At 40.6% G+C, this 288,358-nt stretch overlaps 3 protein-coding genes and 1 pseudogene across 6 annotated transcripts; 2 read left to right on the top strand and 2 right to left on the bottom strand.

The window, feature by feature from the left end:
• Positions 1–23,715: 23,715 nt before the first annotated feature.
• MCM9 (minichromosome maintenance 9 homologous recombination repair factor) lies at positions 23,716–116,059 on the bottom strand. Of its 4 annotated transcripts, none has more exons than XM_055432778.2 (13): positions 115,728–116,059; positions 112,811–113,128; positions 106,513–106,826; positions 104,976–105,057; positions 96,636–96,836; positions 92,108–92,233; positions 90,483–90,602; positions 54,422–54,596; positions 32,921–33,123; positions 32,142–32,345; positions 30,778–30,860; positions 30,157–30,302; positions 23,716–25,731 (listed from the first exon to the last, which is right to left on the bottom strand). In XM_055432778.2, exons 2-13 carry the CDS (start codon positions 113,112–113,114, stop codon positions 24,258–24,260), a joined length of 3,432 nt encoding a protein of 1,143 aa, XP_055288753.2. In that variant the 5' UTR covers positions 113,115–113,128; positions 115,728–116,059; the 3' UTR covers positions 23,716–24,257. The 4 variants fall into 4 exon arrangements, with proteins under 4 accessions (XP_055288753.2, XP_055288755.2, XP_088696707.1 ...); XM_055432780.2 differs by having other exon boundaries at positions 30,778–30,830; XM_088840581.1 differs by having other exon boundaries at positions 112,811–113,120.
• LOC129543297 (heterogeneous nuclear ribonucleoproteins A2/B1 pseudogene) lies at positions 48,407–49,267 on the top strand (annotated as a pseudogene).
• Positions 73,789–88,605, top strand: ASF1A (anti-silencing function 1A histone chaperone). The gene is made up of 4 exons (XM_055432782.2): positions 73,789–74,127; positions 80,443–80,558; positions 85,135–85,311; positions 86,587–88,605. Exons 1-4 carry the CDS (start codon positions 74,019–74,021, stop codon positions 86,797–86,799), a joined length of 615 nt encoding a protein of 204 aa, XP_055288757.1. The 5' UTR covers positions 73,789–74,018; the 3' UTR covers positions 86,800–88,605.
• Positions 116,060–135,926: 19,867 nt separating the features above from the next.
• FAM184A (family with sequence similarity 184 member A) lies at positions 135,927–263,199 on the bottom strand. Its single transcript, XM_055433400.2, has 18 exons — positions 262,916–263,199; positions 207,497–208,351; positions 206,427–206,562; positions 204,689–204,870; positions 200,838–201,035; positions 197,063–197,185; positions 186,923–187,084; positions 184,716–184,837; positions 183,286–183,436; positions 162,166–162,378; positions 159,714–159,867; positions 154,139–154,266; positions 152,456–152,640; positions 151,870–152,016; positions 143,620–143,737; positions 141,147–141,248; positions 138,500–138,702; positions 135,927–136,930 (listed from the first exon to the last, which is right to left on the bottom strand). The coding sequence occupies exons 1-18, from the start codon at positions 263,072–263,074 to the stop codon at positions 136,849–136,851; spliced, it is 3,420 nt and encodes a 1,139-aa protein (XP_055289375.1). The 5' UTR covers positions 263,075–263,199; the 3' UTR covers positions 135,927–136,848.
• Between the last annotated feature and the right edge of the window lie 25,159 nt (positions 263,200–288,358).

The raw sequence follows: 288,358 nt of genomic DNA, 5'->3' as shown, positions 1-288,358 counted from the left end.
ACAAGTTTTTTTTTCACCTATAAAATTGGCAAAGATTACGAAGATTGATGCCGATTATCCTTAGTGCTCAGGCAAATTGTTACAACTTTCTGGGGAGTAATTAGGCACTACACTCAAAATGTAAAGATGGATACTTTCTGGCCCAGCAATTCCACTTTTGAGAATACTTTGTACTAATAATTATGCTAATAATTAATTTCACACGTGTGAAAAGATATATATACATTAGGATGTTCATGACTGAGTTAATTATAAAGGCAAAAAATATAGAAAAGGTGTTCTCAAACACCCTTCTACAGTAATTTGATCAGTATTGTACACCTGTTCAATATAATATCTGCAATAATTAAAAATGAATGTGATCTATTACATATTTGTGTCATGGGGAAATGTTTACAGTATGTTGCTAAGTAAAAAATATCAGCATCATAATAGTGTAGAAGATATTACTCCATTTTTGTTTACAATAATAGTGTCTCCCTGTGTGATGGACGTGAAGGTGCACTGCCCAGATGCCTCTCCTAAAAAGGACTTGTTGCTGTCAGCCTGTTCAGGAACTGCTCAGCTACAGGGCTACTTCTCCCCATGTCCCACCCTCCTGAGCAGAGAGGCAGGGGCATAAGGCTGGCCATTTCAACTTGATAGTGAGCATCGCTGATGGATTATTTTTCCGCTCAGAGCTCCCAGTCAGATCTGCCAAGGTTGCAACATAGCTCAAGTTCTCTCTCTACCTCACTCTACTTTCACCCCTTTCTTTCCATGGGTGTTGACCCCAAGACAGTTCCTGAGAAACATCCTGCACAATAAACTCCATCTCAGCATCTGCTTCCCAGAAAACCCAAACCAGTGATTTTCATACTGTCCAGCGAACAAATTCTGGAAAAGATATTCATCAAGTATTTTGTTTCGGATGGGTTGTATACCATGATTTTTGGAACTGTCTGATTCTTTTCAAATTAATATTTGTTTTTTTTAATCAGATGAAGACAATATAGCAATTTTTCATTTGGGACAATAAAGAGAAAAATTAACAGCTTGACTATTCTGGTCAAGATGACCACATCTTAAGTATCCATATTGAAACGGCAGTATCCAAGCCACTTGGTGCTCGGCCTTCTGCATGGGGAGGGTGAGCTGTTTTGAACACCCTCCTGGCCTACACCCTTCCTACTGTGCTAGCCCTTGGTTCTGGTAGGTGTTTTGGCCCGACTCTCTGCAGGTTATCAGAATATTGTTGAGGTTGCCTGTGAAGTGTGAGATGCAATTCGGTGTAGGGGACCGTGAGGATCCACTGAAGGTGATATGCACCCATGTGGATGGGAGTAGAGGCACACAGAATGCTGCATGTTGATAACTTCTCAAGCCTCCAGGGAGTCTCTCCTTTTTCATCATGAGTGGGTGGAACATGTGTGCTGGGAGGGGAGCCAAGTGATATCTGCCATCCAGATTCCTTAGCTCAGAGCCTTGAGCTGTTTGGCAAATTATCTCATACCACCTATACCAGAAGAATCTGTCTACTAGCTTTCTTCTGAGTATCTTGTGGCCTTTCCAGATTTTGGTCACATTTTTGGGGCCACGTTGAGGGGTGTATGGAGACTACAGGGTTAGACGCCACTGCTACTGAGAACAAAGTATATTGCATGGCTCACAGGGTCTTAGTAAGTAGTGAATTAGTTATCATTGCAGCAGAGACCTCAAGTCTTCACATGCTCCGACCATCTATTCTGGTCCCCTGGTCTCTGAGATTACCCAAAGAACTGGTGTCTGAGATACAAGTTCTGTCTTAATTTTTCTCCCAGATGTGTATGAAAAAAAATACTGATAAAAGTTCTTTCTTTCTTCTTCAGCCAAAAAAAAAAACCACCATGCAGTTCAAACTCTTATGGTCTTAACTCCCAGTGCAAAACATATGTCAGAATCAAGCTGCCTCCTATAAAACAGAAATAGAGTCACAGATGTAGAAAACAAGTTTATGGTTACTAGGGGGAGACAGAGGGGTGAGGGATAAATTGGGAGACTGGGACTGACATATACACGCTATTATACTGTGTCCGCCTCTTTGTGACCCCATGGAGTATAGCCACCAGGCTCCTCTGTCCATGGGACTCTCCAGGCAAGAATACTGGAGTGGGTTGCCATGCCCTCCTCCAGGGGATCTTCCCAATCCAGGGATAAAACCCAGGTCTCCTGCATTGCAGGCAGATTCTTCACTGTCTGAGTTTCCAGAGAAGTCCTTTCTATGTAAAATAGATAATTAATAAGGACCTACTGTATAGTACAGGGAACTCTACTCAATACTCTGTAACGACCTGTATGGGAAAAGAATCTGAAAAAGAGTGGATGTATGTACACGTATAACTGACTGACTTTGCTCTACACCTGAAACTAGTGCCACGCTGTAAATCAACTATATTCCAATAAAAATTAAAAAACAAAACAAAAAAACAAACAAGGGGCTTTAAGCTGAAACGCAGTATCAGTCAAACCAACCTGCAGCACAACAAAGAGCTCCAGATCCTCGCCAGCTCTGTAGTCATGCACTAAACACCTGGAAGGTAATACATCTGAGCTGTGGTGTGGAGCAGGCAGGCAAACCACAGCTGGCGATGGTTGGTCTACTGGGACTCCTGGGGTCCACGCACATCTGTAGGAGGGTTGGCAAAACCAGTGGTGTGACTTCTCAGTCTGATGGACTCACAGGATGAAGCCATAGCTGAAAGTGGTTTCAGGGCTTTATGAAGCATTATTAGTTTCTGCAAACAAGCCAGAAATCAAAGCCAGATGACTGAAATTTGAATATTCAGAAAACTGAACTGATTAGAAACAAGACTACTGATATACAAAATCCACTTTGTTTCTGATACTTGACAAATATAGTTTTGCTGCAGTTGTTTAAGATACAGCCTCTCACGGTTGGTGAGGAAACAAATCTGCTATGAATGTGCAAAGCAGTGACATTGTATAACATGGGGCCTGAGGGCAGCGACCATATGGTTCACTTCTGCTGACAAGCGAGATCCTTGCTAGACTGCCTGTGAAGAGCTGCAGGAGTTGCTGGAATTTCTGTGTTACCAAGGGAGAATTAAGGAATATTTACCAACTGGGTTTCTATGGATCCATATTTACTAGCAAAACCCCAGTGTGAATAAGGTCATAAAATCAGTCATTTATTTAATATTCGCTGTGAGGCACTCTGCTAAGTCCTGATGCTAAAACAGAACATTTGAAATCACTGTTGTAGTGTGTGGCCATCTTATGCAGAGGACAGAAAGCCTGTAGCTATTTGCAGCTTCCAGCATTGCAAAATCCATGCCAAAACATGCAAAGTGAAACACGCATAAAGGCATATACACACATGCACACACACAGCCAATGTTTTCTGTGCATGGAGAAGGAACCTAAGTGTCCCTCTAGTTAAATGATACATTCTCTAACCTTTTTGATATTTGCAAGCTAATTTAAGCTCTGAAGATGTCTTATGAGTTGGGTGATCTCCGGGATGCCCTGGGGTGGCTGCGGATCCCAGAAGTTAGCACTGAAGTGCTGGAGTTTTTGTTCTTTTTCTGCAGAGGTACATAGAGCTCCATTGTCTGTTCTTTCAGGAGGCTCTTGCTGGCAGATTCTATGTACAATCACAGAGGGCAATTCTCTTTCACTGGGGATGAGAACACTGGGGGAGGAGCTCCCCTCTGCCCAGAGTGCCACTTGCCCCGGCCCCAGCTGCTGGGAGGAGATGGCTGGGGCCAGCATGGGGAGGAGCTCAGACTCCACACCAGCAATGAAAGCAGAGCCCCCAGCATCCTAGCCTCCCCAGGCCCGCCAAACGCCGTGTCTGTGCTGAAAATCCAGCTTGGAGAGGCTCCTCTCGGATGACACCTAGAGATGACAGAAGGAAACTGAATTCTGGGCAACCAACCAGAAAGGAATTGAGTGGAATGAAAGTAAGGGTTGTCTCCCCTCTGTGTGCATTTGTGGGGTGTCTTGGGTGTGCTGTGGGTGAGGTGGGGAGTCCTGAAGGGTAGTGAGGAAGCACTGACAACTCTTCTTGAGAAGCATCCACTTAGATTTCTACCTCATGGGATGAGACGACAAAAATGAAATATTTCAGGTGGATGTTTTCATTTGTAAACAAAACCACAAAGAAAGAAAAAAGAGAACTTGTCAGTGAAGACAAAAGAAGTTGTGGGCAGAGCTGAAAAAAAATATTTAGGAGCCCCCAACAGCATTTTGTGAGTGATTTGAGGTGGAAAGCAAGAGAAAAAGAAGCTTTCAAGCCAAGAACCAGATCTCTGGTCTTGCAGATCCAGGGTTCCTACATCCTTCTCTCGGAAGTGGAGGCAAGGAGTACATTGCCTGAATCACCCACTTCTCACCCACCACCTATCCAGGCTGCTCTGTCTGTCTCAAACAAGGCAGTCTTTGAATTCTTTACTATGACAATTACTTCATTTTGCTGCAAATAATGAAAACATTTTTGAACCAAAACTTGGGACACAAGATTTCTCTATGGTCTGAAAATGGGGACAGGGCTGTGCCTCTGAATGAGGGTGTTAAGATCCTCGAGATGGTTCACCTTTGAGGACTCCAAGCGTGTGCCCTGAGACGGGAACTGAGATTCTGGAAGCTTTTGAGGTGTGTTCCAGGTCTTCAAGTCATTGGGAGAACCAAGTCTGACCTCATGTGTTCAGTCGTGTCTGACTCTTTGCAACCCTATAGCCTACAGTCCCCTAGGCTACCCTATCCATGGAATTTTCTGAGGCAAAGAAGACTGGAGTGTTTTGCCATTTCCTACTCCAGGGAATTTTCCTGACCCAGGGATCGAACCCACGTCTCCCACATTTCCTGCACTGACAGGTGGATTTTTTACCACTGAGCCCCGTGGGAAGCTCATTCTGACCTCACAAAGACATGTTATTAAGAAGATTTATCTAGATAAATCTCAGGACTCCATAATTTCCACATGCAGCCTCTGAAGGAATTCTGTTTCCAAAACCATTTTTAATCTCATAAAGTCCAAAGAAAGTCAGAAAGGACTTCTTTCTTTCCTTTTCATTAACTATGGGGAAAAAAAACATCCCTAATGCATTTTCTTTCAATGGGCTAAAGTCCCTTTTCCAGGCTAATTGGAAATGCAGGAAACAAAACATCGACGTTGGCCTTTTGGTAGAGATGGGCTCAGGAGGCGCTGAGTCCCACGGTGGAGGTGCTGTGACCAGGTACAGGCAGCGGCCTCCAAACTCCCAGAGAAGGGCGCAATAATCGTCTCTCCCCATGTTCTCAGGCAATTGAGAGCTACGTTACTTAAGGTTCCATGTGAGGTTATCAATCTCTTTGCTTAAATAATGAATTTTTAAGGACAGCCCATCTAATTACACTGACTTGAGTTCTGGCTATGTCTTATTTTGGGGGGGATGGAGGGTAATTCTCCTTGTTGCTATTACATGTCGTGTGACAATTCTTGTCCCAGACTGGCTTTTCAAGAATGTTGTATACAAAAAAGTCTTGGAGGATAGAGATAGAGTCTCTTTTGGGGGCTGAGGTCAGATCCGTTTTCTGGTGAGGATAATAAAGGCATTGTCTGTCTCCAGAACAAAGGTTGGGCAGGTTTGCTAAGAACACATGATTAGAAAGATTGCAGGTTTTCTAAGCTCACAGTTCCTCAGCTTTGACATAAATCTACTGTGTGCACGGAAGCCACCTGTGCCCACATCAGCACCACTCCCATGGGTCTTGAGGCTCCAGAGGAAGCCATGAGAAAGTGAAGCTCAATGCTGCCGGCTGTGCTGTTACAACGTCCTCTGTCTGTCCTCTGTCTCTGAAAAAGGGCTCTGTGTCTCCCACCTGCATCCATGAAGCTGTTATTAGCAAACTTGTTAGCCTACAAGCAGGGTAAAAATTTCAGCCTCCTCACAATTATTTACATTATTTTGTCATCTCTTTGGGTCATCATTTCATTGAAGTTGGGGGAAATGCTGTGAGGATGTGATAAGGACAAGAAAGGTAAATTGAGTAGCTATTGTGAGTTTCATGATGCTCTCACCAAGGGCCTGTCAGCTTCCTGGCTGTCTTTACTCTTTCCTTGTCCCCATCAAAGCAAGCAACAAGCCAGAGTATGGTGGGGCACACCCTGAGTTCTGCAGGGCAGTGACCGCCTCTGTATACCAATCACTCTGCAATCCATGAATCTCTGTTTCTTACAAGAGTTTTGAAAGTTAGGAACTATTCCTGAACTGAAGCTGAGAAGGGTTAAGAAACTTGCCCAGGTGGCATTAGTGGTAAAGAACCCACCTGCCAATTCAAGAGATGCAGGAGACGCAGGTTCAATCCCTGTGGGTCGGGAAGATCCCCTGGAGGAGGAAATGGCAACCCACTCCAGAATTCTTGCCTGGAGAATCCCATGGACAGAGGAGCCTGGCATGGGGTCACAAAGAGTCGGGCATGACTGAAGTAGCACAGCCCAGTGATAGAGGCAAGATGCCTATCTGTATTCCTACCTTTATGTCCCTGATGCTATGATGGATCCTCTGAGTATAGGAAATTATAGATGATAATTATCTTCCAACAAGTGTTTTCAGTCTACTTAGAGAGAAGAGATTATATAAGTTGAAAGGTAAAGAGATTCTCCCAGAGTAAGAATTAAACAGCAGCAGAGCCAGGCAGTGAAGTTCCCCACTGCTGGGTGCAGTGAACCGTCCTGTGAGAGGCACGTGGACAGCAGGGTTTAGGCTGGAGAAGCCCCCGTGTGAGCTGGGACTGGACTCTGTGGCTTCCAGTACATCGCACAGCTGGATGATGTCTACACATCACCACCTCCACTCACTTCCTCTTGACATGTCCCCCTCCTTCTGTTGTTTGTCACTTTGTTGGCTTCAGCAAGGCTGGTAGCAAAGTTTACGGTCCTCCCACCACAACACCTGCTGCCTCCATTATGCAAATGAAGTTTCCAGGGAAAACAGAAAATGTTGCAGTGATGTGGGCCAGTCTGCTTAACTTCCTCTCCTCAAGTGACTGCCGCTACCCCATTTCCTGATTTGCGGCCCTATTTTATTTGACCTGTATTACTGCCAATTCATGGGCTTCCCGGGTGGTGCAATGGTAAAGAATTTGCCTGCCAATGCAGGAGACACCGGAGATGCAGGTTCGATCCCTGGGTCAAGAAATCCCCTGGAGTAACCCACATGGCAATCCACTCCAGTATCCTTGCCTGGGAAAACCCATAGACAGAGGAGCCTGGTGGGCTACAGTCCATGGGGTCTAAAAGAGTCAGACACAAGTTAGTGAGCGCACGCACGACACACACACACACACACTGCCAATCCACAGCAGTTCCTCCACCTTTTCCCATTAGCATCTCTTCTTGAATGTAGAGTTATTGACAGTATTTCTTCACAAGTGACTTAGAAATCTCTGTGCGGAAATGGGCTGAGAAGGACTGAGTCATGCATGATCTAAGACAACAATGACAGGAAGTATAAGTTGAGCTGACCTTTGACAGCAATGAGAAAGTAATCCATGACCTCAGCTTTCAGTCCGAGGCGTTTAATATGCATCCACCGGAAGCCCCAGCTCACGTCTCTGAGTCTTCTCCATGGGGGCTCATTTGAGGGATGGCTGCAGTCCAGCCCTGCGTTTCCAGGAAATGAGACTTCAGTTCCTTATGGTGTTAATTTAAAAGAAAGGCATGTTGATGGTTCTTGAAAGGGGAAGAGCATTTGAAAAAAAAAATGCTGAATGAAAAGATAGAAAAATCCATAACCCATTTTCATTATTAGTCCTCTGGTACCCGCCACTGTAAAACTGAAGCTGTTAAATTCTGTATTCTTTGAGCAGGTGGCAGAACATCTATATTTCCGAGCTCCTCTGTTTTTCTTGAGTTCACCAAACTCTTTGGCCCTGGGAATGCCTTCAGAGCACAGATTTGAAAACAAAAGTATGTTTACAAATTCACCCTCACTACCAGTTGTAATATTACTATATTTTCCCAGGAGAATTTTTATTCATTACTGCCTTTGGGATAGTGTTAAGGACAAACACACTCTAAAATATATTGGGTTCAGTAGCCTCCTGTTAATTTGAACTATCATCAGGGTAGAGCTGGAGAAAATTATATAGTTAAGAAGCCATCTGGAGAGACAAGAGATGCAAAAGACCAAAGAATATAAGAGGAACAGAGAGATGGTTCTAAACGTTAGGAGGACAAGTATTGCTACCTGGGAATAACTGGATTGATCCTAAGTATGGAGGCTAACCGGGAAGCCCCAGTGCTGGACAAGAAATTTGGAAATTCTTTTCTTTCTACTCGGATGTTTCTTCCTATTCAACTGTCCTCATTCGGTTCAGGCCATGTTGCCTGGGTCTTTTGAATAGTGAGGGCGTAAAACAAAGAGCAATGATGAGATGAAAGACAGGGGACAGGCTTGGCCAGGGAGGGGGCACTCGCAGCCAGCTCTTAAAGTGAGAGAAGGAAAGTCAAGAATGAAGACATCTTTGAGTCTGTTTACCAACAGCCTTTGACTAATTCTACGAATAGTCAAATCAACCACAGTTTGCAGCTGGTCAGCCCAGCCCACTGCTGGCCATGGTTTGGACTGATGTTAAATCACTACGACTGCACACCTCCTCTATCTGAGTGACTCTACTGAGTTGTACCGCTGGCAGAGTAGGAGATGCTTTCAATATACAAAATCATCAGGTTTGTATGCATGTGTGTGTGCATGTGTGTGTGTGCGCACATGCACAGGCTCACATGTGGCAAAAACTGTTCCGTTCCGTTCGGTTCCGTTCCGTCGCTCAGTCGTGTCCGACTCTTTGCGACCCCGTGTACTGTAGCCTACCAGGCTTCTCCATCCATGGGATTCTCCAGGCAAGAATACTGGAGTGGGTTACCGTTTCCTTCTCCAGGGGATCTTCCCGACCCACGGATCGAACCCGGGTCTCCCACATTGGAGGCAGACGCTTTAACCTCTGAGCCACCAGGGAAGCCAAAACTGTAGCAGAGAGACATTTTCAGCCCAGTCAGATTTGGCCTTCAGTATTATTCTATTTTGGCTTATGGAACAAGCTTTATTTCTAGTTTATGTTTTAAATTTTTAAAAAACAATTTTTTATTCCATTTTAATGTGAAAAATGTGACACACTCTTGAAGTAATAGCATCTTAAGATGAAGGAGGAGATGTCATGAAAATTGCGTATGACTCCGATGGGATTCTATGTAGTAAGTAGTAGCAGTGCTAGTCGCTCAGTTCTGTCTGACTCTTTGCCATCCCATGGACTATAACCCGCCAGGCTCCTCTATCCATGGGATTCTTCAGGCAACAATACTGGAGTGGGTAGCCATTTCCTTCTCCAGGGGCTCTTCCCAACCCAGGGACTGAACCTAGGTCTCCAGCATTGTAGGCAGATTCTTTACTGTCTGAGTCACCAGGGAAGGCCATGACTCTATGTCTTAATTCTAATATGTGTATTTCTGCCTGTGTCTTGGGCCTGGGCACAGCTTTCTCTGCTTTTGTCCCTACATCACTTCTTTTAAACTATTTGTCTGTTTCCATGTCTCCTCTGTTTTTGCCTGCTTTCCCCACACTTTCCTTTTTTGCCATTCATTTTTTTTTTTCAAAGTTAGACTGACATCAACCACTGTATTGTATTGTTTCTAAGAATTATAAAATTCTTCCTTCTCCCTGAATCCAGTAGTTTTCATGCAGGCACTTCAGTTGAATTTTGAAATGTCAGTGCCCTTGAGAAAAAAAAAATTTGCTTCAATATTTCCCCGATCCAGATGAGTTTCCCAGAAATGTCCACCAGGTCACCCCTACATTCATCTACAGAAAATATTGATGCCCTTCAATGTTCAAGGATAGAAAGAAAAAAGTCAGTAAAAGGAGACTCCTCTCAGGTGCATAGAGAAATGAGACAATACTTAACATAAAAATGAAACATTTCATTAAACTACTTGATTTTAAACTTTTCAAAACAAGAAATGGCTCAGCTGGTAAAGAATCTGCTTGCAATGTGGGAGACCTGCGATCAATCCATGGGTTGCGAAGATCTCCTGGAGAAGGGAAAGGCTACCCACTCCGGTATTCTGGCCTGAAGAATTCCATGGACTGTGTAGTCCATGGGGTCGCAAAGAGTCGGACACTACTGAGCGACTTTCACTTACTTACATGAAGTAGCAATGGGAAATGTGACAACTTGGTCAAAGTTTGAAAAATTTTCAAATCTACAGAGTTTTTCAATCTTAAAACAATTTGGACCTATGACTAGGATGCTCCCTAATTTATTTCTCAGAAAACAGACCTCCGAAGAGCCATAGGCTACACATTTTCCAGAATCCTGGACACAGTGAAACCACCAGAGCCACTGGCACCAGCTCACAGGTAGTCAGTACTAAACACACGCGGGGTGAAATTCATTAGAGAAAAAGTAAGTATGCTGGAAATTAGTTTTCCCCTAGAATGTACTATTACACTTTCTAAGAATCTCTCAATTGCGTATAATTGCTGGAAGGCCTCATGTTTCACACCGATAATTCCAGTATTAGTGGGAAACTCAGAAGACATGAGGAAAGACAGAATTCATTATTAATGAAGGACTGTCGCCCTCTAAGGAAATGCTGTGCACTTAACGCCCTGCTTACCTCATCGTCCATCAATAAATCCATACTCTCTAATTGTTTATGGCTCCCCTCGGTAGGCTCACTGGAGGGGATGACAGCCAATTAGCAAGCATGCTTTGGCCTTAATTAAGCTGCCCTTTCCTGTCTATGACACTACCTAATATGAATGGAGACTGTGGTTGCTTTATTTTACTCTCATTATGAGAACGCCCATTTATTAACTTAATAAAATTAATTACTTTAAAACATGATCCAATTAAAGCTTTTCTTATCTAATGAAATGCATATATTTTTTTATTTTAAAGGAGGAGGGGAATTCACTTAGAAGATTTCTATTTTGCCTCCCCCTTCTCTTGCTTCTTTATTTTAAAAAATTTATTTATTTATTTTTGGCTGGGATGGGTCTTTGTTGCTGCTCATGGGCTTTTCTCTAGCTGTGGTGAGCGGGGACTACTCCTTGTCTCGGTGTGTGAGCTTCTCAGTGTGGCGGCTCCTCTAGTTGGGAGCGTGAGCTCCAGGGCACGCGGGCTTCGGTAGTTGTGGCTCTGGGCGCGGAGCACAGGCTCAGTAGTGTGGTTCATGGGCTCGCTTGCTCTGTGGCGTGTGGGATCTTTCCGGGTCAGGGGTCGAATTCATGTCTCCTGCATTGGCAGGCCGATTCTTTACCACTGAGCCACCAGGGAAGCCCCTGAGCATCTTCTTACTCATGGTCTGTGAGGGTGTTATTTTGCCAGGGCTGCTGTAAGGAAGTGCCACCGACTGGGCAGCTGAAACCACAGAAATGCATTTTCTTGAAATTTTGGAGATTAGAAATTTGAGATCGCGGTGCTAGTAGGATTGGTTTCTTCTAGGGGCTCTCCCTTCAGCTTTTTGATGGCCAGTGCCGCCCTGTGTCTTCACACCATGTGACCTCCGTGTTGGTGTCAGATTGCCCCCTTCTTAGGAGGACACCTGTCAGACTGGATTAGGGCCCACCCTAATGGACTCATCTTAGCATAATCACCTCTTAAAAGGCCCTTTTTCCAAATACAGTCGCCTTCTGAGGTACTTGGGGTTAGGACTTCGATATATAAAATTTGAGGGGACACAATTCAGTCCCTGACTGTGAGGATGTGGTGACATTTGCGGGGAGAGGCATTGAGTGTATGGCTAAGGACACTGCTTCCAGAGCCAGACCATCCGGGTTCAGATTTCAGCTTTTCCACTTCCCCCTGTGTGACTTCGGGCAAGTCACTGAAGTTCTCTGGCCTTCAGTTCCTCTGTTTATAAAATGGGCTAATAATGATGCCTACCTCAGGAGGCTTTCTATGAAGAGTAAATAGACGTTTTATACATAATAAGCCCTTTATAAATGTTTGCTACAATTATTTCAAGCTTTTTCCTTAAAATGCTTAAAGACTGCTTATACATTTTCCTCATAAGGGAAATGAATGCTGGATAAATGTACTATAGATGTGAAGAACATCTTGATCCCCACGGTGTCATGAATGGAGATGATTATTTTTTTTAAAAATCACTCCTTGCTTCCAAGGTAACCCAGTGATGGAAGAGGCCAGGAACCCCTCCAGAGGGGGACCAGGAGAGTGGTGAGTGAGCACCTGGCTATCTCAGCTGTGCTGGATGCTGCTAAAGAAATAATCTCTCCAGAACCCAGAGTCCTGAAGCAAGAGCTCCATGATCGGGGTGGCGGGAGAAGGTTGGGAAAGAGGCAGATAAGAATATCAGAGGGCGTTAAAGGGGCACGGTTCCTACAATGTTCCAGACTCTAGCAGGAAGCCTGTTTATGAGCTACCTTACCAGAGGATCCCCCAACTCGCCTGCAAGCACTCCTAATACCCTAAGTGCTAAAACCATACCTACAGTAAAACTCCTACAAGAAAAGATTGGGCTTGAGCTTCCCAGTTGGCTCAGTGGTAAATAATATACCTGCTAATGCAGGAGACACAAGAGATGCAGGTTCACTCCCTGGGTGGGGAAGATCCCCTGGAGGAGGAAATGGCAACCCATTCCAGTATTTTTGCCTGCAGAATTCCATGGACAGAGGAGTCTGATGGGTTACAGTCTGTGGGGTCACAAAGAGTTGGACACGACTGAGCGACTGAAAAGCTTCTTGACTTAGGCCTCTGCAATGATTATTTTTGGATTTGACACCAAAAGCAACAGCAACAAAAGCAAAAATAAGCAAGCAGGACCACATCAAACTAAAGAGCTTCCACACAGCAAAACAAACCATCAACAAAATGAAAAGGCCACCTACCAAATGGGTAAAAATATTTGTAAAGGTGAAGGTGGAATGATTGGAGAGAATGGAATTGTAGCATGTATATTATCATAAGTGACCAGTCCAGGTTCGACGCATAAATTTTCCTCTGTTCAAAAAAAAAAAAAAGTAAATCATATTCCTGATGAGGGATTAATATCCAAAATATATAAACAATTCATACAACTCAATAGAAAAAAACAATTTGATTTAAAAATGGAGAAGCTGAACAAACATTTCTCCAAAGAAGACATACAGATAGCCAGTAGGTACATGAACAGGTGCTCGACATCACTACTCACTAGGAAAATACAAATCAAAACTACAATGAGCTATCACTTCACATCTATTCGAATGGCTATCATAAATTAAAATAAGAGATTAACAAGTGTTAATAGGGATTTGGAGAAAAAGGAACCAACTGTTGTTCACCATTGGTGGGAATGTAAATTGGTGCTGTCACAATGGAAAAAAGTATGGAGGTTCCTCAAAACACTAAAAATGGAACTGCTGTATGATTCAGCAATTCCATTACTGGGTATATATCCAAAGGAAATAAAAACAGGACCTGTACCACCATGTTCAATACAGCATTATTCACAGTGACTAAGATATGGAAATAACTAACATTTATCAATGGAAGAATAAAGAAGATGTACACATATACAATGGACTATTATTCATCCAACAGAAAAGACATCGTGCTGTTTGTGATTAACGTGGATGAAACTCAAGGGCCTTATGCTAAGTGAAATAAGCCAGACCGAGAAAGACAAACATTGTAATGATACCACTTACATGTGGACTCTAAAAAAGCTGAACTCATAAAAACAAAGAGTAGAAAGGTGGTTACCAGGGGCTGGGGAGAGCAGGAAATGGGGAGAGATTGGAGAAAGGCTACAGACGTACAGACAGAAGATGAATAAATTCTGGAGAAGGCACAGCATGGTGACTACAATTAATAATATTGTATTATGAGCTATATAGTGGAATATCACTCAGCCATAAAAATGAATGAAATAGCGCTATCTGCAGCACCATGGATGGACTAGGGACTGTCATACTCAGTGAAGTAAGACAAAGAAAGGCAAATATCATATGATGTCACTTATATGTGAGATCTAAAAACAGGGTACAAAGGAACTTATCTATAGAACAGAGTTACAGATGTAGAAAACAAACTTATGTTACTGGGGATAAGGTGAGGGAGGGATAAGCTGGGAGACTGGAATTGACATATACATACTATTGTGTATAAAATAGATAACTAATAATGACCTACTGTATAGCACAGGGAACTCTTCTCAGTACTCTGTAATGACCTATATGGGAAAAGAATCTAATAAAAGAGTAGATGTATGTTTCACTTTGCTGTACACTTGAAACTAACACAACACCGTAACTCGATACTCCAATAAAAATATAATATAGTTTTATATACTTGACAGTTGCTAAAATATTAGATTTTAATTGTTCTCACCACAAAAATAAAATTATAATTATGTGGCCAGCATAATGGTGGTAATCACACACTACATAAATGTATCAAGGCAACATGCTGTACACCTTAAACTTACCGGTATGCTATGTTAATTATACCTCAACAGTATAAAAAAAATAATGCAGACGATTGCTTGGGAGATTCTAGGCTTTTTTTTTTTTCTTAAAGCTTCTGATTAACAAAAATCTGAGAACCTCTTGGATTTGAATCTGCCTGCCTGTCCCCATCTCCCAAAGGAAACATATTATCAAACATATATTCTTTCAGAGTATATACTTCTATAACATGAACTCTGACCTCATGGCTCAGAGGGTTTCAAAGGCCTGCTGGACCTCTTTAGGTTCGCATTTTCAGAAGATGGAGCCTGTTCCATAATGATTGAATGGGATGCCCCCGGAGGCGCCCCCGTCCACTCTAGCCCACCTTTCAGCTGGGCTGTGCATCGGCTGGAAATGCCCAAGAAGGCTGATTTTGGAAGAAACGTTTTCATCATGAGAGTTAAATGCAGGCAGGTCTCCAGCTTCTGGAGTCAAGTTTAGCATTCCAGCCTTTTTAGTTCCTCTGTCAGAGATCCTTCATGCCCCCTAGTGGTGTAAGCAGCGGAGAGAACTGACTGGCCTATATTCCCTTTCCAGGGGACTAGCCCTTGTCAGGGGCTTCCCTCTTAGCTCAGTGAGAGCTAAGAGGGAAGCTAAAGAAGTGGGAGCTAAAGAATCTGCCTGCAATGCAGGAGACCTGGGTTCGATCCCTGGGTCAGAAAGATCCCCTGGAGAAGGGAATGGCAATCCACTCGTGTTCTTGCCTGGAGACACCCATGGACTGAGGAACCTGGTGGGCTACAGTCCATGGGATCGCAAGAGTTGGACACAAGTTAGCAACTAAATCATCATCATCATCATCAGACCTTGTCAGGGAACTAGGGCTTCCCTGGTGGTAAAGATGGTAAAGAACCTGCATGCAATGCAGGAAGATCCCTTGGAGAAGGAAATGGCAACCCACTCCGGTATTCTTGCCTGGAGAATTCCAAGGACAGAGGAGCCCGGCAGGCTACAGGTTGCAAAGAGTCAGACATGGCTGAAGTGACTAAAACACAGGGCTTGTCAGAGTCACCTTTGTTCAAAGCAAATAAGCACAGGAAATAGACAAATAGTAACCCCTTGTGGATGGTTATCTGGGGTTGGGCGACTGGATTTGATGGAAAACAAAAAGGGATCTTTGGCCAGGCTGCACCTAACTGTCCTTCATGGCAGCCTTCTCGGTGCGTTCTATGCGACCCAGAGCCCAGCAAGGTGATGGCCCCCTGGCTGTGCAGTTGCCTGCAGTGTTCCTGCACTGACTTAGGTGCTGAACCGGGGCTGAGGCGTGGAGAAGTCCCCTGCCTTGGATACGGAGCAGCTGCCCAGGTCTGCTGGTTGAGGAAACGGACTTGCCCTCAGCCCAGCACTGCAGCCCTGGATCAGTGCCCATAGAAGAGGGCTGCCCACACTCTTTTCTCTGAAAGCACGTGATGACTAAATAGGAAATGAACTAGCCCCTTATGACTTTGGCCTTGCCCCGACACAGTCACATTTCTTTTGGGGGCAGTCATGATACAGTTGATGGGGCACAGGTTTTGAAATCAAACGGTTCCTAATCCAGAAGCCATTTGCTGGCTGTGTGACCCTGAAAAATTAACACAGCCCCTCTGATCATGGCCATCCATAAACAGAGTTAATGATAGGGTCTACCCTCATTAGAATGTAAGCTGCATGAAGGCAGGGGTTTCTGTTTACTTACTGATGTACCCTCAGTTCCTGGAAGAGTCCCTGGCACGTGGCTGATGCTCAGTAAACATGCGCTGAATGAGACACTTAAGACATCCGAGGGAAGGCTGGCCGTCTGTCTGAACTCCCCTAGCTCTCTCTTCCTTTCCCAGTGTTTCCGTTACTGTTGACCAGACACAAAAGGCTGCTTCTCCTCAGAGCCAAGAGGCCTGGAGGGAGCTACGTGCCACGTGGGAAAAGCCCAGGGCTCCTGGCAGCATTGACCGCAGCCTCTTTCAGCACCGCCACCTGGGCCACACAGGGAAGGCGGTCCCTCCATGTGCCAACATCAACTTTAGCACTCCCCTCGGGATAATCATCCGTCTCAAGGACATGAAAAACAGGGGAGGAGAGAAGCCTGCTGACCTTTACACTCTCCACTCGGCATCAAGGTTTGCGGTTTCCCTTTTGGCCCTGGGATAATTGGAATAGATAATACTTGGAAGTTGCCAGAATATCCATGTCTCCATGTTGGTTCCTTGGCCTGTGAATAAAAAGTGGGGAAGGGGGTTTCCCCGGAGGTCTAGTGGTGAAGAATCCATCTTGCAATGCAGGGGCCATGGGTTTGATCCCTGATCGGGGAAGATCGCACGTGCCACAGAGCAACTAAGCCTGTGTGCCACAACTACCAAGCCTCCAGAGCCCGTAAACCACAGCTATTGAAGCCCAGGTGCCTAGAGCCAGTGCTGTGCACACGGCAACAAAGACTCAGCACGGCCAAAAAATACTTTTTTAAAAAGTGGGGAAGGGTAAGTGCAGGTCTCTGGCGCTGCGCCTCTACTTTCCCTCTAAGCCAGACTGCAAATTACAACCATCCCGAGGCAACAGTGGAAACTAGTGACAACCCTGAAGACCTAAAGGAAGCAGAGTGGTGATCCCCATTAACTTCCATCTCATCCATCAGTCTGGCCTCTACAAAAAATGAGGTCCGGGAAGACGTCAGCAGAGTACCCCAAGTCCATCAACCTTGGGGGAGCTGTTGTGCCAGCTGCGGTACAAGCCACAGCCGCCCCCCACCCTCCTCCCGCCCAGCAGCTGGTCTGGAGGTAAATGATACTCAAGGTCTTTCTCCTCTGCTCTCCACTCTTGATTTCCCTCCCCCGAGGTTAGCACCTGTGACAGACAGTAAATGAAATGAGTAAATGTTATGGTGTGTTAGAGGGTAAAAATGCTATGGAAAAATTAAGCAAGGGGAAGAATGTTTTTGCAATGTGAACAGGTAGGCTTCACTGAAGTGGCATTTGAGCAGAATCCTGAACGAAGTGAGGAGTGAGTGCCTTCAGAGAAAAAACACTCTGCAGATAGAGGAGCAAGTGAAAAGGCCCCGTGGCCGCTTCAGGTCTGGAAAATTACAGGAACCAGCAAGGTCAGTGTTTGAAAGTCAAAAAGGTAGCAGGTGGCCAGGTGTGCAGGCCCTTAGAGATCTTTATTGTATTATAGAGAGTTGGGCTTTTATCTGGGATGAAATGGGAGCTGCTGGAGGGTTTGAGGTAAGAAGTAATAGTATCTGACAGGTTCACTCCGGTTGCTGTGCTGAGAATAGCCTGCAGGGAGGCAGGGCAACAGAGAAAGTGACTTGGACTGGTATGACAGCAGCAAAGTGTTGAGAAGTGTAGAGAACCTGATATATATTTTCAATAGATGGCATAGGATTTGCTAACAGATGGGGTGTGAGGTACAAGAGAAAGTAAATTGCCAAGGATGACTCAAGTTTTTGGCCTAAGCAACAGAAAGGATGGAGTCTCTTAATTTACCAAGATGGATAAATCTGGGAAATGACCACATATGACGGGGACAAAATCAGAAGTATTATTTGAAACTATGTTGAGGTGGAGACACACTGACCAGGAGTTGGAAAGAGAAGTCTGAAGTTCAGGGAAGGAATCACTGGCTAATCGATAGGCTTGGGGAGTCCTAAGATTCAATGAGGGTAACAAGGGGTGGGTGCAGATAGAAAAGAGCCCGGGGTCCCTTGAGCATTAAAAGTCTGAGTGAGAAACAGAACCTGGGTAAGGAGCAGAAAACTGAGGAGACCGAAGAGATTAGTAAGGAAAACCACAGGCATGTGCTGTCCTGGAGGCCAAGTGACAAAGCATTTCAGGGAGGGGAGGAGAGTCAGCTATGCCAAATCAATTGAGATGCCTGCTGCTTAGTGACCATTCAGTCCAAGAACCCAATTCACCAGATTCCAAATTTTGCTATGCAACCAGTCTCCTTGATATATCAGTAGGCACTGAAAAATTAGATCTGAAATATTAAGCAGCCTTTCAACACAGGTTTATTATGAAAGTCTTAAAACAAGTTTGTCCCCACACAGAAGTGTGCCTGATGCAAATACTTGCTTTCTGGTGGTTCAATTCAGTTGACTTAAGGTGCCAACCAAACATGAAGTTGTTGTTCAGTAGCTTAGTTGCAACCCAATGGGCCACAGACCTCCAGGGTCCTCTGTCCATGGGATACTCCAGGTGAGAATATTGGAGTGGGTTGCCGTGCCCTCCTCCAGGGGATCCTCCCAACCCAAGGATCGGACCCGCATCTGTCTCCTGCATTGGCAGGTGGGTTCTTTACGATTAGCACCATCAGGTAAGACCAAAACATTAAAAAGAGTGGCCCCAAAAGCGTTCGCATTCACAAGATAAATGACTGACACCCTACTCTTTAGTGAGATCAGGCCAAGTGTGTATCCTGTTTCTCTTCTTGGTCGATATCATGCACCTGGGTATTTACATAGACACGTGAACAATTTTTAATACTTGAGTTTTTCTGTCAAGTTCACTCTTAAAAATATTACTTTTAGATGCATTTTTAAGCCTTTAAGAGGGAAGAAAGACAGTGGAACTGCTGTAAGAACAACAGAAGAATGTGCCATGGGGGACAGTTATCACAGCTTCCTGTGTGTCCCCTGAGCACAGTAAAGGGAATGAAAGGGGGTAACGCTCCCCAGAACACCTGGTGGGGGGGAGGGTCTTCACCACTTGCAAGATGGGACCTAGACAGTGAAACCTCTACCAGAGAGACAGCACCAATGTGAGCCAGTCTTTCACCCTTCTTAGATGTTAACAATATGGAAAGCAGACACGGAAAACATTATTCTGAACACTGAGGAGTATGCACCAGCCTTGCCTTCCACATTTGGAGTTTGTTAGATTTGAAACTAGGGTGTCTGATAGGCTGCATCTGAAAGGTCAGCTTGGTCCCAGGTAGCCCCTATAGACTTAGACCTTCGGGGTTGGTAGGTTCTGAACACCCAAATGCTGTGTGGATTGGCTAAAAGTGAGCTCTAGGGATCTTCCTTGTGGCTGACCTAAGATTTTTCTGTAGAATTGGTCTTCCAGCAATCCCACCAGCAGCTTGGCACTAGGAGAAGGCAGAGAAATCAAATACAGTAAACACATAAAGATGCTTCAGTCGTGTCCAACTCTTTGTGACCCTAGGGACTGCAGCCTGCTGCCAGGCTCCTCTGTCCATGGGATTTCCCAGGCAAGAAATACTGGAGTGGGTTGCCATGTCTTTCTCCAGATCTTCCTAATCCAGGGAATGAACTGGTGTCTCCTGCATCTCCTGCACTGCAGGCAAGTTTTTTACTGCTGAGTCACCTGGGAAGCCCCAAAGAATATGTAGGTTTGTCAGAATTAACATTTGACAATCAAGAGAACATCTCTATTATTCAAGTTTTGCTATACCTTCAAACAAAGTGTAATGTTTTGCTGAATTAAACCGAAGAGTTACAGATACCAGAATAATATGCTTGTTTTGTATTTCTAAGAAATGCTAAAAATTATAATAATGAAGTCCTTATTATAAATCTTAGAATACAACATATACACTGAAAAGTGTATCTTTAATATGCCAGAAAACTCATTCCTTTTATACAGTTATGATAGCATTAAGATTCTGGGTTAGTCCTTTCATAAAGAAAATTAGGTATAGCTCTCATTGTGTTTAAATAATTTTACATTATTAAAAATCTTTCTAAAGCGTCCACTGGCCTGAAAAAAAAATATAGCCTGACATGTTGATCAGAATTCAAGGTTATTTTTACACTTTCCTTTATTTCCTTTATTGACTACAAATATGATTTTTGAGACTGTACATATTTCCCCGGAGACACCTGTTTTTCCTTGGTACACACATTAAATACCATATAAGAAAAAATACCATAGTTGTCGTGAAATCACACAGTATAAAAGAAGTAGGACACAGTAGGATAAAACATGGCTTCAGGACACTAAACATTTCCAGCTCTGAAACTAAAGGACCCCAGAGCAGCGGTAGTACTGACTTCCCTGTGCATCCCTGAAGCCCTGGGTTGGGCATTTAATATCACTGGTCTCTAAGGAATAGTGCCTTGGGGCAGTGGATTCTATGCACTGAGGTAGGAAAAGAAATAAAATGGGTCTGGAACATGCTGTTCTTTTCAAATAGCATAGATGCTTTTAGGAAAGTCAGAGTCCTAAAAGAACCTCAGTGTCAAAACACAGGGACTTCTCATTGACCAAGTTGTGAGGGTCGTAACACAAAAGTCAGCTGTGATAGAAGTTGATTTTTTAATAAGTAGGGGAGCATTCATATTGAGTAGTTTATTTTTTAATAAATATATCTGTTTGTAATACTTACATATATAGTTACTACTTTCTGTGTAAGCACTGAAGAATAAACAATGGAACTTGTAACTTGAGCAAATGATCCCGGCAGAGGAAGGTACTAAAAAGAAGAAGGGTGGATTTATTAGCACAAATAAGAGGATGTATGCAGAGTACATCATGAGGAACGCTGGGCTGGAAGAAGCACAAGCTGGAATCAAGATTGCTGGGAGAAATATCAATAACCTCAGATTTGCAGATGACACCACCCTTATGGCAGAAAGTGAAGAGGAACTAAAAAGCCTCTTGATGAAAGTGAAAGAGGAGAGTGAAAAGGTTGGCTTGAAGCTCAACATTCAGAAAATTAAGATCATGGCATCTGGGCCCATCACTTCATGGGAAATAGATGGGGAAACAGTGGAAACAGTGTCAGACTATTTTTTTGGGCTCCAAAATCACTGAGGATGCTGATTGCAGCCATGAAATTATAAGACGCTTACTCCTTGGAAGGAATGTTATGACCAACCTAGATAGCATATTAAAAAGCAGAGACATTACTTTGCCAACCAAGGTCCGTCTAGTCAAGGCTATGGTTTCTCCCGTGGTCACGTATGGATGTGAGAGTTGGACTGTGAAGAAAGCTGATCGCCGAAGAATTGATGCTTTTGAACTGTGGTGCTGGAGAAGACTCTTGAGAGTCCCCTGGACTGCAAGGAGATCCAACCAGTCCATTCTAAAGGAGATCAGTCCTGGGTGTTCACTGGAAGGACTGATGCTAAAGCTGAAACTCCAATACTTTGGCCACCTCATGAGAAGAGTTGACTCACTGGAGAAGACTCTGATGCTGGGAGGGATTGGGGGCAGGAGGAGAAGGGGACGACGGAGAATGAGATGGCTGGATGGCATCACCGACTCGATGGACATGAGTTTGAGTGAACTCCGGGAGTTGGTGATAGACAGGGAGGCCTGGCGTGCTGTGATTCATGGGGTCGCGGAGAGTCGGACACGACTGAGCGAATGAACTGAACTGAACTGATGGTGAGTACAGATAACAATCAGGCAGAAGATGGCACAGATGGTCATATACAGTAACTAAGGAAGACAGACAATTCCACACTGCCTTTTAAAATAAGAACGACTGTGTCCTGAAGAGACAAGTTAACTATATGAAACTAAGTGCTCTAGAATCAAGATAGAAATGAAAGCTCTAGGATACAACCACATTAAATGACAAAAACAGAACTGATCAAAATACCCTAATGGCAAATCAATAGGTTAGGTACTATCAGTCATGTTCAGCTTAATACATCATTACTGCAAGAGATACCAAGTCTCAAAGACAAACATTTATAAGAAAGGGACTTAAAAGTTTACCAAGAAAAAAACAAGTCAGCTCATCATTATCGCTCGAGTTTGAATTGCTCTGTTTTCACAATCAGACCATGTCCTGGCTAAGAATCAACTGCTTAATAACCCAGACCCTTTTTATCCTTTAGTTCTAGTAAGAATGCTAAAGCCCACAGAAGTACTAATACTGAGAGATGAGGAAGATATCACATTAAGAATCATACTAAACTAGGAAGTCAGTAAAAGTACAGAAATAAGAAATTACCTAAATGATAGTCTTGATGTTTGAGGACAGGTTTAAATGAACGTGCAGTGACAACTCTTATAATCACTGCTTCAGTTCAGTTCAGTCGCTCAGTCGTGTCCGACTCTCTGCGACCCCATGAATCACAGCACACCAGGCCTCCCTGTCCATCACCAACTCCCGGAATTCACTCAAACTCATGTCCATCGAGTCGGTGATGCCATCCAGCCATCTCATTCTCTGTTGTCCCCTTCTCCTCCCGCCCCCAACCTTTCCCAGCATCAGAGTCTTTTCCAGTGAGTCAACTCGTCGCATGAGGTGGCCAAAGTATTGGAGTTTCAGCTTTAGCATCAGTCCTTTCAATGAACACCCAGGACTGATCTCCTTTAGAATGGACTGGTTGGATCTCCTTGCAGTCCAAGGGACTCTCAAGAGTCTTCTCCAACACCACAGTTCAAAAGCATCAATTCTTTGGCGATCACCTTTCTTCACAGTCCAACTCTCATATCCATACATGACCACGGGAAAAACCACAGCCTTGACTAGACGGACCTTGGTTGGCAAAGTAATGTCTCTGGCTTTTTAATATACTATCAAGGTTGGTCATAACTTTCCTTCCAAGGAGTAAGCGTCTTTTAACTTCATAGCTGCAATCAGCATCTGCAGTGATTTTGGAGCCCAAAAACATCACTGCTTAGGTATGTCTTTTATCAGCTGCTTACGTTGTCCGATGATCTCAAAAGACTCACCCATACTAAATTTGCAGTCATTGTTTAAAATCTTTCAGAAAATTTAATTATTCTATTTTGGAATTAATATTTAAATGCTCAATAAAAACTGAGATCCTTAAATTTTTTTCTGTATGAATGAAATGATCATTAAACCAAGTACATACAGCTTTCAGTATTCCTCATGCCGAAAGTCCCTCAGACAATGAAAGACTCTATTATCATTTTCCAAATTCAACTCCAGGACAGAAAGTTTGTAATTATGGAATCCTTGCTAGAATCTAAAGAAGTTATTCTAAAAGCATTTAAGAAAGACAAAGCTTGAGTTGCCTGTTCCTACCAAACAGTCATTGTTTGGGTTTAAAGACAAATGAATCATAACTTAGTAGGAATCACGCTTCCATATTAACCACTTGGATGGGTGCCATGATATATGACTGAGATTACCATACACCCTCTCCCAACCACAGGATTTACATTGTGTTGAAGGTAAGTCCTCAAGACATAAAAAAGAATCTGAAGCATAAATTGTTGGCTCAAGAGAGAAAGGAAAACTCAGGTCAATATCCCAAGAAAGCGTCCCTTTGACCAGCTGCCAGATGTTTAAATCTACCATGGAATTGTGAGAAGACCTCTTGGAGAAACAAACGCTTTAATATTTAATATGACACATGAGAATAAACAGAAAAAAAATCTCAGAAAAATCACATGATTCTTACAAATCATAATAAATATTTACATTACTCAGCACATCTTGGGTGAAAAACAAAACAAAAAAAAACAAGAGAAAAAGAGTTCATCTGACTTGTTAGCTTTATAAGTGTTACCTTCATGGCATTTGTTCCTGAGGGAATGAAAGAAGGCGTCTCAGGAAAACCCACCCCCTTAAAAAAAATATATCAAACCCAAACAAAACAAACAGAAACATTTTAGGAATACAAGTACAATGCGTGCAAAATCACAGTTGTTAATTAATGCAATTCATGTGCTGGTATCACAGTGACCTTCAATGATTGTACAGCTTTTCACATCGATAAACCTGAATTTACAAAACCTGATGGCGGGGGTGGGGGGTGGCATTCAGAACGGTGGCCACATCTACAAATGCCACACTGATATCCTGGAGAGGCTGGCTTTGGTGGGGGAAGGTGAAACTTGACCAGAAAGCTTTTCATGATTACAGCTTTTTTCTCATTTCCTCATCCCAATCAAAATCCAATGGTTCGTCATCTAGTTCTGGTAAAGTGAAGAGGGATGTTTTGGAAAGACTTAGTTTCTCGGTAGATATGTCCAGCTGAAAAGTTTTCCTCTTCCTGCCAAGCGCTATAGCTGTGGCCACAGGAGGGGGACTGGGGCCGCCCTCACCCGAGTTCTTACTTTCAGGAGGAGGAGGGGATTCTGATTTGGATTCAGAGGGGGAAGTAAAGGAGAAGTTTGCCAATCTGGCTAAAGTGCAAGCATGAACCTTGCTGCTTTTATTACTGCATGAAACCTCTTCCTTTCTGACTCTTTCACTAGCAAGACGGAAATGCCCTGTGTCATTACCAAGCTCTAACTCAGGCTGGACAGTTCCCTTTGCAGGGCTGTGTTCCCTCTTCTCTCCTGGTCTGTCTTTGTAAGGTGGCTGCCGTGACACCCCTCTTGTCTCATCCTGCAGCTGAGCCGAGCTTCTAATTCTGGAGGGGTTGGCCAGCTTTTCTGGACCCTTCCCAGGCAGAGCTGCTCCTCCTTTTGCTCTGTGCTGGGGAGTTTCAGGACTCTGAACTACTGGTTTACTGGTGCCAGGAGACACAGGGCCACGGTCTTCAGGGGAATGGGTCAGTTTTGACTTCTGTTTGAAAGTGAATTTTGCCAATTTGGCCACAGGGGCACCCGGACTTTCAACACTTTCATGGTGGGGCTCTTGCACCTGAGCACGTGACTTCTGTCTCTTTCTTTTGGGAGTTTCCAGCGCCCTCTCTGGGCTCTGGATAGGAGTGGGCTGAGGATGAGAAGGGCTTGTGGGTTGCGAGGGTGGTCTGGTGGGATTCCTGCACAACTCCTGGGCCCTCGCCTTGCGCAGCTTGTGCAGTTTCCTGGGGACGTGATGAGTCAGCACCAAGTTGGGTTCATCAGCAGATATGGCTGCTTCAGAAACCGTGGTGGCCTTTCTTGCCCTTTTACCCTCACGGCTGTCTGGCCTCAATGGAGCTTCTGTCTTTCCTGCTGCTGGAAGTGGTTCAGTCTCCAATTTGCTCCTTTGGCCTGCCTCCCTATCCTCCTTACCCTGAGATCTGTTGTTGCAGATTTTCAAAGCCATTGCCCCCCTACTTGTTCTGGGACTAGGAGACACAGGAGCAGTGTTTTTAGGTTCAATCGGATGAGTTGCCATGGAATCAAACCAGTCCAAACTGTTATCCTGGCTATTTCTGTGCTCCTCTGAATGCTTTCCACTTGTTGGTCTTTTAGGCCCCAGATGGAAAGGGGGATGGAGAAGTGGGCTTCCCCCGAAACTGCCTCCAAGAGAGAACTGATGTGCGCTACAGTTTACTTCCTGCTGCGTCGATGTTCTGAAGTTTGATTCTTTCTGGACATCACCTCCCAGGGACCCTGGAGTCGTCTCTGCTTCCACGGCCTGCGGCTGGGATTGATCCACACTCCGATTCTGTAACCTGCAGCATATAAGAAAAACATGTATTGCTTTAATCTTTTCCTTTCTTTCTTCTCTGAGATGCCATCTAAGGGTTTAAGTCCAACATAATTCCAGGCTAATACCACATACCATCTCTTAAAGGAGCAGCAGGAGAAAATTATCCTTTTTCACCAGGATAGAATACAAGTGCTCTGATAATCATACTAATTTAACCTAAAACTGTAGTAAAATAAAGAAATTAAAGCGCAGGTTTGTCTATATTTTCAGATCTCTCTGAAAGTCTGTTTCATTCATCAGATTGTTGGAAAGGCAGTCTTTCCTCCTGCGTTGAATGTTCACCTATAAGACAGCCTGGCGGCTACGTGCACGGTAGCTGACTCTGACCAAAGGAAGTGGCTTGAGCTATTTCGCAGCCAGTCTGTAGAGCCGAACCAACAGGAAAGACTAGAGACTACAACCTCCTCAAACCGCTTTAGTTAAATGAGGTACTGAATTTTAGTGCATCTAAAAAATGACCTTCCTCAAGAGTAAAGAGACTACGATTCCTCTGTGCTTGGCACCCCCTGCCCCTTCCAGCAGTCACCCTTGTGGCAGGCCTCCCCCAGGCAGCCATGACCTCTTTCCTGCCAAGCCCAAAATGTTTCAGCATCTGTTCTGGGCAGCCACTCTCCATCAGACTGATACAGAGTTGAAACCTATTGACCTGCCGAGAATGATGGAGTTCACTTGTGACATTCGTTTTAAACCTTGGGCATATTAGAAACTGAAATATTCCCAGAGGACCAATTTCTAACAGGGATTACAGTAGTTTTTCAAAAAGAGGTCCCTTAGAAAGCCCTTCTTAACAATCTAGAAAAGCCTTTTCAGTATAAAGAGCAATATGACTCTGCTTACATGCACTACTTTAAAAATACTTTATAAAGAATGTGTATTGGAACTTCCCTGGTGGTCCAGTGGTTAAGATGGTACTCCCAGAGCAAGGGAGCCGGGTTCAATCCTTGGTCAGGGAACTAGATCTAATATGCATCAAGCAACTAAAAATCCTGTATGCCACAACTAAGACCTGGCACAGCCAAATAAATAAATAAAAAACATTAAAAAAAAAGAATATATTATTGCTTATAACCAGGAGAAAAACACTAAAAAGTTATTTTTAAAATTTGGGCTACAGTCACTCATGGTAGACTTGGGAACAACAATACAGAAAATCTGAATTCAAGTAATCACAGTCAGACCAAAAAAGACAAAAACAAAAACAAACCCAAATAGCTTTCAAAATTACTACTATCTAGGCAACCTACTCCAGTGTTCTTGCCTGGAGAATCCCAAGGACGGGAGAGCCTGGTGGGCTGCCGTCTATGGGGTCGCAGAGAGTCGGACACGACTGAAGCAACTTTGCAGCAGTATACTTTCAGTATCAAATTGAGGTCAGGGATACTCATAATTGTTAACACTCCACAACTTGAACAATTTATGGGCATTTTAAGGGCACTGCTATTTAAACTCTATACTATACCACCTAAAAGACACCTTCACACTCTGTTTTGAGATGGGTAAGACAGCTGCCATTTGAGGCTGGCTGTCACTAGGAGAGGGGCTTCCCCAGTGGCTTAGCGGTAAAGAATCTGCCTGCAACGCAGGAAGCACAGGAGATGCCCCTCTTTGCGGGCCACCTGGTTTTGTTGCTGTGAGGATCAGCTCAGGAACTCTTGCATTACAAAGAAATATCAGAAGGGAAAAAAAAAATTTTTTTAAGGCAGAATCCTATCTTTCAGACCATCACTTACTTTCTGTGTTCTCCTTCCTTCCCTCTAGGAGGGTCATCTTGAATCTGATAAATCCAATTGCCCTTTTTCTATCATACAACACTGCTCTGAGACTCATAGTCCTTCCTTTCCTGAATCTGACATGTGTCAGTTTGGGGTACTCAAATGAGTTTCTGCTCACTCAAAATGTGAGAATCCTCTCCAAATGCAAAGCAAGCCCAGGAAAGGACTGAAAAGGATCAGCTACCTCAAATCATAAAAGAACCAAAGGAAGAGTATTGATCTTAACACTACGTTCTAGATCATGAAAAGGCCAGGAAACCAGAAGATAAAGAGGCTGATTTTTAGACAAAGTGCAAGTTTACTGGGTATCAGCAGGACAAAACCATCTCCCTCTTTTCCCCAGAAAGCTGTGCTGGGGTTTTATAAATAGAACGAGAACACTGCCTGATGGAGGGAGTGAGCAAAACAGGCGAGAAATGCCAGGAAAAGAATTTTCAAGGTTTTGCTTCAACAGCTAATCATCCCAATGTGCTCCCCAAATTCTCCCTGTGTAGCTGCTAGGCTCTCACATGCTCTCTATTCCCCAGCGCCCAGCTTAGAGATCAACACTGGTAACATGCTCAGGTCAATGATTAACTCACTCACACCAGCAGGAAGAGGCCTGATGGACACACTGGCCATCCTTCACTCCCTCGACACAGGCACAGACTCAAAGTCGAGCTCTGTAATAGAAGCTCATGTATTTAGGGAGCACGCAGGGCTCACATGATAAAGAATCTGCCTGCAATGCGGGAGACCTGGGTTCCATCCCTGGCTTGGGAAGATCCCCTGGAAGAGGACATGGCAACCCACTCCAGTATTCTTGCCTGGAGCATCCCAGGGACAGAGAAGCCTGGTGGGTTGCAAAGAATCGGACATGACTGAGCGGCTCTTTCTTTCAAGCGTAAAAGTTCAGGCAAAAATTCTTGAGGTGATGCGTGTGACATGTTCCTTCCCACATGTCCATAGTAACAAGTCACTAGAAAAGGGGGTTTTGAAACACTGCTCCTGTCATTCCTGCGTTGTTCCCCTGTAGGATGAAAAACAGATTTACCTATTTAACATAAAATGTCATTCTTACTGAGGAATTTTTTCAGTCTGGCTGTTAAATTGTAAATTTTTAAAAGTCACAGATTTGGGAGTGTAGCAGGGAAGGAAATCGTGATGCTGAGGGAGGGTCATAGCAGCTGCTAACAGACCAGAAGGGCCTTTTCCGGGTGAAGCCACTGCTGTACTCTTACCTCCACTTCTGGAACATCCTCGGCACTCTGGCACAGCCTGGCCTGAAAGCAGTTTGTGCCTCGGTCTCTACCTGCGATTTTCTTCCACCTGGGTTATATAAAGACTGTGTGTGTTCTTAGTCACTTAGTTCTCAGCCTGTGGAATTCCCCAGGCAAGAATAGTGGAGTGGATTGCCATTCCCTTCTCCAGGGGATCTTCCTGACCCAGGGATTGAATCCAGGTCTCCTGCACTATAGGCAATTTCTTTACCATCTAAGCTACTAGGGAAGCTGCCATATAAAGACTAATGATCAAATATTTATTATGCTTGGAGAAAAGCTTTAGACAATAAGAAGTGGATTAAAATATTAATAAGCATGAAGATTCTCTGTGCAAATACCCTTGCACACGTCCTCTCCTGGTGAGGACACATGATACAGCCAGATTATAAAATACTTTGTGTCTGGGTCTGGCCTGGGATGAGAGAGCCCACTTTCCTGGCGGCCAACTTCCTCTTCCTCAACAGCAGTCCCAGCCACCTCTGAACAGCACTACCTCTTATACTGAGCCAAAGAAACAGACGAGGAAAAAAGCGGTGGTGGTAAACAGGATACAGCCCATTCGCCAAGGTTTCTCAATGGAAACTGCGTTATATTGGGTGTAAACTGCAGGTGGCATACCTTGGTCCTTCTCATACAATCAGGACCCAGTTGATTATACACAGTAAAGGACCAGTCCATGTTCTCCGTAAAGCTCACTAAACCAGCCAGCCAAGGAAACACAGCTGTGGAAGGTGGTCCCCGCAGAGGCTGCCATCAGCCCCCTCCTTTAAATATGTCAACACCACTTCTCCCATCAAGAGGTGGTGTCCACGTCCCTTCACCTTGTACGTGGGCTGACCCTGTGACTTGCTCTGACCTGTAAAATGTGGCAGAAGTGATGCCATGTCCGCTCTGGCCCAGCTCATCAGAGGCTAGCGGCTTCCACTTTTGCTCAGCTACTTGCGTCCTAAGCTACCATCTCAGGATTCCTACTTCCTTATGGTAGAGAGAGCTCCTGGCCAAGTAAGCCACCCCAGCAAAGGTGCCACACATGTGACAGAAGCTCCCTTCGAAGTTCCAATCCCAGCTGAGCTCCCAGCTAAATGCAGGTGTATGAGTGACCCCCACTGGTACTATGTGGACCAGAAATAAACATCCCCACTGAACACCCCTGAATTTCTGACTCCCAGAAAGTGAGCACTAAAAGGGTATGGTGGGTTTTTCTTTTAAGCCACTGAGCTTTGATGGAGTAGATTATGCAGCACCAAGTAACTGAAATCTCCTACACAGATTTTCCACTTACTTTCCACTTCTTTCGTTTCACTAAATGCCAAACAAGCATGTTCCATTATATGCCTTTCTTGGTTTTCTCACCTTTCAAGTCTTCTCAGTTCTTCACTCAAGAGGTTGGGCAGCTCCAGCTTTTCCAGAATAAGTTCACACTGCCTCTGGTACTGCTCCAGAGGGTTTTCAGGAAAGGAAGTGTGGAGAGCATTCACACCTCCTAGCAGCGCACCTCCCTGACAGGGTGAGAAAATGGAAAATACCAGGGAGAGTCACCAGGCCTGCACACAGAAGTACACACTAGGGACCACTGATCCTAGGTGGTTAAGACCAACCCCCCCCCACCTCCACACAGCTATCAGAATCACCTGGGAGCCTGATTCAAATTTCAGTAGTCCTCTTCCCCAGTTCCCAGGGGCATGCATTGCTCTGGGAAGACACACTGTCTTGAGTGGAACCATGAGCACCTCTCAGGTGTGTTTAGAAGAAGAAGGATTAAGATCCACTACTTTACACCAGTAGGTAAAACAATGGAGACTGTTTCCATGACAATTTTTTTTGCTTCTTTTAAATGGTTCCCTTTGGGTATATTTCCAGGAATGAATAGGTCTAAAATATGGCCATTTTTATAACTCCAGATATGTTATAAATTGTCTTTTTTAAACAATGCTTGCAAATAGGGTTCAAGTATTAGGTACAAGATATGCTTACCTGCATGGAGGACTCCATTACCGACACCACTGTAACAGCATCTTCCAGAGTCACTGTATCACGAAACATCAGGCGAGCATGAGCTATGAAAGGTGCATTTGAAATGATGAGGAAATTATTTTTATGAATATCTGGGGTGACAAATGTAATACTCTCCTTGGTGCCCCCTACTCCAAAACTGTATGTTATTAATGTGCTTCTAATAACAAATACATTTTACTAGAACAAGCAGAGATGTCTAAGTTTAAGTAGCTTTAAGGTTCTTTCTCTAACAAGGGGCCTAATTCTTCTGCACAGCCCATGACAATTATGTGTACTCACATGAAAAAGTACTCTGGGCTCCAGCAAAGAAAGGGGCTATATAAGCATATAATTGATATTCAGTAATTTTTAATTCTTACTCTCTATTATAATCTAAACAAAACTAAAATTCATTTCTTATCTCCAGTACATCTCTTGATCTGTCAGCTTTTCAAAACCATCAAACTTGCAAGCCTGAATCTTAGTATTTCTTGCCTTAATATTAATTATAAATCCTTGAAAAAATGAAGCAGTTTTGTTTTATGGAACTTTTTAGTTAAGTATATATCATATCATCATGTCATACAGTCAATTCATGTGAAAAAAAATTTTTAGGATTATTTAAGAGCTAAATGTAAAAGCCAGTATTAAGGGAAAAAAAGTCTGGGGATGAATATCAGCTGCAAGTATGCAAGCAAGTCTCATACGTTAGGGATGGGACAGAGGACGGCATTGCTAACTCAACATTATTGTGTTAGTGGTGGCTGTGAGTGGCGTATGAGACCCAGGATGCTATACAGAAAACAGTTCCCAACAAAGGCATATTCAAATAGAGGCCATCGAGAAGGAAAACATACAGCAAATAAGACTTTCTAAATGAATGATGTCTGAAGTTACAGGAAGTTATGAGATGTCACAAAGATTCCTTTTCCTTAACGCCACTACATTCCACTCCAGACATCTATAATCCATGTGGGTTTCACAGCTTCAAGCTTTTACTTTTTAACCAACTGTGAGCAAGCATCTCAGAGATCATCCTTACTCATCTCTGATTTCATGGTGCCAAGTCCCAAGCCTAGGTCACATCGTGTGTTTAGTCTCTTAGTCGTGTCAGACTCTTTGCAACTACATGGACTGTAGACCGCCAGGCTCCTCTGTCCATGGAATTCTCCAGGCAAGAATACTGGAGTGAGTTCTCATTCCCTTCTCCAGGGGATTTTCCCAACCCAGGAATCAAACCCAGGTTTCCTGCATTGCAGGCGGATTCTTTACAGTTGGAGCCACCAGGAAAGCCCTAGCTCACAGTGGGCACCCAATAAAAGTATTTGTTGAGTGAAATTAACCTTCTGCTAGTCGTATCAAGCTCTCCAGCAGGCGGATGGTGGTCCGGGCAGCGTTCCGGGAGTCACTCTGCCTTTGCATCTGGTAGTACCGGAGCAGAACTTGATTACCCTCATCAGACAGTGTGGGCTGTAGTTTCCTAATGAGGCAGAAGTAGGATTTCATCTTTTCCATGCTCCAGAGCTTCTCTGATTTGCTTGGGTAACCTGTATATATCAGGTATTGGGTCAGTAATTTCTAAGAACAGGCAAATATCTCATATTGAGGGTTTTGATAAAGTTCCTGTATTCATTTTTAAAAGGATAACCTTCTGGTTTTCTGACCACTGAAATCTCGACCTGTCTCTGCATATAGTTCTATAATAAATAGTCTTAGGCTCTAAGCTTAATAAAGGTAAGCTTCCTACAAGGGTTTAAATTATTCAGAATAATTCTGTTCTGCCATATATATTAAATAGTACTTGGTAAGCCTAATTTTTTGACAAAAGCTCCACATTTAGGATTCTGCTTTATAAATTCAGTCCAGTTTTGTGTATAGGAGGTATACCATGTGGTAATTATATATCATAAAGTTGCCCCTTTTCACCACAAAGGATATATGGCAAGCAAAGAAAGACCTTTTCCCTTCTGCACATTGCTCCAGGCTCGCTAACTAGGCTCACTGCTTTCTGTCTAAGAATCTCTCTATAGACTCTTAGGTGGGCATTTATTTGATTTTCCTCAAGGAAAATTTCATTTATGTCTACTTTGTCAATTTGAATGATTTGATCATTTCCACGTACCTTTGTTTTCTAAGATAAAAGAGGAAATGATACGATCCCAGTCTTCATTCTTGGTATCAAGCAAAACGAGGATCAGATCGAATCGACTTAAGAGTGGGCTGCTAAGGGCAATGTTCACTGACACAGACTCACGCGGGTCATACTGGCCTTTGGGGTTAGTTGCTGCGAGGATGGTGGTCCTTGTGTTCAGTTTGCACACGAGGCTACCAAAAGAGAAGGCACAGTTCACTGACTGTTGAGATTCAAGTGAAAAACAAGATTAAACTTATTAATAGAAAGGGGCTGCTCCTGTACCTTAAAATCTAGAGACAAACATGTCAAAGAGAACGTGGAGTGATACAGACACCAAGTTCAAATGAAGGACATATTTATACGAGCCTATCTGGAAGAGAAGTAAGTGCTCAACACACATTTCTCATGCCCTGACTCTGAGCAGACCCCTCTAAGAGGCCTATGAAGTTAAACCATACATGGTACTGCTCTCAAGGGGCTTGCAATCCATTTGCTATAATACAGTAAGGTCTAGAAGCATAAACTTCCCAGGGGAAATAAAGATGACGTATATTCATCTATGGATATGGAAGAGACACTCAGAGAAACATTATGAAGTGGTTTCTGAGCAAGGCCTTTTGTGACACAGGGACTTGTTCTGTGTGTTCACTTACTTGTTTTGGTTCTTCTAAAAGTGAAAGAAACAGGCAGAAGGGAAAGGAAAGGAAGGAGCAAGGGATGGAGTGGAGGAGGGATAGAAAAAGAAGCAATCGGGAGAATAGTGTTTTTGAGGAGCAACAGTGAAGGGAAGGCTGAAAAGGTCGGGGCACGGTGGGCTGGTTAGACAGAGATATGATGGGGAGACGAGGGCAGTGGCCGAGGAAGAGGCACGTGAGTCCTCGGCAGGGCAGTGGCGGGACAGATATGGAGATGACATAACTCAGATGTTGTTTTTAAACTTGTTTATGATGGGCACGTCCTCAAAATAATACGGCACATTCACTGACAGTAACAAGGACAGAATTCCTTCTCTGTAAAAGTTGTCTGCTCTCTAGTGATGGTGGTTTTCAGCTGCAGCGCACAGCCCTGGGACTTCGGCAAACATGTGCTACATGTGTTAATCCTTGATCTATTTCCAGTTGGCTCCAGCAATGACCTCATGCCCAGGACTGAAAAAGTCTGAGAATCTGTATTTGTGGTAAGTGGCACAAGCAGACACAGGAGAGGACAACAAACAAGGTATTTCACTGAAAACTAAATCCTCTTTTAAAAAAATTACTGATAGAGAAAAATTCTGAACATAGAGTCCACGTCTTATTCATATACCAAAATGACTTTGTAAAGGCAGCTGTTTAGAACTCAGAATCAGCTTGCCATAAAACCAATGTAATAAATGGTTCCTAACTAATCCCACAAAAAGCACATTTAATCTAATACCGAAGAGGTTATTTGCACTTATCAGAAAAAAAGGAATATTGCTTCAATTCTTCAATACAATACCAAACAAAATACAACTATTTATGAAATAATTTCTTAAAAATGATTTTCTGAGAGATAAAATTGGTTGTTCTTCCTCTCTCTGATCAAGAGCTATTTACAAGTCATTTCCTGTGGGCAAAGGACTGTACTGAGAATTGAGAAAGGTACATAGCTGGTCCCCGCCTTCGATTAGTTCACAGCAGAACTGCTGGAGGACAGGGAGGCTCAACACGGCGCCCACCAGACAGGACGTGTGCAGCGGATGCTGGTGGCAGTTATCTGCATTTGTGTCTGCAAAGAGAGAAGGACAACGGACAAGCAGACAGAGAGAAGGTGGTGAGTTACTCCTGAGGTAACTGGGGAAAAATGCAAAGCAGCAGCTTTGGAAAGAGAGCTAGGGAAGACTTATATGTGAAGGAATAGTCTTCCTCAGGGGGGCAGCTTGTGGAGATTCAAGCAATGAAGGTACAGGAGTAGGCAGGGGAAGAGGAGATGGTGTGGGACAGTGTGGCCTTGGTCACTTGAAAGAGGGGAAGACAGTATGTAAGCCTGGTGGCTGCAAACCTGTGATGCAAACCTGAATGGGGCTTTAGAGAACAAAGATACTCACACAGCCTCATCCTAAGTATGGTGAGCACAGCAGAGCTCACGACATACTACTGAACAAGGAACTCATGAATGCGAGTAAGGTAAGGGTCATTTCACCAACCCAGTATGGGCTCTAGCCTCCTAATAACAAAAAGACAACTATCATATATGTAATACCAAGCACTGTGTCAGGCTTTATGTATACATGTTACCCCTGATCTTCACAACCACCTGAAAGGTAGATATTATCACCAACTTGGAAATAAGGAAATTAGATGGTTCCAGACGTGGTAATAACAACGGTTAAGGTTACGAGCAGAGCCACAGAACTGTGATTCAAACCCAGGTCAGCTTCACTTCAAAACCAACACTCCTGTACCTCCAAACTGTTACCCTGATGGTGAAATGTTTTAAGCACTTCCTGTGGTCTTAAAGATTGGGCCTGAATTAGGTATGCATTTCCTTGCCTTATTTCTTTCCTACTTAATTTGACCCCACTGTTAGAGTGCTCGTGCTGCCTGTCACATATTTAAACGCTCAATGAACATGTGCGGAATAAGGGATAAATCAAGAATCTTTATTTAGTTCAGTATTTCTCAAATTCAGAGTCATTTTATACTCACAGGCTTCACCAGATATAAAATAATCATGCTAAAGATTTTTTTTTCCTGCACTAACTTCAAAGAGTGACAACAATCCAGTTTCTGAAAAACCTACTTTTCCATTGTTTAATCCACATACTTAAACTTTCCTACATAAATTACATAAGTGATTTTTACCCTGGCAGGCCCTCTAGAAAGCACCCTTGTTTTGTGGCAGTCTTAATAGTCTCATCACATCTGTATGGGTGATGCCCATCTTTGCTGATGGCTTTAATCACTACCTACAGGCTGGCACTTTCAAATTTACCTCTGACTGGTGGCAGCGGCTGCTCTGTGTGCAAACATGGTTTTCCTTTCTCCCTGGGGGCAGGGCAAGATTAAATTTCCCATCTTCCTTTACAGTTAAGTAGGGCTTCCCTGGTAGCTCAATTGGTAAAGAATCTGCCTGCAATGCGGGAGACCTGGGTTCAATTCCTGGGTTGGGAAGACCGCCCTGACTGGAGAATCCCCATGGACAGAGAAGCCTGGTGAGCTACAGTCCATGGGGTCACAAACAGTCACGACTAAGCACAGTACAGCAGAGCAGCACAGAGCTGTAAAAATAAATTCCACCAGTGGAGTGGGGAGAGAACATATCTACTTCCAGGTCAGGCTCCTAAGAACCTTCCTGAACAACCCTGCTTTTCTCCCTCTCTGCTAGTACAGGTGAGGATAAAAGGCCCTGGAGTCAGACAGCCAACTGAGGGACTAGATGGAGCAGAGCACCCACCTTTCACTCACATCACACTGTGACTAAAGTAAGAAACACTCCCTCTGGCGAAACACCGCAGGAAAGACACGAGCACAGGACAGAAGTGACCAGTTTTCAAGGAGTGATGAAAGACAGTAGACAGCTCAGAAATCTGAGGCTTTGAAGGGCTGGAGAAAACAACTGCCTCTAGACCTCAGAGAGTAAAGGGGAAGACTGAAACAGGCTCTGAATAACAAAAGGCCCAGTCAACTTTCTCAGCTGCAAACTGTGATCCAGATGACGGCTGAAGCCTTCAGCTTAGATGGCCTTTTCATCAAGTTGAATAAAAGTGGTACGGAGACCCTCCAATGTTCACAGCATGCTATTCATAATAGCCAAGAGGAGGAAGCAATACAAGTGTCCATGGGTGAATAAACGGATGAAGAATATACACACTCATACAATGAAATATTATTTAGCCTAAAATAAAGGAAAGCAAGGGCTTCCCTTGGGGCCCAGCTGGTAAAGAATCTGCCTGCAATGTGGGAGACCTGGGTTTGATCCCTGGGTTGGGAAGATGCCCTGGAGAAGGGAAAGGCTCCCCACTCCAGTATTCTGGCCTGGAGAATTCCATGGACTGTATAGTCCATGGTGTCGCAAAGAGTCGGACACAACTGAGAGACTTTCACTTCACTTTACTCCAAAGGAAATCTTGCCACATAATACAATATGGATGAACCTTGAGGACATCATGCTAATTAATGTCACAAAAGACAGGTGTGGAGCAGTGTTACCCTGGAGACGTGGTTCCCAAGCCTGGCTAGTCAGCGAGAATGCAGGTGGGTTTTAATAATACAGATTCCCAGGTTCCACCTCTGAGATTCTGACTGAGGACAGGTATGGGCTAGAAGACTGAAAATTAGCTCAGTGGGGACTGGTGCCATGGCTCTTCTACGACTGTTAGAATCACAGTGTACAATAAATGTTTACTTGTCTGTCTTGCTGCAAGGCTGTGAGCATCTTGAAAACAAAAGCTTTGTCTTTTCCTCTTCCTGGTATTAGTAGCAATCAGAGACCATAACACTTCTGAGCGTTCAAGACGCGTTTACTGAGCAGAACAATAAACTGTCATCTTGTTGTTTTTAAATTTCAGACTGTACTTCTACCCAGGTATGTGAGTATAATTTAGTAGCAGCAAATATATAATTGCAATAATCAATTTTTTTTTCCTAAAATGTGTCCTCAGCTAATAGTGAGGGCATCTTCTATTATTTAAGAATGAGATACCCTGCCCTTGAGGAGATGCTATCCGAGTTAAGATTGAAAAGAACCTGGAAAATACATGAAACATTATCTTTCTCCAATAATTATTTCGTTTAGCATTCTACAGACTTAAAGATCATCGCCATATAAAGCACTCTCAAGTGACTTCCCACAGCCGTGTGGCACTGTCCTGCCACTTGCAGGTGCAGAGACTGACTGGCACAATTTCAAAAGGTAAATGAAAGCACTGACCCCTTTTTATCTCATACTGCATCCTTTTCTCCATGGTCTCCTCTTCTACTTCATTTAGCAGCCAGGACAAAATGTAAGATGGTAAACTCCCAAGCTTTAACAATGTTTTCAGATTTAAGTAACATAAGCAGAGCACAATAAAACTACTGGTCTTTTCAATAGTCAAGGCAATGGTTTTTCCCGTGGTCATGTATGGATGTGAGAGTTGGACTGTGAAGAAAGCTGATCGCCGAAGAATCGATGCTTTTGAACTGTGGTGTTGGAGAAGACTCTTGAGAGTCCCTTATACTGCAAGGAGATCCAACCAGTCCATTCTAAAGGAGATCAGTCCTGGGTGTTCATTGGAGGGACTGATGCTAAAGCTGAAACTCCAATACTTTGGCCACCTCATGCGACGAGTTGACTCACTGGGAAAGACTCTGATGCTGGGAAAGGTTGGGGGCGGGAGGAGAAGGGGACGACGGAGAGTGAGATGGCTGGATGGCATCACCGACTCTGTGGACATGAGTTTGAGTGTACTCCGGGAGTTGGTGATGGACAAGGAGGCCTGGCGTGCTGTGATTCATGGGGTCGCGGAGAGTCGGACACGACTGAGCGACTGAACTGAACTGAACTGAACTGATGGATTCAATAAAACTGATATTGTGGTTACTGACGCTGTAAGTTACATCCTTAGTAGACATCCTGAGGGCTTGAGCAATTTTTTCCTATTCTGACTGCCCCTAACAAGCTTTTATACTGAAAAATCATATTGACTGGTTCTCTCCCCACCCCTTGTACATATGAATAGTGGGTGAACGGCTTATAACACATCTTTGCAGGGATATGCCCACCGCACGGAGAAACTTCAACCTCCACTCAAAAAATAGTTTGTGGAATTGGCACAGTTACATGGAACAATTGATTCTTATTTTTTAGAAGAACACTCTACCTCTGCACAGTGTATATAAAGTCACACACACACACACACATACACACACAACACATACATTTGCGAGGTTCCCTGCAGCCTTGGCAGCCAGCTAGATATTCTGGTTCTAAGGTTCACATTAATACCCTTAAGAAAGATTAAAATTTGAATAGAAATTCCTTCACAAGTCAATCAGACTTTAGTCACTGGAGATGTGAGAGAGACGATGATAGAGAAAAAACAAAAGCAGACCCATCCAAGAGTTCCCAAAAAGGATGTAGCAAAGTATCAAATATCTCAAAGAACATCTTGGCATGGTCCCAGAGAACAGGCCCAGAACATATGGATGATGATGGTTCAGTGAGGACTCCTACACTAGGGAACAAAAACCAGAGGATGAAAAGTCTTTGAGCTGGAGAGGGAAGAGCAGTAAGGTGTTTCAAGAGTAAAATTCAGAGTATCCTTATTTTACTTTAGTTAAATACATGATTTTCATACTTAACTCATCTTACCTGCTTACAAATGAACAACTTGACATGCTTTATGTCTCTAGACACATTTTCTGAAAAGGTCCACACTTGGCAATTAACTGTACATCTTCTATCAGGAAGATTAATGGGCTCCTAATGAGGAAGAGTGAACTTAAGGCTCTGAAAACTTCTGGCCAAAAAATTAGATGAGTTACTATTGGAGGGTAATCCAACTTTTTCATAAGTCAATGAGTGACCGAGAGTCAGTGCTGTGAAAAACGAACACAAATGCTAAAGTGGAACTTGAAGAGTGTTTTCCTTTGTTCCTACCACCAAGGAGATGACAGATGGACAGTGGTGACTGAGGGCACACTTAACTGCCAGCCCAAGAGCAAAGCCAACATGTGGCATTCTTACACTTTTCTGTTAAGTGATATAAGAGCTATTATAGTGATGTCAAAATAAAAGTTGGAAAAAAAAAACAAACCTATAAGGACAACTTGAATGCAGGAAGAAAGATCACATAAATGGCGGTAACTATGATCTGGGGAGAAACTGTAAGAACATCTACAAGATACAGAGTTTGACCAAGAGTTTACAACTCACTAGGTACTTGTGACTAAGTAATGTTTTTTAAAACACTGCCATTCTTTTAGTCCATCTCTTTGAAATCCTCTGAGTTCAAGACTTTTCTCATAAAGAGCCACCTCCTATTTAGATCTAAACAAAAAAGATAATCTGGATAACCACGTGGTGTGATCACTCACCTAGAGCCAGACATCCTGGAGTGCAAAGTCAAATGGGCCTTAGGAAGCATCACGATGAACAAAGCTAGTAGAGATGATAGAATTCCAGCTGAGTTATTTCAAACCCTAAAAGATGAAGCTGTGAAAGTGCTGCACTTAATATGCCAGTAAATTTGGAAAACTCAGCAGTGGCCACAGGACTTGAAAAGGTCAGTTTTCATTCCAATCCCAAAGAAAGGCAATGCCAGAGAATGTTCACACTACCGCATAATTGCACTCATTTCATATGCTAGCAAGATAACACTCAAAATCCTCCAGGCTAGGCTTAAAGAGTACATGAACTGAGAACTTCCAGATGTATAAGCTGGATTTAGAAAAGGCAGAGGAACCAGAGATCAAATTGCCAACATCCACTGAATCACAGAGAAAATAAGAGAATTCCAGAAAAATATCTACTTCTGCTTCATTGACTACATTAAAGCCTTTGACTTTGTGGATCACAACAAACTGTGGAAAATTCTGAAACAGATGGGAATATCAGACCACCTTACCTGCCTCCTGAGAGACCAGTATGCAGGTCAAGAAGCAATAGTTAGAACCAGATATGGAACGACAGACTTATTCAAAACTGGGAAAGGTTTGTATATTGTCACCCTGCTTATTTAACTTATTTACAGAATACATCATGTGAAATGCCAGGCTAGATAAAGCACAAATCAGGACTGGAATCAAGATTGCCAGGAGAAATATCAATAACCTCAGATACACAGATGACACCATCTTTATGGCAGAAAACAAAGAGGAACTAAAGAGTTCTTGATAAAGGTGAAAGAGGAGAGTAAAAAAAGCTCACTTAAAACTCAGAGTTCAGAAACTAAGATCATGGCATCTGGTCCCATCACTTCATGGCAAATAGATGGGGAAACAATGGAAACAGTGACAGAGTTTATTTTCTTGGGCTCCATAATCACTGCAGATGGTGACTGCAAGCATGAAATTAAAAGAAGCTTGCTCCTTGGAAGAAAAGCTATGACAAACCTGGACAGTGTATTAAAAAGCAGAGACATTACTTTGTCAAAATAAACTTTAGTCCATATAGTCAAAACTATGGTCTTTACAGTAGTCATGTACAGATGTGAGAGCTGGACCATAAAGAAGGCTGAGTGCCTAAGAATTGATGCTTTAGAACTGTGGTGCTGGAGAAGACTCTTGAGAGTCCCTTGGACAGCAAAGAGATCAAACCAGTGAATCCTAAAGGAAATCAGTCCTGAATATTAATTGGAAGGACTGATACTGAAGCTCCAATATTTGGGCCACCTGATGTGAAGAGCTGACTCACTGAAAAAGATTCTGATGCTACTAGGAAAGATTGAAGAAAGGAGGAGAAGCAGATGACAGTGGATGAGATGGTTGAATGGCATCAGTGACTCAATGGACATGTGTTTGAGCAAACTCTGGGAGATGGTGAAAGACAGGGAAACCTGGCATGCTGCAGTCCATGGGGTCACAAAGAGTTGGACACAATTGAACAACTGAGCGACAACCTATTTAGACTGATTCACCAGGCTACTCTGGGTGCCTGTCTAAGCTATTGTTTCCCAGCACCAACAAATCTACTAGTATTTACAACTGATGCATGATTTGTTCTTTGGTATATTTCTTAAGTGATTCTTCTGTTCTCATTACAGTCCTGGACAGGCTAAGCACTGGAATGCCCACCAAGCACATAACTCCACAATCTCTTCTACAGAAACGGCCATACATGGACAAGTGGCTGGACCAGATATTGAGACCTGACCCAACAGCAGGAATCCCTTAGAAGAAATGGAGTAGCCATCATGGTCAACAAAAGAGTCTGAAATGCAGTACTTGGATGCAATCTTAAAAACGACAGAATGATTTCTGTTTGTTTCCACGGCAAACCATACAATATTACAGTAATCCAGGCCTATGCTCCAACCAGTAATGCTGAAGTTGAACGGTTCTATGAAGACCTACAAGACTTTTTAGAACTAACACCCAAAAAAGATGTCCTTTTCATTATAGGGGACTGGAATGCAAAAGTAGGAAGTCAAGAAACCCCTGGAGTAACAGGCAAATTTGGCCTTGGAGCACAAAATGAAGCAGGGCAAAGGCTAATAGAGTTTTGTCAAGAGAACGCACTGGTCATAGCAAACACCCTCTTCCAAAAACACAAGAGAAGACTACACATGGACATCACCAGATGGTCAACACCGAAATCAGATTGATTATATTCTTTGCAGCCAAAGATGGAGAAGCTCTATACAGTTAGCAAAAACAAGACCAGGAGCTGACTGTGGCTCAGATCATGAACTCCTTATTGCCAAATTCAGACTTAAATTGAAGAAAGTAGGGAAAACCACTAGACCATTCAGATATGACCTAAATCAAATCCCTTATGATTATACAGTGGAAGTGAGAAATAGATTTAAGGGACTAGATCTGATAGAGTGCCTGATGAACTCTGGATGGAGGTTCGTGACATTGTACAGGAGACAGGGACCAAGACCATCCCCATGGAAAAGAAATGCAAAAAAGCAAAATGGCTGTCTGAGGAGGCCTTACAAATAGCTGTGAAAAGAAGAGAAGCGAAAAGCAAAGGAGAAAAGGAAAGATATAAGCATCTGAATGCAGAGTTCCAAAGAATAGCAAGGAGAAATAAGAAAGCCTTCCTCAGTGATCAATGCAAAGAAATAGAGGAAAACAACAGAATAGGAAAAACAAGAGATCACTTCAAGAAAATTAGAGATTCCAAGGGAACATGTCATGCAAAGATGGGCTCGATAAAGGACAGAAATGGTATGGACCTAACAGAAGCAGAAGATATTAAGAAGAGGTGGCAAGAATACACAGAAGAACTGTACAAAAAAGATCTTCACAACCAAGATAGTCACGATAACGTGATCACTGACCTAGAGCCAGACATCTTGGAATGTGAAGTCAAGTGGGCCTTAGAAAGCATCACTACGAACAAAGCTAGTGGAGGTGATGGAATTCCAGTTGAGCTATTTCAAGTCTTGAAAGATGATGCTGTGAAAGTGTTGCACTCAATATGCCAGCAAAATTGGAAAACTCAGCAGTGGCCACAGGACTGGAAGAGGTCAGTCTTCATTCCAATCCCAAAGAAAGGCAATGCCAAAGAATGCTCAAACTACCACACAATTGCACTCACTGCACACGCTAGTAAAGTCAAGCTCAAAATTCTCCAAGCCAGGCTTCAGCAATATGTGAACCGTGAACTCCCAGATGTTCAAGCAGGTTTTAGAAAAGGCAGAGGCACCAGAGATCAAATTGCCAACATCCGCTGGATCATGGAGAAAGCAAGAGAGTTTCAGAAAAACATCTATTTCTGCTTCATTGACTATGCCAAAGCCTTTGACTGTGTGGATCACAAGAAACTGTGGAACATTCTGAAAGTGATGGGAATACCAGACCACCCGACCTGCCTCTTGAGAAACCTGTATGTAGGTCAGGAAGCAACAGTGAGAACTGTACATGGAACAACAGACTGGTTCCAAATAGGAAAAGGAGTACGTCAAGGCTGCATATTGTCACCTTGCTTATTTAACTTGTATGCAGAGTGCATCATGAGGAATGCTGGTCTGGAAGAAGCACAAGCTGGAATCAAGATTGCTGGGAGAAATATCAATCACCTCAGATATGCAGATGACACCACCCTTATGGCAGAAAGTGAAGAGGAACTCAAAAGCCTCTTGATGAAAGTGAAAGAGGAGAGTGAAAAGGTTGGCTTGAAGCTCAACATTCAGAAAACAAAGATCATGGCATCTGGTCCCATCACTTCATGGGAAATAGATGGAAAAACAGTGGGAACAGTGTCAGACTTTATTTTTTGGGGCTCCAAAATCACTGCGGATGCTGATTGCAGCCATGAAATTAAGACACTTACTCCTTGGAAGGAAATTTATGACCAACCTTGATAGTATATTAAAAAGCAGAGATATTACTTTGCCAACCAAGGTCCGTCTAGTCAAGGCTATGGTTTTTCCAGTGGTCATGTATGGATGCGAGAGTTGGACTGTGAAGAAAGCTGATTGCCGAAGAATTGATGCTTTTGAACTGTGGTGTTGGAGAAGACTCTTGAGAGTCCCTTGGACTGCAAGGAGATCCAACCAGTCCATTCTAAGGGAGATCAATCCTGGGTGTTCATTGGAAGGACTGATGCTAAAGCTGAAACTGCAATACTTTGGCCACCTCATGCGACGAGTTGACTCACTGGAAAAGACTCTGATGCTGGGAAAGGTTGGGGGCGGGAAGAGAAGGGGATGACAGAGAATGAGATGGCTGGATGGCATCACCGACTCTGTGGACATGAGTTTGAGTGAACTCCGGGAGTTGGTGATGGACAGGGAGGCCTGGCGTGCTGTGATTCATGGGGTCGTGGAGAGTCGGACACGACTGAGCGACTGAACTGAACTGAACTGACCCAACAGCAGTCAAGCAATAAACTGGCCAGAGGTTCTGAGCTGGTCTTGCGCAAAGCTTCTAATAGGAATGATAATGTCTAACTGAGTCTCTCTTGAGGTCCGTTTGAAATGGCCACAAGAGGGAAAGCCAAACTACTAAAGAGAGGTGGAAACGCCTAAAAAATGCACAAATGCACAAATAAATGAAAGACAGAGAAAGTAGACCTTATAGGTAAATAAGAGCAGCAAATAAGATACACAAAAAAGCAAAAACCCTGAAAGCTAGCTAAGGAAGAGAATACTACAAACTTCAACCTCCATGTAAACGGACATTAGAAACCAGCAAAGCTAATCTAGAGCCCATACTGGAATAGGAAGATCAGTGGAGACTGAATGATAACGGGGAGAGGGCAACGGGCTCCTCATGATGGAGGAACACAGATAAAATCATCCTCACAAAAAGGGAGCCCCACAGAGTAGGGGATACTGAGAACAGGGCTTCAGACCTCATCAAAGCAGTGACTCCCAGGGAACAGACAGAGGACCCTGAAAGTTCCTGGGACCAGAGGAGGCAGGCCTGGAGTAGACGGAGTAGAACAGGAGTCCCGTGCAGAAGGAGACAAGCTATAGATATTAAAAGACCCTACAACACAAATGAGAAACAAAGCCAGAAGACACATCAACCTACACACATCACCCCCTCTTAAACCTTAGGGAAAAAACTCTATTAAGTAAAATGGACTGAACTGAGATTACTCTGAACAAAAAACTAGTACACCATCCAAACCTCTAACTACCACCTTAATAGAATAACTACTACAAATGATTCAGGAAAAGATAAGACATTTTAAAATGACTTGGAGTAATATTTATATAAGACTACCCCAAGAATCAAAATACCTTAGTTGATAAAACCCCATCCCATCATTCCCTTAAAAAATCCATAGAACAGAAGAAGTCTGTATTTAATATCCTCACTTAAACATTCCTAAACAAATTTTGTACATATGAAAAATCATTCCAAATCAGAAATCAAAAACTCAGAACAGAAAAATATAAAAAAGAGGAAGATGAATATCCAGAGATGACTCAGGGAAGAAAATGGGTGAATAGAGGGAGACAGTAATTTTAGAAATGAACATTTAAATCTAGGGTGCCAAAGAGAGGACAGACAGGAATGAAAGTATAAAAAAGGGTGCTAAGGGGAGGAATAAAAATGCCATGGCAATAAAAATGAAACACAAAAGAGCTAAAAAGTCTAAGAAAAATATTGGTTGCTATAGAATCTACGCAAAAAAGACCTAACACACATAATTAGGATTTCTGAAAAATAAAAAACAAAAAACAGAATATGTGAAACTATAATTCAAGAAAAATGTCCAAAAAGAAATGAAGCCTTTTACATTTCAAAGAGCTCACTAACATCTAAAAAAAAATGACCAAGAATAATCAACTGAGATATAGCCTAATAAAAGTATTATGCTTAAACCACAAAGACAAAATGTCCTTCTGGGCCTTCAGGTAAGAATAGCAAATTGCCTACAAAGTAAAGGATATCAGAATGGCACTCAACTTGTCAATACAACATGCAAAGCAAGACTATAGGAAAGAAAGTGTAAGGTTACACCTTTATATCCAGTCATGTTGTTTTTCAAGTATTAAACCTAAGAAAAATAGTTTTAAATACGCACAAAGTCCGTATTTAAAGGAACTCTTCCCAAGGAATCTGTTTGAGGAGAGCTTCATTCAAGCAAGAGATGATGGTGCTACTCTGGCAAAATGACTGATGGTGAGTCTTCAATATACTTAATTTTAGGTCTAAGAAAAAAACAAAGGTATAAAAGTAGAAGAAGAGTATATAAATACAAGTGTTATTTGTCCCGACAAAGTACAAAGAATATAACCATTTTTTAACAGTAAAGAGAAGGGAGAAAAAGGGAAAGTAGAACATGCTCAGTGGTTATCACATGGGTAATGAAGTACAGTCAAAGGATATTATTTAAAGCTCCCAAGGGAAGACAAAGGGGATGCAGGTATTATAAAAAGTATAGGTAAGTCCTAAAATAGGTGTTATCAACTACAGGTAGTGTCAAACTACAGCTAGCAGGTCAAATCTAGGTCTCTATTTATTTTTGTAAGTAAAATTTCACTGGAAAATGGCTATACCTATTCACATACATGCTGTCTATGGCTTCTTTATTTTGTATACATTAGACATATTGATGCAGTCATACTGTCTGCATTAGCAGAGGTGAGTAAGAGAGACAAGAGACAGTATAGCTCACAAAAGCCTAAAATAGTTATCTGGACCTTTACACAAAAAATTGGCCAACCCCTAATGTATAACAAAACTACAAACCTTCCTAAATGTCAAACAAATAAAAAAAGAGAAACAGCAAGTTTTTAAAAAAATGAAGTACTTGACATCAAGAATATTGCTAATACCAATAAATGTAAATGTACTTAACTCATATATCAAAAGAAAAAGATTTTCAGGTTACTTGTAAAACAAAGCAAAACAAAACAAAGTGAAACCAGCTTTATGGTGTATACAAGAGAACAAATTACAATCAAAAGGCTAAACATAAAGGAAGAAGCAAAGATATTCAGTTCAGTTCAGTTGCTCAGTTGTATCCGACTCTTTGCGACTCCATGAATCACAGCACGCCAGGCCTCCCTGTCCATCACCAACTCCCAGAGTTCACTCAAACTCATGTCCATTGAGTCGGTGATGCCATCCAGCCATCTCATTCTCTGTCGTCCCCTTCTCCTCCTGCCCCCAATCCCTCCCAGCATCAGAGTCTTTTCCAGTGAGTCAACTCTTCGCATGAGGTGGCCAATACTAGGCAAAGGTAAATGATATGAAATCAGGAGTTGTGATCTTGATATAAGGCAAGGTAAAATTCAGACCACACAGCATTAACACGAAGTGCAAAGCTAAAGCAACTACCTTGATAAAGCAGAATGTTATTCAAAGTTTCTGATGTGAGAAATGCCAAGAGAAAACAACAGACATACAGTTACAGCAAGAGACTTTAACAAACCACTTTCAGCCTAAGACACATCAAACAGACAAAAGATTAAGTAAAAATATAGAAGATCTTATAAGGTACAGTTTAAATGTGTGTTGATGTGTATTACATCCTAGTAATAGAGAATACAACTTCTCAAGCATAGAGGGGCCAGTCATGAAACTGTCCTAGTGTCAGGCCACAGAGAAAAAAGCCTCATGAAGTTTATTAAAGTAGAAATAATACAAATAGTACTCTATGACCACAATGCAATGAAACCAGAAATTAATAGCACCATCAAAAAACAAGTAATTTTCCAACGGTCCTTCTACCTGGAGGTTAAAAACTGTTTAAAACAAATCTTGTGAGAAAGAGGATGTATAAACTAAAATTGCAGAATTTCTTAAAAAATATTAAAGAGATGATAATAGGAACACTACATATAATAATTATTACTAAAGCGGTGCCAAAGAGCATTTATATTATGACAAGGGGAGATGTGCCTGTGCACAGATGCATGTTTTTGCTAATTTTTGCAAAAAAAAAAAAAAAAAGATAAATCAGAAACCAGTGAAAAAGGTTTATGTAAGGGACAGGAGAAAATAGAATGGAAGAAGTAGGGATATGAGCGTAACCTCTTCGATATAAAAGTTTTGTTTCTGACTGTATCTCAAGGCATGTGGGATCTTAGTTCCCTGACCAGGGATCAAATCCATTCCTCATGCTATGGAAGCTCCGAGTTCTAGCCACTGGACCACCAGGGAGTTCCCTGATATAATAGTTTTGGTTTTTGAAATATATTTTACAAATTAAGAAATCAAAATTAAACCAAAAAGAATGAGAGAGGCAAACTCTAAAAGTGAATGCAAACACAGGTTTAAAAACATGTTTCCTGACTATCTCCAGCAAGCTACTGGTTGCCTTTGTCTCAGGTGTGGGTCACAGGATAGCTCTTGGAACTGGGAGAACCAGTATTCACAAATCAGACTGTTCTGGAAAATGGCTGAAGTGATGGAGTCCAAGATCGAGCAAAGTTTCCAAACTGTTACTTCTTGGAGGAAAAAGAAGGAACAAGAACAATTCCGTAAACTCTTTATTGGTGGTTTGAGCTCTGAAACCACAGAAGAAAGTCTGAGGAACTACTACAAGCAGTGGGGAAAGCTTATAAGCTGTGAGATCATAAGGGACCCTGCAAGCAAAAGATCGAGAGGGTTTGGTTTTGTCACCTTTTCATCCATGGCTGAAGTGGATGCTGCCATGGCTGGCAGACCTCATTCTATTGATGGGAAAACAATTACCCCCAAAAGTGCTGTCCCAAGAGAGGAATCTGGACAGCGAGGGGTTTTCCTAACTGTGAAGAAGCTGTTTGTTGGTGGAATTGAAGATACAGAGGAACATCATCTTAGAGATTACTTTGAGAAATATGGAAAAATCAATGCCATTGAGATAATTACTGATAGAGAGTCTGGAAGAAAAAGAGGCTTTGGATTTGTGACTTTTGATGACCATGATCCCGTGGATAAGATTGTGTTGCAGAAAAACCATACCATCAACGGCCATCATGCAGAAGTGAGAAAGGCCTTTTCTCGACCTAAAATGCAACAAGTCCAGGCTTCTAGAAGTGGAAGGGGAGGCAAAGCTGGTTTTGGAGATTATCCTGGTGATGATGGAAATGTTGGACCAGGGTCAGGACGAGGAAGTAGTTTGGAGGACGATCTGATGGATTAAGAAGTGCTCAGTGGACTTGGTCATGGTTATAATAGGTGTGGAGGATGACCAGGAACTGGCAATTTGGGAGTTAGTCCCGGATATGGAGGAGGAGGAGGAGTTTATGGTGGTGGAGGACTTGGATTTGGATAGACAAGAGGATCTTTAGCTTCCTATTTTACATGGACTTGACTGTACAAAGAGGAGAGAATAAGAGCCCAGAGGTAACAGGGCAGCTTTAGGCTATCCAAATAATTAATGAAAACTCTTTTCTCAGTCATGCCATGACTGTGGCAGTGATGTAGCAGAAGACACCAGAACAGATGCAGAGTCATTTGTGAATGGATTGGTATACTTAAGAACATCACCTTACTATGGAGGAAAGAATGAAAAACATTGCTTTTGAGACAGTTTCCCAATTTTTTTGTTTCTTTCAAGTAAGAGGATAGAAGCATCCTTTCTTTGATAACATTAATTTTTTAAGTGTCCAGTGACATGTGAACCTGTTTTCAAGATTTTTCTCACAAAGTTTTGAAAAACTGTTTTCTAGGATCATGGTATAATGAGACATTTAAAAAACTGAAGTGTCTTGTAATTAAGACGTTGTTGTACATTTATGATTTAATAAAGACTTCTAAAAGAAAAAAAATAAATAAATAAAAACATGTTTCCTAACTGTATACCAAATCAGTAATATGACCACACAAAGAAAAGAACTCAACTAACTTTTTAACATATACCCTGATCATATATAACCATAGTGGAATATATTCTAAACTCAAAAAGACCACAAAGAAGGCCTGAATATTACTTACTTTCTTTGTGGTTGGTGTTATTGACAATGGCGTTGGTGTAATAATTCTGAAACTATTTTGGAGACTCAACTGAGTTCATAAACACAAGGTGCCCTGTGAACACCTTTACATACAAATGAAGTAAAATAATTTTGGACAGTTTTAGGCGTCTTCTCACCCTGACCTTGATGATATTGGCTAGAAAACTCTTTTTAAAAAGTACATAAATGGTAGTATAACAATGTGAATGGGTTACATTTTTTCAAATTTGTATATTACATTTTATTGTGGTAAAAAATGGATATCATAAAATTCACCATTTTAACCATTCCCAAGGGTACATTCAATAGTGTTAAATACATTCACACTGTTGTGTGACCAGTCTTTGGAATTTTATCTTGCAAAATTGAAAATGAATCACAAAACCATTTTCCATAGTAGCTACACCATTCTATATTTCATATTTCCACAATCCGCAAGGGTTCCAATTGCTCCCCACCCTCACGAACACTTGTTCTTTTCTGTGTTTTTTGCGATTGCCATCTGAACATTTGTACAGTGATATTTCATTGTGTTTGGCTTGCATTTTCCTAATAATTAGTGGCGCTGAGCATCCTCTCATGTGCTTGCTGGCCATGTATATATCATCTTTGGATAAATGTGTATTCAAGTCCTTTGTCCAGTTTTTAACTTGATTGGTTTGTGCTGCTAAGTTGTAGGAATTCTTTATATGTTCTGTTTATTAACTCCTTTTCAGATTTGCAAATATTTTCTCCAACTCAACATGTTAACTTTTCACTTGCTGCATCTTTTCATACTCAGAAGTTTAAAATTTTGATGCAATCCAAGGAAACAAATAAATAAATCTATCATCTTGCTAATTCGTTTTGTCTCATCTATTCTTGGTCCCCTTTTTCTTCTCTTCCTGTCTTCTTTTGAATTATTCATGATGTCATTTCATTTCTGCTGCTGCTGCTGTTGCTAGGTCGCTTCAGTCATGTCCGACTCTGTGCGACCCCACAGATGGCAGCCGACCAGGCTCCGCCGTCCCTGGGACTCTCCAGGCAAGAACACTGGAGTGGGTTGCCATTTCCTTCTCCAATGTGTGAAAGTGAAAAGTGAAAGTGAAGTCGCTCAGTCGTGTCCGACTAGTAGCGACCCCATGGACTGGCCCACCAGACTCCTCTGTCCATGGGATTTTCTAGGCAAGAGTACTGGAGTGGCTTGCCATTGCCTTCTCCGCATTTCATCTCTACAACTCCCTTATTAGTTTTAATCTCTTTTATTTTCTAGTGATTGCTCTAGTGTTTATATCATTAACTTATTATGGTCCACCCTCAAATAATACCACACCACTTCATGTACAGTATAAGGCTGGCACAGCTGGTCTGAGCACTGGCACTGCAGTTACCATCTTTACCCTCAGTGCACCACAGACTTCCAATTCTTTTGGTGTTGAATTACTGCAGTAATTACTCCGCCTACTGTGGAGGTTGTGGTGAAAAGCTGGAAGATTATTCTCTGAGTTTCTGCTCTGCTTTCAGCTTCCAGCAGTCACTGCTCATCTGCATCAGAGGGGTCTCTTTCCTCACTTCCTCACTGGGGAAGGGCACCTTCCCAGCGGCAGACTGCTATTGCTCATTAATAGTGTTAGGCTTATTTGGGGGCCAGGCTGCTTCTTGGTCTCCTGGTCTTTGGCAGGCACTGTGCACCTGCTCTCGGAGGGGACAGACGGGAGAGTGGTAAGGCCTCCTGCCTGTCCCACCTGTGGCAGCTGCACCCTGTCATGTATCTGTGATGCTTCTCGGGTAGAAGGGGTCTTTCTCTCCTTTCCCGGTGGTCAGACCTCCCTGCTTTGTACTGGGTGAGAACCCTCTGGGTGGCACAGACCTCTCTGCTTTGTACTGGGTGAGAATCCTCCAAGTGGTAGAGACCTCTGCTTTGTACTGGGTGAGAATCCTGGACCCGAGAGATCTGCCTGCCCTCCCCTTAGGAGAAGATGGCTTTTGCTTCTGCCTTTCTCCCCAAAGCAGCATCATTTTGCCCGGTTCCTTTGACAGCGAAGGAAGGAAGATTCTCTAAACTCCTCCTGAGGCAGAAGGGGTTTTTGCCTCTAGCCCTCCTCCAAGGGCCCTGGCAATGAGAGGGTTTGTTGCCCTAGTCTCAATGAGTTAAAGGCTTTGGTTTATACGAGAGGTGTGCCTGGGTAAGCAGCAGGGCTTCATGCCTAGTTCCCAGCAACAATCAGGCCTGCGTGAGTGGTGAGCAAAGAGGAGGGTCTCTCCAGTCTCTGCCCTGCTCAGTTTTTCCTGTGAGCATCGGTGAAGCCCTATGGAGAAGAGCTTACATGTGAGAACTCCCCTTGGGCTTGGGGTCCCCAGTTATTCTAAACTGATATGCTATCCCACACTTGGACTTCAGGAAATTTAAAATTCTGTAGCTATTTCTTCTTATTTGCTTCTGTGGCCGCCACCAGTTTCTCTCATGTTCTGTCAATGGTGAACAGTCTGTGTGCTTCAGTTCTCCTAGGAGGCGCTTGTCCCACTTTGGAATTGAGTTCCTGTGATTTCCTTATAAATTAGCTCTCAGATATGGTTGGAAAGTCACGAGTTTTGTGCGCTATCTGGATTTTTCTCATTAGGAGCAGAGTGGTACAGCTTTCTATAGGCCAAGTAGAAGAAGAACTTAGGCTTATGTTTTGTATGTCTCTGCTTTATCATTTCATTAAAAAATAATTGAGTTTTATAAAAATATTGCTCTGTGATAGACTGAAAAATAAACAATAAAACCGTTCCATCACCACAAATAGTGTGAAAAGCACTGTTCTGGTGCATGAAGTAGTTCTGCTTATGACAAGACTGTGAAATCTGTGGGGGCAATGCTGAGTTATAAGAACTTAAAACATACTTACGGTGATAGCACAAAAAGTTCATACTAATTCACACTTAGCAGAGGGAAGGCAGTAGGAGTGGTTAATAAAACATTTTCTCTTCCACAGATTTTTTTCTGTGGCCTATTATAGAGCACTGCTAATTTTCTCCCTTTCAAAAACATGTTCATAGCACTTGTTCCAATTTTCCCTGATGGTAAGGGTTAATTGGGGCTTCCCTGGTGGCTCCCCTGGTGGCTCAGATGGTAAAGAATCTGCCTGCTATGCAGGAGACCTGAGTTCAAACCCTGGGTCGGGATGATCCCCTGGAGAAGGGAATGGCAACCCACTCCAGTATTCTTGCCTGGAGAATTCCATGAACAGAGGAGCCTGGCAGGCTATAGGAATCTTTCAAAATGTCCCAGACTGCAACTGGAAAAGGCATATCAAAACAAACCACAGATTCTATCAACCAGCAAACATGCTAACTAAAGAGAGACATAATGAGGAGAAAGTAGCCTTGAAACTACTGTAAACTGTATCTCTAATTTCTCTGATAAAGAGTTTAGAAACAATAATTCTTCTAAAGTATCTTCTAACACTTTTATTATGGACTTATCCCTTTGCTGCTCTTCCATCTTTTCCAACAACACAGTGAACACCTCAAGGATGGTGTTGTATTCATCTCTGTTATTTCTCAGTGTCTTGCCCAGTGCCTGGCAAATGGTAGGCTCTGAATGATCATTCACTGAATGAAGTGAATGGATCTGATAATGGTTCTGCCTAGCTTTTTCTTGAATCTTTTTCTTCTGGGCATATCTTTCCCTTACCACCCTTCCCCTTTCCTTTTTTGTGAGTGTATATGAATCGGTTTCTCAGAATCCCTACACACCAGCGTCTGACTGCCTCCCAAGTACCCACTACTGTTTGAAGACTGTGCCACCAGCCCTATCTGCCTGGTCAGCTGGCCTCACATTTCTAATAGGGCTGAGATAGTTCTGGTTCTGTTCTTTGCTTGGATGACCTGGCAGCCTGCTTCATGGTCAGCCTTTGTAGCCAGATGTGCTTCTTACAACCACCTCAGGGCCTGGGCAAATGGATTCCTATCTGAACCTACCTATTTTCCTCATTGGTCATGTGCAGTCAGGGGCTTACATACCTCAACCTCCGAGCCTCCTTGAGTCACAGTAGGTATTTCATCTTATGCTAGTATACATTATTAGTTTTCCATACGCAGTGATAAATCTTCCATTTGGATATATAAGGAGAATACTATCAAAAGCAGAAATAACAGTTTCTTCCCCCCATTTTGAACCTTTCAAAATTCCTAACATAGTATGTGCCCAGAGTAGACAGATACACAATTATTGAATGAGAGAATGAGTTGAATGCTGCATTGAAAGTTCTTCATAGGTTCCCTCCAAGAATTAAGTCAATTTACACTTACAGTGGTCCCTTTCTTTTTGTCAATAGCTCATCTTTACTTCACATATCTCCATGGGAAAACTAACATGGCTGTTAACTGATAAATCTCTTAGAGGACCAAACATATACCCTGTAGTTCAATATGGTTCATGTTTTCCCATAATCATATATGAACTAATCTCACTGTTCCCATAAATTCTAGAGAAAAGAAACACTTACCCAGCCTTAGCAACACTAATGGTTTGCTGCTCCATTGCTTCGTGGATACTAGTTCTGTCATGCTCTTTGAGGCTATTAAATTCATCGATACAGCAGAGGCCGGCATCTGCAAGGACTAATGCTCCCGCCTCCAAATTCCATTCTCCTGAGTCTTTTACAGCAGTTACCGTCAGACCTAAGGAAATGAGCAAGCTATATTAGCTTTTATTTGGAAAGCATGTCTTATAACTATGAAGCTTATATCCTATAAACTTTTCCATGATTATTACATTTCTTATGGTGATGTGTGATCAGTGATCTTTGTTGTTACTATTGTAACTGCAGATGTGGTGGAAATAGAAAACTAGAATTAGAAGCGGAGCCTGGAGATGTGCCTGAATTGCTACAATCTCATGATAATATGAAGAGTTGCTTCTTATAATGGGCAAAGAGAGTGGTTTCTTGGGATGGAATCTACTGCTGAAGATGCTATGAAGATTACTGAAAGAACAACAAAGGATTTAGAATATTACATAGACTTAGTTGATAAAACAGCAGCAGGATTTGAGAGGATTGACTCCAATTTGAACAAAGCTCTACTGTGGGCAGATATTATTGCCTGCTACAGAAAAATCACTGGTGAAAGGAAGAGCCAACTGGTGTGGCAAACTTCATTACTCTCTTATTTAAGACATTGGCACAGCCACCCCAGCCTTCAGCAACCATCACTCTAATCAGTCAGCAGCTATCAACACCAAGACAAGAACCTCAACCAGCAAAAAGATCATGACTTACTCAGATGACGATTTGCATGTTTTAGCAATAAAGTACTTTAAAATTAAGCATGTACTTTTTTTTAGATGTAATGCTACTGTATATCTAATAGACTACATTATAGTATAAATATAACTTTTATATGAATTGGGAAGCCAAAAAGTTTCCTGTAGACTTGCTTTACTGCAGTGGTCTAGAACTGGCAGTATCTCTGAGGTCTCACTTTACTTATCTACAAAAAACAGGGTATATTATTTATCCAGGTCTCAGTTTACTTATCAATAAAAAAAGGATAATGATAGAAAATATTGAAGATTCTTGGATATTCAAATAGAATATAAATAAAGCTTTTTATACACAGTGAATGAGTAATTACAATAATTATTGTTGATAAAAACTGATAAAGCCCCTGGCTAGACTGATGGAGGAAAAAGAAGAAAAGTTATAAACAGAAGACACAGTTAAAACATCAGGAATGAAAGAGGGGACATCACTACAGACTCTAAGGACATTGATAATAAGAAAATACAATGAACAACTCAATGTTCTAACTTAGATCAGTCACATTCTCTGAAATATATAAAATGACGAAGTTTATCTAAAAAGGAATAGATATCTTGCAAAATCATGTATCTACTTTGAAAATTGACTCTGTAGTTAAAAATGATGCAACATACAGGCTGAGATGACTTCCGGATGAATCCTACCAGACATTTATGGAAGAAATAATACCGATTCTACACAAAACTTTCAAAAATATAGAGAAACAAGGAACATTCCTAACTCATTCAATGAAGGCAGCATTACCATGATTACTAAAAACAGATCAAGATACTCAAAACTACACATCACTATCCCTCATTAACACAGACGCAAAAAACCCTTAAAAAACAAAAGCAAATAAAAGGATATATAAAATGATAACAAATCATAACTAAGTGAAGTTTATCTTCAGAATGCAAGGCTAACTCAACATTCAACTATTAATCATTGAAATTTATTGACAAACTAAGGAAGAAAAAGCAAACAACCACCTCAATGATACAGGAAAAAAAACATTTGATAAAACTCAACAATTGTTCATGATTAAAAAAAAAAGCGCTCAGAAACAAAGGAACAGAGGTAATTTCTTCAGTCTGATATAGAGTATTTATAAAAAATCCTACAGCTAACATACTGAATGTTTACCCCCAGCCCAACCCTTGCCCCCAAGATGGCATGGAGATTTGCTCTCATCACTTACTTAAAATCATACTGGAGGCTCTTGCCAGTGAAGTAAAGCAAATGTCCCCTCCCTCCTGAATCTCCCTTCCACCCCAAATATGGTTTTCTCAGGGTATATGCCCAGTAGTGGGTTGTTGGGTCTTATGGTAGTTTTAGTCCTAGTTTTTAAAGAAATCTCCATACTGTTCTTCACGGTGGCTATATCAATTTACATTCCCACCAACAGTGCAAGAGCATTCCCTTTTCTCCACATCCTCGCCAGCATCTACTGTTTGTAGATTTTTTGATGATGGCCATTCTGACCGGTGTGAGGTGATATCTCACTGTAGTTTTGATTCGCATTTCTCTAATAAAAGATGTTGTGCATTTTTTCAAGTGTTTGTTGGCCATCTATATGTCTTCTTTGAAGAAATGCCTATTTAACTCTTCTGTCCAATGTTTGACTGGGTGGTTTCTTTTTCTGATATTGAGCTGCATGAGCTGCTTATACATTTTGGAGATTAAGCCTTTGTCAGTTGCTTCATTTGCAATTAATTTCTCCCATTCTGAGAGCTGTTTTTTCATCTTGTTTATGATTTCCTTTGCCGTGCAAAAGCTTTTAATTTTAATTAGGTCCCATTTATTTTTGTTTCTGTTTCCTCTAGGAGGTGGGTCATAAATCCTGCTGTGATTTATGTCAGTGTTCTGCCTATGCTTTCCTTTAAAAGGAGTTTTGTAGTTTCTGATCTTATACTTGGGTCTTTAATCCATTTTGAGCTTATCTGTATGTATGGTGTTAGCAAGTGTTTTTAATTTCATTCTTTTACATGGAGCTGTCCAGTTTTCCCAGCACTACTTATTGAAGAGGCTGTCTTTCTCCATTGTATATCATTGCCTCCTTTGTCAAAGATAAAGTTCCCATAGGTGTGTAGGTTTATCTCTGGGCTTTATATCTTGTTCCATTGGTCTATATTTCTGTTTTTGTGCTAGTACTATTACTGTCTTAATGACTGTGGTTTTGTGGTATAGTCTGAGGTCAGGAAGGTTGATTCCTCCAGCTCCATTCTTCTTTCTCAACTTGCTTTGGGTATTTGAGGTCTTTTGTGTTTCCACAGAAATTTTTTGTTCTAGTTCTGTGAAAAATGCCATTGATAATTTGATAGGGGTTGCACTGTATCTATAAATGGCTTTGGGTAGTAGTGTGATTCCAATAGGGAATCATTTTCACAACACTGATTCTTCTGATCCAAGAACATGGTATAATCTATCTGTTTATACTGTTTTTGGTTTCTTTCATCGGCGTCTTATAGTTTTCTTACAGTGTTTTACCGTTTTTTGTATATATCTCTCGTTTCTTTTTTGTATATAGTTCTCTTTTGTCTTAGATAGATTTATTTCTAGGTATTTTACTCTTTTTGTTGCAATGGTGAATATGATTGATTCCTTAATTTCTCTTTGTGATTTTTCATTGTTAATGCATACGAATGCAAGTGATTTCTGTGTATTTATTTTGTATCCTATGACTTTACTAAACTCACTGATTAGCTCTAGTAACTTTCTGATAGAATCTTTAGGGCCTTTTTCTGTATTAGTTCAGTTCATTCCAGTCGCTCAGTTGTGTCCGACTCTTTGCGACCCCATGAATCATAGCACGCCAGGCCTCCCTGTCCATCACCAACTCCCAGAGTTCACTCAAACTCATGTCCATTGAGTCGGTGATGCCATCCAGCCATCTCGTTCTCTGTCGTCCCCGTCTCCTCCTACCCCCAATCCCTCCCAGCATCAGACTCTTTTCCAGTGAGTCAACTCGTCGCATGAGGTGGCCAAAGTATTGGAGTTTCAGCTCTAGCATCAGTCCCTCCAATGAATACCCATGATTGATCTCCTTTAGAATGGACTGGTTGGGTCTCCTTGCAGTCCCAGGGACTCTCAAGAGTCTTCTCTAGCACCACAGTTCAAAAGCATCAATTCTTTGGCGATCAGCTTTCTTCACAGTCCAACTCTCACATCCATACATGAACATGGGAAAAACCATAGCCTTGACTAGACGGACCTTTGTTGGCAAAGTCATGTCTCTGCTTTTTAATATGCTATCTAGGTTGGTCATAACTTTCCTTCCAAGGAGTAAGCGTCTTTTAATTTCCTGGCTGCAATCAGCATCTGCAGTGATTTTGGAGCCCAGAAAAATAAAGTCTGATACTGTTTCCCCATCTATTTCCCATGAAGTGATGGGACCAGATGTCATGATCTTAGTTTTCTGAATGTTGAGCTTCAAGCCAAACTTTTCACTCTTAGTATCATGTAATTTACAAACAGTGAGAGTTTTACTTCTTTTCCAATATGGGTTCCTTTCATTTCTTTTTCTTCTCTAATTGCCGTGGCTAGAACTTCCAAAACTATGTTTAACAACAGTGCGAAGAGTGGGCACTCTTGTTTCTGATCTTACAGGAAATGCTCTCAATTTTTCACCGTTGAGAATAATGTTTGCTGTGGGTTTATCATATATGGGCTTTATCATGTTGAGGTAGGTTCCTTCTATGCCAATTTTCTGGAGAGTCTGTATCATAAATGTCTTGAATTTGTCTAAAGTTTTTTCTACATCTGTTGAGATTATCATGATCTTTATTTTTTGTTAATATGGTGTATCACATTGATTAATTTGCATATATTAAAGAATCTTTGCATACCTTAGATAAACCTGACTTGATCATGGTGTATGATCCTTTCAATGTGTTGTTGGATTCCCTTTGTTAGAAATTTGTTGAGGATTTTTGTGTCTATGTTCATCAGTAATACTGGCCCATAATTTTCTTTTTATGTGATGTCTTTGCCTGGCTTTGGAATCAGGGTAATGATGGCCTTGTAGAATGAAAAACTCAACACTTTTAAGATGTTTCTCCAGACTGCTCTATAGATCCAATGCAAGTCCAAACAAAATTCCAGTGGGATTTTTCTTGTTACAGAAATTGAAAAGGTGATTCTAAAATTTATATAGAGAAGAAAATAGAAGACTCAAACAAGAAACTAAGTAGGAAGTCTCACGTGACTCAATTTCCAGATTTATTACAAAGCTGCAGTAATCAATTTTGTGTGGTACTGGACAAAAGATATAAACAGACAGAACAATGGAATAGAATAGAGTCCAAAAATAGCCCCACAAATGTATGGTCAAGTCATTTTTGATAAAAATGCAAAAGCAATTAGATGGAGGAAGGATAATCTGACATCCTTGTGTAACAGCAAAACAGAAAAACACTAAATGAAACTCCCTGGTGGCCCAGACGGTAAAGAATCTGCCTGCAGTGCAGGAGACCCAGGTTGTCTCTGGGTTGGGAAGATCCCCTGGAGGAGGAAATGGCAACACACTCCAGTATTCTTGCCTGGAGAATCCCATGGACAGAGGAGCCTGGTGGGCTACAGTCCATGGGATTGCAAAGAGTCGGACACTACTAAGCTACTAACACTTTGTGCTACAGAAAAACAGGAAAACACTAAATGAACTTATACCCAGGCATACAATTTACAAAATCAAAAGTACAGAAAAAAATCTTGAAAAAAGCCATAGGTGACATGCACCTTACCTATGGTGCTGTAACAACTGGATATCCTTATGCAAAAAGAAAAAAAAAATCAGTATTTCTCCATACTTCATATTTAATATAAAAAATTAACTCATAATGAATGAAAGACCTAAATGAAAAATATAAAACTTATGGAAGAAAACATAGGGAAAAAAAGCTATGTGAGCTCCTCCAATTTCTGGCCCAGCACTTAAAGGGCTGAGAAATTGCTAATCTACTCTAATAAGTGAAAACCTAGGCAAACTGAAAATCAACAACTGTTCTGTGATCCATCAAAGGAATGAAGTCACAGGGCAAACTGCTGCTCCCGAAATTGGAAAGATGGAGAATTATAACTTACCAGAGCAGAAGCCTGGGCACCAGTGCTGGAATAGAAAACCCTGAACTGTAACTGACAAACTTCTGGAGACACAATGAGGACAACTCTGAAAATTAAAAATTCCTTAGGAACCAGTCACGGAGGGCATGGGTACATATGCTTTTGTGAATTTTACCTCCAGGAGCTCTACCAGGCTCTCACATTGAACATCAACTTTGTCTCTGACATTGTAAACAGAAAGCTTAAAGTCTAAGATAAAATGAAAGAGAAATTCTAGAGATCAAAAACACTAGAGATGAAGAATGCCTTTGATGGGCTCATTTGTAGAAGGGATATGGCTAAGGAAAGAATCTCTGAGAACAAGGAGGACCTTGTGAGTGTGTGTGTGTGTGTGTGTGTGCACGCTCAGTCGTGTCTGACTCTTTGCAACCTCATGGACTGCAGCCTTCCAGGCTCCTATGTTCATGGAATTTTCCAGGTAAGAATACTGGAGTGAGTTGCCATTTCCCACTTCAAGGGTTCTTCCTGACCCAGAGATAGTCAACAGAAATTTCTAAAACTGAAAAGTAAAGGAAAAAATTTGGAAAATAGCAGAACAGAATATCCAAGAAGTATGGAACAATTACATAATGTGTAAAGTACATATAATGGGTATAATGGGAATACTAGAAGAAACAGAGAAATTACAGAAGCAACATTTGAAGCAATAATGAAAAATTCTCTAAATTAATGTCAGACACCAAACCATGGATCCAAAAAACTCAGCGACTATAAAGCAGGAAAAACACTAAACAAAACTATACCTAGGCATATGACTTAAACTTTAGAAAATCAAAGGTAAAGGAAAAAACTGGTGAAAAAAGTAGAGGAAACAAACCACCTTACCTATGTGTGTGTGTGCACGTGCTAAGTCACTTCAGTCGTGTCTGACTCTTTGCAACCCCATGGACTGTAGCCCACTAGGCTCCTCTGTCCGTGGAATTCTCCAGGCAAGAATACTGGAGTGGGTTGTCATTCCATTCTCCAGGGGATCTTCCCAACCCAGGGATCAAACCTGGGTCTCCCACATTGTGGACAGATTCTTTATTGTCTGAGCCACTAGGGAAGTCCCCACCTTACCTTAGAGGAGCATAAATAAATATTATATCCAACTTTCCCTCAGAATATTTCAATACGGTCTAAAAAATGCATTAAGGCAAGACTAGCATTCAAAAATGAAGATAAAATCACACCAAGTTCTGCACTGGCTAGATAACACCCAGAGAGGAGTCAGAAAACTATGATCTGTGGGCAAGATTTGGCCCAACCACCTGTTTTTGCAAAAATAGTTTTTTGGAACACAGTCACGTTCATCATTTACATACTGTCTTTGGCTGTTTTCACACTACAATGGCAGAGTCAAGTAATTATGACAGACACTGAAAGGCCTTCAAAAATCTAAAATATTTAAACCGAGTCCTTCAGAGAAAAAAAGTTGCTAACTCCTGATATAGAGTATTAATATATACTTTGAGATATCAAATTTTAAAAGAAATACTAATAAAAAAGTAAACAAATAATGAAGGACATGGAAAATAATGCCACTGAAAGAATAGCTTGTAGTATGGGTTTGTTGGTTAGCCAGAAACAAAGATTTAGAGAAGAGAAAGCAATTATTAAGTATTTAAAGAACTGTCCTATGGAAGATCAATTAGACTAATTTAGAAAGAATTAACAGACCAATACGTAGACTTTTACAGGGAAGTGCTGGAAATCTCAAGGTGTTTAAAAAGGAATGCACTACCTTGTGAAGTAAGAAATCAAAGTAATCTTTAAGCAAAAGTGGAAAATCCACTTGTCAGAGATAACATATAAAGGTATTCATGCAACGAATAGGTGGCTCAGTTCAGTTCAGTTCAGTCACTCAGTCGTGTCTGACTCTCCGCGACCCCATGAATCACAGCACGCCAGGTCTCCCTGTCCACCACCAACTCCCGGAGTTCACTCAAACTCATGTCCACAGAGTCGGTGATGCCATCCAGCCATCTCATTCTCTGTTGTCCCCTTCTCCTCCCGCCCCCAATCCCTCCTAGCATCAGAGTCTTTTCCAGTGAGTCAACTCCTCGCATGAGGTGGCCAAAGTATTGGGAGTTTCAGCTTTAGCATCAGTCCTTCCAACGAACACCCGGGATTGATCTCCCTTAGAATGGACTGGTTGGATCTCCTTGCAGTCCAAGGGACTCTCAAGAATCTTCTCCAGTACCACAGTTCAAAAGTATCAATTCTTCGGCGATCAGCTTTCTTCACAGTCCAACTCTCACATCCATACATAACCACGGGAAAAACCATAACCTTGACTAGACGGATCTTTGCTGGCAAAGTAATGTCTCTGCTTTTTAATATACTATCAAGGTTGGTCATAACTTTCCTTCCAAAGAGTAAGCGTCTTTTAATTTCCTGGCTGCAATCAGCATCTGCAGTGATTTTGGAGCCCAAAAAAATAAAGTCTGACACTGTCCACGTTTTTCCATCTATTTCCCATGAAGTGTTGGGACCAGATGCCATGATCTTAGCTTTCTGAATGTTGAGCTTCAAGCCAACCTTTTCACTCTCCTCTTTCACTTTCATCAAGAGGCTAGACAACAAGAAAAAACTGAGATAAAGGAAAATGAAGACACAACATATCATAATTAACGGGACGCAGCTAAAGCAGTGTTTACAAAGTAACCTACAGCTATAAACGTCTACATTAAAAAAGAAGAAAGATCGCAATTCAAAAACCTATGCTGCCACCTTAAGACACTGGAAAAAAGGAAGAGCAAACTAAACCCAAATTTAGCAGAAGGAAGGAGGTAATGTATACTGTAACAGAAATCACTGAAACAGAACATAAAAATGGAGAAAATTCATGAATCCAAAAATTGACACATTTTAGCTACACTGACCAAGCCAAAAAGAGAGGAATAAAATTATACTAAAATCAGGAGTCAAAGACAGGACATTATCAGTAACTTTACAGAAATTAAAAGGATTACAAAAGGAAACAACAAATAACTTTATGTTAACCAATTAGATAATTTAGGTGAAATTAACAAATTTCTAAATAGACACTACCAAAACTGACTCAAGAAGAAAAAGAAAATCTGAACAGATGTATAGTAAGTTGGGATTGAATTAGTAATTTAAAAACTACCCACAAAGAAAAACCCACACACAGATGGCTTCAACACTAGAAGAATCTAGTATGAATTCTTCACAAACTCTTTACAAGTAGAAAAGGAGGAAACACTTCCTAACTTGTTCTATGAGAACAGTATTACCTACACACCAAAAATCAAAACAAGACTACTAAAGACCAATATTTCTTACGACTGCATATATACGAAAATCCTCAATACTACCAAACCGAATCCAGCAATACATAAAAAGGACTATATAACCATGGTCTAGTGAGATAAATCTCTGGAATTCAAGATTGGTGGTATAACATCTAGAAATCAATTAATGTAATATCCTCACATTAACAGAATAAGGGACAAAAAGCATATATCATATCAATAGAGGCAGAAAAAGTATTTGACAAAATTCAACAACACTTCATGAAAAAGTGCTCAAACCAGGAACAGAAGAGAACTTCAATCTGATAAGGGCATCTACAAAAAACCCAGAACTAACATCATTCTTGATGTAAGACTGAATGTATTCGTGTTAAGATCAGAAACAAGACAGGGATGTTCACTCTCATTACTTCTATTCAACACTGTACTGGAGGTTCTAGGAAGGGCAATTTGACAAAAAATAAAATAACAGGCATCCAGAAGGGAAAGGAAACTGTAAAAATATTCCTGTGTGCAGATGGCATGATCTTACAGATAGAGAATCCTAAGAATTACAATTAAATCCCAGCTAACAAATGAGTTCATCAAGGTTGAAGGATACAAAATCAATTTTTAAAAATAAATTGTATCTATATACTTGCAAGGTGAAGACTATGAAAATATAACTAATAAAGTAATTCCATTTATAATAGCATTAAAAAGAATAAAATACTTAGAAATGAATTTAACAAAAGAAATATATAAAGCTTATACTGTGAAAAGTACAGAATGCTGTTAAAAGAAATTAGAGATGCCTTAAATAAATGAAAAAACACCTCACAAACATTCACTGACTTTTTCTGCTTGTGTTTTTTATCATTTCTCAAAAAACACTGCCTAATCAAAGGCCAGAAGATTGATGCCTTTGATGTGTTTTCTTCTAAGAGTTTTATACTTTTAGCACCTTACATTTAAGTCTTCGATTCAGTTTAAATTATTTTTTTCATATTGTGTGAATAGGGGTCCAAGCTTATATTTTTGTAATTGGATGTCCAATTTCCCAGCAGTGAGTTTTGAAAAGACAATTTCTTCCCCCAATGAATTGTTCTGGAACCCTTATCAAAAATGAACTGACCGTAAATGTATGGATTTATTTCTGGACAATCAATTCTGTTCCATTGGTCTATATCTTTATGCCATTACCACATTGGACTTTATAAAAAAGCTTTTGTGGTGCAAAAGCCACCCACAAGAAAATGAAAAGATAATTCACACTATGGGAGAACATTTTTCCAAACCTAGTAAGTACAAGTCTCTGATAAGCCTCGGATAAGAGACTTGTGTTTAGAATATATAAAGAATTCACAGCCCAATAATAAAGACAATCCAATTTTTTAAATGGCCAAAAGAGCTGAACAGACATTTCTCTTCAGCAGATATACAAATGGCCAACAAGCAAATGAAAAATGTTCAACTCCTTTTTAGCCATCAGAGAAATGTAAATCAAAACCACAATGAGATACCACTTTGCACACCACCCACAGTTACAATCAGAAAGACATAATAACATAAAAAAAAAAAGACAGACATAATAAGTGTTAGTGAGGATGTGGAGAAATTGGAAAGCTTATACATTGCTGGTGGGAACATAAAATAGTGCAGATACTTTGGAAAACAGTCTAGTAGTTCCTCATAAGGAGTTACCATATGACTCAACAACTCTACTCTTAAGCATATACCCAGAAAAATGAAAATTTGTATATAAATGTTGATAGCAATACAGTTGTTATTAAAAAAAATCACTGGGGCTACCCTGGTGGTCCAGTGGATAGGACTCTGTGTTCCCAATATAGTGGGTGGGGGCAGCGAATGGCGGGCAGTGAGGGCATGAATTCGATCCTTGGTCAGGGAACTGGATCTCACCTATCACAACCAAAGATTCCTCATGCTTCAACGAAGACCTGGTGCAGCGAAATAAATAAATAATTTTTAATAAACCACTGTATAATCATACTGGGGATACATGGAGATACATTCTATGTATGCTGGATACAAGGCCTTAACAAGCACAAATTCTACCAACAAAATCTACTAATTAATCACCTATTAGTTCATTTGTGAAACCTTTCCCCTTCCTATCCCTTTTAGTCTTCTACCTTTTCTAAACAACCCCGTATATAAGGTCTCCCTCCAATCTCAGGAAGATTACTTGCCTAGCTTCTGTCAAGCGTGACTCCATCTTATGTCATTTGTCTCTATAGTAACCAACTAAAAAAGCTGCTGTGCTGAGCAGTGGCTGTGTGCAAACGGTGGTCTAGTGCAAAGATGTTTTAAAGATTTGAGTCCTCTCTCTACTTACCACTGAATTCTTCCTGGTACCAGGAAAAGGAGAAAGCCCCTAACAAACGGGACAGGTGGAGACTGAAAGAGAAAAGGATGGAATGTAAAACACGAAGGACAGTGGACTCCAAGTAGAGACTGAGTTTAGAAGGAAATGAGTTTAGGAGCCTCATTTACAAGAGGACTAAGAACACAAGGTTAAAAACGAGATACGAGAAACAAGATAATTATCAAGCATTTCCATCCATATTCTTCTGGTCAGAAACAATACCATGATGTTAATTAACATCAACAGATTGCCCACAAGAAACGTGGGTGCTTCAAAGCTATTTAACAGTATAGCCCAGCTTGGGTAAGGGGCCAGACACAGCTTCTTTCTTCAACAAACTTGTCACCTAATGGTGGGTAGCACCGAAATCAAAACAGGGAAACTGCTGTTAATGAGGTGGAGTAGAGAATGGAGGAGGGGAATGTACTTTATGTAATGAACATGAAAACCTTATTAAGAGCATAAGGATGCATTCTGGGATGCATCGTCCCCACCTCCCAGGCACTCCTGCAACAGGAAGCCTGGCGTCTGCAGCTTCAGTCGGGAGCACCCACAGTTCTGCCTTGGCTGCAGCCTCCTCTCACTCCCAGTATCTACCTGGGCAAACCTCATTCACGGAGCTTTTTCCTCAAGAGTTCATTAATCAAGTCATTACTGCAGTGTCTGCCAGCCTGTGGGTTCACCCAGGAAATTACACCAATTGCTTTTCTACCCATAAAGTCCACTTTAAATATTACCCCACACGGCAGAGAGAAAATAGAGAAACACTAAGTCAGCAATTAAGGGAGCAGGATCCTGAGCGGCAGTGTCCTCACTTGTTATATGGAGCTAATCTTACCTTGTGACCATACCAAAGTGTTGCAAGAATCAAAAACAGGTTATTTAAAAGCTTTTTACCAATAGTAAAGAAAACATCATACCATATGTATATACATATGTACCATGTATCTATATACATACTACCACACAGCCTTTAGTGTGACATCAAAATTTGGTTCCCATACAGTTTTCATTCCCATCCCAAAAAAAGGCAATGCCAATCAATGCTTAAACTACCGCACAATTGCATTCATCTCACATGCCAGTAAAGTCATGCTTAAAATTCTCCAAGCCAGGCTTCAGCAATATGTAAACTGTGAACTTCCAGATGTTCAAGCTGGTTTTAGAAAAGGCAGAGGAACCAGAGATCAAATTGCCAACATCCGCTGGATCATCAAAAAAGAGAGTTCCAGAAAAACATCTATTTCTGCTTCATTGAGTATGCCAAATCCTTTGACTGTGTGGAACACAATAAACTGTGGAAAATTCTGAAAGAGATGGGAATACCAGACCATCTGACCTGCCTCTTGAAAAATCTGTATACAGGTCAGGAAGCAACAGTGAGAACTGGACATGGAACAACAGATTGGTTCCAAATAGGAAAAGGAGTATGTCAAGGCTGTATACTGTCACCTTGCTTATTTAACTTATATGCAGAGTACATCATGAGAAATTCTGGGCTGGAGGTAGCACAACCTGGAATCAAGATTGCCGGGAAAAATATCAATAATCTCAGATATGCAGATGATACCACCCTTATGGCAGAAAGTGAAGAAGAACTGAAGAGCCTCTTGATGAAAGTGAAAGAGGAGAGTGAAAAAGTTGGCTTAAACATTCAGAAAACTAAGATCATGGCATCCGATCCCATCACTTCATGGCAAACAGATGGGGAGACAGTGGAAAAAGTGGCTGACTTTATTTTTCTGGACTCCAAAATCACTGTAGATGGTGACTGCAGCCATGAAATTAAAAGACGCTTACTGCTTGGAAGGAAAGTAATGACCAACCTAGATAGCATATTAAAAAGCAGTGACATTACTTTGTCAACAAAGGTCCATCTAGTCAAGGCTATGGTTTTTCCAGAGGTCATGTATGGATGTGAGAGTTGGACTATAAAGAAAGCTTAATGCTGAAGAATTGATGCTTTTAAACTGTGGTGTTGGAGAAGACTCTTGAGAGTCCCTTGGACTGCAAGGAGATCCAAGCAGTGCATCCTAAAGGAGATCAGTCCTGGGTATTCATTGGAAGGACTGATGTTGAAGCTGAAACTCCAATACTTTGGTCACCTGATGCTGACTCATTGGAAAAGACCCTGATGCTGGGGAAGATTAAGGGCAGGAGGAGAAGGGGATGACAGAGGATGAGATGGTTGGATGGCATCACCGACTCAATGGACATGGGTCTGGGTGGACTCCGGGAGTTGGTGATGGACAGGGAGGCCTGGCGTGATGCGGTTCATGGGGTCGCAAAGAGTCGGACAAGACTGAACTGAAACAACTTTAACCATTACTGTTCAAAGTGCATCTAACACTTTCTATTCTGTACCATACTGATGTGATTACATAGGCACCTTTCCTACTGGACCAAGCAATCTTTGAGGATAATATACACGTACGTTTTTGTCTTTGAATATTCTACAGAGTCTAGCACAACAATTTCAGATAATAAATGGTCTCTCTCTCCCTACATGTATAATGAGTTACTATTATTAAAATCATTACTGTAGGAGCTGTTCCTTCTAAAAATGTCTGTAAACTACAGAAAATCTCTACATTCCACATTCATAGAGAAATTTTTCTTTAAAACTATCATTAGGGTTTCCTTGGTGGCCTAGTGGTTAAGAATCCGCCTGCTAATGCAGGTGACATGGTTTTGATCCCTGGTCCAGGAAGATCCCACATGCCTCAGAGCAACTGAGTCAGTGAGCCATAACTGCTAAGTCAGCGCTCTAGAGCCCGATAGCCATAACTACTTAAGCCCGCGCACACAAGAGGCCACGCTCCACAACATGAGAAGGTGCTACAGTGAGAAACCTGTGTGCCACAGCTAGAGAGGAGCCCCCACCGACCACAACTAGAGGAAGCCTGCACACAGCAATGATGACCCAGTGCTGCCAAAATCAATAAACCTTAAAAAAACTATCATTAAACTCTGACACCCGATAACTAATAATAGGGAGCTCTTTTAACTAAAGATCATATTATAACCAGTCTTATATGAGAATTTTTTTAAAAGATGGGGACAATAACACAAATGTCTTCTCAAAGAGAATTCAGTACAGTGACAAAAATTACTATTTATATTAATTGGTATTAATCTACCAATACATAGAGAGAAACCATTAATTATGACAAATCATTGTGCCAGGTAAAATTTAGGAATTAAACAAAGACAAGAGGTCAACATTTCCATACCTCTGATAACTTCCGCAGCAGGCAGCGTCTGAGATTTGACTTAATTCTCAGTTCTAATACATTTTAATTTGGTGTTTTTTAATTTTGTGGATCATAACAAACTGTGGAAAGCTGTTAAAGAGATGGGAATACCAGACCACCTTATCTGTCTCCTGAGAATCCAGTATGCAGGTCAAGAAGCAACAGTTACAACCCTGACTGACTGGTTCAAGATTGAGAAAAGAGTATGACAGGGCTGTCTGCAGTCACCTTGTTTGTTTAATCTATACTCTGAGCACATCATGAGAAATGCTGGGCTGGATGAGTCACAAGCTGGAATCAAGATAGGCGGGAGAAACAGCAACAACTGAGATATGTGGATGATCCCACTCTAATGGCAGAAAGCGAAGAGGAACTAAAGAGCCTCTTGATGAGGGTGAAGGAGGAGAGTGAAAGAGCTGGCTTAAAAGTAAATATTAAAAAAAAATTAAGATCATGGCATCCAGCCCCATTACTGCATGGCAAACAGAAGGAGAAAAGGTGGAAGCAGTGATAGATTTCCTCTTCTTGGGCTTCAACATCACTGCGGATGGTGACTGCAGCCATGAAATCAGAAGACGTTTGCTTCTTCACAGGAAAGCTATGACAAACCTAGACAGTGTGTTGAAAAGCAGAGACATCACTCTGGCAACAAAGGTCCACATAGTCAAGGCTATGGTCTTCCCAGTGGTCACATATGGTTGTGAGAGCTGGACCGTAAAGAAGGCAGAGCACTGAAGAACTGATGTCTTCAAACTGTGGTGCTGGAGAAGACTCCTGAAAGTCCCTTGGACAGCAAGGAGATCAAATCAGTCAATCTTAAGGGAGATCAACCCTGAATACCCTTTGGAAGGACCGATGCTGAAGCTCCAGTATTTTGGTCATCTGATGCAAACAGCCGATTCACTGGAAAAGTCCCTGATGCTGGGAAAGATTGAGGGCAGAAGGAGAAGAGTGCATCAGAGGATGAGATGGCTGAATGGCATCACCAATGCAGTGTACATGAACTTGGGCAAACTTAGGGAGATAGTGAGGGACAGGGTGTCCTGGCGTGTTGCAGTCCATGGGCTCGCAAGAGTTGGACATGACTGGGTGACTGAACAACAATCTTAATTCAGTTTAATTCTAGTACATTTAACTCACGCTTTCATCTAGCTTTGTGTGTGACCTCAGTTTAATTTCAACTTTAAGATTCTGAAAAGCCCTCTGTAGATGAGCTTTGGAACTCAGAAGCAAGCTGCATCTAGTCTGTTCAGAATTTAAGGTGTGTATGCACAACTGCAGGTACTTCCTCTGAGAAATGTCTGCAGCACACGACCCCACACTACAACCTACAACCTAAATGACCACATCATTTCACTCCATAGAACACCCTTGATAAATGAACAACAAGCGGATTACATACATAGATTGCTAGGGCTGCCATAATAAAACACCATACTGGGTGGCTTAAACAACAGAAACCTGTTTTTTCACAGTTCTGTTCTGAAGGTTAAAAGTAAAAGATCAGATGTCAGCAAGGTTAGTTTCATTTGACCTACAAATGGCCACTTTCTCGTGTCTTCAAGCGGGCTTTCTTCTGTGCATGAGAGCCCTCAGCATCTCTTTTCATGTCCAAACTTCCTCCTCATATAAAGAAGCCAGTTAGAATGGATTAGGGCCCACTCTAAAGGACTCACTTTAACTTCAACACCTCTTTTAAGGCCCTGCAGAAACTACAGTCAGTCTGAGGTACTGGGGGCATACATATGAATTTGGGGGAAGGGAGAACGGCACGATTCAGCCCATAACAATAGCTAACTAAGTTCATTTATCTCTGTCCTAGGCATTAACTTAGTCTTTGTTCATTTTAGAGCCAGAGAAACCTTTTTCAGCCATTCTTCCCCCAAGCAGACTATACAGAGAGAAGTTTGAGGATTACATTCCATGTAGCCCTCTAAGTGTCATGTGGGTCCCCTTGGGTACTTCACATATGACAACATTCATGGCAACCCATCTGCTGCAATGTGGTTAACTGTTTGAGAGTCGCAAAAAAGTTGTTCAGCAACAAATCTTACAGACTGTCTCTGAAACCAGAATAATTCTTTTACAATCTTTCCCCCTTAAGGCATGCCATTTAATTTAGAAGTACACAAGGGCACATCTGGAAATCCCTGTGGTCTTCCTGGAAAGTATTATCACTGGTGAGGAAACTACTGGACCAAGTACCCAAAGGCTCTTTAATACTTTTGAGGAGCAGCAACAATGAGAGTTAAGATAGGAAAGGCAACAATAAAGGCCTGGCGCCAAGTCTTGAGGCTTCCAGTGAGTTATTAGGGAGGGCTTCCCCTGCCCCTTTAATACTCTTATATATGACATGTCAAATAAAAGAGTTTAAAGAAAATAAGCCAAAAATATTGGGTTGGCCAAAAGGTTTTTGGGTTTTTCCATAACACCTTATGGAAAAACTCCAACAAACTTCTCGGCCAACCCAGTAGTACTATCCAGGTAAATCTCATTCTTGATGCTGAGAACAAATCTTACACACTTTATAATGACAAACGTATGAGCAGTGGACAGAGGAGCCTGGCAGGCTACAATCCATAGGGTCGCAAAGAGTCAGACATGACTAAAGCGACTTAGAATATGAGCAGATTAAAAATGCACTTGATTTTTACCAAAATTATAAAGTCACTTTTATAAAGCAAATGGATTTCAATCTCCTCATAACAATGCTGCAATAATGAGGAAACTGCATATATACCAGTCTCAAGAGAATCTTGTTTTATACTTCAAATGGTTATCTTCTAAGTCCTGTATGTCTTACAACAACTTACACTTCATCTGAGGTAGCCTTAGGCCCAGCACTATAACAATGAACAGAGAAGACAGTTTATCAGTCAATGTAATTTGCACCTGTCACCACAGTATGACGCTTCTACTCTAATTTGTATAAATAACTGGGCTTGAGGAAACCCCTTCCAGTAGATCGTGGTATTTGCCAATCCATCCATGATAAAATGGGATCCTCACTCTTCAGTAGTTTCCCTAAATGTGGGAGGCCTGGGATTAACTGTCCCGATTGTTGTTGTTCTATGGCTAAGTTGTATCTGACTCTTTGTGACTCCATGGACTGCAGCATGCCAGGCCTCCCTAGCTGTCTCTTATTAACTTTCAAAAGACCATCACATGCAGAAGTCTCATTAAAAGCAACCTGCAATGAACAATGTCCAAAGAATGTTAACTGAAAAATTCTCGGCACCATACTAACAGAAAACTTTCAGCATAAACAACACTTAAATAATTTTCTCTCTGAATTTAATTAGCCAAGTTTAGTGGTTTCTTTCAAAATACTTAAAAAATGATGGTTTATGCATCAGGAAAAAAAATCCCTTTATATTGTTCTTATTTAGAAAATAGAAACAGCTTAACAACCTTACAAATGTGTTACAAGCTCTCCCTTTCCCTACATAGGTAGTCAAGAACAAATAAATTGACGCTGAATGTGGAATAATCAAGTACAGATTCCTCTGAACTTGTTCGTGGTGCCATACATTTTTACTTACTAACGGTTTAGGTCATGAATTTTTGGAAAACTGCACGTCTTGGTATGCTTTCGTGGTCTCTACTCGCCTTTTCCCTTTTCTGCTTGTATCTGTTGCCTTTTGGTCTTCTGACACTTGCATTTCCTCCTTTTTATGTTCCTGCTGTGTCCACCGAACAGGAGAAACCTGGGGTGTAAGTGATCCAACCTCAAGTCATCTTTTTATTCTAGACTTTCCAGATTGGAAAGGGAGAAAGAGGACCCTGGTGCAGCCCAAATATTATCTATTTCACAAAGTGTGGGTGGAAAAGCGTTTCCTTGCCCTTCATTTTGTATCTATTTAACTAACGGCGCTGTTGTGCCCAAACGTAGATACTGGCCAAGAACTAGATTTCCAAAATGGCTTTGCTCCTTTTGAGCTGACATCAGTCTATAAAATGCAATTTACTTCCACTGCAACCAATCCTTCCCTCTAACCGAAATATTACCCAGTATACAGACAACTGAACCTAACCTAGTGTAGACAACGGATTCGCATCTCCTAAATTCAGTAGAGAGCCGACACAGCCGTCGGATTGATGTGAAGAAAGCGTCAGAAGGGGGAAAAAAAAAAAGACACAAAATAAACCCACCACACAAACCCGAGGGGCGAGCGTCGCCAGGATCGCGCCCTCCCGCCGCCGTGCCCACGGCGAGCACGCCTTCCCGCCGTGGCCACGCCTCCTGCCGCCTCGCCGTGGCCACGCCTCCCTCGACCCCGCCCCGCTGCGGCCACGCCCGACGTGAGGCGCGGGAGCCGCCGGGCCGGGGGCGGGGCCTGTGCCGCCCCTCCCCCCGCTGCCGCCGCCGCCGGCGGCCTCCGCGCGGGCCTCCCAGCCCCTATTCCACTCACTTTGTTCTCCGCCTTTGTCCTAATCCACACCAGCAGGTGGAGCCGCAGTTAAAGTTTCCGAGTCCATTCCGGGAGCGGGAGCCCATCTTGCTCGCCGCGGAGGCCCTCGCTGGAGGAGGAGGGTCAGAGCTCGGGTGCAGCCAATCGCGGGCAACGCTGCTAGTTATCAGAGCAGAATGGGCTGTAGTTTAGTGAAATAGGAAAGCTGCAAAACACTGTGGAGTGTTCCCGTGTAAATAAAAAGAGGAAAAAAAAGTTTCTCAAGTCGCCGCTGCACGACGTCGGGCCGGCGCCGGGGCGGGGGGTCTGCGCTCTCCCGAGCGGCCGCGCGCTGGACTTTATTGTGCCGCAAGGAGCCCCCGTCCCCATTGTTTGTGTTTTTTTCAAAATATGGCAAAGGTTCAGGTGAACAATGTAGTGGTGCTGGATAACCCTTCTCCTTTCTACAACCCATTCCAGTTCGAGATCACCTTCGAGTGCATCGAGGACCTGTCTGAAGGTGAGTCGGGCGCCCGCCCGCCGCCGGGCTGTCAGTTGCGGGCTGCAGACGTTGAAAGTTTCCCGGGCCCGGCCTCGCGCGGGCGGCCGGGGCTCGGCGCCGAGCGGGCTGCGGGCTCGGCTCTGCGGAGGGAAACTTGAAGTTGATGGACGACGGTCGGCCAGGCGCGCGCGGCGTTCGGCCGCCGCCGGGGCGCCTGCCGCGGCTCAACTTGCGAGGAACTTGTTCGAGCGGAGGTAGCCATGTTGTCAGCTTTGTCTGGCGGGCGGGCGCTTCGCGAGACCCGCACTCGCGCCCGCGGCGCCGGCCGGGGGTCGCGCCGGGCTGGCCCCGGGCACCCCACGGCCTTCGCGGCCCCGGCGCGGCGGGTGGGAAGGCAGAGGCATGCGTGTGGCCGGCGCCGGCGAGTTCGCAGCGGAGCCATCTTACCGAGAGTAGAGAATTGGGCCACCGACCCCGGCGTCACGACGCCTCCTCTCCGCGGGTGACGAGCGCGGCGCCCCGCCTGCCCACCTTCCTGCCCCCGAGCAAGAGGCACGTCCATTTCTAGCGCTTACGCTGGAGTTACCGGACTCTCCGGGGTGGCCATGCCCGGCCGCTTCGGGGAGGGGAGCGAGGCTGTCCCCGCGCTGATTTCTGGCGCCCTGGACCAACCAGCGGGGGAGGCGGGCGCAGGCTCGGCCCCTCGGCGCCGCGGGCCGGCGCTCTCCGGGGGCCGCGGGTGCTCCCGGGCCGGCGCTCCCCGGCCGGCGCCCAGGATGCTCGCGGCGCCCGGGGATGCTGGCGCGCAGGCTCGCCCCGAGCAACGTGGGCTCCTCAGCCTTAGTGACTGAAATCTCTCCTCTCTCTCAGGAAGGAACATATTGCTAAGCTAGCAAGTTACGTTTAACCTGAGAGCAGAAATAAGTAAAATATTTAAATAATTTCTAGGACTTAATCACTGGCTTCTAAGTAGTCTGAAAGACTTCCTTCAAGAACGTGTTGAAATCTAATTACAGCAACTCCACATCCAAATACCCCGAACATAAAACACAAAAGTGGGCTAGGAAATAAAGTCCTGATGGCAATGCAAAATTTAGTATTTTTTTCTAAGTACGTTTTAAGGTCCTCAGAAAGACATATAGCATGTGCAGTAAGAAATTTAGAAAGCTAAAATTTGCCAGGGTCTTTCCGATTTTATTAAAACCATTCAGTGCTCCATTTTCAAATTTTCAAGGGGGAAAAAAAGTTTAACTTCATCGATGGTAATTTTACAGCTAAATAGGGGACAGACTTTTTTTGAACTTACAGTTATGTTTGCTGCTGCTGCTAAGTCACTTCAGTCGTGTCCGACTCTGTGTGACCCCTAAGACGGAAGCCCACCAGGCTCCCCCGTCCCTGGGATTCTCCAGGCAAGAACACTGGAGTGGGTTGCCATTTCCTTCTCCAATGCATGAAAGTGAAAAGGGAAAGTGAAGTCGCTCAGTCGTGTCCGACCCTTAGCGACCCCACAGACTGCAGCCTACCAGGCTCCTTCATCCATGGGATTTTCTAGGCAATAGTACTGGAGTGGCTTGCCATTGCCTTCTCCGACAGTTATGTTTAGCAAAATGCTAATCAAGGCATGTAAAGCATTTTCACTTTAAAAATTATCCTTTAATCCCTGTATAATGTATTTTAGGTAACGTGTAAACTGTTTCAATTACAAAAACCAAAATATGCTCATTGTAATAAACTTTTTAGAAGTTGTTCATACATATATAAAGTAACAGTCCTCTGTACTCAATACCTTCTGCCGCCATGTCACTCAAAAGTAACCATAATTACCACTTTAGTGTGTGCTGTTCCCTACATTGTAGTTTTACTACAAATATAAAGCACATATGCACATACAAAAGTAGGCACATTTTGAAAGACAGTTCATTTATTAAACTAATTCTTAAATGGCCGTTGCTAATAAAAATTAAAGGGGAATTTACTTATTACCGAACTTTGAAACTATTTGGTTACTAAAGTACTGCCATAAGCATTTCAGCCACTAGGCCCATTTGCATGCCCATTAGACTAATTTTTTTGGTTTTACTATCAATTGCATGTAAGAATGGACAAATGCAAGAGAAATACAATAAATGAGTCCCTTCGAATTTATACTATGGTGTTTTAGGCATTAGAACCTCTTGAAATTACTGGTATTTCTCAAATGATATCTTCCATTTTAGGAGCCAGTTCTCAACAAGGAAGTTAGATGATTCAGGATGTTGTTACAGGGCTTTGACAATGGATGGTTGAAACCTGCCATTGATGTGTTCCGTTTGTAATGGGATCTTTTCAGAACCAAGCTGAATCCTATCAGAATTTTTACAGTACTAATGTCAGGAATACACCTTACTTTGACTTGTCTACCTCACTTCCCAGGGCACTTATACTGGTTATTTATTTAGTACTTTTTAAGAGTTTAAGCTGAGTCATACTGAAGCTGCAAAGGAATCTTTCAAAAAGGTGCCATGCTTATGTACTCCACCTAGAGGCTTGTGTGGATTAAGGAAATAGTTTACTTAGCAAAGGCTTCCCATCTTTTATGCTACAGTTCTTTAAAATATTTGTTCTTGAAAGTGAACTATAGAATAGTCTGATGAGAAATTTCACTGTATAATTTTGCTTCAAGTTCCAAAGCTTGGCTGCCATTTTTCATACTTTAAATTGTCAATAGCCCTCACATATTTTGACTTTCCTTTAAAAGCTGCCCTGTAGCTTTGTTTCAGAAAAAGTCTTTGAGTACTTTGCTTCAGAAAAAGTCTGAGTACTTAAGAGAATTTAGTTGTTTCTACTATAAGACTTATACAGGGGTAGGACAGCAATCCACAGATGTAAGGAGAGGCTCTCCTGTTAAGTCCGGGAGATAGGAGACCTTGGGTGTGTTTGATCTGATGGTCACCAAGCCTGTACACATTTTTATTGACTTTACTGCTGACGTTGTTATACCTTCTGTGGACTGCTGATTTCTCTGCTTCTTTACTGAATGGAGCCTTTTTTAAAAAATGTTGATGAATATCAATACTTAGAGCTGTCAGTTGAATACATACTTAAAACCTAACTGAATGAAGCTTCATACTTTAAAACCTCAGGTTTGTACTAATTCACAAAGACTACATACTTTCCTGATCAATATCAATACTTAGAGCTGTCCGTTGAATACATACTTAAAACCTAACTGAATGAGGCTTCATACTTTAAAACCTCAGGTTTGTACTAATTCACAAAGACTACATACTTCCCCTGAGATAACAGGTCTTCCCAAATAGTGTAATTTGACTTCCCTCACTCCCACTTCAAATGGAGACACTGGCAGACTGAAGTTACCATGATTAAATGAAACAGTTAACTTTTTAAATAAGTGAGTAAACTCCTTCAAACTATCAACTATGTAAAGCATTTCATCCTATCCCTTCTTGATTCAAATACAGGGGGCAAGGGAATGAAGCTGGGTTCAAAAAAAAAGATTAAGAACAAAACAACTGATGCTAATTTATAAGTAAGTATTGAGCGTTTTAAACTCAGTAGCTGTAGCAAGGATCCACAGCATAAAAATTAAGGTACCCTGAGTTACAACCTATACTCCTTAAGGCTAGATTATCACCCACCCTGGCCTCTGCCCTCAGCCATGCCTTCCCACCTCCCACAGTTAAATTCCTTTATTTCACTGTTGATTTGAGAGCTAAAAAGGGAAGAATTTATCTCCCTTAGATTTTTGGAAAGAGCCCAGGCTTTGGAGTCGCAGAGACATAGCTTGGATTCTGATTCTTCCATTTACTAGCTGTGTGAATTTGGGCATATTACTTAACCTATCAAGAATCTCAACTTTCTTATTTGTGTAACAGGTATAATTAAACCCATGTGATACCTACAAAGCTGTTGAGGTTTTGAATAACAGGTGTGAGGTGGCAAGACCAATGCCCAGGTATTTTACAAAGGGACGTTTATAAGTCATAACCACGTTCCTGCACCAGACCACAAATGCCAGCTTATACCAATTAAGGCAAGAGCACGATCCCCAGTAGTACAAATACTTATGAAATGAGCAAAGAATTGTGGAGACCTCTGTGACAGTTCCCAGTCTTCTCTTTACTCAGCTGGTTGAGCAGTTTCCATACCCCTTTCTTCTTAAAACCATTTCTCCACTTGACTTGTGGGTTACCTGCTTCACTGGCCACTAACTGGGTAACTTGAACTGATCCTATCTCCCTGATTTCTTAACTTTGGAGAGCCCCCCGGGCTCACTCCCTTGGAATCCCCCCTATTTTCAAGGTTTCACATACGGACAGTTTCTAAATTTTTACCAGACATATGATCTCCACTTATTCATTACCTTCTTTATCCCTGGAACTCCTGATGGTGTCCTTTCCCTGCCCGGGGAAAAAGAGGTGGCTCTTGCTAGCTCTACCTTCAGGATATAGCCACAGTGTTACTACTTCTCCCCTCTATGGCTACACGTGGTCCAAGACACCATAATTTCTTACCTCGATTGAACTATCCTCCTGTTTCGTCCCTTGCCATCTTACAGTCTGTACTAAACACAGCAACTAAAATGATCCTCCTAAAATGAAAGTCACCCACTCCAGTATTCTTGCCTGGAAAATTCCATGGACAGAGGAGCCTGGTGGGCTACAGTCACAAAAAGTTAGACATGACTGAGCGACTAGCACATACACACAAAATGAAAATCAGACCATGGCACTCCTCAACTCAACATTCCAGTGGCTTCCCATGCCACCTCATGAAAAGCCAAACATCCTTACGATGACTTCCAAACCCTGCATCCTCTGGCTACACCTTTCACCTCCAAATCTCACAGCCAGCTGCTTTCTCTTTTGCTCATTCTGCTCTTGCCCCGGTGGCCTTGCTTTTTCTCAATCATGTGCCTGTCGCCTGGCCTTAGTACTTGCTGTTCCTTTTGACTAGATAAATGCTGCTTGTTCCCTCTCTTAATCTTCATCAGCAAATAGATAATCTCACGAGATGTCAGATGTAGGACCCTGCATCTAGAAATGTACTAGACACTGAAGATAAAGTGGCCGAGGTCTGGACAGAACCATGACACAGTAATAGAAGGAAAAAACCTAAAGGATCTTTTACTTCAATAAACTGCAGTTTATAGTACACTTTGAATAAGTAGTACCTAGCCTGGAGGATCCCAGGGACGGGGAGCCTGGTGGGCTTCCGTCTATGGGGTCACACAGAGTCGGACACGACTGAAGTGACTTAGCAGCAGCAGCAGCAGCCTATTCCTATTACCTATTTAAGGAACAAAAAGAGCTACAAAGTTATACAAGATTGACAACACATGATGGCATTAGATTCTCCACAGGTGACCCAGAAACATCACCCCCACCCCCTCCCCGAGTGCTGGTGTAGACTTTGTGGAGTGGATCCAAGAGGCAGGCCACAGAGTGCCAAACATCCTAAGAGGACCAGGAGGTCTCAGAGATGATTTGTATTTGTAGAATGGTGTTCCTCCCCCTACTAATGAGGAGGCCTCTTGCAAGGAGCAGTCATTGTACTCATCTCTGGGTTCTTCTCACAGAGCACACTGTAAAGGGTGCTCAGTAAAGACTGAATTACATGGAGTGACTTGTGTTGTACTTTATTCTTGATCCTCATGCTTGTTCCCACGGTATATACTCTTGACATATCAAGTGGTATAAGGAACCTTTGTTTCCTCTTCCCAATGTAAAGAATGGATGACAGGAATGGGTGCCATGAGGAAGAAACCCCACTGTGAACCTTTAACAGTTGAGTTGAAGCCCTAAGGGGCTTATGAGCCACAGGAGAAGTTTGCAAATAGTGATTTTTCTACTTTGGAGCTCTTTGATCTGGATCTATGCATAATATGGGGTAGCCCTTCCAAAGTGGGTTTAGCAGGTTGTTAAATGATGACATACAGAAAAGGGAGAGGGATTCCTTAGCCAAACAAATTTAGGAAACACTGGATTAATAGTACTGGTGTTCTTTACTGAAGGATTTCTCAGACCCCTTGCTCTGCCAGTGTGCTTTATAAATCCTCCAGAGAAGGTTGTAGCATTTCCCAAGCTTTTGGCCATGTTGTTTCATTTGTGAGAAGCCCTGCCCAGGAATCAGTATTTCACATAAGAGCATTGTGAGAAACTCTGGCATGAAATGTATGAATTTTATAAGGAGCACTTAGGTGCGTTTCTGGATTTTCTGCTATGAAAAGCCAATTTTAGCAGCCAATAAATGGTGTAAGTGGACATTCAAAGGGTCTTTGATGTCATCTTGTAATTACTGAATATGAAATAATATTTTGGTTTTTAACCCTAGACCTGGAATGGAAAATTATCTATGTGGGCTCTGCAGAAAGTGAAGAATACGATCAAGTTTTAGACTCTGTTTTAGTGGGCCCTGTTCCTGCAGGAAGGCATATGTTTGTATTTCAGGTAAGATTATTCTTTGTATATCTGTATGCCAAATACATTTCTAAATGGTCCTCAGCCCTTTCCTTTTGGGCTACATCATTCTGATTCTGCTGCAGTCACTTTTTATCTGCTTCTTTCGTGTTTTAACAAGTTTCTGTGTCACGAAGGAATGCCACCACCTGGTTACGTGTGCTGAGAGTGTTATTGTGATTTTTACTTCAGGGTTTGCACAGCATGCAGTTAACCTTATACTGTGTCAGCACACATGTGATGGTTAATTTTGCACTCTTCCTGTGAATAGCCCCTTAGTATGAAACCTTTAGAGTGGCTGGCTGTCCAGCAGCCCAAAACAGGGGTTCAAAATGCTTACTACTAACTGGGATCGTCAGTAATATGCATTTTCAGATTATAGTTTCAGACACTAGGAATGATATAACAAAACAACTTTATTTCAGCATTATCAGTAATTCAGCTAGGTTACCAGGTATGTAAGAGATCTGTGAGATCTTAGGTCACTGGAAGTCCAGTGGTCTACTAAAGCATCTACCCTACACTTCTTATAGAGGATTTCTATTTCAGATCCACAGCTCTATCATTTATAAGGAGAAACTCTACTAATACATAATTATGTTCTCAGATCCCACTGACAGTATTTAGGTCTGTGCCAAGGCTTCAGACATTGTCTTCAGTGTTGAAAAATATTATTCCTTTAGTGCACATCAAATTGTTGTATACAACTATCTAGTCACTTCTCAGTTATCCATGTTTATTAGAGGAAGATGTTTATAATGGTCCAAAGAGTAACTAGCCATAGTTTTTTTTAAAAAACTATTATTAATTTTGTTACAAGTTTGGCTACCCAACAGAGTAGAACCCACTGATAAGACTTCAACCAGAAAAAAAAGCTAATTCTTCTGTTGCTGAGCGCTCACTTCTTCACTTCACAGATGAGGCCAATTTAAATGAATACTGTTGTTTAAATAATCCCAGCAGATACAGGCTAAGAATCACTCAAACCTATCTCTTGAGATACCACTGCTCCCTCCTCTTTCCTAAATTTGAATTCAGAATCTTGGTCTCCTAGCCTTAGTGCTTTTTATTAAAAAGTAATAAGTATTATATCTAAATAAATGGTTAAGGAAAGCTTAAATATACTGACTGAAAGGCTCAAATATATTAGTTACAAGTTCTGTTAGAGACTTCCCTGGTGGTCCCGTGGTTAGGACTTTACCTTCCAATGCAGGGAGTAAAAGTTCTATCCCTGGTCCATGCCCACAAGCCTCCTGGCCAAAAAAACCCAAAACATAAAACAGAAGCAATTTTGTAACAAATTCACTAAATACTTTAAAAATGGTACACATTAAAAAAAAAAATCTTTGAAAAAAAAAATAAGTGCTGTTAAGCTGAGTTGTGTGACTGATCATCTTAGTGGAGAATGAGGGTATCAGAGATGCCTGAGTAGGGAAGCCCTGCACTTGAAAACTAGGTTTAGTCCCACTCTGCTGCTTATAGACTTGTGACTTCAGTCAGGCTCCTAGCCTCTCCTAGTCATGCCAGTCATCTCTGAAGTGTGAATAATAGCCTACCTCATAAGAATGTCATGAGGAAGAAAGCAGTTAAGTATAATCAGTGACAGACAGCTCCCTATTTCTATAATGAGGACTAAGTTTTTATTTTAGCTTCTTGAAATTGTTATATAAAGAAGCAGTATTTGCTTTGATCCACAAGCCTGGAGAACCTATACTTCAAATATGTGCTGTGCTTAGTCATGTCTGACTCTTTTGCAACCCCATGGACTGTAGCCCACCAGGCTCCTCTGTCCATGGAATTTCTCAAGCCAGAATACTGGAGTGGGTTGCCATGATCGTCTCCAGGGGATCTTCCCAACCCAGGGATCGAACCCAGGTCTTCTGCATTGCAGGCAGATTCTTTACCATCTGAGCCACCAGGGAGGACCACTTCAAAGATAATAATTCATAATTCAAATCAAGAAACTTGAGGTATACCTTTCAATGAGGATTAAAAAAAATACACTTGCAAATAAATGCCATATTTTTGAAACAAACTTTAAAAAATTTATCTTTTCTATGTGTTTATGGTGGTTGCGAATATTCCTCAACTTTGGGCTTTAAGTGCTATAGGAAAAGTTATTACATTTTCCTCTAGTGATTTTCACTGTGGTATGTGTGCACATGTTGCCAAAAGTATAAAGGAAGTGCAGTGAGACTTAGATCATGTGTTCAGCCTATGCATTTTTTCCAATTCACTGTTATCAGCAGGAAGGTACTGAAACAGTTTTGCGTTTTATGTTTGAAACATGTCACCATAGTATTCTCCTGGTCTGCCATGATTTTGCCTCTTCGAATAAACATGCCTTCCTCTTAAGTGTGTCAAAGGCTAGCAGGAAGGTGCCCAGACCTATCTGCCTCATATTGCTTGTTGGAGTCAAAGATCTCTGCTTATCATTTCTCCATCCTAGATCATCCGAGAGGCCTGCAGGCTTCTCTCCTTGATTTCACTCAGGCTGAATCCTTTAGCAAACAAATTTTAAAACACAAACATGCCTAGAACCAATTTGCTGAGGGGATGGGAAGCAATAGTGGAAGAGGTTCCCATAGTACTGAACCACCTGTTTCCCATCTCCACCCAAAGGCAAACAACATATTCTCAGGACTGGCCCCCATTCCTATTCTGGTATTTCTCAAAAGAGATTATAAACCCTGTCAGGGCAGGAACTCAGTTATGAATAAATTTCAAAATACTCAGTATATACTGTGCCTAGAACCATGCCAGACTTGAGATCACAAAGATGAGTTGGATAGGACTCCTGCCCAAGATAAAGCTTAGAATCTCAGGGAAGATTGAAGGGTTAACATATTTAGATTGTTGGAATACATTAATAGAGACATTGTGTCAAATAATATAAGTGCATAAAGAGTGCTATTAATTATATGCTTGCATTAGAAAATCCTTTACTAAGAAGGAAACATTTGACACAAGCTTCAAAGATGAATTTTCCAGCAAGTTAGGGAAGGCATATACGCAAGGCACAAAGGCATGAAGAATTATTACTACTTTTTAAAGAACCTACATTTCTAGACCAAGAGGCGGAGTTAAAGAGATTGTAATGTTGACTGAGACCAACTGTGAAGGGCCTTATGCTGCTGCTGAGTCACTTCAGTCGTGTCCGACTCTGTGCGACCCCATAGACTGCAGCCCACCAGGCTCCCCCTGTCCCTGGGATTCTCCAGGCAAGAACACTGGAGTGGGTTGCCATTTCCTTCTCCAGAAGGGCCTTATAAATGAAGCTAAAAACAGAGGTGTTTTTTTTTTTTTTAATGTCAGAAATTAGGGTAATCACCTGAGGTTTTTAAAACCCAGTAAAGGGATAGGAATAGATCTGCACTTAGATAGCATGAGCATGTTGGCCACAGTGCAAATAGGCTACCCCTGCGGGAGACCAGTAGGGAAGTTTTAGCAGTATTCCAGATGAGAGATGAAGACCTGAATTCTGCTTTCAGAGATGGCAGATGTTGAGGCTGACTAGATGTGGGAGGTAGGGAAGCTGAGGGTGACAGGTTTCTAGTCTAGGTGACTAGGTGGGTGTTCTGTGCCTTTCTGTGTCACCTACATGTGGTAGGTATACAGTAATCATGAGTCTTTTATGATAATAGCCTGAGAACACCAGTCAGAAGTGCTCCCAAGCTGAGGCATGAGCTGAAGTGTGTTCACCCAGGCCCAGGGATGGTCCTTCATGTCATAGCAAAAGTAAGCCGATCTGTGGGACTTCACATATTCATACCACTCAGAGTGGCTGCTTTAGGTCATGCTTAGTGCCTATCACTGCCTGTCCCCAGCCTGTGATTCCTTCCAACTAAGTCCTTCCTGTCTTCCACATGGCTGTGGACACGGCCCGAACCCTCATTCATGCTCTCAGCCACCTCTAGCTCACCTGCCTCAAGTTTCAGCTTACAGCGTTTTGATTCAAAACAAGGTCTGCCTCAAACAATCTCTACCTTCACTGAATTTCCATAGTATGTGGAGCTATTTGTAATTTTTGAAATTCTGCTATAAAACTATTTCCATTCCACTTTCAGTTTTATATTAATTTCCTATTAGAATATCTGTGAAGGGGAGGTGACTGGATATGAGAATATGGGTACTAGGAAACTGGATAATAAACATTTGCTGCCAAAAGACTGTACGGGATAATTTAAATGTTTACTAAATTTTAAGATCTGAAATTATGACTGGGGAAGGTTGGACTCAATAAGACTATTGATTTACTATATTTTATAAAAGGTTTTATAATTGAATATTGCATAATCTGTCATGAACCAGCACACACAGCAGCCACATGTATTTTCCTCTAGACGCGGTGATGTTTTCAGGTACTTAGGCATACTGTGGAGAAACGTATGAACTATATTTTCTAGCTATAAGTCAGTTTCAAAAATGAGCATTTGCCTTCCCAGTATGATTTCCAAGTTTTGGTTGCTGTGCCCTTGACTGAAGGTGCTCCGTGTAACCACAACTCCAGTTTTGCTTATGGTTAACAACACTTTGTGCTGTGTTTCTTTTTTTCACATGATTCTAGGCTGATGCACCTAACCCGGGACTCATTCCAGATGCAGATGCCGTAGGTGTAACAGTTGTGCTAATTACATGCACCTATCGAGGTCAAGAGTTTATTAGAGTTGGTTATTATGTAAATAATGAATATACCGAGACAGAATTAAGAGAAAATCCGCCAGTAAAACCAGACTTTTCTAAGGTAATACTCCTTTTCATTATTTCTTTTTCATTCATTTTACTATACAATTTTTTAAGCAGATGCCATTTCATAGTACACTATGAAAGTGACTTTGAGACAAAATAAATTTGAGGGTCTTGTGTCAACTAAGCAAGCCAATCATTGTTCCCTTACCATGGATGACTTCAAAGCTACCTCCAGGTTAGTTATTAGCGGTTAATCTTGGTCAGGCACCTTGAGAGTCTGATAATTTAGAAAACGGAAAGTGCCTCCAACAGGTCTCTGTTAATGGCTCCCTTTATGGCATTCCCCATACATCATGGTTCTATCTATTTCCGTCTTTAGGACATTCAAATTCCTGTTTGTTGTACTGATTATTCCATAATATTTTTGTCTGTAACTTCTCAAAATTGTAGGGGGACGTTTTGTTTTTCATAGGAACACTGTTATCTCAAAATTCCCATATGCCTTGCTTCATCAGCTATTCTCACAAGTTAAACTACAGGTCTTAAATAGTATCTGGTGGTAAAAACAGCTAAGTTTCTGAGTGAGAACCTGACATCTGTGATTTGATATTCTCAGAAATACCAAGTACTTTATGATTTTCCATTGGGAACTATAATAGTTCAGTAACTGGTGATTTTTGTGAGATTGAACGTAACACTATCTGCCAGACCATGCAAGAAACATTACATGGGAGTGGAATGGAATGTTCTTCTTTCTGATAATAAGGCTAGAATGTTGTTTATTCTGATGTGGAACCTTCCCTTTCTAATTTATTAGTTACCCGTATGGCTACTTGTATAGCAAAATGAGAAGGAACTAGAATATTGCGTCTAAGAATGAGCAATAATAATTAAAAGATAGGAAACCATTAATAATGAGAGGTCCTATTTGGGGATACTTTGCATTTTATTTGAAAATATACTGAAGAAAGACCACATCAAAATCTAGAAAGCACGTTAATTTGTTAAATGAAGCATCCTCTAATGCATTCAAGAGATTCTCTCCCTTTTAGGAAATAAGGATAGAGTTAGAAGTTTTGTTGGATAGTAAAAGATCTGAATGATTCCCTCAGGCTCCCCACATCTTGTTTCCATTAGGCTAAAATAATTTCTTTACTGCGGTCCTATTGTTTATTAGTTATGTTTAGTGTATTTTATTTGACTTATATCTTTGTATATGAATTAGCCCTTTAGGAGTACAATATAAAGAACCATTCTATTAAGGTCTATCTGTATACAGTGATCTAACTTTCTTAGTGTTTACCATTTATATATATCCTTTATCCTCTAGCTTCAAAGGAATATTTTGGCATCCAATCCCAGAGTTACAAGATTCCATATTAATTGGGAAGATAACACAGAAAAACTGGAAGATGCAGAGAGCAGTAATCCAAATCTACAGTCACTTCTTTCAACAGATGCATTACCCTCGGCATCAAAGGGATGGTCCACATCAGAAAACTCACTAAATGTCATGTTAGAATCCCACATGGACTGCATGTGACCACCTGCCATCCCTTTAGTACAAATTAAGCTATAAAAACACACAGAACTATTTCCCTGAAATTCCGTAAGTACATAGTCAAGATGCAATGTGAAGAATTTGTTTAAAAAACATCCTGTAGAAAGTTTATAAGAAAACCAGTATTTGAGCAAATTGTGGAATATAAATACAACTATTTTTAAGTAAGTTTTTCTCTAATGTGTTATTTTATTTGTTCTGAAACTAATCTGATTAAAACATATATATTATTTTCTTCTCCTCTATATGTAATTAAAGCACTTAAAAAGAAAAAAGAAAAATGAATCATTAGACCAGGTTGTAAAGATGTCTTAACCTCTTGGATAATAATCTTTGGACCACTATCTTAACTAACCTTTGAAAGAACAAAGTGCACTTCAACTAAATGTGTCTTCCTGTGATAACACATAATTTGGTTTGATTTAAGGGGCAAATTTCCATTCTTTTCCCAGCATACCCTTAAAGAAGGGATTTGAAGTAAACTATATGTGACCAAGAACTTCAGGATCTAGTTTTCCAGGCCACTTTGAATCCTCTTTTGTCTACTATTCAATTCATATAATGTTAGTATTCAGTTTGGTTCTAAGGTAACAAATGTGGTTAACTGTTTATAAGGTCCTCTGGCTATGATTTTTGTTTTTATGACAGTTTAGGACATCACAACACTTCTTGGATCATACATCATCATTATCCAGTGAATTCAACATGTCATAAGCAGATACAAACTCCCTAAGTTTAAGAACAGGAGAGTATAATGACTTTGTTCTGTTCATTAGATTTATAAAAAATACTATGAACATAACCCTTTAAAACTGTTTTGACAAGTCATCTGTTGTTGGCAGCAATTATATAAAAACAGTAGATTTGGAAAGATATATTTAGCTTTATCATATGAAACTATATATATTTCCACATAAAGTACTTTTCTCCGTATCTCCTGACACTCATGTACAATATTTGTGGTAGACATATTCTAGATAGCTTTTTCGGATGAGGTTTTTTAAAAGCAATCTTGAAGAGGAATGCATTAACTAAATGGGCCAAAAGGTTCTTTTCTTAAAGTCCTTCCTCAAAAAGTTTCTTATGTTCCAGTAAATTAAGTGTAGGATATTCTCATCACTCTTGCTGCTAATCAAGACATTAGCCATATAATACAAAATTATGCAGTGCCTTCATAGCTAAAACTTTTATACTGCACTTTTTAAAAGCATTTATTTTGAGGAAGGGAAAGGGGCAATTGTCTGAATATGGATTCAAAGCTGTATATATTTTCTATCATTCTACAGTGACTTTGTGAAGCAAATTTTGCTAAATGTTAAACTTGAAAGTTTAGTATACCAGATAATTAAAATACTGTCCACTAACTAGTTCATAGACTTTAAAAGTAAAATACGTACGACTGTTAAAACAACATGAAGAAAATTTCATTTGTGTCTAATTGCAATTAAAAGAAAATGTTAAAATACTAAAATGAAAATAAAACTAATACCTTCCAACCAAGAGCTCAGTGATTAATATAACAGGAACACAATACATGCTTATTAGAAATAAAGCATATATAAGCCAAATTACCAAATCAATTCACAGCTGAGTTTTTATCCTGATTAATTATGATTGATTTGTGCTGACATCAAACAGTTAGGTTTTTACATCAATTTGTAAACTGACAGCCAATTTTCACAGAAGTTTGAGGCTTAAAAACTATTATCTCTTATTTAACATTTTGATGGTTCTATGATTTTAAAAATTACAGATTTGAGTATTCAAATATTAGGAACTAAGAAACTAGAATGCATAGGTTGGTTTTTTTCTTTTTAGCTAGACACTGCCTGAAATAACAGCTAGAAAGTTTGGAAATGTTTTTTCCCTTTCTGATCATAGTGAATTGCTGTGTCCTGAGAAGATAAACATGAACAAATTACTTATGCCACAAAGGAAATAGGCAAGTAGGCCAGAGGGAATGAGGCTATCATTGGAGCTGAGAGAACAAGCCGAAGTCTGAGAAACATGCATGCATTTGTTCATTTATAATCTTATACAGCCTTAGGCTTTCATTTGGTCTTAACCCTCAGGTTTGAGGATTTCTAGTTACCAAGAAAGTCAGTGGCAATAGCTTTCAAAACATTTTACTGTAATCTATGGTAAAAAAAGAAACTTAAGTATGACCCCAGTAACACAAGTATGTATATTAACAGTTTTCACATAATACACCCATAATAGTGCACCTTAACTCCATGCACTAATATACTGCAGTATCTGTTACTGTATTTTGATTTGAAAGTGCTGATTCTGACCCATGAATAACTTTCTATGACCCTCTAATGGGTTGTGATACAGTTTAAATAAAGGGTAGTCTGGCCCTTTGGGTGGATTAGAAGTAGCAATAACTTATCTACAGTTCTAAAATTTATATTCCTTCTACCTGCCATTTCTTTCATATTTGGATTATAACCTTGGCAATAAGACAGAAAAGTGCTAATTCAGTGAATTCAGCAGCCATTCAGTTAAAAACTGTCCAAATACTCCGAAATTACTAGTAGTCCACACCTTAGCCTGGTTTTATTTCTTGACACTCCATATAATATTTAACTTAGGAAACGCTCCACATCATTACTCGGGAAACTCTTTTATTCATTCATTGTCGTTTAATACAGAACTCTACTGAGTCATAAAACTTTGAAATGCACATGAAGTGTTCTTCATATATTCCTGCCTTCTTCCCTTCCAGTACCCTAAAGCTTGTCTACTCTTCTCAATCCACAAATCCCTTCTTGTTGGTGCTTAATATACTGTTTAGTATATTTCAAAGCTGAGATCCCTTAAAACAGGGATCTTGTTACTAAGGACCATTAATGGAGCACTTCCTGTTTTGTAAGTTTTAAAATACAAGCTTCTCATAAGAAATCTGAGTACAGGCCATGGACAATAGACATCCCTAACAAGTAACATTTGTAAAATGTATGAAACCAAGGCCTACTATAGGAGAATAGGAGAAATATTTTCCCAGTCAAAACAGTATAGAAATTTTAAATAGCATCAAAACATGTCTTTTAAAATAATTTTTTCCTAAAGTCACTTTATAATCAAATCTTAACATTCTGTCGGCAAAGGCTTTAAATATAATGTACTTGTTGAAGAATCATTACAGTGTATGAATGAAGCTCCACGTTACAATGATAAAAGTACACTTTCCACATACTAAGACACATTTTCTACCTAAGAATTTTTAGCAGGAATCACTGCTGTCTGTGAGATCCATGAGCATGAAAATGCCTTAAGCTTTATGCCATCTATTTACTTTGTAAAGTGAGATTTTACCCTATTTAGTTAGTTTCAGCACTGTTTGCTGGGTCTTCACAGAATTACAGATGCTGCCTAAGCATATACAAAAGTAATCACTACAGAATGAGAAAATTGAACACAGTCATTTAAAACTAAGATACAAAAAAGACACATGGAATAAGCTTTTGAAACATAAGTGATGGTGGAGCTTTTGAAATATTTTCTTAGAGCGACAAAAGTAATGCTGAATATTTACTTAGGTTTTTGGCAGTAACTCAAAAATCTTGAAATATATCCTATTATAGATACTTTTTCACAAGAAAATAACCATTGTGTTAGCTTCTGAAGTAACATTAAATTAATTGAAATCATACATAAAATACCTGCGCTAGTAGATCCAATTCCTGTGGTGAGCACAGATCTTGGTGTAATCTTTGCTGCATATTTGAGGAATTGAGATTTCCCTGTGCCAGGATCCCCAACCAATAAAAGATGAGATTCACCTAGAAAAGCGTAAGTAAAGTTTCTAATTGCTATGAAAAGACTCATAAGTGTAATTAGTCAAAAATGGTCCATTTTGGAATGCTCACACAATTTTTATTTTATATAGTATTTTAGTTTAAGGTCATTCAAGGAAGACTTTATCCAGAATGTCCTTAGAAAAGTTAAACTTTCAAAATAAATAATAATCTTTGGATTTCTGAATGCAGCATTTTTAAGAGATTTTTGTTCTAGTTCCAGATGTTTAGGGACTGTGTTTAACATTTAAACAACTTTTGGCTTAGAAAGTTTCTGATTTTATTTAATCTATTTTAAATATCAAACTACTGTGATTCTTTCCATCCATCCATCCATACTAGTATTTTTATTTAAGTACTTTTAAGTGTTTGTGACTTTAAGTACTTTTAAGTGTTTGTGACTTTGTATGTGCTTTATAAAACTTTTAAGTGTTTGTGACTTTAAGTACTTTTAAGTACTTTTAAGTGTTTGTGACTTTGTATGTGCTTTATAAAAACCAGATCACTTATGATTCTAACAGTTAAGTGAAAACCTTTTCATTCTATGAAAATTTTAGTAGTTTAATGAAACATCCATCTTAAAAGTTCTTACTTTTTGAATGTAACATAGAAAAACATGTGAATATCCTGTGGCAGATGTTATCTCACTGACCAAGCAAATTTATTCAGTCATATTCAAGCATTTTCTGAAAATATTAATAGGGAAATACTATTTAAGTTCAACATTTAGCAAAATGCCTTGTAACAGTAGGTAATCAAAACATACAATACGCATAAACCTTATTATACTTACTGTTCTATACTATACAGTATGGTCCTTACTAACACCTGGTTTACAATAATGTCCTTTTAGTCTTTTGGTTAAGCCTTTGGTTATTATGGCCCTTATACTACCTATATGAGGGCCATAATAAACCTAATTTATGCCATTTAGGTCAGTTAAGTGTGTTAACCACAAAAGAGCTCCCTGCCATTTGGAAATGACTTTAAGAGTCATTTTGGCTTGAATGCGTGACCTACAGAGCTCCTCTCAGCAGATGGCGTATTCGCTGCCCACCAGCAGACGGGGAGCCAGCAGGCAGGTGACTGAGGGCAGCAGTGTAAGAGACACACACTGACAGTCACAGATGGAGAGGCACTGACCTGGAGACACTGAAAAGCACTGTTTCTAATCCTTTCCTCTTGGAGAAAGACTGGAAATCCAATGAGAAACACAGACAGTAAAAGAAACATAAAGATTTTATATTGTGGCTCCCTTATAGGCTGGAGTGAAAATAACATACTCACTGAAAAAGTCTTTGGAAAGACTGGATTCTAAAAAGTAGTACCTGACATTGGACTGAGTATCAGACAGTGAACAACTGTCAATTTTTAAAAGATTGCATTTGGAAAATAAAACTCAACAAGCAATTTTTTATTCAGCAAAGGGAAATCGTATCTTCTCTTACTGTATGTGTTAGTATTTCTCAGAAATCTTAATGGGTACCAACCTCTGACCCGTGTTCCTGTAGCATCGGTTCTTTGAATCCCACCAGCCAGCACCATGGCCACAGCAAGCTTTACTAGGTACATTCCAAAAACTTGAGGGCACAAGCTGGCCAATATTTCATTCCTTCCTGGGAAAGGCAGAAAGATGAGTTATCAGTAATTTTTCAAGAAATACTAATTGAAATTTCCCTTTCTATCTTCTCTTCTTATAAACACTCTAAAATGATCTGACTAAAAGGAGTGAATAATGTTGTTTTGTTCCTAAAAGTCCTTGTCTTATTAATGCCTTGAGATTAAAAGTTCTGGCTGCCACGTATTTTAAGTTTCTATAAATTTAGCATATTTATAAGGGACAGAAAGAAATCTCTTTTCTCCCTCGTCAGGCTAGCATTATCCCTTAAAAATAATACCAGCTGCACTTCCTGTGCAATAATTTCAGTAAAATTACTCCACTGCCTAAATAAAAGGAAGGTGTTTGATCTCAGAAACAATGAATCAGACTGCAGAAAACTAAATAAGGTACGTGGAGCTTCTTCAGAGATATAAAAGAGGTAAAATCAACCCATTCCTGCGAGTCAATTCAGCATTTGCTCTGAGCAGTTTGGTAAATTCTGTTTTATCTAGACTGAGTATCTGTGTTATCAGGATATTTAGAAGATCATTATAAACAATTCTAGCAGTCCAAGCTGGAGTTCTTAAGATTCTTCTGATCATATGCTTTAAATAAGAGGTTATCATTGTCTTAGGTTCTGTTTCTAGAAATGTCAGACACTAAATCTGAGAATCTGCCTATCCCATCCATGAATAATTTAGATGTTTCATTCTGTCATTGGCCAGTCAACCAATGAGGCTCATAGATTCTAACAAGCCTTTCCTGAGTTTGTCTTATTTGGAACTCACTACTGTGATGGCACTCTGTATGTCTACATTCATGTTACCAGAAATTAACGTCCGTATGTTGGGTGCCTAGTCGCTCAGTCATGTCCGACTTTTTGTGACACTATGGACTGCAGCCTGCCAGGCTCCTCTCTATCCATGGGATTCTCCAGGCAAGAATACTGGAATGGGTTGCCATGCCCTCTTCCAGGGTATCCTTTCAACCCAGGAATTGAACCCAGGTCTTCGGCATTGCAGGCAGATTCTTTATCATCTGAGCCACCAGGGAAACCCAGTGTCCTCATGCTGGTAAACTAATTTGCACATCTGAGGGCTTTTATATTTGAGTTTGTACATGTTTCAGTGATAGCTCTTTTGAGGAGGAAGATAATCATACAAGTACTACTTTAGCTGATGACATCAGTTCCAGAAGCTTTTCCACCAAGATAAAGGAAAGGGGTTCCTCCATAATTTATGGCCCTATGCACAAAGGCTACTTTTGTAATGAATCAAAATTGACTCAGTGGCAGTTAAGCTCTGGTGATATGACCTGGGACGGCAGAAGTGGTGAAGAAAGAAAACATTCTAGAATAAATAAAACGGGAACCAAAAAAAGAATTAGTCAACCCTGGAAGGAATTTCATTAACTGCTAAAGGGAATCCCTCCCTTCTCCAAGGCAGAAAGCCCAGAGAAAAAGACGAAATGTCTGAGATCTACATAGTTAAGACCTGACAGCAGGTACATAAATTCTGACCAGAATCTAGAAATTACGCATACAAAGAAATAATAGCTTCAGTAAGCAGGGAACAAGCAGAAAAACTGACCTGGGAGACACTGAAGCCAAAGCTGTCAGAGTCAACTTTCTGAGTAAAGATGGATCCCCTGACTTATGTGCTGACAGGAAGCACTTCCTATGGGTTTTCAGGTCAGAGCCCAGTGTTACTAGCTGCCTGACCTCGGGCAAGGTTCTTACCATCTCCGCCTCCATCTCCTTATCTGTGAGATGGAGATGATAATGGTATTGCACATACAGCTGTTCAGTATTTAATTACTGCACAGCACACAGCACAGTACCTGGCACACAGGAGCTACTGAAACTATTATACCTGTATTACTTGTGCCTGTTATCTCACCATTTCCTCACACTGGTCAACATAAAAGGTAAACTGAAGTCAGGTCTGAGGTGCCAGAGAAAGGCAAAGGGGAAGGTCCATTCCCTAAATTTGTTATCTAAAGTTGAAAAACTTAATTCCTTGCGTCATGGCAATAGAAGCTCTCATGACTCTATCACGGAAGAGAATTCATTAGGGAGAATAATACCCTAACATTTTCCTTCCTCTCCCCCTGGGGCAAATTTCTCGTTCCAGGCTGTATTAATAGTTTGCCCATGTAATCCACTTTTGTGGCATGGCCATTATTTACCCCAATGAAGAGAACTTAGGTCTAAGACGATAAGTTACCCTGAAGTGGGTTCAGATGGCCCAACAGAACCCAACCCCTTTGGGTTTCTAGCCATCCTCTAAGCATCAGGGTCAGGGGATCCCTGAAATCACAAGAGAATCTTGAGTTCCTTGTCAGCACTCACAGTATCAGATCTTAATGAAGCAAGCCAACCTCCCAGAGCTGAGAAATGTAGTAATGTCTGTCTTTAGACAAGCAAAATGAAGACACACTTTGGATATAGCTCCCCACCTCCACCACCCTTCCTCTGTACACACACACACACACACACACACACACAACACACACACACACACACACACACACACACACACACACACACACACACACACACACACACTTTGAAATGGTAAGATATGGCTGGTAAGAGGTACTCAGGAAACTAAACAAAGCCGAATCTTCATACTAAAAAGAAAAATGTTGCCTCATTTTCTCCCTGTCTTCCTACTTATATTTCTCACAGGTTATTACATTTATTTCTCCCTTTCATCTGGTAAATAAGATGTATTCTGTTCTGTTCAGTCGCTCAGTCGTGTCCGTCTCTTTGCGACCCTGTGGACTGTAGCCTAGCAGGCTTCTCCATCCATGGGATTCTCCAGGCAAGAATACTAGAGTGGGTTACCATTTCCTTCTCCAGGGGATCTTCCCAACCCAGGGATCGAACCTGGGTCTCCCGCATTGGAGGCAGACGCGTTAACCTCTGAGCCACCAGGGAAGCCCTAAATAAGATGTATAGCTCTAATTAAAACAAGATAGACTCTCTGATCAGCAGCACAAATCACTTCTGACAGCCTTGTATGATGCCCTTCTTAACACTTACAGATTTTTGTAGGGAATTGATACGGAGAAACAACGTTAAGTAAAATAACATTTAAAAATACATATGGTTCATAGAGTCAAAGCACTATAGAATTGATGCTTTCGAATTGTGCTGGACAAGACTATTGAATGTCCTCTGGACAGCAAGAAGATCAAACCAGTCAATCCTAAAGGAAATAAAACCTGAATATTCACTGGAAGGACTGATGTTGAAGCTCCAATACTTTGGCCACCTGATGGGAAGAGCCAACTCACCGGAAAAGACCCTGATGCTGGGAAAGATGGAGGGCAGGAGGAGAAGGGGGTGACAGTGGATGAGATGGTTGGATGGCATCACTGACTTAATGGACATGACTTTGAGCAAACTCCAGGAGATGGTGAAGGATAGGGAAGCCAGGTGTGCTGCAGTCCATGGGGTTGTAAAATCAGAGACGACTTAGGCGAATGAACAACATGATTTGCAAAAGGTTTGCTTAATGAAGCTATAATATAGAGACCTTTGGTTCTTTTTGTATGGATCAGATAAAAGGATGATTGATAACCACTATATATGTGTTACACACATAAGCAAAAGCAAAAAAATATCCCACAAAATAAAAGCCAACTGCTTGTATTTAAAGCGAATGAAAGTCTTATTCTGTGGAATGATATCTGTCCAATTCAATACATGAATTAAGATAGATAATAACTATGTATTAGATCTGAGGTGAAGCTTCTCAGAAATAGTCTATTACTGGCTTCCATTTATTTTTCTCAGAAGATGCCTCCAAGAAAGAATGAAAACAGACACTTGAAGATTTAATTGGTATTTTATATAGTTGGGACTTTTTAATAAAAAATACTCTAGAAACCCAAAGGCTATAATGTTTTCATCTGTGTAATTACATCTTAAGTGTCATAGTCAGAAATTTTTGCTGTGATGACAAAGATTTTTTGCATCTCTCTTATCATCTCTTACCATTCCATATTTTAAAAATCTTCAACTAAAAGAGTGTGAAGCTGTCTTAATGATATAAGATGAATCAGAAGATAAATGATTTTAACAGAATAAAGTTTCATGACAGAATGAGTTTTGCCTGTTTAAGGAGGAACTATATGTTTAATTGGTAAAGAAGGTAGAAAACTCTGAAACTATTTTGGCAAGATAAGAGATATTAAAATAATAGTTGGAAATGGAAAATCTCTTGGGATTTCCAGTAAGATCACTAAACAGAGAGGTTTATGCCAGAAAAGGGCTTTAAAGGGAGACTACAAGAGGCACTGGCTAAAGCTACTCCCTCAGAACACAGCCACTGATGCACAGCATGAAAATCAGAAACATCATGAATGAAATGCCATTAATAAATATCAGCTCCATACCCTTAATCACAAACCTGCAAAAGGATCGCTCTTATAGTGTTCCCAAAAGTCTTCAAATTCCTTTCGGACCTCCTCATCCATGTTGACCCCTGCAGACTGTTCGTTATTTACTTGGACATAATTGGCCTTCAGGACTATCTCCACTTCACAGCGCACATCTTGCTTAAAGGGCTTCCACCGCTGCATTACAACCCCATAAATAGTGATGTCATCACCTGGAAAAAAGCACTGAGTGAATCCAGCAGTAGCATCCTGCCTGCTTGGGCACAAACCTGACAAAGGACCAGAACCAAGAAATCAACCACTGCCCCACCGGGGTTTAGAGTGGTGTACATTCCTCTAGAAACCATTTGGGGCAAAAGAACACAGTGTCCCAATTTATTTTTTAATCAGGCACTTGTATTTGCACAGCTAAAAGCTAAAGCCAGCATTTTAATTTTTCTTAATCTGCCATATGATAATCACACTGAATTCTAACCTGTCCCTGGGAAAATACTGAATGATATATTCACTGTGATTCTACTGCGTGAAATGGTCATCCTCTCAGAATCAGTAACCATGTAGTTCTCACTTAATCAAGACGTGGGGACTGCAGCCCGAAGTATGAAGTGCAGTCTGTCCTTCAATATTCCCAGGGGATTGGTTCCGGAATCAACCTCCGCTATCGAAATCCCACAGTCAGCCCTCCAAATCTGCGGTTCCACATCCGTGGATTCAACCAACCGTGCATCATGTAGTGCTCTAGTATTTACTATTGAAAAGAATCTGTGTATATGTGGACCCATGCTGTTCAAAGCCCTGTTGTTCAAGGGTCAACTGCACAATCAACCAGTGTCAGGAAAGGAGACGATATTGCGATGATGGGTACAATGATACTACTTCTAGTTCCTGGTGTATTCATTTTTACTCAACTACACTTATTAACATTCACTCACCTTTTTTGTTTTTTAAAGGACAAAAGAATGAGTGCACCAAGAAATGAATGAATACTTGTTCTATTTCAAAGCTCCTCTCCACAAGCTATGAAAGCAAAAATTCCACTTGATTCTTCTTGGTTGGTTCCTTCCCAGTTATGGACACTCTCCCATTCTTTTTTTTTTTAATATAAATTTATCTATTTTAATTGGAGGCTAATTACTTTACAATATTGTAGTGGTTTTACCATACATTGACATGAATCCGCCCCGGGTGTACATGTGTTCCCCATCCTGAACCCCCCTCCCTCCCCATCCCATCCATCTGGGTCATCCCAGTACACCAGCCCCGAGCATCCTGTCTCATGCATCGAACCTGGACTGGCAATTCATTTCACATATGATAATATACATGTTTCAGTGCCATTCTCCCAAATCATCCCACCCTCGCCCTCTCCCACAGAATCCAAAAGACTGTTCTATACTCTGTGTCTCTTTTGCTGTCTTCCATACAGGGTTATCGTTACCATCTTTCTAAATTCCATATATATGCGTTAGTATACTATATTGGTGTTTTCCTTTCTGGCTTACTTCACTCTATAGTAGGCTCCAGTTCCATCCACCTTATTAGAACTGATTCAAATGTATTCTTTTTAATGGCTGAGTAATTTTCCATTGTGTATATGTACCACTGCTTCCGTATCCATTCGTCTGCTGATGGACATCTAGGTTGCTTCCATGTCCTGGCTATTATAAACAGTGCTATGATGAACACTGGGGTACACATGTCTCTTTCAATTCTGGTTTCCTCAGTGTGTATGCCCAGCAGTGGGATTGCTGGCTCATATGGCAGTTCTATTTCCAGTTTTTTAAGGAATCTCCACACTGTTCTCCATAGTGGCTGTACTAGTTTGCATTCCCATGAACAGTGTAAGAGGGTTCCCTTTTCTCCACACCCTCTCCAGGATTTATTGTTTGTAGACTTTTGGACAGCAGCCATTCTCATTGGCATGAAATGGTACCTCATTGTGGTCTTGATTTGCATTTCTCTGATAATGAGTGATGTTGAACATCTTTTGATGTGTTTGTTAGCCATCTGTATGTCTTCTTTGGAGAAATGTCTGTTTAGGTCTTTGGCCCATTTTTTGATTGGGTCGTTTATTTTTCTGGGATTGAGCTGGAGTTGCTTGTATATTTTTGAGATTAATTATTTGTCAGTTGCTTTGTTTGCTATTATTTTCTCCCATTCTGAAGGCTGTCTTTTCACCTTGCTTATAGTTTCCTTTGTTGTGCAAAAACTTTTAAGTTTAATTAGGTCCCATTTGTTTATTTTTGCTTTTATTTCCAATACTCTTGGAGGTGGGTCATAGAGGATCCTGCTGCAATTTATGTCGGAGAGTGTTTTGCGTATGTTTTCCTCTAGGAGTTTTATAGTTTCTCGTCTTACATTTAGATCTTTAATCCATTTTGAGTTTATTTTTGCGCATGGTGTTAGGAAGTGTTCTAGTTTCATTCTTTTACAAGTGGTTGACCAGTTTTCCCAGCACCACTTCTTAAAGAGATTGTCTTTTCTCCATTGTATATTCTTGCCTCCTTTGTCGAAGATAAGGTGTCCATAGGGGCATGGATTTATCTCTGGGCTTTCTGTTTTGTTCCATTGATCTATATTTCTGTCTTTATGCCAGTACCATACTGTCTTGATGACTGTAGCTTTGTAGTAGAGCCTGAAGGTGGGCAGGTTGATTCCCCCAGTTCCATTCTTCTTTCTCAAGATTGCTTTGGCTGTTCGAGGTTTTTTGTATTTCCATACAAATTGTGAAATTATTTGTTCTAGCTCTGTGAAAAATACCATTGGTAGCTTGATAGGGATTGCATTGAACCTATAAATTACTTTGGGTAATATATTCATTTTCACAATATTTATTCTTCCAATCTATGAACATGGTATATTTCTCCATCTATTAGTGTCCTCTCTGATTTCTTTCACCAGTGTTGTATAGTTTTCTATATATAGGTCTTTTGTTTCTTTAGGTAGATATATTCCTAAGTATTTTTAATTCTTTTCGTTGCAATGGTGAATGGAATTGTTTCCTTAATTTCTCTTTCTGTTTTATCATTGTTAGTGTATAGGAATGCCAGGGATTTCCGTGTGTTGATTTTATATCCTGCAATTTTACTATATTCATTGATTAGCTCTAGTCATTTTCTGGTGAAGTCTTTAGAATTTTCTGGTGGAGTCTTTAGGATTTTCTATGTAGAGGATCATGTCATCTGCAAACAGTGAGAGTTTTACTTCTTTTCCAATTTGGATTCCTTTTATGTCGTTTTCTGCTCTGATTGCTGTGGCCAAAACTTCCAAAACTATGTTGACTAGCAGTGGTAAGAATGGGCACCCTTGTCTTGTTCCTGACTTTAGGGGAAATGCTTTCAATTTTTCACCATTGAGGATAATGTTTGCTGTGGTTTGTCATATATAGCTTTTATTATGTTGAGGTCTGTTTCTTCTATTCCTGCTTTCTGGAGGGTTTTTACCATAAATGGATGTTGAATTATGTCAAAGGCTTTCTCTGTATCTATTGAGATATCATATGGTTTTTTATCTTTCAATTTGTTAATATGGTGTATTACGCTGATTGATTTGTAGATATTGAAGAATACTTGCATCCCTGGAATAAAGCCCATTTGGTCATGATGTATGATCTTTTTAATATCTTGTTGGATTCTGTTTGCTAGAATTTTGTTAAGGATTTTTACATCTATGTTCATCAGTGATATTGGCCTGTAGTTTTCTTTTTTGTGTGGCATCTTGTCTTGTTTTGATATTAGGATGATGGTGGCTTCATAGAATGAGTTTGGAAGTTTACGTTCCTCTGCAATTTTCTGGAAGAGTTTGAGTAGGATACGTGTTAACTCTTCTCTAAAGTTTTGGTAGAATTCAGCTATGAAGCCGTCTGGTCCTGGGCTTTTGTTTGCTGGAAGATTTCTGATTACAGTTTCAATTTCCATGCTTGTGATGGGTCTGCTAAGGTTTTCTGTTTCTTCCTGGTTCAGTTTTGGAAAGTTGTACTTTTCTAAGAATTTGTCCATTTCTTCCAGGTTGTCCATTATATTTGCATATAGTTGCTGATAGTAGTCTTTATGATGCTTTGTATTTCTGTGTTATCTGTTGTGATCTCTCCATTTTCATTTCTAATTTTGTTGATCTCATTCTTCTCCCTTTGTTTCTTGATGAGTCTGGCTAATGGTTTGTCAATTTTATTTATCTTCTCAAAGGACCAGCTTTTGGCTTTGTTGATTTTTGCTATGGTCTCTTTTGTTTCTTTTGCATTTATTTCTGCCCTAATTTTAAAGATTTCTCTCCTTCTACTAACCCTGGGGTTCTGCATTTCTTCCATTTCTACTTGCTTTAGGTGTTCAGTTCAGTTCAGTCGTGTCCAACTCTTTGTGACCCCATGAATCACAGCACGCCAGGCCTCCCTGTCCATCACCAACTTCCAGAGTTCACTCAAACTCATGTCCATCGAGTCGGTGATGCCATCCAGCCATCTCATTCTCTGTCATCCCCTTCTCCTCCTGCCCCCAATCCCTCCCAGCATATGATGCTTTTGAACTGTGGTGTTGGTGAAGATTCTTGAGGGTCCCTTGCACTGCAAGGAGATCCAACCAGTCCATTCTAAAGGAGATCAGTCCTGGGTGTTCATTGGAAGAACTGATGCTAAAGCTGAAACTCCAATACTTTGGCCACCTCATGCTTTAGGTGTAGAGTTAGGTTATTTATTTGACTTTTTTCTTATTTCTTGAGGGAAGCCTGTATTGCTATGAACCTTCCCCTTAGCACTGCTTTTACAGTGTCCCAGACATGGAACAACAGACTTGTTCCAAATAGGAAAAGGAGTATGTCAAGGCTATATATTGTCACCTGCTTATTTAACTTATATGCAGAGTACATCATGAGAAATGCTGGGTTGGAGGAAGCACAAGCTGGAATCAAGATTGCTGGGAGAAATATCAATAACCTCAGATATGTAGATGATACCACCCTTATGGCAGAAAGGGAAGAACTAAAGAGCCTCTTGATGAAATTGGAAGAGGAGAGTGAAAAAGTTGGCTTAAAGCTGAACATTCAGAAAACTAAGATCATGACATCTGGTCCCATCACTTCATGGCAAATAGATGGGATAACAGTGGAAACAGTGTCAGACTTTATTTTTTGGGGCTCTAAAATCACTGCAGAATGGTGACTGCAGCCATGAAATTACAAGATGCTTACTCCTTGGAAGGAAAGTTATGACCAACCTAGATAGCATATTAAAAAACAGAGACATTACTTTGCCAACAAAGGTCCATCTAGTCAAGGCTATGGTTTTTCCAGTGGTCATGTATGGATGTGAGAGTTGGACTATAAAGAAAGCTGATCACCGAAGAATTGATGCTTTTGAACTGTGGTATTGGAGAAGACTCTTGAGAGTCCCTTGTACTGCAAGGAATCCAACCAGTCCATCCTAAAGGAGATCAGTCCTGGGTGTTCATTGGAAGGACTGATGTTGAAGCTGAAACTCCAATTCTTTGGCCACTTGATGCGGAGAGCTGACTCATTTGAAAAGATCCTGATGCTGGGAAGGATTGAGGGCTGGAGGAGAAGGGGACGACAGAGGATGAGATGGTTGGATGGCATCACCAACTCGATGGACATGGGTTTCGGTAAACTCTGGGAGTTGGTGATGGACAGGCAGGCTGGCATGCTGCGGTTCATGGGGTTGCAAAGAGTCGGACACGACTGAGCAATTGAACTGAACTGAACAGGTTTTGAGTTGTTGTATTTTCATTCGTTTCTATGCATATTTTGATTTCTTTTTTGATTTCTTCTGTGATTTGTTGATTATTCAGCAGCGTGTTGTTCACCGATTCTCGATTAATGAGTAGAATATTAAACTTTTACAGATTTTTCCTAAGAGGCCTTGGATAGTTTATAGGAATATTTTCCATATACCAACATATTTTTTATCAATACATACAATTCAGTAAACCAATTAAGAAGTATAGGTGAATGCTTGGCATTCGATATTTTGGTGCTAGAGAAAAGGGTGCCAAAAGAAAAATAAAGAATATAATCCTAGTCCCAAGATTTCAATCTTGTTGCACATAGGTTGCTGGAAATACCTTACACCAATATTGGAATTTATACTTCGCACAATAAACTTAACCAGCAAGTCTTCATTTCCAAGCCTGTGTCAAATATTAATATTTGATATTTGTTGATGCAAAATGCCTTTCTCTCTAAACATCAACCTGTGATGTGTAATCTGGAGTGTTTTGCTTTCTTAAAGAGAAGTCTTCTGTGAATGCTAAGTTAATGGAACTGGTGGTAGCAATTCACTGAATAGAAGGCATATTTCTAGCCTCTGGCAACTTGATAGTAAATGGTGACAAAGACACTAAATAGGTTCTTCATACACTTTCAAGATTCTTCCTAATCCACTGCTGGATGGTTTTCAAATCCCATCAGGAAGAGTGATCATTTACAATATTGACTGTGCCCAGTTTTTTTTTTTGATGAACCTAACCAGGGCAACATTATATGAACGCTTTGATGAGTTCTCTACTATGGTCATTTAAATGGGTCATTTTATAGATGCTGTTTCTCTCTTAAGTCAAATGAGAAACTTATGTTTCAGATGTTGTACCCACTAGAAATACCCTGACTCCACTCAGCGGCAACAATGTGTAAAATGTGGAGTACTCCAATTATGAGGTTTATGAGATAGTCCAAGGCAATAAACACTCATTTGAAACTTACGTGATTTTCTACAGTAAATGTTATTGGAAACAATAATATTTTCAGGAAACTGAAATTCTCACTTTACACAATCCCATCTCTCTGTGCCTCTCTCTCTTCTGAAGCATATTTACCACTGCAGCCACCCATGGTCAGACCTATGTTTGATCTCCTGCCACACTGACAGTTATCAGTATATAAGCTCCAACTTTACTACTCTGCAATATCAGACTGGGGTTCCTAACTAGACTGTGAATTCCCTAAGGGCAATGATTATGCTACTTATGTCTTCCGATTCTCAAAAAGGTTTGTAGCAGTGGATAAATGAAAAAAATAGCTGTTGACAGACTGCTGCCATCCATTCTTTATTGTAAGTGACATGTGAAAGAAAAATACCTTCAGAATTTTTTTAAGTGCAGAAAGAATTCAGTTCAGACAAACTGGATGAAAACATCTTAATCACTATCAAAGGACATTTTCATGTTCTAGCTAAGCTCATACAAGCACTGCTTCACTGATCCAGACATTAAAAATTCTGGTTAAAATCAAGAGTCTTATATGAACAAGGTACTCTGACATAGCCTTGTCCATTTAGTAGGCAATCCCTGATCAAAGCTATTATTTACTTAAAATATTGTTTGGATAACTATAAACTGTTACTGTATTTGATATAAATGTCAAAGTATGAGTTGGTGATTCTTGGTGGAAGGGAAAAGCCTTTTGACAAGGAGTTATTCTTTACTCTAGATACTGAACTCATTGTTTTCATAGAGCCTTTGCCCCATCATTTTAATGAAATGTCAGCTCAGTAAATATTTTTTAAATAAGGTATTTGGAGAAGACAAGGGTTAAGAAAAGGGAAATGATGGAATTTAGAGGAATGAACATTGTTGATTTGTCCAAGTAGGGGAGCACAGGGATATGAAATAAGAAATCAAACATACCTGTTACGCCTCAGGGGACACACTGGTACTATTTATCTTTTATAGAGACTAGGGTCTTTTATGTGAGAATGGGACATATTTAAAGCAGGACATATTGAATTAAATTGAAAAGCAGTCATCAATAATAATCATTTCCATTTTCTGACCCAACTTCAAATTAAATGTTAAATAGCCAGTGAAAATCACTAAGCAAACATATAGAACCAAGGTTTTAAGGTTTTTGGAGTAAGAAAAATGGAAAGGTTAAGCTCTCATGGGCAAGTCGGCTTCTTCATCTATTAAACAGCTAGACTAGATCGCTGAACTCCAGCCCAGCTTCTTTCCCCTATCACCTCCCACCTCATGCCAGTCTCTGTTCTCAAGTTCCCCACACTCACTTGCAGTTGATCTCAGGAAAAGTGGTTTTTCCTAATCAATACTTTTGTTGTTGTTGTTTAGTCACTAAGCCATGTCTTGACTCTTTTGGGACCCCATGGACTGTAGCATGTGAGGCTCCTCTGTCCATGGGATTTCCCAGGCAAGAATACAGGAATGGGTTGCCATTTCCTTCTCCAGGGTTTCTTCCCGACCCAGGGATCGAACACACATCTCCTGCATTGGCAGGTGGATTCTTTACAACTGTGCCACCTGGGAAGCCCAATATAGTAGGTCCTAAAGTATTGCCTTCTCCAATCAATACTTTAGGACCTACTATATAAGCTAACAAAAGTTCACTCTTACCAGATTTGCAATTGTCTACTAAATCATCTTCCAGGATAACCTGCATCGATCGTGGAATACTTCCAACAGATAGCCTTTGGACCTAGCAAGGAAAAGAAAGCAGATACTGAGTACATGTAGATATATAGTAAGTTTTCAGAAGCCTAGCAGTTCTTGAAATTACTGTCTCTGTTTCTCTGGTATTATCATGCAATTTAATTATGATGGGGATTTATGGAATTTTCTTGAAACTTGTGCCTACTATCAGTTGAAGAATTTACTAAAACTAGAATAAAATAAAAACATCCAGATGGAAATAGCTCAAAATATAATCTACCTGGTGGGTGGTCAAAATAAAACATGCTCCAACTACTAAACACAATAATAAAGTTACTTAACCAGAAAAGAGAGCCAGTTCTTCCCTGATCTCTATTCATAAGACCTGGGACAAATCACTCAGTTCCTTTGATTACTCGTTAGTAAGAGAACTCTAGCTTTATTCTTATTATATGTGTGCCTTTATTACTTCCTTTATAGAAGACTAATCTCTCAGGTTCCCTTGCAGCTAAGCGTGGTCATATGACTAAGTTCTGACCAATGAGATACAAGCAAACTTGTTGCAGAAGACTTTGAGGGAGACTGCGTAAATGGATACTTGGTTTAGATGACAGGTGCTTTTGCTTCCTTTTTCCTATTCCTTGACTGGGATACAGATGTTACAGAATTGTAGCCACCATCCTGAACCATCGACCACCATAAGAATAGAAGTCATTTATTAAGAATGGTGTAGAAAGACAAAAGGGGCCTGAGTCTTTGACACTGAATAAAGTCTTTGTGTTTAAGTTGCAAGTAAAGGAAACTAAGGCTCATGCACACATGTTTAAAATGTTTATGTATACCTCATTTGGCACAACATGTAAATTGCACCTAAACCCCAAATCCTGCCCACTCCAGTGTTTAACCACCAATTAAACCCATTTAATTTTTTCCTATCACTTAGGTAAACTTCTTAAAAATTCACTTTTTCTATTTAAAATAATTATTAAGTCACTTCATAACTTTCCTGCCAATGCTCACTGTAAAAAGATGACCATTTTATGGTCTCTAAATTCTATACTCTATGAGACAAAATTTCATGCTTGATCTTCTACTAAGTGATGACACAAGTTCCCTATGTAATCCATTACATGTTCCCTGCTGCTGCTGCTGCTGCTAAGTCACTTCAGTCATGTCCAACTCTGTGCGACCCCATAGATGGCAGCCGACCAGGCTCTGCCATTCCTGGGATTCTCCAGGCAAGAACACTGGAGTGGGTTGCCATTTCCTTCTCCAATGTGTGAAAGTGAAAAGTGAAAGTGAAGTCGCTCAGTCGTGTCCGAGTAGTAGTGACCCCAAGGACTGCAGTCCACCAGGCTCCTCTGTCCATGTGATTTTCTAGGCAAGAGTACTGGAGTGGCTTGCCATTGCCTTCTCCAACATGTTCCCTAGTCCTGGCAATTTACCCAAAGCTGAAAAACACTTCTTCAAATTTATTTTTATCATGTATTTGATCATTTACCTGTTCTTGAATTTTGATTTCCTGATAATCTCTACACCTAGTTGGAGATGACAAGTCTGAGAGGCAAGTGAATTTTGAAGAATCACAGTTCTCCAAGCTGGGACATGAGGATGGACGGAAGAAAGTATAATACTGCTCAAAGTCGGCCTGGACCACAAATACATGCTTGCACTTGTTACACATGTAATCCCGCTCAAACTCCAGGATCTTCACCAGACTTGTTCGAATTACTGTCCCAGTGACAGACAAGAAGTGTCCCACATCCTTGGTTTTAGGGATGTGCTCCCTCACCAGCTCAGGACAAACAGGCAATCCTGATGGAGAAACAAAACAAAAACACATCAACTTATATCTTGAGATATGATTCCATGCAATATATTTTTCTCGTATTTCCTAAAGGAGTATAATTTCAGGAAAAAAGAAAAAACCTCTGTGTTTTACTTAAGAAAAACGTCAAATCAACTTAATTAAGCAAATAGAAGAGACACAACAGTCAGAATGGCCATCATCAAAAAATCTACAAATGATAGATGCTGGAGAGGGTATAGAGAGAAGAAAACCCTCCTACACTGTTGATGGTAATGTAAATTGGCACAGTCACTACGGAGAACAGTATGGAGATTCCTTAAAAAACTAAAAATACAGCTTCCATATGTTCCAGCAATCCCATTCCTGGGAGAAAAACATGGTTGGAAAGAATATATGCACCCCAATGTGAACTGCAGTGCTGTTTACAACAGCCAAGACATGGAAGCAACCTAAATATCCATCAACAGAGGAATGGATAGAAAAGATGTAGTACATATATACAATGGGATATTACTCAGCCATTAAAAAGAATGAAATAATGCCATTTGCAGCAATATGAATGGACCTAGAGATTGTCATATGGAGTAAAGTAAGTCAGACAGAGGAGAAGAAATATTATGTGATATCCCTTATATGTGAAATCTAAAAAGAAATTATATAAATGAATTTACTTACAAAAGAGTAAGAAAGTAAGGAAGACTCACAGACTTAGAGAACAAACCTGTATTTGCCAGGGGAGTAGAGGGAAGGATGAAAGGAAGGGTTAGGGAGTTTGGGATGGACAGATACACACTGCTATATGTAAAATAGATAACTAACAAAGACCTACCGTATAGCACATGGAAATTTGCTCAATGTTACCTGGCAACCTGGCTGAAAGGGGAGTTTGAGGGAGAATGGATACATGTATATATATGGCTGAGTCCCTTTGTTGATAGTTTCCCTGAAACTATCACAACATTGTTAACTGGCTATATACCTCAATATAAAAAAAAAAGAAGATGCAGCACATACACTTTAATACAATGGAATATTACTCAGCCATTAAAATGAATGAAATAATGCTGTTTACAACAACATGGATGAACCTGGAGATTATTAAACTAAGTGAAATAAGTCAGATAGAGGAAGACAAATATCATATGATACTGCTTACATGTGAAATCTAAAAAACAATAAAATGATATACACACTACTATATTTAAAATAGATAACCAGTAAGGACCTACTGCATAGCACAGGCAACTCTGCTCAATATTCTGTAATAACCTAAATGGGCAAAGAACTTGAAAAAGAACAGATACATGTGTATGTGTAACTGAATCACTCTGTTGTATGCCTGAAACTAACATGACATTGTTAATCAACTATGCTCCAATATATAATAAAACTTTTTAAAAAATAGAAAAGAATTATTCCAAATAACAATTGTCAGTGGACTCTCTTTAAAAGTATGTAACTAGATGATAAAATAACCTGGATTTTAAAAAGAATTGATCCTCTTAAGAGGGTTATCTGTTAAGTAGAATGTAAATACGGTATATTACATTCTATCTCAGTAGAAATGTAAATAGAGTATATAAATTTAACCTTACTCAATGACGAATACACTGCCACAAACCACACATAAAATCAGTTGATGACTCTGAGTAAACCACAAAGCTAAGTGATAAAGAAATGGCAATGGAATGACCAAAGGCTAGTGCTTTCTCTAGTTAGGTTTAGGATTTATTAATACATAAATCTGACAGTGTTTTCAAGTCTTGTAACTTGTCCTCTCTCTCTAGTCTTGCCTTTCTCATGACTTCCAATCTCCTAGTCCAGACAAAAAGCATGAATATCTCTGCAAATTAGGGTACCTCTGCAGCTTTCCTAGGCTACTTTGGAGAACTCTCCCCAGTTCCCTCAGCAAGGTAGATAAGAGTACATTCAGATTTACCCTTCTGCAAGAAAACTTCCCTAAGTCAAGGCTAGCACCCTCACACACACAAAAGTAGCACTAAGCAAAATGGTAAAATGAATGCACCAATGCATAGAAGATGTCCTTTATATCTGGAGGAAACTTCTGCCAGGAAGAGTATAAAAGAAGATACTCCTGGGGTCCAGAGACACCTTCCTTTCCTTGCAAGTGATGATCTAGACCTGGGCATGCTGGATCATGACAAGACTATGCAATACTGTTTTTACTTCAGTCAGCATGAGGAACTGTGCTAGAGAGACATTCCACGCTAGGAAGAAAGCAAGTGGGAGGTGAAGGGTTTTAGGCTCGACCATGAGGGTCCCTCTCTGTTTCTCCTGCAGTGCCGGGGCGAGTGAGTTCCCTGCTGTCCAGACCCGCCAAGGGGCCTGTGGCTAAACGCAGTTATAGCATCTCTAAAGAAAAGTACTAGGTAAACAATTACAACCAATTTTTCTAAAAAAATCAGCTTTTCATTATCTTCTACACTTTAACAATACAGGGCAATATGACATCTTAATGTTGTTATCTCACTGAATGGAATCATGTATATGATACATGTGAAAATAAACTTTTCTTTTAGAATCAAACAAATTAGTCTGGAACATGATATCATTACCATTAAGTGGTTTATTTTTTATTCTAAAGTAACTGCATTATTTTAAGAAAAGGGTAGTAGAGGTGAATATATTTTTGGATCTTCACACATTATTGCAATTTCTAAGCAAATTTATAATATAAAGATAGAGCTAAAAGTAACAGCAAAACTGATCACAAAAATCAAAATCTTAGAACTTAAAAAGAGTAAGAGATGATAGAAATGTCAATTTATTTTAATCTTTTTGTCTTACTATATGTTACTAAGTGTATTCTTCAACTTATCCCAATGAAGCAGTAGGTATATCAGGAATTAAGCCACCATTAACACTAGACAACAAAAACTTCTATCATTCTCTGATTCATTTACTGAGAGAAATTAAATTATTACTTAAAACAGAAACGTGTCCAGATCTGTGTTAGAGGTTATGTCCAGATCAATCGCTTCAAGCCCATGGTTGCTGGCAGGCAGTCCCTGGAAATCAGCATCAGCCTGAGCTTTTAAGAAATGCAGATTCTTGGGCACGAGGTCAGATCTCTTCAACGAGAAACTCTGGGGGTGGGGCCCAGCAATCAGCACTTTAACAAGTCCTACAGGTGATTCTGATGCCCATTAATGTTTGAGAAACACTACTTGAAATAACATGTGAGGGGCTGACATAACCCTGACAGCTCAGTGGTAAGGAATCTGCCTGCCAACGCAGGAGACATGAGTTCGATCCCTGATCCTAGAGGATACCACCTGCCATGGAGCAACTTAAGCCTATGCGCCACAGCTACTGAGCCTGTGCTCTAGAGCCCGTGCTCCACAACAAGAGAAGCCATTGCAATGGGAAGCCTACGCAACACAGCTACAGGGTAGCAGTCACTCTCTGCAACAAGAGAAAAGCCTGCACAGCATCCAAGACCCAGGACAGACAAAAATAAATAAATAAATAATGTTAAAAAAAAAACCCAAAAGCCATGTGATTGCTATGTTTTTCTTTCTCACTTACTTTGATGCTGTGTATTTGAATACCTGTCATCAAAACCACTGGGAATAGCAAGTAAATTTTCTGTGTCTATGCTTAATTGCTCAGTCATGTCTGTTTGTGACCCCATGGATTGCAGCCTGCCAGGCTCCTCTGCCCATGGAGTTTTCCAGGCAAGAATACTGGAGTAGGTTGCCATTTCCTACTCTAGGGGATTTTCCCGATCCAGGGATCAAACTTGCGTCTCCTGCATTGGCAGGCGATTCTTTACCACTGCACCGCCTGGGAAGCCCAAGTAAACTTCAGACCAATAAAAATCCCAGAAGACAAAGAACAATACATATTCTAGAAAAACAAACCAGAAAAATGTCTTATGTTCCTAAGGAGAGTGAACCAGAGAGACATCCTGTGTGTGTGCGCTCAGTCATTCGTTCGTGTCCAACTCTCCACTCCTGGTTCATTCTGCCTGGGACACCTGCATCCCTCCCTGATCTCATCTTCTAGTCTAGAATCCATGGGTGAATCATCTAGGACAATTCACTCTCTGCTCAGTGAGCTAATACATCTTCTAAATATCTTCAGTGACACATGTGTCACATAAGTAAAAGATGCCAGTGAGTGCCTTTACAATTATGTTCAATACGTACATATGCATGGATCTGTGGGCATACATACATAAACTGGGAAATAAATTTGACTATACAGCTGTCTCCCTTATAGCCTTGAAGCCCTTTAGATGAGGGACTATACCATATGCATTTTGGTTTCCCAAGGGTCGAGCAAATCCCCACATGGGATACGTTTGTAGAATGATGTTATTTTGGTAGTAATATAATTCGCAAGTCACTTTCTCAGAGGATAATGAAGAAACGGGCTAAATTTACCTGAAACCAATAGTATCACTTAGGCAGACAGAATTTTAGTATTTAAACTGAGCATCGAAAAGTGTCTAAACATAAATACCATTTCAATAACATCAACTAAAGTTCCTTTTAACAACCTTCTGAAACATCATCAGAACAGAACTTTTTCTTGATCCTAGCAAGATATTACCTAGTGTCTGATACATAAAGATTAATAATATTCATAATTTTATTCTAGTAATTGCAACTGCAGATACTATTTTTTCACCTAAATCAAGTATCTGGTATTTTTTTGAATTTTAATTTATCTCCAAGGAATTCTATAGTGACTCCTAATCTTTCTGAAATCACAGCATTCATTTTTGGTATTGTTTTTTTTTTTTCTTCTTTTTTTTTTTTTGGCCAGGCAGCATTTGGGATCTTAGTTCCCTTCGCAGGGATCAAACCTGCATCCCCTGTATTGGAAGCACACAGTCTTAACCACTGAACCACTAGGGAAGTCCCATAGCAATCAATTTTGTTATTTATAAATCCCCATCTTTCTGAAATGTACTATAAATACTTATTTTCAAACAAAATGGCACATGTGTTCTCTAATCATTCAGTTCAGTTCAGTTCAGTCGCTCAGTTGTGTCTGAGTCTTTGTGACCCTATGAATCACAGCACGCCAGGCCTCTCTAATCACAGATTTCAGGAATTCAAAGACATAGCTTTAACACCACAAGTTGCTAATTGCTCCACTGCAATTTCTTTAAACTTAAGAGGCTTTGTCTGTTATTCATTCCAAAAAGTTACTGAGGGCCTAATAGGTGGCCAGCACAATGCTAATCTTGATATATAAAAATAATGAATTTTCTCACTGGGTAGCATCTACCAAATTTTCTTATTCTTTTATTACCTATACTTTTACTGTCAGTAGTCACAAAGCTGAGAAGGCTGCATTAGTTTTGCACACACATATATGTGTGTATATATGCACACAAACAGACTGCCTCCACACATTCTCCCTCCTCTCAGTTGGTATGGTTACTAGCCAGCCTAGCCTTCCAAATGTCCAGAGAAAACAGTATAGAATTATGATTCTTCTCCAAAAGTGACCATCACATGACATCCAGTAGTCATATACAGATGTGAGAGTTGGACCATAAAGAATGCTGAGCACTGAAGAAATGAAGCTTTCAAATTGTGGTACTGGAGAATACTCTTGAGAGTCCCTTGGACAACAAGGAATCAAACCAGTAAAAAAAAAAAAAAAAGTGACCATCAATTACACAATGGATATGTTTTTAAGTATGGTGGCTTAGTTGATAAATTGTGTCTGACTCTGGTGATACCGTAGACTATAGTCCTCCAGGCTTCTTTATCCATGGGAATTTCCCAAGCAAGAATACTGGAGTGGGTTGCCATTTCCTTCTCAAGGGGATCTTTCTGATCTGGGGGTCAAACCTGGGTCTTCTGCATTGCAGGTTGATTCTTTACTATCTGAGTCACCAGGAAAGCCCATTTTAAGTATAAAAATCAATTATTAGTGCTTGAACTCAATATATGTTGGGATTTCTCAAAATCTTCCTAAAAAAAAACAATATGGCAGTAAAATTCACCTGATATCCTGGCATGAAGATTCTGCTTCATGGAGAGACCTTCAGGCTGAGAAAGGGACTGGAGAATCGTCAAGGCTGATCTTCTCAGTGCATTATCAAAAATAGTTAGCACTTCATTAGGGAATGCATTGAAATATTCCCCAATTTCCATGTTGGTCTCAAAAAGGGTCATGGCATTAACCACAACTGGGTAATGAGCATCTTCATCTCTTTCCTTCAAGATGAGAAGTATGTCGTTCTCATGGTACTCCGAAACATAGGACTCAAACACTTGACCAACCAATGTAACTTGATCGCTATTCATCTTGATCTAGGTAACTAAAGAAAGAGAAAGGACTGTGTTATACCTTTGATTTTCTAGACTTATACACTAGTTTACAAAAAAGACTGTTTGGCTGTAAATGATTCCGACTTTGGGCCAGACTTTAATTCGATCTGAATTATCTGTTACAGTTACTTGCCTTGAAAATTCCATGGACAGAGGATCCTGGTGGGCTACAGTCTGTGGTGTTGCAAAAGAGGTGGACACGACTTAGTGACTGAGCACAATTAGTAAGCACATAAAATCTTAAATGCCAGTCTTTTGGTTTAAGTACCTCCTAGTAGAGTTCTTTGCAAGCATCCTGGCTCCAGGTTTTATTCACATAAAAAACACTTTTCTCCCTCTCCCTGACAAACCTAGTCACACACACACAAACACATATTCATTTGTATTCTGCTACATACTACTATTCAGACTGGGAGCCAATTCTGACTTAAGGAGTTAACAAACTGGCTTTAGAAATTTACATTTGGAGGTGAAAGTGTTCCTATTTTCTTTTTCTAACCTCAGAAAACTATTGTTTTTGTTTTAGTCTCTAAGTCATGTCTGACTTTTTGAGACCCCATGGACAGTAGCCCATCAGGCTCCTCTGTCCCTGGGATTTTCCAGGCAAGAATACTGGAGTGCGTTGCCATTTCCTTCTCCAAGGGATCTTCCCAACCCAGGGATTGAACCCAAGTTTTCCATGTCTCCTGCACTGGCAGTTGGATTCTTAACCACTGAGCCTCCTAGGAAGCTCCACACTAGAAATTAGCCGACAGGAAAAAATGGCTTTTTAAAAATAATTTTACTTCTTACCCACTTTGTTCTTTCAGTGCTTATGACTGGAAGGGGCTCAGTTGGCTTCAGCAAAAATAGTTGTGAAGAGTATTAAAAAAAAAAACTAGGAAATTAAATTGAGGAAAGGAAACTGGCCTCTGAATGAGAAATCACTCATGATTGAAAGTAAATATATTACATTTTAATTTATATCTACAGATTAAAAAGGGCCTGCTATTTTTATGAATATACATAGATAACATGTACAAGGCACTATTCTAGGAAATGAAAAAAGAACAATAAAAGGTCCTCTATGCCTCAGAGAACCAAAGAACAGATCAAATGAAGTGATGTTCTAATAGTGGTAAAAATGCAATACAAATGGGAGCACAAAAGAGACAAAAATTAAATTTAAATGGAGTGACAACCCCAGATCTACCAAAGGACAGTTACAAATAAACTGCCCAAATTGATCATTTAAGAAATTCACATTTGGTTTGGAAACAGACCACTGGAGGACAAATGTCCTTTGACTTATTTCAATCAACATCTGCTGTACTGAAATAGATGAAAGAAGACTGTTATGACATTCACAGTTTAGCATCCTAAATATATGTTACCCATGCTACTAGCAATATTTCGCTTTCTCTGGGAAACTACTTGAAGGTGTGAAAGGACTAAGGGGAGTATACCACAGTTATGTCAAGAATCCTGACACAGGATGCCAATGTGAGATTAAGATTACACTGATAAGTATTTTGTGTGGGTTAGGTATAAATTCAGCTAAGGGTACAGAAAAAGCACTTGGGAAGGAACAACTAATCATACAGTATTTTCATCATTTGGCCTTTGTTGAAAAAAAAAAAAAAACTGGGACTCTAAGAGTGGCTAAAAGATAAGGGCTCACTCAGTTCAGTTCAGTCGCTCAGTTGTGTCCAGACTCTTTGCAACCCCATGGACTGCAGCATGCCAGGCTTCCCTGTCCATCACCAACTCCAGGAGCTTGCTCAAACTCATGTCCATCGAATCAGTGATGCCATCCAACCATCTCATCCTCTGTCGTCCCCTTAGATAACCTCTAAGATTCTATAAATGCATATTAAATTTGGAGCCAAAACTTAGCAACTTTAAAGGCAGTTCCACATAAGGCTGGAAGGGGGCAGTCTCAGAATTCATGGTTCATATTAAGATCAGTTTAAATTTCGCCTAGTCTTTTTGAAACAGCATCACTAAAAAAAAAAGCATTCACTTTCAGTATCTGGGCACAATTGACTAAGCAGCTTGCTAACCCCAGAAACATGCTCACTCATACTTGAGCAGCGTTTTACAACTTTCAAGTTCCTTTTCCTTTTTCTTATGGAATATTTGAAGACAAAATAAATAAAGCCAGGTTGTGCTACTTTATTCTCTTAAATAAAGCGCCAACAAGAAAAACCCAGGAGCATGCATAGGCTGTAACTTCCAGCTGGGTCCCTGGGAATCACAGCCCGCCCACCCGCCGCACCGCCCCTCCGAGGGCCACGCCCCTGCGCCCTAAGACCCGCCCCTTGGCACCGCCCCCTTCCCGCTCCCCCAGCTTCAGCTCACTGCGTCCTCCCCGCGGGCGCTCCGCAACCGTGGAGCCAAGTTGTGCCCAGAGAACAGCTTTCCACACTTCCGTCTCTGGACACTGCCCGTGCCCGACAATGACAATTCCTAGGCTCGGCTGCGGACAGCCGCGTCGCCCGCCCGGTCCCGAAGTTGAATAGTTGTGGAATTAACCAGGTGCGGGCAAGACTTGGGACGCACTGCGGGAGAAATAAAGAATGGTGAAACGAGGCGGCGGCTTTCACTTACTGGCGGTTACGCGGTGTCAGGAGTCACCGGGGGCGCGCTGCTCCCGAAGCTGAGGGGCACGAAGCGCTCAGGCCGGGCGGCTGGGTCGTGCGCGGGGCCCGCGAGGCGGGAGGAGGCCCCGGGCGGAGGCGGGGCGGGTGGCGCGCGCGGGGCCGCTCGAGCCGCCGTCGGCCCCGGGGGCGCGCAGGCTCCCGGGTCCGCCTGGCGCCCGGGCGAGATAGGCGCCACGCGGGCGGCTCGGTCGGGCCCGCGCTCCCGAGGGACGCCGGGCCGCGCACTGCCTCAAGTTGGCTGCTCAGGTGGCTCTTCCGGGTGGAGGAGCGGGCGGGCGCGCGCCCCGCCGGGCGCCGCAGGACGAGAGGGGCGGGGCGGGGCGGGGCTGGAGGGGCGGGGCGGGGCTGGTTCCGGCCGCGGCGCCGGGAGCCACGGGGCGGGCTTTCCTTCTGTCCTTAGACCTCTGCCAGACCCAAAGCCTCCAAGATTTTTCTGTTTTCTTCTACCAGTTTTAGAATGAAGGTTTTACGTTTAGGTTTATGATTCATTTTGAGGTGATTTTTGGATATGGTGCGAAACACGGATTGTTTTTTCGAAATATGGATCTTGGAATAACTTTATTAATAGAAATCTGCTGCTACTGCTAAGTCACTTCAGTCGTGTCCGACTCTGTGTGACCCCATAGACAGAAGCCCACCAGGCTCCCGCGTCCCTGGGATTCTCCAGGCAAGAACACTGGAGTGGGTTGCCATTTCCTTCTCCAATCTCCAAATAGAAATCTACCACTATTAAAAGAGCTGTATTTTTTCCACTGAATAGCCTTCGGACTTACCTCCAATATCAGTTGTCCTTATGTGTACGGGTCTAAGACTTAATATTCTGTTCCCCGATGTATTTGTCTAGCTTTATAAAAATAAGGTCATAAACAGGGTCATTTGAAAAGACCCAGATGTTGGGACAGATTGAAGGCGGGAGAAGGGGACGACAGAGGATGAGATGGTTGGATGGCATCACCCACTCAATGGACATGAGTTTGCGAAAACTCCGGGAGCTGGCAATGGACAGGGAGGCCTGGCGTGCTGCGGTCCATGGGGTCGCAAACAGTTGGACACGACTGAGCGATTGAACTGAACTGATAAAAACACGAGGTTGTCTTAATTACCGTAACTATAATAAGTCTTGAAATCGGGTAGATCGTTTGGCCTCCAGTTTTGTTCTTTTTCAAAGTTGTTTGGGCTCTTCTGTTTCCATATGAATTTTAAAGCCAGCCTGTCGTTTTCTGTGAAAACGCTGGAATTTTTGTTGGGGTTGCGTAGAATCTGTAGGTCACTATGGGAAGAATTTACTTGTTATTAGTATTTCATGACCCTTGAATAAAGTAAACCTCCCCTTCTATTTAGGGATTATGTAATCTCAAAAATTTTTGCTGTTTTGTCAAATTCACCTGTCAGATTTATCCCTAAAATAATGGGAAAGAAGGGACCATACTTTTTGATTATATATAAATGTTATGTTTCAATTTCTGGTTGTTCTTTGCATACAATTGATTTTTAACATTTTATTATTAAAAAATTTAAAGCAGTTTTAGGTTCATAGCAAAATTAAGTAGGAAGTACAAAAATTGCCCATATAATCCTTGTCTTCACACAGCTGCAACCTCCCTATTCGTGTCCTTTACCAGAGTGGTGGATTGGTTAAAATTGATGAACTGACATTAACACATCATCATCACTCAAAGTCCATGGCTGATAGTAGGGTTCACTCTCGGTGAGCATTCTGTTTTGACAGAGGTATAATAAAAGGCATCCATCACTGCATGTCACACAGAATAGTTTCACTGGCCTAAAAATCTAAAATCATCCCTCCATCCCCCTAACTCCTAGCAATAACTGATCTTTTTACTCTCTGTAGTTTTCCACGATATCGTGTAGTTGAAATCATTCAGTATGTTGTCTTTTCAGATTGGCTATTTCACTTAGTAATATACATTTAAATTTCTTTCATACCTGTTCACGGCTTGGGCAGCTCATTTCTTTTCGGTGCTGAATGATACTGCATTATCTGCACATACCACACTATCCACTCACCTATAGAAGGACCAATTTTGGTTGCTTCCAAGTTTAGCCAATTATGGATAAAGCTGCCATAAACAACCATGTGCAGATTTTTGTGTGAACATAGTTTTCAGCTCCTTTGGGTAAATACAAAGGAGCATGACTGCTGCATAATATGGATAAGAGTAGTTTTGTAGGAAACAACCAAAATGTCTTCCAAAGTAGCTGTACCATTTTGCATTCCCATCCACCATGAATGAAAGTTGCTTTTGCTTCACATCCTCTCCATCATTTTGTGTTTTTAGTGTTTTGAATTTTAGCCATTCTAATAGGTATGTAGTATCTCATTGTTATTTTGCTTTGCATTTCCCTATTGACATATGATGTTGAATATCTTTTCATACACTTAACTTTTATCTGTGTATCTTGGGCGTCTTCAGGTCTTTTGCCAGTTTTTTAGTAACATTGCTTGTTTTCTTATTGTTGAGTTTTTCTCAGAAAATGCCTCCAAGGAAGAATGAAAACAGATATTTGAAGATTTAATTGTTGCTTTATACATTTGACATTTTTTAGATAAAAAAAAACACTCTACAAATCCAAAGGCTATAATGTTTTAATATATGTAATTACATTTTATATGATTCCATTTTCTCTCCGTTCTTAGCATTCAGTTATGCTTTTTAAAAAAATCGGTTGCCTACTAGAATTTGCAATATACATTATAATAAAGTCCACTTTCAAGTAACACTATACTACTCCAAGTATTTTATAGTAGCAAAGTAATCCTGAATCTGTCCTCCCAACCCTTGTATCATTGCACTCATCCACTTTACTTATATAAGCTTTTAAGACTTAGCTATGCATAATGAATATATTGTTGCTATTATTGTGTGGAACACACTGTTGTCTATTAGATCAATAAGCTTTTATTTTCATTTAGTTTTTCTTCAGTACTCTTCCTTAGTTTATATAGATCTGAGTTTCTGACATATTATTTCCTTTTTCTTCAAAGAACTATTAACTTTCCTTGCAAGGCAGATCTGCAGGCAACAAATGCCCTACATTTTTGTCTGAGAAAAATGTTTTTACTTCACTTTTGATGGATAATTGTGCAGGGTACGAATGATAGGTTGGTGGGATTTTCCTCTCAATACTAAACATTTTACTCTGCTTTCTTGTTGCTTGCATAGTTTCTGAGGGGAAGTTGAATATAATCTTTTTTTTTTTTCCTCACCTGGTGTTTCCCCCACCCCTGACTTCTTTCAGGATTTTTCTTTACCTTTAACATTCAGTTCAGTTCAGTCACTCAGTTGTGTCCAACACTTTGTGACCCCATGAACCGCAGCATGCCAGGCCTCCCTGTCCATCACCAACTCCCAGAGTTTACCGAAACCCATGTCCATTGAGTCGGTGATGCCATCCAACCATCTCATCCTCTGTTGTCCCCTTCTCCTCCTGCCCTCAATCTTTCCCAGCATCAGGGTCTTTTCAAATGAGTCAGCTCTTCGCATCAGGTGGCCAAAGTATTGGAGTTTCAGCTTCAACATCAGTCCTTCCAATGAACACCCAGGACTGATCTCCTTTAGGATGGACTGGTTGGATCTTCTTGCAGTCCAAGGGACTCTCAAGAATTTTCTCCAGCACCACAGTTCAAAAGCATCAGTTCTTCGGTGATCAGCCCTCTTTATAGTCCAACTCTCACATCCATACATGACCACTGGAAAAACCATAACCTTGACTAGGTGGACCTTTGCTGGCAAAGTAATGTCTCTGTTTTTTAATATGCTGTCTAGGTTGGTCATAACTTTCCTTCCAAGGAGTAAGTGTCTTTTAATTTCATGGCTGCAGTCACCATCTGCAATGATTTTGGAGCCCAGAAAAATAAAGTCAACCACTGTTTCCACTGTTTCCCCATCTATTTGTCATGAAGTGATGGGACCGGATGCCATAATCATAGTTTTCTGAATGTTGAGCTTTAAGCCAACTTTTTCACTCTCCTCTTTCACTTTCATCTAGAGGCTCTTTAGTTCTTCTTCCCTTTCTGCCATAAGGGTAGTGTCATCTGCATATCTGAGGTTATTGATCTTTCTCCCGGCAAACTTGATTTCAGCTTGTGCTTCCTCCAGCCCAGCATTTCTCATGATGTACTCTGCATATAAGTTAAATAAGCAAGGTGACAGTATACAGCCTTGACGTACTCCTTTTCCTATTTGGAACCAGTCTGTTGTTCCATGTCCAGATCTAAATGTTGCTTCCTGACCTGCATATAGATTTCTCAGGAAGCAGGTCAGGTGGTCTGGTATTCTCATCTCTTTAAGAATTTTCCACAGTTTACTGTGATCCACACAGTCAAAGGCTTTGGCATAGTCAATAAAGGAGAAGTTGGTGGCTCAGAGGTTAAAGCGTCTGCCTCCAATGCGGGAGACCCGGGTTCGATCCCTGGGTCGGGAAGATCCCCTGGAGAAGGAAATGGTAACCCACTCCAGTATTCTTGCCTGGAGAATCCCATGGACGGAGAAGCCTGGTAGGCTACAGTCCACGGGGTCGCATAGAGTCGGACACGACTGAGCGACGGAACGGAACGGAGATGTTTTTCTGGAACTCTCGTGCTTTTTTGAAGATCCAGCAGATGTTGGCAATTTGATCTTTGGTTCCTCTGCCTTTTCTAAAACCAGTTTGAACATCTGGAAGTTCATGGTTCATGTATTGCTGAAGCCTGGCTTGGAGAATTTTGAGCATGACTTGACTAGCGTGTGAGATGAGTACAATTGTGTGGTAGTTTGAGCCTTCTTTGGCATTGCCTTTCTTTGGGATTGGAATGAAAACTGACCTTTTACAGTAATTTGACATAAATTTGTTTCAAGTCCTCAGTGATTATTACTTTAAATATTTCTTCTGTTCCTTTTTCTTACTGCTTTGGCAATTCCCATTATGTTTTGTTAATTGTATATGTTTTGACAGTTGTACTTGTCTTGGATATTCCAGTGGGTTTTGTTTTGTTTTCCTTTCTTATTTGTCTTTGCTTCTCAGTTTTGGAGGTTTCTACTGACATATCCTAAAGCTTGGAGATTCTATTTTCAGCTCTATGCAGTCCACTGAGCCCATCAAAGGCATTCCTTATTTCTCTTACAGTGTTTTCAATCTCTAGTATTTCTTCTTGCTTCTTTCTGAGAATTTCTATCTCTCTGTATACATTGCCCATCTGTTCTTGCATTCCATCTATTTTATCCATTATCCTTTGCCTAATAATCATAGTTGTTTTAAATTTTCAGTCTGATAATTCCAACATTCCTGCCATATGAAAGCCTGTTTCTGATGCTTGCTCTGTTGCTTCAAACTGTGTGTGTTGGTGTGTTGTTTTTTTTTCATGTATCTTATAAATTTTTTGTTGAAAGATGATGTGCTAGGTTTAAGTGCTATAAATAGGCCTCTAGTAATGTAGTGATAAGGTGTGGAGTGGGGAGAAGTCTATAGTTTTATGATTAGGTCTCAATCTTGTAGTTAATTTTTGTCTCTGGATTATGAATTTTGCATGTTCTTCTCAGTCCCTTCCCTGCTTAGGTGGTACAGGATGGTTAGAATGGGCTAGAACTGGTATTTTCCTTAACCCAGGCAGAAGGCTAAAGGAGACTGAAGTTGTGTATTTCCCTTCCTTCTTGTGGAAGGCTGGAGTCAGGTGGAAATAGTTATTTCTCTTCCCCCAAGGTCAGTTAGTCTCTGATAGATCCTAGGAGGTTAGACTCTGGTTAAATAGTTTCAGCTGAGAGCAGAGCTTACTATGAACAGAACGCTCTGGTGTATTTTAAAATGGTTCTCTTTCTCCAGCTCCTGCCAGAGCAGGAAGGGATTTTTCTCCAGTATTTACTGTGAGGAATTGATGAACTCCTGAAGGTAAAAACCCGCAAAAGTGTGAGTGGGTCCCTCTGGAGTTTTTAGTTTCTCTGACTTGCCCACAATTGGCCTCCAGTGATTTGTCAATTACAGATAAAGTTTCCGTTCCCCAGCACTGGTTCCCATGGAGGATCTCAGCTCCTGAGTTTTGACTCTGGTAAGTTGTGATTCTCTGTTGTCTCTTCAGTTTGGGGGGCAACAGTTTAGCCTGTGACCTCACCCTTATGGATTTAAGAAGAGATATTGATTTTTCAGTGTTTCTGGTTTTTACTTGTTGCTAGAATTGAGTGGTGATTTTATGGTTTCTTATATGCTGGATAATCTCAATCATCTTTTAAAGAAATTTAAACAGCAAGAAAATAATTGTGTATATTTATACATATTGTCATAATTTCCAAACTATGAGATAGTTGGATGGCATCACCGACTCAATGGACATGAGTTTGAGTAAACTCCTGGAGTTGGTGATGGAAAGGGAGGCCTGGTGTGCTGTAGTCCATGGGGTTGCAAAGAGTCGGACATGACTGAGCTACTGAACTGAACTGAGTCATAATTTCCAGGGCTCTTCCATGGTTTCTTCGAGTATTTTATTTACCTCTTCCTTTTGGCTCCTTTGCAAATTTTTTATCACTGGGTTCAGTAGTTTGTGATTTGCCTTGTTTTTTCCTTCAATTTCTTGTTAAAAATGAGAAAACTCAGTTTTTCCCTGTGCTCTTTTTCTGGGTAGGAAAAAGCTGTTTCTTCCTACTGTGTGTTTCTTCTCTGTGAGTCTCCTTTAGTTTTCACAAAAAACACTTCACTTCTGACACTTCTGAATACCAGAAGTGGGTCGTTTAAAAAGTAGTTTCTCATGTCTGTATCTAACATGATCCTCTACCACTTATTTTCCATATTGTTAATTATGTAGTTTTGAATCACTTATCTTGTTTTCTGTAAATTTTTAGTTGTGTACTTTAAAATTATTATACTTCATTACAAGAATTCTTCGTTTCTATTTTTGTCCTACTATATTGTATTTTCTTTTATTCTACTTTCTCACAATTTACATTCTGCTAAAATGTGAGCAGGATGAAGGCCCTACAACTGGGCCTTTCACATAGTAGATTCTGAATACCCTTTGTTGAATTCTTGTCATACTACTGGAGTATTTTTGACTCATTTCTCATCTTTGAATATGTTTTTAAGTTTTTAAAATTTTTATCAATTTATTGCATATCTGCTACCTTCTTCCTCTGCTCACTCCAATACAGCGTCAATGCTGTTGCTCAGACATTCCTACTTCTCCTAACACTTTACATTTCCTGTTATTCTCACTTGGAATGCTCACCCCCCAGTTACCAACCTAGTTCAGTGCCCTCATAACCTACTCCACATCCCCACTCCCTGCCTCATACTCCTTGTTTTCTCTTCCTTGTTTTTCTCCATTTTACTTATCATTACCAACTGAGAATACCCACAACATTATAAGCCCCACAGAGCACACAAATGGGATTTCTGCATTTTTCCCTCACTGGTATATTCCCCAGACCTAAAACAGTCCTGGGCATATCGAAGTTATGCAACAAATGTCGGAAATACTATTTTTATGTGACTTTGATTTTTTAAAAATTTGATTCAACCTTTGAACAGTTTTGTTTTTGATGAGACTAGTTCACAAAGTTCACAGTATGTCTTTTTCATTGTTTCCTGCTCTGTGAATTCAAGCCATGCTCCCTTGTTGTGGAATCCCAAGTCACAAAACACACCTCGAAGGACACTCAAGATATTGGAGTACAGTTTATTATGCCAGTGGGTCCAAGGGGAATCAGTTCCCAACAAGGACCCTGATGTTTCTGAGACAGTTTTATACCACCCCCACCCCGACCCCACTACATGACTGGTAACATATTAGCAACCTTTGTTGTATATGATTTGAGTTTTACAAGTAGGTGCTAGGAGAACAAACAGTTAAGGTTAAAGTGGAGGAACAATGGTTATACATCAAGTGGGGATGTTTCCATGGTTAATAACAGGGGCAGCCTGACTTCAACTACAATCTCTGTTTGTCACCTGTAGGAAGGGAAGTCTCCAGGAGACCTGGTTTTCACTAGCAACAGTTTTGTCACTCTTGGGCAAGGTTCAGGTCCAGTTCACATCCTGTCTTTAAGATGGATGATAGGCTTCCAGATGGAGTCTCTCCTGCTTTCCTCACACTGTACCCCTAATAGAGTCCTCCTTAGAAAAGGACAGGCCTTTTTAAACTCAGTTTGAACTCACAGATTCATTCTGTCTAGATTTGGCTTCCTTACGAAGATATTGAATAGGCTTTTTTTTTTACACCCCTTGTTTAAGAGGGCGTATTTATTATTTTGCTGCCTGCTCTCAACCAGTGAAATACATACTTGTCTCTGACCATTTCAGTGCCGCTGCAGGTGATTCGTATTGCTTAATCCTTCATGGAGAGAATGTAGGTTCAAAGAATATTTTCCTGTGGATCTCTTCTCAATGAATCAAAAAGAAAATTTCAGGCTCCAATAATTTATAATGTATTATTTGGAAGGCAAGTTGTAGAACGTTTTCCTAGATAAACATTTCTTTGTGCTTTGAGGAAGCAATATTCAGCCCCAAGTGGTGTGCAAGATGAACTACTGTGATGCAGAGACATTTACAGGAACTTCCATTTATGTCTTTTCTGACTCTAAAAATAAGATTTAAGTATTTACTGTAAAAATTGCAACTGGACCCTTGTCAAGTTTATATCAGACGATTTTCAGGTAAAGTTATTGAGTTCTGAGGGCCAAGGAGGGCGTGTGCATTTGTAGGGTCAGACAGTAACACTAACTGAATTTGTCTATTGTGACTATTGCAGTTTGTGTATACCCCTACAGATTATATATTGTTCATATTATATATTTAATATAATTATAGAATTAATATGATATTGAGGTATTATAACTATTATTTAGATACATGTTGTCACCCTACAAATTACATTTCTCTAAATTTCCCTAAATTAACTTTGGAAAAACTTAGATCCATGTCATCTATTATCATTAGCCATGGACTATGCCTGGGTGCTTGGGCTGCACGTGTGATGTTTGTTTCATTGCAAGTCGAGCAGTGTATTGAGGGTCCATCCACCATGTGCTATGTGTGGCTCAGAAAGCCCGTTTTGTGACCTCTATGTTCTGAACCATGAGAGCAGGGAGGCACCTGTTCCATCCAGGGTGGGAGGACTCGATGGCCCTCTTGGAAATGGAATTCTGCCTCTTCAAGAGTGCAGTGTGACATTCTCAGCATGTATTGGTAACACAAGGATTTGGTGGGTTTTTTTAGTAAGATAGCATATGTATGTAAGTTCTTAGAATTTGTACTAGAAGTTGAAGGGCTTCTCACTTTTCACGAGTGGTAAAGAATCTATCTGCTAATGCAAGAGATGCAGGTATGATCCCTGGTCAGGAAGATCCCCTGGAGGAGGAAATGGCAATCCACTCCAGTATTCCTGCCTGGAAAATTCAGTGGACAGAGGAGTCTGGTGGGCTACAATCCAAGGGGTCACAAAGAGTCGGACATGACTTAGCGACTGAGTACATACACATATGCCTGAAGGGACCTTGAAATATAAATGCCATCACCATAGTGATGGGGTTATTTTTTTATATAATATATATATCAATACAATAATATCTTCATTACATGAATTAGTTACTTCTTTAGAGTTATGTGCTCACATACATTTTACTATAGGTTGGTGACAAACATTGCGTTAGGGTTATGGTGAAGGTTTATGAAAAAGCCTCTCCTTTCCTGTTTACCATCTTTGTAGCCTACCAGGTGAATCAAATTCTCCTTATTAAAGGTTGACTTCTTGGCTCACTTGAGACTTACACTAAGAATTTCTGGACGTGGACACTGAAGTCAGTATTTTAAGCAGGTAACTGAAGTGACTCATACACACCAAAATGTAAGAACCACCATATTAGAGGATGTTTAAATATTTCTCTTTAATCTTAATTTTCAAAACAACTAGGCCCACTGATAACTGTACTGTTGAAATTAGACTATTATTAGAAATAAAATGAAGATAGCTAACTGAAGATCTTTTTGAACACTTCTAATTTCCTTCCTGAAAAAGCTGACTTAAAACTTTCTTGGGTGCAGTCTCAAAAATGGCAGAATGATCTCTGTCTGTTTCCAAGGCAAACCATTCAAGATCAAGTCTATGCCCCGAACAGTAATGCTGAAGAAGCTGAAGTTGAATGGTTCTATGAAGACCTACAAGAAAAAGTCCTTTTCATTATAGGGGACTGGAATGCAAAAGTAGGAAGTCAAGAGATACCTGGAGTAATAGGCAAATTTGACCTTGGAGTACAAAATGAAGCAGGGCAAAGGCTAACGAGTTTTTGCCAAGAGAAACCATTGGCCATAGCACACTCTTCCAACAACACAAGAGAAGACTCTACACATGGACATCACCAGATGGTCAATACCAAAATCAGATGATTATAGTCTTTGCAGCCAAAGATGGAAAAGCTCTATACAGTCAGCAAAAACAAGACTGCGAGCTGACTTGTGGCTCAGATCATGAACTCCTTATCGCCAAATTCAGACTTAAACTGAAAAAAAGGGAAAACAACTAGACCATTTGGGTATGACCTAAATCAAATCCCTTACGATCATACAGTGGAAGTGACAAATAGATTCAAGGGATTAGATCTGATAGAGTCCCTAAACATGGACAGAAGTACATGACATTGTACAGAAGGCAGTGATCAAGACCATCCCCAAGAAAAAGAAAGGCAAAATGGTTACCTGAGCAGGCCTTATAAATAGCTGAGAAAAGAAGAAAAGCTAAAGGCAAAGGAGAAAAGGAAAGATATACCCATTTGAATGCAGAGTTCCAAAGAATGAAAGGAGAGATAAGAAAGCCTTCCTCAGTGGTGAGTGCAAAGAAATAGAGGAAAACAATAGAATGGGAAAGACTAGAGATCTCTTGAAGAAAATTAGAGATACCAAGGGAACATTTCATGCAAAGATGGGCACAATAAAGGACAGAAATGGTATGGACCTAACAGAAGCAGAAGATATTAAGAAAAGATGGCAAGAATACACAGAACTATACAAAAAAGATCTTCACGACCTAGATAATCACAATGGTATGATGACCCACCTAGAGCCAGACATCCTGGAATGCAAAGTCAAGTGGGCCTTAGGTAGCATCACTACGAACAAAGCTAGTGGAGGTGATGGAATTCCAGTTGAGCTCTTTCAAATCCTAAAAGATGATGCTGTGAAAGTGCTGCACTCAATATGCCAGCGAATTTGGAAAACTCAGCAGTGGCCACAGGACTGGAAAAGATCAGTTTTCATTCCAATCCCAAAGAAAGGCAATGCCAAAGAATATTCAAACTACCACACAATTGCACTCATCTCACACACTAGCAAAGTAATGCTCAAAATTCTCCAAGCCAGTCTTCAACAGTATGTGAACTGTGAACTTTCAGATGTTCAAGCTGGATTTAGGAAATAGAAGGAAGAGGAACCAGAGATCAAATTGCCAACATCCACTGGATCATCGAGAAAGGAAGAGTTCCAGAAAAACATCTATTTCTGCTTCATTGACTATGCCAAAGCCTTTGAATGTGTGGATCACAACAAACTGGAAAATTCTTAGAGATGTGAATACCAGACCACCTGACCTGCCTCTTGAGAAACCTGTATGCAGGTCAAGAAGCAACAGTTAGAACTGGACATGGAACAACAGACTAGTTCCAGATTGGAAAAGGAATACATCAAGGATGTATATTGTCACCCTGCTTATTTAACTTATATGCAGAGTACATCATGAGAAACGCTGGGCTTGATGACGCTCAAGCTGGAATCAAGACTATTGGGAGAAATATCAATAACCTCAGATATGCAGGTGACACCACCCTTATGGCAGAAAGCAAAGAACTAAAGAGCCTCTTGATGAAAGTCAAAGAGGAGAGTGAAAATGTTGGTTTAAAACTCAACATTCAGAAAACTAAGATCATGGCATCCAGTCCAAACACTTCATGGCAAATAGATGGGGAAACAATGGAAACAGTGACAGACTACATTTTGGGGGGTCCAAAATCACTGCAGATGGTAACTGCAGCCATGAAATTAAAAGACGATTGCTCTTTGGAAGAAAAGCTATGATCAACCTAGACAGCATATTAAAAAGCAGAGGCATGACTTTGTCAACAAAGATCCATCTAGTCAAAGCTATGGTTTTTCCAGTAGTCATGTATGGATATGAGAGTTGGACTATAAAGAAAGCTGAGCATCAAAGAACTGATGCTTTTGAACTATGGTGTCAGAGAAGACTCTTGGAAGTCCCTTGGACTACAAGGAGATCCAACCAGTCCATCCTAAAGGAAATCAGTCCTGAATACTCATTGGAAGGACTGATGGAAGTTGAAACTCCAATTGATGTGAAGAACTGACTCATTGGAAAAGACTCTGATGTTGGGAAAGACTGAAGGCAGGAGAAAGGGATGACAGAGGATGAGATGGTTGTATGGCATCACCGACTTGATGAACACGAGTTTGAGCAACTCCAGGCATTGGTGAAGGACAGGGAAGCCTGGCGTGCTGCAGTCCATGGGGAGTCAGACACCACTGAGCGACTGAACTGAACTGGAATTTCCTTCCTGTACCTTGTCTGATTACAACCTCTTTCTACTATCCAAGAGTCAAGGTAAGAGAAATGATATTTAAGGAAGCCTGTCCAAGGGACTTCACCTTTTTTCACTGTTCTATCCTAGGATCCAGTTAGACATGAGACAGCTACTACTGAGTAGTCTGTTGTTGTTTATAGAATTTCTTAAATTGAGTTATTTTTAAATGCTATCATTTCCCTTTTTATCAAAGGTTACTTCAAGATAACAGCTTTAAAATTCACGTGATTTTTTTGTAAAAATAATTGAGGATACCATTCAATATCAATTGAGAATTGTCTCCTGTAATGAAGTTCTATGAGGAATTCCTTCTTAGAACTCGACGTTAGGAGAACTTTTTATTCTCATTTAAACCGTTCCTCTTTTCTAAGAATCACATAACCATACATCTAGCTCAAAGGCATATCAGGCAAACGCTGATGTTTAAGTCCAGTTATGTTACCCTTTAATGCTGTTTGTATTTTTTCATTAGTCCTGACTTCCTACACCACTTAATTAGTTGCTTGATAAAGATTTTTTATTGCATATCTTTTACGTAGTCACTTCTAATCCTTTTTGAATGGAACAGTATCTATATTTTTAATGTATATCTGCAAATGTAAATTAAATATGAAATGACAGTGAGTTTCGATTGTAAAAGAATTTGTGTATATGTACAACCACACATGTATGTACATGAACACATGGACACACACCAAGTCATTTTCTCTTGAAGATACATTTTTTATTCTATTCTTCTAGCAACCTACTAAATGTTGGGCACTGTACTAGAGAGGAAAGCCAAAAGATAATTGACTGACCATTTTGGGAGGCATGAAACAAGTTGTTGCTCCTGTATCACTTTTTGATAAGGCTAACCTGGACCTTTCTATTTAATATGGCATCATGCCCATTCCTTCTCACCCCCTGCATCCTTACTCACCCTTCCCTTTTGTCCATAGCACTTACAACTTTCTAATGTTAAATGTATTTATGATGTTCATTGTCTACATCCTCTACTTCGAAGTTCTGTGAGAACGGGATTTATCAGACGTTTTCCATGATTTATTCATCCCAACCACCTTGAGTAATACCGGGCATATAATAGGTACTTCATATTTGTTGAATGATTGAATAATTTTAATATAATTGCTGTAGGTACACCTACAAAGGAATGTTTAATTCACTATGAGGGTGTGGAAAAGGCTTTCACAGAGGAGGTTACAAGAAAGCACAAGACGGCAACAGAAAGATTATTCAGAGAGAAGACCAGATTACTCAGAAATAAGAAGGGTAAATTCTGTTATTGTGAGATAGTATATAATACATAAATTGGTCTAAAACAAGACTGTAGAAAAAGCATTTTAGTGATGTGACAAAAATTCAATTCAACAAACATTATCCAGCAGCTATTAAAAGACACTAATTTAGGAGCTTCGAAACCAACAAAAATTCTTGCTCACATTTTAGCAGATGAAGATTGTGAAGTACAATAGAATAAAAGAACACAAAATAGTAGGACAAAAATAGAAATTAAGAATTCTTGTAATACAGTATAATAACTTTACACAACTAAAATTTTCTAAAAATAATACATGTTTTAAAACTACATAATTAACAACATGAAAGATTAAGTAGTAGAGGAACATGTTAGGTAGAGACATGATAAAATTTTAAGACCCAAGTTTTGTTTTTGGAAATGAAAACTACAGTGGCTGAGATGTTTAGCACACATTGAATAGAATTAACAGCAGATTTGACAGTGTAGAAGATCAGTGAATTTATAGACATAGCAATAGAAACTATCCAAAATGAACAAGAGAAAAAAGCTCCCCAAATTCAGCAGTGTATTGATGAATTTTGTAGGACAATGTTAAGTAGTATAATATATGTATAATTAATTGGAGTCCCCAAAGGCCAGGAGTAAGGGAAGTAGAAAAAAAATATAAGAAATAATAAAAGCCAAAATATTTTCAAAATTTGATAAAAAGTATAAACCCACAGATCCAAGGAATTCAGCAAATCCAAAGCATATGTGTAGGAGAAAAAAAATTGTGTGTTGGTTTCTGTCATCATTTTCTGGCACAGAGCTTGAAATCCTTTCCTAAATGATAAAAAAAATTCTCTTGTTCTAATATCTGTCTTTGACTGTCTCTGACACAGTGCCCCCAAAACTCTTGTAAATTCCTAAGTGGTAAGAGCATCTTTTGTTCTATTTAAATGACTCTGAGTGGGCTTCTGGATGGAGCTCGTTACTAGAAAAACTAAACCTTGATTAGAAACTTAGAATTTTTCAGCAGTGTCTCCTCTAATTCTTCATAGTGGGGAGAAGGGCTGGAAACAGTTAATTGACCATGCCTATGTGAGGAATCTTCCATAAACCCTCTAGTATGGCATTCAAGAGAATTTCCAGGTTGGCGAACACACGTCCACCTGGGAGGGTGACACACCCCAACTCCATGGAGACAGAAGCTGCTGCCCTCAGGCCAGTCTCAGACTGCCCTATGTTTCTCATCTGGCTCCTTTATCATATCCTTTAATAAACTGGTTAATGTGTTTCCCTGAGTTTAGTGAGTCACTCTAGCAAATTAATCAAATCTAAGAGGGGGTCATTAGAATCCATAGTTGGTTGGAAGCACAAGTGCCCACCTGGGCTTGGACGGACATCCGAAGCATGTGTGTGTGGCCTGGAATTATACTATGGGACACCCAACTGGTGGCATGTTGTGGGAGAAATCCACACATTTAGTGACCTGAAATAGTGTTTTGTATACGGAGTAAAGAAGACCCACAGGAAAAAAAAAAAAAAAAAAGAAGACCCACAGGAGATTGAACTAAAGATATTCCCTACAACAGGAGGGAATGGCTGTGTTTAGTTATCCACTCATCTGTTAATGGACACTTGGATTACTTCAACTTTTTGGCTATTGTGAATAATGCTATGGCCATTGGTATGAGTCCCTGCTTTCAATTCTGCTTTTGGGAATATACCTAGTAGTGGAATTGTTGGACCATATGATAATTGTATGTTTAAATTTTTGAGGAACTGGTGGACTATTTTCCACAACTGTATCATTTTACATTCCAACTAGCAGTGCAAAAGGGCTTCAATTTTTCCATTCTTGACTTTCCTCCCTTTTAAAAAATATTAATAAAAAGCCATCCTTCTTATTAGTATCTCATTGTGGTTTTGACTTACATTTTTCTAATGGCTAGTGCTGTTGAGCATCAAGTACTTATTGGCCATTTGTATATCTTTGGAGAAATGTCTATTTATGTCTGTCATCCACTTTTGGTTTTTGGTTGTTATTCTTTATATAGTCTGGGTATTAATCCCTTACAGGCATATGCTTTATAATTATTCTCTACTTTGGGGGTTGTCTGTTTCACTGTTAGTAGTGTCCTTTGGTGCACAAATGTTAATTTTGAGGAAGTCCAATTTATCTTTGTGCTTTGGTTATCTGAACTTTTGGTGTCATATCAAATAAATCATTGCTAAATCCAAGGTCATGAAGGTTTACCCTACCTGTTTTCTTCTAAGAGATTTAGTTTTATTTTTCATTTGGGTCTTTGATCCACTTAAGGTGTAATCAGGTCTAAGAGTTCATGTTCACTCTTTATGTGGATATCCAGTTTTCCTAGCACCATTTATTGACTGTCCTTTCAATTAAATGATCTTAGCATTTGACCACAAATGTGAGAGTTTGCTTCTGGGTGTCTATTCTATTTCAAAGAGATTTTGACTAGGCTCAGAGAGCTTCCAGGTTGGGGAACCAGAACTCTTTCATGGGCCACCATGCTGGGCCCCTAACTCCACTAGGATAGAAGCCCCTTTGTTTGGAACCTCACTATATATATATTTTAATCTGGCGCTTGATTTATATCCTTTAATATCCTTTGTAGTAAATCAGAAATCTAGTGAGTAAATAGGTTTCCTAAGTTCTGTGAGCCTCTCTAGCAAATTAATCAAACCCAAGGAATGGATCATGAAACCTCTGGTTTATAGCCAGTAATAACCTGGGCTTATGATTGGCTAGTGAAGTGGAGGGTAGTCTTACAGGATTGAACCCTTAACATGTATAATCTGATGTCATCTCTGGGTAATTAGTGTCAGAATTGAGTTGAATCATAAGACACCCAGCTGGTATCAGAGAATTTCTTGGATGTGCAGGGAAATGCCCCCGACACACGTTGGAAATTGGTGACCAGACCCTTTGGTAAGGCAATTGATAGTATTTGTCCACTGTGGTTTTACTTCTGAAATTCTAGTATAATACAGTCTTGTTCCTCTCCCTTCCTTCTGTTGTACTTACCGAACAAAATCCTAATGCTGGTCATGTGTAACTATCCATTCCTGAAAATCTGTATCCAGGTAGCTGGTCAAAGAGCACAATCATGCTGCTGGGTGTCGATGTAAACATACAGCCTCTGAGCTCGACCACTGCCTGACAATCCTTTTACACTTCTCTAGTATACCTGCTCAGGGAAGGCAATGGCAAGCCACTCCAGTACTCTTGCCTAGAAAATCCCATGGATGGAGGAGCCTGGTAGGCTGCAGTCCGTGGGGTCGCTGGGGGTTGGACGCGACTGAGCGACTTTACTTTCACTTTTCCCTTTCACACATTGGAGAAGGAGATGGCAACCCACTCCAGTGTTCTTGCCTGGAGAATCCCAGGGACAGGGGAGCCTGGTGGGCTTCCGTCTATGGGGTCACACAGAGTCGGACACGACTGAAGTGACTCAGCAGCAGCAGCAGCAGTATACCTGCTGGAGAAGGAAATGGTAACCCACTCCAGTATTCTTGCCTGGAGAATCCCATGGACGGAGAAGCCTGGTAGGCTACAGTCCACGGGGTCGCAAAGAGTCGGACTTGACTGAGTGACTGAACGGAACGGAGTATACCTGCTCTACTCAAAGATGACTGATGACTCACCCATGGTAATTTATACCTTTCTCAAACTCTCTCATTATGTTTGTAGGGAGGTAAAGAGTATCCATCTTACTACATAGCCCAGGAGACTGAGGCACAGGCATACTTGACACTTGTTGGTGGCAGAGCCAGTGGGGAGGGAGGGAGCCTCAGAGGTGAGCCTCCTATCACTGAAGTAGGCAGGTTCACTCAGGGATGTTACAGGGGAGATTCAAGCATTCTACAGGACAGCACAGGAGAATGACCTCTTCTAACTCCAGGATTCTAGGATTCCATGTTGCTTCTTATATTCTATCAAAATGTCTTGCTGAAACTTTTCTTCCATCACAGTGTTAACAATGTTATGAGTCTTCTCCGGCCATCTCTTTAATGTTATGACATGTAACCCAGTGACACAGTTTAAGGTTGTTACAAAATTGCTGCTTGTCTCTTCTCTCCTCTCCCTCCCCAGTACCAAAATATGACAAAACCCATCTGATCCCACATTCCCTTTTCCTTATCACCTTCTCCTGACCTGTAGAGCCGAATTTCTTCAAAGAGGGGTTTTCACTCACTCTCTAGATTTCCTTTCACCTCACTTCTCTGGAATTTAACTTTTGTTGCCATCAGTTCAGTTCAGTTCAGTTCAGTCGCTCAGTTGTGTCCAACTCTCCGCGACCCCATGAATCACAGTACGCCAGGCCTCCCTGTCCATCACCAACTCCCGGAGCTCACTCAAACTCATGTCCACAGAGTCGGTGATGCCATCCAGCCATCTCATTCTCCGTCGTCCCCTTCTCCTCCCGCCCCCAACCTTTCCCAGCATCAGAGTCTTTTCCAGTGAGTCAACTCGTCGCATGAGGTGGCCAAAGTATTGCAGTTTCAGCTTTAGCATCAGTCCCTCCAATGAACACCCAGGATCGATCTCCCTTAGAATGGACTGGTTGGATCTCCTTGCGGTACAAGCCATCATTTACCCCATTTTTGCTAAGACCATTCTGCAGTTGTCAGAGCCAGTGGGCACTTCTCATTATTTCTCTTTCCTGATCTCTGCAGCACTTGGCACTGTTGGTTGGCTGCTCTCTCTGTGAACATCCTTCTTCCGCAACATCATGCTTTTTGGGATCCGTAACTCTGCTTCTCATTCTGCCCTCTAAGTGTGGTGTCCCCCAGAGTTCTGTGCCCAACTCTATCCCTTGTTGTTTTTAATCCACACACCTTTGGCTTTATCGAGCTCATACGTGCCATAGTCCAGACCCTTGTGTTTAACTGCTTTTATTATTCCACAGAAACTTTAATTTCAATACACCTGAAATCATTCTGCATCTTTATTGCCCACACTTCATTTTCTTTCATGTGCCACAAACATTTATCACCAATTCCCACCAGTTCTACATTTTCACTCTTTAGTCCCTCATTGCCATGACCATTAATAATTCTTCCTTTCAGTCTTCATCTGAACCAATTCAAGCCAATATGCTTTTGGCTGATTTTGAAATGATTTTCAACAATTAAAAGCCTAAACATGCTATTTATTACCTGCTTAAAATCTAGAGGATCAAGTTGAATTTCTTACTAAGCATTCCAGGACATCTGTAGCATAGGGTCAAGGTTTCAGCCTTTCCTAGTTCTCTGTGAGTAAGGTTTGGGAAGGGCTTAAAAATAGAGGGAGTTCAGGTTCTTCATCTGGGTGGCTGAAGGGTTAAAAATGTTACAATTATGCTAATACAAGGTAGATGCTCAAGAAATGGCTACTCTCAATGTGCTCCATGGTCCTACAGGATTACACTGAGTTCTCTGGATGCAGCTGGCCTGCTCTTCCCTGTCATTTCAGCTTGTACCTTAAACAGCCTCACCTTTGGTCTATCTGGTTAATTGCTGCTGCTGCTGCTAAGTCGCTTCAGTCGTGTCCGACTCTGTGTGACCCCACAGACGAAAGCCCACCAGGCTCCCCTGTCCCCGGGATTCTCCAGGCAAGAACACTGGAGTGGGTTGCCATTTCCTTCTCCAATGCATGAAAGTGAAAAGTGAAAGTGAAGTCGCTCAGTCATGTCCGATTCTTAGTGACCCCATGGACTGCAGCCTACCAGGCTCCTCCGTCCATGGGATTTTCCAGGCAAGAGTACTGGAGTGGGGTGCCATTGCCTTCTCTTGCTACTCAATCTTAAATATTATACTTGGGTACCACTCCCATATCCAGCTTAGTCAGCCTGACATCACCAGCAAGTAGTCACCATTTAGGTAGAATTCACTTCCTCCTTTCTGCTCCCATTGTACACTAATTTGTGTCTCTTCTGATACTGCTATTAAAAAAAGAAACGTTTGGTTTTAGACTATTTCAGCAAGTGTATGATCAGCTCCTTGCAGATAGGTGTTCATAATCTCTGTATGTCCATATCTAGCATAGTCACCTGCAGGAGTTCTGATCATCAAATCCTTGATAAATAAATGTCCAAATTACGAGATATGCATAAACAAGAGGCAAGAAAATGAGCTTATAACTATTTTCTGAAATAAGCATTAACCATTTTTTGTTGGAAAATTCCGTCTCTTAGTTGAAGAAAAAATTCAAGCATTTGGTAAAAGCTTTTTTTTAGGATAACTTAAACAACACACTACCAGCTCTGCATATTCAAATACAATGGTTTATTCCTTGAAGATTTTGAGAGAATTAAATGATAATCTTTCTTCTGGCCTCTCAGCACAGTGCCTGACACGTAGCAGTCATTTAAAAAGTTAGTCTTTAACATTATTATATTTATTTGTAGACGATTATATGAATGTTCACCCAGGCTCTTCTAAAATCTACATTACTGAATCAACTAAATTTAGCACCCTTAGAAATGGATGCACTCTTTTAGGCCACAGGATACAATGTAGTAGCCTGCCAAGGGATACTGAAAACTTTAAAAAGGTGTCATTAACATGTGATAGTGGTTACCTGTCCATGTTCATGTGTCAATACTAAATTGCCTATTTAGAAAACTAACAAGCTGACTTCTTAATACTGAGCACAGATGCTGTAGTACAAACTCTAGGTCCTCAACAACAGAATAATTTCAAAAACATAAGTTGGCAGTATTTTATATACTTGGAAGTCCATAATTTCCACAAGTGTTTTCATTCTATCCTTCAAAATTTAGAGAACACACTTTAGTTATACATTGTAATGCAACAAATGAATAGGTTATAACATTCATTTCCCTATCCTGACTTTGCTATTACTGAAGTAAAATAATTGATATTTTATGATTATTATGCAATGAAACTTTTTCTGCCAAGTCTTACCTGGAATTTAAAAGTATTTAAAAATCACAAACAAACTTATTAGAAAAAAGAAAAACATTGTTTGTTCTAACAAAATTTATTATGCAGTAATTACAAAGGTTAAAGATTCTTCCGTCTCAAATAAAAATAACTGTTATAATTACACACATAATATAGTACCTTAGAGTGAGTCCAATAAATATCACAGGAAGTACAGGGCATTTTCAACTGGAGAGACACATACTTTCTCACAGTGTGACACAGGAGAGCCTGCTCACATCATGATCTGGATACGGTCATGCTCGTAGTAACAGTCCACACAGAACTGAGGCAAAGCAGTTCCTTCAGAATGTGAAGTACCGGGCAAACCACTCCTGGCGCTGGGGATCTGGAGAAGCCACCGGGGAAGCGGCACTCTGAGGAGGACTGGATTCGTAAAGAGAGAGACATGCAACCCAGCGTTAAGCTGGTTTGCAAAATGAAGGGAAAAGCACATAAAACATTGGGGCAGAGGACCACAACTAGTTCCCTATGTTAGGAGATGCGTTGGAAAGCTTGGCTGTTTCCTCTACACTAGGCGGTGGTCTCCCCTCCAGGACAGTGCAGAAGCAGCTCAGATGAAGTCCATTAAGGAGAAGCCACATTCCACAACAATTACAAAAAAAAAAAAACCACAAACCCCAAAATCAGACAGTTGAGAAAAGTAGTGTGACCCTCTTTGAAAAAAAATTTGAGGAGGAACTGCAGGAAATAAGAACAAGATAACATTCTTCTTGTTCAGCACCTGTTTGCTTTTCATTAATTAAAATATTTTTAGAATCTGACACAAGTATTTCTTACAGATGTGTCCTTAAATATAACTAATTTAAGCAACTAAACCATGGTATAATATTTTTCTGTATGTATATTTAAACTTTCATAATTCCACAAACAGATACTCTAGGGGAAAGGAATGTATTAAAAAGCCAATTTCCCCTCCATCTTCGAAGTTACATACTTTATGCTTATCCTAACTCTACCTAAAGATTCTTTGGGCTAGTTAAGAAAATAAAAGCATCCCTACCGTCTTTGGGGAAAATTACAAGGCACGCAACAACGTGTAATGGAAACTCCAGTAGCCATGTTCCTTGAGCCCGTGCACATGCATCTTAATGATACCTGAGCGCACCCATGCACGAGGGAAAGTAAGCAACACAAAGTATTTAGCAGGAGACACATTCAAACATGTGTTTGACTATTTTTCATTCTTGCTATCTTCTTTTCTATTTGAAATAATATCATTAACTAGTCATTAATCAGTTTAGGAAAAAAAGTAGTTTACCTGTAAGATTATTACTAGTGACACGGAGATTTAGTAAGAACAAATCAAAAAATTTTAAAACAGCACAAAATCAGTAATAGTAAGCATAAAATGACAGTACTTTCTGACTTTAATTATTTCACGAGTAAACAAATAATTTCATTCTAATTTTACGTGTTAATACATTTACTTGAGAACTCTGAGATAAAACTGGAATGTTAATTACAAAACTTTTCTTCTAAATTTCCTACTTTTATCATTAAGTTCCCAGAGCTTATATATATTTTTATTTTGGCAAGAAGCATATATGTTTATAAATAAGCAAGGGGAAAATAGATAAGAAACAAAAGCCACTTAATAAAAAATATTTTGAATTTCTGTAATAAGGATGGGCTGTAAATGAAAAATTGGTGATAATTCTGAAAATGAAGCAACGGTCCATACATATTAAAATTCTAAGCATATAATTACATTAGCACCTCTTTCAGCATTTAGAAAATTGAACAACAAAATAGAAAAAATCTTTTTAACAGTCAAGAAGGAGTTCTCTAGAGAGGTGATAAATATATTTTGAAAATATTTCACAGTAAAATTTCTTTTGCTAGGCTATTCTTAAAGTAGTAGATTTCTGCAATGTAAGAAGGTAAATTTCTCAAGTTAAAAAAGAAAAAATTGCACTGGTGAGACGGGCTCACCTCAGAAATGTCTTGGGCTCTTTGGGTGGCACGGGCTGAGGAAGTGGTTTGCTGCTGTTGAACTCAATGTCATGGACGGGAGAGTTAGGAATGGGATCCAGGCGGTTAGGATGTCCATTGCCCACTCCACCAGATTCCAGAGCACTTAGATTGGGAACACTCACAAACCTGTTTGTTGGTGACTTATCGTTCTTCTTCTTTTGCTGCATTAAAAATAATACATGTGAGGACAGTGCCTGTGTGAGGACGAATGAGAAAACAGGAAGAGTAGAAGATATAAATTTGGCATGGGAGAATTTTGGAAGCTGGATGTTAAAATGAACCAGTGTTACCCAAAATGTGGCCTGGGGATCTTTGGCGGTGTTCTTGATCTACATGGAACCCTCACAGACAGACATACTGCTCGGACAGAAAGAATGAGGAAGAAATGTTTAGGAATGGTTCATGGGGAGGCGGGTGGGTGGAGAGAAGGCCAAGGGGTAGAGACGACCGGGAGGGAAAGCAGGAAAGAGTGCATCTCATGGATCTCACGAGGTGGAATGGGTTTAGGCTAAAATGAGGAAAAGGTGAAAAGTTAACATAATTTTAAAAGAGAGGTCCATGAACTTTAGCCATCTGTCAAAGGGAGGCAGTCCTCGCCTGGAAAATAAAAGGAATGAGAAAATGCTTGGCAAAGTTAGTTTGAAACAAATCTCACATTTCTACCTAGGACTTAGAGCTGACCTAGAGAAATAATTTGGTTTTAAATTCACTATACCATCTCTCTGAAGAGGGAAAATGAAATCTGTATACTTAAATCTCATTTACCAATTCATTGGTAGTATCATAATTAGCTCACGAACTTTTAAGAAATTTAAAAGTTATAAAACAAAAGTGATCAGTATAATCTTTTAACTGGTCTTTAAAACTGACAGATGAAAACAGCAATACAACTGCAGATTATTAAAATCTATTGGCTTTCAAATCATTAGCTTTAAGCTCTATTCATTTGTAGAATCAATGAACATCATCTTGCTATGTGGAATAAAAATTAACATGTATGATATTTTGAATATTCCCATCTTTTGCTGACTAAAAGTGTGCTAATTAAAAGTATGAAATATTTTTTTTGTAAGATGACGCCAGAATTTAAAGACCATAGACAACATGGTCCTTTTCCTTATGTATAATGATCTCATTATCTAGACATTGTCCTCTGTGTCATTTTCTGTGAATCATAAAGTCCCAGGAAAGAAGCCTATTTTAGCATAACTGCAAAAATAAAGGGTGATACCGTCTTCGGAATTTGTGAAAACAGTCACTATTAGGAGTCAAAATTTATGCAGATGTATCTTTGGCATTTTCTTGTTCTAGTCATAAGAGGGCATAATCAAAACTACTTAAGTTTTTTATTTTAAGAAATCAAAAGTATCATTGGCAACATTCTACAATAATGATTTTGTGACTAAAAATGTAATTCTAATAAAATAAGTAAAAAGAAAATATTTCTAATCTTGTTTTAGTAAGTCTCATAACCTAGCTTTTTAATTAAAAGCTTATGTCACCCTAAATAATGAATTTAAAAACTGAAACTAACTACATTCATTCATTCACCAATTCTTTTTTTGAGAAGGCTCTATATGGCCATTCCATTTTACAAATCATTTAAGTCATTTTAGAAAACAGTTTAAAGTTTGAAGCAGTTTAACTTGTGAAGGAAGGATAGATCCCATCTTCTTAACAGAAGTTCTACGAGCTTGGAAAGCAGAAGTTTTTCTGGCTAAGGGCCTAAAATAAATTAGGTATGATGTGAAAATTGATGAAATCTGAATTGGAAAAAAAAAAAACAGCTTTAGCACTGGCATTTTTTTCCTAATACTGATTTATGCTAAAAGATATGTAATCCCACTAAAGCCAACACAAATAACTATTTTTTATTACTTCCTTTATTCACTAGAGTGATTTGTTCTAGCTTATAAGAAAATATGACATTTTGCTACCGAACAAATATTTACTAAATACCCACTATACCTACAGCATAATGACAGGAGCCAGAGTAGGCTGGGGCATCAAGAGGCACACGGCTTAGCCATGTCCATTTCATCTGTCTACAAGGCTCTTCTGTCTGTCCTGAGACAGCAACAGAATGTTAGAATAGGTCATTTTCAATTTTAATTGTCAAAAAAAGGTGATAAGGCCATGAGAAATAAGGCCATTCTCTGAAGACGAGTAGGTAGCAAAACACACGTCCAACCCAAGGCCCACTATGACAGCAGGGAGAGCTGTTGGGGATACACTGCTTGGAGTACTTTTCAAGATTCCCCAGAGGATTGTGAACACTAAGGAAATGATAGAAATTATCTTGAAAAGACTCAGAAGTTAGCTTTTTTTTAAAAAAATGACATGAAAAATGAAATGGTATAACCAAGGTTTTACAATGTTAATAAAACATTGTTTCAAGGAATATGAATTCTCAGCAAATAAATGAATATTATTAGCATCACATTCTGAAAATTAGTACACAAAGAATTCAGAGATTTAGCCCTAGATTATTAAATTTAAGGAAACACTTTTTGGAAGCTTTATCCTATGCTGATCTAAATATTTTATAAAAATTTTAATCAAGTTTTAAACCACATTCCTATATTACAATGTTTATAGCACATACCTTCAGTGGATTAATAACACCAACCGTCGGACTTGAGTTAAACACTTTGTTGAAGTTAGTTTCTCGATTGACTAATTCCAGCTGATAGAATTTATTATCCTCCTATGCAAAATAATTACAAACATTTCTTAAACATTTTCTATTGACTATTTAAATCTTAACTGTATAAATGCCATTTCGTTCAAAATTTAATACAAAACCTGAATGAGAATTTATATACATTATTCAAAGATTTCTAGACCTAACTGCCAGGGTCTTAAAGTCGGCCAGTTGGAAAGTTCTGAACACCTTTACAACCTTATGCTCTGGGACTCCTCTCTACCCTTTCATACCTCTTCCCTCCAAGGCTAGAGCTAAATGCTCTATTTGGACCACCTCTTTTCCAGAGGGCTGACTGTGTGTTTTGATTAGGCTTAACTTTTATTCATGGAGCTATGGTCACGACTGAGTTCTTTCCATCTATGAAGATGACACTATGGTGTATCATTATTTGTGAGTCCTAATCTGCTGAGACATCAATATATTTCTCATCAGTGGTAACCACAGAAAGAGAAAAAGTGAATGGTCCATACAGAGATAAGCCCTTTGCCTTTCGTTTCACCAAGTGCTTCCTACAGTCAGACTGTAGGAAGTCAGTCAGTTCAGTTCAGTCACTCAGTTGTGTCCGACTCTTTGCGACCCCATGAATCACAGCACGCCAGGCTTCCCTGTCCATCACCAACTCCTGGAGTTCACTCAAACTCATGTCCATTGAGTCGGTGATGCCATCCAGCCATCTCATTCTCTGTCATCCCCTTCTCCTCCTGGCCCCAATCCCTCCCAGCATCAGAGTCTTCCAGTGAGTCAACTCTTCGCATGAGGTGGCCACAGTATTGGAGCTTCAGCTTCAGTCCTTCCAATGAACATCCAGGACTGATCTCCTTTAGAATGCACTGGTTGGATCTCCTTGCAGTCCAAGGGACTCTCAAGAGACTTCTCCAACACCACAGTTCAAAAGCATCAATTCTTCAGTGCTCAGCTTTCTTCACAGTCCAACTCTCACATCCATACATGACCACTGGAAAAACCATAGCCTTGACTAGACGGACCTTGGTTGGCAAAGTAATATCTCTGCTTTTTAATATGCTATCTATGTTGGTCATAACTTTCCTCGTAAATGGATCACTGTGTTGTGAAAGGCAGGGCTATGCTCTAGCAGAACTAGTTACCACTGACTATCATTTGCATCATTAATCTTAGCCCACGTGCCTCACAGTTCATAGACTCAGAGAGCAGTGAAAAGCCTGTACACTACCCTGTGGCTAGAACTGGAAAATCAACAGCTATTTCTACCACAGATAAAAAATAGTAATACATTTGCTGATATCATAGATGGAATATAAGGTAATTTTTCATCAATCTACTGCTATCTGAGCAAGCTATGATGCATGTGCTCATGTTCACAAAGCCTGGGAAAATGGGTGGTTAGTAGGATGAAGTAGCTGATACTCTGTCTTTCCAATGCCTGCTCCTGGGTTCCATCTATGAACCCCAGTCAACTACCTGTTGCTTTTGGCAGGAACTTCTAATCCCATGAAACAGGATGGCTTTTCTAAATGCTTCAAGATACACGTTAAGGAACAAGGACTTCAAATATAAATGCTCTTAGACTCTCTTTGCATGCTAATATCCAAAGCTGTTATGAAGAGATCAATTAGCAAATAGAATGGTTAGCATTCTATTTCTAGTTTTACTCTGATTTTTATTTGTCAGTGGCAGTAAAAAGCAATATTTTACTTACTGATCAGGTCATATAATTTTAGAAGATTCTGAAATGCTTTATGAATTTTAAAACATTTGTGTATTTTTATTCTTGAAGAATAATGACTCTAATGAAGGCAGTATATTTATTGTTAAATCTGTATTTTCTTCCCTGATGGACCTCTCGGAGCCCCTAACACCTCAGTGTGCATTGAGACTCTCAACAGAGAGCCGGTAGCTTTTCTTAGGGAAACCCTAAGAAAATGGAATCCTTTTTCCATGAAGTATGTCTTTGGATCAGGTTTTGGTGGAATACACTTTAGGAAGTTAACATGACTAACTGGAAGTATACACTGCAAGCTAATGCATGTATGTGTTGAATGTTTTTTCCTATCCAATTATAATTCTACATATATAATACACACACACACTTCAATAGTTTATTAACTGTACACTGGCAATGACATTACTGAACATTCAATAGGTATTAAAAAGCATTTTTAAAAAAATTATTGGTAAAACAATCTCCTTACCCTAATATCAAGTTTAAATTTTAAAATTGTATTTATCCTTGTTCATAAACATTTTAACAAATGTCCAATCATAATACATATTTTGTACTTTTTCAACTTTTGTTTAGCATTACTTAAAAATATTTTCCCATTCAACAGTCTATTAATTATTAACATAGTTACACCATAACCCCTGACTTTGCAAAACCAAAACAATTTACCATTAGCTTCTTTATGACCTGGTCTCTTTCTGTAAGCATGGCTTTTAATTCTGCAATCATCTGTATATCTTCTGGTTTTGATTCTCTCATTAGATATTTTTCTTCCATCTCTTCTAGTCTAAAAACAAGAAAATCTTTAGTTCATTGATATGATGCAGACATTATTTTGTAATGCCTATATTTTTCAAATTAGTCCAGCTGAACACACAAAATTTACATAGTCAAATGTTTTTGCTAAAACTTGTAAGCAACATGACATGACTACCTCAAGAGTTAGTGTTATTTCATGGAACTCTGCTCAATGTTATGTGACAGCCTGGATGGGGAGGGGAGTTTAGGGGAGAATGAATACATGTATTAGTATGGCTGAGTCCCTTCGCTGTTCTCCTGAAACTATCACAACATTGTTAATTGGGTATACCCCGATACAAAATGAAAAGTTAAAAAAAAAAGAGAGGTAGTGTTATTAAAGGCTCTTTAAGGGTAGATGGTGTTATTAGAGACTTTGCAGATTACTTTTGGAAGAAGTCACTCATTTTTAAGTTATTTAAGTGTACATGGGAATAAGGTGAGGTTATGTGCTGTAGAAGAAATAATATACTGAATAATACTAACCTAGCAATGCTGGCTTGATGCTGGACATGTAGGCTTACTACTGAGAGAACTTACCACACATATAATATTGTGTGATGACATAAGGTTTGGTAACATACATAAAAAGGGATAAAAGATACAGAGGAAAGGGGAACAAAGCACACACACAAATGACATCACTCTTTCCTGGTTTATGGGAAATGCAGCTTACAATTTCCATATATCAGCAGTACATAAAAACTGGAAAAAAAAATGGTTCATTGGATAAAAAGAATTCTTTTTCCTTCTGGGCCTGTTCATCTGCCCTGGAGGAAATGAGAAGGTAACAGAACTAAACATCACTGAAGATTCTAGAATAGAGGTCACTTTTATGAGCAGAGGAGGCACAGACCCTGCAGAGTCTAAGGATATAGGACAGCGCACAGGGAAGAGTATGCAAATAGAAACTGCTAGCTTAGTCTGAAAAGAAAGCACTCTGAATTTCAGAATATTCAAATAATTAGAATACTTTAAAAAATTGTTTTCAAAATACAAAGAATAAACTTAACCTCAATAAAATTACAGTTAATGAAGATTCACAGAAAAATTTATTCACTCAATATTGAGAAACTTCTAGATGATCTATCCTCTAGGATTTGATAAGCCATTCCCACTGCGCCCCACCCCCTGACCTGACACACAATACCAGAGGGGTACCAGAATCTGTGCATTTTTGTACTTTTAGTAAATTCCACTAACTCAGCTCAAGTCAAAGACTTGGAGATAACATTTCTGGCTCCCTATCCAGCCCCGTGACTAAAGTTCTACTCTGGGTAGTAGGGAAGTATGAGGGAGAGAAGTGTGGAGCTAGAAAGCAACTGTCTCAGGATCCACTGGGACTTTGTCAGTCCAGTGTGAGACTTCTGCTGTGACAAGTCACTGAGCTCATATACAGTAACCTTGCATTTGATCATGATGTGGCATTGTATTGGCAAAGGTTTATATATTTTATGGGCAATGGTTTTGAGAAGCTGGAGAAATGGGAAAAGGCATTTGTGTTTCAAACCAGAGTAGCCACAAGGTGTCACTTGGAGTACTTTATCAGTTAAAAATAAGGTACAAGATTTTTGAGCTGTTTCCTGAGACTGAACAAAAATATCTGGTAATAAATGGTCGCTTAAAAAAGATCTTAATTTAAAGCCTTATTTTAAACCATTATGTTGATCTTTTTGTACCAGTACAATGAGAAGTCAAAGTAAAGTGAGTCTAAAACAGTCAGTTAATATCCCTGAACCACCTTTCTGCAGAATAAAAGTCTCTGTACTTAAATTCCAGTGTATGTTTTTAACATTCTTTACCTATGGAATTATCAGTTAATCTCCTCAAAATATCTTTACAGCACCAAATTATTTTTTAAGATACCTGGATATTAAATGGAAAAAATAATTGATTAAATTGAAGAAACATCCATATAAAAACAAATGAGAAAGCATTAAAGGAGAGAACAAGTAATATGAAGAAGATTTAATTCGCAAACATATTTCAAGAATTACGAGTCTTTCAAACTCCTGATGGGGGGAGTACACTTGGTACTCTTCTGATATCCACTCAAGTCAACACCCATCAACCCTTCCCCTTTCTTCAGCTGCCCCACACAGTCCTCTAAGCCAGCTGCTTCCCAAAGACTAGGTGTGAACAACTAGTAATACAGGAGATGGTTTTTGGTTTGTTCTCCTTTAATCATTCGGATTATGAGGAGAAAAGTCTGTTTGGTTCTGTGTATCTTGACTGGCCTTCATAACATATATGCTTATTACACTGTTTCACAACTCTCAGGCAGGCCTTGGGCATCAGTGCTACCCAGGATCTAATAATATTGTTGTAGGATCGCCGAAGAATTGATGCTTTTGAACTGTGGTGTTGGAGAAGACTCTTGAGAGTCCCTTGTACCACAAGGAGATCCAACCAGTCCAATCTAAGGGAGATCGATCCTGGGTGTTCATTGGAAGGACTGATGCTAAAGCTGAAACTCCAATACTTTGGCCACCTCATGCGACGAGTTGACTCACTGGAAAAGACTCTGATGCTGGGAAAGGTTGGGGGCGGGAGGAGAAGGGGACGGCAGAGAATGAGATGGCTGGATGGCATCACCGACTCTGTGGACATGAGTTTGAGTGAACTCCAGGAGTTGGTGATGGACAGGGAGGCCTGGCGTGCTGTGATTCATGGGGTCGTGGAGGGTCGGACACGACTGAGCGACTGAACTGAACTGAACTGATTTTCACAGAAACTATATGATTATAGCTTTGCTTCTATTTGAAATAATGAAAACTATTTTTCAGTAGTAATAATGATTTAACTGCAGAGTTAAAAGTTTAACAGAAAAAGCTAATTAATTAAAATGAGTCAATTAAAAATATTAAGAAAACAGTATCATACGTGGACAGAAATGACCAAATTCCCAAAGGCTTTATAGGAAAGCTTAAAGCCTAGCAAACACTGCCTTGAGGGAACCACACCAAGTACATACAGCCTTTTACTCAAAATACAGATTCCCATTAGAAGTAACACAAAGAATGAACAGACAGAAATAGAGCATATAAAATTATTAATTAGGGTCACCAGGCATCCTAAGCCTTTTTTTTTGCTCTGAGAGTATATAGGTCAGTGTCTATGGTTCCTAGACAACAATAACCAAAAATATGAATGTTTAAAAAGCTACATAAAAATTTTCCAAGTTGATAGTTCTTCTACGTTTTTAAAATAACTGACCAAAAAAATCACTAAGTTGAGCTTTTAGAGCCAAACAACAATAGTCACGTATCTATTTTAGAATTTTAATTGTATAAGATGAAAGAATTCTTAATATACCACCTTTCTCCTATAGCCTTAAGGAAAGGAAATAAAGTAATTCTAGCAGTATAATATTAAACTTCTCTTCACCTAAATTACAGGCACAGACTCAACCTTGTGGCAATATAACAACCTACATCCTGTCCTCACAAAGATTATGAAAATGACTACGGGAATTTAAAAATCAAACAACAATGAACTATTAGGGTATTATATTAAAAACTCAAACAACTTTTAAAGAGTAAGTAATTCTAATGTGGTGGAGAACTTCTTTTTAATTAGGGATTATTGACGCAGTGGTAAAGAATCCGCCTGCCCATGCAGGGGAAGCAAGAAACAGGTTTGATCCCTGGGTTGGGAAGATCCCTGGAGGAGGAAATGGCAACCCACTCCAGTATTTTTGCCTGGAGAATCCCATGGACAGAGGAGCCTAGTTGGGAGTCCAAGGGGTCGCAAAGAGTCAGACGCAACTGAGCACAACACAGCACAAACCGAGTTCAAGTACAAGTACAGAAACAGTGTCAGACTTTATTTTTTGGGGCTCCAAAATCACTGCAGATGCTGACCTCAGCCATGAAATTAAAAGATGCTTACTCCTTGGAAGAAAAGTTATGACCAACCTAGATAGCATATTAAAAAGTAGAGACATTACGTTGCCAACAAAGGTCCGTCTAATCAAAGCTATGGTTTTTCCCTTCGTCATGTATGGATGTGAGAGTAGGACTGTGAAGAAAGCTGAGAGCTGAAGAATTGATGCTTTTGATCTGTGGTGTTAGAGAAGACTCTTGAGAGTCCCTTGGACTGCAAGGAGATCCAACCTGTCCATCCTAAAGGAGATCATTCCTGGGTGTTCATTGGAAGGACTGATGCTGAAGCTGAAATTCCAATACTTTGGCTACCTGATGCGAAGAACTGACTCAATTGAAAAGACCCTGATGCTGGGGAAGATTGAAGCCAGGAGGAGAAGGGGATGACAGAGGATGAGATGGTTGGATGGCATCACCAACTCGATGAACATGAGTCTGGGTAAACTCCGGGAGTTGGTGATGGACAGGGAGGCCTGGCGTGCTGCAGGCCATGGGGTCGCAAAGAGTGGGACACGACTGAACAACTGAACTGAACAGAAGCTCAGTGTTTCCCTCAAGAAGAAATTATCTTTTGGCTTCAGTACAGTGCTAAGTTGCTTCAGTCGTGTCCAACTCTTTGTGACCCCATGGACTGTAGCCCGCCCACCTCCTCTGTCCATGGGATTTTTCAGGCAAGAATACTGGAAAGGTTTGCCATGCCCTCCTCCAGGGGATTTTCCCAATCCAGGGATAGGACCTATGGCTCTTATGTCTCCTGCATTAGCAGGCAGGTTCTTTACCACTAGCGCCACCTGGGAAGCCCTCAGTACTGTGAGAAGTTAAGGTAAAATAACCTAAACAATAATCATCTGAGACAAATCACCTTTTTTTGCATAATATAGATCTGCCATGACTCCAAGTTCTGTGTATATTTACATTTAGCTCAAACACAATTCTTTAAAAAATAGTCCATTCTCTCAATTGTTTCTAAAACAAAAACCATGACATATTTCTTAGATACAATGTTTTTACTAAGATACTATACCATTCAAAAAAATAAAACGATTTCTATAGAATATCTAAAAACCTAAGTAGGCTTTAACACCCAGCATTAGAGAAGATTGCTGGTAATCATTCTGTAACAGATACAGAAGTCTTATCACCATTTCTACAATGTTCCCTCCTTTAAATTTCTGTCCCCATTTCATTTCCCTGGAGTCCAAACAAGGGCTTGGGACAGGAACAGAAACAAGAAATGTCCAGCTGCTTCAGAGGCCCCTCAGCTCCCAGTTGCAACCTTGCAGGTGGACCCATGCTCCGCTGGTCCCTCCATCACACCCACTGCCAAGAATCCACAGGGCTTTCCTGATTTTGAAGCTTTAAAGTCAGCATGCAGTTGACTAGGAACTTTAATAAGGTGCCCTTAGTTCTCTGAAACAGGCTGAAAGTAGTCCAAAAGTTGTTCTCCCCAGTTCCTTAAACCAAGATGGACCCTCCCTGCATTCCACCTCTGTCTAAATCCATTGAGCAGATCCTAGCAGGTTGCATTTCAGGATATGGGTCAGAAATATCCAACTGTCTAAAATTCTTCTTTTCAATATGGAAGCCACTAGCCCATATGTGGCTACTAGTATTTATATTAGTTAAAATTAAATGAAGTTAAAAATTTAGTTCCTTGGTTTCACCAGCCACTGTCTGAAGTGCTCAATAGCCTTTCTAGAAGGCTAGCAGCTACTATACTGGACATTTTTGCTGTTACAGAAAAATCTGTTAGATGTTGCTGGTCTAAATACATTTGTCTTTGTGTTTGTTTTTATCTAAATGAGTAGATACCTAAAACTAGAGACTAATTTCATGATGATAGCAGGTGAAAAAAGAAATATGTTTGGTTTAGCATAGACCTAGTTGAAGCAGAAAAAAATGGTAGATCTAGAAAATCAGATAAAATACTTGACTTATGAGTAATACTAATTCTTTGATTAAAACTGAATATTAAACTATTTATTATCTACTGAAAATTTATAATGTTCAAAACCATAAAAAACAAAACGAAGTAAAAACGATATAACCTTTACTCTTTGTAAATTAATATTCCTAAGGAGACAGGACACATGGACAGAGACAGGTTATTGTTACTGTGAGCATGTTTTTTCAGGGTATGAAGTGGGAGATTTTGGAGGCTCTGTCTGATAAATAACACAGAGGTCAGAGGAAGGGAAAGCCCGGCCCTGGGGTTTACTGTAACTCATTTCTGCAGAATGCCTGAGGATGTGAGCTCTTCTACACAGCAGGTATGAGCTCTTAACTGCAGCTCAAAAGGATTTAGAAAGTACCTCCAGCAACCATAAACACCAAAAACCACCATGACTGAAGAAATTATCTCATGAGTCTCTACCATTTCAATGATAACTTTATGAAGTAGTAAATATTAGAGGGAATCCTCAAAATTTTTACTTGTAAAATATTCTCTGAGTGCCTCCGTCCGTTCGTTCCGTTGCTCAGTCGTGTCCGACTCTTTGCGACCCCCTGGACTGTAGCCTACTAGGCTTCTCCGTCCATGGGATTCTCCAGGCAAGAATACTGGAGTGGGTTACCATCTCCTTCTCCAGGGGATCTTCCCGACCCAGGGATCGAACCCGGGTCTCCCGCATTGAAGGCAGACGCTTTAACCTCTGAGCCACCAGGGAAGCCCTGAGTGCCTACTGATGGGAAAATTCTGAGGAGGTCCATCAGAAACAGAAGCTCACCTCAGAGGCCACTGAAGTAAATGCCAATGGCCAGGGTTGGGGGTCGGGGTGGGGGGTGCTGTTTCCCGTTTCAGCTGTAGTCAAAGTGGGCAGATATGGTACATATGTAACAATATTTACTATGAGACTTGGATGGTTAAATGCAGGAAATGAGAGATGACTGGAAGAAGGTAATAGGTAGGAATGACACAGAAGGTTATTCTAGACTGCAGAGAACAACACAGGAGACTCAGAAGGAAACTGAGAGGGTCAGTGTGGCTGACACACAAGTAGCAGACAGGGAATACGGATGGCTGTGAGATGAGGCCGGAGAAGGCACACCGGAGCCCCAGCTTGACTGCAAGGGGAATGGAATTAAGTCACTATATTTTGACTTTATCAAACTATGTGGAAAGACTTACATTTTTTAATGAAGCCTTTTAATTGATTGGAAAAAGAGAGACTAAAGGTGAATAAACCATATGATGCAGCTCAGAGTAAATTATTTCTGAGATAAATTGGACCACAGTTTAGGCCACAGAGATGGAATGAATGCCAGGTGCATTGGCTATAGACGTTTATGCTGCTGCTGCTGCCAAGTCACTTCAGTCGTGTCCGACTCTGTGTGACCCCATAGACGGAAGCCCACCAGGCTCCCCCGTCCCTGGGATTCTCCAGGCAAGAACACTGGAGTGGGTTGCCATTTCCTTCTCCAATGTGTCAAAGTGAAAAGTGAAAGTGAAGTCACTCAGTCGTGTTCGACCCTTAGCGACCCCACGGACTGCAGCCAACCAGGCTCCTCCATCCATGGGATTTTCTAGGCAAGAGTACTGGAGTGGCTTGCCATTGCCTTCTCCGATAGAAGTTTATAAATCAGTGTAAAAAAAGAGAGGGGCAAGTAAGTTAAAAAAAAAAAACACAATAAAAACATAAACCAGTAATTAGAACTTTGGGTTTTAGCTATATAGAAGCCACTATGTATAAGTAGTAATTTTGTGATATTTTACCTTTATTGATTTTTAAAATCATAAAACAATCAAATGCTTGTTGTAGGAATTAAACAATGTGTAAATAGAGTAATACAAAATAAGAAGGAAGTTTTTGCTCTTCTCCATCCCCAATATCTCCTAATGCAGTTCTTACAAGGAATCACTACCATTAAGAGGCATATTTGTTTCTTTAAGGTATTTTGGTATTTTTGCAAACTATGTATTATTTATATATATATATATAGGATCATAATAATCCCACTGGTCACAATATGGGTATCTTTTGGGTTTTCACCTTGGCATGACAGTTCATGATCCCTGAGGGACAGTCTTTGGACAAGTATTGTCCTAGTACAATTGTGACAGCAGCATCTGATTAAACATATTCATTCAACTGCCTTCTTCTAATTAAATAATATATTATATTGCAATTACCATCTGTAATATGGCATTAAGTTTTCTTTTTAAAATATCACTTAATTTGATTCTCTTCAATTTATTTATTCTCCACATGTGAATTTTCTTTAACATAAGGTGACTTACGACACTTGTAAAGCTGCATTTACTTCCTTGAGTAGCTCGTTAGTCTTATTAAAATCTGCCCGCATGATATTTTTCTCTCTGAGGTGGTCTGCTGTCATGACATCCAGCTCTTTTTCAAGTCTCTTGTTTAAATCTTGTTCATGCAACCTGTTTAATTTATTTTTAGTTAAGAGAATGTTATTCTTAAGTCAAGCTTTCAAAACTTTCTATATTCTACGAGATTTGAAATGGTTTTTAGGTATAATATATAGAAAATTAGAAAATCATTGGTAACAGTCTAAAGTACTTACTTTGCTCTAATCTTCTAGCTTGTTAAAGTTGTCTCCTTTAATGCTTTTTTAAATAACATTTTTAAAAGATTTTACTCATATACAATTTGAAAAGTTAGTAAATGTACATACATCATTCAAAATATAAACATTTCTTCTACAGTCAAATTATAACATAGTCAACAAAGTAAAAACTGGTCTTCAGTATCTTACTGGAAGGCTATCTAGTCATGAAAATAGGCATATATTGTTAAATACCATTGCAATAGTCTTTCAGGTAACACTGCAAATTCCTTCTGCAGTAATTAATGGCATACCTCATCTGCTGGTTGGAGTCACTTCGTATTCTGAGAATTTCTTTTCCCTTAAATTCCAGTTCCTTGGTTAGGGCATTTATATTTTCATGAAGGTGCTGTACCTCCTGATCCAAGTCTGAGATGTGATGCTCTCTGTGTCTTACTTCATCTTGTAGATCTGTTATTCTGCACATGTGCTCCTTACTCTGGAAAATAAATAGTTCTGGAAAGTTCTCTACCTGTTCACTTTCTCTGTTTAAGGGGAAGAAAATGACATACTGGAATGTCAAATGTAATAAATCTGACATTGCTTCAAAAGCAAACTGCTGAAACCAGGAAACCTCTATTCTCATATATATAAAGAAGTGTCTATATAGATTCAGCTTCAGTAATTTAGAGCCACTGGGGACTTGAAAGACCATATAAATACATCTCCCTCATTTTACTGATTAAGAAAACAATACCAAATAGAGGATTTGTCCAAGGATGACTTATAATCAGTGGCAGAGCTGAGATTAGAACACAGGGCTCTTATGTACTCAGTAAGTTATGTGGTCCTGAACTAAAATGCTGGTACCATTGTCCTTTAATTTAAAAAGGACCAGCCTCTAATGAAGGCCATCCCCAAACACACACATCCTGTTGCTTAGAAGACTTCATCTGCTTCATGCTGGTCAAGCAGTTATCCTGTCTGACAGATAAGCTCCCTTCCATCTCCCTAGAAGTCACTGCTTTCGGCAAATTCTGCCGACCTAGACACTGTCAATTCCAGCAGCAGTCTAGCTGAAGAGAACAGAACTTACCTCCGTGGTTATAAGGTAGTTCATTTAAAGCTTTCTAGTAATGAAGAAAAATTTGAGCTGATCATTTAACATATTTGAAGAACAAAGTGAAAGTCATTAGTAATTAACTGATAAAGAATGGCCTTCATTGTACTATGCCTAGAAATCCACTTCATCCAGACATATATTCAGGATACAAACTATCTAATTAGAGACAGTACTTAGGAGAAAAATTTACAGTGTGAACAGGAGCTGTGCTGCTGCTGCTGCTAAGTCTCTTCAGTCGTGTCTGACTTTGTGCGACCCCACAGACGACAGCCGACCAGGCTCTGCTGTCCCTGGGATTCTCCAGGCAAGAACACTGGAGTGGGTTGCCATTGCCTTCTCCGGTAGCTGTGCTAGTGACATGGAAATACAAATTATCCTTTTCTTCCTGAAGACCTGCTACCTCCATGGCTGTGCTATCTGACACAGCTATCTATACTCAAGTTTAGATTAACTGAAAGCAATTAAATAAACTAATAAAAACTAATAAAAAAATCAGGTCCTTGGTTACACTAGACATGTTTGGCTAGTGACTACCTTAGGACAGATATATCAAAACAACAGGTCCCTCATCATGGCAAGTTCCACTGGACACTGCTGTTTTATAGTATTCTCTTTTCACTCTTTGGATTATTCACACTTCATTGTTCACTCAAAATGCAAATAAAATTCAAAATATTCTATTGAAAGGTCATAAAATAAACTGACCATTATACTAAAGTCAAATTAACCTATTTCTATTTAAAAATAACTCTTTAATATAGACAGTAAATAATTACTAGTGAGATATTAGCTATTACAAAATAGCTTTCATAACGGAACATTTTCAAATCTGTTCACATTTAAGAAGTCATCAGAGGACACAATGCTCTTTTACCTGTCTTCTGCTGATGTCTATGCTTCGCTCTAATTCCATTTTAGCAGCTGCCAATTCTTGATGGTGATTATGCCTTAACAAATCAATTGCAGCTGCATGTTGCTGGTTTAGTTCGGAGCGTAAGGAAGCTGGAATCCAAGGGAAAAAAGAGATTTAGTGTATTTTAAAAATATTAGTATTTTAGATAAAAATTATAAAAGTTACAAAGTATTTACAAAGTATTAATTTTTTTTTAATTAGGACACATATATTTCCATTAAACTATCATAGAATTGTGTATGCCTCTTAGACTACTACAGACTATCATGAAGTATCAATTTAGAGGTTCATCTAGCTTTGATGAGGATAAGAAAATTTTCAGTTGCTCAAATGAATCAAGGTATTTCTGTACAAGCTTTCAGTTTGCAAGCAAGGTGCTAACGGAAAGGAAAATTTTAAAACTCTCCTCATCACTAGTAGAATAATAAATTTAGAGTTGAATAGTACTATAACATATATTTAGGAGGGAACTTCCCACCCAGGTAAGAAACTTCTCCCACAATATCACTCAGTGATGTTAAGCACTATCTGGTAAATGTTCCTGGTGATTTGGAAGTCATCATTTTATCTGAATTTGAGATTATTTCATAAAGTCCAAACATACTGAATGCCAGGTACTATACTAGGGGAGAATAAAATATAACCTTGTTTTTATAACTGCACAGGCTAGAGGGAAAAACATCATGTCAGGGAGTTAAGTGGGGTATCAGAGATGAACACAGGTTATAATGAGAGCAGGGTGGTGTCAAGAACCCAGATTTCCTAGGAGAGGGAAACTGGGGATAGGATCACAAAGGAATTGTCATAGTAACACAGGCTAACATATGGAAAAGCAGAAAGAACCTGGTCTATCAGACAAACTATAAAAAGTTTGGTGTGGTAAGTGCCCACAGAGCAAGTAGTTATATTGGAAAGACAATGGAGCCCAGTCTGAGAAAGCTTTTTAATACAAATGCTTTCCATTGCATGTTTTGATTCACGGTCCTCAAACTAAGATATTGAAAATGCGTGGACATATGCCATCTTCTGAAACATGAATTTGACCTGAAGATTTCTGGAAAAGTCATTGTTTTTATATTAATACTGAAGATATGAGTAAAATACAAACTACAAATTTCAAAGCTAAAACATGAGATTTTAAAGAAATGCTACGCTTCTTGGAGAACAAATTTATGGTTACCAGGGGGAGGGACAGTTAGGGAGTTTGGGATGGACGTGTCCACACTGCTATATTTAAAATGAATAATGACCAAGGACCTACTGTACAGCACAGGAAACTCTGCTCAATGTTATGTGGCAGCCTGGATGGGAGGGGAGTTTGGGGGAGAGTGGATACTTGTATATGTATGGCTGAATCCCTTTGTTCTCCACTTGAAACTATCACAATATTGTTAATCCGCTATACCCCAATATAAAATAAAAAGTTTGTAAAAAAAAAAAGAAATACTGTGCTTGTGGCAAGTCAATTTAGGCTCCTTCCAAGAGCCTCATAAGTTGTTTCCCCTGGTGCTGGGCTGCTTCAGGACTTGAGGGAGGACACAAGAAATCACTGAAGGATTAAAGTCACATGGTGAGACTTAAGTTTAGCAAAAATTAACCCAACTGGAGTCTGGAGAATGAACTATAGAATAGAGATCAGCAAGAAGACTGCGGCAATAATTCAGGTGAGAAATGGTACAACCATGAATTAAGTGTGGCAGAAGGATGAAAGAAGAGGAAACAGATACAGAGAATATTTAAAAGGAGGAACTAACAGGATGTGGAAGCAAAAGAAAAAAGGTTGAAGGCACCTCCTAGATTCATAATTTAGCAACTCAGTAAACAGTGATACCATAAATTCAAGTGGAGACTTTAGAAATGGAAACATATTTTAGAAGTGAGGAAGATGGTGAGCTAATATTTTAAAACACAGAGTGTGAGTTAGAATATCTAACAGTCTAAAAGTTGTAAAAAGTATAAATCTAATTCACAAGGAAAGTAGTTTGGTCTAGAAATACATATTTGAGTCACAGCACAACAGATGGTCCCTGAAGCCACAGATGGGTGTAAAAACAGAAATAATCAAATTGGAAAAGAAGATACACAAATGGTAAATGAGCCTGTGGAAAAATCCTCAATACCATTAGTCATTCAGTTCAGTTCAGAAGCTCAGTCGTCTCCAACTCTTTGCGACCCCATGAATCACAGCACGCCAGGCCTCCCTGTCCATCACCAACTCCCAGAGTTCACTCAAACTCATGTCCACAGAGTCAGTGATGCCATCCAGCCATCTCATTCTCTGTCGTCCCCGTCTCCTCCTGGCCCCAATCCCTCCCAGCATCAGAGTCTTTTCCAGTGAGTCAACTCATCGCATGAGGTGGCCAAAGTATTGGAGCTTCAGCTTTAGCATCAGTCCTTCCAACGAACACCCAGGACTGATCTTGCAGTCCAAGGGACTCTAAAGAGTCTTCTCCAACACCACAGTTCAAAAGCATCAATTCTTCGGCGATCAGCTTTCTTCACAGTCCAACTCTCACATCCATACATGACCACTGGAAAAACCACAGCCTTGACTAGACGGACCTTGGTTGGCAAAATAATGTCTCTGCTTTTTAATATGCTGTCTAGGTTGGTCATAATTTTCCTTCCAAGGAGTAAGCGTCTTTTAATTTCATGGCTGCAATCAGCATCTGCAGTGATTTTGGAGCCCAAAAAAATAAAGTCTGACACTGTTTCCCCATCTATTTCCCATGAAATGATGGTACCAGATGCCATGATCTTTGTTTTCTGAGTGTTGAGCTTCAAGCCAACTTTTTCACTCTCCTCTTTCACTTCATCAAGAGGCTTTTGAGTTCCTCTTCACTTTCTGTCATAAGGGTGGTGTCATTTGCATATCTGAGGTTATGGATATTTCTCCCAGCAATCTTGATTCCAGCTTGTGCTTATTCCAGCCCAGTGTTCCTCATGATGTACTCTGCATATAAGTTAAATAAGCAGGGTGACAATATACAACCTTGATGTACTCCTTTTCCTATTTAGAACCAGTCTGTTGTTCCATGTCCAGTTCTAACTGTTGCTTCCTGACCTGCATACAGGTTTCTCAGGAGGAAGGTCAGGTGGTCTCTTTCAGAATTTTCCACAGCTTATTGTGATCCACACAGTCAAAGGCTTTGGCATAGTCAATGAAGCAGAAATAGATGTTTTTCTGGAACTCTCTTGCTTTTTCCATGATCCAGCGGATGTTAGCAATTTGATCTCTGGTTCCTCTGCCTTTTCTAAAACCAGCTTGAACATCTGGAAGTTCATGGTTCACGTTTTGCTGAAGCCTGGCTTGGAGAATTTTGAGCATGACTTTACTAGCGTGTGAGAAATTAGCCATTAGGGAAATACAAAGTAAAATTCACAGTGAGATATCACTAAACTCCTACCAGAATGGCTAAAATACAAAATAATGACACATCAAATGCTGGTGAGGATGTGAAGAAACTCGGTCACTCATACATTGCTGGTGGGGATGTAAAATGGTATAACCAGTCTGGAAAACAGGCAGTTTCTTAACAAACTAAACATATGATTATCATATGACCAACTCCTGCCTACATTTGCACAAAAACTCCTGCAACTCAACTCCTGCCTAAATTTCCATAAAACACATGGATTCCTTCAGGGGGTGAAGACAACAAATTTGAGAGGTCAATACCATGGGACAACCAGTGATACATGCAGCAACCGGAATGAACCTGCAGAGAATTATGCTGAGTGGAAAAAAGCCACTAGCAAAAAAGGTTACAAATTGTACAATTCCATTTACACTGTTCTTAAAATGACAACATTAAAGAAATGCAGAAGAGATGAATGTGCCAGAAGTTAAAGATGGGGAGGGAGTAAAGTACATGTGGCTATATACAGGTAGCAGGGATCACATGGTGATGGGAATGTTCTGGGTCTTCTGTGTCTGCATCAATGTCAACATCCTGGCTGTGACATGCACTTTAGTTTTGAAAATGTTACCTTTGGGGGAAACTGGATAAAGCATTCAGATGATCTCTCCATACTATTTCTTATGAAAGTGAAAGTGTTAGTCACTCAGTTGTGTACGACTCTTTGCAACCCCATGGACTATAGCACACCAGGCTCCTCTGTCCATGCGATTCTCCAGGCAGGAATACTGGAGCAGATTGCCATTTCTCTCTCAAGGGTATCTTCCCAACCCAGAGGTCAAACCCAGGTCTCCTGCACTGCAGGTAGATTCTTTACCATCTGAGCCATCAGGGATGCCCACATGTGAATATATAGCCTCATGTGAATCGTCTCAAAATAAAAAGTTTGTGTGCGTGCTAAGATACTTCCGTTGTGTTTGACCCTTTGGGACCCAATGGACTGTAGCCTGCCAGGCTCCTCTGTCCATGGGATTCTTCAGGCAAGAACACTGGAGTGGGTTGTCATGCCCTTCTCCAGGAGAACTTCCTGACCTAGGGATCAAACCTGTGGCTCCTTTGGTTCCTGCCTTGTAGGCAGATTCTTTACTACTGAGCCACTAGGGATGCCCACGTGTGATTCTACAATTATCTCAAAATAAAAAGTTTAAGAAATCACCAGAAGTCCTATTGTCAACAAAGACATACTTAAATCATATTTCAGTGGACAAGGGTTCCAACACTTGGCCCATCTTTACCTCTCCTCAGGAAGAGGAGAGAGCTGTAACGACCTGGCCGAGAACTCCCAGCAACAGCAGAGATGATGAAATGGGTCAACCGGTTTTCCCTTTGAGGCCCCAAATATTCACAACTTTGAATATTTTTTCTCAATTCTTTTTTCTTTTTCCTTTTTTCTCAATTCTTACTTTGAAAAGAATGTTCCACTGAAGTGTTACAAAAGACACGAAAAACATTAGGAGAATTTGGTAAAAAAAAAAAAAACAAACATAAAAAAACAAGGAAAATAAAACGACAGGAATAAAAAGTTATTGAATGACATTAAAAACAAACAAAAACCCCTTTAAATACATTTCAGTTTTTTCCCAAACTCAATTATTTTCTTTAGAAAAGGTAATGATTTTAACACCTCAAAGATAAAAATCCTATTTAATAATAACCTCTATAAATACCCATACAAAAAGTCAGACCGAACATGACTTTTCCCACTGAAACAAAATCCTAAAGTGGGGAAAAATAAAAAACCAATATGATGATACAGCCTAAAGACATGTGGATCCATGCTTATCTACTCCTTTCAGTCACTTGATAGTGGAAGTATGAATGTCACGGACCAACTCCAGTTAGTCCCTTAACGACAAATGGAAGCGCCACCGTGTTGTTTACACAGCCAAAGTACGGAGAACGCTGCGGGAACCTCACTTCGCCACTTGTGTTCTATTCATTCTGTTCCACCAACACTTGCTCCTTCATCCAGTAACTTCACATAAAACACGAACAACACTCAGATAGTCATTTTGAGGTTTCAAAAATTAAGAGTACAGTGTTATAATTTCTTACTGAATTTCAAGTTAGAAGGATGTAAAAATAAATATGATAGGATTATAATCATTTCAAAATACCAAGCATAGCCTTTCCTTCATCTTCTAATTCAAACCGAAGTGTCTGAAGTTCCTGTTCCATTTCTATCCGGAAGCCCTCCATTGATTCTCTGTGTGCATCTTTTAATGACTGAAGCTCTGCAGAATGTTTCTGTTGTAAATGACTTTCAAGAGCCTAGAATAAGAGAAACATACAGAAATTATTATGCTAGACTACAGGAAGGGAAATGCAAACCAAATAGAAAAAATACTAAAACCCATTTATTTAAGGAAAACAGATCTCTATTTCAAGAAAACTAGATATAAGATCATCACTAGAAAATAAACTAGTAGGTTCACTTCAGGAGCATCATCGTCATGAATCAGAGTCAATACATAGTGTTTGTATTGAGATATAGACCCTTTACCTAGGGGAGCTGCCAAATAAAGCTATTTTCTTAAACCACTAAGGAGATATTAACCATCAAAAATTAACAAATAATTCTTCTGTGTGCACAGACTTAGACTCAGGAAAGAGGTGTAGGAGGGCAGATCAGGAAAGATCTCCTGATTAGGAAAAGAGAGGAGGGCTTTTACAACTCCAACCTTAAAAAGTGTTTGTAGCTTTTTCCTACAGTCATCCTTTCTTTGCTCCTGCCTTTGTGAACAGAAGCAAAAGCTCTGAGAGGATGTAGCTGGAAAACTGAACTGAAGACTTTCATGTGGTTAGTTTTAAAAGCCTAGCCAGAGGAACAGACTACATACATGTGGCCAAGACGAGAAGAAAAATATATGGCCACAAGAGTGTAAAAACAAAGCTCAAAGACTGAACTGTGCCAGGAAGGGTTGTTCTTACTGTAATCTATAAAGGTTTCCGAGAAAGTGACCACAAAGTAAGTAGGGCTGTGTTTCTTCAATCACTACTCTAAAATGCTTTTAAAAATTATTATTTGACTACTTATATTCTTTCTGAAACATAAAGTATAGGTTCCTTTGAATATAGGTAAAATAAAGGACTCTGAGTACAGACAACATGACTTAGGGTTAGCTTGGCTACCTAATGACAGACAATAAAATTGCCGGTTCTGATTTCTTCTGAAAAATGATTATAGTTCTGAAAAGACTGTATGTATAAAATTAAAGTATGATATGTAAGCTTATGTGTTATCATAATTCACAAATAGAATCCAATGAATAGAGTATTTAGCAATGCTAAGGTTGAATTATTAACCAAAGGAACTCCCTTGATTTTTTAGGACAACATCAAAAGACTAAACTCACTGTACAGGCAAATTAGTTGTTTTTAAGAGTATGACATTTTTGTTTTAACAATTTTTAAATAACATACCATTTCTTAAAATAGTGTATATACCCAAATAAAGGATTAAAATGTGTATATGCAGTAACAGTACGGACGGTAAACATTATTATCAGTAACTTTTTCTATCACATCTTTATTGTAATTATCCATAAGGCCCTTAAAAGAAATTGAGAAATACAGTGTTAAGAAATGAACTACACTAAAATTAATCACACTAAGGCTATGTCCAACTAACATTTTAACACAGAACTAAACAATGGATATGGCGAGATTCTGGCATATAATAAAACAAATAATGTATCTTTTCTGAGTGACCACCATATAGCGATACAAACAGTATACAGGGAATTATACTATTTTTAAATGTCTCCAATTTCATTTCATTGTGAATTCTGTACATAAGAGAAAGTGTGAGGGGGAAAAAATGGAGATAAGTATTGTAAATGCTTTGGGCACATGTATCTTTTGTAGATCTAGACTAAAAGAAAAAAATTAAAAATTGGATGAAAGACTAAGCTCAAGACCAGTATTAGGAGATTACAGTGATGACAGTAATGACTAAATTTATGGAATCACTGCTAACACATGACAAACCAGAGCATTAGTCTCATCACGACCTTGGCCTTATCATGGGAAACAGAAATAACAGATGTGTGCTACAGTGTACAATTAAAGGGAAACTGAAAGTCACTCAGTCGTGTCTGACTCTTTGCAATCCCATGGACTATACAGTCCATGGAATTCTCCAGGCCAGGATACTGGAGTGGGTAGCCTTTCCCTTCTCCAGGGGATCTTCCCAACCCAGGGATCGAACCTAGGTCTCCCGCATTGCAGGCGAATTCTTTACCAGCTGAGCCACAAGAGAAGCCCAAGAATACTGGAGCGGGTAGCTTATCCCTTCTCCAGTGGATCTTCCCAACCCAGGAATCAAACCGGAGTCTCCTGAAATGCAGGCAGATTCTTTGCCAACTGAGCTATCAAGGAAGCCCTACAGTGTACAATTAGTATATGAGTTAATCACTGTGACCCCTACAAGAAGTCATAGCCTAGAAAACACACTGAAATAAAGCAATACATAATTTTTTGGAGCAAAAACATGAATTCTTAGAATTGTAAGGTTAACAGTGATCAGGCTGTTGGGTTACATTTGAATGTATGTCACCTAAAACTTACTCTTTGTTCCTTTTCCTTTTCTTCTTCCATGGTTTGAAATGCAAGGACGTGTGCTTCTTTTAAAGATTTATGTCTCTGTTGATGCTGCTCCTCTAATTCTTCTAGCTCTTGTGTAAGTCGCTGTCGCTCCTGTGTAAACTGGGCTTGCAGTTGCTGCAGAGAGGTCTGAGACTGGGAAAGCTGCATCTCCAGATTCTGTTTCAGGAGGGAAATCTGTGCCACAGGAGGGTACACAAAGAGGAATGAATACAAGGCCTATTTCACACAGTGCCTATTTAAGGGGAAAAGGCATTCTGAAGATATTAACAACTGCAAAATAACTGCCTTAAAGTGTCCACTTAAAATGTTTTACAATATATCCTAGATAGCTAACTGAGGTATGACCACTTTTATTCTGTTTTCAGCGCATATGCGCTCAGTCACTTCAGTTGTGTTCGACTCTGCAACCTCACGGACTATAGCCCATCAGGCTCCTCTGTCCATGGGACTCTCCAGGCAAGAATACTGGAGTGGGATGCCGTGTCCTCCTCCAGGGGATCTTCCAGACCCAAGGATTGAACTCGCATTTCCTGTGACTCCTGCATTGCAGGCAGATTCTTTACTGCTGAGCCACAGGACTGTTTAAGGCTATGGGCTCCGAGTTACAATCTCAGCTCTGCCACTTGCTTGGTCAACACCTCACCAGGCCATGTGACAGAAAAGAGCATTTCTACGAACAGTTTACTCGGAATAGTTCCTGCCATGTACAAAGATTTAACTGCTCAATGAAAGCCAGCTAAAATTATTTGAGGATTAAAGAAGTACTCTTTAAACAGTTATCAATTTAGAATTCTTGTGTAAAAACGTTTTTATTTTTGAATTTTAATTCAAAAGGATTTCCAAAACTTCAAGCTTTTTAAAAATCACAAACCTCTCACAATCTTCTAGTTACAGCCTTGTAATGACGACAGGTACTTTTCTTTCACTATGGAGAACTTATTTGTTCCTCCTATTGAAAACATCACCCTTAATACATCCGCACTGACTCTGCGTGTTTTAAAATACTTAAGACTTTTATTAACCAACAGAAGCACAAAATATGTATAAGCATCTGTATGTATGTGTGTGTGTTCACATAAGCATTTGTTGAAACCATTTTATTTGATCTGTTTCTCTTCTCACATAACAAAACTTGAAACTAGACGACTCAATAATATTCTACAAGTCTGAGGCTAACGGGAACTTAAGGAAACCAGATAAAAAGTTGTCAAATGCGTCCCATTAAATAATAAGATGCTGTGTTTATATGTAGATAAAACTGTTTCTGTGGCCAAGAAAGCTAATGGAAAGAAAAGACTTTAAAGTGACTTTCTGTAAATAAGAAAAAACTTTCTTTTGGTTGATGGAAGGTAGACATAGGCTGCTTCACCTGTCTTACCATGAGGTATGTAAGAAAGAAAATGATAGGCTGAAGGCTCACCAGCAGTGCAAACTGAGAAAGAAAAATAAGAAAGAATGAACTGGAAGACAGGAGAGGGCAGAGGCCAGCAGCAGGAAACAGGCACAGACTACACTGAGCTTCGGGTAAGTGACAGCTGTCTGGAAGGGTTTGGGACAAGGGCAAGGTTATACATCAGGATTAGTAGAAAACATTAGCACATGCCTTTGTGGAGAGGGTCAAGTACTGATGAGAAATGATACTACTGACACATGTTTAACCTGTTTTAACATATTTCCAAAGAAGTGACTTTACCTACTGAAAGTTACATGAATTCTACTCACTAATTTCCAAATAAGCCTAAGATTTCAGAGGTTATTTCCACGTTTGGAGTCATGGTGAATTGCAATATCTGACCCCAGGCAACGCAACTCCATACACCTTTAAATGGCAAAAGCACTGATGATTTACAGCTCAGATAAACCCACAAATGTAAAAACTGCAGGAGAAAGGCACAGCAACAGCTAAGCCTTCCTTGTGTGAGCTGGAGGGCCAAAACAAACCATGTCATGTGATTTCTCACCATTTTGTGCAAAGAAAATCAGGATGAAATGTATACTAAAGACAACTTCCAAAGAAAAAAGAATCATAAAAGGTTAAAAAGTAATAAAATGTGTGTTTGTGAACCCCAATGTGTAGAGTTAGCTGGTTCTTGAAATAGACAAGGCTCCTACCCCATTCTCTTCCCAAGTTCAACCCTAGACCCAGATCCAGAATAGGGACCCATGTGACTGCCTTGTCCCTGGTGACAACTTACCAGAACATATATGAGAATATTAGGGAAAGACTACATTACATAAAGAATAATGACTGATCCTATCAAAGCTATTATTGGGCTCCTGGCCAAGTGAGGACGAATTTACCCAGTGAACAAGCTGCTCACCAAGCCATCTGCCCTGGTATGCATCCAAGTCCATTCAAAAGTGGCACAGCGTTCTGATTTGTACACGGGCACCACATGGGCTAGTGGTGGTCCTGGATCCTGTCCTCCAATTAAGGGTGCACTTAGGTTAGTAAGAAGCCAATCAGTTCATAGCAGTGTAGCTTTTTTTTTCTGAACTATTTCAAAAGGTCACTGTATCAAAAAGAGCTCCCATATGTTAATTTGACTATAATTTGACTCACGTGAACCAATTAAGGATGAAATTTATAAAGTACAACATTTAAAATTAATGAATACCACAGTTTTATAACAGCTATACATTTAAAATCTAAGCATACTTTTTAAACCTCTCCAGCTTAAGTACTTTAAATCATAATATACTTTACCTTGAAAGAACTCCAAAGTAATATTTTTAATTTTAGGATATATGATTAATCTTTATATTTAAGCAAATATAAAGTATATGCAAAAAGACATTATCATGCAATTTAGTCCTCAAGTATACTTAGTTTAGACACTTTATATTCTTAATTTTGAAAGCATATGAAAATAATATTAAAGCTATCTAAAAATCTTTGGAGTCATGCTCAAAACAGTAACATTATTTGGTAAGCAGGAAGCCTTTATCATGCAATGCAGCATCAAAACTTATTTTGCTCTTTTCAAAATTAAATTAGTAGATGGCATTAAATTGTCAGCCTTTGTTCAGCATGAAAATTACATGGCACTTTAAAGACAGAAATAATGAGCAAAGCAATGTAAAATGAGCTGTTTTATAGCTATAACTTAAATTGCAGAGTTTAGTACACTTTATGGAAATGCATATTAATATAAAGCTTCATTAATTCAAAATAAAACAAAGATAGACTTTGCATTAAATAGTCTGGGTAAACTTAGATCAATACTCTCATTACAATATTACAGAAAGGCATTTGTTGAATAAATGAGAAGCAGTACTAGTTGCTTCAAATTATTTTCAAATTATGAAGTATATGGTATAAGCTTCTACACATTTGTTGTAATTTCAAATCTTAAAGCTTTTTATTTTGCTGATTTTAAATGAAAGAGAGTATTTTGGAAAAAATTTTCATCCTAATTAAAAAATTCCCACCACAGCAGTTCATATATGAATTAAATAATATATTCTACTAATCAGGAGGTACCAGATACTTTGCAAATAATTTTAAAAGCCAAACTTCACTGACAGTAATTGCTACCTTCTGATCTCTATCACTTAAAATACTATCTTTTTTTAAAACAAGGCTATACAAATTTCAAAAAGACAAAATTAAAGACATATAGATATATTTTTCTGAAGAAGGGATAGCTTTACCTCTTTCCAACAGGGCGGTTTCACAAAGATTCTGTACCTCTGCAATGATGTTTGTGGAAATCCCTCAAAACAGAAACTGAAATATTAAATCTGAGGTACTGGATATGATAGGATGTCAACATGAGACATATCTTTCACTATGTACATCCTACTTACAACATTTGGTTTTTGATGCACTCTAGTTTTCTTTACCCCTAACAAAAGTCCTATTACAGAAATGAAAGAATACAGAAAATATACAAATAGTTTATCCTCAGAACAAAGAATATCCTGAGATAGCAAATGTAATATGTGGTTCTCAAACCTGGCTGTATATCGGAATCATCTCTGTAGATTTTAATAAATGTACTTGCCCAGTCACTGACCCTTGGCTATTCTGATTAAATAGGTCTGGAATTGAGCCCAGACCACCTAACATAATTTCTAACTACCAAAGTAATATGTTCGTTGTGAAAAAAATTTCTTTACTAAAGGAGTTTATAAAATGAAAGGGAAAGTATACTTCCTTCCCTTTCCTCACCAAATCCCAATCCCTAAGGGTAATCAGTTCTAACATTTTGCTATCTCCTGACTCTTTTTTTTTTTTTTTTTGCATTTGCATGTGTCTATATTTATTTATAAATGACAAATAACAGTCTGGAAGAAAGTGCACCAAATTGTTAACAGTGTTTTATTTTAGGCATGTGTCTCCCAAGACCCTTATTACTTCTCTCTCTAATTTCCTGTTTTGTTTTCTTTTGCTTTTTTTAACTATGTTATGTGTAAACAGGTGGATGGATGACTTTCACCATGTAGAGTATACATCTGGCATGATATGACAAAAATTACTTGGGAGCCCCAGGGCACACCTCAAGAGACCAGAGCTTAATGTCCAAAGTAATTGAAACAGAGACCCATGGGGCTGCTGTTGGAACAAACATTCCGTATGTCTTAAACAGAGAAATAAACATCAACTTCCTTTATGAAACCATCAGGGTGTCAAGATTCACAGGTGTTGCTATGGTTTTTCAAACACTCAACAATATGTAGCTACCTTCAAGCTGAGTATACTCATGGATTTACTCAATGATGGTTAATGATTTCTCCACTAGGGAGGCCAACAAGTTTGGTTTTAGAGGTGTGTTTTTCCTTTCATGGCGGGCATTTCTAGAGTATACAATCCATGACGTGTAGGAATGCCCCATTCTTTTCAATGACTACAGATAATGCAAATGGAAGGCACTGTTTCTTCCTCCCAAATGCCCATCTCCCCCTTTTTCTTTCTTCACAACGAGCTGAACTCTTGCGTTTGTTCAGAAATGGACTGAAAATCCTGATCTTCAAGATGGCAGGCCCCTCTCCCAGCACCAAGGAGTGAATTACAACTGGGATAAGAAAGTCACAGTAACCTAACTCTAAGGTCGTATGTATCATCCCGTCTTACTTAATAAGCTAAAAGGAAGTATGTGGAGAATTTGGAGGAGGGGGAGAGATTTTATTTCCTGATTAAAAAACTGCTTAACGGAGAGTCTCCTGTGTTAGCAGAGTTGTTCAAAAACATGAAAGATGGAGCTGTAGCAGCCATGTTTCAACCAGGACATGACAAACTTGAGGTCCAAAGGCTAACACATTGAACATGGCAAAGCAGAAGTACAGAAGGTACCTGGGGACTTCATTATGTATCTTGACAGCATGAGCCACTGTATACTGGGGATTCTGCTGCTTAAAGCCAAATTTATCCTAGTAGACATCATTCAAAGTATAAATACACCATAATTACTTTAATCCTTCCTGATGGAAATTCAGATCATCTCACTTGATTTTGCTATTAGAAACGCTGTACCAAAACACCCCAAAATGAATGGTCTAAACACATCCTCACGTGAGTCTATCAGAAAGCTGAATCTCTCTCTCTTTTTAAAGTTTCACAGATGACTTTAATGCAGTCATAGTTGAGAACCACTGCTCTGGAGTTCATAAAACTGGCTGCTTCTTTAATGAGAATCATCTTAAGGCAATGTCCAGAGAAGTCTTTGAAGCCCTGGTCTTTTACTTGTCCTCTGCTCTCAGTTCATTTTATGAGATCAAGGAGGAAAACAACCTATCTTCTTCAAGTAATATTACCCACTGCCTTTTCTCCTATAGCTTTAGTCAATTTATCAAGATACTGGTGAACAATTTATGTAGTGATTCTGTGTGTTTTTGAAAAATGCTGTCCTATAAATTATGATTTTTTAAAAAATGACTTGCTTTCCAGAGGCTTTGTTTGAGACGGTTCATTCATTTTTGTGAAAACAAGAAAAAGTAGTAAGAAAAAGCAATTTGAAAAATAGGGTGTTTAAGTACAATTTCATTTTTCAATAAATTACAGGTATGGAGTTGTGGAATTGTGTTGAGCCAGAATACTTGTTAATTTTGACAAGAAAGGTCAACACAAATTATTAGAAAGTCTAAACCACATGATATTAATATTCAGTTCAATACTTTCAAATATATAAAGCAACATTAAAAACCTCGACATAGGTCTAGTAGAGGGTAGTAGAATAATTTATTACTATGTCAACAACATATATAAATGCTCATGTAAAATGTTTGAAACTGAATATTTTAATTCTTTCTATCGTTTTTCCTTTTTAACCTCTAATTTGCTATTTTTGAAGGGCCTGGCTAAGACAACTTAAGGTTCTGAAATTATGTTCACTCAGGAAAATACTGAATCATCCATAATTTTCTGGTATTTTCTAAGAAGACCTGTAAACTGAGTTTATTGATTGAGAACCACAGTAATGCCTACTTAATGCCCTTACGATATTTTTGGAATATTTCCAGTCATCCTCTCTTTCTTAGTGGAAAAAAATTACCAAGTTTTTATAAAGAACAGAGGCATCAACGATTACTTGTTCTCTTAGAACAAGACAGCATATAGTGGGAAACTTCTTGCATGGAAGGCTGGCTGAACAGTGTGTGGAGGGGGTGGGTAGCCCTCGGCTGAATGATACTGACAAGGGCACATCTTGTTTGGGAGATGTCTGAGGGAACAGTTCTTCCTCAGTGACTATGATGTTACAAAAGAGAATTAATTAATGGGGATTTCATTGTGTTATAGACCTCTTTTACTTATTTTGTAGGAGATGAATCAAGCCATTCTCATTCAATTACTAATAGATTTAAACTAAATAAAATTGTTTTTATTTTAATGAACACTTTTTAATTTATAACTGTTTAGGGGAAAGTGACTATGTTGTCACAAGTATTTTGAAGTACAACTCAAATAATTTTTGACAATAATCAATCATATCTTATTTGGGGTTCTTATTTCTATCCCAATTAGTATGCATGTCAGAAAATCTGAATTGATACAGCAACCATGCCCAAATTCTTACTATGCTCTACGTGACTGTTAAAAAAAATTTCTAAATGTAGCCTCAGTTCACCAACATTGAGTACCACTTTGAAATACATTAAAGAAAATGGCATTAAGTGTATTCATGTATTTCTGATTTTCATATAGACAGTAAAGTTGAACATAAAGAACAGATAAAAATTTTCTTGCACAGTAGAAAGAAATTAAGGAGGTAGGAGGACACAGTTTTGAAATAAGAAAATTTCACAGGACCACTCTAGACTCAAGATTTGATTCCTCTAGGTCAGGAACTGGCACATTAGAGTCGTTTGTATTGCGCATGGGCACTTCCATATAACAACAGAGGCTAGCAGGTGTCACAGACACTGCATGGCCCACAAAGCTAGAAATATTTACTGTCTGGTCTTTTGCAGAAAAAGCTTGCTGACCTCTGCCCTAGGATATCAAGAAAAATATTCAAAGATGCTTACCTCTCTGCTAACTTAAAGAACAAGCTGGGTATGGGTTTGATGTGAAAATAAATCTCATTTTTCTCTTCATATGTAAAGAAAAAAATTTTAATTACTGTTTAAATGGAATATTACTTTGAAGCTTAATATCTGCATTTTTGAGTGTGTATAAGTAAAAGAATAGCATTGCCAATTCTTTGGAAAGGGATTTACTACATTTTGCTTTAAATCTTTTACTAATAGTAACATTAAAATATAAAATATATTCTGAATCTATGAACCTGCACAACTATCTGATACTCTTAAGAATTCAATTGATACTATTTTTTTAAAAAACAAACTAACAAAAGAAGAAATACATTTACATTTATTTCCATTTTTATTAAGAGTCAACATGTTGACAGTTTTTCAAAATTTTACTATATCTATCAATGCAAACATTAAAATAATGAATTTTATATCTGAGAAGTAAAATCTTGCTTGGCTTTAAAATAAAATGCATGCTTATCAACACATAGATGTGCACGTACACAAATGAAGGCTGAAAGTCAGCAGCTTTGCTCCCCACATACAACGTATCTTACCGATGCCAAAAGTGTATTCTTTAATATCATAAGTTAAAGCTTTCAAGCGGTGATGATGTTGATGCAAAACCAAAAGTGCAACATGCCCTGTGTACAAAGTGTAAGTGACGCTCACTTACATTGTTGATAGATTTATGCAAAGCTTCCCCCAGAGAGTGCCGCTATGAAAAAGATCACAGGAATAAAGGGAAACATTCAGAAATCGACTAAGTGAAAGAAAGAGGGATAAAAAGGGAGAGGAGGACATAGAACATTAATTATAATGTGCTCAAGGAACGAGTAAGTTGAAAACAGTTCTGAAAAAGAAATCAGACAAAAAGAACATTATGTCATAGAGTCTACATTATCTGTAGTCCTTTAAAACAGTGTCTGATGCTTATGGGCTTGCAGACTTACCTATGAAAGATACCAAAGGATAGTACACGTAAACCAGAGGTCAGTTTAAAAGATAGTGGTTATTGAAGCACCTGGAAGGAATATTACTGTTCTAAATTCCTTCCAGAAACCTATAATATAATGCCTCAAAGCATTCCACTCAGCACTGGAGTAGGTTTCTAGAAGGATTTCTCTTGTGAGAAATGAGCAGATGAGAACTGAAACACTAACTTCATTGACTACATAATTTGAGGGCTAAAAATAAATATGAGATAATCATTGAAAATGTAAAGACTGATTAATAATCTGGTTTAGGGTAAAAGTTTAGGGGAAAGAAAGAAACGATGCCTTTGTATCTTTTCAACCCTATTTCCTAGACTGTATTTGATAAAATTATATATGACCTGGGTTCATTTTTTAGCTCAATGAAATGTTGAGTGATAAACCATTGCAATAACATACTCCCCCTCCCCTAAATATGGGAAAAATGTGATTTAATTTTCAGTTGCCTCATTTTTTTGCCTTCCAAGGATACAAAATAGTATTTTAAATTTATATTACTAATATAGGGAAGTTCCTGCAAAGTGGCTTTTACTATGGACATTAATAAAATTTTCAGATGGAATATAATTATCTTTTCCCCCATAATGTGAATATTCCTTAATATGTTACAAACTAAAAACAGCTTTTATTTGGTAAACAATTATTTACTAATACCCTAAGACTAATTTAGGATATAGTTCACAGAGCTGAAAAAAATAAGCTGAGAAAAATTATTAACTTTCTGTTTGATTATTCTATAACTTCTCAGTTTAAACTCTCATACTTTTATTTTTTACTTTATTCTTTCTACTCATAATATTCTTTATATACCAATGAGATACTTCTCCAGAGTTCACAAAGTTTATGAAAATCTGAGGGGTTTTTTAGTTTTTTTTTTAACCTCTTTGTATTTCTCTGAACTGATATCCTCGTACTAGAAATTAATCTACAATGAATGGCATTTACTTATGAAGTAATTTCTTCATTCTTTAAAGTATCATCAGACAAAAAAGTATGCATGTTATTTAGGATTCCTGAACTAATTGATAAATTAGACCAATATTACAGATCAGAGGTTCTTCAATAGGAATTCTAGATTTTCTGTGAGAGCAGTGTATTTGAACATCTGGAATCTAAACTCGTATGGTCACTACCTCTGTCCTCATATTGCTGCAGGCCATGGAAATATCTAAACCAAAGGTCCTGGTCCAAAGCTGTGACCTGGGGTGACTTATATCACAGACCTGGCAACAGCAATTAGAAAAGGCACGGCAGTGGTGATGGATCACAATACCCTTATGAAGTAAGATTTTTTTGTTTAAAGAATTTTTATTAGAGTACTATTATATTCTAGGAAGTACAAAGTGGTATAGAGAACTGAATAAGATACTAAACAAACATACATAAATTAAAAAGTTCATGATAAATAGGATTTAAAAAGGTTGATGTGATAGGAAGTGATTAGAGGTGATATTGTGTTGATGGTCAAGAAAGATCTTTGGGAAAAAGTGTCATTTAAACTTAGAATCAGTGAAGAAGCCAGCCACAAAATGAGATGATTTGGGCGAAAGAGTACAGGCAAAAGGATGAGCTCAAAGACCCTAAAGTGTAAGTGAGTTGGAATGACTGGGTATGTGTGGGGGGGGTTGTGAAGCTGAAATGAGATAGGTCATATTTGTTGTTTAGTTGCTAAGTCATATCTGACTCTGCGACTTCCTGGACTGTAACCCACCAGGCTCCTCTATCCATCGGATTTCCCAGGCAAGAGTACTGGACTGGGTTGCCATTTCCTTCTCCTGGGGATCTTCCCAACCCAGGGATCGAACCTGAGTCTCCTGCATTGCCGGCAGATTCTTTACTGCTGTGCCACCAGGGACTGAAGACCCTTAATTCAGTGGGGACCTCTGAAAGAATTTTAAGCAGGAAAATGGCACGATCTGATTTACATCATAAAAGACTACTTCAAGTTTGTGGGGGAAAAGTGAAATTGGGGGAGCTAAATAGAAGGCTATTACATGGTGGTTTGGACTAGTGTTTGCTAAGAGAGACAGAAGCAGGTGGAACTTGGATTTGTTTCAGAGATGGAATAAACAGGATTGAGATTACATGAGAGATCAGAAGAGAGAAAGCAAGGATGACTCTTCGGTTTTTGTTCTGGGCAAAAAGCAGTGCCAGGAAGTGAAGATGATGGGATAGGGATTGAGAATCAACACTTTTGAGCCATACATGCTAAGTCTGAGATGCCTTTTAGATAACCAAGTGACTGAGTTTGGATGAAGATAAAGGCTGGAGATTTAACTTGGATTTAACTGGGAGTCACTGACCTATACAGACTGGGCTTCCTCGGAGGCTGAGGGTAAAGAATCCGCCTGCCAATGCAGGAGACACAGAAGACCTGGGTTTGATCCCTGGGTCAGAAAGATCCCCTGGAGGACGAAATGGCTACCCACTCCAGTATTCTTGCCTGGAGAATCCCCACGGAGAGAGGAGCCTGGAGGGTTGCAGGCCATGGGGTCACAAAGAGTTGGATACGACTGAGCAACTGAGCATGCATGACCTATCCGTTCCATTCCATTCCATTCCGTCGCTCAGTCGTGTCCGACTCTATGCGACTCCGTGGACTGTATCCTACCAGGCTTCTCCGTCCATGGGATTCTCCAGGCAAGAATGACCTATAGATGGTATTTAAAACACAAAACGGGCTGAGATCCCCCAGTAAATGTTTGAGAGAATACTGGATGAACTAAAAATCTATATGCAAATATATTATTTGGCAAGTATTCTATATGAGCAAGATCCATGTTAAGAAAAATTAATGGTATATAAGTCAGTTTCCTTTAAAGCATCTTAAGCTACTTGTTAGTTTTTGAGATGACTGAAAAGGGCCTTAAGAGGTCCTCCTCAGCTCATTAGAGCACTTGAATATTTTAGCACAGAAGGCTTACTAAGGTGTTGCAGGATTTCTGGTCTTTATGGATGAATATAAACAGACTTTCAGCTATTATAAGTGAGGAAGAAAAACTGAAAATAACTGAAAAAGTTGCATTTAATGAGAAGTTTACAGCTTTGTACATAAGAAAACTATACTCTTAGGAGTAATCTCATTGTTCTTACCCTCAGTTTATTCATTTAGAAAATAGCACAAGGTTTTTATAAGATAGATGTTTGCAGTTTACAAATAACACTGGTATATAAATATTGAAATCCACTGAATTACAGGGCCTCCCAGGTGGTGCTAGTGATAAAGAACCTGCCTACTAATGCAGGAGACGTAAGAGATGTGAGTTTGATCCCTTTGTCGGGAAGATCCCCTGGAGGAGGGTATGGGAACCCACTCCAGTATTCTTGCCTGGAGAATCGCCATGGACAGAGGAGCCTGGTGGGGTATGGTCCACAGGACGGAAGAGACTTAGCATGCACACACTGAATGACAAGCTTTGAGAGAACCATGGCTTGTTCATATTTTGCATCCAAAGTGCCAAACTTGTACCTGGCAAGGAGTAAATGGTCAATAAATGTTTACTAAATGAATGATATGGACTTTTATTACTGAGTTAGGTCTTACTACTCTCTACCTTTTCCCCTTCCCCATAGTAACATAAGAAGTAATGAGAAACTTTTAGATAACGAAAAGAAGTTATTTAGAAAAAAACATAGATTTCTTGCAGAAATCCTGTTGACAGAAGCCAACAGTTTCTAAGACTTAGGAATGTATTCCCTCAGAGAAATGAACTGATGAGTATACTAAATATCTGTATTAATCTGAACAAAGAAAGACTGCCAAGAGGGAAACAATATACACTGAAAGGCACCTATCTTATCCTACTCTGGTCTATTCTCTGTACTGCAGTCAGAGTTTTGAAACTTTAATATTTGAATGTGTTAAATTAATCAAACCTTGCTTAAAATCTTTCAGTGGCTCGTCGTGGCACTTGAGATAAAATCTCCACAAGGCAAACATGTTATCTGACCCTGCTGCCTGCCTCCCCATTTTCCTAGCTCTCTATTCCCAGAATATGGGCATTTGGGGGCTGCCTGAGGGCCTTTGAACATACTTTCCCCTCTGCCCAGAATGCTGTTCTCCTTCTCCTCTTGACCTGATTCCACTTCTCTTCCAGGTAAAAGATCCTGCACTTAGAGAAGCCTTCCCCATACAACATTACGGTTGGAATGAATTAATGTGCCATTTCTATTTGCCTTCTTTTCTAGATCATAAACAAAGGGAAGTAAGACAGCCCTGTTACTGGTCTGTTACAGTGCCTGCTGCTGCTGCTGCTAAGTCACTTCAGTCGTGTCCGACTCTGTGTGACCCCATAGACGGAAGCCCACCAGGCTCCCCCGTCCCTGGGACTCTCCAGGCAAGAACACTGGAGTGGGTTGCCATTTCCTTCTCCAGTGTGTGAAAGTGAAAAGTGAAAGTGAAGTCGCTCAGTCGTGTCCGACCCTTAGCGACCCCACGGACTGCAGCCTACCAGGCTCCTCCATCCATGGGATTTTCTAGGCAAGAGTACTGGAGTGGCTTGCCATTGCCTTCTCCGGTTACAGTGCCTAGCATATCAGAAATACTGAATTTTCAACATATGTCAAAATTTTTTATTCTGACAATAGAATTTTCCTTACTAACAGAAGAAATGTCACTTGTCAAATTTCTAAATTCCTTGAAACAATATATACATTAATCTTACACTGCAGTCAAGTAAAATATGTTAAATCTTAATAAAATATTCCAAAATTAAGTATTTAACATATAACACTGTACTTTCTTAAATTATGGAAAGTTTTCTCCAATATTATTTTCAAGTATACTAACATCTAGAGAAAAGCAACCAATAAACCTAAGATTAGAAGTGGGAATCACAACTTTAATATTTCTCCAGAAACAAAAAATAAAAAAAGTCATGAACAGTTGTTTCATATTTAAACTAAATCAGTAATAACAGGCTTTTCAATGAAATTAAGGTGAAGAAAAGCTAATGTTAGATAATTCGAACACTTCTCAGAGGCTACATCTTTAACTTTATAATCATATATCTACTGAATGCTTTCAAATCCAAAGTATTGTAATTATTTTTAGTATCTTGCCATAGGAAATGGAAATAAATGTATTTATTATTACAGTGCTATCTAGAAGTTCTTAATATTTTTCAGTGTCTTCTGGGCCCCAGTACCTGTGAAGGCATAGACTGTTCTGCACTTCATCACAGTCCCACTGCAGTATTTTGCAGAACAGATATACACATACACACACTCAATACACATTAAAACTACTTGAGGGGCAGGTGGGAACTTCCCTGGTAGTCCAGTGGTTAAGAATACACACTCCCAGTGTGGGTAAGGGGTTCAATCCTTGGTCAGGGAACTAAGATCCTGCATGCTGCATTCAGTTCAGTTCAGTCACTCATTCATGTCCGACTCTTTGCGACCCCATGAACCACAGCATGCCAGGCCTCCCTATCCATCACCAACTCCTGGAGTCCATCCAAACCCATATCCATTGAGTCGGTGATGCCATCCAACCATCTCATCCTCTGTCGTCCCCTTCTCCTCCTGCCCTCAATCTTTCCCAGCATCAGGGACTTTTCAAATGAGTCAGCTCTTCACATCAGGTGGCCAAAGTATTGGAGTTTCAGCTTCAACATCAGTCCTTCCAATGAACACTCAGGACTGATCTGCTTTAGAATAGACTGGTTGGATCTCCTTGCAGTCCAAGGGACTCTCAAGAGTCTTCTCCAACACCACAGTTCAAAAGCGTCAATTCTTCAGTGATCAGCTTTCTTTATAGTCCAATTCTCACATCCATACATGACCACTGGAAAAACCATAGCCTTGACCAGACGGACCTTTGTTGGCAAAGTAATGTCTCTGTTTTTTAATATGCTGTCTAGGTTGGTCATAACTTTCCTTCCAAGGAGTGTCTTTTAATTTCACGGCTGCAGTCACCATCTGCAATGATTTTGGAGCCCAAGAAAATAAAGTCAGCCACTGTTTCCACTGTTTCCCCATCTATTTGCCATGAAGTGATGGGACTCGATGCCATGATCTTAGTTTTCTGAATGTTGGGCTTTAAGCCAACTTTTTCACTCTCCTCTTTCACTTTCATCAAGAGGCTCTCTAGTTCTTCTTCACTTTCTGCCATAAGGGTGGTGTCACCTGCATGCTAAGTGGTAAGGCCAAAAGAGAATCTACAAAAAGCCAATAGCTAAAACTACCCAGTATTTTACCACATCTTTTTTTAAGCTAGGTAGAGATATCACAGTTCCATCTCTTCATTCTTTTTTCCCAGGGTCCAGGCTGAATCTCTGATGTTTCTTTCACATAGTTTCCTGCTCTCCTAATTTCTCAGGAGAGTATTCTGAAACTTCAAGGTCAGCTTCATTTGTCTCCTGTCACTGCTTAGGGTTTCTTTCAAGGTCATGGTCTAAGTTAGCTGAGAAGGGGTGATAACTCTGGGTCCTTTTCTATCCCCTCTGCCTCAGTATCTGCTTGCAGCCATTCTTCTATTAAAAGGTAGTACTGTTACTCATTTAACATGGGCAGAAAACTGATGAAAATATAATCTCTTTTCAACAGACAGAAGTACAATTTCTAAAGAGAAAATTTCTTTCTTCCTAACATAAAACTTAAGAGCCAGCAGAACGAGTACTGAGCTTACAGAACCAAACTGATTAAAAATTTTGTGTTCCAAATAGTTTAGACCAGTGCTAACAAGAGTTATAATTGAGACCCATGTGTCATTTTAATATTTTAATAGCCATATTTAAAAAAGTAAAATTATTTTTAGGCGTATATTTAATCCAATATATCCCAAGCACTAGCATCTCAACATGTAACTAAATAAAAAGTACTAGTGAGACATTCCATATTCTTTTTTTATATTAAATTTTCAAAACCCAGTTTGGATGAAGCTCACTTCAAGTGCTCAGCAGTCACAGGTGGCCTGCTGCTACCATATTAGACAACACACATCTAGAAATCAGAAAGCATTCTGCAACAGCCTTAAACTGGCTTTTCTGTCACTCTTGATCAACAGCATTGATTCTGATGCTCCATTTCTTATTCATGTAATTGTTCTTTCCTACTGAGCGTGAAAAATGCCCAAGTATCCTGTGATTGTAGAATCAATAAGTCTAAAATCAAACTCACCACCTCATCCCCTTTCAGTGAAGTAGTCTGTCAATGACCTTCCTGTCTCAGATGATCATCTTCTTTCCATTATCTTTGTTTCAAATCCTGGGCGAGCTTTAACATGTCCTTCTCCTTTACCAAAGTATTCCATCAAATTTGTTCCTTTATGATTTCTCTTGTAAGTCTCAGTGAAATAAACTTAATTCAGGTCCTATTTGGGTAGAATTATTTGTACTTCATATATTTGACAACTTCTTCTTCAGATGCCCTGCCTCAGGTTTTCTTTATTCAGCAACCCCTGAAAGCTGACTATATGCTAGGCACAGTTTAAGCTGCTGGGATGCAGCAGAGAACAACACAGGTAAAGACCCAGTGCTCATGGAACTACGTTCTAACAGGAAAGAGAATCAATATGATGCTATGTGGTAACAAATGTTTTGAAGACACAAAAAGCAGAATAAAAGACAGAGTGACAAAGGGAGGCTATTTTAGGGGAAGTGGTCAAGGAAGATCTTTTTGGAAGAATTAAGAACCGTACATAGGGCCCTGGAGGCTCAATGGTAAAGAAACAACCAGCCAATTCAAGAGACATGAGTTCAATCCCTGGTCCAGGAAGATCCCTGTGCTCTAGAGCCTGTAAACTTCAACTACGGAGTCTATGAACCCTAGAGCTTGAGCTCTGCCACAAGAGCTGCTGCTGCTGCGTCACTTCAGTCGTGTCCGACTCTGCGTGACCCCATAGACAGAAGCCCACCAGGGTCCCCCGTCCCCAGGATTCTCCAGGCAAGAACACTGGAGTGGGTTGCCATTTCCTTCTCCAATGTGTGAAAGTGAAAAGTGAAAGTGAAGTCGCTCAGTCGTGTCCGACCCTTAGCGACCCCACAGACTACAGCCTACCAGGCTCCTCCATCCATGGGATTTTCTAGGCAAGAGCACTGAAGTGGCTTGCCATTGCCTTCTCTGCTGCCACAAGAGAAGCCACTGCAATGAGAAGCCTGTGCACTGCGACAGAGAGCAGCCCCTGCTCACGACAACTGGAGAAAAGCCTGCTCGGAAATGAAGACCCAGCACAGTCAAAAGTAACTATTTTTTGAAAAAAGATTTGAGCAGAGAATTGAACAAATTGAGGAACAAGCCATGTAGATCTGGGGAAGGTGGATTCCATAAGCACTGGAAGATGCAGAGGCCCTGAGATGGATTAAGCTTGGTGCGTGTGGTCCAGAAACTCCACTCCAAGTAGTCCAGTACGGCTGTAAAAAATGAAGGGAGACAGTGGCAGCAGATGACACTGGCCATGCAGACAGAGGCCAAATCATCCAATTAATATTTTAAGAATACCACTTTGGTTGGATGGAAAACAATTTGTAGGTAGATAAAGAGAAGAAGCAACGAAACCAAATATAGGTTCCAGGTGCAACACAGAAGGGTAGTGGAGGAAGTGGTAAGACATGAGCAGATCTGGATGTACCTGGAAGGCAGAACAGTAGAAAATGCTGGTGGTCCGCTGCACAGCATGCGAGAGAGGAGGCAGTCATTCCTTACTGCTTAGATGGCTAGGCAGTAAGGAACGACAGTGTCTAGCAGGAGCGGTCTGGCTTAGGCTGAGGTGATGGAGGGATGCATGATATGTATTCAAGAGCTCTGTTTCACACACTTAAATTTAGATATTTATACTGAGATGTCGCCATTTAGTCCTCAATTCAATATTAAGCTTTCTAAAATAATAAAAAAAAAAAATCAGCATGTATTCTGCTATCCACAAACCTTTGAGAGAATCTCATAGCTTAGTAAATTTTGACCTCCTAAGATGAGAAGTCAAAGTTTTTCACAATGATTTCTCTCCCCAACTGTCCTGTTATTTTTCGGTGTTCATTACAGTGTCTGGGAACTTTGAGTATATTTTGTCTGATACACTGAGTATATACATTGAGTATAAATGTCTGATAAATGAATAAAAATCTTTGTGTTCCCCCTTCACCATATTCAAAAGCCACAGTACAGCTGACCTCCTCAATGAAATCTTACCCAATTACACTGGCTATATTACTTTTCTCTAACTCAACACTCCTACCCAGCAGTATGCTGGTAAATGTTTTAACAGCTCTCTGAAAAACGAAGCCCTCATCTATAGCATTCGTTATACCTAGGATGGAAACACTCTCACCATGGATGGCTGCAAGCCATGATGACCCTGAGGACCCTGAATGTGGAGTTGAGAAGGTACTGGCACAACCAGCTGGGTGAGCTGTGGCACCCCAACACCACTGCTTCCACAGTACTAAGAGTCCAGACCGTTTATAAAGCCACTTACAGCAGAGTGACTTTTACTGAGGTGTCTGTACACAAGTCTTTCCCCTATTAGACTGTAAACACATGGAGGGTAAAAACTGTGTCATATGCATTGCTACAACCAGCTAAATGACCTTGGGGCCTCAGAGTTCAAAATGGAGAGTCAGACCTAAATGACAGAATTCCATAGTTCTATGTCTGAATGACCCATGTGTCTCTCAAATTTCTCAGTTCACTGATCTGAATGGGGGCGCTGCAATACGAAGTCATACTTCCTTATTATTCCAAAATAAAACCTTCCTTGAAATAGAGAAATAAATGATGATGACAGTTTAGGCTCACAAATAGAAGATATGATCAATGAGGAATCTATATAATCATTTTTCAACTAAAGAAAAATAAGACTGTACTTCTTCTACTTTAAAGGAATTCAGAGGGAAGATAAGGGTAGGAGGGAGGTGGGAGAGGGGTTCGGGAGGGGGAACTCATGTACACCCGGAGAGGATTCATGTCAATGTATGGCAAAACCAACCAATATAATATTGTAAAATAATCAGCCTCCAATAAAAATTAAATAAATAAAGGAATTCAAATGTACACACCCATTAGCCCAGGAAGCAAAATTAGTTTTGGACTAAAGTATAATCATTGAATAGAAAAAAAAGAACACAATGAAATAATAAAGGAAGACTAAAAGATATAAAGTTAGGCTCTGATTGGAGCACAGAATGAAAATAAAACCTTCTGGAAATTTTCATAAAGTAAAAAACGTTGAATTAAAAGTAAAATTCTCATGCTTGTCTATGCCCATTTTTTCTGATATGTAGACCATGAGGATGAGTTTAAACCCATGTGAAAGACAAATTCTTTTACTTCTTCTTTGCTCTAAGTAGGATGAAATATATGTAAGCGCATCACCGACTCGATGGACATGAGTTTGAGTGAACTCCGGGAGTTGGTGATGGACAGGGAGGCCTGGCGTGCTGTGATTCATGGGGTCGCAAAGAGTCGGACACGACTGAGCGACTAAACTGAACTGAAGGCACAAAAATTAGACTTGTGTTCAGCTTACTCAGAAATGATTTAAATACATGAAAATACAGATCCTCTGATACCCTTTCGTAACAGATGCTTCTGCCTAGGCCCTACCCGTTTCCTGCTCTATTTGCCACTTTGTACCCCTTAATTTCACAAAGCCCAAGCCAGGTCTGCTTTCCCCAAGTGCAGAAGGGTGCAGGCAGTGCTGCTGTGACAGAGTGAAACAGCTGCAGGGGGCAGGGCAGGGGAGGCAGCGTTGAGGGGTAGGGACGAGCAGGAGTCAGGCAACTGCAGAATGGTGGAGCCGGCATCAGAGCACAGCCTCTAGGAAACCACCCAAAATAATCTACAGAATAAGACCGAAAGAGCCAGGAAAGGTCTGTCCAAAACAAAGTTCCATTAAAAAGACTGCCGGTCCTGCTAGAATGTGTCCCATCTCATATATCTACAAAGACTGAAACCTCTAATATAATACTCACTTCTACTTCAATGTGAAATCCTTTGTTTACTTTTCTCTTAACTTTCTTCAGGTAGACAATCCTTAATGTAACAGCTATTTGCCAGCTTGTCTACAGTAATGTGTGTGCCCTACACATTTTAGAAGTGGGGAAAAAGGAAGATGTTGTAATTTTGGAAATGGTCTGATGGCCTGAAGCAGTACAGAACAGTTTCACCTTTGGAGGCAATTAATACTTGGTTACCTTGATATTTATGGTTAATCTGCTTTGAAAATGGATCTAAAATTTTTTTCTGTAAAGTTGGCAAAAATTGCAGCCACATGTAATAAAATATGTTAATACATAGAACTAGAACCAGATGCAAAGCATTATATCCCCTTGGGAATGAACAATGTAGACTAGATGTCCAAAAAAAAAAAAAAGGCAAGGATACCAGAATATCAGAGAGGCATGGATGAAATCTGAGTAAATGAATAATGAATAAAATAATTTGATAGAAAACAGGTGGGAGAGGCAGAGTGCCCTCTTTACAGTGCCAAATCCAGCTAGAAAATGTCCAGCTCAATAGATCCTAATTGACTGAAAAACAAGGCAGACTTTTAAGGATGTTTTTCATTTATACTGTAAATTGGATTATGTGGTAAAATTAAACCTTCCTAAGTACAGAACATCATAGAGGAGTTATTACCATTCTAAAACATGTCATTCTAGATCCCTCAGGAGGGATGTAAAGTAAGTATAGAGAAAGTAACTAATAAGCAATGCAAATACAATGACCAACTTTTAGTGAGAGTTGTCTTCTTATTTTTGTGTGAGTTTCACAGGTTTCAAATTTATTCATAAAAGCTCATAAATATTCCTGGAGGTATACTCCCTTTCCAGAGTAACACTGTAAGTTACTATGAAATACCAGTCACAAATGGGCAGGCTCAAAGTACTCTGGAAAGATACTGCATGTATGTACCTATGTAATAAATAATCTTACAAAAAAGCCTATCTTGTTTATTTTGAAATTCATGATCACAAATAGAAAGATAATAGTGGATCTCTGGCACTAAATTGCTGAGCTGCTTCTTGTCAAGTTCTGCACTTGCTTATCAACTGGTGACTCATGCAGTCAGTCCTATTTAATTATTGGCTTTGCAGGAGACTGTTAAGAATTCATAAATTTAGAAGTTGTGTAAATGAGTGAAAATGTACAAATTCGCTTAAATTATAGGTGCTCTGGGAATAAGCGAGCCTGACATAAGAAGACAGATTTAGAAAAACCACACCTAACATTTCTGTCATTTTGAAGTATAACATGCAACTTCCTGCTGATGAGAAAGACATAAATTGCTCACTTCCAGTAAGTGGTTTTAGGAAATTGGGATAACTTTTAATAAATTTTATCCTCCATTGCCCAAATAGTATCTAAAGGCTTGGAAAAAGATTTTACTTTCAAACTAAAACTTTTCCATTTAAAATCCTTAATTTGTTCAGTTCAAATATTAAACCAAACAACTGTAAGTGCTTCTCCATATTTAGGACTATAGATATAACATAATTATTAAGCACACTATTTCCTAAGTTTAAGAACATTTCCTTGATTTCATACAATCTAAAAAATTTAAGTTCTATAAAAAATAACAAAATGCAGTGAATTAACACACAATGTTTTATACTTCTTTAGCTAGCAAATGTCAAAGAAAATGATCTTCCCTAATCCACAGACTATTAATTACCTGGTTTAAGAGATCTTCTACTTTCTTCTGCCATGAATCCCTGGCTGCATTTTTCTCTCGCTCTTTTAACTGTAAAAGTTGAGACATTGCTGACTTTTTATCCTCTTCATGTTGAAGCCTTAACTCTTCACGAAGTTTGGAACACTCTTGTCTAAAACAGAACAAATGTGTTTAATTTGTAAAGAGAATTTTTCTTCTCAATAACTACAGTAGAGTTTGTTCACAGGTTTTCTAAGCATTTAACTAATCTGCCTCAAAAGCCGGCTCAGAGTAAGAGGTGCTTATTTTATCAATAAGTTAAGGGCCATAAGGTAAACTGGTAACTTATTAAGATCACTGATTAATCAAATTACCGAAGGCAGAATAAGTTCTAGAATAATAAGTCCTCTGACTTCAGATTGGTTCTCCACCTATATTATAGTCAGGAGAAGGAAATGACAACCCACTCCAGTATTCTTGCCTGGAGAATCCCATGGACAGAGGAGCCTGGCAGGCTATAGTCCACGGGGTCGCATAGAGTGGGACACAACTGAGTGACTTCACTTCACTTATATTATAGTCAAGGAAATGAAATAAAAATTATCTGTATTTAAGCGGAAAAACAGAACTCCAATTTCTCTGCATTTAACCATGGGAAAATTTAATTAAAAATGCTGCTACTATGGGCTTCCCAGAGACATTATTTTGCCAACCAAGGTCCGTCTAGTCAAGGCTATGGTTTTTCCTGTGGTCATGTATGGATGTGAGAGTTGGACTGTGAAAAAAGCTGATCGCCGAAGAATTGATGCTTTTGAACTGTGGTGCTGGAGAAGACTCTTGAGAGTCCCCTGGACTGCAAGGAGATCCAACCAGTCCATTCTAAAGGAGATCAGTCCTGGGTGTTCACTGGAAGGACTGATGCTGAAGCTGAAACTGCAATACTTTGACCACCTCATGTGATGAGTTGACTCACTGGAAAAGAGTCTGATGCTGGGAGGGATTGGGGGCGGGAGGAGATGGGGACGACAGAGAATGAGATGGCTGGATGGCATCACCGACTCAATGGACATGAGTTTGAGTGAACTCTGGGAGTTGGTGATGGACAGGGAGGCCTGGCGTGCTGTGATTCAAAGGGTCGCGGAGAGTCGGACACGACTGAGCGACTGAACTGAACTGATGGACTTCCCTGGTGGTCCAGTGGCTAAGACTCTGTGTTCCCAATACAGAGGGCCTGGGTTCGATCCCTGGTCAGGGAACTGGATCCCACATGCCCCATTTAAGAGTTCACATGCTGCAGCTAAGACCCAGCACACCCAAATAAATAGATCTTTTTTTAAAAAAGGTGCTACTACATCTTTAACAATGAGACAATGTAAGCCATATAAATAGAAAACCATTTTTTTTTTTGCACATGTGTATAGTAAGACGACATTAGAGAGTAAAGAATGTACCTGAGGTTTTCAGTCCATTTCATCTCTAAGTCATGGGCCATTTTGTCCACTTGCAGCTTCTCCTCTTCTTTCATGGCAGCCAGTGTTTCTTCATGCTGTCGCCTCTCTTGTTCTAGCTTACTCTGAAGAATGAAAGCTATCAATATAAAGACTAGTCTTCAAAGTCACTGCTGCTCATTTCAAGTAAGGAGAGTGCTTGCATTATAACTTTTAAATTCTTACAGCACGATAATTGATACCGTTATCTGTAACAATTATTTGTAATTTTCTGACAATAAAATCATGGTACCCATTTTATCTTTTAAATGTCCTTGTGCAAGACATATTTTATTAAGGCTCGTACATTGACAAGTTATTTTAAAAAGCTTAAAATCAGCATTAAATTAATAACGTAAGCTTTCCATATCATACGTATCTAAGAATTCAATTATCTTCACCTGAACACACACTACATAGGCAAATATATTATTAAAATTCATTCCCATTAATATCAAAAAGTATGCTATCTATTCAAAGCTTAGGCATTATAACTGTACCTCACTGACCTGATTAAAATAGTCATGAGAAGTTTAGGCTTCTTTTTTTATCATGTAACTTCAAACCAGTGGTCCATTGGTTTATGTTACAGTAATAGACTATGAAATTTGTGACATCTCTGTAGAGGAGCATAAATCAAGCGGTTTTCTGGAGTGTGGGGCTGGACATGACCTGTCCGGACAACACTGGCAACCGTTGACCCCTGCCAGCAGTGTACCTGCTCTCAGGGCACAACAGAAAATGAAGAGGTGCCAGTCCATCCTTCTGTTACCACAGTGACCCTTTCTGGGTCACCCACTTGCTGGCGCATCGCTGAGGGGCGTATCCAGATTTATGGGGAAGCAGGAAGTCAGTGAGAGTTGGACTGTGAAGAAAGCTGATCGCCGAAGAATTGATGCTTTTGAACTGTGGTGCTGGAGAAGACTCTTGAGAGTCCCTTGGACTGCAAGGAGATTCAACCAGTCCATTCTAAAGGAGATCAGTCCTGGGTGTTCATTGGAAGGACTGATGCTAAAGCTGAAACTGCAATACTTTGGCCACCTCATGCGACGAGTTGACTCACTGGAAAAGACTCTGATGCTGGGAGGGATTGGGGGCGGGAGGAGATGGGGACGACAGAGAATGAGATGGCTGGATGGCATCACCGACTCGATGGACATGAGTTTGAGTGAACTCCGGGAGTTGGTGATGGACAGGGAGGCCTGGCGTGCTGTGGTTCATGGGGTCGCAAAGAGTCGGACACGACTGAGCGACTGAACTGAACTGAGGAAGTCAGTGCTGAAACTGTTGACCTGGCTAGTAAGCAGTAAATGGTGAAACCTGAATTTAACAATCGTAGCCAACTGTCATTTTCACTAAGTACTCTGCTTTGAGGAATTATTTTTCCCACCAAAGACAATGTTGAATGGAATAGAATTACTCAAAGTAAGAAATCTCTAGCTACTGTCCTCCTAGTTGTATGGTTCATTTCTCTATCTTCTAAGGCAGTCTAAATATTTGCTCTGCTTCATGAGACTTGAAGGGGAAAGACAAAACTTTCCCAATATCTGTAGGTCACAGAGAATCACTTAGTTGCTATACATGAGAGTCCAAATTCTTACCCATTAAGAGAACTGTGCATACTGTTAATATTATGGGTTGAATATTATTATGGGTTGAATTGTGCTTTCAAAAAGATATGTGGATGTTCTAGCACCCCAGTTCCTCAGAATGTGATGTTATTTGGAAATAGGGTCAGTGAAGATATAATTAGGTAAGATGGAGTCAGGCTGGAGTCAGCTATGCCCTTTGTTCAATACAACAGGTATCCTTACAAGAAGATATAAAGACACAGGAAGGATGCCATGAGAATGCAGAGAAGACTGAAGTTGTGCTGCCACCAGCCAAGGAACACCTGACTACCAGCAGCTGGAAAAGGCAAGAAAGGATCCTCCCTGAGAGGTTTAAAAGGAAGAATGGCCCTGGGAACACCTTGATTTTGGACTTTCTATCTTCAGACGGTGAGAGAATAAATTCCTGTTGTTTTAAGCCACCGTGTTTATAGTACTTTGCTATCTCAGCCCTAGGAAACGAATACACTATATATAATGTGATGTTTAAAATAAACTTTAAGCAAAGTAACTAAATCATACCTAGCTGGTATTTAGATTATAGCAGGATAATGACATTACCTCAACATTTAATAGAGCATCCTTGGTCTCCTTCAGCCTCCCTTTAGTCAGATCAAGCTCATTCTGAAGTCTTTCCTGGGAGTCCTGAAGACTGGCAATGAGTCCTTCGGCAGAGCCAAGACCTTGTTCGCTTCTGCTTACCATTTCTTGGAGGCGGCCAATCTGCAAGTAAATACAGTACTTTTAATACATCCCAGTGTAATTGACTAGCAAACAGTCATGTTTCTAAAGTCTTTTCTTCAGATGTAATTTTACTGATGAATCTTTCTTGATGAATTTGGAAGAAGCACTCAATCATGACAGTCTTCATCTGTTGTTTTTTGAAAAGACCTCCATATTTGTGATTTCCCTTTGTCATGGCAACCATGTAAATAAATGGATACCTCAAGCTCCTGGGAATTCCTGGTTATATCATATAATCAAATACCTATAAAAAAGAATTGAAGTAAGATACAGATTATGCCCAAGATTGAGGGGGAAAATATTTTTTAATATAAATATTTTAAACATTGCTCTTTAAAATGGAATCACATATTTCATTTGAGCCCTGTTCTCCATCTATTTATAAAAGTGATAGATTTTGATCAATATTGATAAGCTGGTAATGCAGCTTAAATTAGGGTATGCTGTGATTTCTGTGTTTCCATAAAAAAAAAATGTGTCCTGAAATTGTTGAGTTAAATTTATACACTCTTGTAGCTAATAGACAGTGTTAATTAAAAGCAGATCCATACCTGCAAGTGATAAGAACTAAAATCAATAAATGAAAATACTTTAAATTACTTCACAGGAAAAGGCTATGACAAAAACATCTCAATTTTATGAAATAGCCAAGCCTATCAAAACTCTACAGAAATGACAACTGGTAATTTAAAAATAACACCTGAATATTTCTCACTGTAAATACAGACACTACAAAGAAAACTGGAAATCCTTTAACCCCTCTCTAACCTGAAATTCCCTGTCCCCAACTTCCTGTCTCCTTTCCATGCAGATGTATGTACATGCTGAGCAGTTGTGGTGATGGGAGCACTTTATCTTGTTAGTATCTTTAAAGGAATGCCAACCTCATAAAATGAGCTGGCGCTTTCAGTTTTTCTGGGCTCTGAAATATTTTCATAGCTAAGATTTACTTGCTTTCGGAAGATTTAGTAAAAGTCATTCACTAAAATCCTCTGGATCTAGTGCCTCTTTAGTATATGTGGGACTATTTAGTTTCTTTCATGGCTATATAATTGGTTTGGCCAGGCTGTTTAACTACTCTGAGTCGTTTTAGAAATTTAAATTTTCATACAAAGACATCAGTTCTCCCTAAATTTTAAAATTTACTAGCGTATTTGTACATAATATTCATATATAGTGTTTTAAATTTTTCTGTCACTGTATTTGTGTCACATTTCCCTAGTCTATATAGTTTGTTTCTTCTCTACTTTTTGTGTTGATCTGGCTTGCCATGAGAGTGTTTTGCAGCAGTGAATGAATCAGTGTAAGAAAAGTGTCTATTAACAGAGTTAAAGAGGACTGAACTTAGCAAAAAATCTAGTTTCAAGTTCTGTGTCTGTCAATACAAAATAGTAGTAAAAATACCTACCTTATAGAGTTATAATAATTAAATTCTAGGATACGTGGGAAAAGATTTTTTAACTAGAAAGCAACATACAAACATTAGGTACTGATCAATAAGGAAGGGACAACTAAAGCTATCAACGTGGAGAATAACTGTCTTCCACAATCCAGAAACTTTTCAGATAAAGAAGGGTTATATACACAGAAGGAATACATAAGGCAAAACTTGTAAATAACAGTATTCCTATAATTACACAAGGAATTAAAGAGTGTTCAAGAAATAATCTAATTATAGACAGAATGAATATGTTTAAATAGGAAACAACTTTAAAATTCTGTACAACTAAATAAGCAAACTTTCAAAGAACATAACTGATTAAAGTTAAAACTGGGTATGTATGGAAAACATCTGTTGCCCTTCATTATCAGAACCTCCTTTTGTCACTAGGGGAATCTATCCTTCCTATGGGTCCATGAGGTCTCAGCAGGGCTTCAACCCAACTCCAGGACTGAAACGTTCACTAAAGCACAAACAAATAAGGTCATCTCATTCTGTTGACCATGGGGACTGGTCAGGGGCAGGCACATGATTAAAGAGATCTCAGGAATTTTAAAGGAGTTCCTAAAAAAGGCCATTTCCAGTTGCACATATACCTAAGGGGATGCATGTAGAATTACCACACAAACAGAGCAAACCCAACTCAACAGAAAAAGAAACTGAGCTTCAGTGTCAAGTTCCATTCTGAATCTGGTCGTGACTGATGCTAACATTCTCCTGGGACTTTTCAGTCACATGACTCAAGAAATTTCCTTAGGCCAGTTTGAGTTGGGGTTTCTGTCACGTGCAACAGAGATCGATACTCAGATTCTTCTTGTCAACGTGCACACTGAAGGAATTTCAGTGAGTAGAAGCCTCCTCCCTGGAATATCTACCCACACTTACTCTTCTCTCTAATCCATTCTTCATGACACTCCAGAGTCAGCTTATTAAAATTACAAATATGAACATGAGTGTCAGCTCTACCCCCATGCAACCATCCACATATTTCTACCCAGCATCTTCCAAATGCTTTCTGTTTCCTTCAGGATAACATCTACAATCTTTCAAGGGGCTTACAAGGCACGTCGGCATAGCTCCTGCCTAACTCTCTGGTCCTGGTTTGGCAACACTCCTCCATGGTTTTTATATTCATTGGGGGGAAGAGAGGCACTGTGGTTAAGAACTGAGTTCTGAAATTTCACTGCTAGGACTGGAATTCTAGCTTTACCCAATTACTATGTAACCTTGGCAAGTCACATTAACTTTTTGTGATTTAGTAACTAGTATTTACTGCATGGGATTATTTTGAGACTTAACAGTATAAAGAAGAGAATATATGGAAACAATGCCTGGGTCATAGTAAGAACTAAATAAATATTATTATACTATAGTTACTTTTGTACTTCATCTATACTGGCATCCCTCCAATTGCTAGAAACTTCTCATGACTCAGGTCCTTTAAAGGCAGTAGCTTTCCTCAGTTTATTCTTGTAGCAAACTCCTGTGAATCACTTACCACCATTCTGTAATTTTTGCTGAACTTCTACTGTAAATTTTGTCAATAATCTTTAAGCATTTTCTTACCTTCAGTACACTGGAATGTATATTCTCCTCTTTAAGGCTTTTATACATGCTGCTAAATTCCTTTCCAAGAAAATCATGATTTTATAGTCCCATCAGCAGCTTCTGGTGCTTATTTCTTTACCCTTCCTTATCAATGCTGCATGGTCTCGTGTTTTTCTTAACCATTGTTAATTTTATGGTAATGAAATGACATCTTACTGATTTCATTTCCAGTTTTCAAATTAGAGTGATATTAAAATTGTTTTCCATGTATTTTCTTTAGCCCATTAAAAAAAAACTACACTGAATTTTTCTTACTGTTTTGTAAACACTTTTCTGGTGTTTAAAGACTTAAATTTTGTTACTGATATAGTTTGCCAATCATTTATTCCATCCTTCCAGTTTTTCCTCTCAGTTTTGTTGGTGGCTCTGCAGTAAAGAATCCACCTGCAATGCAAGGGATGCAGAAGACACAAGTTCAATCCTTGGGTTGGGAAGATCCCTTGGAGAAGGAAATAGCATCCCACTCCAGTATTCTTGACTGGGAAATCCCATGGACAGAGGAACCTGGTGGGCTACAGTCCATAGGGTTGCGAAGACTCGGACACGACTGAGCACGCATGCACAATTTGATATACAGAAGTTTTAGTTTTAACTACACAAATATTTTGTTTTTAATTCATGACACTGCCATGATATTTCAAAAGGCCTTCTCTATCCTTTTATTTTTGTCCCTGGTATTTTCATATTTATATTCATGATTTAATTTTACATTTCAATGGTTAGCCCATCTGGGATTTTTTTGGTACCAGGTTGAAGAAGGAATCTAACTTTATTTTCCTCTTCTCTCCCATTGATATATAATCTTAAAAAAGTACTGTCATCCACTATGATTCAGATTAAACCTATTAACTCTAGCTTCTATCCTACTGTTCTACTGACATGATAGAAAAGTCCTCAGAGCACTCTTGATTGAATGACTTTTTCAGGCCTCACGGTCTGACTCTAATCACTGTGTGACATTGTGAAGCACTTCCAACCTTCTTTAAGTATTCGCTTTCATGGTTTTCTAATATCCATTTCATCCTTATTTTCATGCTTTGATTTCTCCTTTTCAGTTTTGTTCCCTGGCTTTGTTAATTCAATATTGAAACTCCTCTTGTTACCAGCAATCTTCTCATCAGCTATCCTTGGAAGAATTCTTCTTAAATGGCTTCAAGAACTGCTTGATCTCCAGCTCCAAATCCACACCCTAAACTAAGTTCCAGCAGAGATGTCTTACAATCACCTCAAAGTCAGTATATCTAAACAACTCAATGTCTTGCCATTCAATGTGTTTTTTTCCCCTGTAATTCCTGTCTTGCAATAGTGGCATCATTAGCTGTCCCAAACACATAAGGAGACACCTGGGTCACTTTCTCCCACTCACCACACCAAACCCTATAAATTTTATTTTAAAGCTTTTTAATTTTTATATTTTATTGACATACAGTGGATTTCCAATAATATCTTAGCTTCAGGTGTACAAAATAGTGATTCAATATTTTTATAGGTTGTACTCTATTTTAAAGTTATTACAAAAATAATGGCTATATTTCTCCATGCTATACAATATATCCCTGTAGCTTATTTATGTTATACATAGTAGATTGTACCTCTTAATCTCATACCCCTGTCTTATCCCTGCCACCCTTCTCCCTACTGGTAACCACTAGTTTGTTGTCTGTGTCGGTAAGTCTGCTTCTGTTTTCTTTTACACATTTGTTTGTTTTCTTCTTTTAGATTTCACATGTAAGTGATAACTAAGAATATTTGTCTTTTTTCTATCTGATTTATTTCACTAAACACAATTCTTTGTATCCATCCACATTGCTGCTAATGACAAAATTTCATTCTTTTTTATTGCTAAGTAATAACTGAATTTTATATACACACACATCTTCTTTACCCATTCATCTGTTGATGGACATTTAGGCTGCTTCCATATGGTGGCTATTATAAATAATGCTGCTATGAGCACTGGAGTGCGTGTATCTTTTTGAATTAACGCTTTTTATTTTCTTTGGCTATTTACCCAAGAGTGGAATTGCTGAATCATGGTAGTTCTATGTTTAGTTTTTTGATAAACCTCCATATTGTTCTCTTTACTGATTGCACCAATTTCCATTTCTACCAACAGTGTACAAGGATTCCCTTTTCTCTACATCCTGGCCAACATTTGTTATTTATAGACTTTTTCATAGTAAACATTCTGCCAGGTAAGAAGTGGTATCTCCTTGTTTTTGATTAGCATCCTCTAATGAGCATCTTTTCAGGTGCCTGTTAGACCTTTTTCCAAAGAATACATGTGGATGGCTATCTAGGTCTGCTCATTTTTGTTTTGTTTTTATCTATTTACTTTTTTTCTATATATACTCCAGTATATTTTATTGTATGTCGTGTGTGTGTGCTCACTCAGTTCAGTCATGTCCGACTCGGCGACCCCATGGACTGTAGCTCACCAGTCTCCTCTGTCCATGGGATTCTTCAGGCAACGATACTGCAGTGGGTTGCCATCCCCTCTTCCAGGACATCTCTCCAACCCAAGGATTGAACCCATGTCTCCTACCATCTCCTGCACTGCAGGTGGATTCTTTACCACTGAGTCACTGAGAAGCCCATTCTGTTCATGTTTTGACTGGGCTGTTTTTCTGTATTGAGTTGTATGAGCTGATTATATATTTTGGATATTAACCCCTTATCTTTCATATCATTTGAAAATATTTTCTCTCATTCAGTAAGTTGTTTTTCTTTTTGTCAATGGTTTTCTTTGCTGTGCAAAAGTTTTTAAGTTTAATTAGGTCCCATTTGTTTATTTTTGCTTTTATTTCTTTTACCTTAGGAGACAGATTCAAAAAACATGGCTACTAATTACATCAAGTATTTACTGATCTACTACCATTTGTCAGGCAGCATAACAACTGTGATAGACCACTGTACAACAAACAAATCCAAATGATTTTCATTTTAACAAAATATTGAAAAAATATATATAGACTTCAAAAGTTATTTTCAGAAGAAAATCAACAGTTTAAATATATTTTTAGTGTATTTATTTGCCTGAACCACGTCTTAGTTGTAGCCTGCAGGATCTTTAGTTGCGACAAACAGGATATCTTAGTTGTGGCAATGTGGGATTGAACCCGGGTCCCCTGCATTGGGAGCAAGGAGTCTTAGCCAATGGACTACCAGAAAAGTCCCGAAAATCAACAGCTTAAATATTATAAGAACATTTTAAAAGACCATAATGGTCAGATTGATTGATGATTCAGCTTACACTTTTGCCTTTGGGGGTGATCCCAAAGTACCATTTCATAGGATTACACAGTTATCTTCCACCTGAGATTTTAAATTCACTAGCTTCCCTTAATATTCTATTATGATTCTGGAATTCGTGAATTTGTCATCTAAATACATAGTTGAACTATATTTTTAGGCTATTTCACTTGTAAGGGTATCAAGATCTATCAACTTACGAAAATAGGATATTCTCCAATTTTTTCTAAAACGATCACTTTCAGTCTTTACAAACTACCCCCCTAACTCTTTCTTCCTGTCTTTCCATAAATGTTCCTATTTTCCATCCAATAAATGTAAGTGGAATAAAATCTTTATTTAAAAGGCAAAATTTTCTGACTTGGTATTTTTTAAAATGCAGCTATATGTAATTGGCAAGAAGCACATGTAAACATTAGGATGCAGAAAAACAAAGTCAGTCAATGAAAAAATACTTATCAGTCACCTTATACAATATCAAATAACAAAGACTAAGCCAAAAAGAATGATTCATTAAGTAGTTAAAGCAATCTTATACTTGTATGCATATAACAAAAGCCTCTAATTATACAAAGAAAAAAATGATAGAATGTAAGAAGAAATAAGCAAACCCATCATCACAGTATCAGTTTTTAGAAGGTGATAAATCAAGAAGATAAACCAAAAAGAATACAAAATATTTTAAGAAAACAGCTTAAAATTCTGCTTTAATGAAATATAAATATAGACTACATTGCATTAAACAAGTGGATACACTCAGAATATTAAACTTGTCTCATATGCGAGGTTACTATGCTTGCCTTAAAAAGTTTCACAAATTATTTTCATATGAACCACAATGTCATTAAGGTTAAAGGCATTTTGATCTCACACAGCTCTTCCAGAGAACAGAAAGGGCACAAGTCCTACTTCATTTCATAAGGCTAGTATAACTTTGACTCCAAAACCAGAAAAGGATGGTATAAAAAAGGAAAAGCAGAAAGCAATCTTATTCAAGTCTAGGCTTAAAAATCTGAGAATATAAATAAATACTATGTTTAAAACAAAAGAACAGGAAATTAACATGTAATACAGTTTTTTTAACTGAAGTACAGATTTTGTTTAAATTTCACAACATTTTATGCTAGTGTCCATTATTTGTTTTCATACCTTATTTAAGATGTCACATTGTATTCAGCTGCATTGAGCAGCTTCAGCTACATGCAATGAATCCTGATAAATTTTCTTTTCATTTTTATTCTGTTACAAATATTTTCCTTTCTATGACTTCTTAGATACACCCATCACTTAAAAGTGGACATTTAATTTCCAAATACATGGGATTTTTAAAGTATCTTCAATATTAATCTCTCATTTTGATATTAATTTCTCATTTAAGTGCTTTCTTCTCTGCGATCACTTTCTGTGTTTTTTCAGTCTTTTAACTTTATTGATAGTTTCAATGGCTAAGTCAAAGACCTCTCTTGATAAATGTCACATTGCATTTGAAAATGTGGGTTATTTTCAGTTATCTATTGATACTGATTTCTAACCTAAGTCCACAGTGATAAAAGAACATACTGTATGATTTCAATAGACTATGAAATATTTGTACATTGTTTTATGTCCCTGGATATGCTTCAGTGTCTCCTGGTTTATAGTCTATGGGAACTGAAACAGAATTTGTATCCTGCTGTTGTATGAAATTATATAAATCTTAATTATGTTGAATTGTTCCTAGTGCTTTTCAGGTTTACTATATCCTTCTACTTTTCTGTCTATTCATTCTATTATTTTGGAGAGTTTGATACTGAAACTCCAACTAAAAATATTAAATTTATCTACTTAAAATTAATTGTAATGTACAGTGAAGTAGTGAAAGTCACTCAGTTGTGTCTGACTCTTTGTGACCCCATGGACTATACAGTCCATGGAATTCTCCAGGCCAGAATACTGGAATGGGTAGCCTTTTCCTTCTTCAGGGGATCTTCCCCACCCAGGGATTGAACCCAAGTCTCCCATACTGCAGGCGGATTCTTTACCAGCTGAGCTATAAGGGAAGCAAAAAAATCTTAATTTATCTATTTAAAAATAATTGTATAGTGGAACTATAAAGAAAAGAAAAAATGTATAATCTGGCATGGATAACTAGGACTTCTAGAACTTCAAGGTTGATTTAAAATTATAAAATTGATTAATGTAAGCTGCAGTCCATTGGGTCACAAAAGAGCTGAACACAACAACTGAACAACAACAAAGGTACCACATTAAGTTAAACAAAAAGGAGTTAGATCCCAATAGATGCAGAAAAATCAACATCAATTTGTGATTGTTTTTTAAATTAGGAAACCAGAATTACAAGAGAAATTTCTAAACCTGATAAAAAACATTTACAAAATAAAACTTCAAAGAAGCATCATAATTAACTGTGAGATATTGACACCTTTCATTTTAAGAGCTGGAAATAAAACAAGAATGCTTATTATCTCTGGAGATCTTAGCCAGCAAAGTAAGGCAGGAAAGAAAATGCCCCAGGGTGAAGGGAAGGTAGATGCATACGAGGGATGAGTCAGGCATATTCTTGGGGAGCCATTCTAAAATGGCACTACAATATTACCAGGGTGCTAAAACGTAACTGAGAATGTATCCAGAAGGAAAATCAAATATGCATTTATCAGAACTCTTCTCAGTGAGGTAACAGTAAGTAGGTTGGAGGAATACTTAAACCACTGGGAATAAGAAGGAGAACTCTAGGGCACTTGCATGAGAAACACAGATGGTCACTAAACCACCTTTTAACGAGAAAAGCCACAAGGATCACAGACCCTGAGAGAGGTGTGCAGTGGATGATCTTGAACAATCAACAACAGACTGAGCTAATATCAATAACAATCTACTTCTCTGCTGTACCCTAAACCCATGCTTAGTACCTTTCTCTGAATAAATGTTTGAAGATAATTAAATAATACCAATTGCAAATCATTAACCTGCCTGGGCACTCGTGTTTTGGTGTGGTTTCTGTGAGAAGAAGAATGATGAGAAAGTAGGACATAAAGACTGTTTGGCAAGATGAGGCTAGTGAGGTAGGAACAGCTGTCAAGATGAGATGTATTAAGAAAAGAAGCTGCTTTAGGAACACCAGTCGAGGAGCCCGATGAAGGATGAGCTGGAACAGAAAGAAAAGAGGACTGTTCCAGCTGGGCTGCTGAAGGACACAGGTGAATGAGGACAAAAGAGAAAAAGCGCTGGAACAAACAATATTATAGCCTTTCAACGGTCTTTACATTTATTTTATTCACAACTTTTTTGATTTGCAACACTTTATTACAGCCTATTCCTAATCTTTTCTTTTCCAGGCTAAACAATACTATTTTCATACAGAATTTAAAAGTTTAAAGATTTGGCATAGAGAATACAAAGTCAGTGTTTTGCAAAAGAGTAGAAAAAACCTCTTGTTTTCTTTCCTATAAGGGGATACAGTCCTCTGTCCTGCTTTCCCCCACAAAAGCACCTTGCTCCAAATTTAGTTTTTTGTAGTAAAATTTCACCTTGTAAGATAGAATCAACGTATTATGAAGAACTCAACATTAAAGAAAGTTTGATTATTTTTACTCTACATATGTTACCTTCCACACAGGCTCATCTACTTACATGACATTAGCAAATAAAGTACTTGCCTCTTGATTGGCTGAATCCAATTTGTCTTCCAACTCTTCCTTCAGGTTTTCTAGCTCCTGTTGAAGCTGATCTTTATCCTCTTCCAGGTTTAGTTTTTCCTTTTTATGTTGTTCCTCCAATTCCTTACAAAAAGAAATTTTAAAAAATTAACAAAACTGCAAATATCGTATACTTCAAAGACTCCAAGAAAAAGATTATTCTGTTTTAAATTGATGCTTTGCTCTTCAAATTAGCATTATACTTAAATATTAATATTAGAGTTAATGATGAATCTAGTTAATCCTAGGGGCTTTGAGTCTATCATTCTAAATCACTTATGATGTAGCAATTAAGTCATTTTTTAAAAATGGTAAAAATATCTGCCTAATCTAGATCAAGCTGAAGTCCAAAAAAACAGAAATGTGTGCTATAATTGATAATCTTGTGAGATGAGAAAAATTCTAACTCTTGAGTTCATAATTCTTTTATACTGACATAAAAATATAAAAACTAGTAACATTTCTGGAACTCAGTGCTCTAGCATTGGAATTTAGTCAAGCATTAACAAGTAAAAAAATTAAAAGTATCTACAGACCAATACTACTAACACTGATACTGAAGACGACCAACTATTTGGCAGGCGTGCTACTCACTACTTGACACATAAAAGGAATAAGACACAGTGCCTGCCCTTAACAAGCTCATTGAAGAATATGTGATTAAAACGAGTTGTAATGGGGGTTGAATGGGGAACTAATAAGTTGTGGCTTTCTGCAGAGAAAGTTTCCTCAGCATAGTTTGAAGGAGAGCACCAGTAAGAAATGGGGGTGAAGAGGGAGATACAACAGTCTGGGCAGAAGAAAACGCATGTGCAATAACCACGGAGGGAGCAAAGCACGAGAACAGAGCATATTACAAGTACTTCTACGGTGTAAGGTGAGAAGACGAATATTAATAAACAGCGTTCTGTGTTGGGAATCCCCAGACAAACCCCAGGTTGATGATTTAAGGGGATGTCTCTCAGGACTCTCAGCTATACTCACAGCTGTGACGTATTATACCAAAGGATACAAGGACAGTCAGCAAAGAGAAAAGGTAGCGGGGGCAAAGTCTGCAGAAAACCAGACTCCAGCTTCTGAGTCCTCTCACACGGAACTCTCCACCAAGTTGGGACAATGCATGTGAAACGCTGCCTACTAGGAAAGCTCGTGAGGGACCCAGTGCCGGGTTTCTTAGTGGGGGCTGGCCACATAGGTTCCCCCTTGATTAGTATGTTCCACAATTTCAGACTCCAAGAATGAGAGCACGTGTTCAGCATAAACCATACTGTCTGGTTAAACAGTTTAGGCACAGTGAGCCACTCTCATCAGGAAATGGCGAGAATCCTCATGAAAATCAACCTCCAGACACCAGGAAATGGCCACTTTTGTACCACATTTTCTAAGAATGGCACTTTCAAGGCTACTGTGTTATCTCTTTTCTGTGTGGATTTTCTGTATATTCATACCCTTTTAACTAAATCATGAGGGATGGTTAAGTCTCTTTTAGCAAAGTGTTCTTTAAAAGATAAAAAGATGCTGGAGAAAGATTATTTGGAAGGAGGATGGTTTTAGCTTAGGCTCAGACATAAACTAGCTGGGCAAGAACTAGAAAGCTTTTAAGAAACTGTAACGTGCTATCATACAAACCATGTAACAACTATCATTAACACATGCCAACACGAGGTGGTGGCTAAATGCCTTAGGGTTTGATATCCGAGACCTGAATTCATGCCTGACTGACTCGTCCTAGCTGCATGTGCTTAAGCAAGTATTAACCCCTCTGGGTCTCCACCCCTCTTCAGTAAGATGGGTACAGAAATCAAACCAATAGCAGCACTGCAAAAGCTAAATGAAAAAAACAAGCATAAACCACCACTGCAGTGTCAGGAAAACACGGTCAGAAATCCTAACACTTACTTACCACTATGTGCTCAGATGCGTCTCGGTTCCTCACACTTTATCCCCAGGGATATTACCAGATGGATCTTATTAGGTTGGTACAAAAGTAACTGTGGTTTTGGACCATGAATTTTAAATCATTATAACTAGGCGCAAACCCATCTTAATTAATCAAAATAGAAACTACTACAATCAACACACTTTTTCCAATAAGAAACAATTTTGTTTATTCCTATAGCATAAAAATCCGTGCTTCAGAATTCGACGAACTCTTGGAAAGTATTCTCTGCCTCCTGCTGGTTATGGGAGCATTCTCCTTATAAAAAGTTGTTGAGATGCTTGAAGAAGTAGTAGTCAGTTGGTGAGAGGTCAGGGGAATATGGCAGATATTAATCAATTCATTCAACTTTTGAAGTGTTGGTTGTATGATGTGAGGTTGGGTGTTGTTGTGGAGAAGAATTGGGCCCTTTCTGTTGACCAATGCCAACTGTAGGCGTTGCAGTTTGTGGTGCATCTCATTGATTTGCTGAGCCTACTTCTCAGACATAAGGGCTTGCCGGGATTCAGAAAGCTATAGTGGGTCAGATGGGCAGCAGACCACCAAACAGTGACCATGACCTTTCTTGGTGCAAGTTTGGCTTTAGGAAGTGCTTTGGAACTTCTTCTCTGTCCAACCACTGAGCTGGTTGATGCTGGTTGTTATATAAAATCCACATTTCATCACATGTCACAATCCAATCAAGAAATGGTTCACTGTTGTTGCTGCATAGAATAAGAGAAAACAACACTTCAAAGCAATGATTTCTTTTGGTTTTTGGTCATCTCATGAGGCACCCACTTATCGAGAATTTTCACCTTTCCAATTTGCTTCAAATGCCAAATGATCACAGAATGGTCAACTTTGATTTCTTTGGCAACTTCTTGTTGTAAGAAGATCAGCTTCACTAATCCTCTCAATCGGTCGTTGTCAACTTCTGATGGCCTGCCACTGCGCTCCTCATCTCCAAGGTTCTCACTTTCTTTGCAAAACTTCTCAAACCACCACTGCACTGTACATTCATTAGAAGTTTCTGGGCCAAATGTGTTTCTGATATTGCGAGTTGTCTCTGCTGCTTTACGACCCATTTTGAACTCAAATAAGAAAATCGCTTGAATTTGCTTTCTGTCTAATATCATTTCTATAGTCTAAAATAAATATAAACAGCAAGTAATAAATCATTAACAAAAAACAAAGCAAGAAATGCACATTACAATGATGTATAACATAACCACATTTATTTAAGAATGTATTCCAATATCAAATAGCAAAGTTCAACAATGTAAAACCACAATTACTTTTGCACCAACCTAATATCTTCATCTTCAAATGAGCAGCCTCAGGTATAGCCTTTGGGACCCAAGAAAAAGCAGCTAGTAAGCAAAGGGCTCAGTGTTAAGGCCCTCATCTGTCAGGTACCTTGCTTTTTCTACTATATAATTACTGTCTGTCATGTATTACAATTAGCAAGCTTATTACTTAATTAAGGGCAATAATAAAACAAAAAACAGATCATTTTCCCAGGGAAGGAAACTGTCTCCAGGAGAATAAGTGCTGCAACTAATGAGGCTTCCTGAGGAGAAACCGATGTTGCCGTCTGATGAAGAGACAGCTCAAGATCAAGGGAGTGTTTCCATGATGGCTATAAAAAGGAGAAAGCCTCTTATCAATTTAATAAGCTACAGCCCCTGTAGGAACTTTTATGTATACTACTCTTTGAACCCTTTGAACCGAGATTTTCAGAGTGATTAGGGCAACTAGGTCACTATAGAAAGTCCACCAATTTATAATACAATGTGAAGCTGAAGTTTTACTCACCATCTGTAGTTTTTTCTTATCCCTAATCGCATTACTGTGGACAGCCTCAATTGCCATGTGGTGCTTCCAAGCTAATTCTTCCAAAGTCTTAGAATGGGCCTCATTCAACTGAGCCACCTCCCCTTCCAGTCTACTTTGCAGGTTTTTTAGCTCCATCTCATAATATTCTTGCTGAGTTTTCTTTGCCTCATTTACTTTCTAAAATTGAACAGAAATAAAAGGTCAATCTGCTTTTTTCATTACTGCTATTAGTATTTTAAATATTCAGTAAGTAAATAAACTTGGATGAACTGAATGCTACAGGGTTAGACCATGGTACCTAAGAATGGGTGTTCTACAAGGTGGCACAGCCAAAATGAGTAGTTTTAAAGACAACGATAAAATACACTATTATTAGGTTAGAACCAAGTGTGAGTCAGCACTTCTGCAGGCTTAAGGGAAAAAACTTCCTCCATGTCGAAGTGATACACAAAATGGCTTACCAATACCCACTCAAATGATACTAGTTGATACAACTGTATCAACAGCCAAGTAAGTATAGGCCTTTTAAGCATTAACAGTCCAATGATGAAAAAAGTCAAAAGACTGTGGCAGTGAAATTTTTTAAGTTCTATGAAAGGAGCATACATCACGTGTTGTGAGAGCATACAGGAAAGGAGCTGAACCTGGATGGGGTGGGAGACGATGTTGGCGGTGTGTGTGAGAGAGAGAGGGAAAGAGGCCAGCAAAGGCATTCCAGCAGGGAACGCAGCTGAGCTGATGATGACACATTTTCTCATTTAATTCTTACAAGCCCATCGGGAAACGAGAGGTGAGAACATTTCACATCTAGATATGATGTCTAAAACCTGCATTCGTAATCATGTCCAGCATTCTGAAAGCTGAGAAGCAGCTCACCAGGTGGTGAAGTTGGGGAGCTAGATGGCCATGCAGCTGAGCAGTGTGGCAAGAACACAGGATTCAAGGCTGGGAGTGGAGAGGGAGGGAGGCTCAAAAGCAGGCAGGGTCAAATGATGACCAGATGTCTTTTATGCTAAGGACTCTAGAGTCTGTTCTGATGGGAATGAGAAATCACTGTGATTTAAGTGACTGATATTTTAAAAAACTTTTTAAAAAATTTTTATTCATTGATTTTTAATGTTTGTTGTTTAAGCCACCCAGGCTATGGCATTTTGTGATAGCAGCCCCAGCAAACTAAGACAACTTGTGAAGGGGAAGGAGCAGAAAGGAAACAAGGAAAGGAAGAACTCTGGGGAGTACCTTAAGTCAGGGAGCAGGAGGAGAACGAGGAGCCAGTGAGGGAGACGTGAGTGACTGGGGCAGGAGGAAAGCCAGGAGGGGTCAGCATCGCAGAGACAAATGCTGGGTCAAGAGCTGTGAGTGCTGCTGAGAAGATGGGTAGGGCTTCTGGGTGTGGTGGCGGTGAACCCACTGAGGATCCAGTTCAGTAGAGTGGACCGGGGAAGCGGGGGAGCCAGACAGAAAGGAGGAAATGGAGGTACTGGGTGAAGGCTATTCTTTCAACAAGTTATGGGATGTTATGGAACAGGAAGGTGAGAAAGTAAAACTGGAAGAAAATGAGGTTGAAATATGTTTGACTTCTCTCTAGGGGCTACTGCAGAACCCCTCCGTGCTGCTCTGTACGACTCCTGGAAGACAGACACACCTCCTCTGGGTCACTGATGCTTCCTGGGTGGGCAGAGTCATCCTGCTGTCTGGCCTCTATGGCAGCTGCCATCTACCTGCCTCCTGGCCCAATCTGCGGGTCTCTGGAACTACCCAGGAGGAAACACAAGGTCCTCATGTCACAGAAAGCAACATAACGTAGAGGTGGAGACATGGGTTTTAGAGTCTCACAGCCCTGGGTTCAGGTTCCAGCTCTGCCACTTAGTTATGTGACCGTGGCAACCACGAGTGCATAATGTCTGTAAGCCTCGGTTTTTCCATCTGTGAAACGGAAGTGATAAGGTAGAACCTAAGTTACAGGGTTGCTAACGATGAGATAATATGCCCCTAAATATTTAGTGATATTCTCAGCCCACTGTAAATATTTTATAATGGGGTCGCTGAGGGCCGGACACGACTGAGCGACTTCACCTTCACTTTTCACTTTCACACATTTGGAGAAGGAAATGGCAACCCACTCCAGTGTTCTTGCCTGGAGAATCCCAGGGACGGGGGAGCCTGGTGGGCTGCCGTCTATGGGGTAGCAGAGTCAGGCACGACTGAAGTGACTTAGCACCAGCAGCAATTATTTTACATCATAAGAGATTATAATTATTCCCAAGGCCCAATAAAGGGGGAAAGCCCTAGGAAGATTCTTGAATGTAAGGCACTGGACTTTCTTTCCTGTCAAAGACAGAAGATATAGATAGAGGCAGCAGAAATTCCCAGCCTCCTTTCCGGCCTGGGCCAGCCTGGGCCTCATCCCTTCCCTTCCAGCCTCTCCTACAAGGATGGTGGTATGAGGGGATCAGGGCTGAGCAGTATTCTAGGACTGGATCCCAGCCCCTCTTCAGCTCTCCCTGACTTGGGATCCCCAGAAACCAGAGCCCCTACTTGAATACTCGGATGCAACATTTTAAGGGTCTTTTTAGCACCGTCACTCCCAAGGTCTTTTCACTTCACAGCTCAGACATGAAGTGCCCCTCATCAGAGATCATAGCATCTACCTATAGCACTTACCAGTCAGGGTTCAACCAGAGAAGTAGGGAGGGAGGAAGGAGGGGCAGATCTGGCCTAGACGGGCAGTTTGGGGAGCTACCACTGAACAAGTTACTGGAATGGATGAGCTTGTGGAATGAGTTGAGAATGTGAGAGGAACACCAGAAGCACACAGACGGAGGAGGGAAGCTCCCAGACAAGGCTGCAGGGCCAGGGAGACAGGAGGAAAGTGAGAGAACCAGAGAGACGCTTATGAGTCAGACACAAGTCAGTGCCACAGGAAGACAAGATCACCCCGAGGCCAGCAACCAGAACGTCACTGGAGGCTGAGGCCGAGACTGGGGACTGGTAACAAGAGAAGCCAGTCCGGACCGGGTGAGGAGTGAGCGGGAAGTGAGCAAGACGAACAGACAGTTTTCAATACGCCTGGTGGTTGAAAGAAGGAGAAAGAGTGTTTCAAGCTCCCACCTGGTATTGCAGATACGTGAAAAACTGGAACAAATATTCAAGCAACTACTCTACATATGACATGTTTTATTTAATTTAGAAACTCAGTATGTTGGTATATGTATTTTCAGGGCATGGTTCTTGTCATCCCTTTCAGTTTTACAGACATTTCCTAGGGGTATACATAATATGTTTCATGAATAGAAAATAAGTATGATTAACTGTGATGTACCTTTCATTTAGGGGCTTCCCAGGTAGTGTGATGGTAAAAGTACCCGCCTGCCAGTGCAGGAGACATAAGATACATGGGTTTGAGCCCTGGGTCGGGAAGATCCCCTGGAGGAGGGCAAGGCAGCCCACTCCAGTATTCTTGCCCGGAGAATCCCAAGGACAGAGGAGCCTGGGGGGCTACAGTCCACAGGGTAGAAAGAATCAGACACGACTGAAGTGACTGAGCGCGCACCTATTCAGTTTCTAGCCTGAAACAGGGTGAAACATCCTAGGTTTTTACATTATAAATCGTTATCAAAAGTATTTTGAACATATACCCAATATGGGATAATCCAGCTTTATACCTTTTCTCAAAATAAAAAGGAAAAATTACTAGTTAAGAAATAGACTATTACTATGAAACAGAAATAAACACTCTAAATCAAATCTGAAAAAGAATTAAAACTGGACTTTTCTTCTTTTCCTTTCATGGGTGGTGCGAGGGAGAGGGGGTTCCTCCAAGACTCTACCTTCTCCAGTTCCAAAATCTGCTGCTTCTGCTCTTCATCCAGACTCTGAGTTTTGCTTTGCAGAAAAGCTCTTTCTTCTTCAAGCTGAGATAATCTTTCATTGGCCCTTGATTTTTCTGATTCTAGATCTTTAATTGTAACCTCCTGGGTCATTTGAGTTGCTTGAAGCATTCCAATATGACCTAACACCCCAAAAGAAAGCCCCAAATTCAAATATGTTACCTTGCAGTACAAAATAGTTTATAGTTAATGACACAATGTACTTAATACCTAAGTAAAACAAATGGTCTGCATGTACAAATAGTTCTTTGGTTTCAATAGAAATATTGACCTTGGGAATACGTATTATCCAAGTACTTATTACAATATGTATCACATCATTGTTGCTGCTCCCTACACCCAGGACCATTCCAATCATTTCTGAAGATTTCAACTTATTTTAAGTTGAAACAGAAACAACTCCTCAAGGTACATATACAAGTCTTGGGAGTAAAACAAAGTAAGAGAGGATGCACTGAATAGCACTGTGGCACTAAAATGAGTCACTTATTCTTTTCCAATGTTTCTTTTCCAAATCCCAACATAAAAAGGAAGAAATTTGTATGCAGCAAGTAAAGATGGCAGGCAGCAATTTGGTTGAAACTAAATTTGTTTTAGACAACAGACCTGATAAAGAACTAAGGCAGAGTAAGAGACAGATAAGAAGAGCAAGGTTATGAAAAGCTGAAATAAATGACAACAGCAAAAAAGAGGGGGGCAGGGGGAGGATATAAGCAGAGCTAGAGAGGTGAAAAGTGAACACGAGAAAAATTTCTCAAGGCAAGTGTTAGAACAGAGGCTCTCACAGTGCCCTGGACCAACAACACAGGCAGTATCTGGGAACACCAGTCAGAAATGAAGCCCACCCCAGACCTACTCATCAGAAACTCAGGTTGGGGCCCAGCACCTGTGGTTGTACAAGCTGTCCAGGTGATTCTCATACACATAAAAGTTCAAAAGTTGCTACTTCAGGGGCAGGGTAATTTGGGATTCCCTGATGAGCTGATCGATCAGATGACATCCTCATAGAACTCATTCAGAGGCCTCCCTGCACTCACCAAACACCTCGGCAAAACGTCACTTCAGACTGAGATGGGTCACTCTCCTCCTCTGGGCACATGAGTCCCATCAGGAGGGGCAGCCCAGCTTCACTGTATGCAAGGATCCTTATTAATAAACCAAATGAAATGAGGCAGCTATAACTGAAATACAGTTTCACTAATTTAAGCACTTTAAAATAAAAGGACATGTTTTTAAAGGACAAAGAAGCCTCTTAGAGTGTTTTTATTTTAGTGATTGCCTTATTGGTGCTAAAACCTGTAACTCTTGGGACTTCTCTAACAGTCCAGTGGTTAAGACTCTGCTTTCCAATTCAGGGGATATAGGTTCGATCCCAATGCCTCATGGCCAAAAAACCAAAACATACAATAGAAATTATACTATAGATTCAAAAATTCAATAAAGACTTAAAAAATATAATAAAAACCTATAAATCTTAATTTTGTATAGAAATACATTCCTAAAAGTTATCATTTGCTTCTCTTATGATTAATCAATAACATAACAGAACTCTTTAACATATTTAGAACCTAAATAATTTTAAAATATGAGAAAATAAAAAAGGCTAGTTTTGTCTTGAATTAATATTTAAGTGTTGGTTTTAGCTGAGGAATACACTAAGAACTGTGGTCGGACATACTAGCTTTGAGGACAAGATCTGAGGCTTGCTGTTGTAAACGTTCTCTAGCTGCTGCCAGCTCAATTTCCACCTCCTTGTGCCTGCTTAATAAGGCCATTTCTCCCTCCTTGGCATCATCAAGCTGTTTTTGAAGAACCTAAGAAAGATCAAATAGCCATTATCAATACATAAGAATGATACTAAGCTAAATAATTCATGTAAACTTCCAGCAGCAACTATCTCCTATTCAAAAATCAAACTTAACAATACCTAGAGTTTTCTGTCTGTATTAGTGACACGTATCTTGTGATCGTCATGTTGGCTATGCAACCCTTTCTAATATATTTAAATGCTGCACAGATATTAAAAACGCACCTATGAAATTTTCTATGCCAATAAAACTAAGAGACTTTCCATAGAGACTCTTTGGCTTTTATTTTTTCAGAAATTGTTCCATACCCCTATTTAATTCAGGTTTATAAAGCAATGTTAATTTTTTGTTCAGTGTCTGGATATCAAAGAATGTACAGACCATCATTAGTGAAGGGAAAGGAAAAAACACAACGAAAGACCAATATTTTAAACTTCCCAAATCACTGGAAAAATATTAATATATTATTTAAATAAAATCCTCTTGTAACCAATCAACAGGTTTTAAGCTTGTCTTTTTGGGCTTTTAATCTGAGATTGTTATAGGAAATAACAGCTACAGGATAATAAAGACTCTGTGTGTGTTAGTCACTCAGTCGTGTGCGACTCTTTGCTACCCCATGGACTGCAGCCCGCCAGGCTTCTCTGTCCATGGAATTCCCTAGGCAAGAATACTGGAGCGAATTGACACTCCCTTCTCCAGAGGAACTTCCCAACCCAGGGATCGAACCCTGGTCTCCTGCATCGCAGGCAGATTCTTTACCGTTTGAGCTACAGAGAAGTCCTTGTAAAAATAAAGTCCTAATAAAGATTACCCTTCCACTGATTTTCTCACAAAAGTAGAAAAAAATGCCAAAAAAAAAAGTGGCCCAATCACAAAGAAAAAGACAAAATTGGGGGGGGGGGGAATCCACATGTTGAATATACTATTCTTTACTCACCTGAATATTGTTCTCCGCTGTAACCAGTGCTATTTGAAGCTTTTGGCATTTGTCATGAAGACTTCCGGCTTCATCCTGTACCATCTGTAACTCTGTCTTTAATTTTCCTATGGTTTTTCGCAAAATTGCTTCTTGTCCCTGAAATTCTTTTCTAAGATCTGCTTCCTTTTCTTTGCTAGCCTGGAGGCTTTCTGCTGTAAAAAGCTGTGACCTTTTCAAAGTATCCAGCTCATGTTCATAAAAGGACTGAGCTTTATGCAACTTGCCTTCATAATCCTCAATGAGCTTCTTCCGCTCGAGCCTGAGCTCCTCCAGGGTCTTATTTAAGGCCTCCACCTCCATCCTGTGCAGCTCCTCTGCTTTCTCCTGCCCCTTGTTGACTGAAGCACTGTGATCCTGCTGGCACTTCAGCAGCTCTTGGATCTCCCGTCTGTGAGCGGTTCTCAAATCTTCCAACGCCAACCGTTTGTCTTTTTCAAACTGTACCTGGAGTTGTCCAAAACTCCGTAATCTTTCCTCAAATTTCCTTCTAATCTCCTCAACCTCTCTAGACATGGTTACTATGCGCTGGACATGCTGGGCTTCTGCACAAAGCTGCATGTCCTCCACTCTGTGCTTATAAGCCTCAAATTCTGTCAGAGCCTGCTGCTTCATTTTTATGTGATCTTCTAAGGATGCTTCTAAAACCTGAATCTTTCTCCTAAGGTCTAACTCCTCAGTTACCCTGCTTTTATACTGCAATATTTTCTCTCTTGTGTCTGCAAGAATTTGCTGGATTTCTTCTTCATGAGCATCCTTGAGGGCTTGAATTGCAGATTCATGCTCATCATTTTTAGTGTTCAAAGCATATATTACCTGCACGGTTTTAAAGAAAAAGGAAGAAGAATCCAGTAAACCATATTATTTTCTAATTGTTAATTCATTCATTTGGGTCGATATTTTTGTCTATGTACATAACATTGGCTATGATAAATATTAAATACTAAAACTTCATGTATGGTTTTTGTACTCACAGATTTACTTGGCAAATTTACTTAGCCCAATCTTAAACTCTGAATTTGAAGACTTTTTAATCAGAATTTTAAAGTATTCAAAATTAAGGATTTTTCCTAGAAATGAACAGTGAGGATGAAAGTGACAAAGAAGGCTACGTGGTCTATGAGAATGGAGTTTCCCTATGGCCCCATCCATCTTGGGTAACCCCACATGGCATGGCTCACAGTTTCACTAAGTTACACAAAGCTGTGATCCACCTGATCATTTTGGTTAGTTTTCTGTGACTGTGGTTTTCATTCTGTCTGCCCTCTTATGGATAAGGATAAGGGGCTTGTGTAAGCTTCCTGATGGGAAGGGCTGGCTCTGGGGAAAATTGGGTCTTGCTCTGGTGGGCAAGGCCATGCTCAGTAAATCTTTAACCCAATTTTCTGCTGATGGGTGGGGCTTTGTTCCCTCCCAGTAGTTTAACCTGAGGTCAAACTATGGTAGGGGTAATGGCCTCTACCCCATGACCTCTTCCAAAAAGATTTATACCAGTACACCGAGCCTCCCAGGATCACTGCTGTCAGTGTCAAGCCCGACGGGCTGCAAACCACGGGTCACAAAGAGTCGGACACGACCGAGTGACTAAGAACAGTGCATAAGGGGAAGCTGTAGGTCTTCCCAAAGGTCTCTTTAAGCTGCTTAAAGTCTGGTATATTTTAAATGTAGAAATTTCCTTTTCTAATTCCCTTATGCACTGCTTTTAAATCTGATCCTTTTCACTCCTAAGTGGTCTCACAAAATTCAGTTAGCACTTTTGTGTTCACCGATCAAATGCTGTGGTTTTATTCACTGCCTAATTTTCCTTCTGCTTCCAAGCAAGCCAAATTCCTAGAGCCAGAGTGTTCTGAGTACAGGTCTTTCTTTACATTTTCATTCTTGGGTTTTAATTATTCCATTGAGATTTCCTCACTTAATTCCAATGACAGCGTGTTCCCTTTATAGTCACACTCCCACTCTTTATGTTCCTTGATGTCTTTCATTACAGCACTGTGGTCCGACAGATATACCCACAGCTGTTACTTAAGACTTATTACAAATCTGCCTACATTTTTATGAAGTAAAAAGACATAAACATAAAAACTATACACTCCCAACAATCCAGAAGCTAAAAATCAGTGTCCTGGAACTTTGTTCATTTTAATATGATTTTCCTCTGGATTTAGAAATGAAACCCAGCACCAAATACGTTTGCAATATTGCAGGGGCTTCCCTGGTGGCTCAGACAGTAAAGAATATGACTGCAATGCAGGAGACCCAGGTTCAATCCCTGGGTCAGGAAGATGCCCTGGAGAAGGGAATGGCAACCTATTCCAGTATTCTTGCCTGGAGAATTCCATGGACAGAGGAGCCTGGCGGACTACAGTCCATAAAGTCGCAAAGAGTTAGACACGACTGAGCGACTAACACACATAAGGATAAAATACATACCAAGTTTCAAAGCTTAATACAAAATAAGAATGTAAAATGATGGCGCAGAAGTGGCCCTTTTTGTAGAGAACTTGTTTATGCAGCCTGAGGCAACTGAGAGCACCTGGCTCTCCACAGGTCCTGGGAATTTCAGATCCTGCTGCTAAATCTAGGCTGGCACCTGCTAGGCCTGCAGCTACACTGGCAGAAGGAAGAATTCACCCTGGAGTCACCCCACTGCAAGGACTTCACTCTCTCTGTACATCCAGTCCCCTGACCATACTTCACTAGGTCTGCTATATCTATTTTCTTACAGCATTAATGACATGTAATTATACCAAAGGAAAACAGATTGAGAGATGGCAAGATACCTTCTGTGTGGCCACAACTACCCTTTCTCCTACAAGGACCACAGGAAGCTATGTGCACAGAAGGGAAATAAAAGCTTATTCACAGTGTATCTCTTCTTTTGAATAAAACTAATTCCAAATTCCAAGTTATGTTCCTAATGAGCTAACACAGATCCCCATGGAAGACTCCTTTCATTTACCCATTTAATCTTAAAGTTAGCCTACAACCAAGAAAGCTGGGTGGTTTCCTATTCCCTTCCCTCAAGGTGATACCTGTCTACCACACAGATGCAAAAAAGACTGGAGGGGGCACTATGGAAAAAGACACCAACTGGCCAGAGAGAAGTCCATCTGCCAGAGGGCCTAAGACAGAGCTGGTCTAGGTCACAGGCTGCAGACCTTCCCAGGGCATGTCTGCATGCGTTCCCTCTTCATCTTACTAAGCGTGTGGAAGAAAAGAGATCATCCAAAGAGATGCCATTCCCAAAGAAAACAAGTCACACTGTTATCACTATGCTCCAGGAAATGACCCTGAAAAGGACCAGACTAAGGAATATAAGGAATATATAAGGAATCCTACATAACTGGGGACGAAAAGGGAGAGGGCAGCAATCTGTGAGCTTCCCCTTGTCAACTATTTATTGAAATACCCTTCTCTTTTTTTTCTAATTTAATTTCCCTCTGGTCTTTGAGAGTCAGCTCAAGTTCTCCCTCTTTTAATAAGACTTCCAAGATCACCTACATCCAAGGGATTCTATTTTTTTTCTTTATACCCAACGTCACCATTTCCTTACTACCACTCGTTCCTGAAACTTGGTAAATGTTAGATGGGTTAGATTTGGGGGTCCCTGACCAGGAAAGGCTGGACAGCTAGGTGATAATGTTAGAGAGCCCAGAAAAGTAGCTGAAAATTACAAAAGCTCAGGAGCACACAAAAATGTGAAAAGGTGAAATTAAAGGGAATAGAGGTTATGAATTAAAGCATTAAATTAAAATAGAACTTAAGAAAAGTAAACAAAACATCTGGTAAGTAACAGGGAAATATTATGGTGAGGCTTTCTACTTCATTTTATATTCTAATCCAGGGATCAGCAAACTAGAGCCTGCAATCCAGATATGGCTGCTGTTTGTCTTTGTAAGCAAAGTTTTATTGGAGCAAAGCTATGCCCATTCCGTCACGTGTGCCTGCAGCTGCTTTCCCACTGTAACGGCAGAGTTGAGCAGATGTGGAAAAGACCTTTTACCAACTCTTCTTTTAAACTATACACAGCTATCTTACCAGTCAAAACTGGCAGCCAAAAACAATATTTTTAAGGATTTTGCACTAGCTTTGTTTACTCTTTACTGAACAGTCCAGGCTTTGTACCATACACAGAGAACACCAATTATGTGATTCTGAAAATATATCATACAAAATAAAAATAGTATCATACTGAAGATACAAGATATATTTGTATCTTCCAGGAAAAGTAATGTTAAAATAAATTTCTAAAAATTTAAAAATGAACAATAAAAAGATGCCAAGTACAATAACAATTAACAGTGCCAAAAACAGCTGTACTTATGCCAAGTACAATTAGCAGTGCTCTCATAAATAATTTAAAATATACTACTAAGTTAAGTGCCTTAAATACACAGAGTGTTTTCCAATTGCTCACTTTTCTACATAATTGTATTTACTAGGTAATTCTTTATTAGTATGTTTCTCTGATTAAATACTATTTCTCAGACAAAGGTAATATAGATGGTTCCATGCTGTTTGAACATATAGAAGATATATGACTTGAAGTAACAGAACGGACTCAAATTGAAATTTTGACCCTACGTAAAATAATTTTTCCAAGCTTCAAGTTTCTCAGTTAAATGGGGATCATACTTATTCTACCCTAGTGACATTGTTATAAGGTCAACTTATCATTGACATTAAAATGATGTCATATAAAGCTTTTTTAAAAAAATATAAAGCACTATAAGATATATGGAGGCCTCCTTATTAGTTATATCATTTATTTTTCAGAGAGAACAAGACTAATTTTAAAAGAAACCTCAGTAAGTGATCATAATCATCCATAAAATTGGCTATCATTTTCCACATAGGAAAAGGAAATTCTCTAATGTCTCTTTTCATAAACTATTTTAAAAGACATTAAGAGCCATTTGCAATTTTTCTGGAACTATGAACATTTATGGAATGGGACAGTACAATCATTTCCACAATTTCATGCAATTTCACAGTTCCATTTTATGCCAATAATGCATAATTTAACTATACATCCCATGATGAATAAGCAATTTTGAGTAATTTTTATTTTTTCTATGAAGATTTTCAGATAATCTTGCCTGCAGATAAAATGAGAACAATTCTACATCCTAGTTTTTAAAATGCTACTCCAGCTCAGTAGCTGAGTCGTGTCCGACTCTTTGAGACCCCATGGACTACAGCACGTCAGGCTTCCCTGTCCATCACCAGCTCCTGAAGCTTACTCAGACGCACGCTCACTGAGTCGGTGATGCTATCCAACCATCTCATCCTGTGGTCCCCTTCTCATCCTGCCTTCAATCTTTCTCAGCATCAGGGTCTTTTCAAATGAGTCAGCTCTTCGCATCAGGTGGCCAAAGTATTGGAGTTTCAGCTTCAGCATCAGTCCTTCCAATGAATATTCAGGACTGGTCTCCTTTAGGATTGATTGGTTGGATCTCCATGCAATCCAAGGGATTCTCCAGAGTCTTCTCCAACACCATAGTTGAAAAGCATCAATTCTTCAGCACTCAGCTTTCTTTATGGTCCAACTCTCACATCCATACATGACCACTGGAAAAACCATAGCCTTGACTAGACAGACCTTTGTTGGCAAAGTAATGTCTCTGCTTTTTAATATGCTATCTAGGTTGGTCATAACTTTCCTTCCAAGGAGTAACTGTATTTTAATTTCATGGCTGCAGTCACCATTTGCAGTGATTTTGGAGCCCCCCCAAAAAAGTCTCTCACTGTTTCCACTGTTTTCCCATCTATTTGCCATGAAGTGATGGGACCAGATGCCATGATCTTAGTTTTCTGAATTTTGAGTTTTAAATCAACTTTTCATGCTACTTAGGTAAAAACAAATCGTGTCTGAATAGTTCTCACTGTTGACTGCTATGAACTGAATTGTGTCTCCTTTCCAGCCCCACAAAAGACATGTGTTGAAATCCCTCACCCCCAGTACGACGTTACATGGAGATAACGGGAGATGATGAAATGCAGATGAGGTCATGAAGACGGGGTCCTCATGGTGGGACTTAGAGCCTTTATAAGAGACACAAGAGCACTTGCTTCCTTGCTCTGACTCTGCTACATGAAGACATAGCAAGAAGGTCTACGGTATTTTGTTATGGTTGATGGAGCAAGTATATTGGCGATATAAACATGTTCTCACTAATAGCCAACTCACTGGTAATAAAGTATGTTCAGTGAAAAGTATATTACCTTAAAATATTTTAAGTGACCCCCAACTGCTGCATATTATGCAACAGGTTTAACACTCCTAAGGTGAGGGAATCACTGAATAAAGGATGATACATTCACACAATGTAATACCAGGAAACCACTGCAGAGCACATCTCATTTAGGAGGATATTTCAAAGAAAAAGCTTTTAGTATAAGACAAATACACATTACTATATACAGTTAGAGCCAATCTTATACAGAGAAAACAATGAGTGTGCATGTGTGCAGATATATATTTCAACTATTTTTAATATTTTAAAAGATTTATTTTTGGCCATGCTGGGTGTTTGCTGCTGTGGGGTACTTTCTCTAGTTGCTGAGAGCAGGGGGTTTGGGCTACTCTCTAGCTGCGGTTCTTGGGCTTCTCACTGCGGGTGGCTTCTCCTGTTGCACAGTGCAGGTTCTAGGGTGTGGGGGCTTCAGTAGCTGTGGCGCATGGGCTCAGTAGTTGTGGCTCAGGGGCTTAGTTGCTCGGTGGCACGTGGGATGATCCAGAAACAAGGATCAACCTATGTCCCCTGCGTGGGCAGGCGGGGCCTCAACCACTGGGCCACCAGGGAATCCCCAGATGCATATTTAAAAGTGTACCACAGCTTTCTTATAAGAAATACACATACACAATGGAATATTACTCAGCCATTAAAAAGAATACATCTGAATCAGTTCTAATGAGGAGGATGAAACTGGAGCCTATTATACAGAGTGAAGTAAGCCAGAAAGAAAAACACCAATACAGTATACTAATGCATATATATGGAATTTAGAAAGATGGTAACCTTAACCCTGTATACGAGACAGCAAAAGAGACACAGGTGTATAGAACAGTCTTTTGAACTCTGTGGGAGAGGGCAAGGGTGGGATGATTTGAGAGAATGGCATTGAAACATGTATATTATCATATGTGAAACAGATTGCCAGTCCAGGTTCGATACAAGAGACAGGGTGTTCAGGGCTGGTGCACTGGGATGACCCTGAGGGATGGGATGGGGAGGGAGGTGGGAGGGGGATTCAGGATAGGGAACACATGTGCACCGAGAGAGGATTCATGTCAATGTATGGCAAAACCACTACAGTGTTGTAAAGTAATTAGCTTCCAATTAAAATAAATAAATTTAAAATAAAACGTTAAAAAATAAAAGTGTGTAAGTAAATTAACCAAATTTTAACTGAGGATATTAAGTATGACTAATGTACACTTCATGGGAAATAGATGGAAAAACAGTGGAAACAGTGTCAGACTTCATGTTTTTGGGCTTCAAAATGACTGCAGATGCTGATTGCAGCCATGAAATGAAAAAACGCTTACTCCTTGGAAGGAAAGTTATGACCAACCTTGATAATATACTAAAAAGCAGAGACATTACTTTGCCAACAAAGGTCCGTCTAGTCAAGGCTATGGTCTTTCCCGTGGTCATGTATGGATGTGAGAGCTGGACTGTGAAGAAAGCTGATCGCCGAAGAATTGATGCTTTTGAACTGTGGTGTTGGAGAAGACTCTTGAGAGTCCCTTGTACCGCAAGGAGATCCAACCAGTCCATTCTAAAGGACATCAATCCTGGGTGTTCATTGGAAGGACTGATACTAAAGCTGAAACTCCAATACTTTGGCCACCTCATGCGACGAGTTGACTCACTGGAAAAGACTCTGATGCTGGGAAAGGTTGGGGGCGGGAGGAGAAGGGGACGACAGAGAATGAGATGGCTGGATGGCATCACTGACTCTATGGATGTGAGTTTGAGTGAACTCCGGGAGTTGGTGATGGACAGGGAGGCCTGGCGTGCTGTGATTCATGGGGTCGCGGAGAGTCAGACACGACTGAGTGATTGAACTGAACTGAACTGAACTGAATGTACTCTGCACATAAGTTAAATAAGCAGGGTGACAATATACAGCCTTGACATACTCCTTTTCCTATTTGGAACCAGTCTGTTGTTCCATGTCCAGTTCTAACTGTTGCTTCCTGACCTGCATACAGGTTTCTCAAGAGGCAGGTCAGGTGGTCTGGTATTCCCATCTCTTTCAGAATTTTCCACAGTTTATTGTGATCCATACAGTCAAAGGCTTTGGCATAGTCAATGAAGCAAAAATAGATGGTTTTCTGGAACTCTCTTGCTTTCTCCATGATCCAGCGGATGTTGGCAATTTGATCTCTGGTGCCTCTGCCTTTTCTAAAACCTGCTTGAACATCTGGGAGTTCACGGTTCACGTACTGCTGAAGCCTGGCTTGGAGAATTTTGAGCATGACTTTACTAGCGTGTGAGATGAGTGCAATTGTGCGATAGTTTGAACATTCTTTGGCATTGCCTTTCTTTGGGATTGGAATGAAGACTGACCTTTTCCAGTCCTGTGGCCACTGCTGAGTTTTCCAAATTTGCTGGCATATTGAGTGAAGCACTTTCACAGCATCATCTTTCAAGATTTGAAATAGCTCAACTGGGATTCCATCACCTCCACTAGCTTTGTTTGTAGTGATGCTTTCTAAGGCCCACTTGACTTCACATTCCAAGATGTCTGGCTCTAGGTCAGTGATCACATTATTGTGATTATCTTGATTGTGAAGATCTTTTTTGTACAGTTCTTCTGTGTATTCTTGCCACCTCTTCTTAATATCTTCTGCTTCTGTTAGGTCCATACCATTTCTGTCCTTTATCGAGCCCATCTTTGCATGAAATGTTCCCTTGGAATCTCTAATTTTCTTGAAGCGATCTCTTGTTTTTCCTATTCTGTTGTTTTCCTCTATTTCTTTGCATTGATCACTGAGGAACGCTGGGCTGTAAGAAGCACAAGCTGGAATCAAGATTGCAGGGAGAAATATCAATAACCTCAGATATGCAGATGACACCACCCTTATGGCAGAAAGTGAAGAGGAACTCAAAAGCCTCTTGATGAAAGTGAAAGAGGAGAGTGAAAAGGTTGGCTTGAAGCTCAACATTCAGAAAACAAAGATCATGGCATCTGGTCCCATCACTTCATGGGAAATAGATGGGGAAACAGTGGAAACAGTGTCAGACTTTATTTTTTTGGGCTCCAAAATCACTGCAGATGATGACTGCAGCCAGGAAATTAAAAGACGCTTACTCCTTGGAAGGAAAGTTATGACCCACCTAGACAGCATATTAAAAAGCAGAGACATTACTTTGCCAACAAAGGTCTGTCTAGTCAAGGCTATGGTTTTTCCAGTAGTCACATATGGATGTGAGAGTTGGACTATAAAGAAAGCTGAGTGCCGAAGAATTGAAGCTTTTGAACTGTGGTGTTGGAAAAGACTCTTGGGAGTCCCTTGGACTGCAAGGAGATCCAACCAGTCCATTCTAAAGGAGATCAATCCTGGGGGTTCATGGAAGGACTGATGCTAAAGCTGAAACTCCCAGTACTTTGGCCACCTCATGCGACGAGTTGATTCACTGGAAAAGACTCTGATGCTGGGAAGGATTGGGGGCGGGAGGAGAAGGGGACGACAGAATGAGATGGATGGATGGCATCACCGACTCAATGGACATGAGCTTGGGTGAACTCCAGGAGTTGGTGATGGACAGGGAGGCCTGGCGTGCTGTGATTCATGGGGTTGCAAAGAGTGGGACACAATTGAGCGACTGAACTGAACTGAAACCTTCTGTAATGAATGTATTTTAGTATGATAATCAGGAAACAAATGATCAACACTACCAGTGCTAAAAGAATGAATCAATACTCGAAATGCCTTAGCTGTAGATAAACCTAACAATGAAAATGAAAACAGAAAATTAAAGAAACATTAATTACCAACAGATACCCTTCAAATTTCCTTAAAAATCACTAACATAAAACTGATTTATAAAAATTATCCTTAAACTTTTCCAAGAATATTGAACATGAATCGTTAGAGCAATACTTATAAACAAACAAACAAACATATATTTTGAGGAAAATGTAAAAAAGTCAATTACCTAAAGCTGAACAGCCCATTAGCAAATCTTCAATGGTCAATTCCTACTTTACTGATTCTTCCCTTCAACAAACATTTACTGCACTCCTGCTGCATGCCCAGACCTGTGAACGGCACAGAAAGCACAGCAGTGCACTGGATTCGCCTGTGCAGTGTCTACTCTCCTGCAGCTTAGTGGAGACTGACCTCAAAGAAATATTAACCCAGTGAGTCAAAGTGAAGTTTTGTTAAGTGTTACAAAGGAGGAGAAATAAAAAATGGGTCTTTGCTGGGGTGGGAGAGAGGGTGGTAATATATGAGCTTTCCCTTATTCTGAGTAAAATGCTTACTTTATATCAACCAGAATCTTTTCAAAAAAATTTTTATTGATGTATAGTTGATTTACAATGTTGTGTTAATTTCGGCTGTATAGCAAAGTAATTCAGTTATACACACACACACACTCTTTTTCATATTCTTTTCCATTATGGTTTATCACAGGATATTTAACCAGAATCTTAGTCAAAATGTTAAGGATATTTTTACAAGAACCTCTTTTAGTCAAAATGTTAAGGGGAAAGCTATAGAGACAGAAGAGTCACAAAGAATTGGACATGACTGAGCGACTAACACACACACAGAGATAGAATAATAGGATGCTGCTGCTGCTGCTGCTAAGTCGCTTCAGTCGTGTCCGACTCTGGGGGCAGCCCACCAGGCTCCCCCGTCCCTGGGATTCTCCAGGCAAGAAAAGTGGAGTGGGTTTCCATTTCCTTCTCCAATGCATGAAAGTGAAAAGTGAAAATGAAGTGGCTCAATCGTGTCCGACTCTTCGCGACCCCATGGACTACAGCCTACCAGGCTCCTCCATCCATGGGATTTTCCGGGCAAGAATACTGGAGTGGGGTGCCATTTCCTTCTCCAAATAATAGGATGAAGGAACCTAAAAGTGACAGGCACATCAATGGTTAAGCACAGGACTCCACGAAGAGAAAGACACGCTCTGGCATTAGGAAGGTTAGACGTGGTCCACACTGCAGAGACACTCATAGATGCTGAGCTGGACAAGATCCAGAGGGAGAAATGACTGAGAAAGAATGAAGGACACCGAGGGCTGGGTCTTGGGTGGGGTTCAGGGCGGGGCTGAGGACACACAGACAGAGACAACCTGCTGAGAGACATGGGCGAGAGTGGAAGCCAGGCATCCAGTTCTAGGTGCAAGGGAGGGGCAGGGGATCTGGTCAAAGACTGCAAAAAAAGCAAGAAAAATGAAGACTGAAGCCCCTACATTCAGAATGTGTATCTCATAAATAATCTTTGAGACAGCACATTCGGTAGAGTGGTAAGAGAGGAGCAAGTGGACAAGTGGAGAAAGCGGATGAGTGGACAGTGAGTGAGTGGAGGCAATTTAGCTGGAAAAAATAAAAACCTCCAAGAAATAGTTGATAAAAGAAAGGAAATACAGAGGGACAACTAGAATGATGGATTTGGAGGGAGCAGAGTCCAGTTCAGGGAGAGGGTTTTTTTGTTTTTCAAAGAAGAACTGAAAATGTAACCTAGGGAAGGGCTAATTACTGCACCAAACTCATGGAGAAAGTTTGAGGCAAGGATTTCCTGACACAGGTGGAGAGACTGGCATTGATTGAAAAATAGGGGAAATGTCCTCCCAAGAGAGCAAGGGTGAAGGCTGGGATTGGAGCTGGGACGGGAAATAGGCAACTCTGGTCTGATGGCTGCATACTCCTCCGCAACAGACAGATGAGATCCTGCTTCTAGAATGCTGGAGCCATCAGCAGCTTTTCTCCACTGACCATAAATGATGCTCCTAACACTGGTGAGCAGCTTAGGCAGTCTTCCCAGTATGTCTGCCTCAGGACAAACTCAACCTCACAAGGACCATGAACAGAACCCAGTCATCACTGCTTCTCCAGGTAATGTTTTTTTCCTTTATTTCTTGCTTATTCAGAAATTCTGGGTATTTGTTCACTTTCCTTTTCTGATCAATGCCAGAGACAGACAGACCAACAGAAGGAGAGAGAGAGCAAGAGAAAGGGAGGGAACTCACCCTCAGAGTATCTAAGCACTACATGAGGCACAAGAGAACTTACAAAGCAAAAAGGAGCAATCTCAGATTCTCCTCTCTGAGAAAAGCTGCTGACGGCGTCTGCACTCCGGGAACAGGATCTCATCTAAATTTTTTTAAATGTCTGATACAATCAACCTATGACGAAGAATATATAATGGGGAAAAGAGTGTGTCCTCAACAAATAGTGTTGGGAAAACTGGACAGCTACATGCAAAAGAATCAGACCAGACCACTTTTTCACACCATTTATAAAAATAAAATCAAAATGTGTTGAAGACCTAAATATAAGATCTGAAACCATAAGACTCTGAGAATAAGATGTAGGCAGTATGCTTTCTGAGATCAGTTTTAGCAGTATTTTTGTACCTATGTCTCTTCAGGAAAGGGAAATAAAAGTGAAAATAAACAATTGGTACTACATCAAACTAAAAAGCTTTTGCACAGTGAAGGATACTCAACCAAAAAAAAAAAAAAAGGCAGACTACTGAATGGGAAAAGATATTTTCAAACAAGATATCTGATAAGGAGTTAATATTCAAAATGTACAAATAACTCATACAACTCAACATCAAACAAATAACCCAATTACAAATGGGCAGAAGATCTAATAGACATCCTTCCAAAGAAGACATATAGATGGCTGTGAAAAGATGTTCAACATCACTAATTATCACGAAATGCAAATCAAAACCACAATGAGTTATCACCTCACATCTGTCAGAATGGTTATTATCAAAAGACAACAAATAATAAGGGCTGATGAGAAAGTGGAGAAAAAGGAACTCCTGAGCACTATTGATGGGAATATAAACTGATGCAGTCACTACGCACCAACGCATAGTGAAAATATTATGAAGCTTCCTCAAGGATTTAAAAATTGAACTCCCATGCAATGCAGCAATTTTACTTCTGAGTATTTTTTTTAAAAAAAACAAACCCCACTAATTCAGAAAGTTATATGCACCCCTATGTTCACTGTAGCTTTGTTTACAACAGGCAAGTTATGGAAGCAACCTAAACACACATCAAAAGATGAATGGATAAAGAAGACGTGATATATACACATACCCCCCCACACACACATACAATGGAAAGTTAGTCATAAAAAAATGAAATCTTTATAAAAAATTTATTTTATATTGCAGTATAGATGATTTGTATACATAGTTAGTTGATATACATATATAGTTGACTGACTGAATATATTCTTTGCACCCAAAGATGAAGCTCTATACAGTCAGCAAAAACAAGACTGGGAGCTGACTGAGGCTCCGACCATGAACTCCTTATTGCCAAATTCAGACTTAAACTGAATAAAGTAGGGAAAACCACTAGACTATTCAGGTACAACCTAAATCAAATCCCGAACAACTATACAGTGGAAGTGAGAAATAGACTTAAGGGACTAGATCTCATAGACAGAGTGCCTCATGAACTCTGGACAGAGGTTCGTGACACTGTACAGGAGGCAGGAAGCAAGACCATCCCCAAGAAAAAGAAATGCAAAAAAGCAAAATGGCTGTCTGAAGAGGCCTTACAAATAGCTGTGAGAAGAAGAGAAGCGAAAAGCAAAGGAGAAAAGGAAAGATACACCCATTTGAAGGCAGAGTTCCAAAGAATAGCAAGGAGAGATAAGAAAGCTTCCTCAGTGATCAGTGCAAAGAAATAGAGGAAAAGAATAGAATCGAAAAGTCTAGAGATCTCTTCAAGAAAATCAGAGATACCAAGGGAACATTTCATGCAAAGATGGGTTCAATAAAGGACAGAAATGGTATGGGCCTAACAGAAGCAGAAGATATTAAGAAGAGGTGGCAAGAATACACAGAAGAACTACACAAAAAAGATCTTCACGACCCAAATAATCACTATGGTATGATCACTCACCTAGAGCCAAACATCCAGGAATGTGAAGTCAAGTGGGCCTTAGGAAGAATCACTATGAACAAAGCTAGTGGAGGTGATGGAATTCCAGTTGAGCTATTTCAAATCGTGAAAGATGATGCTGTGAAAGTGCTTCACTCAATATGCCAGCAAATTTGGAAAACTCAGCAGTGGCCACAGGACTGGAAAAGGTCAGTTTTCATTCCAATCCCAAAGAAAGGCAATGCCAAAGAAGGCTCGAACTACCACACAATTGCACTCATCTTACACACTAGTAAAGTAATGCTCAAAATTCTCCAAGCCAGGCTTCAGCAATATGTGAACCGTGAACTCCCAGATGTTCAAGCAGGTTTTAGAAAAGGCAGAGGAACCAGAGATCAAATTGCCAGCATCTTCTGGATCATCGAAAAAGCAAGAGAGTTCCAGAAAAACATCTATTTCTACTTCATTGACTATGCCAAAGCCTTTGACTGTGTGGATCACAATAAACTGTGGAAAATTCTGAAAGAGATGGGAATACCAGACCACCTGACCTGCCTCTTGAGAAACCTATATGCAGGTCAGGAAGCAACAGTTAGAACTGGATATGGAACAACAGACTGTTTCCAAACAGGAAAAGGAGTACATCAACGCTATATATTGTCACCACGCTTATTTAACTTATATGCAGAGTACATCATGAGAAATGCTGGGCTGGAAGAAGCCAAGCTGGAATCAAGATTGCCGGAAGAAATATCAATAACCTCAGATATGCAGATGACACCACTCTTATGGCAGATAGTGAAGAAGAACTCAAAAGCCTCTTGATGAAAGTGAAAGAGGAGAGTGAAAAAGTTGGTTTAAAGCTCAACATTAAGAAAATAAAGATCATGGCATGCAGTCCCATCACTTCATGGCAAAGAGACGGAGAAACAGTGGAAACAGCGGCAGACTTTATTTTTTTGGGCTCCAAAATCACTGCAGATGGTGACTGCAGCCATGAAATCAAAAGACGCTTACTCCTTGGAAGGAAAGTTATGACCAACCTAGATAGTATATTAAAAAGCAGAGACATTACTTTGCCAACCAAGGTCTGTCTAGTCAAGGCTATGGTTTTTCCAGTGGGCATGTATGGATGTGAGAGTTGGACTGTGAAGAAAGCGGATCGCCGAAGAATTGATGCTTTTGAACTGCGGTGTTGGAGAAGACTCTTGAGAGTCCCTTGGACTGCAAGGAGATCCAACCAGTCCATTCTAAAGGAGATCAATCCTGGGTGTTCGTTGGAAGGACTGATGCTAAAGATGAAACTGCAATACTTTGGCCGCCTCATGCGAGGAGTTGACTCACTGGAAAAGACTCTGATGCTGGGAGGGATTGGGGGTGGGAGGAGATGGGGACGACAGAGAATGAGATGACTGGATGGCATCACTGACTCGATGGACATGAGTTTGAGTGAACTCCGGGAGTTGGTGATGGACAGGGAGGCCTGGTGTGCTGTGATTCATGGGGTCGCAAAGAGTCCGACACGACTAAGTGACTGAACTGAACTGAGACAGCATATTAAAAAGCAGAGACATTACTTTGCTAACACAGGTCTGTCTAGTCAAGGCTATGGTTTTTCCAGTAGTCATGTATGGATGTGAGAACTGGACTATAAAGAAAACTGAGCACCGAAGAATCTATGCTTTTGAATTGTGGTGTTGGATAAGACTTTTGAGAGTCCCTTGGACTAGTTTGAGTGAACTCCGGGAGTTGGTGATGGACAGGGAGGCCTGGCGTGCTGTGAATCATGGGGTCGCGGAGAGTCGGACACGACTGAGCGACTGAACTGAACTGGACTGTAAGGAGATCCAAGCAGTCCATCCTAAATGAGATCAGTCCTGTGTGTTTATTGAAGGACTGATGTTGAAGCTGAAACTCCAATCCTTTGGCCACCTGATGCGAAGAGTTGACTCATTGGAAAAGACCCTGATGCTGGGAAAGATTGAGCGTGGGAGGAGAACGGAGCAACAGAGGATGAGATGTTTGGATGCCATCACGGACTCAATGCACATGAGTTTGAGTAAACTCTGGGAGTTGGTGATGGACAGGGAGGCCCGGAGTGCTGCAGCCCATAGAATCGCAGAGTCGGACACAACTGAACGACTGAACTGAACTGACAGCTGATTTACAATGATGTGTTAGTTGTAAGTACACAGCAAAGTGATTCAATTATTTAAATTTCTATCCCTTTTCAAATTCTTTTCTCATTTAGGTTATTACGTAATATTAAGCTGAATTCCTTGTGCTATACAAGAGCTCCTTGCTGGTCATCTATTTTAAACATAGCAGTGTGTACATGTCAATCGCAAACTGCCAATCTATCCTTCTCCCCCTGATAATTGTAAGTTCCTTCTCTGTATTTCTCTTGCCATTTGAGACAACATGGATGGACATAAAAGAATATCATGCTAATTAAATTAGTCAGACAGAGAAAGAGAAATACCATTGTCATTTCAATTATATGTAGAATCTAAAAAAAAAACAAAACAATGAACAAAAAACAGCAACAGACTCACAGATACAGAGAACAACTAAGTGATTCAGATGGGAGGTGACGGGGAGAGGAGTGAAACCGGTAAGGGAGATGAACAGGGTTAACGTCCAGTCACAAAATACACAAGTCGTGGGTGCGAAATGTACAGCATGGGGAATACAGAAAATAATACTGTAATAACTTTGTACTATATCAATAGTAATAGACTTAACATTTTGTGATCTATAGGAATACCAAATAACTATGTTGTGTACCTGAAACTAATGCAGTGTTGTAGCTCAGTTATATGTCAATTCAAAAAAAACAGATCTCATACATTTTAAACAAAGGAAGAATACATTCCTATAACTCTTTTTATTACTAAGCTCTCAGATATAATTACCAAAAGGTTACTTGGTCCTTAAGGTACCAAAGTTAAATACAGAAAAGAGTTTCTCAAACTCCTCAAATACGGTGGGTTACTGACGGTGGCCATGTAGGGTCTGTTCTGTCTTTTCCAGAGCAAAGACCGGAGAGCTCTGCACTTCAGCTCACACTCAGCAGTGCTCCCAGGCCAGCCTTATGAGTAAACGTTGCACAAATTATTAAACACGACTGACGAGCTCTAAGTAGCTTATTTAGAGAATCTAACGTTTCTATAAAATGGATCACCGCTTGGTGTCTGAACATTATTAACATCTATAAACACATGTTAATAAAATGTGTTTAAATGTGTTTTACAGATGATGAAACTGCACAAATCCATCCATATTTTCTTACTTATTCTACTGATGATCAGTAATAGCATATATTTATGCTACCCAGATTACAGGATTAATCACTGTGATGTAAAATGAACTGAGCCCAAGACCTAGTCCCAAGCAACTTCATGCTAGAAAATGAGGTGGACAAAAGGATACAAATCAAATGAGAAGGTCTCAAATGACTGACCACTCATCCAAGAGAAAAAAAGTAAGAAGCAAACCCAGAGAACATCATTTAGTGTAAAATGAGGATCAGAAAGAAAAAACAATCCAAACTCATTCATCACCAAGCATGTTGCACACACACACCTTTCTTTTTTCTAAACTATCTGAAGATAAACTCCAGGTACTTGTCACCCCTAAGTACTTTAGTATATATTTCCTAAGATCAAAGACAACAACACTATTACACCCAAGAAGTTAAACCTAGTGAAATAATAGCTAATACACAGACTGCATTCAAGCTTATCAAACTAATCCAATACTACAAAATTTACAGCAGTTCTTCTCTATAAATGCAGATCTAATCAAGGATCCCACATTGAGACTCCAATCTCTTTTAATCTGAACACTGATATTTCTGAAAAGACCAGGACGGTTATCTTGCAGAATATGTATGACAAAGACTCATAGAATTATGTCAAGTTCCTCTTTGTGGAAATTTTATGCTGTGTTTTCTCAATCCATCCTATTGATGACTAAAGTACTTACTACCACAGCATGAGAGCACATTTATCAGTCTGCTTGTCAAATATTCTCTTCCCCCATCTTCTTCCAACCCACTGTTCCTCTTTTATGACATCCTACTCAGTTTAAAGATGTGAGAAAAAAATGACAAAACGAATTTAATTTTGTCCAAAAAGGTTTAGTGCCTATGAAAGCCTATCCTACCTGTATGTGACAAACCCTCCACGTGGGCCGGCATGCATCATAAGAGCTTAAAGACCAGACTTGAACTGCTCATAACTTCGAAGGGACTTTTTAAAGAGGTTGTAAAGAAACAGGCAACTGGCAGACTAGGTATTTAAAGAGAATGTTAACAGTCTTTTGGAATATGATATGAGATGTAAACCTTTTAACCCATATTCTCACAAAATATTAAGCTACATATTCATCTGCCATTAATAATTATGGAACTGGATTACCAAGCAGATGCACGAAGACCTGCAGTTCAAGGCTGGTGGAAGGGAAACAGATGCCACCCATACAGAGCAGTTAAATCCTGGCAATGAAGTACTTAATTTTTTTCTTTTCTTGGTCCAGTTTCTTTTGTTATAAGTTTAAAAAAATAATAAAACAAAGGCTGTTCTCCATTCATTGCATAATCAAATTAATTCCAACAAAAGACTTATGTCCAGATAAAACATTTACAAGGCAGTTAAAAAAAAAAAAAAAAGATCATTTGTGGACATGAGTTTGAGTGAACTCCGGGAGTTGGTGATGGACATGGAGGCCTGGCGTGCTGTGATTCATGGGGTCGCAAATAGTCGGACACGACTGAGCGACTGAACTAAACTGAACTGAAACCAATGGTACTGTAAAATTCTAATTTTAAAAGAGCTTTAAAATCCAATTGCTTTGGGAAAGAACTACCTTTAAAGATATGGAGGTATTTTCCTCAATGGCAATAGAGAATATATGTTTCCCCAAGAAAATTTAACTTGACTTTTGAAATAGCAAACAGAAGTCTTATTAATATTGTAAGGCTTAGTACTTAGGGTCCATGCAATGAGATCTCTGCTATCGAATCTTATCCAACAGAAAAAAAATCAAACAAACTTTGAATGCCTTACCATGTTCTCAGTATTTTTTTATACACATTATGATTTTTTAAAAAAGGGCATAAATGTTCTTACTTAATCTTGCTTAAATAGAACTGCTTAACACACACGAAATAATGGCAGACAATTTTAGATAATATATGTGAAGTGTCAAGCTGTTGAGTAACAGAATACTGTATATATAGCTCAAGAGGTTTTCAGTAGAGAAATTGGGCAAAGACTTCAGTAAATGGAAAGGCTAGAGAGAGCAACGGCGGGTGGAAAGAACTGTGAAGAAAGCAACCTGAGTTAAGCTGTCTTCCTGCACAAGACAGGAATGGTTCTGGTGGGTGCCTGGTGTGGTCAGATCATTCTGAAGAGAAAGAAGGGTTGGTGCCAGGGAAAGCCAGTTAGGGTCAAAAACATGCCTGGTGATGAGTTTCGTCCCTGCAATTTCACTGGGAAATGAGTCTAAGAATTTTAGGAGATTCAGAATCTATACATATTTTTCTGTTTGTATACTCAGAATGGGGCTGGACATTTTAAGACATCTCTTTCTCCGTCCCCCACCCCACATTTAAACACCTCATGAATTGGGAAGAATTATACTGCCAAAACCTGGAAGCAACCAAGTTATCCTTCCGTGGATGAATGGATAAATAAACTGTGGTACCTCCAGACAATGGGATATTATTCAACACTAAAATGAAATGAGCTATCAAATGATGAGAGTACATGGATGAACTTTAAACGCATATTATTAACTAAAAGAAACCAATCTGAAAAGGATATTTGTACATTTTGGATATTAACTACAAGGAAGGCGCAAGAACAAGTTTAAATTGAGTCCTTACAGAAAGTGAGCAGTTCAAGCCAGAGAGACCAGAGGATAGAAAGCAAATGCAAAAATAGTAAATGATTTGTTGGAGTACATTCTTATAACAAATCCCTGGCAGCAGACTAAAGAACCTTTTGAAGAAAGTGAACCACTCAAAAGAAAACCTAGTCATAATGACATTTAGGGGTATATACGCTATTAAAATAAATCGTCTGATGGGCTTCTATGTAGGATATGGAAAGATGTAAAAAGAGCAGTGCTCCCAGTAACAACAAAAAATACCAACCTACAAAATCATAAGCTTTCTTGAACCTATCAGAGAGCTGAACTCCAACATATCCTCCCAGCTTTAATACACAGGATACAAATGCTGGCTCACCTACGGCAGAGCACAGAAAAGATGAGGACCTCAAATAACTGTGTAAAAAGAATGAAGCCAAAATTTATAACAATCTCTTAAAGGTAAAGCATGGGTTTTGCTAACCTACTCCACAATATTGCTGCCTCAGCGTCCATGTTTGTGCCCAAGTGGCCTGCAGGGCTTCGAACTGATACCATCCTCTCCATCAAGTGTGCATATCCTAGAAAACAGCCCACAGACTCACCAGTCAGTAAGTTCCCGATATGACCCCCTCACAACTGCCCTTTTGATCATCAGTCTCCCCCATCTCCCAGGGTCTTCCCCTGGTGCCCCTTGGATAAAAACAGATTTCTGAGGCCACCCCAACCACCTCTCCCCCTTTTTTGTTTGAACTGACCAATCTGACCTTAGCCTGGGAACCCCAAAATACTCCTCCAGGATCCACCCTGATGTCTGCCTACACCCTGTCTTGACCGCCCTCTTGGCCTCTTAAGGTGTGCTGTGTACCTCCTCCATGACTTGTAATAAACTCGATTTCAATTCTCTTGTGGTCTTTTACTGAATCATCCATCACCCCAGGGCTCTACTTAACAAACGTTAATTTAGCAAAGTTACAAACAGTGGGCAAGGGTGAGACACAGAACCCCAAATGCCACAGACACAGAGGGGACTGCGCCTGCTCACAAGCTCTTCTCCAGACCGCGCCCCACCCCACCTTGTCAGCCCGTGACCAGCCCTTACATCCTCCAAGTCACCCATTCCCTTCCTAACTCAAGCCGAATCCAAGGATTTAATACTCATTATCTGTGTTGGGTATAGCAACTATACTATATATTTCCTCATTTCCCCCTTTTACACCTAAATATGCTATTTAAAGGGCTTCCCTGGCAGCTCAACGGTAAAGAATCTGCCTGCAATGCAGGAGCCGCAGGAGACATGAGTTCGATCCCTGGGTCAGGAATATCCCCCGGAGGAGGAAGTGACAACCCACTCTAGTATTCTTTCCTGGAAAATCCCATGGACAGAGGAGCCTGGTGGGCTATAGTCCATGGGGTCACAAAAGAGTCGGACACGACTGAGTGACTTAACAGCAGCAGCATGCTATTTAGAGTGAAAATACACACACTTTGTCACCTAAGAGTTCTTCCTTCTCTTTCCCCCACCACCCACATGCAGCCATGATTAGATCTATCAGTTATACTTCCAAAATACACCATGGATCTCTGCACTGTTCTCCATCTCCAGCACAAACACCCTAGTGCAGGCCACCCTCACCTCTGGCTCCAGAGCAAGGATCACTGCAGTGGTTTACTCAATGACCTCCTGGCTCCCAGTTACACCATGCTACAATCCATTCCTCACTAACAGCCAAATGGTCCTCTCAAAATATAAACCTGCTATTTGTATTTCAGTTACTAGTAACTAACCCTTGCTCTCAACCTCTAATAGTTTTCTACCACATATGTCAGGGGGGGAAAGCCAGCATCCTTTTCTGTGGCCTTCAAAGTTGCACTTGATCTGGTCCCCACTCCTGACTGAAGCTTAAAGCCACTTTCACCACAGGAAATCAACAAACATATCCCCAGAGACAGGTCAGGAAGCAGCAGCAGCTTAGAGACCAGCGGGCTGTGCTAAGAGAGGCTTACAGCAAAACTCATGGGGCATCTGCATTTCTATATACTGAGTTTTCTTAAAGGAAGTACCCCAATATAGTGAAATCAATCAAAGGTCAAGGTACCAACACATTTTTATGGAATTCAAAAAACATGTCTTTCGTTGTAGGTAACAGAGAACTAGTGAAGGGTTTTAAGCAGAGAAATAACCTGATCTGACTTGTATTTTAGAAATTAAAATGCTGATAGCATTGTGGAGGATATATCAGATAAGACGAGACTGAAAAACAGTCAAAATGAATCAAAATAACTCAGGAAACAGCCTGAGGTTTCTAACACAAACCTTGGAGCGGAGGGATGAGACCTGACTTAAGAGCTACTTAGGAAGTCATACAAAGCAAGAGAGGCTTCCTGGTGGCTCAGACAGAAAAGAATCCTCCTGCAATGCCGAATACTGGCGTTCGATCCCTGGGTTGGGGAGATCTCCTGGAGAAGGGAATGGCAACCCACTCCAGTATTCTTGCCTGAAGAATTCCATGGACAGAGGAGCATGGGATCACAAAGAATCAGACATGACTGAGCAAATAACACACACACACACACTGGTGGTACACACACACAAACACACAGGTGGTACACACACACACACTGGTGGTACACACACACACAATGGTGGAACACACACACACAATGGTGGTACACACACACACACACACACACAATGGTGGTACACACACACACAATGGTGGTACACACACACAATGGTGGAACACACACACACAATGGTGGTACACACACACACAATGGTGGTACACACACACACACTGGTGGAACACACACACACTGGTGGAATACACACACACTGGTGGAACACACACACACAATGGTGGAACACACACACACAATGGTGGAACACACACACACACACACACACTGGTGGTACACACACACACACACTGGTGGTACACACACACACACACAATGGTGGTACACACACACACACACACACTGGTGGTACACATACACACAATGGTGGTACAGACACACACACTGGTGGAACACACACACACACACAATGGTGGTACACACACACACACGTGGTATACACACACACACACACACAGGTGGTACACACACACACAATGGTGGTACAGACACACACACACTGGTGGAACACACACACACAATGGTGGTACACACACACACAATGGTGGTTGATTGAAAGTGGGAGCAGAGATACCCTCTCCCAGTTGTTCAGTCTGTCAAGGAGGTTATGAACCTCTACAAATTTTATTCTATCTTCAGTCAGGGCTCATGAGTCACAGGGTGAACTCGTAAACAGCACCTACTAACTGAGGTTACTCACATGCTGCCCACCCCCAAAAGTGATCTCCTGTTTCAGACAGACCTGAGCTGGAATGGGGTACAACTCAGGAACCTGTAACTCCAGGTCCACAGTTCTGAGCTCTCATCTTTGCAGCAGAAGAGGCACTTCTAAAAATACATCACCCCAAATTTCTCCAGCTTTCCCTAAGGCTAACCACGGTTCATCATTTTCAACCCAACAACCAAAGGGAGATTACAGTCCCCTTAATAACTTTTTTTCCAGTAATAACTTTTGATCACTATAGTAGTCATTCTCAGTTTGATGCAGGGGTAAGACGTGTCCTTTAAAAAACTACACACTCATTCCCCTCCCCTTTCGGGTGGCTATCCACACATCCACCAAGGGGAGCAACTGACTGGAAAAAAGACTGAGAACCACCTACTGCTTGACTAAATGCAAATATAAGGGCCTATAAAGTTAATTCAGTAATTCAAAAGAAGAAATACTATGCCAACCAACTTTATAAGAATAGGAATTCTAAAACAAAACAGCATCCTAAACTGAATTCTAAGGGAAGCTACTCTGTGTTTTTGCAATATTTTTTTTGGTGCTTTTTATGGTGATAAACATTTTCAGGTCTCAATTTACTTCTCAGCAGGAACTACATATAGTTTAATGAAACGAATATTATGACACTCTTCCTACTGAGAAAACCTCAGTGCCATTCTGAAAGGATCTGAAGAAAGGTAATGAAATTCTAGAAGAGAGCTTTAAAGTTGTCAACATTCAAATTCTTTAGAGAAAAAATCCATATTAATAACCAAAACAACCCCCCACAAACATATTCCTCTTTTCACAACCTTGTCTCTGCTTTTTTAAAAAGCAAATTTTAAAGAAAACACTGTATGTAAACCTGAAAGGAAAGCTAACATAAATGAGTGAATCACAAAATTAAAGCAGGCTGGTTTGGTAATTGGATATAATAATCCAAATTTTTCCAAAGTGTGGCATAGGAGATGATTTTAAGTAATCAATATATTTATTTTAATGGTCCCTAGAAACAACACAAGTAGCCCATCAAATCTGTAAAGTCATATATAATTGCCTAAGATGAAATTAAAATAGCCAGAGGAATTAACACAGACATCTTGTCTTATAGGTCCTATACTCAGGAATGCTCTTGTTCTAAGCCTTGAATAATTTAACACTGCAACAATTCCTTTAAAAAAAAAAAAAGAGATATAACTGACATACCATAAGATTCAACCTTTTTTCTTTTCTAAGATTCAACCTTTTAAAGTGTATAATTCACTGGTTTTGAGTATATTCACAAGGTTATATAATCAATATCAATACCTAATTCCAGAGATGACGCTGTTGTCTGACTCCTTTTGCAACCCCATGGACTGTGGACCACCAGCCTTCTGTCCAGTGGGATGTTTCAAGAACACCAGAGTGGGTTGCCATTTCCTTCTCCAAGCGATCTTCCCAACCCAGGGATCTAACCCACATCTCCTGTATTGGCAGGCAGTTCACTACCACTGAGCCACCTGGGAAGTCCAATTCCTGAGTGATGTGAAAGTCGCTCAGTCGTGTCTGACTCTTTGCAACCCGAAGGACTATACAGTCCATGGAATTCTCCAGGCCAGAATACTGGAATGGGTAGCCTTTCCCTTCTCCAGAGGATCTTCCCAATCCAGAGACTGAACCCAAGTCTCCCACAGTGCAGAAGGATTCTTTACCAGTTGAGCTACAAGTGGAGCCCAAGAATACCGGAGTGGGTAGCCTATCCCTTCTCCAGCAGATCTTCCCAACACAGTAATCAAACCAGGGTCTCCTGCATTGCAGGCAGATCCTTTACCAACTGAGCTACCAGGGAAACCCATAACCATTAGTAGTTACCCTACTCCTCCCTTACCGTGCCCCCCTCAACCCCTTCCCCATCAGTTCAGTTCAGTTGCTCAGTCGTGTCCAACTCTTTGTGACCCCATGAACCACAGAACGCCAGGCCTCCCTGTCCATCACCAACTCCCGGAGTCCACCCAAACATAGCCCTGAGCTAAACATCTACCCTGTCTCAATGGATTGGCCTATTGTGGACATTTCAAAGGAATGGAATCATACAATATGTGCTTTCTGTGTCAGGTTTCTTTCACTTTCAATGTTTTCACGATTCATCTACGTTTTAGCATGTATCAGTACTTCACTCCCAATTGTTTTAATGGCCAAATAAAATTTAAACTGCTCCTTGGAAGAAAAGTTATGACCAACCTAGACAGCATATTAAATAGCAGAGACATTACTTTGCCAACAAAGGTCCGTCTAGTCAAGGCTATGGTTTTTCCCGTGGTCATGTATGGATGTGAGAGTTGGACTGTGAAGAAAGCTGATCGCCGAAGAATTGATGCTTTTGAACTGTGGTGCTGGAGAAGACTCTTGAGAGTCCCTTGGACTGCAAGGAGATCCAACCAGTCCATTCTAAGGGAGATCAATCCTGGGTGTTCATTGGAAGGACTGATGCTAAAGCTGAAACTCCAATACTTTGGCCACCTCATGCGACGAGCTGACTCACTGGAAAAGACTCTGATGCTGGGAAGGATTGGGGGCAGGAGGAGAAGGGGACGACAGAGGGTGAGATGGTTGGATGGCATCACTGATTCAATGGACATGAGTTTAAGTAAGCTCCAGGAGCTGGTGATGGACAGGGAGGCCTGGCGTGCTGCAGTCCAAGGGGTGGCGAAGAGTCGGACACGACTGAGAGACTGAGCTGAACTGAAAATTCCACTATACGCCACATTCTGTTACCCATTCGTCAGCTGACTGACATGTGGCTACAAGCCCTACAGACCTAGCCCGTCACCGACCCTCTCTCTTCGGCACTATTAAATGTCATCCCACTCTCTACTCCCAACGTCTCACTATAGACTGAAGCCTGCCTGCCATTTGAGTTCTTGACTAATGCAAAAAATGGAAGAAAACCTTTTCCAATCAAAGTGCTGTGATGGTTAATTTTATGTATCAACTTGACCAGGCCATGGGGTACCCAGACATTTGGTCAAACATCACTCTGAGTGTCTAGGAGGTGTTTCTGCTTGAGATTTACTTGATTTGGTAGACTGAGTAAAGCAGATTGCCCTCCCTAATGCAGGTAGCCTTGCTCAAGCAAGTGACGACCTAAATAGACTAAAAAAGGCTGAGTAAGAGGGAATGTCTTTGTCCCATCTGAATTGGAACATCTGTCCTCTGCTGCCCGGGAGAGGGCTGGGGTCTCCTGAGTCTCCAGCTTGCTGACTATAGATGTTGGGACTTTTCAGCCTCAATAATCATGTGAGCCAATGCCTAATGATAAATCTTATTTCTATATGCTAAAACATACACTGGATATTTAAAACTGTAAGAGTTTATTTGAGCAAAAACTAAGTCAAACTGGGCAGAGCAAAACTGAAGTGACTCAGAACACTCCTCTGACAGGAGCTCAGGGAAGGACTTTAACAGAGAAGAGGCGAAAGCAAAGCAAGGAAACTGTTTGGCTACAGCTTGAAGCCTAGTTGGCTCTTTGTGATGGACTGTCCTTAGTTTTAGATTTCACAATCATGAGGCATTTACAGGCTTAGATTTTGGTCTGCTTACCTAGGCAACCATGGCATTAGAACTACCTCAGTCTAACAGCCTCCTTGTTTAATCAACTTAACGATATGTATCTTATTGGCTCTGTTGCTCTGGAGAAACCTAATACAGGTGCTTAAGCCCTGGAAACTCCTTACCCCAGCGGTCCCTAATCTTTCTGGCACCAGGGACTGGTGTTGTGGAAGACAGTTTTTTCACGGGATGGAATGTGGGGCGGGGGGGAGGATGGTTTCAGGATGATTCAAGCACATTACATTTATTGTGCACTTAATTTCTATTATTATTACATCAGCTCCACTTCAGATCACCAGGTCTTAGATCCCAGAAGTTGGGGGCATCCACCATACCCTACAAATAGGCAAATAAATAAAAAACATGCAGATGAGTTTAGATTTGCTCTAGTGAACAACAAAGAGAAAATGAACACTCGGGCAGGGGTTACATTTATTAACAGTTCCGTAGCACTAAGAAGCAAGGTGAATTGAAACAGGAAAAATATGAAAGTCAGAAGAATAAAAAATACAAGGTCTACATTGATTCCTACCTGGGGGAATGCAAATAAAAATGAAAATCTAAAAGAATCTCCAAAGAAAGAAAACAAAAATACTTAAGAAAAAATTTTAATTTCAAAATTCTACTCTCAAAGGAGGGTAGAGTCAGACAGAAATGGTAGAGTTGAGAAAGGAAACTAGGTTTTTTGGCCTATGTCTTTGTTCTTTGGCATGTGGGAGATGTCTGATGGAGAAGGTGATTAATTCAATTTTGGACATGTGGTGTTTGAGGTGATGGCAGACAGCCAGGTACAGATGACAGGCTTAAAAATTAAATGGACAGAAGCTTCCTAAAATTAATTTAGGGTTCTACCATCCCACAGCAACATTTTATGCTCATCAGAATATATCTCTCACCTTATTCGAGGGCATCACTTTGCATTGAGCATCAAAGTAACTGGCTATTGAATTACGGTTCCACCATGCACTTAGTTTATCAGCTGTCACTAAAATCTTCAAATAGCTCCAAACTAAAGCAATTCATATAATACACTAAGTACCTTCATTCTCTTCAAAGTGATGTAAATTTGGGCACTCAAACATGCTGAGCATTTACACAGTGATAAAATGAAGCCAAGAACAAAGCGCTTTTCATAAATATTCAGGATTCAAACCACAGTATTGCTAACCTTAAATCCTCCTGTGGCTAAATCACTCCAGTTGTGTCTGACTCATTGTTACCCCATGGACTGTAGCCTGCCAAACTCCGTCTGTCCATGGGATTCTCCAGGCAAGAATACTGGAGTGGGTTACCATGCCCTTCTCCAACTAGATGAGAATATGTCCTGGAAAAGCCTGGTTTGGAGGGAACGCAGCAGTGTGTCAAAGATTTGGTTTTCTTCCTTCCTGACACAACACTACTTATGTAAATAGGACCATCTGCCCCTTTTTCGAAGAGGATAGAATTAAAAGCTTAACCAGATTGAAAAATTTCTTCCACAATATGGTTAAAAATTAATGTAGTGTAACTTGAAACCAGTAAAGGCTGCTGCCCAAATACACACATATACACTAATAACAATGATCCACAATCTTGGAAGTAATCTTCAAAAGCCCTGAAATGATGGTCTTCTTGCTTACTGTCCCAACAAGACAGGCAAGTGGCTAAGCAGTCACAATATCCAAAGAGTACACTAGTATATTTTCTACCTTTCTGCTACACTTAAAAGCTTTCTTATTACCATGCTGTTATTGTTGCTCAGTGGCCAAGTCGTGTCCAACTCTTCATGACCCCATGGACTCAGCACGCCAGGCTTGGCTATCCCTCACCGTCTCCCAGGATTTGCCCAAGTTTATGTCCATTGAATCAGTGATGCCATCCAACCATCTCATCCTGTGTTGCCCTCTTCTCCTCCTGCCCTCAATCTTTTCCAGCATCAGGGTCTTTTTCAACGAGTCAGCTGTTCGCATCAGGTGGGCAAAGTACTGGAGCTTCAGCATCAGTCCTTTTTATTACCATATATGACCATATAGCCAGTAAGTCTTTATTAAATGTTGAGGAAACAGTGTCTCTGCTCATCTGGAGAGTCTATATTCGTGTTTAAAATGGCAGTAAGAGCTATTTCCTAATACGTAAATACATCACACTACCATCTCTCTGTTTTTAATCCCCTTAAAGTGTGTGGCTAACCGAAAAGGCTACAAATGTGGTCTAAATTTTGCCCTCTACTCCCAGAAAGTGCAGGTTTTGGCAGACTATATTTTCCGAAAATGGTTACAACATTTCCCATTCCACATGCTCTTCTGCAGTGTGAGCTTGCCATTCCCCTCTCAAGAAGTAGAGTCCAACTCTTCTCTCAGACCTACAATGGCCTGAATGAATGACTGACTTGTAACCAAAAGCGTGTGGCAACAGTGAGGCTGAGACTTCCGAGCCCAGCTCAGTAGGAGCCCGCCAGCTCTCTGTGTCTGGACACTGCCCTACTGTGAAAGCCCAGCTCTGTGCAGAGCATGTACGTGTTAGGTTCTCTCGTCAACTGCTCCAGGGGAGCCAGGCCTTCAAGTCATCTCAGGCCAGGTACCACAAGAGTAAGGGAGTCATCCTGAAGTGGATTCTCCACCCCAGTTGTTTCATCTCCCCCTGGTCAAGTCACACCCAGCCATTCTAGTCCTCCCATCTGAAAACCCAGACGTTATCGAGCAGACACATCATCCCCACTGTCTCCTCTCTGAATTCCTAACCCAAGGTTGTAAGAGAATAAAATGGCAGTTGTTTTATACATGGTTTTGGATGGCATGAAAGGCAGCAAAAGGTAACTGGAATGTATATTAGGTAACATGGCCATCTCCTCACTTTAATGACCATATTTCACATTTTTCTTGACCTTTACTGAAACTTTCATTTCCACACTTTTGTAAATAAAAATGTCCCCTGTTAATTTCCCCAATTTATTTTGACAGTTCAGCTTTAGAAATCAGCATATCCAATAAAGATATTACCTAGGCTCTGGTCTCCAGCTTGTTTTAAAAGCTTCTTTCTAGCATCCTCTTTACTTACTGAAATTATTTCAGCTTTCTTTCACCATTTTATTCCAATCTGTGTTTGAATTAGGTCATGACTAAAGACATAATTACTTGAAGCAAATGCTGTGCACCCAACTAAACCATCACAAGTAAATGTTCTCTCAGGCATAAAAATTATTCAGCATTTATCACAAACAAAACACTATACAGTACTTGAGATGTTCATCATTATAAATACTTTATTAATGAGAATTGGCCATACTGAATTTTACACATTTATGCTCATCCTCAAGTATATTGGCAGAAAAGCACATTTTACTACCTTCAACAAAAAGACACTTTTTATTTGATATACAATCTTAATATAAACTCTTCAAACCATTGCATTTTTATAAATAGAGCCTTTATATATATAACTTGCTGCTATATTTAATAAGTATAAACTGGTCATTCATAAATCACAGCATAAAAAATCAAGCTCTTCATTTTCCTGACGGAACTTCATTTTCCTGAGGAGTATGCGGTTGATGAGACATGTGAAAATGAGTAGCAGTCACCTGCAAACGCAGCAAGGAAGGCAGTAGCCTCGGGAGGGGCCAGGTTTCCAACTGAAGCAAGGAGGCAGGATATTTTAAGAGATGTGGCTGCAAGGGAAGTTCGCTGAGGATGGAGTTAAGAGTTCCAGAGAGCAAGAATAAAAACCCAACAAGTGTACAGGAAAAGAAAACACAGCTGCCCGAGGACAAGCCAGATGACCAGGAGGCTGTATTTGGAGCCAGGTCCAGGGACAAAGACATGACATAAGACAGAAAGAGCTGGCGTGGAGCTTCCAAGGCTCTGGTCTTACCACTTTGAACACAGCAGACTGTGGACTTCACACAAGATTCCAAGTATGTTAGAGAAAAGTGACCAGGGTTAGCCTTCTTAATTCTGAGGCAGGAGACCAGATGAGTGTTAGGTTAGGCATTTACAATCAGCTTCCTGTTTGTACTTGGAAACAGAAATATCAACAGAAACAGTTAAGAGTCTCCTGCCAACAGTGATGGCAGGAACAGTCATGGCAGGAACCCAGAGGGGCTAAACTGTGTTTGAGTAAAAGGTCAACAGGTCATGTATGTCCCATCGTTGGGGCAAAGTAGATAACTGCACATGCGCAGAAAGGCTCCTTGGAGATCAGAAAGGAGTGCACACCACCCCAGAATAGGTGATGCCGAGGCACCCAACAGGCCTACGGCCTCAAATACACCTTGGAAAAAAGTTGCGCATGGATGTTGGGGACGGTCCTAGAGCAGGTCATATGTGGAAAAAGAAACCAGATAATCGGCCAAAGGTAACCAAAGACTGGAAAGAACTGCAACATGTAAATGATTTAACCACCTCTTTACTGGGCTCCTCCTCACTGGGGGGATGCCCACACCCTTTCTCTCCCTGTGTGTATCTCTGCCCTGCTTCTGTCTTAACTAAACAAACTATTACTCTGAGTGCTCTCCCACTTCTTATGTCTCTAATAATAAACTTTGTGTCTGTTTTTACAGTTTTTGCCTCCTTGAGGAATGCAGTTTTCAGCGGGGCAAGAGCCAGGAAGAGTTTTGCTTCTAGCTTCTCACTCCTGGTGGACTAGCAGCTAGGATTTCTGGTTTTCATCCAGATGACCCAGGTTCAATTCCAGGGCAGGGAACTAAGATCTCGCTTCAAGCTACCGTCCACTACTGCCTCTCCAAGATCACTTCCATGTACAACTGCGAGAGAAAGTTAAACACCTCCAAGCCTCAGGCATTTTTCTGTAAAGTGAAGAGAATAATGCCTACTTCATAAAGTTATGGTGATGAAACGACATAAACTACTCAACACAGTGCCTGCTACACAGCAGTGTACAACAGGCTTTTTGGTTTAATGGTTTTGTTATTGACATGGTCCTCCCAAGAAGCTGTAAGGAGGTGTGAGGGGGACACGACTGGTTAGTTCCACTGCCTCCTGTGCTGGGGTGAAGGCAGCTGTGCTCGGTGGAGGGAATGAAAGGGTTCACAATGTTCTTGCTGATCTGGCCGGAGTCCCACTCAGATCACACTAAACATCAAGAGGTTTGCTTAATACAAACACCACTTTGCCACAGGTAATTTTGGTCTTGTACCCCTGCTGGGCTGCAGGCTCTTAGAGGACGTTATTCATGTCCCCCACTGTGTCTAGTACTTATTAGACACTCTAAATGGCTGCTGAATAAAGTAAACACAGGCAAAGTTCCACACCTCAGAGATGCAATTTCCGAGGCTACATTTGGCATGGTATCGCTTCTTTTGTTAAATAACTTCTATGCTAGTTTTCTAAAGGACGTTTAGATGTCATAAAACATCATTTTCAGGTTTAAGATTAAGTATCAATCAATAAAAAGATGACAACCTAAAAAATCCCATACATTTAGTAAATAGTTATTTTTATGTATGTTAGTCACTATTTTTAGGATGGCAAACTATCTAGAAATTTTGTATAAATAAAGTGATAATCAAGTTAAAAAGACAAGTTGATCAAATAATTCACTTAAAAGCATAACATTTTTCTTAAAAATTCTAGCCTCCTGACATTTGTTGAATACCTTTAATTTTCTAGCTGATACTTAAAAAAAAACAACACAAGCATAATAAGTCTGCACTGTAAGACCATATTCCACCTTATTTAGACATAAGACTGCAGAAAGGCTGTAAGCCCAGTATCCATCCTCATTCCCTGGTCCCTTCTCCACTGACCCCCACCCCCTTACCGTATTCTCTACAATCTTTGAGCAGGTATTTAAATGACAAACCACACACAAACACACATCCCTAATTCCCTACATCCTCAGAACACCATTTCCACCCCTCTCAGCCAAAAACACAGATTCTCTTCCAACAGAAGCCAGGCTTTATGTCACACTGAATACATCACGGGACCCAGAATTGATGTGGGCATTCACCTAGCAGCCTAATACTGCTGCCTAAAAAGGGCAACACGTCAGAGTCAGAAAACCAAGGTTCAAATTCCAGCTCTTCCGGCAGCATGGCCCAGGGCAACTCAGTTAACCTCTCTAATGCTCAACTTCCTCATACCAATCTCACAGCGTACAGTGAGAGCTGAACTAAATATCACAAGAAAATAGAACGTAATGGCTGCTTAAAAGTGGTATTTACTGTTAAGCATTTCAAATCATTCCAAATGACAGATTTCATTTTCTCGGGCTCCAAAATCACTGTGGACAGTACTGCAGCCATGAAATTAAAAGATGCTTGCTCCTTGGAAGAAAAGCTATGACAAATCTAGACAGTGTATTAAAAAACAGAGATATCCTTTTGCTGACAAAGGTCAGTATAGTCAAAGCTATGATTTTTCCAGTAGTCATGTATGGATGTGAAAGTTGGACCATAAAGAAGGCCAGGCACTGAAGAATGGATGCTTTTAAACTGTGGTGTGGGAGAAGACTGAGAGTCCCCTGGACTGCAAGGAGATCAAATCAATCAGTCCTAAAGGAAATTAACCCTGAATATTCTTTGATAGAACTGATGCTAAAGCTGAAGCTCTAATATTCTAGCCACCTGATGTGAAGAGCGGATTCATTGGAAAAGACCCTGATGCTGGGAAAGATTGAAGGCAGGAGGAGAGGGGGCAGCAGAGGATGAGGTAGTCAGATAGCATCATCGACTCAATGAACATGAATTTGAGCAAACTCCGGGAGATACTGGAGGACAGGGGAGCCTGATGTGTTGCAGTCCATGGGGTTGCAAAGAGTAGGACATGACTCAGTGAACAACAACAACAAAAATTACCTCTTGATTTATAACTCATCCTATTATTTAGCTTTATCACTCCCCTAAGTCACTGCCCACATTCAGAATTTAGGCATGGGACTCACAAATTCTCCTCCTAGTCTAACTCCATCATTATCTTTGAAGATTTCAAAAATGCATGTCGAATCCAAAAGACCAGATTTAAAGTTCTCTGGAATTCCTAACTCTCAGAAGCTCACTTCCCTATCAACATTCTCAAGACTGTGCCCTGGTTCTAAATTATAAATTATTCCATCTCAGAAGTTTTAATATGGCCCCCTCTTCTTGCGTTATCCCTCAACCACTGGGCATTATCTACATTACACACTGGTGGTCCTTTCAATCCTTCAGCTTTCCTTTTTTAACTCCATACTCACCTCACTTCCCTCCCTACGCAACACACAGTAAAGGGCAGATTAACTGAACTAGTTTCTATTCAAACTCTTTAATTCTCTTAAACCCCAATTCTGCTATGTCTCTCAGGCAAAACTCACACTCTGAATTAATCCTTTAATAACATGCCTTATCTCCCACATTTTGTGACCAATGGTCCTCTCCACATCGTGGCAGCTCTTTACAGAAAATGCAAAGCATCAAACTGATACCAAATATCACGTCTGATTTCATCTTGGGACAACCACACACCTCACTGATTCTTTCACTTGAATCTGGTCAGGTATTATTTGCTCCTTTCAACCACAGCTATTCCAAATGTTTTCTATTCTGCTTAAGACCCCAATCACTCATGATTTTAACAATCACCTATATGTATCAGTGTGTGCTAAGTTGCTTCACAAAGTCCTACTCTTTGTGACCTTATGAACTGTAGCCCACCAGGCTCCTCTGTCCACAGGATCCTCTGGGCAAGAACACTGGGGTGGGTTGCCATGACCTCCTCCAGGGGATCTTCCCGATCCAGGGATCAAACCCAAATCCCCTGCAGCTCCTGAATGCAGGTAGATTCTTTACCGCTGAGCCACCAGGGAAGCCCAATCCAACTCCCTCAGATCACTTGGCATGGAGAGTCTCACTTGGTGAAGCACTGAAGTCCTGCACTTAGAGCCACACACGTCAACTCAATAATGGAGACTCCAGACCTGGTCAAGTCTTCAGCTTGCCTGCAACCTCATGAGGAGCCCTGAGCCAGAACCACTCAGCTAAATGACACCTAGATTCCTGAACCTCAGAAACTATCAGATAATGTTTGCTGTATTAGATACCATGTTCAAGCAGGTTTTAGAAAAGGCAGAGGCATCAGGGATTAAACTGCCAACATCTTCTGGATCATGGAGAAAGCAAGAGAGTTCCAGAAAAACATCTATTTCTGCTTCATTGACTATGCCAAAGCCTTTGACTGTGTGGATCACAAAAAACTGTGGAAAATTCTGAAAGAGATGGGAATACCAGACCACCTGATCTGCCTCTTGAGAAACCTGTATGCAGGTCAGGAAGCAACAGTTAGAACTGGACATGGAACAACAGACTGGTTCCAAATAGGAAAAGGAGTGCGTCAAGGTTGTATATTGTCACCCTGCTTATTTAACTTATATGCAGAGTACATCATGAGGAACGCTGGGCTGGAAGAAGCACAAGCTGGAATCAAGACTGCTGGGAGAAATATCAATAACCTCAGATATGCAGATGACACTACCCTTATGGCAGAAAGTGAAGAGGAACTCAAAAGCCTCTTGATGAAAGTGAAAGAGGAGAGTGAAAAGGTTGGCTTGAAGCTCAACATTCAGAAAACAAAGATCATGGCATCTGGTCCCATCACTTCATGGGAAATAGATGGGAAAACAGTGGAAACAGTGTCAGACTTTATTTTTTTTGGGCTCCAAAAATCACTGCGGATGCTGATTGCAGCCATGAAATTAAAAGACGCTTACTCCTTGGAAGGAAAGTTATGACCAACCTTGATAATATATTAAAAAGCAGAGCCATTACTTTGCCAACAAAGGTCTGTCTAGTCAAGGCTATGGTTTTTCCAGTGGTCATGTATGGATGTGAGAGTTGGACTGTGAAGAAAGCTGATCGCCGAAGAATTGATGCTTTTGAACTGTGGTGCTGGAGAAGACTCTTGAGAGTCCCTTATACTGCAAGGAGATCCAACCAGTCCATTCTAAAGGAGATCAATCCTGGGTGTTCATTGGAAGGACTGATGCTAAAGCTGAAACTCTAATACTTTGGCCACCTCATGCGACGAGTTGACTCACTGGAAAAGACTCTGATGCTGGGAAAGGTTGGGGGCGGGAGGAGAAGGGGACGACAGAGAATGAGATGGCTGGATGGCATCACCGACTCTGTGGACATGAGTTTGAGTGAACTCCGGGAGTTGGTGATGGACAGGGAGGCCTGGAGTGCTGTGATTCATGGGGTCGCGGAGAGTCGGACACGACGGAGCGACTGGACAGGACTGAGCTGTCACACAACAATAGACGTCCTTCCTGTAATTAATCTCAGTTGACATCAACATCTATGTAGTTGCCCATTCATTCATTTAACCAATATATGAGTTCTCAGAATGTGACAGAGACTGGCGATCCTCTTCCTTCCGTACAATAAAATGTCACTAAATCTTAAAATAAAATGTCACTAAATCTTGACAAGTTTATCTGCAAAATGTTTCTCAAATCTGCCTCTCAGATTTGAGATTTCTCAAATCACGTCTTTCTCTCTCTCACCAGTGTCCTAACTCAGGCACTCACAGCTCTCACCACAACGATATTACAATAGACTTCCAATTTCCTTGCTTCTCCTCTGTCCTTGTCAAGTGTGATCTATTTATGACACAGAGGAACAGCACATACATAAGAGCTGAGGTGGCGGGACCAGGAAAAAAGTTCTCTCAAGGAATAAAAGACCCCATAATCCTTGTGGACAAGTAACTTAAGCTTGATAGTCCTGAGAGTCTTAGTGAAAGAGAAAGCAGCTTAAATACCCAATGTGTATACAGACAGAGGAGAGGATACAACTGTGGACAATTCAGAGACGGCAACATGACTCAGTGCAGCCACACCGAGTGATCAGAAAACGCTGGTTTCCCCGATGCTGACAAGGGTTCGATCCCTGAGTCAGGAAGATCTCCTGGAGAAGGAATGGCAAGCCACTCTAGTAGTCTTGCCTGGAAAATCTGATGGACAGAGGAACCTGGCAGGCTACAGTCCATGGGGTCGCAAAGAGTCAGTCACAACTTGGCAACTAAACACCACCACCACTTGATGTTGCAGAGTCATGTTAAGTCCATGCACTGGTTTCCTGTTCCTACTGTACCAGTTTATCACAAAGTCAGGGACTTCAAGCAAAACAAATTTATTAATCTTATAGTTATGAAGGCCAGAAGTCTGAAAAGAGGCTCCCAGGGAGTGTTTCTTTTCTAGCTGTTTCTAACTTTTAGAGGTCACACATCCCTTGGCTCGAGGTCCCCTTCCATGTCCACAGCCAACAGAGGCTGTCGAGTCTGTCTCACATCATCACTCTGCCAGTCACCCTCCTGGCTCTCTCTCACTTGGGAGAATCCTTGTGATTACACTTGCCCCATCCACAAAATCAAGGATAATCACTCCACTGCAAAGCCCGTAACTTAACCATACCGGCAGATGTAACGTATTCACAGGTTCCAGGGATCAGGACGCGGATCACTTAGAAGTGGGGGGAGCGGTGGCATTATCTCACCATGGTCCAGTCCCATACTTTTCTTTAGCAATGTTCCACAATCCAGAAACAGAAACAGAGAAAACAAACAAGGGCGATTCAGGACTGAAGGTTAAAGATATGCCGAGTCCTAAAATGCAGTAAGAAAGGGACAGGCTTGGCTTCAGGTCAAACTCAAACTTTTTCTATAGCAATTAACTTTGCTAATTCATTCATAACCACAGAGCAGTCTTCTCTGGGCTCCTTTCCCCTGTTTATCACCAGGAGACTGGGACAAGATGTGTGTTGACCTGAACACACCTTACAATAAACAACATTGAAAGTGCATGTTCTTCTAGGTCATTAAGGAAGGTACAGGTCAGAACAGAAACCAGCAAGACTAATTACCTGCCAAAGACAGACTATATTTGAATAAACAGTTTAGGAGTTTTTCTGTGTGTTGCATGAAGTTAATCCAGAAACATCCAACCAAATGTGCTACAGTCTCACGGAGTCAAAGATTTCTAGTTATCTTTAGGTACCTAGACAAAGGCTTTTAACAAAACCAACTCCCACGCTGACAGTTTGTGCTGGGAAGAAAGTAACTGTAACCACAAACATTTTAAGCAAATGATGACTACAAAAAATAAGACTTTTTTTATTTAAAATAAGTCAACATTATATTTTTTTAAAGGGCTTACTCCATGCCATGAAATAATTTTTACATATTATTTCTTCTTCTGACTTACGGCAAAGTGGTAGATCCAAGTTCAGATTATGTAAATTACGATTTACATACAAGGAGAGAATCTGATTGTAATTTTAGCCCATGCTTATGATTGCAGGGTGGCTGCTGGGTGACTAGCAACTCACACAAAAGATGAGTATTCCCGCCCCCACCACCCTGCCCATCTGAGGGTATTTAGGGAAATAACAAGTCAAACTCACACTCATGTGAGCGTGTTCAGGGCGTAGTAAGAGTCACAGTCACATAGGCCCATGACAACATCTGACAAACCAGAGCAGGGCTAAGTAAACAACAGATGCAAAGTTCTACATCCATTTTTAGATACAGCAGATCCTCATTATTCATGGATTCCATATTTCGAACTCTGCCTACTTGCTAATATCTATGCTGCTGCTGCTAAGTCACTTCAGTCGTGTCCGACTCTGTGCGACCCCATAGATGGCAGCCCACCAGGCTCCGCCGTCCCTGGGATTCTCCAGGCAAGAACACTGGAGTGGGTTGCCATTCCTTGTCCAGCTAATATCTATATGTAACCTCAAAACCTAACACAGATAGTGTGTTAGATAAGCTTCATTCAGGCATGAGCTACAGTGCACTTGCTGTTAATGAACCAATGATACTTATTACAGTGTCATTAAACAGAAATACACCTAAAACAAGGTATTGTACTGAAGGCCTGTTGTGACTGTAACCAGAGGGTGTCACAAGCATGACCCTGTATTTCCCCTGCACAATTTGGTAGAACACAGCTACCTCAAATAATGAAAATCAACTGTATTTTACTTTCTGTTCAACCTGTACTTTTGATACCTGTGGTCCCTAATAATGTAGAACGTATCTCCATCATAGGAGAAAATATATACAAAAATATATTTGTTAAAGACAACATCAGCAGAGGTTGAATCAAGGGGGAGGGGCTGAGGAATGGGATTAATATTTATTGACCTCCTTTCCTACACAAGGGGATTCCCAGGTTGCACTAGTGGTAAAGAACCCGCCTGCCTATGCAGGAAACATAAGCAATGCGGGTTTGATCCCTGGGTCAGGAAGATCCCCTGGAGGAGCATGGCAACCCATTCCAGTATTCTTGCGTGGAGAATCCCATGGACAGAGAAGCCTGGTAGGCTAGAGTCCACAGAGTCACAAAGAGTAGGACACAAGACTGAAGTGACTTTGCATGCATTCCCCTACACAAATTATCTTGTTTCATCTTTACAGTAATTCTAGAAGATAGACTTTGTCATTCTTATTTTACAAATAAGGAGACTGAGGCTCTGAGAGGTTAAAACACTTACTAAGGGTCACAGCCTACTAAGAGGTGAAGCAGAGATTCAGACTGGGGTCTAAGCCGCTGAACCACATGTCTGACTCATATGGCGGGCCCAGCTGCCTCTCCAGGCTAGTGGCTCTGGGAATGTAGGCCTCTGGCCCACCCAGAAGAGACCAAAACCCAAAACATATTCATTAATTCCTGGGATTCAAAAGACTGAAATTTCCCTGATTCCCTTTATCCCTGGTCACTATAGAGATTTGTTAACCAGAGAATGTGTCAACACTATTCTTTAAACTATTTATCTAAAATTATTTATCTTAAATTTTTATCTAAGAAAATGATATATATAGATATCCTACCCAAAATAAACAAATCAAACAGAAAAAGCTTCACATAATTCAACATTTAGAATTGTCAAATTACTATAGTTGTTGATTAACATGTTCACCTACTTTATTCTGGTCACATTTTCTCAAAAATCCATGGGAAAAAAATGGGTAAAATATGTAACCTAAAAACAGTTGCATAAATTGACAGTATTAATTAATAGTGCCCAGCATAGAATCCTTCACGGATTAGACATTCAACAAAAGTTAACCAACATTATGGATCTGCACAAACACTTTCAATTCAGTTCAGTTCAGTCACTCAGTCGTGTCCAACTCTTTGCGACCCCATGGACGGCAGCTCACCAGGCCTCCCTGTCCATCACCAACTCCCGGAGTTCACTCAAAACTCACCTCCATCAAGTCGGTGATGCCATCCAGCCATTTCATTCTCTGTCATCCCCTTCTCCTCCCACCCCCAATCCCTCCTAGCATCAGACTCTTTTTCAGTGAGTCAACTCGTCGCATGAGGTGGCCAAAGTATTGGAGTTTCAGCTTTAGCATCAGTCCTTCCAATGAACACCCAGGACTGATCTCCTTTAAAATGGACTGGTTGGATCTCCTTGCAGTCCAAGGGACTCTCATGAGTCTTTTCCAGTACCATAGTTCAAAAGCATCAATTCTTCGGCGATCAGCTTTCTTCACAGTCCAACTCTCACATCCATACATGACCACTGGAAAAATCATAGCCTAGAGTAGACAGACCTTTGTTGGCAAAGTAATGTTTCTGGTTTTTAATATGCTGTCTAGGTTGGTCATAACTTTCCTTCCAAGGAGTAAGCGTCTTTTAATTTCATGGCTGCAATTAGCATCTGCAGTGATTTTGGAGCCCAAAAAAATAAAGTCTGACACTGTTTCCCCATCTATTTTCCATGAAGTGATGGGACAAGATGCCATGATCTTAGTTTTCTGAACGTTGAGTTTTAAGCTAACTTTTTCACTCTCCTCTTTCACTTTCATCAAGAGGCTTTTGAGTTCCTCTTCACTTTCTGCCATAAGGGTGGTGTCATCTGCATATCTGAGGTTATGATATTTCTCCCGGCAATCTTGATTCCAGCTTGTACTTCTACCAGCCTAGTGTTTCTCATGATGTACCCTGCATAGAAGTTAAATAAGCAGGGTGACAATATATAGCCTTGACATACTCCTTCTCCTATTTGGAACCAGTCTGTTGTTCCATGTCCAGTTCTAACTGTTGCTTCCTGACCTGCATATAGGTTTCTCAAGAGGCAGGTCAGGTGGTCTGGTATTCCCATCTCTTTCAGAATTTTCCACAGCTTCTTGTGATCCACACAGTCAAATTCTTTAGCATAGTCAATAAAGCACTCCACTTTAATCATATTTAAATAAGTTTATGCTCAAAATCTTTCAAGCTAGGTTTCAGCACTGTGTGAACTGAGAAATTCCAGATGTACAAGCTGGGTTTAGAAAAGGCAGAGGAACCAGAAATCAAATTACCAACATTCATTGCACTATAGGAACACAAGGAAATTCCAGAAAAATATCTGCTGCTGCTTTATTGACTATATGAAAGTCTTTGACTATGTGGATCACAAATCTTAGAGAGATGGGAACACCAGACCACCTTACCTGTCTCCTGAGAAATTGTATTTGGGTCAAGAAGCAAAAGTCAGAACCCTACATGGAATAACTGATTGGTTCCAAATAGGGAAAAGAGTATGTCAAAGCTGTGTATTGTCACCCTGCTTATTTAACTTCTATGCAGAGTACATCATGAGGAATGCTGGGCTGGAAGAAGCAACAAGCTGGAATCAAGATTACAGGGAGAAATATCAACCTCAGTTATGCAAACGATACCACTCTAATGGCAGAAAGTGAAGAAGAACTAAAGAGCCTCTTGATGAGGGTGAAGAAGAGTGAAAAGGCTGGCTTAAAACTGAACATTCAAAAAACTAAGATCATGGTAGCCAGTCCAAACACTTCACGGCAAGTAGAAGGGAAAAAAGTGGAAGCGGTGACAGATTTTATTTTCTGGGCTCTGTAATCACTGTGGATGGTGACTGCACTCATGAAATTAAAAGACACTTGCTCCTTGAAAGGAAAGTAACGACAAACCTGAACAATGTATTACAAAGCAAAGACATCACCTTGCCAACAAAGGTCCATCTAGTCAAAGCTATGGTTTTTCCAGTAGTCATGTACGGATGTGAGAGGTGGACCATAAAGATGGCTGAGCTCTGAAGAATTGACGCTTTCAAATGGTAGTGCTGTAAAAGACTCTTGGAGAGGCCCTTGGAGACTCAACCCAGTCAATCCTAAAGAAAATCAACCGTGAATATTCATTTTAAGGTTGAATGCTGAAGCTCCAATACTTTGGCCACCTGATTCAAAGAACTGACTGACTGGAAAAGACCCCGATGCTGGGAAAGACTGAGGGCAGGAAAAGGTGACCACCGCGGATGAGATGGTTAGATGGCATCACTGACTCAATGGACATGACTTTGAGCAAACTCTGGGAGATAGTGAAGGACAGGAAAGCCTGGCATGCTGCAGTACAAGGGGTCCCAAAGAGTCAGACATGACTTAGCAACTGAACAACAACATATTTTCCCTGCTACTCTGAGTAAGCCAGTATATTAAAGACACACAAACACATACAGTACTTCAATTACACAGTGTTTCACTAGATGAAAGATCTAAGAATAAAAATAGAACACTATTTAGTGTTTGGGTTATGAAATGTTTTCTCAAAGACATAAGATTCTGTTAAAACAGTGTCAGACTTTATTTTTGGGAGCTCCAAAATCACTGCAGATGCTGACTGCAGCGATGAAATTAAAAGACGCTTACTCCTTGGAAGGAAAGTTATGACCAACCTAGACAGCATATTAAAAACCAGAGACATTACTTTGCCAACAAAGTTCCGTCTAGTCAAGGCTATGGTTTTTCCAATGGTTGTGCATGGATATGAGAGTTGGACTGTGAAGAAAGCTGAGCGCTGAAGAATTGATGCTTTTGAACTGTGGTGCTGAAGAAGACTCTTGAGAGTCCCTTGGACTGCAAGGAAATCCAACCAGTCCATTCTAAAGGAGATCAATCCTGGGTGTTCATTGGAAGAACTTATGCTAAAGCTGAAACTCCAATACTTTGGCCACCTCATGCGATGAGTTGACTCACTGGAAAAGACTCTGATGCTGGGAGGGATTGGGGGTAGGAGGAGACGGGGACGACAGAGAACGAGATGGCTGGATGGCATCACCGACTCGATGGACATGAGTTTGAGTGAACTCCGGGAGTTGGTGATGGACAGGAAGGCCTGGCGTGCTGTGGTTCATAGGGTCTCAAAGAGTCAGACACGACTAAGCGACTGAACTGAACTGAACTGAAGAATTTCTATTTTTCACATCAATCCCATTTTCACAGCATAATACTCAAGTTTAATTGTTTACAGATAAAAAATATTTTTAATCTCATACGATAAACTGAAGGTGCAGAGTAACAACAGTATTCTACCACTTCACCCCACCTCTATCACTTCCTATTGTCATTTGGAAGTTAACTGGCTTTACAGAGACCCAGGCTACTCCATTCTCATCTCCTCACTCCTTGAAGCTCCAGGGCGGTGGATTGGCCCTGGGTGGCCAGCAGCAGCAGAGAGGCCGGGGAGCCCTCTGCTCCTAGCCATCCATCATCATCGATCGGCTCCAGCCAACAGCTCTAGCAGGGCCTTTTCCCAGGCCCCCAGGTGACAAGCTGAGCGACACCCAGTGGCTGATAAAAGTTCACACACTCAAGAGGACCAGCAGTGGGACAACAAGGGTCCAGGCATGTCCCACAGCTACGTGGAGCAGTTGAAGGGCATGTCCCTGCTAGTCAAGGCCTCACAAAAAGTGGTCCATTCAGATTGCACCCAAGTACTGCATTTCAGACTGTCTTGTTGAAGGGAATCTCCAACCACTTCAGTACTCTTGCCTTGAGAACCCCATGAGTAGTATGAAAAGGAAAAAAGATATGACACTGAAAGATGGTCTTTCAGGTCAGTTGGTGTTCAGTATGCTATAAGGAGAGCAGAGAAATAGCGCCAGAAAGAATGAAGAGTCTGAGCCAAAGTGGAAAGGATGTCCAACTGTGGATGTGTCTGGTGGTGTCACTGAAGTCCAATGCCATAAAGAACAATAGTGCATAGGAACCTGGAACGTTAGGTCCATGAATCATAATAAATTAAATGTGGTAAAACAGGAGATGGCAAGGGTGAACAGCGACATTTTAGGAATCAGGGAACTAAAATGGACCAGAATAGGTGAATTTAATTACTGTATCTACTACTGTGGACAAAAATCCCTTAGGAGAAATAGAGTAGCCCTCATAGTCAATAAGACAGTCTGAAATGCAGTACTTGGGTGTAATCTCAAAAATGACAGAATGATCTTGGTTTGTCTCCAAGGCAAATCATTCAACATTACAATAATCAAGTCTATGCCCCAACCACTGATGCCAAAGAAGCTAAAGTTGAATGATTCTATGAAGACCTATAAGACCTACTAGAATTAACACCAAAAAAAGGATGTCCTTTTCATCATAGGGGGTTGAAATGCAAAAGCAGGAAGTCAAGAGATACCTGGAGTAACAGGCAAGCTTAGCCTTGGAATATAAAATGAAGCAGGACAAAGGCTTAAAGAGTTTTGCAAAGAGTTCGTGCTGGTCATAGCAAACATGCTCTTCCAACAACACAAGAGATGACTCTACACATGGACATCAACAGATGGTCAACACCGAAATCAGACTGATTATATTCTTTGCAGCCAAAGATGGAGAATCTCTATACAGTCAGCAAAAACAAGACTGGGAGCTGACTGTGGCTAAGGCCATAAGCTCTTTATGGCAAAACTCAGGCTCATACTGAAGAAAGTAGGGAAAAGCACTAGGCCATTCAGGTATGACCTAAATCAAATCCTTTATGATTATACAGTGGAAGTGATGAATAGATTCAAGGGATTAGATCTGGTAGACAGAATGCCTGAACAACTATGGATGGAGGTTCATAACACTGTACAGGAGGTGGTGACCAAAACCATCCTCAAGAAAAAGAAATTCAAGAAGGAAAAGTGTTTGTCTGAGAATTCCTTATAAGGCTGAGAAAAGGAGAGAAGCCAAAAGCAAAGGAGAAAGGGAAAGATATACCCAACTGAATACAGAGTTCCAGAGAATAGCAGGGAGAGATAAAAAAAGCCGTAAGTGAACAGTGCAAAGAAACAGAGAAAAAGTAACAGAATGGGAAAGACTAGAGATCTCTTCCAAAAAATCAAGGGTCCAAGGGAACACTTCATGCAGAGATGGTCACAACGAAGGACAGAAACAGCAAGGACCTAACGGAAACAGAAGAGATTAAGAAGCGGTGGCAAGAATACACAGAAGAACTGTACAAAAAAGTTCCTAATGATCCAGATAACCATGATCATGTGGTCACTCACCTAGAGCCAGCCATCTTGGAATGTGAAGTCAAGTGGGTCTAGCAAGCATTACTACAAAGCTTGTGGAGGTGATGGAATTCCAGTGTAACTATTTCAAATCTTAAAAGATGATGATGTTAAAATGCTGCATCAACATGGCAGCACATTTGAACAAGTCAACAGTGGCCACAGGACTCAAAAAGGTCAGTTTTCATTCTAATCCCAAAGAAGGGTAATGCCAAAAAATGTTCAAACTACCCCACAATTGCACTCATTTCACCTGCTAGCAAGGTAATGCTCAAAATCCTTCAAGCTAGGCTTCAACAGTACATGAACCAAGAAATTCCATACGTACAAGCTGGATTTAGAAAAGGCAGAGGAACCAGAGATCAAATTGCCAACATCCGTTGGATCATAGAAAAAGCTAGAGAATTCCAGAAAAAGCATCCACTTCTGCTTCATTGACTACACTAAAGTCTCTGAGTGTGAGGACCACAACAAACTGTGGAAAATTCTTAAAGAGATGGGAATACCTAGATCATCTTACCTGCCTCCTGAGAAACCTGTATGCAAGTCAAGAAGTAACAGAACTGGACATGGAACAACGGACTGATTCAAAGTTGGGAAAGGAGTACGTCAAGGCTGTATATCGTCACCCTGCTTATTCAACTTCTATGCAGAGTACATCATTTGAAATACCAGGCTGGATGAAGCACAAGCTGGAATCAAGATTGCCAGAAGAAATATCAATAACCTCAGATATGCATATGACACCACCCTTATGGCAGAAAGCAAAGAGGAACTAAAGAGTCTCTTGATGAAGGTGAATGAGAGGAGATAAAAAACTGGCTTAAAATTCAACATTCAAAAAACAAAGATCATGGCATCTGGTCCCATCACTTCATGGGAAATAGATGGGCAAACAATGGAAACAGTGTTAGACTTTATTTTGGGGGGCTCCAAAATCACTGCAGATGGTGACTACAGCCATGAAATTAAAAGATGCTTACTCCTTGAAAGAAAAGCTATGACAAACCTAGACAGCATATTAAAAAGCAGAGACATCACTTTGTCAACAAAGGTCCATCTAGTCAAAGCTATGGTTAGTCCAGTATTCATGTGTGGATGTGAGAGCTGGACCATAAAGAAGGCTGAGTGCTGAAGAATGGATGCTTTGGAACTGTAGTGTTGGAGAAGACTCTTGAGAGTCCCTTGGGCTGCAAGGAGATCAAACCAGTCAATCCTAAAGGAGATCAGTCCTGAATATTCATTGGAAAGACTGATGCTGAAGCTGCAGCTCCAATACTCTGGCCACCTGATGAGAAGAGCCGACTCATTGGAAAACTCCCTGAGGCTGGGAAAGATTGAGGACAGGAGGAGAAGGGGGCGACAGAGGATGAGATGGTTGGATGGCATCATCAACTCAATGGACATGAGTTTGAGTTTGAGCAAACTCTGGGAGATAGTGAAGGACAGGGAAGCCTGGCATGCTGCAGTCCATGGGATCGCAAAGAGTCAGACATGACTGACTGACTGAACAACAACGCTAAGAAATTACTTATTAATTAAAATAAATTGTTTCAGTCACATTTGCCGAACTCTTATCATTCATACCACTTTTTAAGGAGTCGGAAATTAGAAGACTGCAAAATATTTTCATAAACAAAACAGGTGGCGGGGGAGGGCAGAGAAAAACTGGAGAACTTTCACCTGATTGCCCTCAGAAATGGGACCACAGGCAACAATCCAGGTAAGAAAGCAAGCAAAGGAAAAATATTTACAACAACATAGCAGTAACTTTGACACCAAGTACTGACAGTATCTAAATCACCTTAATTAAAGAGGCTTTTAAGTCTGGAATGACTAAAGCTGTTAATAAAACGTGAAAATATTATGACATTTATCTGAGAATACAAAACAAGTAGCTGTTCCAAATTTACCAAAGCCACATTTACAAACTGTACAACCCACATGTCCAAAAATTGTGCACTGAATGGGAGAGGCTCATTGGTTTCACTTTCATCAGGCCTGTGATTCAAATGGTAAACAAAACTTGGTTCCAAAACGGGGAAAAATACCTCTGTGGCCTCTGAGGAACTGAGTGGGTAATACCAGGTAGAAGGAAGGCGTACACAATAAAAGGAGCCCTGCTAGTACAGCTGCCTGTTTCCTAGACCGTTCCAGAGACCTGGATTCCAGTCTAAGATCTGCCTATAACAAGCTATGTATTCTTCAAATGACTTGAGGCCCTCAACTTCCATATCTATAAAATGAGAGGGTTAGACTGGTAAGAATCTATGGTTTCTTCTATAGAAGAAAAACCTTTTCACTCTAAACGCAGTCCCTTTATAGCTTTTAGACAATTGGTTAATAATAATGGCATATCATGGTTTTGTGCCCATTAGTAAAGTACAGGAAATTAATTCAAACCACTCTGCTATGACTAAAAGATTATATCTAAGCTAATGCCTAATAGAATGGCAAAGCTGTGATGTAACAAAGGAGGGAAAAAAAGATGCTACATTTGGCATGTATCAAGATGATCATGCGAAATGCCAGGGTGGATGAAGCATAAGCTGGAATCAAGATTGCTGGGAGAAATATCAATAACCTCAGATAAACAGATGACACCACCCTTATGGCAGAAAGTGGAGAAGAACTAAAGAGCCTCTTGATGAAGGTGAAAGAGGAGAGTGGAAAAGCTGGCTTAAAATTCAACATTCAAAAAACTAAGATCATGGCATCCAAACACTTCATGGCAAATAGATGGGGAAACACTGGAAACAGTGACAGACTTTATCTTTTGGGGCTCCAAAATCACTGCATATGGTAACTGCAGCCATGAAATTAAAAGACACTTGCTTCTTGGAAGAAAATCTATGACCAACCTAGACAGCATATTAAAAAGCAGAGACATGACTTTGCCAACAAAGGTCTATCTAGTCAAAGCTACGGTTTTTCCAGCATTCATGTATGGATGTAAGAGTTGGACTATAAAGAAAGTTGAGCGCCGAAGAACTGACGCTTCTGAACTGTGGTGTTGGAGAAGACTCTCGAGAGTTCCTTGGACTGCAAGGAGAGCCAACCAGTCAATACAAAAGGAAATCAGTCCTGAATATTCATCGGAAGAACTGATGCTGAAGCTCCAATACTTTGGCCACCTGATGCGAAGAACTGATTCATTGGAAAAGATCCTGATGCCGGAAAAGATTGCAGGCAGGAGGAGAAGGGGGAGACAGAGGATGAGATGGTTGATGGTATCACCGACTCGATGCACATGAGTTTGAGCAAGCTCCGGGAGTTGGTGATGGACAGGAAGGCCTGGCGAGCTGCAGTCCATGGGGTCACAAAGAGTCGGACACAACTGAGCAACTGAATTGAACTGAACTGAAGCTGAAACAATCCAAGTCATAATCCAAACCAAAGACTATTATGAAACACGATCTAAGGTAATTCAAACAGACCAACTGTTTGAATGCTGTTAATAACCAAATGCTGAGAAATCAGCATTTAACAGAGAAAACAGAATTGTTTGAAAATTTCACCGGTTTTGGTATTATATGAACATATTCAGGTTGTGAATATAGTAAAAGCAGAGTTAGTATTAAATGACTGATCAATAAACTATTTTTCTATATTTGCTAAGAATTTGATATATCAATCCTTGCTTTTGAAATGATAAATAATATTTATATTTCAGATAGCATGCTTTACATTTTTATTCTTGCATCAAAAATAATAAAATTATATAGCTTTTAGAAGCAGTTTAAGGGGAAGCCAAATAAATATTTAAATAGTTAAGAGAAATTTTAACTCCGCTGAAATGATCTAGCATTAATCCACAAGAGGAGCAGATACAACTCAAAAATATTTACTGACTTTCTCTACTATATAACAACACTGCTTGGCACATCACTATCTTCAGTGAATATTTATTAAGCTTTTATACTATGTGCAAAGGATTCATATTAAGGTTACATGAGATAAACAGTCTCTACAATTGAGGGGCTTATCGTCAAATAAGAGAAACAAAAATAAACTGTTTGCAAATTTGTATTATTAAGTATCGAATGAGAAGTAAGGAAAATAAATGTTAAGAGTAATTCAGAGCAAGGCAAACCTAAAAAGGCCCAGGTTGCTCAGGGCAGTTCTCAGGAGGAGAGACATAAGTTTAGTATTAAAAGAAGACTTTTAAGAAGGATTTGATGCTGAGCACAGAAAACACAAAGTAACTGTTCCTGCTCTTTGGAACCTTACACCCAACCTTATACTAGTAGGTCTGTAACTGATAACTGAACTAAACTATATCAAAAGTGCCATCAACCAAAAAAGTGTTGGATGGGCAGCTAAAATGACAGGATATTAAAAGGGAAGTTTCTGCTGAAAACCATAGACAACTGACATTCCAAAGCAGGTGCCAGAACATTCTCAATATTTCCAAAGGAGGCAGTCTAAAGGGTTGAGATGTGCTCCCTCCTACCCGCAACACCAGTGAGAGAAACTTCATGGGGAGTAAGGGTAGGGGTTGGAGAAGAGTCCCTCCAGGGGAGCTAGGTACAGGAACAAGTGCCCTTGCCTGCACTTGTGTAGAGGGGAGGAGATGGATGCCTGCCTCTCACCTAAAGCCTAGAGTAAAAGGCTCTGATGGGACTACTTGAAGAGCTTGATATGTGTCTCAAGTACTTTGAACAACATACTGAACTGGCACCTGATTCATCCCTGGAAATTCTCAAGGGTGAGAAGCTGGATGAAGAGGCACGTGAGAGCAAAAGAGAGACAGCTGAATTGGGACCACTTCCAGAGTCCCTCTGGACAAACAATGAGTGCTGATTGTGGACCAGTGTGGGTCCTATGAGATAGAGAGCAAGCTGGGGTGATGTCATCTGGGTCCAACCCAGGGGGGCACCCAGAGCTTGAACAGATCTCAGCAAAATGAACATGATGGTCCTGCCAGAACCAAGAAGCTGAAGAGGACATAAAAACCCAGCCAGAATACAGATGCATTCTCACTGTCAAACAATGTGAGGTGAGCAGTCGACACGGGAGGCAGAGGATCCACAGGTGAAAGAACGAACTTTCAACACCCGCCAAGTCTACAACAGCACTGAAGTTAAATCACCAGGCACTGATCAAGCTTGAGTTAGTGAGTTGCTGCTTTTCTTTCCTCTCTTCCCTTCTTCCTTGTCCAACTTGGGAGGGACAAGAAACTAGGACTGGCAAGACAAAGGAGAAACAGAAAGCCCAGTCAGAAGGAGAAAAATCCTCGATTATTGTCTTCCCCCTTGCAATGGGCAGAGCTAGGAAGTGGGCATGGGGCAGAAGCTTCATCTTTAATTCAGGTTCAGTTTGGGGTTTTAATTTGTTGGCACTAGACATTTTAATAATCAGATTGAGATCTTTGTGACTTAGTTGCTGCTGCTGCTGCTGCAAAGTCGCTTCAGTCGTGTCCGACTCTGTGTGACCCCATAGACAGCAGCCCACCAGGCTCCCCCGTCCCTGGGATTCTCCAGGCAAGAACACTGGAGTGGGTTGCCATTTCCTTCTCCAATGTGTGAAAGCGAAAAGCGAAAGTGACTTAGTTACTGGAGGACAATTTGCATTATCTCAAAGCAACCAGAAAAGTCAAGTTTATCCATGGACAGAGGGCATGATAGCCTTACAAGTAAATTGAAAGGGACAGTGAGTGACAAAACTAAAACCATTTTAGAATTTCATCCCACAAGCCCTGCTTTTCAACCTAACACACTAGAAGAGTCGACAAGTGGGAGAGCAGAGAAGTACACAAATGTGATCTTATAAAACATAACTCAGCCCATCCATCTTCTCTACCTTGAGATGGCTCAGTCATTAACAATTCCAGAAATCTGCCACGACAGGACTCAAGAATCTAACAGTACTTTTTAAAATTTGGCATGAGCAACCAAAATATAATAGACTCACTTTAAAAAGCAGAGACTATCTTGCTTCCTAATGTATCTCTAACACTTAGCGAAGCGCCTTTACATAAAAGATGCTTCAAGAACTGCTGTGTTCTTTCCATGTGATGGTAAGGTTAGGTTCTTAGAAAACAGAATCTGAACAAATTCTGTTCAGATGTGTTTAGAGAGTTTTTAGTTAGATAAATGTATGTTACTCTGTGTAATGTTATAATGTAGATTACTTTCATCCTTCTCCTTTTGTTGTCAGCCAAATCTCTGAAAAATGCATATTGTATTTTTAACACTGTACTACAAAAAGAGAGAAAATGTGAATATTTTAAGCTCTGACATTCAAATACTAGAAAAATTACTATATACATTTAAAGATTTTAGCAGAAAACCCACAAAGAAATATAGTATCACACAATGCCATTAATGCAGGATGATTTAGTTTACAAAGAAATAGCATTTAAAAGTATATTAGCCAGTATTCTACTAATACTTAGTTTACTGGTTTATTTGTCTTTTCAGTGACAGCCTGAATTAAGGGCCTACTATCTTAGTTACAGTATCATCATCTCTCTTTTAAAGATTAAAAAACTAAGGCCCAGAGGTTAATGACTTGCCCAAGGTCATACTGCTAGTAAATGGAAGAATAGGCGTTTTAACTCAAGACAGTATGTCAGATTCCCAAGCCATGCTAACAATAAGGCTGAAGAGGTAAGTTCCATTGACTCATTTCCAAAAGAAATAAAACCCTATTTTAGTGGTTATCTTTATGTCTAATTCTGAAATACAAGCTATTGTCGGGTCAACCATAGTTCTATTAACATATACCTCTACTGATGTGATCGGCTGTGATTTTTCCCGTGGTCATGTATGGATGTGAGAGTTGGACTGTGAAGAAAGCTGATCACCGAAGAATTGATGCTTTTGAACTGTGGTGCTGGAGAAGACTCTTGAGAGTCCCTTGGACTGCAAGGAGATCCAACCAGTCCATTCTAGAGGAGATCAATCCTAGGTGTTCATTGGAAGAACTGATGGTAAAACTGAAACTCCAATACTTTGGCCACCTCATGCGACGAGTTGACTCACTGGAAAAGACTCTGATGCTGGGAGGGATTGGGGGCAGGAGGAGACAGGGACGACAGAGAATGAGATGGCTGGATGGCATCACCGACTCTGTGGACATGAGTTTGAGTGAACTCCGGGAGTTGGTGATGGACAGGGAGGCCTGGTGTGCTGTGATTCATGGGGTCGCAAAGAGTCGGACACGACTGAGCAACTGAACTGAACTACTGATGTGATTTTCTTAGTAAACTTACAGCAGACACCAATAAAATTTCTATATTTGATAGGAAGGTAAAACATACCTTGCATGCCATTTTGGGGATTTAATGAGTCATTCCTTATCCTGACAAAATGTCAGACAAGGCTTTTTAGATGAATCATGTATCTGCATTTAGTTAAGTGGCTCAATCTATAAGTTTTCAAAGAGCAAATATAACCAAGGATTTGGCCAACTTCAGTTTAGGATCATCCTTTTCTGGTGAGCTTTTTCCTAGTTTAGTAAAAACTGATATATTTCTCATCATTCTTACAGAATTTACAGTAAGTGTGAAAGAAAGAAAATGAAGTTGCTCTTTGTGACCCCGTGGACTGTAGCCCATCAGGCTCCTCTGTCCGTGGGATTCTCCAGGCAAGAATACTGGAGTGGGTTGCCATTTCCTTCTTCAGGGGATCTTCCTGACCAGGGATCTCCTGCATTGCAAGCGGATTCTTTACCAACTGAGTTATCAGGGAAGCCCACAGTCATAGGATTTGGGCTCCTCTTTCCATGGAATTCTCTAGGCAAGAACACTGGAGTAGGTTGCCATTCTCTTCTCCAGGGGATCTTCCCAACCTAGGGATTGAACCTGGGTCTCCGGCATCGCAGGCAGATTCTTTATCATCTGAGCCACCAGGGAAGCCCACAATAAGTGTATTTGACTATAATGTCGACAGTTTCCAAACTGGTACATAAAGGCAGCAGGTCTTAAGTGTATGTTTCAGAAACTGAAGGGTGTTGACTGAAAGAGTCCTAAAATCAGGCTGCTTCATTCTCCTGCCTTGTTTTAGAAATAGAGGTGAGAGACCCAGGTGGGATATTTCGGTGTCAATCAGCGGTTCTCCACACGGGCTGATTCCTGTCCACCTCTCCCCCAGGAACATTTGGCAATGCTGGGAGACAAGTGTATTGCCGCTACTGTGTGTGCATGCAGAGGGACTACACCTACTGGGCAGCACCAGGGATGGCACCATCCTGTATAATACCCAGTACAGTCCTGCCCATTCCCAGCAAGGAATCACTCAGTCTGAAGTGTCAGCAGTGCCAAGGCTGAGAAACTCTAGTAGAAGAGATTAAATGTCTGAGGCCCTGAGCAGGGCGGGTGGCCTGAGTGTTTAGGGACTGTAACTGTAAACACTAAATCAGAGAGTCCCAGTAACGCTCAGTAAAGGTTAGATGTGGCACTCAAGCAGTGCTGCGAGCACTGGCAGCGGGCAGCCTCCTGCTTTGTTAGATCTGAAGTGGGGAGTGCAAAGAACTTCTATTAACACTCCTACCTTTCACAGTTGTGATCTTTTTCTGATAAAAGAACAGGAAATTTAAAAAAACTAAGTAAAAAGAAAAGTAGTTTGCTAGAGAGAAAAGAAACTTCTTTTGTTAAACTGTACACAGGTCCACTACCAACTTCCTGAATGTTTCTATGACTTACAGCAGGGCCCCAGACAGTTACACTCTATAATAAAAATAATGGCTGTTTTGGACACACAATAAGAGAAAATCAGAATAAATAAATATGTATGTATCTGGACTGTAAAGGCCAAACATGATTTCAGGAAGCCTAGCTTTTAGCTCCCAAATGTGTAAATGCCCTGATGGGAAACTACTTTTTCCTTCCTGGGACTTTCCTTTTCTGAATCTGGGAACCCTCAGTTACAAGAGAAAACAGTAAAAACTGGACACATAGCAACCTCTGAAATGGTGCTGACATAAAACAAAAACCAAATACCAACAAACAAAACTTCCCCAGATGTTACCTTGCTCTTTTCGTGGGTGAGTTTTATGATTAGGCGATTGTACCTTTTCCTTTGCTCTTCCATTTGACCTCTCATGCTTCAGTCCTTTCCATTATTTTTCTTCTACTCTCAATCACATTTCTTCACCAAAATATTTTTACCTTACTGTCATCCATTTTAACTTCCATTTCCTTCTTTCCCTCTCTTTCAACTCCATCTTACTTCACCCTCTTAAAAGTGCCAACTAGTAATGGAATTATATAATAAGAATTTTGGAGTTGAATCAGACTTTAGAGATTTTCTAGCAGCAAACCCCACCATGCTCACCTCTCTTCACATACCAACGCTCCTAACAAGTGGTTAGCCAACTCCGCTTAAACAGTAAACTGAGGTCCATCACCTCTACTAGCTTCCAGAAACCACGGATAGGGATCACTTCTCATCTGATGGACACTGAAAAACTTATCATGAGATCTAAACAGAGCAGTAATTAATCTAAATTGCTTCTGCTCCTCAGAAACCAACCGTGTCTCATTAACAACCTTTACTCAACTAGGAAAAAACTCACCAGCCAAGGACGACCCTAAACCACAACTGGCCAAATCTACCGGCGTGTTTGCTTTTTGAAAACTATCTTCTGATAAACTGAACCAATTAACTCAATGCAGACACATGATGCATCTAAAAAGCTCTGACTTTCTGTCGGTATAAGGAATGACTCATTAAATCCCGAAAATGACACGCAAGGTATGTTTCCCCCTCCTACATCGCTCAGAAGGTTTGTTCCCCGCTTAAGGACGTAACCAATAAAAGACACTGACGGATTTCGAATACTCGAGGTCAGGTTGGGTAAATACGGTACTGTGCTTCATACAGTACAGTAGTGTAAAGCCTCGTGGAGCCCTGGCACATGCACGAGAGCAAAAGTAAAGTGATTTCTCATTCTGCAGTTAAAGAAGGAGATCCTAATTTGTTCCGTGCTGGCTTATCCCAGAAGGAGAGCAGGATGCAAAGCCCCATAAACCCAGCCGTGCCGTCGGGTTTAGTTTAGCTTACATTAACATCACCGGCATTGCACCGAAGTTTGAACGGTTCTAGGAGCTAAGTCTCTGGCGGTGGTTTCCAGAACAGCCCCCTTACAATTCGCCCCAGGCGCGGGGCGCGCAGCCTCCCAGGCGGGCAGGTGGGCCCCGCGCTGCCGCGCACGGGGTCTCCGCCTTGCCCACCCCGCGGCCGCGCCCATACCTTGGTGAGCTGGGCGATCTTCTTGCTCATTTTCAGGTGCAGGTCCTGGCTGTAGTCCATGCAGTGCCCCGCCTGCTGCGCGGCGGCCGGCGAGGGGACGAATTTGGCCGCCGAGCCGCCGTAATAGTGCTGCTGCCAGCTCATGCCCGGGCTCGCCATCTTCCCGGCAGACCCCGGCCGGGGCGCGGGTCCGCGCGCGCGGGGGGCGGCCCGCCGAGCCGCGGCCGCTGGGACGCCGGAGCCGGGGCGGCCGCGTCCGGACCCGACACCCGGCCGCGCCCGCCGGCCGCGCCCGCCCGCACCCACCCGCCCGCGCCCGCCCGGTCACCGCCGTCCAGGGACGGGGGCGGCCCCGCCGGCCCGAAGCCGCGGGCGAGTCGGGCGCGGGGCAGACGCCCGGGTCCGGAGCCGGCCCGGCGCGGCCCGACCCGCTCTCGCCGGCTCCTCGGCTCGCGCCACGCGGCGGCGAGGCCCCGCAGGTTCCGCTCCCACCGGGCACCCGGGACCCAGCGAGCCGGCCGCCGCGGGGCTGGCGGAGGCAGGAGGAGCCAGGGCGGGCTGCTGCGGGGGGAGGCGGCCGCGGGAGCCGCGGAGCCGCCGTTACCAGGGCGCGCGGCCCGCGGAGCGCGCGGGGCGGCGACGTCATTTCCCCGCAGCCAGGCTCCGCCCCGCGCCGCCGCGGGCCCCGCTGCCCCGCGGCAGGTGCGGGCGCCTCTCGCCGGGCCCGCAGCCGGGGCTTCCCCCGCAGCCGGGGCCGCCCTCCACCCCGCCCCACTGCCGCCGGCCGGAGGTAAGTCCCGTGTGCCGCGAGGGCCGGAAAGGACGGGGCCGCGGTGACCCTCGGTGTGCCTAACGCGTGCAGACCTACCCAGCCTCTCCACGTGCATCCTCGCGTGCCCTGGGCCCAAGTGGCTCTTCCCCAAGAAGAGCGGCAACTCACATCCAGCTCCCTCCCAACCACGGCCTCAGCACCAGAGACGCGTGTGGTGAAATTGTGGGAAATCCAATACCTCCGACCCAGACCTGTGCTTCCGAACTCACACCAATGTGACTGTCACAGTGTCTTAGTGACCTACTGCGTGCCAGGCACTGGCCTTCATTCAACACCTAGTGTCTATGAGTGGAGAGGACACACCTCGTCGATTGGTATTGCAGTGCATCATTACTCTTCCCCAATCTAATGGAGCTCCGGACAATTATATATGAAATCTACTTGGCTGCAAGTAAAGAGGAAAACAAAAGCTGGAACAAGATGTCAGCTCCTTAAGGACTTGAGGCTGGGCCAAAATGTTCATTACTTGTGCATTTCACCTTACTAAATGTGTTGTTGTCGTTTAGTCACTCAGTCCTGACGGACTCTTTTGCGACCCTATGGACTGTAATCCTTCTCTGTCCATGGGATTTCCCAAGCAAGAATACTGGAGTAGGTTGCCATTTCCTTCTCGAGGGGATCTTTGGAACCCAGGGATAGAACCCACCTCGCCTGCGTTGGCAGGCGGATTCTTTACCACTAAACCACCAGGGAAGCCCACTAAATGTATTATTTCCTACTAATTATCTCCTAACATCTCTACTCCTACAGATCAAAAAAAATTTTAACTATGTCCTGTGTTGAAGTAAATCAGTCGTTTTAAGGCATTCTTAACACAAATTTTTAAAATACAGAATTCTACCTATTTAAAAAATCTATTCTCATGCAGTTGTGCCAGACTGACTCCCCTCCTGTTATAACATGTAATATTATATTACATGTTTACATTTAATACATTAATTACAATTTAGTATGCAACTTAGTGTTTGTTGCTCAGTTCAGTTCAGTCGCTCAGGCATGTCCGACTCTTTGCAACCCCAATGGGCTGCAGCACGCCAGGCCTCCTTTGTCCATCACCAACCCCCAGAGTTTACCCAAACTCATGTTCATCGAGTCGGTGATGCCATCCAACCATCTCATCCTCTGTTGTCCCCTTCTCCTCCTGCCTTCAATCTTCCCCAGTATCAGGGTCTTTTCCAGTGAGTCAGTTCTTCACATCAGGTGGCCAAAGTACTGGAGTTTCAGCTTCAACATCAGTCCTTCAATGAACATGCAGGACTGATCTCCTTTAGGATGGACTGTTTGGATTTCCTTGCCATCCAAAGGACTCTCAAAAGTCTTATCCAACACCATAATTCAAAAGCATCAATTCTTCGGTGCTCAGCTTTCTTTATAGTCCAACTCTCACATCCATACATGACCACTGGAAAAACCATAGCCTTGACTAGACGGACCTTTGTTGGCAAAGTAATGTCTCTGCTTTTTAATATACTGTCTAGGTTGGTCATAACTTTCCTTCCAAGGAGTAAGTGTCTTTTAATTTTATGGCTGCAATCACTATCTGCAGTGATTTTGGAGCCCAAAACATAAAATCTGCCACTGTTTCCACTGTTACCCCATCCATTTGCCATGAAGTGATGGGACTGGATGCCATGATCTTAGTTTTCTGAATATTGAGCTTTAAGCCAACCTTTTCACTCTCCTCTTTCACTTTCATCAAGAGGCTCTTTAGTTCTTTGCTTTCTGCCATAAGGGTGGTGTCATCTGCATATCTGAGGTTATTGATATTTCTCCTTGCAATCTTGATTCTGGCTTGTGCCTCATCCAGCCCAGCGTTTCTCATGATGTACTCTGCATATAAGTTAAATAAGCAGGGTGACAGTATACAGCCTTGACATACTCCTTTCCCAATTTGGAACCAGTCTGTTGTTCCATGTCCAGTTCTAACCGTTGCTTCCTGACCTGCATACAGGTTTCTCAAGAGGCAGATCAGGTGGTCTGGTATTCCCATCTCTTAAAGAATTTTCCACAGTTTTTTGTGATCCACACATAGGCTTTCGCACAGTCAATAAAGCAGAAATAGATGTTTTTCTGGAACTCTCTTACTTTTTCCATGATCCAGTGGATGTTGGCAATTTGCTCTGGTGCCTCTGCCTTTTCTAAATCCAACTTGAACATCTGGAAGTTCACGGTTCACGTATTGCTTAAGCCTGGCTTGGAGAATTTTGACCATTACTTTACTAGCATGTGAGATGAGTGCAATTGTGTGGTAGTTTGAGCATTCTTTGGCTTTGGCTTTCTTTGGGATTGGAGTGAAAACTGACCTTTTCCAGTCCTGTGGCCACTGCTGAGTTTTCCAAATTTGCTGGCATATTGAGTGTTCAGTCGTGTCCAACTCTTTGGGATCCCATGGACAGTAGCCTGCCAGGCTCCTCTATCCATGGGATTCTCCAGGCAAGAATATTGCAGTGGGTAGCCATTCCTTTCTCCAGAGAATTTTCCCAGCCCCTGTGAATTGAACCCTGGGTCTCCTGCTTTGCAGGCAGATTCTTTACCATCTGAGCCACCAGGGAAACCCAGCATGCAACTAAGGACCATTTAGGTCTGAGATTGTTAACAAATCCAACTGGGGCTGTATTAAAGCATTTGTGACAAAATCTAAGCCTACAAGGTGAAGGTGGACTAGGATCTTGAAATACTTCTAGCACTGTTGGAATTCCAGAAAAGAAGCTTGAAATTGGCTACCTTTTCCCCCAGATGCTAGGTACTCAGCCCTCTCCCTGATAGAACTTTCATGAAGCAAGTTGTCTAGATCTGAATGGAGCCGCTGGCCAGAAACAAATATTATGCATATGTTGCTCCCCTCTTAAGCTCTAATTATTAAATGAAATTAAAAAGAATTAGGAGGTGGGTTACTTCATCAAATTCTAGGCATGGAAGATTCACGATCATTTAGAACCCTCGTGTCCTCTACATCCTATGCAGAAGTATGTGCTCCAAATGCTCCCTAAGTTTTCCTAAATTTTTATAGCTAAGTCTTGCTAGGGCAAAGAAGATGTTTTTGTTTTTATTATATAATATAGTAGAAAAAACAGGACTGGAAATAAGACCAATGTGTAGTCTCAGCTGAGTCAACAGTCTTGTTCATCCGTCAAGTGCCTCCTCTAAAAAGACAGTTATCAACCTCTTCCTGGCCTAACTGGGAGTTAGAGGTTGCAACTTGGTTCACTGGTAATTTACTCTGAATCCCATCACAAGAGTTCCCACCATCACTGTACAGTATAGCTAGCTCCATAGACGCCTAGTGTCATTCTGTGAATTTAATAGTTGTATCTGACCACAATAATACAGGTCATCTGATGTAGAATTCTATTTAATTATAAAGAATACATAGAAACATAAAGAATAATATAACACACTCATAATCTCATCCCCAGATTCACACTTTTTAAAAAATCTAGTGAAGGAGTTGTGCATTAGGAGAGAAAACAGGAAAAGCTAGTTAGGCAACAAATCTTTTTGTAGTACACGTTTCTCTCATGAGGTGATTTATGCAGAAATATTTCTCAAAAGCCTATTGTGTGCCAGGTGCTGCACTAGGTGCTGAGGCTATAATGAGCACCAAGAATCAGTGTCTGCTCTCAAGAAGTTATCAGTCTAGTGGGGAAAAGAGACAAGTAGTAGGTGCAACACAGTGTGTAAGTGAAGTCGCTCAGTCGTGTCCGACTCTTTGCGGGTCCCCATGGACTGCAGCCTACAAGGCTCCTCTGTCCATGGGATTTTCCAGGCAAGAGTACTGGAGTGGATTGCCATTTTCTTTTCCAGCGGATCTTCCCGACCCAGGGATCAAACCCGGGTCTCCCACATTGTAGACAGATGCTTTACCATCTGAGCCACCAGGAAAGTGTGGTAAGTGCTAATTAAAGGAACTCACAAGAGGGGCACTTAACCCAGCCTTGGAGTGTCAGAGAAGGCTTCACACACGTGGAAAGGTCATGTCTGAATGGACCCCTGAAGGATGTGTTCTTCAGATAAAGAGCAAGCAGATGTGGACTGCTGGCTCTGAGCACAGGAAGGGCAAAGCCCCAGGGGTGAGAGAGGGCATAACCCACTTAGGGAACAGCAAGCTGCATGGAATGGATGAAGCAAAGAGTTTGATGGGATGACAAAATATGAGGCAGAGTATATAGCAAGGTTATTTATGAGGGAAAACTTATTTGCCTTGTTGAGGAGGTTGGGACTTTATCCAAAAGACAATGAAGAGCCACTGAAAGACTTTAAACAGGTGACTAAGATAATCAGATTTGCACTGTATTAATGTAATTCTTTGACTGTGGAAAATGGGTTACATGGGCAACTTAGCCATGGAGGCTAGTTAGTGGGAGGCTATTGGACTTATTCAAGTGAGAGAGAATAAAAGAAATGGATGGATCTGAAACAACCATAAGGTAAAACAGGACACTGGGACTGCGCAGGAGAGAGTAGTCAAGGGCTCCCCCTGAGACGGGGACCAAAGTAGGAGGGAGAGGTGGGGGAAGGTGATAAATTCAGGGTAGAACATATTATTTTGAGATACCTGTGGGACATCTAAGTGGAGATACTCAGTTGCAAGTGAATACAGAATAGGAGAGGTAATGAGAGTAATCAAATTTGAATACAACAAGAGAAGGTAAGTACTGTTTATCAGAGAAGACCAGAAAAGAAGCATCAGTGTAGGTGGGTTGTCATCTACAACATGATAGAACTTGTCCTTGAGGAGGAGTCAGAACCCAAGGCTGCAAGCATCAGGCCAAGGGGATGGTACCTAAGAAGCGGAATCATAGTCATGCAGAGCTTGGGCACAGCAGGAGGAGAGGCTGGTGCAGGCGCAGGCAGCAGTCACTGAAAGCACACATAGGAATGAGCTGGAAGCAAAAACATAGTGAGGACTAGAGCTGGGACAGAACTCCAAGTCCGAGGCTCTTATTTCACACATATGGAACATAAGAAAGGTTGAGTTGCACAGATTTTAAAAGCCAGTTAAAGCTAGAATTATAACCTAGATGTTTTAAACCCCAGCTCTCTCTGGTTTACAGTAATTTAAAGTTAGTTATCAGAGAATCTCTGTTCTGGTATTCTCTTAACTAGACATTTCTTATGCTAATATTTTCATACACTGATGTACCAATATGATTTGTGTTTGCAATGATGTCTCAGGGGATTGCAAATCCCCTCAACACTTTCCACACTGTTAGAAATGGTGGGAGAGGGAAGAAATAAGTGGTGGTGGTAGCTATAAAGACCAATCGATGATGAAGCTACTGAGGCTCAGATGCTTCCGTCCAGGAAGGGTTCTCATGAGTTCAGTTCAGTTCAGTCGCTCAGTCATGACCGACTCTTTGTGACCCCATGAATCACAGCACGCCAGGCCTCCCTGTCCATCACCAACTCCCGGAGTTCACTCAAACTCATGTCCATTGAGTTGGTGATGCCATCCAGCCATCTCATTCTCTGTCGTCCCCTTCTCCTCCCGCCCCCAATCCCTCCTAGCATCAGAGTCTTTTCCAGTGAGTCAACTCGTCGCATGAGGTGGCCAAAGTATTGCAGTTTCAGCTTTAGCATCAGTCCTTCCAATGAACACCCAGGACTGATCTCCTTTAAAATGGACTGGTTGGATCTCCTTGCAGTACAAGGGACTCTCAAGAGTCTTCTCCAGCACCACAGTTCAAAAGCATCAATTCTTCGGCGCTCAGCTTTCTTCACAGTCCAACTCTCACATCCATACATGACCACGGGAAAAACCATAGCCTTGACTAGACGGACCTTGCAATATGGTTATAAAATTTAGTAAACATTTTTCTTTGTATTTTTCTCTTAAGTTTTCCAAATCATATATAGCTCGGGCTCCAGAAAACCTAGATTAATCTCAGGCAGCAGTATGCAAAGTTAAGAATTTAATTGAGGGTTGGAGTGGACTATTACACACAATGGAATATTACTTAGTCATGAAAAAGAATGAAATAATGCCATTTACAGCAACATGGATGGACCTGGAGATTATTGTATTACGTGAAGTAAGTCAGACAAAGATAAATAGCATATATCACATGTGGAATCTTAAAAAATGGTACAAATGAACTTATTTACATAAGTGTCCAACTCTTTGAGACCCCCTGGACTGTAGTCCACCAGGCTCCTTTATCCATGGAATTCTCCAGGCAAGAATACTAGAGAGCATAGCTGTTCCCTTCTTCAGAGGATCTTCCAGACCCAGGGATCAAACCCAGGTCTCCTGCATTGCAGGCAGATTCTTTACCATCTGAGCCACAAGGGAAGCCTTGTTTAATAAGCAGTTCATAACTATTTCTGAATTTTATTTTATTTTTCAAAATTGTTGATTTGGCTGTGGCAAGTTTTAATTGAGGCACATGGGATCTTTAGCTGTAGTATGAGAACCCTTAGTTGCAGCATGTGGGATCTAGTTCCCTGACCAGGGATCAAACCGCAGCCCCCTGTCTTGGGAGCACAGAGTCTTAGCCACTGGACCACCAGGGAAGTCCATATTTCTGAATTTTCATTGTCTTCACTTCAGCCACCAAAAATATCATTAGTTTTTCCTTTATTAACAAAGTCAACTTTTTCTATAAACATCATGATCAACCAGCAGCTAACTGACTTATCAGTCTGCTTCGTTTGAGTTTCTGTGAAAGCAGAGACTAAGCCAGGTCGTTTAGTTGGTAGGTGATTGTGGGAGCCAGAGAAACTGACAGTAAGAAGGAAAAGTATTAGAGGATACATTATTGATCTGGCTACCATTCTGATCAACTGGGACTCAATCCCACCAAGGGCTCTCTGAGGAACCGTGTAGAAAGCATGTCAGAATTTTCCCTTCCAAGGACAAAAGGCTGACATTTATCCACTATCTCCCTTTACTCATTGGTTGAGGGTGGCTCCCAGAGGAATTAACTGCTCAGTTTACCTGGTCATTCAGTATGAGTTCGGCTCCTGGGGCTTTGGAGAGAGCTGTTAGCTAGGATGATGTGCAGCAGGCACTTGAAGGGTTCTAGTGGAGGAACTGTCCAGCACCTCTGCAGCTGAAATAAAAGGAAATGGCATGGGACACCGAAAGTATATGCTGTGGTCTATGACATATCTTTCAGAGCTATTCTTTTTGTCCTATGTAACATCCATTCTCCCACCAATTCTTTAAGTCATGACCAACTGCTAATTAATTTTCAAAAGGAGTTAAGGCAAGACAGTTAGTGTAGCAAGATGTCTCTTGCTGCAACCAGTCCAAAGGCCATAACACATTCATCGGGTCCCTTCTCCACCATTCATTTTAGATTTTCCTTACCCTTAGCAAGCACTTCTGCTGGTCTAAATTACTTGTTTCGTAGGGAGACCCAGGCCTTCATCTTTAAGGTGGTTAGCCTTCTTCATGTCAGGCTGAGGTTGTCACAATTTTGCAAATGACACTACTCTTATATGGCAGAAAGCAAAGAGGAACTAAAGAACCTCTTAATGAAGGTGAAAGAGGGCAGTGAAAAAGCTGGCTTAAAATCCAACATTCAAAAAACGAAGATCATGGCATCTGGTCCCATCACTTCATGGCAAATGGATGGGGAAACAATGGAAACAGTGACAGGCTTTATTTTCTTGGACTCCAAAATCACTGCAGATGGTGACTGCAGCCAGGAAATTAAAAGACACTTGCACCTTGGAAGAAAACCTTTGACAAACCTAGACAGCACATTAAAAAGCAGAGAAAGTACTTTGTAGACAAAGGTCCCTCTAGTCAAAGCCATGGTTTTTCCAGTAGCCACATGTGGATGTGAGAGTTGGACTATAAAGAAAGCTGAACACCGAAGAATTGATGTTTTTGAACTGTGGTGTTGGAGAAGACTCTTGAGAGTCCTTGGGACTGCAAGGAGATCAAATCAATCCTAAAGAAAATCAGTCCTGAACATTCACTGGAAGGACTGAGGCTGAAGCTCTAATAGTTTGGCCACCTGATGTGAAGAGCTGACTCATTGGAAAAGACCCTAATGTTGGGAAAGACTGAAGGCAGGAGGAGAAGGGGAAGACAGAGGATGGGATGGTTGGATGGCATCACCAACTCAATGGTCATGAGTTTGAGCAAGCTCCCGGAGACTGTGAAGAACAGGGAGGCCTGGCGTGCTGCAGTCCATGCGGTCACAAAGAGCCAGACGTGACTGGGTGACCGTACAACAAACAACAGCTTCACTGGGCATGGAAGGATAAGAAGAATCCAAGTAAACCTGCTGTGACCTAGAATTACTCCTCCTTACCTCCATTATTTAGCAAAAATCCTAGGTGCTCGTCATAGTTAGATCAATTACCCTGCCAGCAGAAAAAGTGCCTCTTTTTTTGGCTGTACTTCTTGAGGGATCTTACTTTCCAGACCAAGTCCCTGGTAGTGTAAACACAGAGTCCTAACTACTGGACTGCTAGGGAATTCTGAAAAAAAAAAGTGCCTTTATTTAACTGCTGAACTTATGGAATAAAGAGCCAAAGTGAGCAGATGGTAGTCATAGGTAGTTTTGAGAAACTCTTACTGTGTCCCCTGTGGTGGTGGTTTAGTCACTAAGTTGTGTCCAACTCTTGCGACCCCATGGATTGTAGCCTGCCAGCCTCCTCTGTCCATGGGATTCTCCAGGCAAGAATACTAGGGTTGGTTGCCATTTCCTTTTCCAGGGGATCTTCCTGACTCAGGGATTGAACCTGGGTCTCCTGTATTGCAGGCAGGTTCTTTATCAACTGAGCTGTGAGGGAAGCCCCTAGTAGAAGTGATTTTCTTCCTCCCACATTTAGCAGTAACCAAGACCTATAATCTAATAGAACATGGGAACAAGAAGCACAAATTCTGCAACATTTCTGTTACTGGGTATCTTGATGAGAGAAACCATTCCTACTCCCCCTTCTTGGGTTCCAGACCTCCTATATTTTAACTGTTAAGTACATAGCATCATATATTGGTCACTGATTCAATGCATGTGCCACATCCTATAAGATAACTCTCAACCATGCAGGATGTTGTCCCCAAACTAACCCTAGCTCTCAGATAATAATCCTGAAAGATATAGTGTGAGCAAGGAAGCCAAGTACATATCCAGACCAGGAGATCCTTCCTATAACGATGAACAGTTTCCTCCTCTATGGCATGAGGTGTAGGGGGAGATCTGATGTAATAAATGCCACGAAGTGCCTGGCTGTGTCCTTGAGGATTGACTCTCTTCCCATTGTCTAGTACTGGTCTTTGCTGCTGATGAGTCAGAACCTCTGCTGAAGCAGTAGGTATGTCAATTTGGTGAGAAGGAGTCAATACTATTAGGGCCACATGTGATCTCTACTGGGGCTTCTCAGGTGGTGCAGTGGTAAAGAATCCACCTGTCAATGCAGGAGAAACAGGAGATGTGGGTTTGATCCCTGGATTGAGAAGATCCCCTGGAGGAGGAAATGGTAACCCATTCCAGTATTCTTGCCTGGGCAACCCCATGGACAGAGGGGCCTGGCAGGCTACAGCCCAGGGGGTTCCAACGAGTCACACATGACTGAGCACACATGCACCAATTACCAATGGTCTCTCCCTACCAACAAAGCTACTATATTTATGGGTTCATTGCACTAGCATTGAGGTGTCCAGAATAGAAGCTGGCTGACATTTCCCTGAGGAGAATCCTGTCTACCTGGTTTTAAGAGCCTCCTCAGTGATAGATGCTCTCTGACAGACATTAATGCGAGGCATAAAGATGTGCACATTTATTTCTACTCCTTTAGATATTTTCATTTGCCTTTTCCTCAAACCTCTTTACACTAAATGTTATAATCTTGCTCACTCTAGGCCTCTGATATATCAGCCAAGTAATTCACCACTGCACAAGCAAAGATCCTTAGGTCAGGCTAGTTCTCCCTCCATACACCAAGTACCTACTTGCTGCTCTGAGAACTGTGAGAGTTCTCCTCACCACTGTCTCTCAGGGCTACCTGTGAATGGGATGTAGTGCAAAAAGCAGGCCACTTGCACCTCTGCCAACATACTGAGTCAAGATACCTTTAAAATAGACTCAGAATTTTTCTTCCTCTACCACTTGGTCTCAGAGAACATCCCATGAGCCCATGGGTGTGGACTGACAGAGATTCACTGAGGCAACAGAGGGTAGTGACATGGGAATCTGAACTCCTTTTATGAAATTTACTTGTGCCTTCTAGACTTTCGCAGGCCCCATCCTCTAAGTCTCATTTCTATCATATGATCAGTGGCTCCTGCGCAAGCTCACCTTGTCACTTAGATGACTTGACATTTCTAGTTGCAGTCACTTGATGTCACATGGTCATGCTTTCAGTCTCTGCCAAGACCCTGGAATATATTGGAAACTTTTTCCAATAGTGGGCAGTTCCCTGTAGCAGAAGTCATGCCTCAACTCAGAATCTCAGAGCTCCCGGTTGCCACGCTTTTGTTAGACATCTCTAGCACCACTGAATCTGTTGGGTCATATAGTCCTGGATACAAGGAAGCTTGCATCCCTGCCTGAACCTGCTGTAGAGCCTTCCCTTGCTTTGGACCCTTGTACTTGTACTTTGGAAAATTTTCTGAGTCACTCAAAAATGGTTTGGAACAGGATATCCCTCATGGTTCCTGCTGCCTCCAGAATGAAAAGAGACCAAATTTTGCTGTGCTTCATTCTCAATGTTAGGAATGCAGAGTTCAGTAACTAAGTATATCCATCCTAGTTATGTACTCAGGTACTGGGACAGTGACCACAAGATGACCTGCAGGCCCACTGGAGATGCCTTGTAGCAGGACTCCATATATCCCCTGGCCTCCTTAAACTCCCACTTTACTGATGGGGCCATGATGGCATTTGGGTTCCCTGTTATCAGTGTCACCCTAGATTCTGTATCTAACAGCCTTTGAAAGATCTGGGTGAATGGTCATAGGTTTTTCGAGGGGGAAGAATTGAGGAGTTAATATGTACATAGATACAATGGAGTCACAGGGACTTTCCTTAAGAGGGATGAGACTTTCCCCTCAGACAGTGGGCTCAAGGCCGGAGAACTCTCTCAGATATGGAAATTTAACAAAGGATTATGATTTTTTCTACTATGGCTGCTGATCCTAGCCTGCTACTCACCTGCTTTTTTTCTTTTTTTTTTTTTTTCTGAATATGAAAGTCAAGTAAAACTTTTGCAGGCTGCCTATCTATCTTATCCCTAGGAACACAAAGAGCATCCAGCAATTATTCCAAATCCCTGGGTCCAGGCACCCTGGTTACCCATCTAATCTCATTGCCTATTACAATAATTATGCCTTTGATGTTTAAGTAAGCTACTTGGCCTCTAATATAAAGGAATTTTTTCATTCTCATGGACTCTAGAGAACTCATTTCTGTGGCAACATTTTATTCTATGAACTCTGGTTCATAGACAGCAATGACACTGAGCTTTAAAAAATACTAGTGCATTCCTTTTTGTCCTAGTGAAGGGAGTATTCTGGGAAACACAGTCAAATAGTGGGTCTCACACAAAAATCTTATTCTAATATGCCTATCTTCTTGAGCCTTCCGTTATACTCTGATGGCGGTTCTGGCATCTCTACATTGTCTTATCCAGGCTTCAAACTATCATCTTAGCAGTGCTGGGACAAGCTCCGGGTACAATTAAAAGGATGTTAAGCCCTGTGTCATACTGTATGTTCCAATAAACTCTCCCCTATTCATCCTTCTATCCCACTCACTATTCAGTTTAACACACTTTAAAAAAATTCTTTTTATTTATTTAATTTATTTGGCTGTACCAGGTCTTAGTTGTGGCATGTGGGATCTAGTACCCTGACCAGGGATTGAACCCTGGCCCCTGCATTGGAAGCATGGAGTCTTAGCCCCTGGACCACCAGGGAAGTCCCACAATTTAACACTTTCTAATCTGTTCCCACAGATCTTTCCCTCATTCCCATGAGTACATACTAACCAGATACTGTAACAACAGACTGGTTCCAAATAGGAAAAGGAGTACGTCAAGGTTGTATATTGTCACCCTGCTTATTTAACTTATATGCAGAGTACATCATGAGGAACGCTGGGCTGGAAGAAGCACAAGCTGGAATCATGATTGCCAGGAGAAACATCAATAACCTCAGATATGCAGATGACACCACCCTTATGGCAGAAAGTGAAGAGGAACTAAAGAGCCTCTTGATGAAAGTGAAAAAGGAGAGTGAAAAGGTTGGGTTGAAGCTCAACATTCAGAAAACAAAGATCATGGCATCGGGTCCCGTCACTTCATGGAAAATAGATGGGGAAACGGTGGAAACAGTGTCAGACTTTATTTTTCTGGGCTCCAAAATCACTGCAGATGCTGATTGCAGCCATGAAATTAAAAGATGCTTACTCCTTGGAAGGAAAGTTATGACCAGCCTAGACAGCATATTAAAAAGCAGAGACATTACTTTGCCAACAAAGGTCCGTCTAGTCAAGGCTATGGTTTTTCCCGTGGTCATGTATGGATGTGAGAGTTGGACTGTGAAGAAAGCTGATCGCCAAAGAATTGATGCTTTTGAACTGTGGTGCTGGAGAAGACTCTTGAGAGTCCCTTGGACTGCAAGGAGATCCAACCAATCCATTCTAAAGGAGATCAATCCTGGGTGTTCATTGGAAGGACTAATGGTAAAGCTGAAATTGCAATACTTTGGCCACCTCATGCGACGAGTTGACGCACTGGAAAAGACTCTGATGCTGGGAAAGGTTGGGGGTGGGAGGAGACGGGGACGAAAGAGAATGAGATGGCTGGATGGCATCACCGACTCGATGGACATGAGTTTGAGTGAACTCCGGGAGTTGGTGATGGACAGGGAGGCCTGGCGTGCTGTGGTTCATGGGGTCGCGGAGAGTCGGACACGACTGAGCGACTGAACCGAACAGTTATTTCTTCCCACAGCAGAGACTGTACTTCCCTCTTATGGTATTCTAGCTCCTGACTCACATTATCAGTCTGAAAGCAACTGGAGGAGTCAGAGGAGGGTATCCCAAGGAGGACAGCATCATCTTGCAATGCCTTTATCTCGGGGAGGTGTTTATCCTCTCAAGGCAAGAGGAGGACTGCTGTTCTAGTGAGGAGGAGGAAACTGGCTTCTACAGCCTCCATGGCTCAAGAGCATCCAGGGTTCAAAGTGCACATACACTTTCTCACAGTTGCTTTCATTCCAAGTGTTGAGGTCCTGGTCTTTCTCTGTCAAAACTGTCACTTGAGCAGGGATCTTAACATAGGAGAACCTCATGTGCAGACAGACAGTCTCATTCTGTCACCCTGAAGATTAAACTCTGAACCTGGCTTTTACTGCTGTCTGCCCTTTTGCCACAGGGTCTTTTACTGTCTGTCATGGATGATTTTCATGAAATGCCATGAGTTCGTGGTTGGCTGAAATGAACTTCTCTCTCTTCCTTTAAAGCATTCTTTATGGCTTCTAAAGCAGTTTGGATGGGCTTCCCAGGGGGCACTAGTGGTCAAGAATCTACCCGCCAGTGCAGGAGACTTGAGAGAGGCAGGTTTGATCCTTAGGTCGGGAAGATCCTGGGGAGGGGGAAATGGCAAGGCATTGCATTATTCTTGCCTGGAGAATCCCATGGACAGAGGATCCTGGCAGGCTACAGTCCACAGGATCACAAAGAGTAGGACACACCTGAAGTGAATTAGCACGCACAGAGCAATTTGGGCTTCCCAGGTGGCACTAGTCGGAAAGAATCTACCTACCAACGCAGGAGACTTAAGAGACACAGGTTCAGTCCCTGTGTCAGGAAGATCCCCTGGAGGAAGAAATGGCAATCCATTCCAGTATTCTTGCCTAGAAAATCCCATGGACAGAGGAGCCTGGAGGGTTATGGTTCATAGGGCCACAAAGTTGGACACAACTGAAGTGATTTAGCAAGATAGTTTATGAAAGCCAGCCAGTTTCACTCCATGTTTGATTACCATTGCCCCTTTTCATTCCAGTATTAGAGATACTGGATGAACAAAACTCCCTATTCTGCATCATATTCACCACACTTGAGAGTTTGGTACTTATGCAAGAGGTGTGATGGTGGTGGTTTAGACTCTAAGTTATGTCCGACTCTTGTGACCCCATGGACTATAGCCTGCCAGGCTTCTCTGTCCATGGGATCCTCCAGGCAAGAAGTGGATTGCCATTTCCTTCTCCAGGGGATCTTCCTGACCCAGGGATCTAACCCGGGTCTCCTGCGTTGCAGGAAGATGATAAGGGAAGACGATGCCAGGAGTATGGACATTACAATTACCACCAGCAACAGATTTTTTGTTTCCATTTAACTGGTGAATAAATTGTATTCAGAATACTATCCTGAGATCTGCTTTCTAGGCTTTTATCTGGTGTTATTGTCAGCTTGGGGTCCCTCAAGAGCAGAGCCTGAAGTAAGGACTTGAGTTTAGGTAACTGATTTTCTGGATGACTCCAGAAAATAGGAGTGTGAATTTATTGAGAGAAGGAAGATGAAGAAATCAGTGAATGGGAGAAAATATTTACAAGCCATCTATCTGATAAGAAGTTAATATTCAAAATACATAAAAACTCATACAACTCTAATTTAAAAAAAAAAGCAAAACCAAACCGATTCAATTTTAAACATGGCTGAGGCTATGAATAGACATGTTTATAAATAAGACATATGGGTGGCCAAGAGGCACATGAGGAAGTACTCAACATCACTAATCATCAGGGAAATATAAATCAAAACCACAATGAGGTATCACCCTACACCGCTTAGGTTGGCTATTTTCAGAAAAACAAGAGATAACGGATGGTCCAGGATGTGGAGAAAAGGGAACCCTCCTGTACTGCTGATAGGAATGTAAACTGGTGCAACCACTGTGGAAAACAGTACAGAGTTCCCTCAAAATATTAAAAATAGAACTACCGTGGATGCTGAAGCTGAAACTGCAATACTTTGGCCACCTCATGCGACGAGTTGACTCACTGGAAAAAACTCTGATGCTGGGAAAGGATGGGGGCGGGAGGAGACGGGGATGACAGAAAATGAGATGGCTGGATGGCATCACCGACTCTGTGGACATGAGTTTGAGTGAACTCCGGGAGTTGGTGATGGACAGGGAGGCCTGGCGTGCTGTGATTCATGGGGTCGCGGAGAGTCGGACACGACTGATCAACTGAACTGAACTGAACCGTGCTGTTGCTGTTTAGTCACTCAGTCGTGTCCGACTCTTGTGACCCCATGGACTGCAGCCTGCCAGGCTCCTCTGTCCATGGGATTCTCCAGGCAAGAAGACTGGAGTGGGTTGTCATTTTCTTCTCCAGAACTACCATATGATCCAGCAATTCTATTTCTGGGAATTTATCCAAATAAAACAAAAACACAAACTTGAAAAGCTATATGCACCCCCACTTTCACTGCAGGATTATTTACACTAGTCAAGACATGGAAACAATCTAAGTGTCCATTAAAGGAGGAATAGATACAGAAAATGTGACATAATACTATTCCATCTTAAAAAAGAAATGAAATCTTGCCATTTGTAACAACATGGCTGGACCTTGAGGCATTATATTAAGTAAAATAAGTGAGACATAGAAAGTCAAATAAATGATCTCACATATAAATTCTAAATAAAATAAAACAACCAAACTAATAGATACAGAAAACAGACTGGTGATTTCCAGAGGTGAGGGATGGAGGTGGGCAAAGTGGGTGAAGGGGCTGAAAGGTACAAACTTCCAGTTATAAAATAAATAAGTCAGGAAAATGTAATGTGCAACTTAGTGACTACAGTTAATAATACTATTTGTATTACATGCTTGAAAGTTGCTGAGAGAAATAAAATGGGATAAATTATTGACTCAGGATTCAACATGGGTGAATCGCAAAATAATTATGCTGAGTGAAAGAAGCCAAATGGAGTGTGTTTTTTATGACTCCATTTACATAAAATTATAGCAGATGCACAGTAACAGAGACAGAAAATAGGTCAATGGTAGCCTTTGGAGGGGGAATGGGGTGTAAAGCAGAGAAGCAGAAGGAGGGAGGGTATTATAAAGGAGCAAGAGACGACTTTTATGGGTAATGGATATGTTCATTATCTTGACTGAGGTGATGGTTTCGTACAAGATTGGCCAAAAAGTTCATTTGTACTTTTCTGTACCATCAGCATGCATGCCCCTTCTGACTAAGTGTTCTTAGCAAATACAATTGGCTTCTCAAGTCCATATTTCTCTAAGACCTCTGACACGCTTTTAAGTGAGAATTTTTTTAGGTCTTGTTACCAAACAAAAAACCTCTAAGAATCTTAAACATACTAGTAGCACTTAGATGTTAAAAGGCACATAGAATAACTCAATTTTATATATTACATTAATTCTCAGCAGAAAAAGCTAATAATTATATATCAAATCTTATTTCTGCTACTAACTTTTATTGTAATATACTTGGAATAAGTTAATATGTTTTTAAAAAGCATACATGTTTTTTATCTCAAAGTCTTTTTTATAATTTTCCTGTACTCTAAAATCAAGTCAGTAAAATAAGCCAAATCTATCATTTCATACTACCTTTAACTCTTAATAACCCCAGTGAGTACTTTGTCATAGGCAAGCCTTCTAGAAAAGCAATAAGAAATTAATTTGAATTAAGGACTATAGAAAACATCATAAAGGTCAATCTCCCATTCTGTAAGCATACAAGACATGTCACAAGTTTCCTTGAATCATCTTAAGATATCCCATTCCATAATCATCAGTATTGTATATACACCTGGTATATCTCAGCAAATATTACATTGGTGAATTAACTACTACTGGCTTAAAGAGAGACTAGGTAGAATTCAATAACTCTTCATAAGGATAAGTTTCATGGATCATATCACCTGAGGTTATGCACACTAAAAGATTTATCAACTATTAATGTCTATAAGGTGGAACAAGAGTTAAAAGTTCTCATTGTAAAAGGTCAGTAAATTAAACACTGAAAGGCCTGGGTATCATCCAGAAATCTACAGGGTGTTATTGTTTCCTAGTGGTGTTAAGAGCCTAATTCAACTATCAGGACAACATGGTTTTACTCAGGAACATATGGTGAAATAAATGATGTTTATTCTGAAATAGTAATTCTTAATGAAATAAATTATGCTTATTACACTGTTTCCCAGTGGGTACTAGTGATAAAGAATCTGCCTGCCAATGCAGGAGGTGTAAGAGACGTAGGTTCTATCCGTGGGTCAGAAAGATCCCTTGGAAGAGGGCGTGGCAACGCCCTCCAGTCTTCTTGCCTAGACAATCCCATGGATGGAGGAGCCTGGCGGGCTATGATCCACAGGGTGGCAAAGAGTCGGACATGACTGGGGGACTTAGCACAAGCACAACACTGTTTGTAAAAAAAGAAAGAAAGTTGCTAAGAGAGTAATTCTTCAGTTCAGTTCAGTTCAGTTCAGTCGCTCAGTCATGTCCGACTCTCCGCGACCCCATGAATCACAACACTCCAGGCCTCCCTATCCATCACCAACTCCCGGAGTTCACTCAAACTCGTCCACAGAGTCGGTGATGCCATCCAGCCATCTCATTCTCTGTCATCCCCTTCTCCTCCCGCCCCCAACCTTTCCCAGCATCAGAGTCTTTTCCAGTGAGTCAACTCGTCGCATGAGGTGGCCAAAGTATTGGAGTTTCAGGTTTAGCATCAGTCCTTCCAATGAACACCCAGGATTGATCTCCTTTAGAATGGACTGGTTGGATCTCCTTGCAGTACAAGGGACTCTCAAGAGTATTCTCCAGTTCTCATTTCAAGAAAAAAAAACAAAACTAAACTAACAATGTCTGAGGACAAATGTTAACTAGACTTACTATGTTGATAATGTTACAGTATATACAAATAGGGAATCATTTTACACACCTGAAACTAATATAATACATGTCATTTATACCTCAGTAGAAAGAAAGAGAAGAGGGAGGGAGGGAGAAAGGAAGAAAGGATGAGGGCAGGGTAAAGTCAGTGAAAGGTGTATTATTGAGCTAATCACCACTGAGAAAAACAGAGCTTGCGTCTCTGAGGAGCCTCTGAAGAACCTCGTGGGAAACATCTCAGTATAGTTCCTCTAGTCAATGAGGGGTTGAAACACTTACCCGCCGGCTTCCATGCCCCATTGGTTGAAGTATGCCTGAGGCACATTCCTTCCTACGTTTTGAGCTTATCCTGCTCGCAGCTGTATAAGCTCTTACTGCTTCAGAGAAAGACTTGAGAAAAGAAGTCCGAGAGATCAAGAGGACGCTTGGGATGGGACTCTGTCAGCACACTGGAGAACGTCCGCTACTCCTGTTGTGAAAATCAAAGGTGGGCTAGTGGAGGTGGCGCAGTGTTCCAAGAGCTTCTGCTTCAGCACCGAAGCCAGTCCCACACACCAATAAGTGGTCTCCTTGAATTAATATTTCCATTTTATGGGCCCTGTTTATTCTTATCAGAGTAACCCTTGGCTCCTCAAGGGCACTGAGAGAAGAAACAATCTATGTACATTTTATAGAGTTAGTGCTGAGGTTAGGAAAGATCCTTGCTCCTAGGAGTTGAGTGATTGTATGACTTCCTGTCAAGTGTGTGTGTGTGTGTTAACCTGTGTTAAGATACTGGGGAAAGTGAAAGTGAAAGTTGCTCACTTGTGTCCAACTCTTTGTGACCCCATGGACTATACAGTCCATGGAATTCTCCAGGCCAGAATACTGGCGTGGGTAGACTTTCCCTTCTCCAGGGGATTTTCCTAATCTAGGGATCAAACCCAGGTCCCATTACCAGGTCCCCCTGGTAAAGAATCCTTTACCAGCTGAGCCACAAGGGAAGCCCAAGAATACTGGAGTGGGTAGCCTATCCCTTCTCCAGCACATCTTCCCGACCCAGGAATCAAACCTGGGTCTCCTGCATTGCAGGCAGATTCTTTACCAACTGAGCTATGAGGGAGAATTAAGCAAATTATCAGTTGTCCAATCTCTTGCTCCAAAATCCAGTGTCCAGGACATAGAACTTTTATTCACCTTGCATGACAGTATCTGGGGTGGCCTCTCTCAGAGAAGATGCTAAAACACATAGATGAGAAATAACACAGGATTTTCTATTCTTTGGTGAACTTCTGGCCTATCTCCCGTCCTTCCAGAGAATGGAAGAAAAGGAAGAAAAGAGTAGTGCTGATGGGTATCATCAGTATTGTGCCTGAATCTAGGCTGAGGCTCAGTGTGGGGGAGAGAGCACTTTGGGGAAATGTTTGGATACACGTCCCTCCTCCCCACTTGCTCCTCTCGGGTCGTGGCCTGTCCTTGGCATTGGTAGATGTGGGCAGGTCTCCAGGCAACCCATTCAAGTTCACAACTTAGAGACAAAGCTGTACATACTGGCACATACTGCTTGAAGCTCCTTTTTATTTTTTCCCCCTTATTTGAAGAGGTGATGTGTCACCCTGAGGGGCTGAGGAATGGGGTTAAGAAGAAGGAATGAGGGGGGTAGAAAGAGTAGGATCCAGAAGAGACCGTAATGAGCAGAGTCCAGATTTAGAAACTTTCTATTTAAAGGAACATTCGGGTCAGAACAGTGACATTATCTTCCGTCCTTTCCAGCCAGTGGTTCACGCTCTTCTCTCTCACCTCTGCCTCATGACGGATTTCATTCACAACTTGAAACGTGCTACCTCCTTTTTCAAAAATGCTTATTCACTTAAGTAAAGGAGCTTAGTTTTCAGTTCTCCACCTCTTTGCCTCTTTCTTTTTCCTGTCCTACTCTCCAGTGTCGCAGACCAGCTTTATAAAAAGAGCAGTTAAAAGCACAGACGGAAACAAAACGAGAGGCATCACAAACGAACACCTGTAAAACGAGTTTCACACGTCGACCCCAAACTTAGGAAATGCAAAACTGAGATGTCTTCCTTTGCGTTCCACCCCAAAGCAGATTCTGCATTAAGAGTTTGGGCACAAGGAGTTTATCTGGGGAGGGATCGCAGGCAGCAGGGTGAGGGAGGGGGCAGTAAAACAGCAAATGGAAGGAGACAGGGCAGAACGGTGGCTTGTTTCTGCAGAGGTTACTGGGGTGAGCAAATGGCCCTCGCTACCACTTCAGACTCTCTGGCGGATTCTGTAAAACAGCTGAAATAGTCCCACACAGGACAAGGAAGTAGAAGTATTTTCCCCTCAAGATCCACTCCGTAATGGTTGAAGACCTGGGAGCCCTCAGGAATTGCTGCTGCTGCTAAGTCCCTTCAGTTGTGTCCAACTCTGTGCGACCCCATAGACAGAAGCCCACCAGGCTCCCCCGTCCCTGGGATTCTCCAGGCAAGAACACTGGCGTGGGTTGCCATTTCCTTCTCCAGTGCATGAAAGTGAAAAGTGAAAGTGAAGTCCGACCCTTAGCGACCCCACGGACTATAGCCTACCAGGCTCCTCCATCGATGGGATTTTCTAGGCAAGAGTACTGGAGTGACTTCCCATTGCCTTCTCCGTCAGGAATCGCTGGAGGTAAGCAAATTGTCTGCCTGAACACAGCTGGCCTCCTGGGTGAGCTGAGGGGATGTGAGCAGGGCATTGATGTCAGAGTTGTGTATTTTTGTTTTTTGACTGAGTCTTTAGGGTTTTCTGTACATAAGAATATGTCATCTGCAGAAAGAAACAATTTTATATATTCTTTATCTCTGATTTGGATAATTTCATTTCTTTTCTCACCTGATTGCTCTGGTTAGAACATTCAGTATTATGTTGAATAGGAGTCATGAGAATAGGCAAAGTGAAGTGAAAGTGAATTCGCCGTCATGTCCGACTCTGCGACCCCCTGGATTATAGCCTACGATGTTCCTCCATCCATGGAATTTTCCAGGCAAGAGTACTGGAGTGGGTTGTCATTTCCTTCTCCAGCAGATCTTCCCGACCCAGGGATTGAACCCGTGTCTCCAGCATTGCAAGCAGACAACTTTACCATCTGGGCCACCAGGGAAGCTTGAGAATAGGTAAACTTGGTCTTAATTTTAGAGGTAGCTTTCAAGCTTTCACCATTTGGTATGATGTTAGCTGGGGGTGTAAGCATCATTAGTTTTAAAAAATTAATTTGAGTTAGCAAATATTCTAGATGCCATAGAAAGAGACATGAGGAAAGGATTGGCTCTCAGGATGTGGAATCTTTATGATAAGACTTAAACCTCTTGAGGGCAAGGATGATGTTTCAGACTTGTATTCCCAGAGTTCAGCATAGTTCCTGGTAAACAAAAGGTTTTCAAATAAATAAAAAACTGGAAACATTTAATAACACACAGTGAGTATCCAAATGATATCACACAGAGAGTATTCCTACAAAGATTCCAAGAACGGGATCTAAATTTTTCAAAGTTTCAAGATGCTAAAATTCACCAGGACTTTCATTATTTCATTTTTTAAATGGTTCATACTTTCAAAATTATAAATTCCATTTTATTCACGTGTAAAAAGTATATAGCTCTCCACTCAATTGTGAAGTGCATACTTCTTCCAAAAGAGCACTATAAAGAATAACTTTAGGGTGAAGAAACTGAAAAACACTACCTTAGCCAGACGATCAAGATGAACGTCAATGGTGATAAATCATTTTAATAGCACGCACCCCTGATTATAGGGCTTCCCTGGTGGCTGAGACAGTAAAGAATTTGCCTGCAATGCAGGAGACCCAGATTCAATCCTTGGGTCTGGAAGATCCCCTGGAGAAGGGAATGTCAACCCACTCCAGTATTCTTGCCTGGAGAATTCCATGGACAGAGGAGTCCATGGGGTCACAAAGAGTCAAACACAATTGAGCAACTAACACACACCCTTGACATAATGTGATAAAGTGGCTCTTTAGTTCTGTGATATTTCTCCCTAAAATTTATAAGCCCAGGCTGATTATAAGAAAAGCGTAAGGTGAATCTCAGGAGAGAGATGTTCTTAAATATTTACAAGCATGCCTCAAAACTGTCAAGGTCATAAAAAACAAGGGAAGTCTGAGAAATTGTCACAGCCAAGAAGAGCCTAAGGAGACATAGCTTTTAAATGTAACTTAGTATCCTGAATGAAATCCTGGAATGGAATACTGACAGTAGGTAAAAAAAAAAAACTAAGGAAAACTGAATAAAGAATGGACTTTAGTTGACAGTAACATGATTATGGATGTGCATGTTCAGTCATGTAGCCCACCAGGCTCCTCTGTCCATGGGATTGTCCAGGCAAGAATACTGGAGTGGGTGGCCATTTCCTTCTCCAGGGGATCTTCCCAACCCAGGGATCGAACTCTTGTCTCCTATACATTAATTTAAAATGTTAATAATAGAGGAAACTGGGCGGGGAATATTGGGAACTCTCTGTACTGTCTTCAAGATTTTCATGTAAATCTAAAATAGTTCAAAAAATAAAATTATTTTTTAAAATATATGGACTACATTTAAAATGGATAACCAACAAGGACCTATTGTATATCACAGGGAACTCTAATCAAAGTTATGTGCCAGCCTGGATGGGAGGGAAGCTTGGGGGAGAATGGATACATGTGTATGTATTGCTGTGTCACTCTGCTGTCAGCCTAAAACTATCAAAACATTGTTAATAGGCTATACTCCAAAATACAATAAAAAGTTCAAAAATAAATAATCTTTAATATATATATATATATGCTGCTGCTGCTGCTAAGTCACTTCAGTCGTATCCGACTCTGTGTGACCCCATAGACGGAAGCCCACCAGGCTCCCCCATCCCTGGGATTCTCCAGGCAAGAACACTGGAGTGGGTTGCCATTTCCTTCTCCAATGTGTGAAAGTGAAAAGTGAAAGTGAAGTCGCTCAGTCGTGTCCGACCCTTAGCGACCCCACGGACCGCAGCCCACCAGGCTCCTCCATCCATGGGATTTTCTAGGCAAGAGTACTGGAGTGGCTTGCCATTGCCTTCTCCGTATATATATGCTACAAATAGTCAAAACAGAAATATTAACTTTCTAGTTTCCTGCTTTTTGCATCTCATACAAAACTGTTTTGCCCTTCCAATAATAGAGATACACATAGAAGCATATTCATATCACGGAAATTCATAATAATCTGTACTTTGACAGTATCAAATACATTTACTGCCAAGATATAAAGTAAGTTAGTCAGCAAACATTAGTTTTAATTAACTATGTGTAAGGAGATCTGGGTTCAATTCCTGGGTCAGGAAGATCCTCTGGAGAAGAACATGTAACCCACTCCAGTAGTCTTGCCTGGAGAATCCCATGGAAAGAGGAGCCTGGAAGGCTACAGTCTATGGGATCACACGAATCAGATACGACTTAGCGACTTAACTACTACTAACGAACCTAAAGATATCATGAATAGCCAAGTGTCAGTGAGTTACCAGTTCTATGCTTAAAGAAATTATATCACTATCCTTGGTTAGAGAATTGTCTTGGTATCCTTTTTATAAACTGTCATTTGGATATTACCATGAAGACAGATGCTATTAAAAAATCAAACTGATGTATTTTATAAAAGAATATGTTACACAATAATTTGTATAGCAATTACCCAGAATGTTACCTTTTTCTTCTCATCTGTTTTCAGTCTTATGGTTTTTAAAATAGGAAACCAACTACTGACAATGCTATTGGGTTATTTTCTTATTTCAACTTTCATAATTAGAGGTCATATGAACTATTCAGAGTAAAGTCAGTTCGGTTCAGTCGCTCAGTCGTGTCCGACTCTTTGCGACCCCATGAATCACAGAACGCCAGGCCTCCCTGTCCATCACTAACTCCTGGAGTTCACTCAAACTCAAGTCCATCGAGTCGGTGATGCCATCCAGCCATCTCATTCTCTGTCGTCCACTTCTCCTCCTGCCCCCAAACCCTCCCAGCATCAGAGTCTTTTCCAGTGAGTCAACTCGTCGCATGAGGTGGCCAAAGTATTGGAGCTTCAGCTTTAGCATCAGTCCTTCCAATGAACACCCAGGACTGATCTCCTTTAGAATGGACTGGTTGGATCTCCTTGCAGTCCAAGGGACTCTCAAGAGTCTTCTCCAACACCACAGTTCAAAAGCATCAATTCTTCGGCGATCAGCTTTCTGTACAGTCCTCCCACCTTAGCTTTAAAACTAATTGACTGGATGAACTTTGGCAAATTATTTAAACTTTTTGTGTCTCAGTTCCCTGTGGCTCAGCTGGTAAAGAATCTGCCTGCAATGTGGGAGACCTGGGTTCGATCCCTGGGTTGGAAAGATCTCCTGGAGAAGGGAAAGGCTACACACTCCAGTATTCTGGCCTGGAGAATTCCATGGACTGTATAGTCCATGGGGTTGCAAAGAGTCAGACATGACTGAGTGACTTTCCTTCCTCTCTCTAAAATTGTTGGCTGGAATTATTTTATATGACACAAAGTTGTCATGATAATAAGTAAAGTAATAGGCATGAAAAGTATATGGTAGGTAAATTATCTTTCAGAGTACTAAAAGTTCTTTGTAAATACAAACATTCACTGAAAAAAAATCTCTGAAGTTAGAGTGAATGGAAAGATTCTATAAGAACAAAGATTGGTAACTAGGAGTAACTTTTTTCAAAAATGGGGGAAAACCCTCATCTATATTTGTTATACTAATTTATCCAGGTTACTCACTTTATGAACTGTTTCTG

This window comes from Moschus berezovskii, chromosome 10, assembly GCF_049115385.1.
Source record: "Moschus berezovskii isolate FMDL1 chromosome 10, NW_MosBer_1.0, whole genome shotgun sequence".
NCBI classification, from domain to species: domain Eukaryota; kingdom Metazoa; phylum Chordata; class Mammalia; order Artiodactyla; family Moschidae; genus Moschus; species Moschus berezovskii.
The sequence above is the reverse complement of the archived record's forward strand: the minus strand, read 5'-3'. Positions and strand labels throughout refer to the sequence as shown.

What these genes read in the sequence shown, in the direction of transcription:
- ASF1A (XM_055432782.2), top strand. Translation starts at nt 74,019, where the DNA reads ATGGCAAAGGTTCAGGTGAACAATGTAGTGGTGCTGGATAACCCTTCT. An exon ending in CATCGAGGACCTGTCTGAAG is followed by an intron (nt 74,128 to 80,442) that starts GTGAGTCGGGCG and finishes TTTTAACCCTAG; the next exon opens with ACCTGGAATGGAAAATTATC. An exon ending in GGCATATGTTTGTATTTCAG is followed by an intron (nt 80,559 to 85,134) that starts GTAAGATTATTC and finishes ACATGATTCTAG; the next exon opens with GCTGATGCACCTAACCCGGG.
- MCM9 (XM_055432778.2), bottom strand. Translation starts at nt 113,114, where the DNA reads ATGAATAGCGATCAAGTTACATTGGTTGGTCAAGTGTTTGAGTCCTAT. An exon ending in TAAGAGCGATCCTTTTGCAG is followed by an intron (nt 92,234 to 96,635) that starts GTTTGTGATTAA and finishes TGCCTTTCCCAG; the next exon opens with GAAGGAATGAAATATTGGCC. An exon ending in TAATGGAGTCCTCCATGCAG is followed by an intron (nt 30,303 to 30,777) that starts GTAAGCATATCT and finishes TCACCCTGTCAG; the next exon opens with GGAGGTGCGCTGCTAGGAGG.
- FAM184A (XM_055433400.2), bottom strand. Translation starts at nt 263,074, where the DNA reads ATGGCGAGCCCGGGCATGAGCTGGCAGCAGCACTATTACGGCGGCTCG. An exon ending in TAGACATCAGCAGAAGACAG is followed by an intron (nt 152,641 to 154,138) that starts GTAAAAGAGCAT and finishes TTTATTTTCCAG; the next exon opens with AGTAAGGAGCACATGTGCAG. An exon ending in AGGTCATAAAGAAGCTAATG is followed by an intron (nt 141,249 to 143,619) that starts GTAAATTGTTTT and finishes TATTTTGCATAG; the next exon opens with GAGGATAATAAATTCTATCA.